The 264,245-nt window shown below is 45.5% G+C and overlaps 13 protein-coding genes across 35 annotated transcripts; 4 read left to right on the forward strand and 9 right to left on the reverse strand.

Annotated features, from left to right (window-relative positions):
- Positions 1-12,194: 12,194 nt before the first annotated feature.
- On the reverse strand, positions 12,195-34,120 carry TATDN2 (TatD DNase domain containing 2). 2 transcript variants are annotated; one of them, XM_019984789.2, is made up of 8 exons: positions 33,481-34,118; positions 32,915-33,346; positions 25,976-26,470; positions 19,153-20,019; positions 17,171-17,298; positions 15,811-15,994; positions 15,220-15,395; positions 12,195-14,841 (listed from the first exon to the last, which is right to left on the reverse strand). In XM_019984789.2, the coding sequence occupies exons 2-7, from the start codon at positions 33,338-33,340 to the stop codon at positions 15,255-15,257; spliced, it is 2,241 nt and encodes a 746-aa protein (XP_019840348.2). In that variant the 5' UTR covers positions 33,341-33,346; positions 33,481-34,118; the 3' UTR covers positions 12,195-14,841; positions 15,220-15,254. The 2 variants fall into 2 exon arrangements, 1 of the variants encoding a protein (XP_019840348.2); XR_002183342.2 differs by lacking the exon at positions 12,195-14,841 and adding an exon at positions 15,513-15,609 and having other exon boundaries at positions 15,259-15,395; positions 33,481-34,120.
- Positions 34,121-36,851: 2,731 nt separating this feature from the next.
- Positions 36,852-93,075, reverse strand: IRAK2 (interleukin 1 receptor associated kinase 2). Its single transcript, XM_019984860.2, has 13 exons — positions 92,676-93,075; positions 82,945-83,127; positions 63,327-63,473; positions 57,326-57,417; positions 55,309-55,503; positions 55,162-55,226; positions 52,763-52,877; positions 51,120-51,229; positions 48,998-49,193; positions 44,968-45,030; positions 42,295-42,495; positions 38,858-39,149; positions 36,852-37,864 (listed from the first exon to the last, which is right to left on the reverse strand). Exons 1-13 carry the CDS (start codon positions 92,767-92,769, stop codon positions 37,752-37,754), a joined length of 1,866 nt encoding a protein of 621 aa, XP_019840419.2. The 5' UTR covers positions 92,770-93,075; the 3' UTR covers positions 36,852-37,751.
- Positions 93,076-97,876: 4,801 nt separating this feature from the next.
- On the reverse strand, positions 97,877-104,476 carry VHL (von Hippel-Lindau tumor suppressor). The gene is made up of 3 exons (XM_019984798.2): positions 104,137-104,476; positions 101,735-101,857; positions 97,877-99,975 (listed from the first exon to the last, which is right to left on the reverse strand). Exons 1-3 carry the CDS (start codon positions 104,399-104,401, stop codon positions 99,782-99,784), a joined length of 582 nt encoding a protein of 193 aa, XP_019840357.1. The 5' UTR covers positions 104,402-104,476; the 3' UTR covers positions 97,877-99,781.
- A 6,260-nt stretch (positions 104,477-110,736) lies between these two features.
- BRK1 (BRICK1 subunit of SCAR/WAVE actin nucleating complex) lies at positions 110,737-118,111 on the reverse strand. The gene is made up of 3 exons (XM_019984799.2): positions 117,901-118,111; positions 111,656-111,738; positions 110,737-111,385 (listed from the first exon to the last, which is right to left on the reverse strand). Exons 1-3 carry the CDS (start codon positions 118,016-118,018, stop codon positions 111,359-111,361), a joined length of 228 nt encoding a protein of 75 aa, XP_019840358.1. The 5' UTR covers positions 118,019-118,111; the 3' UTR covers positions 110,737-111,358.
- A 1,756-nt stretch (positions 118,112-119,867) lies between these two features.
- Positions 119,868-123,425, forward strand: FANCD2OS (FANCD2 opposite strand). Of its 2 annotated transcripts, none has more exons than XM_019984264.2 (2): positions 119,868-120,018; positions 122,405-123,425. In XM_019984264.2, exon 2 carries the CDS (start codon positions 122,413-122,415, stop codon positions 122,947-122,949), a length of 537 nt encoding a protein of 178 aa, XP_019839823.2. In that variant the 5' UTR covers positions 119,868-120,018; positions 122,405-122,412; the 3' UTR covers positions 122,950-123,425. The 2 variants fall into 2 exon arrangements, with proteins under 2 accessions (XP_019839823.2, XP_070632314.1); XM_070776213.1 differs by lacking the exon at positions 119,868-120,018 and adding an exon at positions 120,025-120,209.
- Positions 123,426-123,899: 474 nt separating this feature from the next.
- Positions 123,900-174,954, reverse strand: FANCD2 (FA complementation group D2). Of its 5 annotated transcripts, none has more exons than XM_070776214.1 (44): positions 174,710-174,954; positions 173,223-173,313; positions 171,451-171,591; positions 170,851-170,918; positions 170,580-170,683; positions 170,132-170,192; positions 169,245-169,297; positions 166,682-166,760; positions 165,506-165,630; positions 164,394-164,481; positions 163,750-163,854; positions 163,148-163,248; positions 162,653-162,761; positions 162,425-162,460; positions 158,813-158,956; positions 157,234-157,368; positions 155,556-155,687; positions 154,140-154,250; positions 150,969-151,078; positions 149,845-149,902; positions 148,683-148,802; positions 148,172-148,245; positions 147,728-147,874; positions 147,077-147,177; positions 146,661-146,776; positions 145,499-145,607; positions 144,641-144,751; positions 144,261-144,373; positions 143,157-143,300; positions 141,760-141,873; positions 140,752-140,880; positions 140,495-140,613; positions 137,371-137,481; positions 135,873-136,003; positions 134,916-135,009; positions 134,157-134,279; positions 133,242-133,335; positions 132,501-132,572; positions 131,761-131,799; positions 130,745-130,819; positions 129,918-129,992; positions 127,291-127,437; positions 125,735-125,815; positions 123,900-124,320 (listed from the first exon to the last, which is right to left on the reverse strand). In XM_070776214.1, exons 2-44 carry the CDS (start codon positions 173,284-173,286, stop codon positions 124,246-124,248), a joined length of 4,338 nt encoding a protein of 1,445 aa, XP_070632315.1. In that variant the 5' UTR covers positions 173,287-173,313; positions 174,710-174,954; the 3' UTR covers positions 123,900-124,245. The 5 variants fall into 5 exon arrangements, 4 of the variants coding, with proteins under 4 accessions (XP_070632315.1, XP_019840346.2, XP_070632317.1 ...); XM_019984787.2 differs by having other exon boundaries at positions 149,845-149,905; XM_070776216.1 differs by lacking the exons at positions 162,653-162,761; positions 163,148-163,248 and having other exon boundaries at positions 149,845-149,905.
- Positions 174,955-175,085: 131 nt separating this feature from the next.
- Positions 175,086-189,711, forward strand: EMC3 (ER membrane protein complex subunit 3). Its single transcript, XM_070776226.1, has 8 exons — positions 175,086-175,308; positions 179,736-179,793; positions 180,131-180,224; positions 181,637-181,741; positions 182,455-182,536; positions 184,525-184,604; positions 185,364-185,446; positions 189,070-189,711. Exons 1-8 carry the CDS (start codon positions 175,154-175,156, stop codon positions 189,196-189,198), a joined length of 786 nt encoding a protein of 261 aa, XP_070632327.1. The 5' UTR covers positions 175,086-175,153; the 3' UTR covers positions 189,199-189,711.
- Positions 189,712-198,706: 8,995 nt separating this feature from the next.
- Positions 198,707-205,541, forward strand: PRRT3 (proline rich transmembrane protein 3). 2 transcript variants are annotated; one of them, XM_070776217.1, is made up of 5 exons: positions 198,757-198,851; positions 198,966-199,102; positions 201,388-202,462; positions 202,672-202,827; positions 203,422-205,541. In XM_070776217.1, exons 3-5 carry the CDS (start codon positions 201,445-201,447, stop codon positions 205,179-205,181), a joined length of 2,934 nt encoding a protein of 977 aa, XP_070632318.1. In that variant the 5' UTR covers positions 198,757-198,851; positions 198,966-199,102; positions 201,388-201,444; the 3' UTR covers positions 205,182-205,541. The 2 variants fall into 2 exon arrangements, with proteins under 2 accessions (XP_019840712.2, XP_070632318.1); XM_019985153.2 differs by lacking the exon at positions 198,966-199,102 and having other exon boundaries at positions 198,707-198,851.
- A 782-nt stretch (positions 205,542-206,323) lies between these two features.
- CRELD1 (cysteine rich with EGF like domains 1) lies at positions 206,324-214,555 on the reverse strand. The gene is made up of 11 exons (XM_019984767.2): positions 214,442-214,555; positions 213,729-213,921; positions 213,424-213,506; positions 210,727-210,837; positions 210,330-210,421; positions 209,483-209,659; positions 209,303-209,398; positions 208,342-208,425; positions 208,065-208,160; positions 207,750-207,884; positions 206,324-206,988 (listed from the first exon to the last, which is right to left on the reverse strand). The coding sequence occupies exons 2-11, from the start codon at positions 213,900-213,902 to the stop codon at positions 206,774-206,776; spliced, it is 1,263 nt and encodes a 420-aa protein (XP_019840326.1). The 5' UTR covers positions 213,903-213,921; positions 214,442-214,555; the 3' UTR covers positions 206,324-206,773.
- Positions 214,556-214,702: 147 nt separating this feature from the next.
- On the reverse strand, positions 214,703-226,287 carry IL17RC (interleukin 17 receptor C). Of its 11 annotated transcripts, XM_019984768.2 has the most exons (19): positions 225,929-226,286; positions 225,636-225,657; positions 225,309-225,461; positions 224,960-225,034; positions 224,760-224,869; positions 224,012-224,123; positions 223,695-223,739; positions 222,035-222,174; positions 221,751-221,810; positions 219,953-220,007; positions 219,686-219,867; positions 219,541-219,591; positions 218,120-218,165; positions 217,858-217,979; positions 217,528-217,587; positions 216,969-217,017; positions 215,589-215,684; positions 215,445-215,483; positions 214,703-215,355 (listed from the first exon to the last, which is right to left on the reverse strand). In XM_019984768.2, the coding sequence occupies exons 1-19, from the start codon at positions 226,031-226,033 to the stop codon at positions 214,727-214,729; spliced, it is 2,151 nt and encodes a 716-aa protein (XP_019840327.2). In that variant the 5' UTR covers positions 226,034-226,286; the 3' UTR covers positions 214,703-214,726. The 11 variants fall into 11 exon arrangements, with proteins under 11 accessions (XP_019840327.2, XP_070632320.1, XP_019840328.2 ...); XM_070776219.1 differs by lacking the exon at positions 219,541-219,591 and having other exon boundaries at positions 225,929-226,287; XM_019984769.2 differs by lacking the exon at positions 223,695-223,739.
- Positions 226,288-226,954: 667 nt separating this feature from the next.
- IL17RE (interleukin 17 receptor E) lies at positions 226,955-242,800 on the reverse strand. Of its 2 annotated transcripts, XM_070776225.1 has the most exons (18): positions 240,165-242,800; positions 238,087-238,199; positions 237,207-237,293; positions 236,872-236,887; positions 236,187-236,309; positions 235,468-235,565; positions 235,048-235,207; positions 234,814-234,953; positions 233,843-233,911; positions 232,687-232,753; positions 231,550-231,725; positions 231,422-231,469; positions 231,285-231,333; positions 230,952-231,103; positions 229,235-229,303; positions 228,704-228,755; positions 228,523-228,621; positions 226,955-228,038 (listed from the first exon to the last, which is right to left on the reverse strand). In XM_070776225.1, exons 3-18 carry the CDS (start codon positions 237,207-237,209, stop codon positions 227,482-227,484), a joined length of 1,878 nt encoding a protein of 625 aa, XP_070632326.1. In that variant the 5' UTR covers positions 237,210-237,293; positions 238,087-238,199; positions 240,165-242,800; the 3' UTR covers positions 226,955-227,481. The 2 variants fall into 2 exon arrangements, with proteins under 2 accessions (XP_070632326.1, XP_019840332.2); XM_019984773.2 differs by lacking the exons at positions 238,087-238,199; positions 240,165-242,800 and having other exon boundaries at positions 237,207-237,462.
- Positions 242,801-242,937: 137 nt separating this feature from the next.
- Positions 242,938-245,838, reverse strand: JAGN1 (jagunal homolog 1). The gene is made up of 2 exons (XM_019985026.2): positions 245,616-245,838; positions 242,938-243,886 (listed from the first exon to the last, which is right to left on the reverse strand). Exons 1-2 carry the CDS (start codon positions 245,702-245,704, stop codon positions 243,424-243,426), a joined length of 552 nt encoding a protein of 183 aa, XP_019840585.1. The 5' UTR covers positions 245,705-245,838; the 3' UTR covers positions 242,938-243,423.
- A 70-nt stretch (positions 245,839-245,908) lies between these two features.
- On the forward strand, positions 245,909-259,593 carry CIDEC (cell death inducing DFFA like effector c). Of its 5 annotated transcripts, none has more exons than XM_070776228.1 (6): positions 245,909-246,211; positions 251,745-251,822; positions 252,697-252,850; positions 255,443-255,601; positions 255,686-255,870; positions 259,029-259,593. In XM_070776228.1, the coding sequence occupies exons 2-6, from the start codon at positions 251,770-251,772 to the stop codon at positions 259,189-259,191; spliced, it is 714 nt and encodes a 237-aa protein (XP_070632329.1). In that variant the 5' UTR covers positions 245,909-246,211; positions 251,745-251,769; the 3' UTR covers positions 259,192-259,593. The 5 variants fall into 5 exon arrangements, with proteins under 5 accessions (XP_070632329.1, XP_019840607.1, XP_019840608.1 ...); XM_019985048.2 differs by lacking the exon at positions 245,909-246,211 and adding an exon at positions 250,244-250,334; XM_070776227.1 differs by lacking the exon at positions 245,909-246,211 and adding an exon at positions 251,299-251,351.
- Positions 259,594-264,245: the final 4,652 nt, after the last annotated feature.

Consider the following 264,245-nt stretch of genomic DNA (forward strand, 5'->3'; position numbering starts at 1 on the left):
GCAAGAGAAAAGTAATTTTGTTACTGTGACTAGAAACCAAGATTTTTAAGATAAAAGAAGGGATTTAAGCACACAGCTCAGGAGCTGAAAGCACTGTCAACTTAAGCTTTACTTGGAAATAACACAATTAACTCATGACCTAGTTTTCTCCTAAAAACGATCTTTTTTCTCCTCTCTGCACTGAAAAAGCCTAGAAGCAGTATAACTAATTAGCATCCAGACTGTGGTCTTTTGTAAAAAAAAAAAAAAAAAAAAAGGTATTTATTTCTTTATGCCTGCCCGGTGGGCTGCCGTCTATGGGGTCGCACAGAGTCGGACACGACTGAAGTGACTTAGCAGCAGCAGCAGGCTTTCTCCAGTTGCGGTCCATGGGCTCTAGGGCGTGAGGGCTCAGTAGTGTGGTGCACAGGCTTAGTTGCTCCGTGGCATGTGGAATCTTCTGGAACCAAGGATCGAACCTGTGTCCCTTGCATTATCAGGTAGATTTTAACCACTGGACCATGAGGAAAGTCCCAGACTGTGGTCTTTAAAAACTACTTCCCATTAAAAGAAACCAGCATTTCTTAAAGGAATTGCAGATTAAGGTCAGAAGCAAGAAGGGCATGCACAAAATGAGCCCAGGATTTCTTAACAGGACAGAAAAAAACAAAAGTGTTAGATGCTCAGTCATAACAAGGAAGCTACTGGAAAACAATTAGGGTTGTGTCAAAAGCACACAGCAATCAACTCTTCAAATATGGAAGCATCAAAAATAATAATGACTATCGTCGATTGAAACACATATTTTAAAAACTCTTTTAGTGTGTGATAGGGGAAAAATTTTGAAGGTTGCTAGAACAATGACCTTACTTTGAAAGTAAGAAGAAAAAAAAATCATATATTTTTCTTGCCTTTCCTGTACAAACTGTGTATCACGGTGATAAAATAATTGCTGAAGGAAAAAATGCTAGTAAATGTAGAAAGGAACAATAAAAAAAAAACAATCAGGTACAGGCACAGGGCTGGTACAGCCTAAGAGAGTGCGTTTTATCTGTTAAAGATACATACTGAAGCTTTTAAGGTCGAAATTACATGATTGCCGAGATTTGCTTTTAAAATATTCCCCTAAAAGGGAAAACAGTAAATGGGATAAAAACATGAAGCAAGATGCTAATACATGTCGAAACTGACGATGGATGCTTGGAGACTCACTGTATTACTCTCTCTGCTTTCTTTCTATGTTAGAAATTTTCCAGAATAAGAAGCGCAGATGCATGTGGTGTTAGTTGCTCAGTTGTGTGTGACTGTGACCCCATGGACTGTAGCCCGCCAGGCTCCTTTGTCCATGGGGATTCTCCAGGTAAGAATACTGGAGTGGGCTGCCATCCCGATCCAGGGGTCAAACCCAGGTCTCCTGCATTGCAGGCGGATTCTTTACCATCTGAACCACCAGGGAAGCCCTCAAATATATGTGGAGAGGGAGTCTATCTTCAGTTCAGTGGCTCAGTGATGTCCAACTCCTTGCGACTCCATGGACTGCAGCACGCCAGGCTTCCCTGTCCATCACCCAGTCCTGGAGCCTACTCAAACTCATGCCCATTGCGTTGGTGATGCCATCCAGCCATCTCATCCTCTGTCGTCCCTGTCTCCTCCTGCCTTCAATCTTTCCCAGCATCAGGGTCTTTTCAAATGAGTCAGTTCTTCCCATCAGAGGACCAAAGTATTGGAGTTTCAGCTTCAGCATCAGTTAACATTGGCTTAAGTTACACTATTCTCCTCCAAAGGCCTCTGGGGTCCAGATCCTAGTGGGTTCCCACCCCAGTCCCACAGCTGGGGGTATGCAGTGAGGTGCTTTCCAGGCATCGTCTCCTCTCCCTCAGTGGTCTGAGTGGTTCTGAGGTCCTTCACCTCTTCCTTCCTCCCCGACCCAGCCTCAGCTCTTTGGGATGTGCTTGGGGTGGTTTCAAACCCGCAGGCACATTTCTGTTTTCAAAGATAACACAGCAAGAAGCGTGAGTGTTTGCCTGTGGGTAGTGTGTCTCCCCCAACCCTGCCCCACCTTCAGGCCTTCTGGGCCCCCAGGCCTGAGCTCAGGTGGCCCCCAAGGGTGAAGGCCTCCAGGTGACAGGCTTACACTCTGCTGGGACTGAAGGAGGGGTTCTAGCCTCCACGGTGGGTGCGCTGGTGGTGAGAAGCTTCCCAGCAGAGGTGTTGATACTCGGCCCCTGCAGTGCCCTAAGGGGCTCAGCCAGCCCCTCCAGGGCCCACACTGTCCCCTGTCTCCACAGGGGTCCAGTGCCCCCTGAAGTCCATCTGCATCAGGAGGTCACTGGATGACCGCTGGTCTGCTGGCTCCCCGACCCCCATTCTGCCGTGCTCAGAACCTGGTCGGGCAGCCAGCACTGCCCACTGAGGGCTGCGTGGCTCAGGGAGACTGTGGCCTTTGGGGCATCGATTGTCCTCCTTATGAAGAGAGAGGTGCAGCCTCCCAGGCTTTTACGGTCCTGTTTAGTCATTCCGCCCCTCAGGAGCCTTCATAGCCCCTCCTCTAGATCCAGCCCCAGTGCCTTGTCCCAGCAGCTCCCAAACTGCTTATCCTCACCCGGCATCTCCTTTGAGGCCCTTCCTTACGATCCATCCCCCACCTCTGCCAGCCTCCTCTGAGCATCCCACCTTCTGGCTGGGGCTCCACAGTCTGCAGTCATGCCTGCTGTTCATCTCCGCTCCTGCCCGCTGCTTGCCGCAGGGCTGCCCTTCAAAGCTCTGCTCCGTTGCCAGCGGAGCCCTTCCTACCCTCCCAGCCAGAGCCTGGTCAGAAGTGAGTTCTTCCTCCAGAACACTAGAAGGTCTACGCAGACAACTCACCGAGCCCTCAGGAGTCCTCTCCTGAGCATCCCGTGTCGTGAAGGGGTCTGGGGCAGGTATGGAATCCCCCATGTGGTTGATGAATTCTTCATCTGAGAACATCTGACGTAGCAGAGGCTGGCCAGGGTACAAAAAATAGTTGTTATCTGCATGATACTTGACAGGTTGTAAAGGATTTCACACCATCACCTCAATTAATCCTGAAAGCCACTCTGAGAGGCAGCCCTGAGCAGGGGGACACTGAGTGACCTCCCCAGGGCCAGGGTCACCTGGGGTAGCACCAGGCCCCAGCTTTCCAGGCCCCAAGGCCCCCTCTGCTCCCTCTTAGAACCTGGCTGCGATTGGGGAGACCAGCCCACATGTTAGCAAAGGCTGAGCCGAGCCATCACCACCACCCAGAAGAAAGCACTGGCATTCAGCCCCTGTTGGAGATGGTCCCTGCCCTGCTCTCCTGCAGTTTCTTCATCTGAAAAATGGCCTTCCCTTGGAGAGGCCTGAAAACGAGCTGGAGTCCTATAGGCTTCAGGCTGTGAGAGCCCGAGCAGAATCCCTTATGGAAAGCAGCAAAGGCCAGGGCAGGACACGCTCCTGAGATTGAATGATCCTGTGCCTGGAGGAAGGGAACCGCAGACAGGCCGAGGCCACCTAGCAGCAACACCAGGCAGGACTCAGGGCCGCCCTCCTCCCTCCCACCTAAACTCAGGGATGAGCATGCCTGGGGACAGGAGCAGATGGCCACCCCACGGGGCTGCCCCAGGCTAACCCAGCCATCTCTCAGGGCATCTGACCTCCGCTGCTGATTTCTACCCAGAGGACGTCATGAGCTTTTTTAGTTCCCAGGGAATGTTAATTAGCACGGGAGGCTGGGCTGCCCTGAGATGGGACTGCTGTTTAAAACAAACAGGGGCTTCCCTGGTGGCTCAGTGGTAAAGAATCCTCCTGCTGATGGGTTCGATCCCTGGTCTGGGGAGATGCCACATGCCGAGGAGCAGTGGAGCTGTGCGCCACGACTACTGAGCCTGTGCCCGCGAGCCTGTACCCCTCAACATGAGAGCCCCCACTTGCCGTAACTAGAGAAAAATCCATGCAGCAATGAAGACCCAGCACAGCCAAATAAATGAATCCCAGGCAGGCACTCTGGCGGCTCTTGTCTGTAGGGACCTGTTTTTATGGGTTTATCTCGCCCTGACAACTGAGTGTCTGCAGGGCCATCTGAACAGTCTCCTGGGATCTTGCTGGTTCAGCTTCGTCATCCCTTCTCAGGGCCTGGGATAGAGGACTTGGGGAGCCCCACTGTCAAACATTCCGCCTCTGAATGAACATTCTTGGCAAAGAACACCCACGTCCTTCCACCGCTCCTAGCTGGGGAGGCAGGCACAGGAGGCTAAGCTGTCTACTCAGCAATCGTGGCCCCAGGTCTAGGTCGGAGCCCTGGGGCTAATTGCAGGGCTGGGGCACAGGGATGGAAAGTGGGGCAGAGGGGATGGAAGGAGGGGAGGGGAAGGGAGGCACGTGGTCCGGAGTCTCTCCTCCAGGCCCCTGTATCCCCAGCCAGCTGAGGCCATGCCTGCCCTGGGGACCGTCTGCAGCCTGCTGCTCCTCAGTGCACTCTGGGTGGACTTGGCCAGGGTGGGCTCCAGCTCCCTGAGCCTCAAACATCAGAAAGTGCAGGTGAGACATCTCCCCACGAGCCCTGCATTCTAAATGGGGAAACTCCTTCCAACCCTGCCCTGAGCCGTGTGACCTGGGCAGTGGCTCTCTCACTCTGGGCTTCAGCCTTCCCTCAGAGCACAAAGGAGGCCTCTAGGCCTAAATGCGAGCCCGCACCTCACTCTGCTTCTGGACAGACAGGGGCTCAGGGTCCTAAGGAGAATACCTCCTCTTTCCAGCAGAGAAGGAATCCAAGAAGCCCGCAGTCACACTGAAGTCCCGAGGCCCTGGGAGGCTGCTTGGTTCGGAAGTCAGGCTGAAAGTGCAGAAGAAGAACTGGAAATCCAGGTGGGTCTCTGCAGTTTTATGCCTCCGGCAGTGGAGGGGATAGTGGACTCTGTACCATTGGGCTCTGGGAGGTCTTTGCCCATCAGCAGGCAAATACCTAAGTAACTTTGCTGCAGCAGGATGAGCCCCAAGCAGAGGGGAACGGGGGTGCCAGCAGACACCAGGCGATCGCAAAGGGGAGCCGGCAAGCAGACATCAGGAAGAAAGCACTGCTCAGACTGGAGACGTTTCCCTAGAGAAAACTTTCTGATGGACTCAGGGACCTCTCAGACCTTACCTGACTTTATTTTATGAGGGGCAGCACCCGGGACAGGTGAGCTGGGGGCCCAGCTCTCACCGAACCCCACCTATAGATGAGGACGCAGCCCACCAGGCTTGCTTAGGCTTTGGTGAGTTGTGCGCGGCGGGGCAAGGAGGACTAGGAGAGAGAGGGCATGAAGGCATTTTATAAGGTGGGTGCAAGGAGGTGTGCATGCTTAGAAAACCAGCGACTGGTCCCGACAAGAGTTAAGGCAGAGAAAGACCTCTGTACGGGGGAATTGGAATCCCCCCGGGGTGCCTGGTAACCTGTGCTGCTGCCCACGCCTCGGTCTCTCTTTCCCCTGCTTCACCCTCCTGCTTAGCATTTTTTAACCTCTGCAACTGCCTGTGAGGTCAGTAAGGCTGGTCTTAGGCCCTCATTTAGAGACAAAGGACAGAGGTTCAGCTGGGAGAGCTCACTGGCCTGAGGGGCCACAGCTTGTGTGGGGCAGAGGTGGGACCCCTGGTCTGGGGGGACTCCGGTCCCCAAGCCCTGTATCCCCATCACCCATCTGGCAGAGAGAGAGTGGGTGGCCCAGGAAGTCTCCTTGGCCTCCCTCCACTGACCCCCAGCCTCTCCCCTGATCCCTGTGAGTCAGGGGTGAAATCCCCAACCCACACCCTTTGACCCTCACCAGGCGCCTCCCCCTACCATGCGTGAGATCCCACCTGTCACATCCCCCTCAACACCAGTCTGCAAATCCTTAGACTAAAATGAGAGAACTTTCCCAGTGCACCGGCCAAGTCCAGCAGGGCAAGAGAAGCTCCAAGCCAGCTCAGATGCAGAAGTTTCTAGTTTCCACAGAGGGAACAGCAGGCACTGCTTCAGCTACAACTTCAGCTAGTCCGCAAGTCCGGAGGTGGGGGGCACCGGAGGTGGGGGGGGCCATGACACAGGCCATGACTCTGGCTCTGCTCTCCAAACCCCTCCAGTCCTGGGGTCCTGTCTGGACCATCGCAGGCCCGTCCTCTCCCTCTGAACTTGTTTCCCAAAATGGAGTTTCAGACCTAGAAGCTTTCGAGACCAAGTCCCACCCCCAGTGCACCCAACCCCCACTCACCAGATGAGACACTGAGGCCAAAGGGGTCTTTTCAAGCCACTTGAAGCCGCTGTCCCGTCCAGCAGCCACTGCGCCTGTCGGTTGCTCCTCGTCCGGCTCCAGGGTGCAGTCTAGCCTGGCAGGTCTCCAGTTCGGTGCCCCTAGTGCTGTGCAAGGTCTGCTGGGATCATCCGACCACTCACATCAGCCAGGGGGTGGAGGGAAAATGAGTATGCACTGAAGGGAGGGAAAGAGGGGCTTCAGGTGTCCCCCAGATCAGTGACGTCATCACTCGCTTCATCTTCATGGTGGAGATGAGGGGGATGGAGGTACGTTTGAAATAGGGAACCAACACATATCTGTTTTATTAATATCTCTGAGCGTCTCTGCTCATCTGTGAAATGGGAGCCACAGTGGCTCCTACCTGGAGAGTAAGGGCTCGGCCTGAGCCTGACCAGGATGAAGGCTGCATGCCAGGCACAGTGGCAGCGGCCCTGGGGCTCAAAGGGGCTCCAGGGCTGGCGGGTTCCAGTCTGCTGTCTGGCCCTGGCTACCACCTCCCTCTGCAGCCCCAGGCACATCATACAACCTCTTACGGCCTTAGCTGCTTCACCTGAAAATGGGGCTGACACGTCCTGAGTGGAGGGCAGGGGGCAGAAGGACCATGGGCTCCTTTTCGGCCCCAAGATCCCTTTGTCTACTCATCCGGAATCTCATTGCCCAACACAGCCGGGAACCCACGTGGTTATTGGGGTAACATGAAGGTAAACAGTCTCCACTCCCCAGGAGAGAAACGATGACATGGCCACAAACAGAGCTCCTTCCTCTTTGCCCACAGCTTTGAGCTTCAAGAAGTCATCTCATAGGCTGCTGAGAAAGGAGGGCCTCCTTTCTCAGGTACCCTCCCTGCAGAAAGGAAGAGACGGAGCACAGGAAGAACAAACCTGCTCAGAGCATCCTTCGAGGAAAGCGTCAGCTTCCTGTCCGATTTTCCACAGAACAAGGAAAGGCCTGTGCAGTCAAGAGGAAGACCACCTGGGAAGGGAAGAAGGTGGGGTGCAGACACCGTTCCCCAGGCTAGTGCTGCGTCCACCAGGGAGAGCCCTGTCCCCAGATCACCCTTCCGGCATCTCAAACTCCACCACTGGCCATTCAACCTTCTGCCTTCCAAAGCTGCAAGAATGAGGGAAACTCCTTCTAGGGGACCCCACAGCTTTTATCAGTAACCTCCTCAGTGGTAAGGACAGAGGGTACAAGGTAAGCCCTTAAAGATGGTGAGGACAAGCATTGAAGCATATACACTATCATGCGTAAAACAGGCAGCTAGTGGGAATTCGCTGTATGACAGGGCGCTCAACCCGGTGCTCCGTGATGACCTAGAGGGGAGGGAGGGGGGCTTCATAGGGAGGGGATATATGTATACTTCAGGCTGATTCACGCTATTGTACTGCAGGAACCAACACGACATCGTAAAGCAATTATCCTTCAATGTAAAATAAAGATGGTGGGGGTGATAAGACCAGGCCCAGGAAGGAGGGTAACCTGGCTGAGGGGTGCCTGCTGGACCCCAGGCCCTTCTCTCTCCCCCTCCTGAGAGCCCAGGGCCTCCACTGGGATGGGGGTGGGAGGCGAGGGGCTGAGGTGGGAGGGTGAGACCTCTGACAATTCCTGGGCCCTCCTATAGTTCAGTGCCCGCTTTGACGCCGGGTTCACAGCTGTCAGGGGCTCAGTCCCACCAGCACGGCTAGATCCTGGGGAGGTTTCTTCAGGATGTCCTTTGGGAAGAAGCCCGTGGTAAGTCCTTGCCCAGGTCAGGTCAACTCCAAGTTTTCGCTGGAGTCCCAGCGTGAGTCTGCCTGTGGGTAACAAACAGAAGTTTTCTTCCCACCCTTGCCTCTCAAGCTTCTGATCCCTCTGTCCCAGTCATCCCTCAGTTCCTACAGGGGACTGGTTCCAGGACTGCCCTCTCCCCCGCCGCCCCCCGCTTTTAGGGGATGGACCCCAGTCACACGGTCCACACTCCGAGGCCAGTGCTCTCCCCGTGACAACACGCCACGTCCATCACCCTGTGGAAGAAAAGCCAACTGTGATGGTGCCAGCAGGACAGCGGGCAAAGTGGCGGGGCTTTTTGGTGGGCATTGTTTTTTCCAGCTACGCGGCGAAGCACCTGGGATATTAGTTCCCCAACCAGGGATGGAATCCATGCCCCCTGCCATGCAAATGCGGAGTCTTAAACCCTGGACCGCCCTGGGAGCCCCAGACACGGCACTTCGACTTGACCTCTCGATTTTGAGAAAGCCCGATCGGCAAGTGACCGACCCTGAGACCAGCCACCTCTCTGTCCTCCCAGAAGCACTCAACTGGATTCCAGAACACTTCCGAGATCACACGCAGCTCTGAGGGGTACTAGCCCGAGGTGAATCAGTGCTCAAACTGGATGCTGAAGGTGCAAAATGTTTACTTCACCATAGAGGAAGATTTCACATTTCACTGAAAAACCACCCCCCAGCCAGCCAATCCTTGGTCTGTGGTCAATGGAAGAGAAAAATTGAACATGTAGAAAGGAGGTGTGCATGCTTAGAAAACCAAATTAGAGCCACACCTACAGCAGAGAAGTTTACTGGGGGGATGTAGGAGCAGAGGGCGGAGAAGGCAATGGCACCCCACTCCAGTACTCTTGCCTGGAAAATCCCATGGATGGAGGAGCCTGGTAGGCTGCAGTCCATGGGATCGCTGAGAGTCAAACACGACAGAGCGACTTCCCTTTCACTTTTCACTCTCATGCATTGGAGAAGGAAATGGCAACCCATGGCAACCCACTCCGGTGTTCTTGCCTGGAGAATCCCAGGGACAGGGGAGCCTGGTGGGCTGCCATCTATGGGGTCGCACAGAGTCGGACACGACTGAAGCGACTTAGCAGCAGCAGGAGCAGAGGAGGGGGACAGAAAGGAGGCAGGAAGGGCGAGACAGAGGAAAAGACGACCGGCAAGGGTCCTTTAAGTACCAGAGCTTCTCAAGTGCAAAGAAAGGTACATTAACAACCAGTGAGGCCTGTGTGAGCAGGGGAACTTCCGGTGACACTATCAGAGCTACTGAACTGACATTCAAGGGCAAAACAGATGCTGAGAATGTGAAAGCCTGAGTCCGAAGCTGGACACAATTGGGGCGTGAACAACAGCTAGAGCCACTGCCAGACACAGCTGACCTGACCTCTTCCCCTTCCTCCTGGTCCACTGAGAAGACCCGCACAGCAGACACCACCTCACTTGGCCAAGGCTGGCCATTGCCTTGGCTCCTTCATTGATCTGGGACGCTAGGGTGACGTCCCAAAAGCCTTCCAGCCCCAGCTCACAGCTGAAGTGAGCTTTGATCCTTAAGTTCCACCGCTGAATTCCAGTGAAGACCCAGTCTTCCCGGGGGGAACGTCTCTTATCAGTCACGTGCTCTTTGGTGTGAACTGACTCTCGAGCTAGTGACGAAGGATGGGTGACCACAGTGGGAGAAGCACTGCCCGCCTCAGCATGTGTGCACCCATTAGAAACACACGGGACACCCCTCTGTGGAGCTGGGGTAACATCCACACTCTGGAGAAACCCTTGTCACAGAGGGCTCCCTGTAGGAGCCAAGTAACTTCTCCAGTGACATTATGGCCACCAGGCACTTAAGACACAGCCCCGTAGTGCAAACCACTCATCACGCTTGGTGGGCACCACGATACCCGACCACCATCCCTCAGCGAGGCGCCATGCATGGCCTGTGGAATGTCACCGTGATCAGGGAACCTATAAGTGCATAATCTTGGGCCCCGTCCTTGCCCTAGAAGATCAGGATCTGCTTTTTAACAAGCCCCCAGGAGCATATATAGTGACTTAATGCCCACAGGGTCCTATTCAGGCAGCAGAGCCAGGTGGCCCCACCCGATTTAGAACAGGTGTCAACTCTCATGACTTAGGACATGACTCTTATGACTTAGGACAATGCAGGGGACCCTCAACGAAAGTGAGACTGAATGAAAAGTCTGTCGTTTCCTCTTTGACTCACCTCCCTGTCTCCAACTCTCTAAGCTGCAGCTCTGCCATCAACTCCGTGCCTGTCCACTGGGCAGACCACACACACACACCCCTTCCATCTCAGGAAAACACACACACACACATAGCCCTTTCATCTCAGGAAACCACACACACCTATTTGGCTGTGTAGTGACTTGGCTCACTGAGCTCTTGCCTCTGAAAGCATCTGCCTCTGAGGGATGACCCCAGTTTGAAAGGCATTATCCCCATTAGTGGGGCTTCCCAGGTGGTTCAGCAGTAACGCATCCCCTTGCCAATGCAGAAGACACAGGAGATGTGGGTTTGGTCCCTGGATTGGGAAGATCCCTGGAGGAGGAAATGACAACCCACTCCAGTATTCTTACCTGGGAGATCCCACAGAGGAGCCTGGCGGGCTTCAGTCCATTGGGTGGCAAAGAGTTGGACACAACTCAGCACACACACATCCCCACTAGAGGAATCTAAGGTATTGGAAAGCAGGTGGATGATTTGGGTGGAGGAAGCGAAGTCCACCTCCAGTGAGCTAGCTTTTCTCTCTGATGCAGAGACCCACATGTGGGCCTGGAGCTGAGGCACATCCCAGCTCTAAAACTTAGAAGGGGGGCCACCCTGATCATTGCTGACAATGCCCAGAGCCCTTTTCTCAACATCCAGAGGAGCAGCCAAGGCCCAACCATCATCAAACAGCCCAAGAAACCACCTCCTGACCTGGTGAAGCAGCCAGTCTGGGTTCAGGGGAGGATGGGTGCCAGGCTCCAAGGAATGCCGGTCACCTGTTGCTCCCCCACAGACAAGGCTTTACACCTTTCTCAGGGGGCACACACAAGCCTTCTCTCCCACTTGCCCAGGTCATTAATTCCAGAAACAGATGTTAAGCACCCACTGTGGATGGGGCTCTCTCAGCTGGCCCAGGTAGCATGCCTGGGTGGAACGCTATGGGCCTCAGACTCAGACCCAAATGTGAACTCCACCTGTCTGATCCAGCCCGTGACACTGAACTTCTCAGGCTCCTCCCATGTAAAACACCCACCTCCCCAGTCAAGACTGAACAGTATCTCCCTGGAGGACATCTGCACACAGTAGGCATTCAGTTATCCTAACAGCCACCCTTTACTGCATTCCTGCTGTGCACCAGGCGCTGTTCTAAACACATCTCACATGAATTTAATGTAATTTCAGTTAATTTCCACAACAAACCCACTTAAGAGGAAGAAGACTGACGTTCAGAGGAATTAGGTGACTTCCCGAGGCCACGTAGCAAACAGGTTTCCGACCAACCCAGAGCTGTGGGCTTGGGCCTAGGCGCCCCCATGTTCTGCTGTTCTCAACCAGGGTCACCCTCTTGCCCTGCTACCTAAGGTAGCCTTTTGTTTCCATTTTTCATTTTCATTCATAAGACATGGGATCAACTTGGAGTAGGCCAAGGACAATTTCAAGTTGACAACTGGAAAAAATAAAAACTGACTGCAGGGAAACAGGGGACACACTTGAGAAAATGCAGCATTTCACACCTGGTCCCAGCCAGCCTTCTCAGACCTGCCCATGTCACTTCCCGACAACACTGCCTTCCGGCTCTCCGAAGCAGGTACATTTACGCCCTGGGCTGAGCAAGGCATTTACACAGGAAAAACAAAAACAACAAAAATGTCCTTATGAAGAAATTGTTTTATAAATAATATGCCCAGTACATCAGAATGATAGCACGTGTGTTTAACTTCTTACACACTTACAGGGGTGTAAGAAATTCCCTTAGGACAGTGTACACAGAGGAGTCGAGACCCATGCTTAGCAACCACACTTTGGTCTGAGTTCACTTCCAAACACTGTTGACAGACGAGCATTTACAGCAAGCAAGGGGGCTGCCTGGCCACTGACCGACAGTCCTGCTGCCGTCCTGGGCACTGCGTTCGAGCAGCGTACAGTGGACATTCGCCTGGATTTTACAGAAATGAGTGACACAAAAATCAAAGTGCTCACAGTAAATGATTACTATTGGTCCCAAGCTTAATACACAGGGAAAGTTGGAAAACACCAGGAAAGCTGAGAGCAGATTTCCAGCCGCAGAGACTATCTCTGTGTCAGGCAGACACAGCTGCCGTGCACTCAGCTGGGACGGAGCTGAGACTGAGGAATGTGCTGGAAATACACAAACCAATGACTGTGCGTCCCAGGTGAGGCATTAACAGATTCCAAATTCATCAACTGTTCTTGGAACAGAGCCTCCCTTTGGACAGGCTTACTTTTGGCTTGAGCACTTCTGTCCAAGGATACCGTAAGACAGGAGGAAGTTCTGTTTCACTGCGTCCAGAGTTTGCCCAGAGGCACCAGAGTTCACAGTCCAGAGCCCACAGTGCAACGGAGCCATCAACAACACCCTTCTTTCTTCCATTTTTTCCCTCCTGTTTCATTGGTCAGAACAAAGAACGTGTCTATTTTTCAAGGCTAAGAAGCAGAAGTGTATCTGGGTGTTCCTGGGCCGTAAAATGAGAGTAAGTGCTTAGAGGCAGCACAGATCTGGAGAGGGTACCCAAGCTGCTTACTTCCAGCTGAATTCTGCTGAAGCACATATTCGAGAAGGTCTCCAGACCTCTGGATCCTTAGGGTACAAAGGTAGGAAACAACCAAACCACTGCTAACACAGAAATACAAACACACATGGAGACCATGGGCTGAAGATCCATCACTTTATTTATGGCCAAAGGGGACGAGGGGGCAGAGATACAGAGGCATGCCAGCAACACAGCAGAAACAATCCAGTTGGCCATCTAAAATCTGTAAATGAAACACAGTGCCAACTGGCTTTCACCCCCCTTCACCCCCATCCCGCCTGCCACAGGTCGCATTTCACTGTGTAACAGAAATGAAAATCCTTAATCCTGGAGATAAAAGTAGATAGCACCTGGTGCTTCACCTTGGCAGGGAGACTGCGATGGCTCTGAGACATCCACTGAGTTGTCACTTTTAATCATTGCACACGGGCCCGGCTGGTTTCCCTAGTTGGTGTCGTGATTTCCAGGCCTTGTCGTGAAGGAGACGGCTAAGCGGCAGTTCATTTGGGGAACAATGAAGCACTCTGAAACACTTAGTCCTCCAAATCTTCCAAGCAGGAGAACAAGGCTCTGGACTCCCCAGATCTGAGGCACAGATGATGCACAGCTGATCCATGGAAGGTGGACAGTGAATCAAGGCCCACTTCCCAGGCCAGCAACTTAGGTCCCCGGGCAAGGAGGAAATACCACACACGAAACGCCAAGTCCTTTTCCTTGCAGCTCACGAGGTTCCAAAGCACCTTCCACAAACACCTAGAGGGGTCCAGCGCGAGTGATGGATCTTACGGTTTCGGCTCCTGGTCTCCAAGAGACAAAGGACTCAGGGTGGCCTGTCTCACTGAGGAAGCTGGAAGTAAGGATCCTTTTGTGCCAAGTGCCAGAGCGTCCTCACTCTTAACCTTTGACTGTCATAACCTTCCAGGGTCTGTATGGAACATACTTTCACAAGGCACCAGCAGGGCGCAGAGCACAGCTCAGAATTTGAGACGGCCTGGCTGCTCAGAGTCCGAGGAGGGGCTCTGACTTCCACCATGGAGAAAGAACACAGTGGAGGCCAAGGTGAGGGAGAGCCCCAGGCCGGGAAATGGGAGATTCATGGACACCGGGCCTCTTGTTCTGCATAGGCAATGGACAGGGCTGGGCGGCACCAGCAGAGCTTTGGAGAATTAAACTGGTTTACCTCTCGACCTGGGTGGGGCGCACAAGGGGCCATTACGAGAGATGGAACAGAAGGAGTATTTTTGGTCCACTGCTGCAGGAGAAGGGGGCAAAGTGGAGGCCAGCGGGGCTCAGAGCCCCGAGGGCAGGCTAGCAGTTTCTGCGGCAGACTGGACCATTAGCGGTTAGTTCAACATAACCGAGGGGGAAGAACACCTTCCCTGGGGTCCTTGTCCTCAAATAGGCTTCCTCCTCAGGTCCTCCAGTCAATCCAGGGTTCCCTCAGCCAGAACTTGCCCTGGACAGTGGACGCCCCTCGGCCCTCTCTGTGTCAACAGCAGTGGAACCAGTGAGACCGCAGCCGAGGTCCTTCAGCCAGTGCTGACGCAGAAATGACACTGGCGACAGTGCGGGCCAGACTGAAGGTTATCCAGGGGAGCGAGGGGCTCCTTCACCGGCCACAGGAGCATCAGCCTCCAAGACAGGTCTCTGGCCAACGTCCCCCAGAGATTTCCCACTCGGGATTTGTGTTTTGAGTGGAGAACCAGGAACCACACCACTGGCTCACGCGCACTAAACGAGGAGCAGTGTGACTTCACACACAGACTGCTTGCGCCTAAGCCACAGAGACAAGCTCGGAGTAGGTGAGTTTGCTGCACCCTTACACCCTCCCCTTCTGCCCGGGTCACCCTGGAGCACCACGGCCAGGAGGCCAGCCCAAGCCCCTCGCCCACCCACTGCACCCCATCCCACCCTCCCCAGCCTGAAGCAGAGGCCTCTGAGGAGGTCTCAGGAAACACCCTGTCCGGGTTTCCTCTGTCCCAGCTGGCTCTCCAACATCCTCGAGTGGGGACCCACAGGCAGAGCTCACGCGGCCTTTCTCCTGTCAGGCCGCTGGTCATCCTGCAGGGTGTGGGGAAGAGAAAAGGATGAAGGTTAAACTCAACTTCAGGGGCGTCCCTGGTGGCTCAGCAGTAAAGAATCTGCCTGCCAACCCAGGAGATGCAGGTTCGATCCATGGGTTAGGAAGATCCCCTGGAGAAGGCAACCCACTCTAGTATTCTTGCCTGGAGAATCCCATGGACAGAGGAGCCTGGAGGGCTCCAGTCAAAGGAGTTGCAAAAGAGTCGGACACCACTGAGTTAGCACACAAACTCAAGTTCACTCAAGACAGACCAGGCTCATTGCTCACCCCATGTTTACCTGCTCCACATTCATAGAGACCAAGTCATTTTTTGTCTTGGTTTTGCAAAACTACACATGTAATGTGATTTTCCCCACCTTTCCTAGGAGACTCCTGGTGGCACCCTCCCTGCTTAAAGACTGTAGAGGCGGCGGGTGTTCTCACGCAGGGTGGCCAAGGTGCTGGCGAGCGGCAGGTCTTTGACCCTGGCGATCTCTCGAACCGTGTGCAAGGCCAGGCCCGGGTGGGCGTACTGGCAAAGGCTCTTGGGAACCTGGAAGACACCAAGCATTCAGGACATCGCTGTGCTTTCTGTGCACAGCCGTCAGGCGCGTGTCCCCCCCGGCCCTTCCCGAGCAGGGCCTCTGGAGCTGTGTAGAGACCCCTTTACCTGCAGGTGCAGGGAGAGTCCCAGTCAGGGGGGCTCTGGGTGAGCAGGGTCCCACGCTTCCTTGGACAACCCTCTACAGGGTAGGGCTTTGCACTGCCTGGAAGAGAGTGGTTACCCTTCAGCTTCTCAGCCCCCTAGACTTTGGTTCTGCAAAGCAACAGAGAGGAGACATCTACACAGCCAAGGGCGGGACCTGGAAAGGTACTGGGCGCTCTGGTCCTGCCAGCCTTGCACGGGTGACCGCCCACCGCCCACCCTCTCTCCTCAGCGCCTCAACTTAGCTTGAAGACGGCCCTACCTGTCGAGGCAGGAAATAGGGAGCATCCGTCTCTACGATGATCCTCTCCAGCGGGATCTGTTTCAGAGCTTCCCGGGCCTCCCAGGCGGAGGAGTAGGTCAAGACGGCTGTGAAGCCCACGGACATGTTGGGAAAGTGGTCCAGCAGGGGCTCGATGACCGGGTAGCTGCCGGTGAAGCAGTGCCTGCGAGGAGGAGAAGCCCACATCAGGATTCTCTCGTTACCCCCTCTGCCGAAGCCCCAGCTCCCTCTAGACACTTCACCTCTTCTGAGTTAATGTTGCTGGACAAATTCTCAAAAATGCAAAGACTGCATCCGAGGGAAGGACTCACAGTCAACATAGCCAGAAGCAAAACTGACAACCGCAGCCCCTCCGGATCACGATACTATGGGCAGAAGTTACGTCCATGTCATCGAGTACACCGGAAGGGGCCTACGGGTGAATTTTTCTTCTCTTAGCCTGACACCTGTCCATGTTCTTAGTACCATATACACCAGCCCAGAAGGGCCGAGTGACTGTGCCTCGTCTCATCTCTGGCGGCCGCTCCACTCAGAGGCGTCACTCTTTGCCTGGGTGCCTGGAAGGCGGTGGTCTAGAGGCCTGACAGCCCCGCCCTCTTCAGTCACCTGTCAGAACCGGGCTTGGGATCTAGACTCTGTTTCTTCAGTTAACCCATCTCACCCATCTTGAAAGAGCCAGCTGGGCATCACCTCCTGGCCCCTTGTAGCCAGAGGCAGCTAAGGGCCGGTGCTCTGGCTCCCTGTGCCCAGCTCAGCCCCACACCCTCTGGGGAGTCACCAGCGGACCGTCTCTCACAGCTCCTCCAGGGCCCCCTCAAGCCAAGCCCATGCCCAGAACGGGCACACGGCAGGAGGCTGGTGAGTTTACCCAACTAAAGAACCCCTAGATACCATTTACAGAAGATACCTCCTGGACTTCAAGGTGGGGTAGGGAGGAGTGGGGAGGGATGAGCTTTCAAACTGCAAGGAGGAGAGAGAGTTTCTTTTCTGGTGCCCTGGAATGGTGTGCTCAGTCACTGGGCCCACAGCAGCTCCCCCCAGATCAACAGCTCTCATTTCTGAGAACTGAGCCTCCGTTACAACCTGCTTCATGGGATGGGGGTCACAGCGATTCAGGGTATTAGCTCAAACCATATGAAGCTGTCATTTTTTACGTAAAAAGTGATCAAGTATCAGAAATTTCATATGGGTCAAAATGATAGCTAATCTTTTGAAAAGATTCTACGAAAAGACCTAACATTATCAATGCTCTTTTCTCACTGCGTTTGTTTTTCCCAGTAACATCCTAGACAGAGGGACATGTTCACTTCCTTTGCCCGCTGAAGTTCCAGGCTCTCACCTGTGAATCTTGTAGTCTGGAGGCACGAGTTTTTTCATGATTTTCAGCAGATCTTCATCAGCTTCCCGGCAGTGGATCACCAAGGGCTTCCTCAGAGACACGGCCAGCTGTAGCTGCCTCTCCAACACCTGCGGGAAGGCAGTGGCAAAACCTGTGGGTGAGGGCCATTCTGGATGTCTGTTACCTCCAGAGCAGCCAGTCCAGTGGGCAACCCCCACCATCTCCCATTCTTTGTTTTTAAGCTCTATAATGCATAATAATAGCTAACATTTACTGACTGCTTACTAGATAGTAGTAGTATTTAGGTGTATTATAACCTGTAATCCTCAAAAACACCCTAAGATAGGGTGCTCAGCCCATCATGTAAAGAAACGGAGGCTCCAAATGAGGCCAGATAACTTGCAGCTGATTAGCTGGAGCACCCCGATTCAAACCAGAACCCAGGCTCTGCATGGAGCAACCACTAGGCAAGGCTTATTTGGGGCTCCAGGGGCGGGACAGGGCTCAGAAGCAGCACTCCAAGATAAGTGTGCTCTCCTTTACTGCCCCTGCCCCTACTCCCACTCCCAAGAGGGAGCCCATCACCTTGCACACTTTTTCCTCCGTGAAAAGTTGCCATGGATGTATCTGCATGATGCCTGACTCTCAGAGGTGCTCAATTATGTGTGGAAAGAATAAATACTAAAGCTATATCCTGCAACTTGCTTTCTTAACCAAAATCACATCTGCTAGGTGACTACCTACAGATACATTTAAAAAAACAATGCTCTTAATATTTCCATGAGTAGTTTTTTCCAATCATGGAATATAATTCACGTTGGAATTTTTAACATCAAATTAGAAGATGCTTTGAGTCAGGTGACTCACTTGAGAATGACATGTTCAAGTCCAGCGCTCGCACTACCTTGTCTCAAGATAGCGGCAAAGAGCCAATACCAATTCTGACGTAACTCAGGTTTAACCTGTGTTTTCAACTAAAGGAAAGTGAGCCAGGAAACCAACAACATGGAATGCTTTCAAGCACTTTAACGATGAGCTAATCCCAGTACCGACAGCCCACTGGAGCCCTCTTTAACATATATGCCCTCTTTGAACTCCTCCAGAGGCAGAAGGCTGCAAGAGATTCTAATTTCAACACTTAATTTTTGCTTCTAAAAAGCTACTATTTGCATAATCAAACTACTATAGACTTGGGGTGGAACATTACATGGCTGTTAAAAAAGCATATTTTTCAAAGAATATTTAATGAAGCGGGAACATTTTCACGGTGGAAAAAACATTCAAACTACTACTTTCTATTAATCTCCTAAATTCTTTTTTAAAAGATATGTACATACAGCACTCATTTCCTTGATTCTTTGACAGGTACTCATAAGACATGCCACCAACTGTTCCATGCAACTCTCCAAGGGATAGCGACAATAAAAATATGAATTCCAAAACACATCTGAATTTTAAAAACTATTAAGAAGAAAGAACTGTTAGGGGAGGAACAGTGGCTGCAGTGGAGCACGTGTCCTCCTCAGGAGCCAGCAGAAAAAGAACAAGAGGAAATGAAGCTCACGACAAGGGAGAAGTCATGGTCGCTCTCTCCTGGATTGGGAAATGATTCTCTTTGCTCATTTGTGTGTTTTGCAAAATATTCTGCAATGGGCACACTAACTTTAAAATCAGAAGAAAAACATATTGTTTAGTTAAACAAACAAAATGTGTTGCTTCCCAAGAAGGAATGGAAGCTTTGACATTTGTATCATTAGCTGTAAAGGTCATTCAGCCCCTACCCTCTTCTTTCGTAATACAACTGAAAGGAAAGCAACAGCTTGCGAAGCATTTGACCAATGACATCTGGGGTTGGGGAGAGGGGGTCTGGATAAGAGCAATCATGTTTTTAGAGATTCTGAATTCTTTAGTTCCCAAAGTGGAGAAATGCTTACGTAACCACTAAGAGAGGAACACTGTGAGCAAACGAAGGACGACATTACCTTGTGCTGCTCTGGGACAGGCGTGGTGCACTTGTGAGAATAATCCAAGCCCATCTCCCCGAATGCCACGGCCTTGGGGTGCCTCAAGGCCTGCAGAAGATTCCTTTCTTGACTCTCACTGTAGTAACGTGCAAAATGCGGGTGACAGCCAAAGGCACCCCACACCAGATCCTCCTGCAACAGGTCCTCCCAGAGGCCATCAGTCAGGGTGCGAGGATCGCAGAAGTCAGAGATGCAGCCCTGAAACTCCTTAGGGAAGGAGCTGCTGTAAATCTTCCTGAACTTGCTGAAGGTCCCTTTGAATGACAGCTTGGAATACAGCATGTCCAAGTGACAGTGGGTGTCGATGAAACCCTCCAGCCTGGACTCCCGACGGCTCCTGGGCAGGGAACTAGACGCAGGTTCCTCAGCAGGACGGGGCAGCACGTCCTCCTGGAATGTTCTTTTCTCCTTCACGTGTCCCTCTGAGCTTCTGGAGAAACGAGATGAACGAGACTTCCGGGATCTGCCTTCCTTGGCAGCCTCAGGCTCCCTGGAGGTGAGCGAGGGGCTCACCGTCGAGGTGGGGGAAGAGCCCCGGCACCTCCTGCCCGCCTGCATCGTGTCGCTGCTGCCACTGCCCACGGACGGGTATCTGGGGGTCTTGGGACCGCTGGCCCAGTAGCTGGCATAGTCACACCAGGGACTGCTGTACAAGTGAGCTGGGTACATGACGTAGTCCGTGGGGAAGGCAGAAGCCTCTGGAACTGTGGAGGGTTTTAGGGGGACGGGCTCCTCCTGAGAGAACCTGGCTGTGGAAATCTCGTCCACGTCAGACCAGTCACTTCCTGAAGAGGTGCGCTCCATCACCACCTCCCGGTCCTTAGGCTGCAGAGGAGGAAAGAGACAGAAGGTTTGCCTTTGACCTGTGTGAGGACAGCCTCCCATGCTCGGCCACCAGCCAAATAGAGGCCCTGGCCACTCTCAGGCCACGGAGATGGCACGGCATTGACTCCTTAGTGCACTTTGTCATCTGGCTTCCTGATTACTTTGCAGAAAGTGAGCCAGGTTACCACGGAATAAACTTGGGATCATGGTGTCATGTGCCCTCCCTGGAAGGGAGGCTGTGCCTGCATTCCCTTTCTGAAGAGCCCCTCTTGGGAAAAAAAACTGCTCTCTAGGACATACAGGGTATGGGGGGTGCAGTTGTTAGAGAAAAGCACTGCCCAGCATCTCATCACTAACAACAGGTCTGTTGCGCATTCAAAATATACCACCATGCAGTTGGAGTCCTTGGAGGCTGTGTCTGCAAATTCTTTGACGTTACTCTCCATTGAAAGTGGGGTCTGTGACCCCTCCCCTTGAACCTGGGCCAACTTGTATGGTAACTGACAGAGCCGGAAGGGACTGCAGCTTCCAGGACTAGGTCAAACCAGTCTTGCTCCTCTGGGGGAGGTCGACTACCGTATGACTTCTGAGCACCCACAACCACATCCTAGAGGTCACAGGTAGGTGCCAAGCACCAGCTGCTAGACATGTTCACATGTAAGCACGTCAATAAAATACCTCTCACATACACTAACAGATAATTAACACCTTTGCAATCTAGCTCTTCAAAATATATTTCACTGTTTCCTCTTCCCCCAACAACAAAAGTTAATCTGATTAAAATTATAAAAAATGTCCAAATGGAAGGTAAGGGTTTCTCCTCAAAATGATACTTCCCTTTTCTGAGGGTTCATTTCATATTTAAGTCCTCACAAAGTCTCTTGTAGACAAGATACACTCTTTTATTTGAAGAAGATAAATGACCCTAAACAAAACTCAGTCAAGCTAATTTGAGTATTTATTTAAAGAGGTTCCTTAAACTCTTTTTTTTTTTTTTTTTTTTTTAAAGGGAGATGGGAAGCAAAAAAAGGTAACAGATTTAGTAATTATTCCTGGGGGTATGACCTCACAATTCTCTGCTAGATATCATTTTAAACAAAGGTTTTAAAGATAGTTTTTAGTTTTTTATAAAGATAACTTTTTAAAAAGCAATAAGCTAAGTGGTTACGTATAAAATTACACTGGAAACTTAAAAAACATAAAATATGTAGGAGGAGGAATAGGGCAACATAGGGCCAGTTGGAAAGCTACTTTTCACTAAATACATTTTTTAGTTTTAAACCCTGGAAATATATTTCCTAAAATACTAACTGAAAGAATAATTAGACATGGTTACACTGTAGGATGCCCCAAAATTTACCTCCCAAGACTGAACAAATGCAAAGGGATTTGCAAAGGGAACAGCTACTTGTAATGTGGGATAGAATTTCCAGGGACAGAATAATACAGACCAAAAAGTGCTACATTGTATCAATGAGATCTCAGCTACAGGAAATTCTACAAGTCAAAAGACATCTTTTTTTGTTTAATATATGTAACAACAAATAACATGGAATGGAAAGGGGAGGAGGAATCTACAGAGACTAAGAGATTTAACACTTTAGAAAATGACACAGATGACTCTTACATCCTGCTTCAAACAAACTGAAACAATCATGAAATAGGGAAGTTTAATCACTGACTGGATATGTGTGCTCAGTTGCTCAGTCGTGCCCGACTCTCTGCGAGCCCATGGACTAGCCCACCAGGCTCCTGTGTCCATGGGATTCTCTAGGCAAGAATAATGGAGTGGGCTGCCATTTCCTTCTCCAGACTGACTGGATAGTTGACCCTATTAAGGACTGGGGGGACAGGGCAGAGGGAGAGATTAGAACTGTAGTTATGCTTGTTTTTTCCCTAAAGATCCTAATTTGAGAGATAAACACCAAAATATTTATGGGTGAAATGATATGGTAGGTGCAGTTTTCCTCCAAATAATTTGTGGAGAGAAAAGGGATACAGAGCTCAAACAAGACAAGATCGGCAGTGAGTTAACACTTATTGATGATGAGTAATGGGTAAGTGGGTAATTTTCATAAATATTTTGAATATCTCATAATAAAAACTTTAAATGGAAATAACAGCAATTAAAATGCTAACTCAGATGTAAGGGTAGGGATGTCCTCTGGCTGCTTCACAAACTATTATCTGAGAGTACTGGTTAAAAACAAAAAACTAATTCTGCAGTTCCATCTCAGACCTCTTGAGTCAGGTTCTCATTCTTCTCATCAGGGAAGTTCAGGAAATCACATTACATGACTCAAAAAGTAACTCCAGTGACAACAAAGACCATGTCAGAGAAACATGTGAAAAGGTTCAATAAAACTAATCAAATATGAGGGGGTGAGAAATGGCAGAGTAGGGGGAAAAATGACTTCAGAAAATGCACATGTACCTAGGAATACATATGATAAACAGACTTTGGCGACATCATCTAAGACCTTGAAAGACTTTATATATAGTCAAGTTGGCCAGGAAAAGGTTTTGGATTTCCTTTTTGGGAAAATTGACAATTACCTATACTCAAGATTGCCTAAGGTTCAAGTACATATGGTGAAATTTAAAGCTGCATTTATTGAGAGTCTACTATACCCGAGGCACTGAGCAAAGTATTTTCATGTATTAATTTAGCATTCAGCAAACTTCAGCCCACAAGCCAAATCCAATACACTGCCTGTTGGTTTAAGTAAAGTTTTATTGGAATATAGCCAGGCTCATTCACTTTAATATTGTCTCTGGCTGTTTTCATGCTATTACAGAAGAGTTGAATAGTTGCAATGGAGGCCTTAAAAGCTCAAAAAACCTAAAATATTTACTATCTGGTCCTTAACAGACAGTCTGCTGATCCCCATATTAGTCTGTAATAACATTTAAAGAATCATGCCTTTTTATATAGAGGAAGAAACGGGGGCTCAAAGAGGTTAAGTGACTTTCTCAAGACTGCAGTACACCAGCAGAGCCAGGATATGAACTCAAAATGTCTGATCTCAACACTCATCTGCTAACCTACCCAAAAATATCCTCAACAGGCAATCTAAGTGTCCAGTCTGACAAACGGGAGTTTGGGCATAGAAGTTTGGAAAGTTCACCCATACCAGGGAACTCCAGGCAGTGAAACAATGATCTACATTAGACAGAAACACAGGCATTATACACTGGGTTGGCGGGAAAAGTAGTTTACGAAACCTACTGCTCTTGGGGTTTCCAATTAAATACAGCACATGTGGGTTTTGTCCTTCCTGCCAAAAACCTATTAAAGTTATAGGAAATGGACTTGGAAAAGCATAAACCTATGAAGAGAAAGCATACAGAAAAAAGAGCAAAGCAAACTAAAAAAAAATCAGATACTAGAAAGCAGATAAAGGAACAGTCACTGGATAAGCAGATCACAGATGGCCAAAACCTAGGCCTGCAGTGAGAAAACCCCCAAAACATGCTGAATCATACTATAGGCCCCCAGAAGACCCAGGAATTGGAGGTATCAGAGCTCTCAAAATGAAGGCGAGGCTGGAGATGAAAGTAAGAGGATCTGTGAAGTTAGAGCCCCAGATCCTTGCTCCCATCCTGCACAGATGGGTCTGCCCCTTCCCCGCCCAGCAAAAGATAAGGTTCGTGCTTGGAAAAGTTAAGCCAAGGAGCCCGTGGAAGAACCAGGGACAACAGACACATAGCTGAGGGTCATCACATGTTAGACACTGATGAACCCAGCCACCCCCTCAACCTGACTCCTAAAACACTAGCAGCTGGACCTGTGCTCCTGAGCAGAGCACTGGAGGATTTGTCCCAGGGCCCCACCCCTCACCCCCCAGCAGCCTCTCAGGATGAAACTACAGGTGATCACATGATGTTATAGGCAGCAGTTGATAAGCCCACCCAGGCACCAAGACTTCCAACTGGCTTAATGCTTCATCGTTAAAATATGAACAGATACCAGAAACATCTGAGGAAAAGCCTAACACAAAAGATGACACCAAAATATTTAGGGGAAAAAAACAAAAAAACAGAAGAAAACTCTGAAAAAATAGTGTGGAAAGAAAACTTTGAAACAAACTTTTAATTCATATTCTCAGAGAAACAAGAGATGGTATTATAACCTCAAAATGAAACAGGATGTCTAAAAAAGGACAACTTAAAAAATTGAGCCAGTGTTTTATAATTTAAGCATGCCAAAAATTTTAAAAGCATGTTTATCATCATATGCACTCTCCTTAATTATGCATCAAGAAAGCAGAGATGAAAGGAGAGAGGAAAAAAGGAATCGTAAGGAATCAAAAGGAATATACCCTCAAAAAAGAAAGAAACATGGAGAGCAGACTACTTATTTTGACAATATTGAGAAGAAATTAATGGTACTGTTAGGGGAAGCACACTGACTGAAACCGCCCACCCTGGCCAGGCACCACAGTAACCATGTGCATAAGGTGTTTTATGACAGGAGGTCCTGGTAAGGAACACGGAACTAATAAGCCATCAGGAGAAGGAAGAGTTAAGGAAAGGTCAAAAGGAGACACCACATGTCCAACCACCTCCCAGAATCCTCCTCTCTGGCATCCATCTTGGCTGAACAAGGCGTGCACCACCAGGAAGGACTCCAAGTCAGAATGATTGGCTAAGGACAACCCGGAAACGAATCCCATCACCATAAAACCCGAGACTGCAAGCCACATGGCAGAGCAGTTCTCCTGGCTTCCCTTACCCTACTGCTCTCCACCAGGGTGCTCTTTCCCAATAAAATCTCTTGCTTTGTCAGCACATGTGTCTCCTCGGACAATTCATTTCCAAAGGTTAGACAAGAGCCCAGTTTCTGGCCCTGGAAGGGGTCCCCCTTCCTGCAACAGTACTAGCAGTTTGGAGATGAAACAGTCATAAGAACAGAAAACTACAGGAAAGAAACAAAGTAAGATGAACTTCAAAGTAGACAAACTTTTATAAGATTGGAAATATAATCAGAGTATACTAAGTCAGTCAGCTATGAATACGGTCATAATAATTGTAAATAGATTTGACTAAAAATTGTATTATGAATCAGAGCTACAGGAAGGCAGAGAGGATACATTTTCACGTGTGGGTACCGTCTAAGTGTAGAGAACTAAATTCTCGTCTCCTGTGTAGAAAGTCCACAGATGTCTAAATTTTTAAAAAATAAACAATGTGAAATTACTTAGAAACACAGACTAGAAAGAGAGATGAAAGGGGCTACCTCCGACCAGCAGTCATGAAGCATGGGCAGAGATGGTACCACAGAGGAATGTTTTTTCCCTCCGAATCAGAAACAATGTTAAAAACTGCTCGTTTCCCTTCAGTGTTATTCGGTGTCACCCTCTCCCTCCTCTAGAGCAACAAAAGTTTATCTGAATGTAGTGTTTCCCAGATGGAAGTCAGTCTGGAATTTTCCAGATTCTCTTGCAAGTGTTGGCCAGATTCTTCTCAACAGATATGAGCAGATATAATGGGGACTACTACTGAGCCAAACTCTTAAAAGGGAGGGAATGTACTTTGCTCTTCTCCCCTTCCTCCTGGCTGGAATGTCAATGTAACATGCGGAGCCTGGTCACAGCCGCTCGAACCACAAGGTGGAAACCGCCGAGCGGCAGCAGAGTCAAGCAGGAGGCACCCAGGTCCCCCACACCATGGACCCATCCTCTATAAGGCATACTGCTCAAGTCAATGTTATTTTGGCCTTTGTTACACAGGAACATCTGTATCTTAACATATAAATCATAAAACAAAGCTAGCACTGAATTGAGGTTTCTTAATAAATCTGAAAGGCATGATACAAGAGAACTATCAGTTTGTTTCCTGAAGCCCTGGGTAAGTCAAGGACTGCGTTGAATGAGTAATACCTATGATCAAACTAAAAAGACCAAGGACATTTAACAAAACTCAAAACTCCACACTTGACCTGAGCTTGACTCACCTTCTGGCCATTCAAATGCGAGTCAGAGTCATCCAGAAACTCCAGGGGTGGAGAGCACTCTTCGGTGACCATCCTTCGGCCACCCAGGGGCTCCTCGCTGGTGCTCTCCTGAGGGTCTATCACCACCCTCCTGTCACAGAAGCTGCTCTTCTCCAGCACAGTGTCCTCCTCCTCCGCTCTGACCTCTGGGGTGGTCTCTTTCTCTTTCTGAGGAGCAGCCACACTGACACTCCCGGCTGGTCCCTCTCCGCGGCGGGGGTGCTCTGCGATGTGGGGTTTTGCCCGTGGGGCCGCCTCTCCCTTCCTCTTTGGCATCGACTTTCCCAGGATGCCCTGGATGGCCTTTAGGTAGATCATGGCGGAGCCCTGGTCTCGAAGTCTCTCCCTCTGCCTTTTCTGGACCTTGTGTGGTTCCTCCACTGTACCATTTTGACCCTCCGCTTCCGCTGCCAATTCAGAATCCACGGAGCTACGAGGGCTATCTTTGGAATCAACCTGGAGGAAAAAAATGAGAAATTATGAAAGGTGATTTCATATATGAAGCACTTAGCAAATGAGACATTAGTGGAGACGTCATGCCAGCCCTCAGCACAGTCAGCCACTGTTAACAATTTCAGTAGAAACTGGACTAGAAGAGCGAGCTAAGAGAGATGAAAGGGGCTATCTCCGAGCAGCAGTCACGAAAGATGGGCAGAGATGGGTACCACGAAGGATGCCTCTGCCCATCCTTTCTCTACAGCTACCACGAGGAGTTCTACAATCTGGCAATGCCGCTTAACATGCTTCAACGACTCTGTGTCTGCCTGACTCCTGAGTGTGACTCCGGAAGCTCTCCTCCCCGGTTGGCCCCCAACCTTCCTTCCAGCATCATCTCCTGCCTTTCTCCACTCACCCAGGTGTCCTGGAAATGAGGGAAGCACTGGAGAAGGGGGAAAGGAGGGCCCTGGAATAAGCAGCACCCCAAGCATCAGAACAGCATTTCATAATCCTTTTTGGGCACACACAGTTCTTGTTTCCTGAAATGTCCTTATCCGTCAAGAGAACTCAAATGGCACCTCTTCTGTGAGGACTTTCCCGATGCTTAAAGTCACTCACTCCTCTGACCCCTCGTACTCCAAATACCTCTGTTATCACACTCCACACCTCGCACTGTGATGAACTGTCTCATTCTCTGCACCACCAGCCCCAGCACGGCCTCACCCAAGCACTGGACATCCACTGAGTGAAGCAGAAGACAGGATCCCTCGTGAAAGTCTCATCACTCAAGAGCCAAGATGCACAATGCTTTCTCGTGTCTGGGTTGCGTGACCTTTTAAAGGGCCCCCAATGGAAGGATGCTGCCCTCTTCATCTCCCTGCTCCTCCCATCTAATGCTGGGCCAGGATGAGCAGGTGCTCAAAGGAGGGCAGCAGCCTCAAGAACACTGGCTGTGAAGTCAGACTGACCTGGGATTATACTGTAGCTCTGACCTGTACAAGCTGTGTGGCCTTGGTCCAGTCTCTTAACCTTTCTGAGTCTCACTGTCCCAGGGTCTACATAGCAGGTGCTCAAACATTTGTTCACTGGTATCTAAGCATTTGTTAAGTAAGACATAAAGATAACACTGCCATCAACTATACTTCAATTAAAAACAAACAAACAAGCTTAAAATCTTAAGGGTTTAGCATAACTATGGCTTTACTTCTCAAAAAAATAATAAAATAAAACAGATAACACTACCCACCTCACAAGACTGAGAATTATGTGAATGCACCTGATGTGAACTGACTCATTGGAAAAGACTCTGATGCTGGGAAAGATTGAAGGCAGGAGGAGAAGGGGACGACAGAGGATGAGATGCCTGGATGGCATCACCGACTCAATGCACATGAGTTTGAGCAAGCTCCCGGAATTGGTGATGGAAAGGAAGGCCTGACGTGCTGCAGTCCATGGGGTCGCAAAGAGTCAGACATGACTGATCGACTGAACTGAACAGAGGTCAAATATTGAGATTCACATTTGACAAGCTTTAGCTTCCCAGCTGACATTAATGGTACAGAACCCACCTGTAAGTGCAGGAGACGTTAAGAGACACGGGTTCAATCCCTGGGTCAGAAAGATTCTCTGGAAAAGGAAATGGCAACCCACTTCAGTATTCTTGCCTGGGAAATCCCATGGACAGAGGAACCTGGCGGGCTACAGTCCATGGGGTCGCAAAGAGTCAGACCTGAGTTACCTACTAAACCTCCTTCTCCAGCACATCATAAAGTTCAAACTTTTCCTTCCACTCTTCCTTCCCCAAACTGAATTAAAAATTTGGACATGTCATCAACAGATGGAGAGAGATTTCATGTTCCCAGGTTGGAAGAAACAATATTGTGAAAAATGACTATACTACCAAATGCAAGCTACAGATTTAATGCGATCCCTGTCAAACTACCAATGGTATTTTTTGAAGAACTAGAACAAAAAACTTCACAATTCATATGGAAACACACTAGACCCCGAATAGCCAAAGCAGTCTTGAGAAAGAATGGAGCTGGAGGAATCAACCTTCCTGACTTCAGATTATACTACAAAGATACAGTCATCAGAGAATGTGGCACTGGCACAAAAGCAGAAATATAGACCAAAGGAAAAGATAGAAAGCCCAGAAATAAACCCGTGCACCTATGGGTACCTTATTTTTGACAAAGGAGGCAAGAGTATACAGTGGGGCAAAGACAGCCTCTTCAATAAATGGTGCTGGGAAAACTGGACAGCTACATGTAAAAGAAAGAAATTAGAACACTTCCTAACACCATACACAAAGATAAACTCAAAATGAATTAAAGAAATAAATGTAAGACCCACCCTCTAGAGTAATGGAAATAAAAATAAACAAGTGGGACCTAATTAAACTTAAAAGTTTTTGCACAGCAAGGAACTATAAACGAGGTGAAAAACAACCCTCAGAATGGGAGAAAATAAGAGCAAATGAAACAACTGACAAAGGATTAATTTCCCAAATATAGAAGCAGCTCACACAACTCAATGCCAGAAAAACAAATCACCCAGTCAAAAAGTGGGAAAAAGACCTAAACAGACATTTCTCCAAAGACATACACATGGCTAACAAACACATGAAAAGATGCTCAACATCGCTCATTATTAGAGAAACGCAAATCAAAACTACAATGAGCTATCACCTCACACCGGTCAGAATGGCCATCACAAAAAGTCTACAAACAATAAATACTGGACAGGGTGTGGAGGAAAGGGAACGCTCTTGCACAGTTGGTGGGAATGTAAACTGATACAGCCACTATGGAAGATGGTATGGAGATTCCTTTAAAAACTAGGAGTAAAACCACCACATGACCCAGCAAACTCACTCCTAGGCGTATACCTCGAGGAAACCAAAATTTAAAAAGACACATGTATCCCATTGTTCACTGCAACACTATTTACAATAGCAAAAATATGGAAGCAACCTAGGTGTCCATCAACAGATGAATGGATAAAGAAGCTCTGGTACATACATACCATGGAATATGACTCAGCCATAAAAAGGAATGCATTTGAGTCAGTTCTAATGAGGTGGATGAACCCAGAACCTATTATACAGAGTGAAGTAAGCCAGAAAGAGAAAAATAACCATCATATACTAAAAGACAGTACTGATAAATTTATCCACAGGGCAGCAATGGAGAAACAGACAGAGAGAACAGAATTATGGATACAAGGCGGGTGGGGGAGGAGGGCAGCCAGAGGGTGAGATGTATGGAGAGAGGAGAGAGTAATGCGCAGATGTACACTACCATACGTAAAATAGACAGCTAGTGGGAATTTGCTGTATGACTCAGGGAACTCAAACGGGCTCTGTATCAACCTAGAGGAGTGGGACTGAGAGGGAAATGGAAGGGAGGTTCAAGAGGGAGGGGACACGTGTATACCTATGGCTGATTCATGTTGATATTTGACAGAAAACAACAAAAGCCTGTAAAGCAATTATCCTTCAATTAAAAAAAATTAGATATGTCATACTAAAGGCTAAACATAAGGTAGGTGAAGGTGCTCACAATAGAGACATTTAACCTTCTCTATAAAGTAAACGAAAATCATCAACTACCGTTAGAATCTGAGGGACTTCCCTGGGGAGTCCAGTGGTTAAGAATCCTCCTGCCAATGCAGGGGACATGGGTTAGATTCCCGGTCCTGGAACTAAGATCCCACGCGACACGGGGTGACTAAGCCCATCTGCCACAACAAAGACCCAGCACAGACCAAAAAAAATTTTCTAAAAATCTGAGAAAACCTTGCCCACAATTATCCTGGAGGTAATATGGCACAAGATGATGATGCTGGCCAGCAGGAATCGCTAACGATTCCAAAATGCCAGTGTAGCTATGGTCTAAAGGTGTTCCCCACAAAATTCAAATGTTGAAACCTGATCCCACGGTGGTGTTATTCTGCGTGTTCTTTGGGAAGTGATTAGGTCATGAAAGTGACTAATTCTTACTGACAGGATCAGTACCCTAGTGAGGGGGCCCCAGACAGCTTCCTTGTCCCCTTCTGTCATGTGAGGACATAAAGAGAAGTCTGTGACCCAGAAGAGGGTGCTCACCAAGCTGGCACCCTGATCTCAGACTTCCAGTCTCTCGACTTTTGAGCAATTTCTGCGGTTTATAAGCTACTCAGTCGGTGGCATTTTGCTACAGCAGTCAGAATGAACCAAGATAAACATCTTCTCCTCGGAATATCCCATGACCTGGCACACAGACTTCTCTGATGAGGGGGACACACAAAGCTACGTGTGTACGTCTCCAAGTCCTCAGAGCAAATGCAGAAGGGCAGGTGGAGGGGTGGGAAGAGGCAGGTGAGTGGTGACTTGTTAGACAACAAGTCTGCAAATGACTGTAGAAAAAAGCGGGTAAGAGGGGAAGGTCAAAGAGGCATTTTCAAATCATTTAAATAAGTACTGTGCCTCGTTTTCAAACAAACCCTCTCTATGGCGAGTGCTTAGCAGTGCTAGAGAAGGATAGTTGGGATTAATTCTATCAAGTCTCAGAGTGTACTGACATGAATGATCTTCCAAAGGCGCAAATCTGCCTTCCTTCTATACAGAACTCCCTAATGGCTTAGAATAAATCCAAATTCCCTTGGCTCCTAACACCCCACTGCAAGCTGCCCCCTACCTAGTTCCTCAGCCTCCATTCCACCAAACCATATCCTGAGGCAGTCTCGTGACTTCTTCAGGCCTCCCTCCAGACATCATGCCCCTGAGAAGCCCCCTCGTGGGGCCACCATCCAACAGAGTGCTTGACACACAGTCCTCACGTAAGTGCTTATGACTGACAGCAGGCCAAGGAAAGAACCCCAGGACTTCTGAGACAGGACCAGACTGCTCATTTCTCCAAGGGGAACCGAGAGAATGACTGGTAAAGCAGGCCCTTGAGCCCTGGAGGAGAGGCGTGTCTGTCATTAGATGAGACCACGCCCCATCAGGGGCCACGCCCTCAACGCTCGAGTTCCGGCCCAAGAGAACCCGAGCCCAGCACGCAGCGCACCTGAAAGACTAGGCTAGAGTCTTCCCCGCCTCACGATCTGGTTATTGGATTCAATTTAATCAACTGATCGTTTTACCCTGTACCCCAAACCACTGAAACTGCATCAAGGATAAATGACAAGATCAAACTAGCCTCATATTTACCTCATTTACATGTGTCATATTAATATACTTCATATTACCTACACTTATGTCAAAGACAAACCCTTTCAACTCACCATTAAATTTTTTTTTTTTTTAAATCAATGTGCCCACACAAGGGTTCTGACCGTGAGGGCCACATTGAAAACACGTGGAACACTTCTCCTAAGGATAACAACCTGCCAGCAAGGACACAGAGCTAAATACAGCCTCACTTCTCAGTTCCACATCAGAAACCACTCAGCAAAGGCTTTAGGACAAACTGTTTTCCTTCTGGCTGGTTCCGGGTTTTTTAATGATAACTTTATTTAGGGGCAGCCCATCTTAACCAAGTTAAGACTTTGCCTTTCTTTGCTCCTCCACGTACAGAACTCCCCACCTCTAAACGCCCGTATCTCCAAAACCTAGAAAGCAAATCACAAGCAACTAGAAACACTGCCTGGCACAAGCTAGGACCTCGATGAATATTTGCTCAAAACCTAATTAAAGAGGTGGCTGACGCTCACACAGTAGCCGGCAACAAAACCCAGGACTCATCTCCTCCCTCTAACCCGACTGGAAGAGACGGAACATTTCCAAATTCACGTTCAACTTTCTCTCTCACACACACAGTGCAGGTGCTGAGAAAATTTAATCAATCCTTTAAAAAAAAAATAAGTGGGTGAAATGCACCTCCTCCGTGAAGCACTCCTGCTCCCCAACATTATGAATTCATAACCCTCCCGTGTGTTCCCACTGGGGAACTAAATGTTGAACCTCTAAAATAACCCTGCCCCACCATGCAAAAGCCCAATGTGCTGGAAAACATAACCCTGGTGAAAAGCCACACCAAAAACCAAATCCTTTTTCTTGGTTCTGTGCCTCGAGGTAGGTATATGGCACAACTCAGTAAATTAACAACTAAATTGCATACACCTATGTCTCTGGGGCACGCCAGCCACCTGGCACAGCGAATCTCCACCATGACTGATTGATTGCCAGTTACAAGCACCTGATAAATACTTCAATACCAGAAATCTGCGCCCACACCCGTGCAGAACCTCAAGAATTTTAAGGTAGTTTCAAAGTGCTGGCAAGTTTGCAAACTACCTCTCAACGGAACTTCAGGCCATCCCCTGGCGTCTATCCAGTTTGCGCTTAGTGCCCTGGGAAGACCCCAGAGATCTTAACAGACATCTTTTTCTTAGCGTCCTTTCACCAAAACTCCACCGCCAACATCTCAATCCAGGTGGAAAGGGCTTTGCCGTTTGCAAGGCATTGGGGCCACTTACCTTAAGGCTGCAGGCTTCTTCCTCGAGAGAAGCCATTTCTTCTAGAGAAGGTCTGACAGAGCGCAGAGGGGATCCCCCTGACGAAAGGAACCCCTGTGAGCTCGGAATCAGGCCTCGTTTGCAGGCGGCCCCACCCGCACCTGGGCCAGAGGAATGGGAGGAGGAGGAGGAGGTGGAACTTCTGCGGCGGGAATGCGAGGAGGAGGTGGAACTTTTGTGGCGGGATGAGCCCCAGGACACATCGTCCTCTTTCTGGGCTTTCAGGCGCTTGGGGCTGCTGGCCCCTCCTGAACGCGACACAGAGCTGTGAGCTGGGCGGCTGGAGGGGGCCACATCACTGGGCTCCCGGAGGCAGCTGCGCTTGCGGGAACTCCGATCCGAAGTGCTGCTCCAGTGGTACTTGACCTTGCGCCGCTCCGACGCCATGGGCACCTGCAAGGTAAACAGGCGGCCGGGAGTCCACCACCTTCCCTGCTGGCTGCCCCTTCCTCCAGCCTCCCGCCTTCCCGGGAACCCCTGGGGGAGGGCAGGCCACTAGGTCACAGCCAGGGGATGACTTCACTGACCTTTCCCCTTTTCCACTGCCCATCACAGTTCTCAAGGTTTCAGAGACGCTAAAGCGCTTCCTATGTCGGCGATAGCAAACCGCTTCGAAGTCCAGAAGGTCCCAGGATTTACTAAAGGTTTCCTTCGATTAGGTTCCGAGCCCACAACGTGCTTCCGCGATTACCAAGAGCTTCAGTTTGCACAGCGCTACTTCGGGGATGTCAAAGCGCTTCCGGAACTACGACGCGCTCTGACTGAGTTTGCAATACAAAGCCCTTCGCAGATGTCAGCGCTTCAAACGGCTACAGGGCGCTGTTAGGTCCACACTTGGAGGCCAGTCCTGCAGCCCCTGGGCGGGCCCGCGGCCAGGAGGCCCGGAACGCCGAGCGCGGGCCGCAGAGCAGTACCAGACCGGCACGCAGCCCGCCCTGCCCCCGAGGCCCAGCCGACCAGCCCTGGGCCGGAAGGGGGCGAGCCGCCGCTCAGCCGGCGGCGCCCGGGTCCGCCTGCTCAGAATATCCCCGGGTCTGCCCGTATCCCGTTCCTGCTCTCGCCCCCGGACGTCGGCTCCGCAACCTGACGCCCTGCCCTGGCCGCCCGCTTGCCGTCCGCCCCAATCCTGCGGGGCCGGCCCTGCCTCCGCCGGAGCTGGGACCACACCGGCCTCTGCTGGACCCGCCTACCGGAACGAGTTGTACGGCCCGCAGCCCGGCGTGCGGCGAGGGCGGGTCCTGCGCTGAAGAGAGGGCGCCCATTGCTCAGATCAACAAGGGGCGGAGCTCCGGGCAAGACGGAGCCCCTCTGTTGGTCAGTAAGTCTGGAGGCGGAACCCTTCGCCTTACGAAACTCGTCCATTGGTCGGAAGCTAGACGGGCGGAGCCACACACGTTAGCTCGTAGAGCTGGAAGCAAAGGTGGGGTCGCAGTTCCTCAGGCTTGCGGATAGTGGAGGAATGGGGCACCGACTGATCCGTGCTCCCGCGGCTGTTCCCTGCTGCTCAGCGCTGTCCCCTTTAGCAGGACGCCTTCAGATTCAGATGCGCTGATCAAACCCACACTAGCGTCATCACTCCATTTACAGAGCAGGAAACTGGTTCAGAGACCCAGTGACAAACCCAGAAACTGACGGATTTGGACTCAGAAACTACGGGGTGAGGGGTGGGGGGGGGCAAAAGACTACACAAAAACGTAAACTATCCTCTGGCAAACAAACACCAAAGTTAAAAAACAAGGTACAAACTTGGAAAGATGTTTGCAACACATAGCAAGGGGCTCATGTCCTTACTATGTAAAAACTTTGGCAATAAGATAATTAAGTGGGCAAAGGAAATGAATTGATGAATGTAACAAATAACAAAATTGATTAAATTTCATGTTGCCATATGAAAAAATGGCTCCATTTTGAATTATTTAATGAGTACAAATAAAATTATGTTTTCACCCATTAGGTTAGCAGTGATCAAAAAGCATGATGATATTCTCTGTAGTTGAGGATGTGCAGAAATGCACTCCCATACATCACCAACTGAGCTTATACTGATGTAACCTGTTTGGAAGGTTTGGTTGCAGGAAGAATGAAAACAATCTCAGTATCCAGCAAGTGACGTTAGTTGCGTAAATTACAGAATAACCATACAATGGAATAGCAGGCAAAAAGAAGGAAGTGCTCCAAATATACTGTTGAGGAAGAATAGCCAAGAAAGACAAGAAAAAACAGGATCCAGAATAAATGAAAATACTGTGTGTAGTAAAAAATGAGAAGTGGAGCCTCAAGATACAAAATTTTTTATGTCTGTGAGTAACCACTCTGTGTGCTTCTAATAATTTTATTGAGATATAATTTACATACCATAAAGTTGACCAATATATAATTCTATTATATTTTAGTATATTTAAAGTTGTGCAACCATCACCATAATCTAATTTTGGAACATTTCATCACTCTAAAATCTTGTGATCATTACCACTTCCCTCCCCAAACCACTCCCTGCTCCCCCATACACACACTCCTAATTTCTGTCTCTCTGGATTTGCCTGTTCTGGACATTTCACAAAAATGGAAGTATATATGTTTGGCTTCTCTTAGCATTATCTTTTGGAGAAGGCAATGGCACCCCACTCCAGTACTCTTGCCTGGAAAATCCCATGGACAGAGGAGCCTGGTGGGCTGAAGTCCATGGGGTCACTAAGAGTCGGACACGACTGAGCAATTTCACTTTAACTTTTCACTTTCATGCATTGGAGAAGGAAATGGCAACCCACTCCAGTGTTCTTGCCTGGAGAATCCCAGGGACGGGGGAGCCTGGTGGACTGCCGTCTATGGGGTCGCACAGAGTCGGACACAACTGAGTGACTTCACTTTCACTTTTCACTTTCATGCATTGGAGAAGGAAATGGCAACCCACTCCAGTGTTCTTGCCTGGAGAATCCCAGGGACGGGGGAGCCTGGTGGACTGCCGTCTATGGGGTTGCACAGAGTCGGACACAACTGAAGCGACTTAGCAGTAGCAGCATTATCTTTTCAAGTTCACCCATGTTGCATCAGTACTTCATGTTTTATGGTTGAATACAATTCCATTGTATGCATATGCCACACATTCTGTTGATGGGGCATTTGGGTTGTTTCTACCTTTTGGCTATCATGGATATTGCTGTTATAAAAACTGGGGTGCAAGTTTTTGTATGAACATGTTTTCATTTCTTAGATACATAGGAGTGGAATTTCTGGGTCATATGGAAACATTACCCAATCGGCAACTGTCCTCTATTGCTCAAAATGCTTTGGAAACATACTGTTCATAATTTGAAGGTGCTTACCACATCTCAGGTCCTTTTTGGGGTACATAACACAGACTCTAGTTGAATCCTAACAGCTACCAGAGCTTAAGACAAAGGTGTCAGTAGAAATCACTGTCCACCTGGGCTGGAGTCCACTCAGATTTCTTATGTACTAGTACAAAGCTGACCTTGCTGGGGGGCTGTTGAATGCCCTTTTACTATCAAACCTATGAAACTGGTACTTTTTATCTTCCCCCATTGTACAGATGAGGAAACAGAAGCTCAAAGTAACTCCCTAATTTGGCCCAAGATCATCCAACTATTAGCCAACATTTTAGAGCCAGCGCCCAACCTCTTAGCTACCTCACTATACCAACTCATGGATGCAGAGAAACTTCTCCATATCATCTGGACACGCAACTAATTATGATACACATTAGCTTTCCCAATGTGTTTTTATCTTACGAAATAAAAAAATCACTATATTAGGCTTATTTAAAATAGGATACACTGAATTTAAACTAGCATTTTAACAAAAAGACTTGCAACATGACTTTTAAGAAATAAACCCATTGCATAAATGTTAGTTGAATAACAAAAGTAGACACTTAATGTCCTTTTTAAAAATTTATTTAATAAAACAAGATGTGCATTTTCCAAGTATTTCTGTAGCCATGTCTCTACCTCTTCCTCCCCAACAGCCCAGGGAGGGAGAATGAATGAATGCATGTTACTTACAAGGAAACTGAGGTCTCAGAAATTAAATGCTTGACTTAATTAGCAGCAGAATCAGTCATGAAACTAGTTCCTCTGGTTCTTCATCCAGCCATAAATAACACATACTCTCTAAATAACAGCTCCATTTAAATTATTAGCGTTAGTGGGGTGGGAAAATAAAGGTGCAGAGTAAGCATTAAATAAATATCTGTGAGTTGCAAGATTTCCAAAAGAGAAAACAGAGAAATCTCCAGAGCCTTCTGCCAAGTGTCTGGCTTGTGTAAAACTTGAGACCTTGAGGAAGGAGTGAAGAACCGAACTGGGACGCAAGTTGGAAGTCTTTGAGGTCATGGAAGTTTGCAGGCGGCAAATATGACCTAGAGAGCTTAGCTTCGGAAAGTGCCATCAGCACTCGGAATGCTCCAGTGGTTGTCGAGGGTGAGAGCCAGGAAACGGCATCTGCGGGGGTGGTTATCATCACATACTCCCCAGAACCACAAAATTGCCCACATCCTGGGCTCATGGACCAGGGTTTCCACTTTAGTGGCCTGATAACCCAGAGGTCTTATTGACAAATCCCAGAAAGGAAGAGGACTTCATGGATTTGTGTGTCTTGGAAAGCTGAGTCCTATCTCCCCTGACTCACTCTGGAAAAGTGGAAGTATCTCTTCACCTGACCCAAGGGAAGCTGATGTTTGGTGTTTCCTGGGAGATCGCGATTCTTCCTTAGATCTTTTTCTTGATCTGATGTTCATCTTTCCAATGGAGGACGAGGGTCCTCAGCTGTGTTCAAGTCATCAGGGGCCAAAAAGCTCAATGCTATCCAGTTTCTCTTCTTTGTAAAGCAGGATATTCTCCATGAGTTTCCTTTTGGCCTCATTGATCTCGATTTTCCACGAAGTCTCTGTAGCTGACATTCAATGTAAAGAAAAGCAACTTGAACAAAACATAAATACCTTTTGCAACTACTGATAGCTGGAAATAGTTACTATTATTGTAATTCTAAGAAAGTCAGACTTGGTCAGAGTTTTTGACTTAAACTGGGGTTCTGAATCAGGCCTAAGTGGAATGAGCATTGCCACTGCTTCTGCCTTTGCAGGGAAAAACTGCCACCTACCCCTAACTTTCAGAGGGGAAAGGCTTCCATGTTTCTCCCCTGGAAGTAGGGGACAGTGTTAGAATGAAGCTTACACTCTCTCTTTTTCCTCTCACCTCCATGTAGGAAGAGGAACAACAGGAAAGGTCAGAGTCTGAGACACTCACAGAGCCACGTTTACTAGGGGAAGAGGATGCTGAATTGTAAAGGCCTTCTGAATGTTTATTTCAGAAGGAACCTGGTGTATTTGGACCCAGGAGGCAGAAATATAAAGTATCTTTGGAAGCAGCTGGCAAGGTGTGAAGTGAGGATGAAAAGGCAGGTGGTGACAGACCACAAGGAGCTTTGCTAGTTCCGAGGGAGTTTTTACTTGGTCTCTAAGTGCAGTGCGGAACCACAGAAGGGCTTTAAATGAGGGGTGACAGGAGTTGTTTTTAAAAAACCACAGTGGCTGATCCCTGGAAGAAGAACTGGTGAGGGACCAGAGCAGATCAGGGAGGCCACAGGGAGGCTGTACAGTCACCCAGCAAGAGGAGAGTAGTTTAGACGAGGGGGAGGGTTACGGGGGCAGGCCATGCAGAGAAGCAGATGGAGGTGAAGGATACTTAGGTCAATAGAGAGGCGTGAGTGAGGGACTGGACATCAGGGCTGGGGGGAAAAGGAGGATGACACTCTTCATCCAGTCAGCTGGCAGGTGGACAGGTGAATAACCGTATTAATGCATGAATGAGGGAGAAAAGGAATAAATGATAGGCTGAGTTAAGGGACATAAATGACCATGTATAAGCACTGAGACACCACACTTACCATCCTGGGGAGGCTCTGGAGGGGCACAGGCCTCAGCGGAGGAGTCAGCTTCCACTGCTCCACCAGCCAGCAGCATGCCTTCCTCATCTGCTGTCAGGGGAGGCGAGGAGGTAGCCCCAGCCCAGGGTGCAGCCCTCATGGAGTAGGAGCCATCGAAGCTGGAATTGTCCACGTCATCTGTTTCTTCTGGGGTGTTGAAGGAAGAGCCTGTGCCCTCAGAAAGCCCACTACAGGGGAGCGAGGTCTCCTGACCTCTCAGCTGCTCTTCCACAGCAGCCACGGAGCTACACACCTTGGGGAAGAGAGACGAGAGCACTCATCAGGAATTCTTTCTGAAATTAAAAATCTAACAGATCTCCCAGGCAGCGGGGGAGAGAGAGAGATACTGAAAAACTAAATGAGTGTTGCTTTGGCTGAAAGAACAGCATCCTTCCTTTGAAAAGAGCTGACCTCATCACCGTCCACCTCAGCACATGACCCAGATGGGTCGATCTCAGTATCCCATCCCTGTGACCTTAATGATTGGTCCAGATTTGAGCATGTGACCCAAGTAGGCCAATCAGATCCTTCTCTGGGACTCTTGCACCTAATATTTATTGAGGAAATACTGTCTTTTCCTTCCCAGTGGCACAGCCAGATTCCCCGCCTCACAAAGAAAACGTGTTTACAGTAGGAGAAAATGAAGCTCCCACACAGAGTAAAGCAGGGGCTAGAGATGGGGGTGGTGTGCGGGGGTAGAGAGAGTGAGCACAGGGGCCACAGGCACAAGAGATTCAAATTGTTGTACTTTTGCTGGTTGAGACCCTGGGCCTAGCTGCCCCAGCAATGCCTTATCCTGCCTGTGGTGTGGTTAAATGAGCCAATAAATCGCTCATTCACAGGCTCCCTTCTCTTTCTCTTTCTGTTTACACATCTGTGTGTCTGTATCTAAGAATTTGAATTGAGTTTCTATCACTTTCAACTAGAAATGCCCTAAGTAACATAGATACTGCACCTGAGGGCTTTTCTGGTTAGGGAGGTTAGGAAGATTAAAGGCAGGCAGGGAAGAAATATTTCTTCCTTACACACATACTCTCTCTCATACAAATGGCACACAAACCTACCCTTAGTAAAAATAACACATCTCAGTTGCTCAGTGCCTTGCAATTTACACAGCACCTTTGACACACGACATACAATGAGTTTTTATAAATAAAAATTTAAAAGATCAGAGAGGTTAAGTTCCTTGCCTAAGGTCACCCAGTCAGTGAGTGGCAGAGCTGACCACTAAACCCTTCAAGTCCAGGCCTTACTGATCTCTCATCTTCCTAGCTTGGTTGTGAAATACTGGGGACAAAGACCGTTTCTCATTCCTTTGTGTATACGTATAGTGCCCTGTCCCTTTTATTCTACATAGCAAATGCTTCCTCATGCTTCAAGGCCCAGTTCAAATGTTACCTTTTGAGATAAATCTTCACAGGATGTACCCAGTAAATATTTGTCAAGCTAAAAACTACAAAACTACATAACTCGGTTCTGGCCTATGGGGTGTGAGAAAAAGTGATGTGTGCATTTCCAAGTCACACCCTTAAAAAAAAGAGGATATGTTCTTCTCTTAAACTCCCTTTCAGTGGTTGAAATGTAAATGTGATGGCCTGAGCTACAGCAGCCTTCTTGGACTCTGACATGGAAGCCGCATGATAAGGACAGCAGAGCCATAATACAGGAGCCTGAATCCCTAATACTGCGACACTGCCACATCAGCTCTGGACTGCCAACATTCAAACTCTTGAGCTAAAAAGAACAAATTTCTATCTCCCTTATTTTGGAGTCTCCTCATCATAGCAGCTTCTTTGAATGTACTCTGATACCCTGAACAAAAGAATAAAAAGAATGAATGTTGAGGGAAAGAGATCTTTTTAAAGCATAAGTCTGATTATGTTCTGCTCCTGCTTAATACCCCCAGGGACTTTCTCAACATCCTGACTGCGCCTGCAAAGCCCTCTACTGTTAGGTTTTTTCCCCAGAAGCCTCATCACAAAGCACTCTGCCCCATGTACTCTGTGTTCTAGCCACTCTGACCTTCTACCAGGCCCCTGATCTTGCTGGGCTCTCACTCAACTAAGGTTATTTGCATGCATTGTTCCTTCTGCTTGGATTGCTCTTCATTTGCTTACATATTACTTCTTCGGGAAAGTCCTGGGTAGGGCTCCCCTGTCATACACCACTCATCAGACAGTTACTGCACAATGTCTGTGAACTCCAGGAAAGCGGAACTGGGCTTGCCTTGTTCCCCATTTATCCCCAGGGTCCAGCACGCCACTGCTCAATACGCGAATGCACTCAGGTAGCTGAAGCCAGCCCAGGCTGAGAGTCAGGACTTGGTCTCTGGCTCCTGCCACATCCTGGTGCCAAAGATGGTGACCCTGAGGCTGAGCCAGGAGTCCAGAGGGCTCTGACCCAAAATCCCTCTGGCCTCCTCCCCCCTTCTCTGGGTCTTGACTTCGTCTGTAAAATGGGAGGCTTGGCTGTAAGCATTGGTGTTTGAAGGCTTTGTGGTTGTTGTTGTTGTTGTTTCAGCTACCAAACCCTTTCCTCAAATAAAATACTAAGAACCCAATACAGTTATGAGAAGTGACAATGAATGTCTGGTTGGAGTCGTGGGTAGGGCCTGCAGCTCTCTTTCTGCTAAAAGGTGCTCCCAAGGAGCCCCTCTCTGCCAGACACCACTTCAAAATCACTCAGTGGGATAACCTCTAAGAGCCCTCTCAGGGAGTTATTTTGTCTTAAAAAGACATAGCAAATTTGGTCCCCAAATTTATACCTACTACCATGGAAACCACCTCTGCATATCCTAGCCATAGGAAAATGTTTTATCTGCTGTGGTGATTGATTTCTGGTGTGTCTGCCTAGTCCATGGGCTAAGAAATGATCCCTTTCTCTGGGACTTGGCCCTGCCACCTGCCAGGCTTGACTCCCTGGCCAGGAGGTTTATATACTGAACTCCTACCTTACCTGATTGCCAACAGGTGGACACCTGACTCTAGCTAAGCCAATGAGTTTCTCTCACTAAGAGGTTGAAATTGGGACCTGGAGACTTGGCCACTTAGTGAAAACAGGACTATGACATGTAAATGAAAATGGCTGTATCCCCTGACCAAGAGGATGAAGGGAAGGAAAAGGGGCCCACAGAGAGGACAAGGAATAAAGCAGGTTCAGAGAAAACAGATGGACTTCTGTTACATCTGAGAGTATGGTCCGAGGCACCCTCAGGACCTCTGACTCCAGCTTAGCTGCTGTCAGCTCCAGCAGACACTGCTGTTTGCCACTAAATGTGGCTCTGAATCATGAAATCACTTCTCGGTGAAGGGACTGGTAAAGGGATCGTAATGAGCCCCTGGTAAAGCCGACTCACAGACAGGGCTCATTGCTAGGGAAGGGCTGAGCTTCAGGCTTACCTCTGCCAGGCTGGCGTTGCGCCTCCGCAGACAGAGGCAGGCGGCCATGACCAAGGCCTCGGCGTGGGCCTCCGGCAGCCTCCCTGCTCTCTTCTCCAGGTATTTCTGGCAGATCTCCTTTGCCATCTCTTTCTCCACACCCATCTTCCTGGAGCAGAGCGATATGGTGCTGCTGGGAATTTCATGGAGCAGTAAATCCTTCTGTTGGAAAGAGTGGAAACACCCCCATGTGAGGTCCAGGGGTGTGGGGTCCAAACACATGTGCCCCGCCCACCTCCAGGAAGGTAAACACATGTGCCCCGCCCACCTCCAGGAAGGTAAACACATGTGCCCCGCCCACCTCCAGGAAGGTAAACACATGTGCCCCGCCCACCTCCAGCATGGCAAACACATGTGCCCCGCCCACCTCCAGCATGGCAAACACATGTGCCCCGCCCACCTCCAGCATGGCACCAGAGCTGCAAACACTCCGGAAACGAACATGGTTTTTAAAAAATAATTGCAAGGATCCCAGAAACAAGTAAAACAGTAAGAACTGGAGAACGGCTAAATCCCCCACATGTACAGGGCATTTCATAGCACACTCATATCATCAAGCAGGGGCTTAACCTTTCTAGGCATGGGTTGCTTCATCAGGAAAATGGGAATAAAATTAACACAAATTAGAAGACATAGTGCATAAAGTGTGGTACTTGACACAGAATCAACATTTAATGCTCTATTCAGTTCAGTTCAGTCGCTCAGTCGTGTACGACTCTGCGACCCCATGAATTGCAGCATGCCAGGCCTCCCTGTCCATCACCAACTCCCAGAGTTCACTCAAACTCACATCCATTGAGTCCGTGATGCCATCCAGCCATCTCATCCTCTGTCATCCCCTTCTCCTCCTGCCCCCAATCCCTCCCAGCATCAGGGTCTTTTCCAATGAGTCAACTCTTCGCATGAGGTGACCAAAGTATTGGAGTTTCAGCTTTAGCATCATTCCTTCCAAAGAACACCCAGGACTGATCTCCTTAGTGATTGTAATTAATAGTAATAATAGCTATCATTTACATAGTACAGTATAGCATAATTATACCAATATAGTACAATATAGTATAATTATACTAATAACCCACCTTATTAACATTTACAGGAAAATGTTAGGATGTAGGATTCTGGCCCATACATATTTAATAGGAGATGTACTATATAAATAATACTATGTATATTTTTATATTTTATAAATTTTGTACTACATGTTATATTTTATGCTACTTAGCAGAAATCTGAACTATGCATAAAACAGAAGATATGCTATACAAATAACAATAGATATATTACTATATATAGATATATTTGTATAGCATAAATTATGTTACATGATACATTTTGCATGTATGCATTTACTTATATAAATAGGTTATAAATATATTACTTGTATTGATTAAATAGATTAAATATAGGAAATTAATACACCATCTGAAACAAATGAGAACCTGTACAGTGATTGCCCTGAAGGAATGGTGTAAGGAGACGCTCCCCAGTTGGCTATTGCCAACGAAATCATAGGTCTTGTCCCGTGGAAGTGTGAAGTCTTAACCACCAGACCAGCAGGAAAGTCCCTATTGTCATTCTTTATTTATTTATTTTTGGCTGTGCTGGGCCTTCATTGCTGCACGTGGGCTTTCCATAGTTGGGGTGAATGGGGGCTACTCTCTACTCAGGGTGCACAAGGGCTTTTCATCATGATGACTTCTCTTGTTGCAGAGTACAAACTCTAGGGCTCATAGGCTACAGAAGTTGTAGCACATGCCTTTAGCTCCCTTGTGGTATGTGGGATCCCAGCTCACGGACCAGGGATTGAATCTGTGTTCCCTGGAGGATTCTCAACCACTGGACCACCAGGGAAGTCCCCACTATCGTCACTTTTTTAACCAACTCCCAACTGAATCCACTTGCCAGTGCAGGAGATGCAAGAGACTTGGGTTCGATCCCTGGGTTGGGAATATCCCCTGGAGGAGGAAATGGCAACTGGTTACAGTATTTTTGCCTGGAAAATACTACAGAGGAGCCTGGCAGGCTATAGTCCATGGGGTTGAAAAGAGGAGGACATGACTGAGCACTCACATACGCATATATAAAGTGTCAATCACAGAGTTGGGCTATGTCATTATATTTCTGAAATTGCCACTATACACATACACATGTATATTTGAATGACAGTTGTTATAAAACCTACAAAATAGAAATTATTATAGAAACCTAAAAGGGCTGAAATTTACTTTCACCAATTTAAAGACAAAGGCTACGACGTCCCTGGTGGTCCAGAGATTAATACTGTATTTCCACTGTAGTGGGCGTGGGTTTGATCCCTGCTTGGGGAACTGAGCCCATATACTGCACGGTGTGGCCAAAAAAAAAAAAATCAAACAAACCCTATCTGATTGCCTGACATGTAGACAGAAGAAATGGATTTCCCCAAACATTCTAAACTCTATTTTTATGCAAAAGTAGTTGTTGTCTGGCTGGTGAAGGGGGAAGGTTACAGCTGCTTTGCACAGGTACAAATCAAATCCTGGATTTAGGCCTCATTAGCAATAAAAATGGGTACAGAGGGTACAGTGGAGGTTCCTGCTCTCTCCACCCCTAAACCCCTCATAGCTGTGAGCCAGAAGGGGTTGGTTCGCTTACCAAGTAAACCGGGTTCCGGTTGTTATCCATCGCAGGGATGCCTGTGAGGACCTCGGCTAACACCTGGAGAGAATACAGAGTTAGCACAGTTCAGACACACACGCACAAGTTCACACAGGAGATTCTGGCCAAGAGAGAAGCTTCTTCTCAGGAATACAGTCTGAGCTTCAGGCCTGGCTCTGTCATTTGCCAGCACAGACACTTGCCCCAAATCTGGAATGTGTAAACATCACTAAACACCTTCTCTAGCTAAACACATCACCCAGCTGCTAGGAGAAGTTCAAACTGATAGCAAAGCAAGGAGGATGAAAACCAAATGTGTGTGTATCACCATCAGATAGATATACACACACAAACACACACACCCCCTTCTCTCTCTCTCTCTCTCTCTCTATATATATATAAACATCTATCTGTATACACGCATACATATGTATACACACACACTATATATTAAAAATATTTTCATTTAAAACCCATCAAAAATGGTAAGCAGGCACTGCTATGTTAATCTCAAGAAAAGGAGGAATCCACATGCAGATATCTATTCCAGACAGAAAATCTTGGCAATATCCATAGCATTTTCATCCACAGGCTTTTATTAACATTGTTTGCTCATTAATTCATCCATTCATGAAAAGAGCACAGTCCTGAGCTGGTGTAAGCCACCACCAAACTGACAAACTGTGATCTGTATCTTAATAAATGCGAGAGCTGCTTTGAACAGAAATTCTCAGCAGAGGTAACAGCACACTGGCTACGGAGTCCAGCCAGTCACATGGGCCTGGGTTCATATTCTGACTCTGTTCCTTACATGCTGGGGTGATCTGTGGGCAAGAAACTAAAATCTGAGCCTGTATCCTTATCTGGTACATGGTGATCTAATGACTGTATATGAGGGAGTGGGTACTCCAGTTTAGTGTTAAATCTCCCTCCAACAACTTCTCTCAAAGACAGAATAAGGTCCAGTTACTGCCAAGAAGTACAAGCTGGAATCAAGATTGCTGGAGGAATATCAATAACCTCAGATATGCAGATGATACCACCCTCATGGCAGAAAGTGAAGAGGAACTAAAGAACCTCTTGATGAAGGTAAAAGAGGAGAGTGAAAAAGCTGACTTAAAACTCAACATTTAAAAGTGAAGATCATGGCATCCAGTTCCATCATTTCATGGCAAATAGATGGGGAAACAATGGAAAGAGTGACAGACTTTATTTTCTTGGGCTCCAAAATCACTGCAGATGGTGACTGCAGCCATGAAATTAAAAGATGCTTGCTCCTTGGAAGAAAAGCTATGACCAACCTAGACAGCATATTAAAAAACAGAGACATTACTTTACCAACACAGGTCCGTCTAGTCAAAGCTACAGTTTTTCCAGTAGTCATGTATGGATGTGAGAGTTGGACCATAAAGAAGGATAAGCACCAAAGAACTGACTGAACTCTGGTGTTGGAGATGACTCTTGAGAGTCCCTTGGACTGCAAGAAGATCAACCCAGTCAATCCGAAAGGAAATCAATCCTGAAAGGAGTGGTGCTGAAGCTGAAACTCCAATGCTTTGGCCACCTGATGTGAAGAGCCAACTCATTAGAAAAGACCCTGATGCTGGGCAAGATTGAAGGCAGGAGGAGAAGGGGACGATAGAGGACGAGATGATTGGATGGCATCACTGACTCGATGGACATGAGTTTGAGCAGGCTCCGGGAGACGGTGAAGGACAGGGAGGCCTGGCGTGCTGCAGTCCATGGGGTCACAGAGTCTGACATGACTGAGCTACTGAACAACTGCCAAGAACTCCTCCTCCACCCTGAAAGGGCCTGCAGCGTTACTAACAGACTGCAGCTGCCAGGAGGGAGCAGCAGAAGGCACCGCTGCAGCTGGTGGAGGGAAGCCAAGAGAAAAGGGACTCCAGTCGAGGTCCTGCCAAGACTGGAGAGAAGAACAAGAGGAAATGAACAGACAAACTTCCTCTGCCTCTTCCACAGGGCAGGCCCTGTGCCAGGCCTTTTACAAAAATTACTTAGCGCTCATAAAAAAACCAGTGACTTATTACTATATAGCACAGGGAACTACATTCAGTATCCTTGGATAAATCACAATGGAAAAGAACATAAAAAAGAATGTATATATGTGTATCACTGAGTCACTATGCTGTATAGCAGAAATTAACACAATGTTGTAAACCAACTATATTCAAAAAAAAGATAAACAAAAACAGCAATAACAACAGAGAAGGGCAGTGTTCCCCACAACAAGAACCAAAGTTGAGAATCATACCATCCATCAGTAGCAGAGCTGAGAAAAAGATTGAAGGGAACCAGTAGGCACTCACTGAATGAATGAAAGGGAAAGTCAATTGTTACATCCAGAACTGAGTTAAAAAGTCAAGCATAAACAGAAATCAGGAGTGAGGGTGTGAAGGCAGGGAAAATTATAATAATTAACACTAATCCCCATAATAATAATCATACTGATCAACGTAACATACTCTGCTAACCAGTTTTTATATGCTATCTTATGAATCTCATTAATTTCTATATGCATCATTACCTCCATTTTACAGAGTATAAACCTGAGGCCCAGAGTTATCAGTGATACCCCAGGTCACACAGCTGAAAGCAGCTGAGCTGGGACTCAAACTCATGCTCTTCAGCTCTACACTGTATGTGCCTGGCAGCTTCGGGGTTTAGTTCCACTGGTTCTTAAGGGAGGAGGATCCTGGGCTGACCCTGCTGAGCTTCACTGAGCAGCCCCCACAGTGGTGCTGGTGGGGGTGGGGAGGGGGTGAGGCAGGAAAGAACTGGGGGACAAGTAAACCAGAAGGGCTGATGTGCCAGGAGACAGTAGGAAGCAGAACCTCATATGTGGAAGCTGGGCTGAGGGCAGAAGATGGCTCCGAAGAAGGGCATTAGTGGAAGAACCAGACAGACTGTGGTCAGGGAGAGGAAGTGCAGAGTTTGAGGCTGGAGACGAAGAGAGAAGGCAAGGGCCAAGATGCAGCTGTTGGCTCTAGGCAGAGGTCAGCCAGAAACCGTCACTTTTCTCAGCCCGAAATTCCCAGACTGGGATCCCCAGGTCTCTGATGTTTAGAGATGCTAAGAAAACAAGGCTCCATAGTCAAGGGAATTTGGGACATGCTGCATACCCTTGCTTCATTATTACCAGGTTAAAGACTATTACCATATGAAAGGCCCTGGTTAATTTTTTGTGGTAACTTTTTTCTCCTTGAACAAGCATAACCTTGTTCAACCCAGCGTTTCTCAAACCTATTTGAACACATCGAAACCCTTTAAACACATCAAACCTATTGAGATCTCAGGGAACTGTGTTTTATAGAAATGTGCTTTGGAGATTGCTAGATTCAGACCATGAACTCTTGGGGGAGGGTCTGTGTTTTAGTTACATTTATAGTCCAAGTGCCTGGCACACAGTAATGATGGACAGCAGTGGTGATTAGGACACGGGTTGGATGGCTGGATGGATTCCGAATGGATGGGTGGCTGTTGCATGAATGGTTGGATAATAACCGGACTGATGGATGGACAGATGGACTAAACAGATGAACAAACAAGAAGAAATAGACAAGCGGATGGATAATTAGATGGCAGGCTGAATGCACATCAGAGAAGTCAGGAGCTATCTGTAGCCTATTAGAATCTGGACACTCATGGGGAGGGGGAGCTTTACTTCAAGGGTTGGCAAACTTTCTCTAGAAAGTAAATATCTCTAGAGATATTTACTTTCTAGGCTAGACAGTAAATATTTTAGGTTTTGTGAGCCACAAACAATTTCTGTCACACGTTCTTTTATTATTGCTGTTGTTGTTATTATTCAGTCTTTTATAAATATAAAAACTATTCTTAATTACAGGCCATAGAAAATAGGCCGTAGGCCAGTTCTGATCTGCAGGCCATAATTTGCCAACTCCTGCTGTACTTTGTGGAATATTTCTAGTTTGTGCTTACAGAGGAGCCATGGGAAGGACAGATGTGTGCAGGCCTTGATTTGAGCACAGAAGGAAGCTCTTACTATTCCACAGCTGAATATGTCCACTCGCTTTGTCAGCTGCCCCACTCTGATGAAATCTTCTGGAAGATATGCAGTGGAGGCCTGGAAAAGGTGGGTCTTCATCATGGTGTATTTTGATGTTCTGTTGACAGGACACGGGTGAGCCATCGAATGAGCCAGCTTGGGGGTGAAGTTTTGGTCTAGCAAAACATTGGAGCTGTGGGAAAGAAGGCAGAGAGAACCTTCTTGTTTGGAGGTGGACAAGAAGAGGTTGCCGTGGAGACCCTTTTGGAAAGCAGCTTAGTAGTGAACCAGCCAACGAGGGTCACTGAAGACCCTCAACAAGTTTATGAGCCAGTCCTGATGGGGGGTGGGGATTGGGAGCCGACCTCCACCAGCAAATGGGGAGGAAGATAAGATCAGTCCTGCTGCCCCAGAAATGACATTTGGTGGCCAGAGAGGCACGACCATCCTTATCCCCACGGATATCAGCCCTGAGCCCAGAGGCTGTACTGGCTCCATCTCTTCTGAAGCTGTTCCAACCCCCAGCTGTGGCCTTGCTGACTCAAGTCTAAACACCAGCATTCTTTGGGACTGAACCTGCTCAGATCATGGGGAATAAGACGAACAGTAAAAATATTCTTAGACTTAAGCATCTAATCTACAGGAATGAATACTCTCAGAAAGTACTCCAAAGGAAAAAAATTTAATTTTTAAAAACTAACCTACATGTATAAAAATATTCAAACTGGGGACTTCTCTCATGGTCCAGTGATTGACTTCACCTTCCAATGTGAGGGGGTTTTGGGGGAGGATGGATATGTATATGTATGGCTGAGTGCCTTCACTGTTCACTTGAAACTGTCACAAAATTGTTAATCGGCTATACCCCGATACAAAACAGAAAGTTAAAAAAAAAAAAGATTTCGCCTTCCAATGCAGGGTGTGTAGGTTCAATACCTGGGTAGGGAGCTAAGACCCCACATGCTTCATGGCCAAAAAAATCAAAATATAAAACAGAAGCAATATCGTAACAAATTCAATAAAGACTTTAAAAATGACCTACATCAAAAAAAATAACAACAAAACCTTTAAAAGAAATATTCAAACTAACCCTAAATGGTTTTTAAAAAGTAGATACAGAGGTCAGTTCTCCCGGGTTCCCTGACCCTGCTGCTGTTCACTTAAACATCCCTTTTCAATAAATCCTTTTGTCTTGTCACCCAAAAAAAGTAGACACCAATTCCAATATTGGCTATTAGGAGCCATTATGTAAATTATGGGCAAATACCTTCAACGGAAGACTAAGAAGTGCCAAAAAATTGATGACATGCAACATGAGGAAATGTTTAAATCATGGGGGAAAAGAGATTATGAGTTGGTAATCAGGTAATAGTGCTATCTTAGGGCTGAGATATCTGTGTGGGCAAGGGCTGGAAAAGAAAAACAGCAGAGAAATGGAGGCCACGTCAGGGTAATAGGGTCAGGATGACCTCTTGTCCCTTCACTTCCTTTCTTGCTATTACAATTGTTTGCACAATTCAATAAAAATCAGGGGGGAGAAAAGAGGAAAAGGCTTCCACTGGCCAAAAGAGGACAGAACTCTGGGGAAGTGCGAATGCTATGGTTTCGAGGTCACTGTTGCCAGATCTTCTGGTATCTTCTGGAATCCCTCTCCATGTTTCTAGTCTTGGGAACACGGTACTGAGATGCTGGGGTGCACACCTAACCTGTGTCACAGGATCTGTGACAACAGATGCACGAACGAAAGCAGGTCTCAGAAGCCCAGGGAGCCTGGCAGCCACAGCCCACAGCTCGAGGACCCAGTCCAGATCGGCTGCTGGAGGGGAAGTGAAATATGGCAGGGGAATGGAAGGCTTGTGGGTAAATACCAACAAACTTTTTGGGGAAATACCTTTGTTAGGGAGATAGGGAGTCATGCTGACGGCAACCAGAGACAGAGTACAACCTAGAAACACTGATGTTCCAGGGAACAGCAAAGAAAAAGAGATCCAAGAAAGGCAAGGAGGGGAGAGAAAGTCAAAGAAAAGAGAGACAAAGGGAAAGGAATGGGACCCAGCAGTGTGTGTGGCCTCATCCCTGCCACCCCAGCCTGAGGCGGGGCTCAGCCCTCCTCTCTCACCTCTTGACATTGCCGTGGATGATCTCCAAGCTGTGCAGGTGCTCCACGGCATGAAGCAGTCCTGAGCAGATGCTGATGCGCTGGGGCCAGGGGAGAGGGTCTGAGCCACCCTAAGAGAAAGAAAAGGAGGAGAAAATAGTGACATCTGTGCCTTTTTAAAGTCTCAATGGACTTTAAAGTGACAGAGTCCTGGGCTCCTGTCTCTCCTCCAGCCCTCAGGTCCTCAACAACAGGGCTCAACCAGCATGGTTTACTGGCAGGGAACTGGTTTTGACATCAGACAGATCTACGTATAAATCCCAGCCCAGACACCCACTAGCTGTGTGACTTTGGAAAAGACACTCAACATCTCTGAGCCTCAGTTTTTTCTGATATAAAATAGAAACGTTAATCCCTATGCTTTAAGGCTGTAGTAAGGATTCAAAGGAGTGAATGGTATGCCCTCAGCATAGTACCTGCCACACAGTGGGTGCTCACTAAATAGCAGCTATTTTTATCATGACTATCATGCAGCAGTTCTGGAATTCGTCTCTAAGAGGGACTGCTTGGGAGAGGAACTAAGGACCTTACATTGGCACATCAAGCACATGAGCTGATTTTATAAGTATCTGGAGAGATGTCACAAGAGCTGATGGAGATTATGGGTGGTCTAAAGCCCTCTATACTTCCACTGCTGTTCTAAGGCTGAATGTCCAAGAAAAATCCCTTCTTATTTTTTAGGTGACCTCTTAGATTCTACGTCCTCTAAGAACTGGCCTTGCTAATAGATTTCTTCTCAAAAACTCTGGAATCTGGAGCCACATGAACTCTTGCCCTGATACCCATCAGCTGTGTTTCTTTGGGTAAGTTACTTTGCTTCTCTGTGGCAGAGACTCCTCTTTTTGAAAATGGGGGAACCTCTGGGGTGGTGGCAAGGCCTGAAGGAGATGTACAAAGCCATTATCACGGTGTCCTGCCCACAGTGAGAGCTCAGCAAAGCTAACAATCATTATTATACCATGAATAACTACTTTTATCCCTCCCAAGGGAAGCAATAATTCTGCTGTGGAATAACTTTTGTCACTCTGTTTGAGGACTTTATGGGAAGGAGGCTTGTTTGTCTTAAAAATTATAACATTAATAGATATAACACTCATATGGTATGATATGCAAAAGGTCAAATGAGTATGTAGTAAAAGTTTGTCTCCCAACCTGAGCCCCGTCTACATGTAGTTCTCCAGAGGCAGTCAAGGTACCAGTTTCCTGTATCTCTCCATAAATATTCCATATATTCACAAACAAATAGGAATTTATTAGAATACCATTTTTAAGAAAAATGTACCTCCACTTTCCATACTCTGTATCTGTTCATTCTTTTTCTTGCCTAGTGCACTGGCTTGTACCTTCAGAACAATACTGGATAATATAGTGCTATGGGTTACCTTTGTCTTACTCTTGATTTAAATGCCTCTTTGTCAAAAAACTTTTTAAATAGGTTTTTCCTGAAGATGTTTAGCCAGATCTTATCTATCTTGGCCCAACTCCTCTCCTTAAAGGCCGCTGAGTGGCCCTCTTCCCCTCTGGATTCCTTTAAGTTCTTAATCCTTGATTCTGTAAGTGAATGCTGCCTAGTCCTGTTCTTTGACCATGACCCAGCCCCTTACCTGACCCTGGAGTCTGTCCTGTAAAGAACCATTTGCCATGTATGGGTAAATCAAGCTGTAAAACTGTTCTCCAGTGCAGCAGCCCAGCAGAGGTAAGACGTTGGGGTGGCAGCATCTGAAATTAGGCATCAGTGCAGGCATGAGGAGTTAGACAGAAAGAATAATCAAAGACAGCTCCATTTCCTGCCTCCTCCACCTCTTCTGCCCTCTCCACCCACGAGGCCACCAGGAAGCTCCCAGGTACCAAATGCTCTGACTCCTGAGGGTAGAGAGATGACAACTGCATGCCTTCAAGATGCTTGAAATCAAAGAACTCAAAGTACATGATACCCCAACCACTTGTGATTCTTCACAAAATCCTCTTCTGGCCGATTGAAAGTCACTGTTCCCTCCTGACTCTCCTGCCTCTCTGACAGCTCTTCCTTGGCCTTTTCCACTAAGACCCTCTTCCTCAGCCTTTCTCTGAAACCTGAGTCTCCCTGGATGGGCTCATCATCTCATTTTATAAGCTGCTCCATCAGGGATCTCTCACCTCTACAAAGTGCACCCTCTCTATGAGGAGCACCCCTACATCTCTCCAGGTCCAACCCACAGTCCAGACCTGAATGTCAAATTGCATCCCAATGTTCCAGGTGAACACCTAGACTCAACAAGTTCCAAACCTGATTCTCCAGCCTTAGTTACTTGCTCACCCAAGGGCACCACCAACCATCCAATTTCCTAGAAACCTCCTTACCTCTCCCATCTAATTAGTCACCTTTCATCGTCATAAATAGCTTTGAAAACACCCCCTTCATTCTTCCCTCCTCCACCTTGAGGCAGATGCTGATGGACTCTCCTGAACACTGTTTCAAGGGCCACCTGCCTGCCCCTCAGCCCCTCTCCGCTTCCCGCTAGGCCATCCTACTGCACTACCGCACACTTTCCACCCTCACCAGTTATTTACATTCACTCTCCCCTCGGCACCATGAACTCCCCAAGGCGGACGCTGTGTTTTCTGCATGTCTGCACTCCCGAGAACCAAGAAAGGCCTTGATGACTCACACTTGCCAAATGAATGAATGAAGCAATAGCTGCTTACTCCAGGAAGGCTCTATACCAAGATGGAAAGGGAATCAGATTTCCAGTTTCCATTACGAGTGTGCATGTGTGTGCATGTGTGTGTGTGTAGTTAAGGATGTGTATATATGTATATGTGTGTGTGTTTGTGTGTAGTCATATATATATATATGAAGAGAAAAAGGACTAAAGAAAATATATAAAAATCTGAATACTGTAGTAGTAATTTACAGATGCTATGGAAAATCGGTGATTTCTATTTTCCTCTTTAAAACTTTCTTTATTTCTTAAAATATACCACAGTCATCACACACTGCTTTCCCGAGACTGCATATTTGGCAGAGAAACTCGGAGAGTGACTTGCCAGCTCAAATGACAGCTGGTGTCCAGCACACTGCAAAGGCCTAGTATGCGTGTGTTAAATCCATCAGGCAATGACAGCAGGGGCAGGACAAGTGTCCAGGTCTGCAAATGTCCTCCCCTTCTCTTTCCCAGTGCCCCTGCCCCCACTAAGCTCTGTGATGGAAGCTTCACTTTACTTCTCCAGCCTCAGTTTCGTCATCTATAAAATGCAGGTTTGAGGATGACTTTTGAAGGCCCTTATTGCTCAAGACCAGAGGTAAACAAAATTTCTCTATAAAAAACTAGACAGTAAATATTTTAGCCATTGTAGGCCATCTGGCCTCTGGTACAATTCCCCCACTGTGCACCATCACGAAAGAGCGGCCACAGATGACACGGAAATAAATAAGGACAGCTGGGTTCCAATAAACTTCGTTATGGATGCTGATATTTGAATTTCACATACTTTTCATGTGTCATGAAATTATCTTCTTTTTATTTGTTTAACCCTTTAAGAATGTAAAAACTATTCCTAGCTCTCAGGCCATTAAAATAGAGCTAGGCCAGGCTAAGCCTGTGGGTCATCATTTGCTTTTAGAGTTGGAATCAGTACATTTCTGTCCATCTCAAAAAATGGGACAGAAACAGATTCTTTCCCGACTGGAAGGAAGGAGTTGAGCCAAGTGAGCCGAGGTTCTTTTATAATTCTAATCCATGCATACAGTGGCTACAGAGAAAAAGCATGGAAGGAGTCAGATCAACCAACCAAATTCCAGCTCTGCCACATACTAGCTGTGTGATCTTGGACAAAACACTTAACATCTCTGTGCCACAATGTGTCCATGTGTAAAATAATCTTATAATAGTAGCCATGTTACAGGGTTCTTATGAGGATTACATAAAGAAAATGCTTAAAACATGTTGCCACATAGGAAGCACCATATACAGGTTAGCTGTCATCACTATCAAACAGAGTATTTTCCAAAGAGGAGACTTACCTACGACAAATTTGCACCTCTGCCTGGAAGAATTTTTCCACTGATCCTGGACCTGAACAGGCCATCTGTGGGAAAAGACATTGAAACATGAAAATCCAGCCTCACCATGCAGCCTCCACCTCTTACTGGAAACCAAGAAGTGCCTACCTCTCTGAGCTTCTTGAAGATAAACGGTGTGCCACGCTTGTGCCCCCTGTAGACGTCGGCAAAGGTCCCCTCACTGATTTTGTGGCTTGGGTTGAAATTATCAGTTGCCTGGATCACATCTACCTCACTCCAGAAAAGGTCATCTCCAGCCAGGCTTGAAAGTGTCTCTTGCTTAGGAATGGAGGCACTGAAATCCTGGAAATTCATAGAGAAGAGACAGAGATTAATATGGAAAGTATTATTTTCCCTACTACCTCAGGGAATCTCAGAACAGCAGAGCTGAGGGGTGAATGGGATCATCTCATCCAGTGAGGAGGAATACAAAAAGGACAGATCCCAGCTCCACTTCTAACCTGCTCTGTGACTTTGGACAAGTTACTTAACCTCTCTGAGCCTTCACTGCCTCATCAGCAAAAACGAAGATAATCATAGTACCCTGAAAGGTAACATTACCTTTCTACCTATAGATTAACTACAATGTGAGTATTCCCAGCCCACGGTCAATGTTTCCTTTATTTTTTATTTTCAGTTTACAAAGGGTCAAACAACTGAAGTCAGATTCCACTCCAGGTCAGTGGCTGGGCTGGTGCCCCTGGTCCTACACATGGTATACATGCTGAGAAGCAGGATACAGGTCCACATAACCTACGTAAGTCTAAGAAAAGCGGCCCTCCTTAAAATAGGTAGACATAAATTTCCATTTTTTAAAGTTATATATGCTTTTATAAGGAACTCCCAGGTGGCACAGTGGTAAGGAACCCACTAGCCAATACAGGAGATGTGGTTCAATCCCTAGGTTGGGTAGATCCCCTGGAGTAGGAAATGGCAACCCACTCCAGTATTCTTGCCTGGGAAATCCCATGCACAGAGGAGCCTGGCGGACTGCAGTCCACAGGGTCATAAAAGAGTCCAACATGACTGAGCGTGCACGCACAGCACAGCATAGCAGGCTCTCACAAACAGTTTTAAAGAATTAGAGTCGGGGGCTAATTATGCATGACCCCATTATCCTCTTCTTGCCAGTTAGATATATGAGGATTTCTTTTTTAAATTGGGATTGTGGGAATTCCTTAAAAGTCCAGCAGCTAGGACCATATACTTCAACTTCAGGGTTCATGGGTTTGATCTCTAGTCTGGGAACTAAAGATCCCAGAAGCTGCGGTTCAGCCAAAAAAAGAAGAAAAATAAAGGATAAATAAATAAAAACTGAGATCATGTCACACACATTGTTTTGATTTCTGGTGTTTTCTTTTAACATTACTTCATGATTATTCTCCCAATTATTCAGTTGTCTTTGAAATGATTAATTATTAAAATATAAATCACCTTGCTTAAGTGATAGTCCCATTTATGGAAAAGCTCCACTGACCAGATCTGTGTAGCACTGGCTTCCCTGCCAGACACCAAGACACTTTTAAGGGCCCACAAAAATGTCTTAACATAATTTCTTTCAAAGTCTAAAGAATAAAAATGTACTTTTCACCTCAAAGAAAATGTTGAAATTTTTAATCCAACTTGGATTATGTTCATCTTTATACCATTGCAATCATAAAATATGATTTTAAAAAACATTTTTAAATGAAAGAAAGAGCCTAGAAAGGCAAAAAGTGCTTAAGATTCACAGAAGTCACTAGTGACCCTGGACCCAAATCATTAAAAATTCAGAATAAATCAGATATATTTTGTGTTGAAAAAAGGTTGGAGGGAAGGCATGTTCTAAGCAAATGACTACTGCCACCAAGATATTTCGGGGGGTGAGGAGGATGCCAATTATCAGCTCTCATTTAAACACAAATAATGGAAAAGCTCATTAAAAACTAAAGCTCACCCTCTCCCCGACCCTCTCTCCTGTTTTATTGAGGGTTGGCACTTAAGAGTCTTAGAAGCTCAGAGTAATTCGATGGGGTTCGCCTCTTCACTCGGACCCCTAACACCCAAACTGGTCTCAGGGAATAAACACATTGCATTTTAGAAAGACAGTCAAAGCCAGGGGTTACACTCAGGGTGGGGGGTTTACCTTTGAATCAGCTGAGGCAGTCTGGTTGGTTTTTAAGGAAGAAGAGGCATCTTCAGGAGGGGCTGGGAGGTTGACTCTGACTGCAGCAGGTCCTGAAAAGGAGAGACAGTGGATCAGGCCTCGGATGCTGGAGGAAGGTGGGAGGGGTCCCTGACTGGTCCCCCGACCCGGCCAGTGTCTCATTCACGCCAGTGACACTTACTGTCGATCATGAGGTCAGCCATTTCCTGACAGCCAGGCGCTAGCCCACAGGCTGCTCACATGTTACCCTGTGGAAGACTTCTCACAGCCCTGTGGGTTGGTCCTATACAAAGTCCCCCGTGACAGGAGGAGGAAAGGAGGCGCTGGAGGCGGCTGGCTGCCCAGGGCCACACTGATGGAAGTGGCAAAGTCAGCCTTCAAAGGGAGCTCCCTGTGCCTTCGGACTCCCAGCCCTAACCCACCTCCCTCGAAAGCAGCTGAGAAGGACACAAGTGAATCAGCTACAGAGCCTGACTTCTAGAAACCTCCATGTGGCAGGAATGGCAATAACCAGCCTCCCAGGGGAGAGGCAAGAGAGGTCTGCCTCAGTGAGTTAGAGATCAAGGAAGGTTTCACAGAGGAAGGAACACTTGACCTGGACCTCCAAGATGAGGAAACATTTGCAACAAGTAGCTGTGAGGGAGGGAAGGCACCAAGGCCGAGGAACCAGCCCATGAGGAGGTAAAGCCACAGCAGGAAAGCCCAGGCTGTGGTAAGCATTCCAGGCACGCTCAGTTAACACACACTGAGAGTATGCCGGGCTCTGTTCCCAGCCCTTCCCTGACCTAATTCATTTCACCCTCACAACAGTTCCAGGAGACAGATGCATCATCTACTCTTTACAGGTGGTGAAACTAAGGCACACAGAGGTGACCCCACCTTTCCAAAGACACCCAGTCAGTGGCTCCAGAGTTTGTGCTTTCACGCCCTTAGTGAATGGAGAAGATTCACAAGAGACACGTGAAAGTGGACCTTGGCCAGAAGCCAGAGCTTCAGATGCCATCCTCTGGAGATACCCAAGTGGTCCTCCCGCAGGCCTGGCCTCTGTGTAACAGGAGGCCGGCCCTCCCAAGGGAACCTGACTTTGGCCCCAGTGTTGTGGACCTCATCCACCTGCTTCAAGTATGTCTGGCTTACATTACCAGCAAAGGAGTGATTAATGCGGAACTTTGGCCATAAAAATTAACTCAGAAGACTGAAAACAGCACCATGGTGAAACTAGAACCAGCTTTTCAAAACTATTTACCCAGGCAGCTAATAAAACAAAACTCACCTGATACAAAGTCTGAGGCGCTTTCATTCTCTGAGGAGAGGGGCCACCCTAAGTAAGCCTCTCTCCCTGAGTTTTCTGCTGCTTCTAGAGTTTTTGTTTGTCTTTTGTTTTCTTTTTTTCCCCCATATTTTCCAGCACTGGCTATATTTGAAAGGACTACACTTGAGAAGGTACCATGTTGGTATATCCACACTGCACCAGAGACCCCCAGAATGGGGGTAGTAACAATAAACACCCCTCCCCAAAATACACAGGTGTACACACAGTCACACATACCCTCTTTGTCCCTCAGGGCACTGCAGCTTAAACTGAGCTTCGGAATAAGAGCTATAGCTCAGGCATAGGTATTAAACTTTCGGCCAATAAAAAGGAAAAAATAAAACCAGAATAAACGAATAAAGAAGATGGGGTATTTTTACTCAGCCACTAAAAAAAAAATGAAAGGGAAAAGGGAAAAGGTTGAGGGAGAGATAAATTAGGAGCTTGGTTTAACAGATACACACTACTATATACAGAATAGATAACCAACAAGGACCTACTATATAGCACAGAGAATTATACTCAATATTCTGTAATAAGCTATAAGGGAAAATAACCTGAAAAAAAAAGAATAGATATATATATTTGTATAACTAAATAACTCTGCGGTATACCTGAAACCAATACAACATTGTAAATCAACTATACTTCAATTAAAAAAAATAAAAAGGTAAAACAAATTAAGTAAAACCAGCAACACATTGCAGACCAGCTGCTGGCAGTATAACTGACCAAAGAACAGCTGCTCATTCAGATCCCTCTGTGCATCTGCCCCCAGGCTGAGCTTGCCACAGCTGCCCCCACCCCTGGTGCCTGGATGCAGAGGGGAGGCTCCCTGGGTGGGTGCTCCACCCACAGCTGCTCCATCTTCAGAGGCCTCCACTGTCACCCCGCCATCTCTTAGGCTCGGCTCAGTGCCCTTCCTTGGCCTGAGTCACAGTGGTCATAGTCGTCCACCTCCTAGGTGTGGGTCATGCGTCCGTGCTGCCCCACGATGTTTTCTTTCACTCTGCTCTAATTCACATCTTGAGTATTCAGCATTGAATCCCTAGTCTTTTGTGCATGTAACACACACTCTAACACCTGTGTTCCATGCACACTGGCGGGCAGAGGCTCTGCACTCTGGGGACAGCTGCTCTAGGCCAACTCAACTCCCCCGCTGCTTCTTTCCTGCATTTCTGCACAATCCGCTCCCCCCACCCCAGGGTGGCCGCACTAGGCTGCACACATGGTCCCTCACCCTCTCCCACTGCCCAGCAATACCAAGGTCTGCACTGGCCTCACACAGCCACGATTCTCTGGTCTGATACCTGGGGTTTGCTCTGGGGGCTGCACCAAGCCTCTCAGTGTAGGGAGATCGCTGAGGTCTGCTCTTGTGACACAGGAGAGCTACTGAGGGTGGTTCAGTCTGTTTGTCTCTCTGGTTTGGAGAGTGGAGGGAAAGGGAGTGGAATGTGGGCCAGTGCTGCAAGGCTGAGAAACCAGGTAAGAACAAGCCTTTGCTTTCTTTGGAAACACTCATGGAAGACACTGGTCTACACAAATGTCATTTCCAAAACACTAGAGTTCAACTTTCGTGTGCCATTTCCCACAGAAATCTTTCTAGAAGATTTTTTGCTTTCTCAAGCAGAATACACCAAAATCTTGTCCTGCTGAGTTGCATCACTGCAGGCAGAGTGCTGTATCTCATTTTGGAGTTTTCTGGATCCTGCCATGTGGCAGGCAGTGCATCAGCATCTACAGCTTCCCTATCTCTTTCTTGGTAGCAGACAGAACTGAGCTCCAGTCCTGGCTCTGTCATTACTAAAGATTTGAACTTGGGTGAGTTGTGCCTCATTTTAGCTTTCTCAAATGTAAAAATGAAGAAACAACAACAAAAGAAAACAGTAATAGTCCATTCTGTGTAGAGTTCTTTTCCAGATTAAAAGATGGCATAAAGCACAAAGACCAGCCTCTGGTATATATGGAGTACCAAGGCTGGTAAAACTACATATAGAATGAGAGCAAATCAGTTCTGATGAACAGCCGATGCCTCTCCTATAGGTAAGGCTTTGTGACAGTTATTTCAGCCGCTCAGTGCCCTTTTATCTGAAATCTAGCTTGGAGTATCTGTTTAAGGAGGTACTGAGAACTTGTCCATGGCTCATCTGCTTGTGTATTTTCCTTCTCCATGTCTCTCCCTACTTCCTCCCTACCTACTGCCAGCAGATCAGGAGATACAGAGGTTAAGATGTGAACTCTGGAACAATTCACATGAGCTGAATCCCACTCCCGCCGCTTGGTCAGCCATAGAGTTTCGACAGGTTATGCCTCCTTCCCTAGCTACCAAGAGCCCTCCGCCCTAGGGTGTCAAGCCGATTCAGTGACTGCCAGTAGGCACCGTTCCCACCTGTCAGTCCTCCTCCCCAGCTACCTTTGCCTCCACCTTCTCCACTCCTATGAGAGAAACAGCTGGAACTTTGGGGCCCAATAGAACCTTGGGGTTTTCCCAAGAGAAGACTGGCTTTGGGTTGTTTGAGGAAATTAATGATCACACCCATATTTTCAGCTTGGGCAAAGACAGACAATAGACTTCCTGTCTCTGTCTACAGATAGTTATGGTCCTGACTTGTCTAAGAACATGTCCTTCCAGGTGCCATTCAAGAAAGCAAAGGGTGCGAAGGCTGGCAGAGACACACGGTGCTTGTTTTCACAGCAGCTGAGCTTAGGAACCTCCAAAGAAGCTGCTTATCAGTAATCTTCTCTAGCCTCACCCGCACTCCCCTAGAATCTCCCTATTTTATTAGTTTCCTTCCCTTTGGCTACCAACCACTGTCAAATGAGCTTTAGGACCATATCCCCTTATCTTTAATCACTGATCAGAGTTCTGCCCTTAACAAAAAAACTCTTTAGCTGTAGGAAATAATTCAGACTACTTGGACTACAATTAACTTTTCAGACTCAACCTAGCTGGGGTGTCTGGAACATTCCTAAGATCAGCTAATGCTTAATGAGCATCTACATGGTGGTAACCCCAAGGTGTATAATTACTTCCCACACAGGATGATATGGTTTCTATTATTATGCCCATTTCTTAGATGAAGAAAATGAGGTACAGAGAGGCTAAAGTAGTCAGTCTCCTGATAAGAGGACAGAGCTGGGATTCAAATATAAGTCTGCCAGATGCAAAAGCCCATGCCTGCTCCTCTCAGCCGACACTGACCCTGGCTTCGGGGGCCACATCAATGACTTTGGGAGGTTTCGTGGATTTGGGGTCTCCGGCTCTCTACTCAGGAGACTGCAGAAAAACAGAAGGTGGGTGGGACTCCGGGGGAGACGTGGGAAGGATGGCATGAAGAACGGGTCCCCTGGGGAAGTCACCTGCTGGCTGAGTCCCTCCCCAGGGGACAAGGAGGTGGAGACAACTGAAGCGGGCTGAGAAGCTTTGGGTCAGTGGTGTGTGTAGTGGCTGGGGACATGAGCGTTCAAATCACATGGCTCAGATGCTACTTCCTACCCACATGATCTTGAGCAAGTCACTTTCACGCTCCATACTCAAACTCCACAGAACAAAGCAGCAGATCTCTACCAGGCAGAGGGGAGGACGGCTATGGGGCAGGCAGCGCCCCTTGGCAACCCCCAACATGGCTGCAAGGGCCAGGGGCCTGAGGATGGCAGATGAAGAGGTCAGTAGGCTCCCTGCCCGGAGCCTGTGCTGGGTCTTGGGGAACCAAAGGTAAAATACCTGGGCCCATAGCATATGAACATGATAGGCTATAGGAAATAATTCAGACTACTCGGCCTAGAATTAACTTTCCAGACTCAACCTAGCTGGGGTGCTTGGAATGTTCCTAAGATCAGCTAACGTTTAATAAGCATTTACATGGTGGCAACTCCAAGGTGTATGATTCCTTACCACACATGATGAAAACCTCTCTGTGCTTCAGTTTCCTCATCTGTGAAATGGGGAGAAAAATAATACCAAACTCCTACAGTCAGTTGAAGGTTAAAAAGGTCAACATCTTTGAAGGATAAATTTAGAACAGTGTGTAACACATACAAAGCCCTCTGTTACTGAGTTTCTTTTTCCTTTTTACAAAAATGCGGGACTTCCCAGGTGCTCTGCCAATTCAGGGTTCAACCCCTGGTTGGGGAGCTAAGATCCCACATGCTGTGCAGTGAGGCCAAACAAAAAAAAAAGGTAATAGATGGCATATATCCTTCTGTCATCTGACATTTTTAACCTCAGCGTATCACGAGCATATTTCCACGTGTATATACACGTGCTCTGTTGTGCTTAGTTGCTCAGTCATGTCCAATTCTTTGCAACCCTATGGACAGTGGCCCACAAGGTTCCTCTGTCCATGGGAATTCTCTAGGCAAGAATACTGGAGTGGGTTGCCATGCCCTCCTCCAGGGGATCTTCCTAAGTCAAGGATCGAACCCAGGTCCCCCACGTTGCAAGCAGGTTCTTTACCATCTGAGCCACCAGGGAAGCCCGTGTATATTCATCCCTATGTCACTGTTAGCAGGATTTTACTGTTACCGCCATCTGTGATTAATTTGGCCACCCACACTCGTTGTTTCCATTTTTTTGCTATTATACTCTGAGCTAAATATCCTCATAGATAAAACAGTTCCTTAAATAAATCTCCTTTAAATTAAAAAATTAAGTTTAATTAAAACTACCTGAGCCTGGAAAGGTGGGTGGCCTCACAGGCTGCCCCGTTTCTTGCTTATCCTCAGTGTTTCTTACAGAAGCTGCCAAAGGCTTTCCTGGCTTCACAGTGTCCGAGAAGTCTGGGATGGAAGACTTGACTTCAAGAACTGGTTTCCCTGAAATGAGGTAGGAAGAAAGAAAGCTATTATCATTCAGTGAAGTGGGTTAGCCATAGAGAGGTTGGATGGAGAAATCTAGAGACTTGGTTCAGAGTCTGGGCTTGGCTTCAGATTCATGCGCCCCCGAAAGTTGTTTCCCTCTCTGGGCCTTGGCCTCCCCGCGTGTAATGTATAGCGCTTGGACCCGACAATCTCTGCGACCGTCCATCTCAGGCACTCTGAGTCAGACCCACCTGACTTCCAATCCTACCAGCTGTGTGACCTTTGATAAGTCACTTTCCTTCTCTCTCCGAGCCTGTTTCCTCACCTATGAGACAGAAGTGATAGTCATGATAACATCTGCTTGCTTCCCTCACAGGGCTGTCAGGAAGAGGGAATGAGAACGCATACATGAAAGGGCTCTGTAGACCATGAGGTTCTCTGAACACATCGGGGAACCACTGAGTCCCTAGTTGAGCCCCTAAGTATAAAAGTACTGCCCGTCTTCCAGCTTCCCCTTCCATGAGCAGTGCAGACACGTGCATCCTTCCCTGTTTTAGAGATGGGAAGCCTGAAAATAGCAGCCACGTCAACTGCGAGCCATGACGTCTGGTCAGCCCCAGTTCTGCAAGCATGAAATCCTCCCAAGGTCCTTCAGTGCATCCTGCTGGAGATGAAGACTCTGAGGCCTGAGCAGGTTAAGTGGCTTGTCGGAGATCACACAGCCTGAGTAGGCAGGACCGGCTAAAGGAGCCTGGGTGGAGGTCAGCTGCCTTTTGAGAATAATCACTTCCTCTCTGCAGTGATTTGGGAAACCCCAAAGGTGCTGGAGGGTGTGTTTCCACCAGCTTCCACAGAGCCTGCTCCTAAGAACCGGCTTCCTCTCCCCTCCCCCAGCACTGCCGTCCTCTCAGGTTGGTCCGGCCTCCAGCTCCAGTGGCCTCCAGAGCCCTCCCCAGGTCTCATCTTACTGAGACACCTTCCTGGCCCCGCCACTTCCCTGCTTAGAGCCCATCTGACTCCCCACTTACAGGATAAAACACACACTCCGCACATGAACCCTCTGACACCCCCCACCCCCCACTGCCTCCCAGACCAAATCCTAATTCTACAGCCCTGCGTTCAAGGCCCTTCACCTCCTGGTGGTGAGAGGTGGACCCATATGTTTTTGAGAACCAAAAAAACAGAGCACCCCAAAGTGTGGGGAAGACTGGCCACTCGCTCGTTCTCACATGGGCAGCGGGTGGGGCTTCAACGAAACACCTCCAGCCTTTGGGTCTGCAGGAGCATTTATTCCAACAGGTAAACTGTGTCTTGGGGCTCCCCAGGGCGGCTCAGCGATAAAGAGTCTGCCTGCCAATGCAGGAGACTCAGGTTTGATCCCTGGGTCTGGAAGATCCCCTGGCGGAGGAAATGGCAACCCACTCCAGTATTCTTGCCTAGGAGAATTCCATGGATAGAGAATTCTAGGCTAGGCTACAGTCCATGGTGTCGCAAAGAATCTGACATGACTGAGCAGGCACACAAACTGTGTCTCTCTATAAATAAAACCAATCATTGCTACGGAACCAAACTTCTCACACAGGCGCTCTGGGACTAGAACAATAATAATGCCTAAATTCACGGCACTGCACACGGAAGGCCATGCAGATTTATCTGATGTTCTCAACCATCTCTGGTGGCTGACAGCTATCTCTGCCTTTTACTTTTGAGCATATTGAGGCTCAGATGGGTGAAATGGTTTGTTCCCAGCCAAAGAGCTGATGGATTCAAACCCTGGGGCTGGTTTCACTGTTATTTACCCAGCAAGGACAGAACCACTCAAATGCACTGTCCTTAGCACTCCTGTTCCCCTCTGCAGGTGGCTCGGCTCTGGCGTGGCCCCACCGGAGGAAAAGCAGGACAAAGGGAACAGCTTGCGAGCAAGTGAGGAAAGGCCAGAGGGAATGCACAAAAGTATCCCGAAGGCCGAATGAGGGATAATGGGTGACTTTTTCCTTGTTTCCTTTACTGTCACTGACATACTATTCCTTTAAATGGAACTTTCTTATAAGATGGGCTTCCCAGTTAGCTTAGCTGGTAAAGAATCCACCTGCAATGCAGGAGACTCCAGTTCAATTCCTGGTCAGGAAGGTCCCCTGGAGAAGGGATAGGCCACCCATTCCAGTATTCATGGGATTCCCTAGTAGCTTAGATGGTAAAGAATCCGTCTGCAATGCGAGAGACTTGGGTTTGATCCCTGGGTTGGGAAGACCCACAGGAGGAGGGCATGGCAACCCACTCCAATATTCTTGCCTGGAGAATCACCATGGATGGAGGAGCCCGGCAGACTACAGTACATGGGGTCACAAAAAGTTGAACACGACTGAGAAACTAAGCACAGCACAGCATCTTATAAGATATCTTTTATCTTATAAAGAAGTAGCAGAGCTTAGCTGCTCAGAGTCCAGGTTTTGGCAGGGACACCAGTTTCATCACCTCCCAGCTGTGCTGGCTTTGGACAGCTTCCACGAGACTAAGAGGAATCAGCACACGTTAACTGATTAGCTCAAAACATGGGAACTTCATTGGTGGTGGTGGTGGTATCATATTTTTAAAATAGTGGGTTATCTCTTTTCTTAAAACAAAATACTCAGCTGTGCTGGGGCTCAGTTGCGTCATGTGGGATCTTCAATTTTTGTCGTGGCATGCAGGATTTTAGTTATAGCACATGGGATCCCTGACCAGGGATTGAACCCGGGCCCTGTGCGTTGGGAGCATGGAGTCCCAGCCACTGGACCACCAAGGAAGTTCCACAGGTTATCTCTTAAGCAGCCCACATATTGGGTGTAAAGAATGTAGGCTGGAGTCTTTTTGTTTTCATTTAACCTAACTCTGAATCATTTACAATTTTTTGTTGTTGTTTTACTGCATTTGTTTTTTTAAGTTGTGGTAAAATACATAAAACGTAAAATTTATCATCTTAATAATTTTACAGTTCAGTGGCATTAACTGCATTTACACTAGACACCGCTAGAGAGAAGCCAGCATGTCTGCGATGAAGGGCCAGCATGCCACAATTAAGACTCGACACAGCCAAATAAATAAATAAACATTATTTTAAAAAAGAAAAGTGCATTTACACTGCTGTCCAACCATCACCATCATCCATCCAAAACTTTTTCATCTTCCCGAACTGAATTGCCCTCTTCCCAAACTGAAATTCACGCCACCCCATAGGGGGGCCCCAGAGGTCACACACTTCATTTCTCCCCACCTGGGGTCCTCAGGCACCACGCTGCCCCCACGCCAATCCCATCAGGGAGAGGCCCTTCTGGCCCAACTGTGATCCCAGAAGCGAGGTTCCTCCCCAAGGGCAGCCCTGCCAGCAGGATTCACGGATTCCCACGTCTTTGCTCGTGTCATATACTGCTTTCCTCAGGTGCTGGGTGACAGTTTCTTGTAGAGAGTGACAACAGGGACAGTCACCAATAGTGAACACTGATTCCTGGGAAGATATGGAGCAGAAGCGAACAGCCTAGGAAGAAGGGGCCCCCGGGCCTCTCAGAGCCCTCTTTTCTCCTCTCTGGCCTGAGGAGATGGCCCCTTGGCACACCCCACTCTCCACCAACTGCCTCGTGTGGGTCTCATATTTCTCAAAGGGCCACATCCAAGCCGTCCTCATGACAACATCTATGTATGAGGCACAGGGCCAGAGGTGGCTCTTCTGTGGCTCCAGTTCCCCTTGCACTGGGCCAGTCGGGCCTGCTGGTGAAGGGGATCCCAGACAGCCCACCACAGCAGGAGATGCTCCTGAATATACAGCTTCTAAAGGTCCCACCTGCACCCCAACTGGCACCTTCCCCCATCCGAGGCCTGGCTGAGCCTGTTTCGTCATCAGTCAAATGGGAGTGAAGGTGGCCATCCCGGCCTGACCTCACTTCAGTGACTTATCCTTTTCCCCTTTCCCTTTCTGCACAGATCTTTGCCTCTCGGTCAAGATCTATTTGGTAGGAACATCAAGGCCACCCACCCACCAGTGGCTGACCTCTCTGGCCTCCACCCTCAGGAACAGAAACAGCTTCGTTACATTGTCACCCTAAGGAGAGTGTGCAGTGACATGCGGGAGCCTACAGCTGGCACTGTGCTCTGTGCAAACGTGTGGGACTGGGGAGGGAACAGTCCTGTGGCACCCAGCGGGGGCTCCAGCCTGAAACTGAACTCGTCAGAGCATTTCAGCTAAAGTCCACTCGAGTCCCACCTACTCACACACAAGGGCATAGAGGACAGCTGATGGAGCCCAGCTTCAGGCCTGCGGTAGCAATCAAATTGAGAAGCTTGTTTCCTGTGAAACCCCCGTCTCAGCACTCTGGGTTTTCAGATGGTTTTGAGATGCAGACATGACATGACATGTCATAAACATGACATATCTTCAGTTTGACTCTTGGGTTGCTGGTGTCCGATCTGAATTGGAAGGTGCAGGGCACGCTTTTGCTTGTCTCTTTTCCTACCATCAAACCCATGAGTGGGAGAAACTGTGGCTTTTCCCCTCTTACTGCCTGGAAACTGATCGTGATACCTGAGAGGATACCACGCCCACTCCTTTGGGCCAGTACATACTGCAGAGTGTCGTTGAAATAAAAATAGAACATCAAGAGCAGGATGGGGCAAAGGAGGACATAACGCTCACACGAAAGGGTCATGATGATCTTTAAATCTCACCAGTTTCCTGTCTGCCAAGACCAAAAAGCAAGTCAGTGACATCATTTATTCCTATGACTGATGTACGGGAGCAGCCTCACACTTCCAGGAGACAGCACTCTTTTCTCTGCTGCAATTACATGTTCAAAAAGAGTGCACACAAAAAGTTGATTTTGCTGTATCATGAGAACCAAAAATAGGAATTGTGATCACCGAGTAGAAGTGAGAGGAAGTGTGGGGAAGTTTCCAGAGCCAGCCCCTCTTAGGCTGGATTTTTTAACCTTCTGAGCTTCATTTGCATCTTCTATGGAGTCAGAATCATTATAACCCTTCTATCCCAGGACAATCCCAGGACTCAGTGGAACCAGATATAAAACCAGATACACAGCTGGGCCAGTGATGGGAGAGGGCACAAACTGTGACTCAGTCATTCTCTGTCCTCTCTTGCTGCTCAAAGACACAGAGGAAGAATCTCTGATCCCAATTTAGATTCTCTGAAGGAAGCATCTGGGATGGACAGTTCCAACAGTTTAAACCCTCCAATGGACATGTGCGTCTCAGTGGGCAGTGGCAGGGCCTTGAAGGTGCAGTGGCCGTCGCGCTGAGTATTACAGAAGCCCTGATAGAGGAGAGCTCTGCCCTGCTTCTGTCCGCTGTGTCATTGGCAGCTGGCCTGCTCACACCCAGGAGGACAGGCAACTTGGGGTTCTCCTGTTGAGACCCCTAGAAATGGGAGGAGATGCCAAAGCTCAAAGTAACATCTTTGGTGGCTGTGGATGCCAAGGGGTTGAGGTGTTGGTTCTCAGATCAATTAAATCAGAGTCTGGATGTTTTCAAAAGCTCCCTAGATAAGGCTCAGAACAGTTGGTTTAACCCAGAATGATGAGGATTGAGTTTCCAGCTCCAAGGGGCAGAGGAAGGGTCAGAAAGAAGCGTTTCTCTCCGCTCTCTCCATAGTTCCCAGGGAACAGTGGGTCTGATTCCTTTTTCTCCCCGCTTTGTATTTTTAGGATGTTCCACTCTCTCTAATGAGCCACAGATCACATGTGCTGTGGGGCCCAATAGTGAATTCAGTGAATTCACTCATGCACACCGCAGTTACGCTTGTGGGCAAAGGAAACTCTCCAAGTTTCATCTGACAAGTGGGATGAGGAACTGTGCCATCCGCCCCCAGAGATGATGAAATAAGTAAGTGCTCAATAGTTATAAGCTACTATTGTAATTTACTATTGTTATGCTCATCTCCCCCGAGTTTAGGTCAGGCGTTTTTTCCTCCTGTGTTTTCCTGTATGTGTAACCTATTGAATTCAGATGACAGCTCTGGGGGGAAAGGCCGGTTGCTATCTCTAGGTAATACTTCAGTAAAGTGAAACCTGACATAGTTCTCTTACTTATATTTTGTTTATGGAGGCCCCACTTCCTTTGGTCGAAAGGCTTACACATGCTGGGTCCTTGGCAGAGGGCCCTGTGATCTTCTCGCAGGGGCCAGCAATTTGGGAACATTTGATACAGTGGCAAACCCTGGAGCCACATGCTTGAGCAAAGGGCATTCCAGCTGCCGGCAAGGTATTTCCCCGGTGAGCAAGTCTGGAATTTCCCCCACTCTTCACAGCCCTCGGCTGAGGGGTGCTACCTCAAGGTAAACCGTGATGGAGTATTTATATATTTGTCTTTATTTTTTGTGTTTATTCTGACTCATGTGGCTTAAAGGGATCCCTTTGAGAGCAAATAAAAGTGATTCAGCCCCCAAGTGAAGAACCCAGGTGCCAGCTGGCCACAGCAGGACAAACAGAACTTTCTAGACCCTCTCTTTTCCTTTTCCTTTCCCTCCCTGTGCATCCAAAGTCCATACACACACACCCCTAGAAACTCCCAGCTCAAGCTAGACATGAAGTTAGGCAAGTCAGAGAGCATGACCTGTCTTCCCAATCACCCTATCTAGGATCCTCCATTGGAACTGTCCCCCAGCTGCTAAAATGACTCATCCATCCTCATTCACTTACTCATTGTGTTAGGGACAGGGGATGCCAACCGTTATCAAAACCCACATGATAGTTCAAAGATATCTAATTGTAAACTGGGAGGAGTTCTGCGCTGAAAACAAGCTGGAGGAAGGGAGGGGTACCTGACACTTACTTACATGGGGTGTCCAGGGTAGGCTTCTGTGGACAGGTGCCGTTTAAGTCGAGACTCAGAAGATGAGAGGGATGAACCACGGAAAGAATACAAGGGAGTTGGGGGATGGGGGTGGGCACGGACCAGCATTGTAAAGAGAAGGAACAGCATGTGCAAAAATCCTGAGGCAGAAGATAGTTCGGTCTATCTCCTAAAATGAAAGACGACCCTACTGGTTGAACTGAATGAATGGGAGGGTGGGGGGAGTAGCCAAGATGAGCTGAGAGAACTGGGCGAGGGTTAGACCCTGTGAGACCGCGTGGGCCACAGTGAGGTGGAATCTTGTAAAAAACCCCTTGAACTGAGGTACCCTAGAGCTGAGACGGTGCTTACCAAACAGTCATTTGGCCCCTCAGACCCCAGCCTCTCTAGCAATTAGGCTGAGGGCACTGACTGGTTCTGGCCAATAGGTGTTAAGTGGAAATGCCATTGTCACTTCCCGGATAAAGCAAGCCTCGTCCATTCGTCTCTTTCCCTCTACAGTGACTGTGGAAACCATGCATTCCTGATGGCCTACCAAGTGCCAGAAGGCAGGAGGCAGCCCTAGACTCTGAGAAATCAATCTTTGCTACATTGAACAACCAAGATTTCCAGGTTTATCTGTGACTGCAATACCACAGCCCATCCTGATTAATGGGCAACCTCAACATGTGTCTAATGCTCGTAACCCAGAGGAGCTGCTTTCCACAGCGTGGCATAGAGCAGGAGCTCAGTAAACCGCGGCTCCTCTCCCTCCAGCTCCCACTCGTCCTCTCTGAAAACCTGGGGACTGGTTGAAAGGCACCACATGTGCCCCTCTGTCCACGCTCACACGGACTCCCAAGAAACCTACAGTGCTCAAAGCTTCGCTCTTTTCCAGTGGAATCACTAATGCGTGGAAGGAGGGTCAGGATACCATGCTAAGTCACACAGCAAGGATGTTCAGAAAGCCTAGTGCCACTTATGTTCTGAAGCTTCCCTGTTTATGAGACAATCAGACAGGACAATGTCTACGCCTGTTTTTCAGAGGGGAAAGTGAGACTTGATGCCCTCTGGTGATGTCCCCCAGCAGGGTTAAGATCAAGCAGACCTGCATCCCTTCCCTGCCCATTGCTTACTCGCTGTGTGGCTTTGGGTGACTTACTTAATCCCTGCGTCTCAGTTTCCTCATCCATGAAATGAAAATAGCAAGATCTGTGAGGTAATATACTTGCCCAGCACATCAGGTGCTAAATACAAGTTATAACTAGCACTCAGGTAACATGACTCCTGGCTGGGATGTGGTGGGAGTGGGCAGGGGGGCTCTTGGTCCAGTGCAGTGCCACCACCAGGGGCAAGTCTCCTGGGGTCCTAGGACCTGAGTCCTTCCCACACTTTGTTGTTCCCTAGTGGTAGGAAAGGAGCGGGTGTTGGGGAAATCTCCAGGAGAATACACACACCAGGCCTGTCTGGTCCTTGCAACTGCTCAGCCTCTTTGGGAGAGAAAGGGTTTGTTCTCTTCCATTTCACTTTAGGAATCTGGACAACAGACAGAAACTCCCCACCCAGCAAGAGCCCAGCTCCAGGAAGGAAATGACTTTGGCTGAGCCACCAAACAAAAGTTAGAAACTGTGAAGGTTGCTCAACTAAGAAAAGACCGTGTGAAAATTGGGAAACTTGAAAGAACAAACTCCCAGGAAGATGACAGCAGCAGATGGAAAGAAGAAACCTGCTTCACCTCCCTTGGAGTCCCTTCAGGTTCCAGAAGCTTCCTGCTCTCCTATTCAGCTGACACCTGGAACCTCAGAGGCCCCTGTTCCCCACCATGGCCAGAGCAGTGGGGATACTCCCTCCCAAACCTTCCCTTCACTCCTGATGAAAGCAGACCTGACCACGGCCAAGCATCACTCCTTTCCACCACCAGGCCTTTGCACACGCTGTTCCCTCTGCCTGCAAATGCCTGTGTGGTTGGCCAACCCGTCCTTTGAGTGGAGACTCAAGTTTCAGTTCCTCAGGGAAGCTTCCCCAGATGAAATCAAAACTTCCCCTCTCCCACCCTCCTACCTACCTACCTACATTTCTCCTTTGAGCACTCCTGCTGCGGCTGGGTACCCATCTCTATGCCAGCATCCTGTTCATATCCAGCTCTCAACTAAACTGCAAACTCCTTCAGGTCGGAGATCTAGTCTGTGTTTTCACTGCTGTGTCCTCGGCACCTAGCACATGGTGGGCACTTGATAACATGCCTCAGTTCACTGCTGACTCTCTTCTCCAGATTCTGTGTATCTAACTCCCTATGAGGAAGAACAAGGGAGAGTTTCACCTCACAGGTCAGGCATAGCTGGTTTCATGCCTTCATGCTCAGAGCTAGAGCCATCAGACCACTGCTGTTGGCGGGTTCAGCTCCCGTGCCCACCTTAGTGGCATTTCATCAGCTCCGAAGCTCAGCTGCAATGACAACCAACCTACCTCTGGCGGGAAGCCACAGCTCTGATACTTTGGCCTCTGCCTTGATTCCAGCTCCTGAGACCCCCAGATGCCAGCACACAGCCCTCTCCCTAAGCCTGGTGGTCAGGAAAAGTCCCCATCAGGAGAAGGATGCTCAGGTTTTAAGCCCCAGGGTGATGATTGAACCTAGGTCCCAGGGTCAGACTCTTCTGATGCTGGCCTGACCATGTGAATGCCGCCCCTGATGCCCCAGGTTCTCCATTATGAGGCCCCCCTGGGATGCCCAACAACTGCACCGTGGCCACCATTTACTAGAGCAGTGACTCCCACAGTGTACTGATTCCGTGGGAATATTAATAAGTATCAAATGAAAAGAGGGCTCCCATAGTCAAATGTAAATGGAAAATACTGGCCTAAATAGGTTCCTTTGCTACAGAACTTATCAGAGCCTTAAAACATTGGTGTGTATCTTAGGGGGCACTGATAAAGCATACAGATTGCCCAAGTTTATTTTTTCATGAACCCTTTGTTTGTAGGAGGTAACTTGCTGGAGCACACGGGCACGTGATTTGGGAAATGCTACTCTAAGCCATGAGTCACCCTGGGGATATCCTATGCATACGGTACTTTCCCCATCACAAAAAGACATTTTTCAATGCAATACAAAGGCCCCATTCCTCTTCCTATCTTGACTCAGAGACTGGGGCTTCACTTAAGACCCTGCTCTTCCCTGTGGGCTCTCACTTAAGACCCTGCTCTTCCCTGTGGGCTCAGAAGAGCCTGGATGTGAAGACATCCATGGAAAGTCACTTTATGTCTGGTCTCTGCCAGAAGTCAGGAGGTGAAAGCGGAGAGGGGAGAGTAATAAAGGGCAAGGTAAAGTCACTTCATCTCACAAAGTGAACCATCAAGAGGTACTGCCTAGGCATTTCCCTGGTGGTCCAGTGGTTAAGAAGATTTGATTCCTGGTAAGGGAGCTAAAATCCCTCTTGGCCAAAAAACCAAAACAGAAAACAGAAAATAAGTTGTAACAAATTCAATGAAGACTTTAAAAATGGTCCACATCAAAAGATATCTTGAAAAAAAAGGGGGGGGGGGACACTGTCTAGAGCTGATGGAAAATTCATTAAATATGTAATGATATTCGTTAAAAGTTAGAACAACAACCTACAGACTATAGAGGAACTAAAAATCCATCTACAGATTACAGAGGATATAAATGTATTGCTGTAAATGTATTTGGAGGAACGGGGAGAAGAGGTGTGTATGTGGCCGGCCAAAATCTTGGCCTTCTCTGCCCACCAAAGTTAAATAAAAAATACGGAGACAGAGTTTGGAGGAAATAGAAAGATGGTTTTTATTCTCAGCCAGTAGACAGGGGAACATAGTAGGCTCACGCCCCCAGAACTGCGTCCCTCCTCCATGAGGAGTCTAGGGACTTCTATAAGGCAAGGGCTTGCAGTCATGAGATGGTGATGAGGAACAAAGGTGATAGGATCTTGATTTCTTCCTCTCGAGTTGTTTCAAAGACAGTCATAAACTGGCACTGGTAATCCAATAATTGAGTCTGATAGTTGGGGGGCTCTGCGGCCCTCTTTTTGATGTGTAACTACAAGGGGAAGGGTGTTGAAAGGGTAAACACCAGATAGGGGATGTATTTAGCATAGAGTCAAAGAAGAAAATGTGCACTGTAGCTCCTGCAGAGTTAAGGGGCACAAAAGCAAACTTAGTTACTGACATGCAAAATTAAGATCAGTAGACCTTGGAAGAAAAGTTATGACTAACCTAGATAGCATATTGAAAAGCAGACACATTACTTTGCCAACAAAGGTCCGTCTAGTCAAGGCTATGGTTTTTCCAGTGGTCATATATGAATGTGAGAGTTGGACTGTGAAGAGAGCTGAGCACCAAAGAATTGATGCTTTTGAACTGTGGTGTTGGAGAAGACTCTTGAGAGTCCCTTGGACTGCAAGGAGATCCAACCAGTCCATTCTGAAGGAGATCAGCCCTGGGATTTCTTTGGAAGGAATGATGCTGAAGCTTAAACTCCAGTACTTTGGCCAACTCATGGGAAGAGTTGACTCATTGTTGGAAAAGACTCTGATGCTGGGAGGGGTTGGGGGCAGGAGGAGAAGGGGACGACAGAGGATGAGATGGCTGGATGGCATCACTGACTCGATGGACGTGAGTCTGAGTGAACTCCGGGAGTTGGTGATGGACAGGGAGGCCTGGCATGCTGCAATTCATGGGGTTGCAAAGAGTCAGACACGACTGAGTGACTGAACTGAACTGAACTGAGACTAAAAAAAACAAGGAATGCTCAGGCCTGCTCGCTGATTTTTATCTTTATCTTCTTTGTTCCCAGAAAAGGGAAAAAGAAAAACTCATACCTCTTTTTCCCTTTTTACTGCAACATGTAGAGCCAAATTCTCTTCTAGGAAGTTAATGGATAATATTTAAATTGATATATATGAAAAGAACAGGATAAGCACATTATTTAGAGATAGTGCAAATGTGGTGAGAATATCCATTCCCCTTGTCTTCCTACATTCTAGTTTTAGCTACATTCTAGAATGTCGGGATGTTTTGACATGTAGGAATGAGTTCCTACATTCTAGTTTTAGAAGTTTTAGCTAGACAGACAGCTGCCTGGATAAAAACTACATTTTTAAGCTACATTCAGACTTCCCTTGCAGCTAATTATGGTCATGTGACTAGGTTCTAGTTAATAGAACTTAATGAAGAAATGGGAATACCAGCCTACCTGACCTGCCTCTTGAGAAATCTGTATGCAGTTCAGGAAGAAACAGTTTGAACTAGACATGGAACAACAGACTGGTTCCAAATAGAAAAAGGAGTACGTCAAGGCTATATATCGTCACCCTGCTTATTTAACTTACATGCAGAGTACATCATGAGAAATGCTGGGTTGGATGAAGCACAAGCTGGAATCAAGATTGCCGGGAGAAATATCAATAACCTCAGATATGCAGATGACACCACCCTTATGGCAGAAAGTGAAGAAGAACTAAAGAGCCTCTTGATGAAAGTGGAAGAGGAGAGTGAAAAAGTTGGCTTAAAACTCAGCATTCAGAAAACGAAGATCATGGCATCCGGTCCCATCACTTCATGGCAAATAGATGGGGAAACAGTGGAAACAGTGGCAGACTTTATTTTTGGGGCTCCAAAATCACTGCAGATGATGACTGCAGCCATGAAATTAAAAGACACTCCTTGGAAGGAAAGTTACGACCAACCTAGACAGCATATTAAAAAGCAAAGACACTACTTTGCCAACAAAGGTTTGTTTAGTCAAGGCTATGGTTTTTCCAGTAGTCATGTATGGATGTGAAAGTTGGACTATAAAGAAAATTGAGGGCCGAAGAATTGATGCTTTTGAACTGTGGTGTTGGAGAAGACTCTTGAGAGGCCCTTGGACAGCAAGGAGATCCAACCAGTCCATCCTAAAGGAAATCAGTCCTGAGTGTTCACTGGAAGGACTGATGCTGAAGCTGAAACTCCAATACTTTCACCACCTGATGCGAATGTTAGGTAGGTAGAATAGGGAAAAGGAGTCCAAAATGGCGGTGGCTAGAAGACAAAGAAGGGAAAAGCCCGCGAAAATAGAACAAAAGAAGGTCCGAGGACCAGAGCGAGGACCTCAGGTACAACAAACACTCCTGGCTGGCCCAATTTACATAGGACAGGCCCAGGGAGAGATAAACATATAAGAGGAGCCAAAGCTAGGTCTCTCTCTCTCCCCACCACGCTGGGGAGCTCTTCTCCTCGTGTCTTTGGATCGATGTGCCTTCACGCTTCGAAGATGGATTTTCCTGTTATCTTCTAAATAAAATAGAGCTGTAACACTGAGCTGTAACACTGATTTGTCTAAGAGCTATAACATGGTCCATTCGAGACCTGAAAGCTATAACACGGTCTATCCAAGACCTGAGAGCTGTGACACGCTGAGGGGGCTTTAATGTCTGTCACTCCAAGTCTTTGTTGTGATGAGACAAAGAACCGAGGAACATACACTCGAGTGGCACGAAGAACTGACTCATTGGAAAAGACCCTGATGCTCAGAAAGATTGAAGGTGGGAGGAGAAGGGGATGACAGAGGATGAGGTAGCTGGGTGGCGTCACCGACGCCATGGACATGAGTTTGGGTGAACTCCGGGATGGACAGGGAGGCCTGGCGTGCTGCAGTTCATGGGGTCACAAAGAGTCGGACACAACTGAGCGACTGAACTGAACTGAACTGAATGAAGTGATAAAAGTACCTCTTTCAGCTTAAACCCTTAGAAGGAAAGAAAAGTCCCCACCCCTTTCTGCTGCCTGGAATATGGAAAAGAGAAGAGGAGCTGAAGAGAGTATCTCAAACCACAAGCTGGAAACCACATGTTCAGGATAGCAGGATAAGGTAGAAAAAAACCTTGAATCCCTGACACTGTGGATCCACCCTATCAGCCTTTTTGCCAACACACACACTACTAATGGAGAGAAATCTTCTTTTAGTTTAACTCGTTGTTATTTTGGCCTTTCTTATAGGAGCCAGGGTTTCGCTGGTACCTCATCTGGTAAATTATCCACCTACAATGTAGGAGCCCTGGGTTCAATCCCTGGGTTGGGAAGATCCCCTGGAGGAGGGCATGGCCACTCACTCCAGCATTCTTGCCTGAAGAATCCCCATGGACAGAGGAGCCTGGCGGGCTACAGGCCATAAGGTCTCAAAGAGTCGGAAACGACTGAATGGCTAAGCACAAAACATAGGAGTCAGATCAATATAATAATGTTAGAGGTGGCAAGGACCCAGGTATGGCAGGCTGGAAAGCTGATTACTCTCCTCATACCAAAGCAAAACTGTCACCTGTGATCCTCGGAAGGCAGTCCATGTGCTAAGCAATCCCGTAACTCTAAATGGAGAAGCTGAAAATGTTCTGAGGGTTGGTGTATGTGGCTTCTTTTTCAAGAGACCTCCAACAAAGGCAGAAGAACTCCTGTGGAGCCAGACCATGTTAAAGCGGAGATGAAAATGATGATGCGGCCTGCAGTAGAAAATCCAAGTTGACCAAGAACCACGTCCCCTGTCAGGGGTCCCAAAGGGAAAGTCCCAGCAGGAGGTGATAGCATGGCCCCAACCTTTCTAATTCACACTTCTCAGTCCACCACTGATCTAATTCTCAGTCCACCACTATCTGCCAGACACAGAGCCCAGAAGCAAGAGTCCAAAGAAGAACACTTCCATCCCATCCAAGTTGTTTCAGGTGGCCTCAGGGGAGGCTCCAGGTATGCACCTTAAATTAGGAGGAAGTGGGGGGGTGGGCGAGGTGCAGGCTGAATACATAGGCCACTAAATAAAAGAGCAAACCTTTCAGGGCTAAGAAGTAAGCTATCTAGGCTGGATCATTAGCTGTGGTTATCACATACACAACTGATTAGAAGCCAAGAGACCAGAAATTTCTAGCATTTTGAGGGAAATGTATTGCCAAAGAAACCACAAGCCTGGTGTGACAAAAGCTGGCCATTATTTGACCCCACAGCTTCTCTGAGGCCCCCAAACCACTTCTCCCCAGCAGAAAGAGCGCTATAAAAGCCATGTAGCCCCCTATAAGGGCAGCCTTATCAGAAGTTCCCACTTCTGATGAGACCACAGAGAACAGGAAGCAGGGAAGCTCCACCAATACCTACCCCACCCCTCAAAACAGGGTCAGAAATCAGAGAACCAGGTGCTGGAACAGCAGTTCTTAACTTTATCTACACTGGCAATTGAGGTAAGGCCCAAGAACCTGAATTTCTAACAAGTTCCCAGGGGAAGCTAAGCCTTAGAAGTCTAAGGAATACACTTTAAGAATCACTGGTCAACTAAAAGAACAAGGGGCTGCCAGATGGACCAAGCAAAGGACTCACTCCCCTTGCCGAAAGAGACTCCCTTGGGGAAAGGGTGAGCATGTTGTGTTTGTGGGAAAAAGGATACATACAGATATTAGGGTGGCCCAAAGCAAAGGGCCAAAGGAAGACAGCTGTCCCTCCAACATGTATCCCCTCATCTTCTAGAGTAATAGACACTTAAGTTGTGCACACAGGCTCCCAGCTACAGATCCCATTTCCCAGCTTCCCTTGCAACTACATGTGATCATGTGATCAACCCTGGCCAATGGTCTGTGAAGGGAGGTTACACTGCAATTCCCAGGGGATCGTGCCTTTCTTGTTGGCTGGAAGGCATGTGTGGAGGCACAGTCTTGTTTAAGTCTTATTTAAATCACTGTAGTCTGCCCTTAGTAACAGCAATAAACCTGGGACGCTAATATAGGAAACTACCAAGAAACAGCTAAAGGAGTAAAAAAGGTTGACCCTGGCAAGCAGATTTGCCAGAAAAAGCAATGGTAAGGCTTCTGTACTAGTTTATTCTAATTCTTATAACATTTAATGTCTGACAATTGAATATTAATGGTCTTGGCAATTAAGGCTGAGAAAATATCAAGGAACAGAGACCCACACACTCAGCTCTTTGAAGGACATGATTTCAAGAGACAGGACACACGTATGGCCCTCCGTGAACCCCACACTCAGCCTTTTGGTTCAGGTACAACCTTCGGAAGGTCTCTGCTAAATACAAATATATTACCTAGAGTCTTAAGTCTCTGAGGCTTTATATGTGGGACTTTTGGTGTCTGGTTCTCAAGTTCTGTTTTAGTCAAACCTAGTCTTAAAGTTATCTGAAAAGTGGTGGGCAGAAGTTAGGTTCTCAAACTGCTATGGGCAGCTGAGCAAGCTCATAAACAATCTTCAGCAAGTGTTAGGTAGTTAGAATAGAAAACAGGAGTCCAAAATGGCTAAAAGACAAGGAAGGGAAAAGCCCGCAAAAATAGAACAAAGGAAGGTCCGAGGACTGGTGTGAAGACCTCAGGAAGAACAAACAGCACTCCTGGCTAAGCCCAATTTGCATAGGGCAGGCCCAGGGGGAGGAAAAAACATAAAAGGAGGAGCCAAAGCGAGCTCTTTCTCTCTCTCTCCCCCGGGAGCTGGTGCGCTTCTCCACTCTCTTCTCTTCGTGTCTTTGGGTTGGCATGCCCTCACACTTCGGGGATGGATCCTCCTGCTATCTTCTAAATGAAATAGAGCTGTAACACTGATTTGTCTAAGAGCTATAATACGGTTTGTCCAAGACCCGAGAGCTGTGACGCGCCGAGGGCTTTAATGTCCATCGCTCCAAATCTTTGTTGTGACGAGACAGAACCGAGGAGAATACACTAGCCTGACACAAAGTAAATGCAAAGCAAGGTTTAACTAATGCTACCATTAGGGCTTCCCAGGTGGCACAGGGGTAAAGAATCCACCTGCCAATGCAAGAGATGCGGGTTCAATCCCTGGGTCAAGAAGATTCCCTGGAGAAGGAAATGACAACCCACTCCAGTATTCTTGCCTTGGAAATCCCACGGACAGAGGAGCCTGGTGGGCTACAGTCCATGGGATAGCACAGAGGCCCACAGGACGCATGGACTAAACAAAAGCAATGTTACAATTAGGGAAGGGAAAACTGATCCAATTGGCTGGAATAACAGAAATTTAATATGCCTCACTCATGCCTTTTGTATTCAATTTCAAAAAGTGACCAAGATTTATGGCACCTTTTTTTTTTTAATTAAAAAAAAAAACAAACCACAGAAAAACAAAACCCAAAAAACCCCCAAGATACGGAAAGGGGAAGTGTATTGCCTGAGGACTGAAAGCAATAGTGAAAACACAACCGAAATCCCAAAACAAATGTCTCTTCCTCAGGCAATTTTAATCAGAGCCAAGGAGGACTGGGGAACAGAGGCAGACTCTCACAGTCCTGAGAGGTTACAGGCGGTTGGAACAGGAAAGCAGGGAACTGAGTAAAGTTCTAGGAAGAAAGGCTGACAGATAACTATTACTGTTTCCTGGAAGACCAAACACTGCGTGCAGTGAAGTTCCCATGAGAAAAGCTAAGAATGAGGACTCTGATCCAGACGCGCCTGGGTGTGACCAGACCTGTGCCCTTGGGGAAGGCTCTGAGCCATTCCTGACCTCAGTGTCCTCTTAGTGGGAGAAGGGGCTCCTTAGAGCACCCACCTCGAGGGGGTTCTGGGAGGAACCAAGTTCAGTGCCTGGCACCTCAAAAGTGCCTAGTCAGTGTCAGCTTCAGATGGTCACACTGCAATGAGTGTGTTTCTCTGAATCTGGCATTAAGCTGTGTGTTGACCTCAAATTGTTAAGAATATGTTCAAGATTAGTCAACAGTCAGTTTCTGACGTCAATGGCAAACTGGTGTGTCCAACAAGAGATGTGTCTCAATTCCTCAATTTCCCTAGGCCTCCAGACACCCCTGCAGCATCCCAGTACCCTAAACAGGTGTCCTCTCCAAAGTGGCCTGAGCCGAGGTCCCTCCATTCTGGCTGACCTGACCCAACAACAGCTTTCCTGCTCCACTCTGCAGTCCCCGTTCTCCACAACTCTCTCTTTTTTCCCCTCTCTTTCTCTTTAGCATCCTTGGACAGGCACAAATTTCCTCACCTCTTTTTGATCCCATTTAGAGTTTATCACTAATTCTATCAAAACATGAAAAATGTTTGAAAGCACATCTACTCAACTCAGAGTGTACCACATGTCAGGTTCTGGGGCTGCAGACAAGCCAAAGAGGGATCTGCAAGCAGTTACACAGGACAGGTGTTAGTCACACCAACCACTGTGTGTCTCCACCTATAGGCCACCCTGCTAGCTCCTGATTTATCTCTGAGGATGGAAGGCTCTAAGCCCCTACTCCTCCTCCTGGAAGCCCTCCCTGATTCCAGAAGGCAGGTGCTGAACTGAGGTCTGTTGGTTCAGTCAGGTTATTCCCAGCTCAGGGCCCACAGGTCTCCCACAGGCCGGTGGGGCTCTGAATGCCCTGCTGTCTACCTCTCACACCAGCTTTTTGCTAGTTCCTTCAACACCCCTGGGCCTTCACACAGGCTGTTCCCTCTCCCCTGGGTTCTCTTACTCCAACTCCTCTCACAGGTGCCTTCTTTTCACTCCTCCAACTTCACCTCCTCAGATGGGCCTTTCATGACCACCATGTTCTAGAAGGCTCCCCTACTCAGTCACTCCCTCCCTTTATTTTTACTTGTTTTCCTGTCTGCCGTCTCCCCATCACTATGCTCTCCATGAGAACAGAGGACCTGTTGCTTTCCCACCTGTATTCCAGGACCTCGGACAGCACCAGGCACTGGGCAGGGGCTCAGTAAATTCCTGTGAGGCCTGGCCCACTGCCCCACACTGAAAGGGTCTCTTTGGGAACATGGGGCTGGGGGGTCCAGTGTAGATTATCAGCCCCCCCCCCCATCCCCCTGCCTCTGCTGAACACTGGCTGAACACCAGGCCCTTGACATATTCTATTTTTTCAGTTTCACTGACACCCTTCAAGGTAAGGAGGTTATTATTTATTACCTGTTAATATAGTCCCACCATGGCCATATCTGTAGGGGGGCAGTTTGTAACACTGGTACTGAACTCATCAAAACTTAAAATATGCAAACTTTCAACGCAGCCATTCCAATGTTGGGAAAACCATCCCACAACTAGATTCACATGTGTGCAAATGCGGTGTGTGTCCCAACACTGTATACAATAGGCAACTGCTAGAAGCAGCCTGAACACCCATCAATAAATCGCCATACAGTATGTCATAGGAATACAATGTCACTGCTGACAAAAGATCTCAATATGAAACAGCCTGGAAGATCAACTGCCAGGTGAAAACAAAGGGGCCGTCTGAGTGCATGGTCTTCTCTCTGCCATTTGTATTAAAAGCATTGCAGATACATATAAACATTTGCCTAGAAAATTTCTGGGAAAACAGACAAGAAATTGTAACTAGTGGTTACTTCTTGGGATGCCAAATTGGGAAACAGGATGAGGATATAAATAATTTTTACTGCCGACTTTCTTGAATTGTTATGTTATAGCTATTTTTAAACTTCTATTTATTTTTGCAACAGAGAACCAACATTTAAAAGATGACATTTAAAAGAGACTGACAATCAAAAAATCAATAAAATAAAATCTCTCTCCAACTCCTGCTTCCCTGGCTGCACCATTCCTCTCCCTGGGGGTGACCACTGTTATTAATTTCTTACTTGGGTGGTAAGAAATGTCTTTAAGATCAGGAAAGCTTTTAAGGCCAGAAAGCGCAGTTCCTGCTGGCTGTGAGGGGACTGTGGGGACTCACAGTTGAGGATGATCTGGGCGGCGCGGTAGAGCTCCAGGTGGCACAGGAGGTCCAACAGCTGCTGGACGGTGGCCTGCCGCATGCCCCACCACCACAGTAGCTCTCGTGTGATGCTCACACCCTGGGCCCGCTCCATGGACTTGATCTTCCGCAGCTGGGTCAGGTCTGTGATCACGTAGGAGGCTGGAAGGTGAGCACGAAAAAATACTTAAGAGTCAGAAGGGCAGTCCCTCCACCAGAGGGACCCCATGCTGGCCCGGCTCTGTCCATCACAAAGCCACCTGCCCCTCACTCTACCTGAAATTCCACCATGAGTTGGGCTCCACCGGCAGCCCAAGTCATTCAACACCACCAGGACCAGCATACTCACACTTGAATGTAAATGTCACCCTGGGTGGCCATGCAAGACTTAGGAGAAAAACCACTGGACAAGAGGGTCAGGGGCCTTGAGCTTTAGCTGCTTATTTGCTATGGGCAAGACACTTGCCCAGGGGGATGGGAGCCTCGGTTTCCTCAAGTGTAACAGAAGGTGAAAGAACTTTGTCTGTCTTCCCTTCCAAACAGAAGCCCCATGTAGGCACTGTTAGAGCCTCAGGACAGAGAAGAAGGCCCGGCACAGAGTGGGGGCAGGGCCAGGACCAAAGTGAGGCCGTGGAGGCAGCCAGGGGGCAAACGTTAAGGAAGTGCTCACTCTCGGGGCTGGTCCTGCCCCTGAAGCAGCTGGAGAGTAGATGCCACCTATAGTTTTGCCCTGGGTATCTCATTCTCGTCACCTCTAAGTCCCAGCCCTGGCAGGGAGAACTGAATGAATCAATCAATGAATCCACAGCCCGCCATCCTCATAAAACTGTTACAAGGAGCAAGAGAGCCATGGATCTAAAAAGCACTCTGCCAACTCTGAAGCAGTGTACAATGTACAGGGGGCTACTGTCTACAATGGGCTTCCCTGGTGGCTCAGCAGTAAAAAATTCACCTGCAATGCAGGAGATGCAGAAGACTTGGGTTAGATCCCTGACTTGGGAAGAGCCCCTGGAGGAGGGCTTGCCAACCAACTCCAGTACTCTTGCCTGGGAAATCCTATGCACAGAGGAGCCTGGCAGGCCGGAAAGAGATGGACATGACTGAAGTCAAGTGGGCCTTAGAAAGCATCACTACAAACAAAGCTAGTGGAGGTGATGGAATTCCAGTTGAGCTATTTCAAATCCTGAAAGATGATGCTGTGAAACTGCTGCATTCAATATGCCAGCAAATTTGGAAAACTCAACAGTGGCCACAGGACTGGAAAAGGTCAGTTTTTATTCCAATCCCAAAGAAAGGCAATGTCAAAGAATGCTCAAACTACCGCACAATTGCAGTCATCTCACATGCTAGTAAAGTAATGCTCAAAATTCTCCAAGCCAGGCTTCAGCAATACGTGAACCGTGAACTTTGAGATGTTCAAGCTGGTTTTAGAAAAGGCAGAGGAACCAGAGATCAAATTGCCAACATCCGCTGGATCATGGGAAAAGCAAGAGAGTTCCAGAAAAACATCTATTTCTGCTTTATTGACTATGCCAAAGCCCTTGACTGTGTGGATCACAATAAACTGTGGAAAATTCCTAAAGAGATGGGAATACCAGACCACCTGACCTGCCTCTTGAGAAACCTGTATGCAGGTCAGGAAGCAACAGTTAGAACTGGACATGGAACAACAGACTGGTTCCAAATAGGAAAAGGAGTACATCAAGGCTGTATATTGTCACCCTGCTTATTTAACTTATATGCAGAGTACATCATGAGAAATGCTGGGCTGGAAGAAACACAAGCTGGAATCAAGATTGCCGGGAGAAATATCAATAACCTCAATATGCAGATGACACCACCCTTATGGCAGAAAGTGAAGAGGAACTAAAAAGCCTCTTGATGAGGGTGAAGGAGGAGAGTGAAAAAGTTGGCTTAAAACTCAACATTCAGAAAACGAAGATCATGGCATCTGGTCCCATCACTTCATGGGAAATAAATGGGGAAACAGTGTCAGACTTTATTTTTTGGGGCTCCAAAATCACGGCAGATGGTGACTGCAGCCATGAAATTAAAAGACACTTACTCCTTGGAAGAAAAGTTATCACCAACCTAGATAGCATACTGAAAAGCAGAGACATTACTTTGCCAACAAAGGTCCGTCTAGTCAAGGCTATGGTTTTTCCTGTGGTCATGTATGGATGTGAGAGTTGAACTGTGAAGAAGTCTGAGCACCGAAGAATTGATGCTTTTGAACTGTGGTGTTGGAGAAGACTCTTGAGAGTCCCTTGGACTGCAAGGAGATCCAACCAGTCCATTCTGAAGGAGATCAGCCCTGGGATTTCTTTGGAAGGAATGATGCTAAAGCTGAAATTCCAGTACTTTGGCCACCTCATGCGAAGAGTTGACTCACTGGAAAAAACTCTAATGCTGGGAGGGATTGGGGGCAGGAGGAGAAGGGGACGACAGAGGATGAGATGGCTGGATGGCATCACTGACTCAATGGACTTGAGTCTGGGTGAACTCCGGGAGTTGGTGATGGACAGGGAGGCCTGGCGTGCTGCGATTCATGGGGTCGCAAAGAGTCGGACACGACTGAGCAAATAAACTGAACTGAACTGAAGCAATGGAGCATGCACGCGCTGTCTACAATACTAAAACTAATGCCTTCCTTCTTTTCATTTTTATTATAAAGTTAATGGTTGTTTGCTAAAGAAAACTTGGAAAACGCAGGGGCAAAAAAGCTAATAAATGACACAGCATCCCACTAGGATACTTTCCACTTCTAAGACTCTCCCCCAAAACATACAGGTGTGCCTCTGGATGCAGTTGTTCCAGACCGTAAGACAGAATGTGTATCTAGACCTTATTTACTAACATTATACTGTAAGCATTTTTCAAGTTGGTTACAAGCTCTTCATATTTAGCATTCTTGAGTGGTCACATAGTATTCTGCTGAGTTTCCTGAAATGAGGCAGGCATTTATTTATTTATTTTTAAACTAGGACACAAACAATCAGACTTCAGTTTCAGGATTTCAGAAACCTATGTGAAACATCAAGTCATACATTCATTCAACAAAATATTATTGCGCTCCAGGCCTATGACAAGTCCCAGAGATACAGTGGTGAGTCAACCCGAAGTCCACAGAGCTTTTCTGTTTGAAAATATACAAACATTAAGTGAACTGAGTGGGGAAGAGCAAGACAAGAGCCCAGGATCACAGAACAATGGAGTTCGAATGCCAGGCTGCAGTCTGAACCTGATCCTAAGAGCCACAGACACCAGGACACCATGAAATACCTCAGAGCCGGGGAGGGACATGATCTTATTGGACAGTCCCTGTTCCTCTGGAGGAATGGGGAAGGTTGTGACAGCCTCCCACAGAGAGAAAGCCTCTGGGAGAACTGCCCAGTTAGAGATGGAAAGTTCTTGAGTTGCAACCTTAGTCACTGGAAACCCCAGACCAGATTTCTGGTCCGTGGGATGTGATGTCAGCAGGGTCAGGGGCCGCTTCCAGTGGCAGAGACAAAAGAGTGGAGGGAAGAGGAAGGAACCCCTTCTTCCCAGCCCTCCATGCACACAAGGTCTGTCCACAGGTTCACCTCCCACTCTCTGGAGGCAGCATGATGTCATGGGAGGAACAGAAGCCGCCCCCAGGGCTCCACTGCGGCAGCCCTCACTTCTGTGAGCTGCACTTTCCTCACGGGCAACGTGGGAGGAAGAGGAATTAAACCCGGAGTTGCCCTGCAGTGTGGACACTGTAGCTCTGTGAAAGTGACATCTCTCACAGCACTAACCTGCCAGCATTTAACAAGACCCTGAAATCAGGGTTAAGACAAGATACAGATCTTAGTGGGATGAGTCACTGCCGAGTGCCCTGCTGAGTCCTTGGCTCTTTGCCCAACACTCACAACCTGGTCATCACATGTGGAACATTCAGAAACTGGGAGAAAATCAAAGCCCCCATGATCACCCCACTTGGAAGACCCCAAGGAAAGCACTGGTTATACTCTTGTAGACTCTTCTATCAGAAATAAAAATACATGCTTATGTCAACAGGATGGATGTTACAATCACAGGCTTAGGGACCAGACTTCGGATTCTTTTTTTTTTTTTTTTAATATTTATTTGGCTGCACCAGATCTTAGTTGCGGCTCTCGGGATCTTTAATTGTGGCATGTGGGATATAGTTTCCTGACCAGGGTTCAAACCCAGGTCCCTTACATTGGGAGTGCAGAGTCTTAATCACTGGACCACCAAGTCCCTAGACCTTGGATTCTGAGGCCTGGGTTCAGATCTTCTCTCTGCTACTTATTTGCAGTGTGCTTAGGGAAGGCGCCTCCTCACCTCTCCCTGTGCCCCAGTTTCCTCATTTTCAAATGAGGAAAACAATGCCACCTGCTTCAGCGGTTGTTGCAAGGATTAGATTAGTTATACATATAGGATAACATACCTGAGATATAAATGCTCGCTGTAATTGTTAAGCCATCTATACTCTATGAAAACCTGCTTTCATCCCCGAAGGTTAACACTACGTGATGACCATCCCTTTTGGTCTGGGATCCTGAGTCCTGCAGGACTCAGGGAAAAACCTTGCCCATCTGCAAAGCTCTCTGGAGCAGAGAGGGAACAGTCTCCTGAAATGATCCGCCCTTGTATGAAGTGCTCCTTGTCTGGACTAACCAGACTCCTTTCTGGTTGTGGGAAAGGGAGAGTGTCTTGTCCCCTAAGACTCTCAGCAACTCATCCCCATTTTACAGATGAGGAAACTAAAGGCTCAGAGAGAGGCAGTCACTTGCCTGAAGTCACACAGCTGGGCAGGGACAAAGCAGGGCTGTACACGAAGACTGGTGCATGCATGAGAGAGGAGGAACAGGAGCCATCTAACAAAGGAATCCCTGCCCCAGGACCCCTCGAAATGCAGCAGGAATGAGTCAAACAGTAAGAAGCCTGTTTTCCCCCAAGGGGAAACATCAATGCAGTCACAATCATAGGGAAACAAACAGGAGGCAAACATGTTATCTGCCAAAATTGTCAAATCCAAAGAGTTTGCATATTTGTGACTGTATGATTTTTGCATCACTTGATGGATTTTTCCACCTCCATTCCCCAGTATCACAATCTCCCCTAAGGGATGATCGCTTCTAAAATGACTGGCATTATCTGTAATAGTAAAACGCTAGAATGCCATTAAAGAAAAAAAAAGAATCAATTGTGGAATTTGCAGTAAGGTCTTTCAACCTCAACAATAAAAAAGAGACTTGCAGAAGCCAAGACTCTTTAGGGCTGGAAGGACAATCACGATTACTTGTGCTGAACAGAAAATCATGAAGCGCTGCCTTGGCAAGGAGCTGTCACCTGGGGGGCATGGCTGGCTCCCAGCCCAGTGACCTCTGACTCAGCACAGACAGCTGGCTGAGCACGGGGCTCCAGGCCATCCTACGTCCTCACCATTCCCACATCCTTCAGCCCATCATTCACTCAAGTGGTACTGAGTGTGCACTGGCCGGGCACTGCCCCAGGCACTGAGAATACAGAAGCAAACCAGACAGGTGATGTTCCTGCCCTAATGGTGCTTACATTATCTGGGGACAGACGAACATAGACAAATAAGGAACAAGGTCATAGCGTGTTAAGAGAGATGAAGAAAATAAAACATGGAGATGAGATTAAAAAAAGAAAGAAAGGGGGACAGGGTCAGCTTCTCAAACAAGGTGGCATATGAATTGAGAACTGAAAGACTATGCCCCCCACAGATGTCAGTGGCCTAAACCCCAAAGTCTGTGGATATGGCACCTTACATGACAAAAGGGACTTTGCAGATGGCATTAAGTTAAGGGCTTTGAGATAAGATTATCCTGGATTATCTGAGTGAGCCCAAGGATCCTTATACACGGGCGGCAGGAGTGTCTGATTCAGGGAAAACTACAGAAGCAGAGGTAGAGACAGCTGGGGACGCTACCCTGGTCTCTTTGACAGTGGAAGAGGGGCCACAGGTCAAGGGATGCAGGCAGCCTCTAGAAGCCCAAAAAACAAGGAAATAGATTCTCCTCTAGCGCCTCTGCAAGGACAGCTGTCCTGCTAGGCCTTCTGACCTCCAGAACTGCAACACAATAAAGGCTGTTTTAAAACCATTAAATTGCGGTAATTGGTTACAGCAGCAAAAGAAGTCTAAAAGAGACTAGAAAACCAGCCCTGGGGAAGATGGGGAAAGAATGTCCCAGACAGAGGGAACAGCCAGTACTAAGGCCCTGAGTCTGGACCAAGGAGGCTAGCATAGCTGGAGCAGGGTGAGCAAGAGCTGGGTGTGGGAGGAGAGTCACACAAAAGTCAGTGCGGCTCACACTGTGCCAGATGGGGCGGGCCTGGTGCGGAAAGTGGATTATAACCTAAATCACAATGGGAAGCCTCTGAGGACCTTGAGCAATTCTGGTGTCTCCAGAGTCTGAGGGGTCAGAGGTATTCTCCACCGAGGATGTACAAATGCACATGAAGAGACACCCAATATCATTAGTCATTATGGAAATGCAAACCAAACCACAGCAAAAAATCACTTCATACCTCCTCGAAGGGCTCCTCAGATGGCCAGAAACTCAGAAAGACGGAGAGTAACAAGTGCATGGATGGAGGGGGCCATGGAGAAATTGGGACCCTCATACAGAGCTGGTGGGAATGTAAAATGGTAAATGCATTTCCAAAAACTGTGTAACACTTCCTCAAAGTGTTAAACATAGTTACGCTGTGACTCAGTAATTCCATGCCTAGGTACCTACTCAAGGGAAATGAAAACATACAGCCACACAAAGACGGACACAAATGTACACAGAAGGATTATTCATAACAGTCAAGCAGTGGAAAGAACCCCAAATGTCAGATGAATAAATAAAATGAAGTACCTCCATACAATGGAATATTATTCAGTAATAAATAAAAAGAAATTAAGCACTGATACACACTAAAATATGGATGAACTGTGGAAAGGTGCTAAAGTTGCAAGGGAGCACATGTTTTATGATTTATTCCATTTATATGAAATGTCCAAAATAGGCAATGCCTAAAGCTGGCAGGAAACAGGAGATGTGTTTGGGGGGTTGGGAGAGACGGTCGAGGGGTATAGGGTTTCCTTCTGGGGTAATCGAAATGTTCTAAGATTGATATGGAAATGGATATACAACTTTGCATATACTAGATGCCATTGGATTGTACACTTTAAATGTGTGAACTGCATGGTAGGTGAATTATACCTCAATGAAGCTGTGCTGTGTTGTTGGTTTTTTTTAATCGTCATATATGGAGAACAGACTTGTTGCCAAGAGGCAGGGGCATGGGGGAAGGATGGATTGCGAGTTTAGGATTAGCAGATGCAAAATGTTATATATTGAATGGATAAACAACAAGGTCCTACTTTATAGCACAGAGAACTATATCCTATATCCTGTAATAAACCACAATGGAAAAGAATTTTTTTAAAATATATAAATATATATAACTGAATCAGTTTGCTGTACAGCAGAAGTTACAACACTGTAAATCAACTATAATTCAATTTAAAAATTTTTTAGTTTATAAAGAAGAGGAAGAACTTCACAGGAGTGCCTTCTAAATTAGTATCCTAGAAACAGAAGTTGTTCTGGTCTCATAACTGAGGCCCACACGGAAAAACTAGAGACAGTCTCTTACATAAAGTGTTTTTCCACAACCCACAAAACAGTCAAAAGCAGTGAAATCACAGATCATCTGAGCAAAGGGTCACAGTGCAGTCTAGAAAATCAGATGATGACAGACATTCTCAGAGATGCCCTGATGTGTTACCAAGGTACTGCTTCTGCAGGGAGGAAAGGGGAGGCTGAGGACCAGGGAGGGGAAAGACACAACTTTCCAGGGGCCTGATTTGTTCATTTAACCTAGCACATCTGCTATTTTTTTCCACTAAACAGTTAATAAAAATACACACTGAAATAAAAATCGAAGTCTGTGCTGCTAAAGAATACTGCTTGGCAAGGAGAATTTGTGATACAGTGTAAGTGAAAAAAGTAGGCTAGTAGAATGTACAAAATTATGATTTTTGGAAAATGTATATTCATAAATAAATATGCTTAGGGAAAAAAAACTAGAAGGTATGACACCTAGCACTCTGCTGGAACATGGTTAGAAGCCAATTCATGTTACCGGCTGCTGCTGTTATTATTATTATTAGCACCCAAATGATAGGATGGTATCACTGAGCGGCAGAGTTTGAGCTAATCTTTGCTTCCTTCAGTATTTTGCAATAAGCATGTATTATTTTTGTGACTGGTTCAAAGCAGGATTTCTGAACCTCAGCACTACTGACACTTTAGGCTGGATAGTTCTTTGAGGAGGGGGCTGTTTTGTGTGTTGTACGACAATTAGCAACATCCTTGGCTTCCCTGGATGGCTCAGATGGTAAAGAATCTGCCTGCAATGCAGAAGGCCTGGGTTCGATCCCTGGGTTGGGAAGATCCCCTAGAGAAGGAAATGGCAACCCACTCCAGTATTCTTGCTGGGAGAATTCCATGGACAGAGAAGCCTGGCTGCAGTCCATGGTGTTGCGAAGAGTCAAACACGACTGAGCTACCGACACACTTGGCACCTACTCACTATATCCCCCAAGCTGCGACAACCAAAAATGTCTCCAGACATTAGAAATGTTCCCTAAAGGGGTCAAAATTGCCCCTGGTTGAGAACCACTAGGTTAAAGTATATATTATTTCCTCAAACTGAATAGATAACAACATGCATGCTCATTGTATTATTATTCTTTCCACCATACATAAATATTACATTCTTTGTTCAAATGGTATATATCATAATCTCAGTTTTTTAAAATACAGATATTACCTTTCAAATAAAGTGGCACCAGTTGCACGGTTTAAAAAAAAAAAAAAAAACAACTAAGAATGTTAATGTTGTTAATACTTCCTTAATTCTTACAAGAAACTCTGATACGCAGGTGTCAAGACCTTTTTATACAATTTTCATTCCTCACAACCACCTCCAGTTTACAGATTAAGAAACTGAGACTCAGATTAAGGTTAAGCAACTTGCCCAAAGTCACCAGTTGGATGTGGCGGAGCCTGGAGTACAGACCTCTGTTTGGGCGCCTGAGGACCACATGCTCAGCATGCCCCAAAATGCCAAGCCCTCAGTCAATCACCAGGCGCAAACAAAGAAAATAGAACAAGGAGTTAAGGATGTCCTGGCGGAGCCAGACGCCAGGGTTTAGGAACCGCCACTTAGGAACCGCGTTGCACAAGTGACTCTTATAAGTGGCTGCCCTCACAAGTGAGTCTACCTCTAAATCCTTTTCCTGGTCTGTAAGACGGGGTAAGAGAAATATGCACTTTACAAGTTGTTATGGAAATTAAATGAGATAATCCGTGTCAGGTTCTTGCGTCAGGGCCGGGCACACAGTAAGCACCAGTCATTGCTGACAGCAATAATTTTCAGCTTTACCGTAAACAGCGAAGTGCAGCCAGTCATTACTTAGCGACAGACTGAGTAACAGCAGAAATCGTCCGAGATCACCTCACACCTTCTAGATCACCAACAGAGAAGGGGCAGCCCCTGCCCGAGGACACACAAGGAGGCCCGAGGATACACAGGGAGGCCCGGGCCCAGGAAAGCAGCAGAGAGAGCCCTTGACATCAAGGACCACGGTAGACAGGTTGGGGAGGGGGCTTAGTGGGGTCGCAGAAAGGACCACTCACCGAACTGCATCCAGTCCCACTCGCTCAGCGTGTCCATGTTGCGGCACAGGTCGTCCAGCACCCAGGAGGGCAGCTGGTAGATGTAGCAGGACATGGCCAGGCTCTGAGGGCTGGCGGGCAGGCGGCCTGACAACTGAGTCCGACGCAGGCAGGACTCCGCTTCTGTACCCGCGGGCTCGTGGGTCCACCCACCGCGGGCCGCCGGGAAGTGGGCGGGGCCGGCCCTGTGTGCGACTGCCCCCTGGCGGACACTGGGGGCGCGACGCCTCCCGGCCGGCTTGACCAGTGGCTGAAAAACCAAGTCGGTCAGAGCCCGGAGGAGAAACAGGCCCAGAGGAGAGAGGAAACACCTTTAAGACCACACGGGAATTCAGTGTTGATCCCAAGAGACCTTCTGACTCCACCTCCAGGGCTTTAGCCCCTCAGCCACATTCGACTCATTCAAGAGATAGTCTATTAATAACCTGCTATAAGTTGGGCACTATTCATAGGTGTTGGAGATGCAAAAGTGCAGAAAACTTACAAAAGTCCCTGTTTTCATGGGACTTAATCTAGACGGGGGTGGGAGTGGATGGAGGAAACTAGCAATAAATAAAACATTACTGAATAAATAAGTTACATGAAATGCTAAAAGGTGCTATTGTGTGTGGGGGGGGGGGTACTTTAAGAGAAATCAGGAGTCCAGAGGAAGCAGGGGTAGGACTCTGTATTAAATAGGAGACTCAGGATAGACTGTGATTTTAAGGGCCAATATTTATTGAGCAGCTACTATTTGCCAGACACTGCTCTAGGTGCTGGATTCTTTCCTCCAGAGAGGCTTGAGTAGTGTGGGGGCCTCAGCAGGCCATGTTATGGACATGACTTTGTCCCCATTCTTTAGAATAAGTTCCTCAAAGTAAGGTCTTTGTTATTACTAATTAATAGAGTTGCCACTCACGTATCAAGTACCAGGCATCTCCTACAGGATACATTTATCATTCTCTTCTACAGATGAGGAAACTTAGGCTTGAGTCAGTTGTAACTTGTCCAAGCCAAACTGGTCAAGTAACAAGATTCAACCCAAGTCTGATCCCAAGGAAGGGCTCTTTGTTCCCTATTTTCTTCTCCGAAAATTTTCCTGTGATCCTGAACAATACATAGTTTCTCCTAATTAGCTTTTCCATGACCAACACCCTCCCTACTAGGGTTGGTTAAAAAGTTACTGAAGCTAAATGTAATTAGTGATATAGTTGTGCCATTTTGACCTGTTGATGTTTGCTGCTGCTGCTGCTGCTAAGTCGCTTCAGTCATGTCCGACTCTGTGCGACCCCATAGACAGAAGCCCACCAGATTCCCCCGTCCCTGGGATTCTCCAGGCAAGAACACTGGAGTGGGTTGCCATTTCCTTCTCCAATGCATGAAAGTGAAAAGTGAAAGGGAAGTCGCTCAGTTGTGTCCAACTCTTTGCGACCCCATGGACTGCAGCCTACCAGGCTCCTCCGTCCATGTAATTTTCCAGGCAAGAGTACTGGAGTGGGGTGCCATTGACCCCTCCTTAAGTTTAATTAATTTGCTAATTGCCCAAAGAACTTATGGAAATACACTTACCACTTTATTAAAGGATATGATAAAGAATACAGATGAATATCCAGATGAAGAGAAATACGGGATTAGATCTGTTTACTGTGTTCTAGGCTAGAGAAGGGTGGCTAGGGCTGAAAATTCAATGCTTTCTTCCAGGAGTCATACAAGAGCCAGCCCAGAGTCCTCTCATTAGAATAAAAGATACTCCTAATGATCTTATCACTTAGGAATTTGAAATCAATGGTTTTAGGAGAGCTGTGTACCAGGAGTTCAGGCAGAGACCTATATATATACATAGACATATACATATACATATATATACTTTTTTTTTTCCCTGTTATGTCAGAGAGACAGAGACAGAGAAATTAACACCTTCCCATAGTCTCATCCTGGAGGGACAACCATTATTAATAGTTTGGTGTATATACTTGCATGTATCTTTACTGCTGCTGCTGCTAAGTCACTTCAGTCGTGTCCGACTCTGCGTGACCCCATGGACAGCAGCCTACCAGGCTCCCCCGTCCCTGGGATTCTCCAGGCAAGAACACTGGAGTGGGTTGCCATTTCCTTCTCCAATGCATGAAAGTGAAAAGTGAAAGTGAAGTCGCTCAGTCGTGTCCGACTCTTAGCGACCCCATGGACCGCAGCCTACCAGGCTCCTCCGTCCATGGGATTTTCCAGGCAAGAGTACTGGAGTGGGGTGCCATTGCCTTCTCTGGCATGTATTTTTAGACCTCTATAAAATTAACTTTTTAACATAAAAATTTTAAAAACACATTTAATTTTCTATAAATGTTTTTCAACTAATAATGAACAGTTTTTCATGTCCATATATAAGAATCTATCTTTTCCCTTTTAATGGTTTATTTAGGATACGCGATTTGGCCCATCTCCTATTAATGTACATTTATTTCCAGTATTGGACTCTGTTCCAGAGGTGTCTGCTTTCTCATCTACAGGAAGGGAAGGGGAGTCCTAAAGTCTATCAAGGAAAACCATAAACCAATTTTTGGAAAACTGATGCCCTGAGGACATAGTAGACCCTTCCCCAAATTCCCTTCACTCTCTGCATTTGCCACAGGACAAGGGTAATCCAGACCCGCTAGAGTAATTCTCCACTCTAGTTTCCATCTGATTGTTTCTGAGCACTGGATAACTGAAGCACAAGTTCTTAGTATTTCCAAGTTGGACCAGGGTATCTGACCCTGCTCCTTCAGGTAAAGAATGTCATCTTATGTCCTCCCTAGCAAACTGCTGCTAGGCTGTTCTTCACCCAATTAATTCAATTTATCTGAAGATAAAATAATTTGCTAAAATGATTTCCTCTGAGTCTTTCAGAAATCTTAGGTCTGTTGTTAACATTTGTGGGTCCAGTCCAGTTATCAGGGACTCAACTCTTCCCAACTGGAGCAAAACAATCTTTTGTGTTTTCTACCTGAATAGGGAGAGAGCATATTGCTATTTATTTGTATGTTGACTTGTACTTTCCTGAGGTTTCATGTTCCAAATTCTGAAACAAGTTTTGCAGGTTTCTCTCTCATTTAAGTGTCCGGTGCTACTGCCCAACACTTTTGGTTAACATCACAAGCATATCTGTCAATCTATTCTGTCTGATATTATAAAAGTGGATAGATGTCATTAGAAATTTGTCCAAACTCACAGAATGTACAACATCAAGAGTCAACTGGTGTGATCTGCCTATGGATTACTGGGATTGTGTGGTGACGGGAGAAGTCTCCAGGAAAACGTTCTGTTGAGGCAGGGAGCTTAGTTGACAGAAAGGAGAAATGGTGAAGGGTAACAGGCAGCCCAGTGACTAGTATAGAGCGGGGCTGAGGTGGAGAACAGGATACAGAAACCAAACGTGAAATATCTGAAAAGGTCATACTGGTGTTCCTATTTCAGGACTGTAAAACACTGGTATTTATTTCATGTCCTTAGTGAGCTGAGCGCCCTGCTTTCTTTTCATCTTCTCAATATACAGTAAGTCCTAGTGAGACATTAACCACTTTTTTTTAATAGACTATTGTCTAGAGCAGTTTTAAGGTTCACAGCATAATTAAGAGGAAGGTACAGGATTTCCTATATACCTCGTGCTCCCACACACAGTCTCTCCCATTATCAACATCCCCATAAAGTGGTACATTTGTTAACAATCGATGGACCTACACTGACACATCATTATTACCCCAAGTCTACAGTTTACCTTAGGGTTCACTCGGCATTGCACATTCTGTGGGTTCAGACAGATGTATAATAATATATATCCACTATTCTATCATGCAGAATAAATTTACTACCTCAAAAAATTCTGTGGTCTACTTATTCATCCCTCCACCTCCTCCAAGCCTCTCTGCCCCATAAATTTTTAAAAAATTATTTATTTTTGGCCATGCCAACTGTACATGGGACCTTAGTTCACCATCCAGGGATCAAAACCATGACCCCTGCATTGGAAGCGTGCAGTTTTAACCACTGGACCGCCAGGGAAGTTCCCTCAATCCCTTTTTAATCCAATTCTGCCTTTTCCAGAATGTTGTAGAGTTGGAATCATAAAGTGTGTGACCTTTTCAAGCTGTCTTCTTTCACTTAGTAATAAGCATTTAAGTTTTATCTCTCTTTTCTTGGTGGACAGCTCCCTTCATCTTAGTGCTGAACCATATTCCGTTATTTGAATATATCATATATGCATCTATTCACCTACTGAAGGACACCTTGCTTGTTTCCAAATGTTAGCAACTATGAACAAAACTGCCATAAACATCCATGTGCAAGTTTTTGGACGTACATTTTCAGCTCCTTTGAGTAAATACCCAAGAAGCATAATTACTGGATATATGATAAGCATTTAATTTCATAGGAAGCCATCAAACTGTCTTCCAAAGTGGCCATAAGATTTGGCGTTCCCATTAGCAATGAATCAGAGTTCCTGTTGTTCTACATCCTCACCAGCATTTGGTGTGGTCAGTGTTCTGGATGTGAGCCTTTTTTTGTGTGTGTGGGGAGCATTCTAATAGCTGTGTAGTAGTATCTCACTGCTGTTTAATTTGCAATTCTCTGATGACGTACTACGTGGACCATCTTTTCTTTTTTTAAATACTTTTTTGGTCACACCACTTGGCACGTGGGATCTTAGTTAGCCGACCAGGGATCAAATGCACGCCCCTTGCATTGGATGCATGGAGTCTTAAGCGCTGGACCGCCAGAGAAGTTCCTGGAGCATCCTTTCATATGCTTAGTTGCTATCCGCGTATCTTCTTTAGGGAGGTGTTTGTTAAGGCTGGTTCTATTTTCATGAAAAAAAAAAAAAAAAAAAAATGCCTTTCTTCCCAATGTGAATGCTTTTCTTCTTCATCCTTTTCTGTAGGGCTTAAAATTTTTAGTGATATTTCATCTTTACAAGAAAAGAAGAGCTAAAATAAAGTTCTAAACAAAATCCAGGGTTGCGAAGAAAAGCGACAGAGAACCAGGTTCCTTGTGTTTCGTCTCCCCAAGGCCATTAAACAGTCTTCACACCTCTCCAAGACAGAAGAACCTGGCAAATGACATCCTACCCATTTCCTTTACTCAGCACCATTTACTGTATCCAAAGGAAGCTTTAAAAAAAAAAAACTGAAAACAGGTAAGATCACAGTCTCTCAAGAGCAATACATTTAATACATTCATAAGATTTCAAATGAGCCCATACATGCTACAGGTTTTCGATTTTCTTTGGACAACACAAAAACAGTACTCAAATTGCAAGTTTCAGGAACATTTTGACACAACGGCAGGTTAAAAAAACAATAAAACCAACATTGAACTAATCCAGCACCGAGAGACTTCCTTAAATCTCTCATACTATCCTACTTTTTTAATCGTATGGCTGCCTTCTATACCAGCATATTTTCTTCTCTACCCAACAATTCAACAACAAAAATTAGAAAAAAAATTAGAGGTGTGTCACTGAATGAATAACACAACAGATTAAAAAACAAAAGCCCCTTATTTGTTGAATGTTGAAAGAGGAGAATATGATTAGGTGGAAAAACTGTAAGGCATTTGATTCATTCACTCCACTCTGATATCAGAGCACAGGAAATGCGCTCAAAAGTTAGCAGAAGGATTTAATAAGGATGGTAAGAAATAGTCCCACATTATTTATAAAAGGAAGGCTGCACTCATGAGTATGAAGAGCTTATAATACCATGGAAAAATATTTTAAGTTATAAAGTTAAATGAGAAAGTAGAATATAAAACTGTATATTCAGTATGATCTCAACTATGTAAAACCAAGCCAAAAAAAGGCTGTTCAAAATGTTTAGTGGTTGTATTTAAGCAATGTATCTACCTGGATCTTTTCTTCCTTTTATTTTTCCGTTTCTTCCAAAATTTTCTCTACTGGGGAGGATCCTTTTTTTTTTTTTAACGATTAGCTACCAAAAAAGGATGCCTGACAGAAGTATTGAATTCAAATTAATGAATTTAAGTCCAGCCTATAGGAAAGGATCTGGGCATGTACAAAACTATAAAAGATTCCAGGCTACTCTCTAAATCCACAGTGTGCTAGCTGTAACATTCCAGAGTTTAGAGGGCTTCTTCCTCTTCTCCTCTAGCCAGGTGCAAAGTGTCACCAGATCCTGCCTGGTGAAAAACTGCTGAATTAAACAGAAAAGTCATGGAGTTACAAAAAGGAACAGAAATACGCACACTTGGCAAAAACCTATTTATAGTACAGGAGTAGCTCTTTAACACTATGATTAAACAAGGTAATGGCCATTTTCTCCTCTCTCCTGTGCGGATAGCAAGTTTCAAAAAGCCATCACCACAAGAACTGTAGAAAGCTAGTCCTGGCTTAGAAACAGAAGTGACACAGCCCTGTGACAACAATGGACTAAGAAAAGTCAAAATTTAGAAAATTATTAAAAGATTACTTTCTATAAAAATGATTCCCTTTTAAACATCTGTTTACTGTATATACTTTAAGGTCCCCACTGTCACTCCCCCTCAAAAAAAAAGGGTCAAAACCTCTAAACACTTTCTACCAAAGGACCCACTGGTTTGTTCATTCAACTAACACCAGATGGAAGGCTGATAATGTGCGAGGCACTAGGGTCTCAAAGAGCAGACAGATTTTCCCCTGCCCCAAGGACATTTCTGTCTCCCAGAGCGGGAGGCGGGCACATCACAGACCACAACACAACAATGAAAAGCAGGCACCACTGCTTCCTTACAACTCAACAAGAAGCTACTATTCTCGCTGTAATTACTTCCACAAAGTCCTTACACAGAAACTTTCCTGACTCACTAGGAAGCAAAGATGCAACTACTTTTCCTTGATAAATATTTCTACAAGAGGCAGGCATAATTATTACATTTTGTGATATTTGCCCTTAAACATCACAATGCCTTGTAGTGAGGTCAGTTAACTTTGTTTTAAGCAATGGAGCATTTTCACTCCAAGAATGAGACACCTTGAAGCTGAGAAAAGGTGACCAGTCCTAGCTCTAGATCAAGACTTGTCAGGACCATCAAAAGCTGAGACCCAGGAGTGTGACTCTGAACTAAACATCTTCAATCTCCCCTGCCATCCGCTGGCTTTCAATATGCTCCTGCGTCAGCCGCACCAGGTCCTTCTGCACATTGGGATGGTCTTCCAGATCTTCGTAGAGGGATCGCACAATGTCCAGTCTCCTGTAATCCTCAGGCTTGACCAGGCTTCGCACAACCTGGAGGCACCGCTCTTTCAGGGTGTACACTGTAAGGGCAGAAAAGCGACTCTCAGCAGCAAACTCAGGCCTGGGGATTAAGCGCTCACGAGGCTTGGCCAACCGAGGCCGTTACATTTTCGACAGCTGGACCTCACATTGGACAAAAAAAGTGAGTACGCGGGTTGTGGCGGAGTGTAACGTGATGGCTCCAACAGACATCTCATAGCATTCATGGCCATGTGGAGGACTTCCCTTGAGGCTGGGCTGAGCCTATCATGTGCTTTAATTAAGTGAATGTGGGCAAAGTGACGCTGTGCTGATTCTGGGCTTCAGCCTTAAGAAGCTCTGGCAACAATCGCTTTTACGCCCTCAGGAGCCCTGAGTTATACAGCAAGAGAGACCACACAAAGAGGGCCAGGCCCTGAGACGACATGGGAGAGAGGCCCAGCCCTCAGCCAACCTGCCGGCAGAAAGCAGCCACACCGGTGACCACCAGAGAGTAGAATAACCCCTGAGTTGAACTCAGCCCTGCCTGCAGAATTATGAACAAATAAAATGTTGTTGAGTTACAGGTAGCTGTCACACAGCAAAAGATAACTAAAACAGCATATAACTGGATTCTGGGGGGAACTCAAATTCTATGTTTTTGCTTTTCTTTGTCGCACCTCACAGCTTGTGGGATCTTAAGTTTCCCTGATCAGGGATCGAACCCGTGCTCTCTGCAGTGGAAGCCAGAATCCTAACCACTGGACCTCCAAGGAAGTCCTTCAAATCCTATTTTTTTAAGTAATTAAAAAACTTTAACTTTTCCTAAAATAGCATTAAGTAGCAAACAGAAAAGACACCGTAACAAGTTGTGAGAGAGACACAGAAGAAAGGGAAGATATTTTAGTATTTTAAATGGTAGTTTTCCTGATTTTTGGACAAAATGTCCCACATCTTAATTTTGCACTGGGTCCCACATATTAGGAAGTCAGCCCAGCTGCTGACTACTCTGTTCATCCTGAGGTAGGTCTCAACCTTTCCTTATTGAAACCTCCTTCTGTCAATAGCCTTTTGGGGATTCCAGCTGACTGTCACCAATTTCCTCAAATCCTATTTTTAACTCACTGGGGAACTTACTCTTTAAATGTCTCCTACAAGGCAAAATTTCCTACATTTTAACTTACCAGTGTTCACTTCTGTATATCCACTGCCTTAAAACAAAATCTATATACACATACTAGTGTGAACCTTATGAAGCCACAGATATTTAGGTTTTTTTTCTTAACCCAAAAGATCAGTTTCTTGGGGTTCAATCTAATAAAATCATTTGAGTTTTAAACAAGTGGTAAGCTATGAAGCTAATGTTCAATTTGGTGGTTTTTTTTTTTTTAAAAAAAACCCTGACTGGCACAGTAAGCTTGATTGCATTAAATTACATTAAAAGATACAACACCAGAAGTCATAAATAAGCCATGATATCTCACTCTCTACATGTTTTTTCTTCTGAGATTCCAGGGCATAACTCTACTCCAAGGCCACGGAAACAAAACGCACTCATAATTCTACAATCAGTTATTTTAATTTAGCCCACTCCTGACAAGCCCAAAGAGCTTCTGAGACACCACAACATCTTTGTTCAACATAGAGAATACCAGTACATTTCTTACATTTTATTTATGGTGGAGAATAAGACACAGAAAAGCTGGATACCTTGCCCAGCATCAGGCAAAAGTCACTAAGGACTGAGCTCTTTCAAGGGCCTATCCTCTACTTAGCACAACAGCCTATCTTTTTAAAAAGTAAGATGGAACATCAGTATACCTGGCAGTGTGATGTTGGCAAAAATAGGCTGCCCATCAACATTGAGAGATGGCACAAATAGCTCAGTTTGGTTAACTAGAAGCCCATCAGATGTCCCAGCATCTCGGAAGAGCCAAAGGTGACCTGTTAAGACAAGCAGAGGTTAAGTAGTCATATATCTATTGCCTTCATCTCCCCAGACTGAAATACTTGCCTCTCGTTATGCTCGAATACCATACAAAGCCCTCCCAATAATGTTATTCTATTGAATCCTCACAAAAGGCAATGGAGACAGTAAACAGAAGAGCAACTATACCAGGTTCCAAAATGAAGGCCCTTTCTGCTACCTTGGTGCAAAAGCAAAGTATTTGAACTGCAAATCACATCCAGTGGTGCAAACTAAAAGGAGAGAGGTCACCAACTCCTCAGATCTGTGCTTTTCAAAAACAACAAGGTACAAAAACATCACACTGAGAGAAAAAAGCCAGATAGAGAAGAGTACATTCTGTATGAAGAGATGAAACTAAACAAGGATGTGAAAAATCCAAAGAGTAGAAAGGGGCAAGACAGAACTTTCTGGGATAATGGAAATATTCTAATCTATAACTTGATCTAGGTATTGTCAAAACCTATTAAATGCTAGGATCTGTGTATTTTACTGCATGCAAATTAAAAAATGGATTTAAGAAATAAATATATCTTATGCAAAAAAAAAAGAGAGGGGGACAGTTGGAAGGAGACAAAAAATCCCAGGCCTAAGATTCTGTTCAAGGAAGGAAGGAGGCTCTTTCAGAACAAAAACAGCATGAGATCCTGGGCATATGTTTACTTGACGATTTGGAGGCAAAATTTAAGAAATGTCAAGTGAGAAGTAATGTTTTTTATTGTGGCGAAATATACATAACATAAAATTGGTTATTTTAATCATTTTTAAGTGTATAATTTAGGAACATTAAGTACATTCAGGAAGTAATTTTTTTAACGTTTGTATTAAATCAGGCACAGATAAATTTTAGAGAATACAAAAGTCACACAATTTCCCAAATATAAGACTGCAGAAATGTGGATGTCTGGAAGAATTGAATTCTTCCTCATTAAAAAAAAAAAAAAAATTATTTTTTTTCCTAGGATACTACGTGGCCTGCAAGGATCTTAGTTCCCCCACCAGGAATCCAACCAGGGCCAGCAGAGAAACCACTGAGTCCTAAAACACTGGTGCATGCTTAGTCGCTCAGTCATGTCTGACTCTGTCACCCCATGGACTGCACCCCGCCAGGCTCCTCTGTTCATGGGGATTCTCCAGGTAAGAATACTGGAGTGGGTTGCCCTACCCTCCTCCAGGGGATCTCCCCAAGCCAGGGACTGAACCCAGGTCACCCTCATTGCAGGCTGATTCTTTACCTTCTGAGCCACAGGGAAGCCCAAAGAATTCCCATTCCTCATTTAGTATTAGGAGAAATTTGGTGTAAAAGTTTGAAGAGCATCACTGACTATGCTACCCTCAAAGAAAAAAGATTCATCAAGATCCTCTGAGAAAGATAGTGAATTTTTAGTAAGCGTTAACTTCATTTGGCCTGGACATCTCCAGCCTGGGTTATTACAACAGTTTTCTAACTCTTACCAGTAGTCTTCCCCTTCCAAATGACCTTGCATCCTGGGGAAGCTTTTTAGTATTAAATCAGGCAATACCATTTCTCTGTTTAATAATTTCCAATGGCCCCCATTTTCCTAGGGGTAAAATCATTTTTCAGACTTCCTCTCCCATTGCATACCCTCTCCCCTCTCCCAGGTTCCAGGTGTCAGGCCATGCGGTTCTGTCTGTCTACAGCTCTCAACTCCTGTCTTGGGTTGGTCAGATTCCATGCATCTTCCAGAATTCTCCTTTTCTGGGAAGCTTCCCTAACTGAAAGCACACCCCCTTCTCTTTCACTGAGAAGGTGCAATGCTGTGCTCCGTTCCTACTGCAGCAATTATGACACTGGCTTGTTCTTATCTATTTATGCATTTGTCTCTTCTAATGGGCAGAAGAGACACTTCATCAAGACAGGGACCCGACGCGGACCGGCTCACTGGGCACACCGGAGAATGTGGGATTCTCCTAATCACAAACTGAACAAATGGGCGTGAGGGATGGAATACACGTGGGGTTGATATTCAAATGCAAATTACTCAGTCTTAGAAAGATACTGTCACTTACTAGTTGCGTCAACTTGAATCTGTCACAACCTCTCTTGGGGCCTCAGTTCCTCGAGTGTAAAATGGGAATAAAAATGACAACAGCAGCTGCCTCCCCCGAATGGGGCGGGGATTCGGTGAGACCGAGCCACGGTCACCGTGATTCTCAGGCCTACAGCGCGGCTCGCTGCGCTCAGCTCAAGGGGGCGGCGCGGCCGGGCGCGACAGGGCGACCCCGGACCGCCTACCTCGGTAGCTGTGGATGCGGCGGCCCGTGCCGGGGGGCAGCGTCGGGTAAGGCTGGGGCTCGCCATCGAAGTTGAGCCACACGGGCAGCACCACGCGCGGGCTGCGGTTGCAGAAGATGACCTGGGACGGCTCGCGCGTGTTCACGGAGCGCAGCACCGGCCGCAGCCGCCCGGCCTCCATCTCCCGCTCGGCGCCGGGGTCCTCTGCACTCGCCTCCTCAGCGCCGGCCTCAGCCTCTTCCGCGTCCCCCGCCTTCCGGGGCATTACCTCCAAGAGCCTAGACTACCCGGGCCTCGCGGGATTCGCCGGCCGCGCGGGGCGGGGCGGGGGGTGCGTGCGCGTCCCCGGGCAGGCGTACGTGCGGCTTTCGCGTGCTCTCGGTGGAGGATGGATTATACCCTGAAGATGGCAGGCTAGAGGCGGTGCGCATGCGCAGATGTATCACCTAACTTTAGGGGACTAGCCTTCTGTGAGGCGGAGGGTGGCGCTAGGCCATTTTGCCCCAGGGTTTCCTCTGAACGTTAGATTCTTGTGCCTCCCATAGGTTTTTCACACAGCATTTCTTTAGCTTCATTCATTGCCTTAAGACTGTCATGGTTTTTGCCGTATTTTCCCTACCATCTGCGCTATTTACTAATTTTATTAATCAAGTTGTTTTGTTTCCATTTTGGATCACAAGATTTGAGTTTTGTACAGAAAAGTAGGATAAAGTGAAAATTTCCCTTTCATCCTAGTTCCCCCAACCACCTCAAAAGAATCCCTAGAGGCAATAAATATCATCAGTTTTTTGTATTTCCTTTCAAAGTTTTTCTAGGCATACCCAATTGAACACATCTGAGAGGAAATTTTATATCACCACCATCAATGGAAATTCTTTTATCATTTACCAAAAAAGAATACAGAGGAAATAAAACAAGTTATTAAACACAGACCTTAACACTAACATTGTATCATTGCAAACGTTTACATATTTAAGAGAAAGGAAAATGTATTTTGGGTATTCTAAGTCCAAGCTACAGGCTATGTTGTTCTTAGAGTACATTTTACACTATGCCAAACAAGTAGAGAGAAAATGTACCCGTTTTTCAAAACAACTAGTGATTTTTTCTTCTTCTACTTCTCAGCCTTTTCAAAATTTTCTTTTAATATGTATTTTGCCTTGTTTATGCTTCCCTGGTGGCAGAGTGATAAAGAATCCACCTGCCAAGCAGAAGATACAGGTTTGACCCCTGGGTTGGGAAGATCTCCTGGAGATGGAAATGGCAACCCATTCCAGTATTTTTGCCTGGGAAATTCCATGGACAGAGGAGCCTGTTGGGCTATATAGTCCATGGGGTCCCAAAAAAGTTGGATACAACTTAGCAACTAAACAATATTTTGACCAATTAAAAAGTATAGAGTAATAAACCAAACACTGATAATCTCACCATATAAAATTAACAGTACATTGTCATACTTACTTTTTAGTTATGACAGCATAAATGATGAGGCCAAAATTCCTTTAACTTCCACCCTGTTTCCCTTCCTTCTTCATAGGCAGTAACTACCATGAGTTTGATGTGTCTAACCAGGCTACTTTTTTTCCCCCTAAATTTATTTTAAATTTCCATATGGTAGAGTTCACTCTTTTTGGTGTATAGGGGTGTGTTTTGATAAAATGGATAGTCATGTAACCATCAGGACAATCAAAGTACAGAACAATCCACCCTCTCCCACCCCCCAAAAATGAGTGTAATCAAACCTTACTCCCAGGCTTAAGTCTTGGCAACTATTGATACATCTTTTTTCCATCTCTATAATTTTCCAGATGGTCATATAATAGGACCACACAGCAGGTAGAATTCTGAGTCTGGCTTTTCACTTAGTGTGCTTGAGATTCATCAATATTGTAGAACGTATCAAGTTTATTCCTTTCCATTGCCAAGTGGTACTCCACAATACACTCACCAGCTAAGGGACACTGAGCAATCATGAATAAAGCTATAAGCATTTGCATACAGGTTTTATGTGTGTGTCCGTTAAGTTTTCACTTCTCTTAGGTGAGAATCATCTACAGATAAGACAGCTGAGACACAGTCAGTGCATGCTTAACTTCGTGAGAAATTGCTCAACTATTTTCCCAAGTGGGTTGTATCATTTTGCATTCCTGCCAGCAATGTATGAGTGTTCCAGTCGCTCCACATCCTTGCCTGCACTTAGTATTATCAGGATTTTGTGCATTTTGAAAAATTTTAGCCATTCTGATTGAGTGCATATGGTGGAATCTGGCTGAGGCTTCAATTTATATTTTCCCAATGACTAACAATGTTGAAGATCTTTCATGACCTTGTCATCCTTTTGTCTTTGAAGTATCAATTCAAATCTTTTGTCCATTTCTTTATTAGCTTTTCTTAGCTGTTGAGTTTTGATAGTTCTTTTATCTAGAACAACTTTGTTAATGATGATGAGATGACTGAGAACAATCTTGATTCAGCAAAGCTGGGTACAATATTAACATTTAACCTCTCTGAACTCCTAGTCTCCATATGGGTCAAATCAAAGCAGCTATCCTATCAACATCTTAATTTTGTTATAAATGGATAAAACATTTTATGTTTAAATTTAAAAACCTGAGTGACTTAGTATGGATTAAAATGCAAACCATAACTTTATCATCATCAGTGAGAGTAAAATATATCAGAACTCTACGTTAAGTTGAAGGAACACATTGGGGACAAAATGAATGATGGTTTAGCATAACACTATTTGTGGGCTCAAATGACCTATGTGCAAAGATGTGTATCAGTTCAGTTCAGTTCAGTCGCTCAGTTGTGTCCGACTCTTCACGAACCCATGAATCACAGCACGCCAGGCCTCCCTGTCCATCACCAACTCCCAGAGTTCACCCAGACTCATATCCATCGAGTCAGTGATGCCATCCAGCCATCTCATCCTCTGTCGTCCCCTTCTCCTCCTGCCCCCAATCCCTCCCAGCATCAGAGTCTTTTCCAATGAGTCAACTCTTCGCATCAGGTAGCCAAAGTACTGGAGTTTCAGCTTTAGCATCATTCCTTCCAAAGAAATCCCAGGGCTGATCTCCTTCAGAATGGACTGGTTGGATCTCCTTGTAGTCCAAGGGACTCTCAAGAGTCTTCTCCAAATGGTGGTTTAGCATAACACTATTTATGGGCTGAAATGACCTATGTGCAAAGATGTGTATAACCTGAGAATAAAATCCCAATTTCTGGAGCCTGACCAAATATGGTCTTTCAGAAGGAAACCCACAGATAGCCAGGGAAAGTGCCAGAGTTGATAAAATTCCTTAGGCAAGACTTCCAGAAAAGACATGACACAAGCCTTCAGAGAAAGGAAGCTGGAAGAAGCAAAACAACACAGACATCAATGTGAACAGCATTTGATAGACAGAGCCAGGAAAACCCATGAAGCCTTCTTTACCAAAGGACAGTGAAAGGCAGGTAAAACTAACATGGGTGTGTAGCAGCTTAAAAATTATTTAATAGCATTGAACTAGGAACGAGAAAGTTTTAGATCTGGTTTTAGATCTACCACATTCAGAAGTAGAATCTGAGTCAGATAAGTCTAGGTCCATATTCTAGCACCTTTACTTACTCTGTATGACTTGGCACAAGTTTTAGCCTCTCTAAAGAAGTGCATGGGGGAACTTCCCTGGTGGTCCAGGGGTTAAGACTTTGCCTTCTAGTACAGGGGTTGCAGGTTCGATCCCTGGTAGGGAAGCTTAGATCCCACAAGCCTTACAGCCAAAAAACCAAAACATAAAATAGAAGCAGTATTTTAACATATTCAATAGAGACTTAAAAAATGGTCCACATCAAAAGAAATTAAAAAAAGAAAAATTTCATGAAGAAAGCCTACTTGTTAGGGCTTGAGGATTAAAGACATAAAGTACACATAGCACTTAGCACATCTAACATATGGTAGCACTCAATAAATTATAGATAATGCTAGTTATATATCCCTGAGCTGAGGCTCAATATATAAAGGGGGTGATTCCTCAAAGGATCAGGTAAGACAGAGCAGTTACCTCTACTAGAGGAGGCTGGACTCACTGGTTCCCATACCAGTTGTTTTCCCGACAACCAGTAGCTTACCATTAGCAACATCATATTATTTAGGGCACTATTTTTCTTTTAGAAATATTACTTCAATATCATTAAAGAATGTCTATAGCACCATAAAAAATTATCATTTTCACATGTCATCTAAGGAAGATTACCATCATTTTTGCCTCTATTACTGTCTCATTATAGTCACTGAATATAGTAGGAATTTGATAAGTATCTGTTAAACTGACTGCAGAGCACTAGATAATCTAAAACCTGAACTTTAGGAATACATTTTTTATCCCAGAAAGGACAGGGAAGATATTATGAATAAATATCTCAAGCAATTGTTAAAAGCATATCAGATGAGCTCAATAATGTTCAAAAACAGCTGTTACCAAAGTGAAGGACGGCAGTTTTGCCTCCATTGTAACATCACCTTTTTACATGAAGGTCCTACTTCAGATGGTCTTCCAAAGGTCTAAACAAGGATCTAAGCACAGATGTGTGCTTGCAGCTTGAGCTCTGCAAGGCATTTCAATTGCTATTTACTGACTGCCTGCCTTCTGCAAAGTACCCGGCTGGACAATACAAGCCTAAGGTGCTCATATATACTGTAAGATGCAGACGCTAAGTCAAAGAACAAGACCAAACTCAGGGCTGAAGCGGTGTTAGCATGGCAGGATGGGAGGGACTGTGAAAAAGCAACAGTGCGGCACTCAGTGAAAAGGGAGACAGGACAACTTTATGGAGGAGGTTTGCCTTAAGCTAGACCTTCAGTGGCAAATAAGATCTGAACAGGGAGAAATGACTTCTACGTGACTAAAATGAAAATTCTATATGGGGGTTAAGCCTAGTGAGTTGGCACAAGTTTACAGTAGGCTTTGATGCTAGAATGAAAAGTTTAGACACTTCTGTTTAAATGATTTCCTTTCTAAAAGTAGACATTTCGCTTGTACCTAATAAAACTCATAGTCTGCCATGGACTGCAGTTAAACTGTGTAGATGCTGGTATTTAAATAGACGGTAAGCATCACACCTGATTCAACACTGTATATTTTATTGGAGCATAAAGTCCCTACATAGTAAGTACTTGGTAAATGTCTGCTGAATGACCAAAGGATCCCCAGGATGAATGAGCTCAAAGTCCGAATATGGGGGCTCCAGCTTGCAAGCCACCTAGGCTTTGATCAAACGGCTACATCTGAAAGTTTTGTTAGATTAAGAATCCCACACAACCCCACTGCTGGGCATACACACTGAGGAAACCAGAAGGGAAAGAGACACGTGTACCCCAATGTTCATCGCAGCACTGTTTATAATAGCCAAGACGTGGAAGCAACCTAGATGTCCATCAGCAGATGAATGGATAAGAAAGCTGTGGTACATATACACAATGGAGTATTACTCAGCCATTAAAAAGAATTCATTTGAATCAGTTCTAATGAGGTGGATGAAACTGGAGCCCATTATACAGAGTGAAGTAAGCCAGAAGGAAAAACATAAATACAGTATACTAACGCATATATATGGAATTTAGAAAGATGGTAACAATAACCCGGTGTACGAGACAGCAAAAGAGACACTGATGTATAGAACAGTCTTATAGACTCTGTGGGAGAGGGAGAGGGTGGGAAGATGTGGGAGAATGGCAATGAAACATGTAAAATATCATGTAGGAAACGAGTTACCAGTCCAGGTTCGATGCATGACGCTGGATGCTTGGGGCTGGTGCACTGGGACGGCCCAGAGGGATGGTATGGGGAGGGAGGAGGGAGGAGGGTTCGGGATGGGGAACACATGTATACCTGTGGCGGATTCACTTTGATATTTGGCAAAACTAATACAATTATGTAAAGTTTAAAAATAAAATAAAATTGGAAGTGGAAAAAAAAAAAAAAAAAGAAATAGAAAGCAGTCTAGCAAGAATTTTATATACATATATGATAAATAAATTAATAAACAAGCAAACAAAAAAAAAAAAAAAAAAAAGAAACATAAAAAAAAAAAAAAAAAAAAAGATGAAGGTTCCTAAACTTCACCTCCAAATGTATTGATTTTATTTATCCCACAAGTATTCTGTGATAGTAGGCACTGGCAAGGCAGCTCTCACATAATTTCTTCAGATTAACTTTGCTAATATCTGGCTTAAACAAATGTTCTTTCTCAGTTGCTTCATTTGGCTGGAATAAGTCTCCGTGAATGTGTTGAGTTTGATGGGGTGATCAGGAATAGATGATGGGTGGGTAGATATTTTATCTAGCAATGGGTCAGAGCACCTTATTATTTTACAAAACTGAAAAGCATTGACTGTTTAACGGTGACTCTCAAGCAACCCTGATGGAGCCGCAATGGGCCTTACAAAGGCCATATACTTGAAAGTAGAAATGATCAAGGCTTATTGGTTCTCATTCCAATAAAGATAATGACTTCTGCTTAAAAAAAAAAAAAAAAAAAAGAATCCCACACATCAGATTTCTGTGAAAGAGGTGTACCCCGTCTCTAGCTCCTCTCCCCACCACAATCACAGCAGTCAGATAAAGTTGAGGAGTTTATTAGGGAAATATGAGAGGTAAAGACACCCCAAATGACAGACAGAAAACTCTGAAAATGTCCCTTTTCAAGCCAAGTGGGGGCCTGGCCTTGACCTCCCCAAAAGGACAAGAAACTGGTGGGTTAGCAACAACATTCTCTGGCAGCCACCTCACCAGGGCATCTCAGCCAGGACTGCTTCCTACCCCCAGCCAAAGGTGGGAATAAGACAAGGACTGTTTATAGAATCAATGCACAGGCAATGAGAGCTATAAGGAAAGACTGAGAGAGAGAGAGAGAGAGAGGTGGGGAGGACCTTGACAGAGTCCCAGGTTTTTGGCTCTCAGTGCCTCAAATGTGTTGACATGTAGTTCTACAGAATGTTACTGCAGAGGTAAAATGCCTAACAATGTTTCCGAGAGGGCCCCGGACTCCTCCCCACACGCCACATCACACTTCTGGGTGTGCATGGCAGAGCCCAAAGGCCACACTTTTGAAAAAAAGAAAAACAAGAATAAGCCCTGTTGTTCTTTAAGGAGAGAGGAAGGAGCTGAAGGCTGCTGGGGCCTTTCCCACGAGAGGCTGGCTGCTGTAAGAGCAAACTTCCCAGCAGCAGCATGGCACAGTCCTAGGTGAGGGTTTCACCTTTTGTCACCTGTCAAAGGAAAACTGACAATTAGATAAATTCAAAAGCAATAGAGAGTCTAAAATTTTATTAAATTTTTATATCTTAGGTAGCTGGGGAGTGGTAGAAAAAGGGGACAGCTTCGGAGTCCCAGAAAGCAGGTTTAAGTTCAGGCAAGGTACTTAACTTCTCTAAGCCTGTTTCTGCTTCCCAGTTTTTGCAGCAACAAGTGAGAATGTGTATTCTCTCTCACACAGCCACACCTGCCTCATGAGGACGCCCGGTGCCCGGCATACTCACCCTGGCTTCTATGTACTCTATTCTCCGCTCAAGAGCTGTCAATTTCTCATTTAGTGTTGCGAGTCTTGAGCGACAAGACATATCTAGTAAAAGAAGACAGACGTTCAGGATTAATGCCATTCCAGACATAGACACACGCCAGCCCCCTAAGATGAAGAGGAGGAATGCTGTATCATGCAAGGCACAAATGGGAGCGAGTGGGCAAAGCAAGGCAGTGGGAGGATAAGGTGAGAAGTATCTTAGGAACACAGCTGCTTAGGGAGGATCTGCTTAACCTCCTACCAAATGTGACAGGCAGAGAATACTGCTCCCCACAAGATGTCCAGACTTTAATCCCCAGAACCCACAAATATGTATCTCACAGGCAAAAGGACTTTGCAGATGTGGCTAAGGTGAAGGACCTTGAGATTCTGGATTACCCAGATGGACCCCATGTAATCACAAGTCCATAAACGTAGACATGAAAGGCACGAGAAAGGCAGAAGGAGGACAAGGGATGTGAGTGGCATTCAACCTGTCATCAAAGGCTCCAAAGATGGAAGAAGGAGGCCATGACCCAAGGGATGCAAGTGATCTTTAGAAGCTGGGCATAGTCCTTAGTTGACAACCAGCAAGGAAATACAGATCTTATTCTTACAGCTGCAAGAGAATGAGTTCTGCCCACAAGCTATGGGCAAGGAATCAGCTCCTCTCCTAGAACCTCCAGCTGAGGAGGGAGGCTCTGGGCTGACACTGATTTCACCTCAGCAAACCACTGCTGGACTTCAGATGTACATGACTTAAGATAATAAATGTATGTGGTTTGTGTGACTACATTTGTGGTAATCTGTTATGGCAGCCATAGAAAATTAAAAAAAAACTGATACACCAAGGCTGTACAGATGGCCACTTGATAATTAATGGGCAAACCAAGAGTTTCCAAGAGAGGGGAAATGATAAGAGGAAGAAAATAATCTTAATAGGGAAGAACAGTAGAGGTCAAGGAAGCAGCAGACCCTAGAAGGACAGAAGGTGTGGTGCTGCTGAGCTCGTGGAGGCCCTGCCACGCTGCTGCTCTTGGGGCCCTTGATGACCCAACAGTCCCTGCACAGGCCTTTTGGAACAAGAGAAAACCTGGAGAGCATCAAAAACCCTGTGGGGCCTGCCTTCCATCTGCAAAAGGTTCCTTTTCTTCCTCTAATTTTTCCAGTCTCTTTTACCACCTCGCCCAAAAGGAAACCTAGACTTGCTCTAGGATACCTTTTCCCTACAAAACTTCTCAACAGAAATCACTTGACCACTCTTCCTCCAACTGTTCTCCACATTCCAGGCACGCTAATTATTCCCACCCTCCTCCAACACTGATGTTCAGGCATCACTCAATAATCCCCACTTCTGAAGTTCTAAATATCTGCTCTCCAAGACAGTCTCCCACCCAGTGATTTAACACTTAGCTCACAATCCTCCCTTTCAACTTTTCCCTAGATGTTATGCAAAAGTACTTCAGCACCCAATTTAAGAAATCTCCCACACCCTGATTCTTGCCTCGACTTTCATCCCATCAAGTCCAAATCTTAACTCATCCTGCCTGCCTCAGCATTCTCCTTCAAGTCCATTCAAAGTGGACCTCTGAGAGGTCTTTGCCAAGTGGACATAATCCTCCCTCTTCTGTAAGGATTTGCCTATCCTGGACACTGTTCCTTCTTCCTTTAAATATTGGGTTTGTTTTTTTTAAACACCAAAACCAGTCTTTATTGGGGTAAGCCAATTAACAATGTTGTGATAGTTTCACGTGGACAGTAAAGGGACTCAGCCATACAAATACATGTTCTTGGCAGGGGGGTGGTGTGTGTGTGTGTGTGTATGTGTGTTTAACCTGCAAGTGCTGCTGCTTCGAATTCCCAGGCCCAATAGGACCTAATCTCTTTTCAGCCTGGTTTTTAGAAGCTCAAAGGCTATTCAGAATGAGCACGCGTGTTATCACCGACAACCTGTCATTTCCCATAAAAAAAAGTCATGGCCACAATGAAGGGGTGGGGTGGTGAGAGGGAGGGTTCCTTCCTGGGTGGCTGTTCTGTTCCAGCTCTGTCAATCTGGTGATGAGTCAGAATCCAAGAACAACACTGTGTTACTGGCCTGCACAGATAAGCACTGCTGAAAATGTAACACGTTAAACTCTAGAAACTTCAGTCATATTTCAGATTCCATTAAATAATACTGGTTCAAACAAAATACTGGGAAAGAACCTGGCAGCTGGACAAATTTGAAACCACAATGCATTTATATGTACATTATCATCAGACTTTAACTGAAAATGCCATGTGTCCTCATCAGGGTGTTTAACGGTGTGCATACATGACCACTGCTAACAAATGCCAGTTATCAAACAACTTCTCTGAACTCTTACTGCACATAACTTTAGCCTACAAAAATCAACACTGTCTTTCTCATAAGATCTTATTTCTCCAAAGTTGCTCAGTCATGTCTGATTCTTTGCAACCCTACTGACTGTAGCCTACCAAACTCCTCTGTCCACTGGATTCTCCAGGCAAGAATACTGGAGTGGGTTGCCATTTCCTTCTCCAGGGGATCTCCCCAACCCAGGGCTCGAACCTAGGTCTCCCGCATTGCAGGCAGGAGACCTGAGCCACAAGGGAAGACTTTATTTCTCCAACAAAATTCTAAACCTTTTAGAAGTGGTTCTGTCCATTTACTCTTATTTATTCCTTTCTCACAGCATCTGACACACAGCTGGAGTCACAACAGGCAAGTAATATTTGTTGGCTAACTATTAAGAAAATGGAGATTTAAAAATAGCTACACACTCTGTTTTTTTGGTTACATGTCTCTGCATGTGTTCGCTTCAGAGTCAGGATAAAAAGGTATAAAAATAAAAAGCTATCATTTGTAACAATCTATTTTTAGAAACTTCATCCATTCAAAGTACAGAATAGGCCTAGTGTTAGGATGCTTGTGGTACATCATGATGCGTGTGTCCTTAGGTCCCAGTGGTCCTCCCATGCTCAAAGAGAAAACCACAAATGGATCAAAACCCTACTCTCACCAGCCAGAATCACAGGGTAAAGCTGTTCAGAGTCATTAGGTATCCTGGAAAAACAATTCCCTCTCCAAAGCACATGGCCTACAAGCCTATTATGGTCAGGGTGAGAACTGTAGGTTTGCTGCCATTTTCAAATAGCTGTAGATGCCCCCTTAGAGGAAACACCTGCTAAACCTCTGCGCCACCAAATCACATCACACACATGATACAAGCCCCGCAGCCACACATCAGAATGGAGGAGTCATGCAAATGGCTTAGAATGGGAAAATACATCCCACACTCATTCATCCTTAGTCATCCAATGCCAAGACAATGTACTCATCTATCTTTATGATTTATCCAGTTTCTCAGCCTGTTGGTCTTTGTCTAAACTCTTATATCGTGATACCGCCAATCTTTGGGACCTTGCCTCAGGTATATCTAACTGCTAAGTCAAATTGCTTTACCCTTTAATTGTGCTTCCTAATTATTTCTACTTGTAATTAACTGTTCTTTTCTTTAAAAGGCCTAAATCCACTTTCTAAAATCTTCAAAAATCACCTAGTAATCGCTAATGTTAGGCCATTACCCCCACCTTAGAGGAAAATAATGGCCGAAGCTAAGGGAAGCCATTTCTTCCAGCTCCTGAAAGACTGGAATCTTGTGTGTCTATTTCCTTAGTCTAGGACTTGCTGGAAACTAAAAAAAAAAAAGAGAGAGAGAGAGAAAAGCCTTTGTTTTCTATCTGATAAAATGTAACTCACATGTATTTGATAAAATCTCACAGCAGCATATATTTCCCTGCTTATATAGCAAGAAAAGAGATATTTCTCCTCCACAAATTCTAAGCTCAAATGCTTCAATTTTTGGTTAATTCCAAGACTCACCAACTAAAACTACAGTAACATGCCAAAAAGTTTTATGTCAGAGATGAATGCATGTTTATTATATGTTTATTAATATGATTGAAAGAGAAAGTCACTCAGTCGTGTCCGACTCTTTGCAACCCCATGGACTGTATGTAGCTTGCCAGGCTCCTCTGTCCATGGAATTCTCCAGGCAAGAACACTGGAGTGGGTGTAGCCATTCCCTTCTCCAGAGGATCTTCCCAACCCCAGGAATCAGGCTGGGGTCTCCCGCATTGCAGGTGGATCTTTACCAACTGAGCCACCAGTGAAGCCCAAAAATACTGGAGTGGGCAGCCTATCCCTTCTCCAGGGGATCTTGCCGACTTAGGAATCAAACCGGGGTCTCCTGCATTGCAGGTAGATTAATATGATTAAATGCTCAGAAATGAAGTTATTACGTTATCTAGATACAAACTGGGGGAATTGAGACACTAGGTCACTTTTAATTATGAAAAACAGCCCCAGTTTAACTTATTTTAGATGCTTGATTTACTGAATTGACTTTCTTAATATTCTGTTAGGATATTCTGTCTACGTATCAGATATTAACGCCTACCATATAAATGAAGTCTTTTACTTCTGGTTTTAAAAGTAGAGGCTCTCAGGACTTCCCTGGTGGTCCGATGGCTAAGACTCTATACTCCCAATGCAAGGAGCCCAGGTTCAATCCCTGGTCAGGGAACTAGACCCCACATGCCACAACCAAAGATCCCAGTTGCCTGAACAAACGTCGAGCAGCACAGCCAAATAAATAAATATCTTTTAAAAAGTAAAAATTCTTTGTCAGTTATTTGTCCAACCACGTTCCACTGCCTCCTCAGTCTAAGCCAAAGTTTCAAAGATGCCATTCTGTCATCACTCTATCCCTCCCTGTGCATGGAATATTTTATCTGGTCCTTCCTCTGAGGAAAAGTTATGAGTATAAAGTGCCCTAAAGAGCCCTCGTAATAGTTCATCTCTCTAGGGAAGCAGAAGAGACAATCAGGAGAACTAACACTGGAAGAGTTTGCATAGAACTTTAAAAAATAACTTTAAAAAATACATGAGCTCTATGATTTCTTGACTACCATTTCCTATTACAACCACTACAGGAAGTTATACGTGTGAATTTGTGTCACTGATATAAAATTTATTCTATTCTTGTCTCTCATTAATACTAACATCACTCCCATTACCTGAGTGAGGAAATCCACCACCCCAAGACACCTTGTATGTAAATATATTAAAACATAAACAATATTCTGCTTTGTTCTGAAGCTGTCATTATTTCATCTGCAAGACAGAAATTCTTTAACGGCAGGAAAATGATGCTTTTTCCCCCACCTAGCCTAAGAGACAGCCTTGTACTCAAGACTTAGTCTCTCTTGCAGATGCCTTCTGATCAAACTTTTGCTCTGTCCTTAGACTCCTTAGGATGTGTCAGGTTCTCCAGCTAGAAAATAATTCCTTTTGAAATCTTTTCTTATACATCATTGACCCCTCCTTAATCGTAACCATTTAACACTGCTGAAAGAATGGACCAGAAGCACACCAGTTGGAAAAATGTCATTCCCACTCCTTGTGATGACATAGAAAGTCTACCAAGTGCTCAGTTCTGTCAAAGAAACACTCGAAGAACTGGAAGTAGGGGTCTCTGCTACCGGCTTGCTGTCCAGAAGGGTGTGCGACAAAGCGGAAAGAATTTAAGACTGTCACGAGTAGGTTAATGCCTAGGAAAGATTTTGCTAGAAGCAGAACACCCACTGTCGGTTTCATACTAGCAACGCAGAGATGTCCATGGCGTGACAAGATGTGGACCTTACTTTGCCCTCATCTGCTCCCGCTCAGCACAGGACAAGAAGGGACTAACAGGAGGGGCCGGAGGGGCGACTAGAAGGCTCGACCAGAAAGGAGATGGGAAACCTCTAGAGTCTTTACAGGGCAGTGACAAGATCATGCTGCATCTGAGAGCCAAGTGGGAACTGGAAACGAAGCACAGAGGAGGAAGGGAGGCGACTGAAGAGAAGAAAAGGCGCAGACGAAGGATAGGGTTGCCAGGACGTGTCCGGGAAAAGGAAAGACTCGATAATGGATCCGGGGTAAAGGCAAAGCTGCCGATGAGCTCAGTCTGGGGCAGGATAACCGCACCCCCCCTCCCCTCCGCCCCAGGGACTGTCCAGTGGAGCCCGGGGTCAGGGCGAGAGGGGGAAGGTGCGGCCTGAATGAGGAAGCGAAAATCAGCAGGAGCCTAGGGCACTCAAGACTCCCCTTCAAAGCTTCTCAGCGCCCTCGCTCAGCGGGCTTCCCTCTTCCCAGCCTCCCCCTGCTCGACCGCTGACCGAATGAGTTGAGAAAGTCTGCGATTTTCTTGATGCTGCTGGTGATGACCTCAATGTACTCCCGGTTCGCCCAGTCCTGGTGAATCTCCCGCTGCACCGGATCCTCTTGTCCCGCCATGGCTGCTGCCCGAGGAAGCGCGACTGCGCAGGCGCCTCGACCCTCCAGGCCGCCAGGGCGCCTGCGCCGCTCTCCCACACCCTTGCCTGGGTACCCACGAATCCCAGGGCCTTGTGGCGCGCCTGCGCACTGTCAAGTACTCGGTAGCGTCTTCGCTTTGCTCCCACGCCCCGGAACAGACCCGCCCCAAGCCGACGAGGAAAATAGGGTGCGCAGATGCAAAGATCCCCCTCAAATACCCGCCTCCGTCTCTGGCGGTTATGGTCGTTGGGCGGGGGGCGGCGCATGGGTCCACATTCACACCTTCTCTCAAGTGCTTCAAAGTAAGCTTGCGAGCTGTGTCCAAACCAAGCTGGGCATAGCCAATTAAACCACACTAAATACAAATCATTTTTAGAATACCTTTTAAACAACAGAACATGATGTGCCACTTTGCAATTATCAAGCGAACAAAACGTTATTTTTTTCAGTTCTGAAGAGGCTGAGGGGAAATCGGTAAACGTCGCAATTAGCTGATCACACTGTAAACTGACAGTCTCTTCAGAAGGAAATTTGTAAAATTGAAAGCAAGAGCTGTACACATTTTCAAAGTTTTTGAATTATTTAACAAAATTATTGGGGAAAAAACACTTTCAGCGCAGAGGTGTTCTTTGAGATAATCTGTTTTTTAAAAATCTCAGCAGTTGGGGAATGGCTATTGGTATAGCCACTCAGAGCAGTATTATGCAGTCATTTAAATGCTAATCAGGAAAAATACTATGGCAGCACAACACAGATGATAAATTGAAACGGAAAACAAAATACACTTAAAAAATTGCAACTATGCAAAATTATTCAAGAGGAAAATAAAAATAAAATTACTGGGGTAAAAAGTGGTAAGTTAAAATCATTTTAGTCTCTTCCAAGATTCATCATTCTCTGTCCCTTTCCCCTCTCTGCCACCAACCTTCTCCAACTCTCTCCACTTATCTCTCCTTCCACAAGGCCACACATACACACAGTGGGCATCTGACAATTCTTGACAAGTCCCTCAAGACTATTTGGTCTTCCAAACCAGGATCTCAGCCTGACCCCAACCCAAAGATGCCCAGTCTCTCCCCTTCAGTTTCACCTAGAGTCACACAAACCTGACAGCTGTTTGCGCTGTGTTCCATGGGTTCACAAAGTGCATGGGCGGTTTTCTGGGTAAGGGAAGCGCAGGTGGGCCATTAGTTAATTCTTCCTACAAATACTGCACCCTGCCAGGCATTGTGATAGTCAGGCACTGTGGATATAGGAGTCAACTGGGTAGACCTCCCTTCCCGCGGCCTTAAAGAGTAATTGTTGGCAATGAAGTTTAAAAGTAGCCAAATCACTCTTTTACTAAGGTGAAAGTGTCAGTTTTTCAGCTTTCTGAGAATGAGAATCTTCCTTTTTGAAGTTTAACAGAAAGCAAAGTTTTTGGTTAGGAAGTCAAGGAGAGAGTTATCTTTCTCCATCTTGACAGGGGAGCACCTGTCTGGGTCCTTGCACTGGGGTTATTCAATGCAGCCACAAAAGCCTTCAGAACTCTGGGTAACTCAGAGCAGGGTTTAAAGGGTAGCGCTAACCTTTTAATACTAACCACAGCTCCCCCTCCCCTGACATTTATGCAGGCAGGTTCCCGGCCAGTCTTTGAAATGGGCTCCGTAGTCCTCTTTGACCAGATAGATCAAAGGCACATCGCTGTGGCGAGGTGGGGAAGAGGCGGAGGGGAAGAGAATTCGGTTCAGCACTCCTGAAGGCTGAATCCCGGACCGGGTGTTCCAGTGAGATGGGGGCTCCGAGCGAACGGGGCGCTTCGATCCCCGCCCCCTCACCGCGCCCCTTCCGCGGTTCGGGCTCTCCCCGCTCCCCCCCAACCCCTCCCACCCCGCCGCCACGGTCCTGGGTCACAAAGGTTGTTGCCAAGCACCCGGCGAAGATGCGGCCAGGGAACAGCAGCCGCCACTCTGGAGCGTGAGGCCCGCGGAGTTCAGCAGGTGAGACCACGGCCCGGATGGTGGGACCGGGCCCGGGCTCCCACCACCACCTCCGCCTCGGCCAGATCCGTCTGGCCCCTGCCCCGGGGTAGGGAGGGGGAGCCTGTTCCTCTCAGGGCAGCTCCAGCCCCTCGGGATCACAGTTCATAAGGACCTCAGCTGCACTTTGACGCTGTCTTCCCCGTTCCCAGGTGCGGAAATGAAGGGACTGGGTTTCTTGACATGGGAGGAAGGGTATGAAGGGAAAACCTTTGGGGCTAGAAGCAGGTGTTCCCTACCTGGGAGCGCTTAGAGCAGCTTGAACAGACTGACTAGGTTCAAATCCTCCTGAAGTGGATGATGGAGACTCGTGGCTGGTAGGATCGAGCGGTGAACTAGCTTTATTTGATCCTTATGTAAAAGTGGTGGAAGGGACCTGGGGTCAGACGCTCTCTTTCACCCCATGTTGGTTCTGCTTAGTATTTCGGCTGGACATTCGATAAAGTCTTTTCCCTCTGGCCCTATTTCCTCTCAAGAGACAAGGAAGAAGGGCTCCTGGATTTTTTTTTTTTTTTTTTTTCTGTATCATACATTCAGAGTTAACACTCTCCACCCCGACCTTGTCTTGATGGGGTACCAGAGCAGCCCTGATCCTGGATGCGTGCTCTTAGGGCCAGAATATCAAGTACCAGAAGCCTTTCACAGGCTGTTTCAAACCGATAACTATCCCTTGGTTGTCACTTTCTCATCCTAAGGCAGTCCAGATATTTGAACACAGTATGCACAAGAGCTTGCATACCTCAGGAGAAACATTCCCAGCCGGAGGAAATCAACAAATCTTTCTACTAACCACTGTCAGGGGCAGGTCTTCTGTTTCAAATGTCACCAACAATTCTCTTTTCAAAACAAAACTTCACTGTCTCACAAACTATGGTGAGGTTGTCAAACTTCTCCTGGGCCATTACTGGGTGGGATGGGATCCCATTTGCTGCTACCTTTGTGGAAGAATAGTGAAGATACAGAGAAATACACTTGACTAGAAAGAAAAGGGTCTGCCGTGCCCCTTATCATAGTAGGTAGGTGCTGAATAAATGTTACATCTCTCTTGAATTCAGTGAAATCCTTTATATACTGACAATTTTAAAGTAGAAAGATGGAAAGTGTAAATTCTACTTGGGTAAATTTTGAGTTAGCGACATATCCTCCACGCCTTTTCCTTTATCTTCAAAGAAGAAAGGAAAAAATCTCAACCAGTGGGTCTTACACAGATAAAAAAACAAAAACAAAACATACCCAGTGAAGTGAAAGTCACTTAGTCATGTCCAACTCTTTGTGACTCTACTCCTGGCCAGAACACTGGAGTGGGTAGCCATTCCCCTCTCCAGTGGATCTTCCCAACCAAGGCTTCAAACCCAGGTATCCTTCATTGCAGATGGATCATTTACCAGCTAAGCCACCAGGGAAGCCCAAGAATACTGGAATAGGTAGCCCATTCATTCTCCAGCAGATCTTCCCGACCCAGGAATTGAACCAGGGTCTCCTGCATTACAGGCAGATTCTTTACCAGCTGAGTTACCAGGGAAGCCCAAAAAACACATACATAGGAGAACCAGAAAAATCTTTAAAAACTAAAAAAGGACTGGTCTTGGGAACTTTTTCCCCTCCTGCCTTGTGTAATTCCTCTGAGGTGGTGTATAAGTACCTCAGGGCGCCGAGAGAGCTGGTCACGTGTCAAAAGAGGTTCTGACTGTCCATAATTAAGAATAGAAAAGCTGAAGTTCCTTAAAGAAAAAGCGTAAGTTCTCAAACTGTAAGGTGCATCAGACTCCCTTGGAGGGTTTCTTTAAGTGCAGAATGCAGGGGACCCAAGAATCTGCATTTCTTCCATGTTTCCACAGGATGCTTAAGGCGCCAGTCCCAGAATCATACTTTGAGAACCAACGGTATAAAGTACATGTGATTTAGTCACAAATACCTGGTGAGACAGGCCTTTCTGAGCACCCATCCACAAATGTCTCACCATGGAGTGCCAGCAGCCTCTGCCACCTGAGAGGCACAGATTCTGTCTTTAGCAGTTATCAACACAGCACAGATCCTAATACCAAACAGGGCTACTCTTTTGGACAAATCCATTTCCTCATTTGTACCATGGATAAAAACCTACCTTCAGAGGCTTGTGATTAGGTTTAATAAAGTACACACAGCAGTTACCAGATTCAATACTTGTCACTATCCTCTACTGCCCTTTATAGAACTACTTGTATCCTAACAAAGTACTGGAATCTGTGTTCATGAGAACTACAGAGTAAGGTAAAGTTAATACTGAGACAGAGATGTGAATTTGAACAGCCCTACCCTCGCCAAAAGCATGCTAGGGAAATTCCATGTTCTGATTCCTCTCCTCTAGGACTGTCAATGGCAGGATACCAGCTCTGGTCACCATGGACCCCACTGGATGAGAGCTTCCAATGGCTGCGGCATACAACACCTACCCCTTCTTCCAAGCACCCCTTTAGGGCTTCCCCCTGCTTCCCACATACCCCTTCTGACCTTGAAGTGCAGCTGTGCTTTCAAGAGGTCACTCTAGTCCTAGACAGCCCTTTCCTGGAGCCTGGGGTGAGTCCCAAGTTGCCCTATCACACATCAGAGCTCCGAACCATGAACAACAAGAAAGGGCTGGTCAGGAAGCCTCAGCCTGTCCGCCTCAGTGGAGTGGATTCTGTCTTTGGCAGGGTCATCACAGCTCAGCCACCAAAGTGGACTGGGACCTTCAGAGTTTCAGAGAAGTCAGCCTTTTGCAAAATCATTAGCCGGGAGCACCAGTGGCCCACTGGACTTAAGGAACCTCAGATTCAGATGACAGTGACCATGTGCAAACAGATGTTACGCTCCATCCTCTTGCTGTATGCAACATACAAGAAGTGTACCTTTGCCTTGCAACATTCCAAGTAAAGGGTCCCATCTGATTCCTGTTCCTCACACCATGTCTTTCGCTATGTGCCTGAAGCTTATGTAGAGCTGTCCCTGTAAAGGAAACTGCTTGTCCCAGCTATTTTGCTTTCCAGTCAGGCGGTGACAATTCAGGAGCCCCTCTCCTCCCTTTCCCTCCAAAAATGGGCCAGTGACAGAGCAAGGGAGGAGAACATTTCCACTGTAAAGCCGAACAACCATTTGAAAGAGAGTCAAACTAGCACTGACATGTACCATGTGATAAAGAACCATTAAACCATATACACCAATGAGCCTACTGTGACCTCATTTCAACACTAAAACCACAATGAGGTGGAGAAACAAAGAATGTCAAGGAAGGAGATTATGGATTCCTATGTACATGAGGATAAAGGGGTCAAAAATGTGTATATAGGTCAATGATTAACCTCCCCACCAAAAAACAACATAAAAACCTAACCACCCACACCCTAACATTACTGGAGAGTATGAAAGTAGGTAGAAATATTAACAAATATTAAATATTAACAGTCTGGCACTGAAATAAGAGCAGAAGACATGAAGAGTTCCCCATTTTAGCTGAAGTGTATGCTTAATGTTTTATTTTTAATCAACTACAAGCCATTTTGTAGTATTCTTATAACTAGATTATAGGTATAACTCAGAATAATGTGGAAATAAAATTTATGCAAAGTTAACATGAGTTGGATGCTGCCCTTTTCACCTTTGTCTTATATGTCTACATAACCACCAAAAATTTAAAATGCAGCCAAACGTTTGACTTTCTTTGAGCACTACAAGAAATCTGTCACTCTTCCAAAAAGATCACAAATGTGTTTTCATGTCAAATAAGACAGTCCTTTTAATAGGGAACAGATCATTTTAATTCTCCATTATTTCTCTGCACAAACTCCAATTCAGTCCCACCTACGAAGGAAATTACAAAAGATCGCTGAGGTAGAACTGAGACTTTATTTGAAAACTGGTACAAGCTTAAATTGTAGAATAAATCCAGAGTTTCAAAACCAGCTCCCAAAGCCTAGAATCATGACTGTTCTGCCGTGTTCACTCAAATGGGTAAGCAATGCTACCTTCGTCTTTAATATAGTAGACGTTAAGCCACCGTCTTTAACGTTAGTAGACAATCTGTGAAATCCACAATTGAGTTGATTCAATAGAACCCCCTTTTTAAGGACAAAATAGGATGCTTCCAGTTAGGCAGACCGGCAGCATCTGTGACCCTGAACACTGTGGTGAGTGGCTGGCAAGGACGGGAAGGAGCACCTTTCTGTAGCCTACTCAGTCGTCATCACTCTCATCTTCATCACTCTCTCGCTCCTTTTCTCCATCACTTGCTTTATCTTCTTCGCCACCCTAAGAGGCAAACGATAATTATTTGGGGTCATCTGATCAACCTCATGACTTGCAACACTGCTCCCACAGCATGTACAACTGCACTGTTTCACTGTTAAAACCAATGATAGGTTTAAACCATTCTTTTGAGAAAAGAATCAGAGGCTGCTCCATTCTCCTATCATGGCCTTAAAGCCTTGAAGCCAGATTTGGTATTCTTGAAGATGGTAGCCTTGAAGATGATAGAGGCAGCCATTTTGATACTGACTTGGGCCATTCGGCAACCCAACCATGTGTGATTTTTAAATAAGCTCACAGCACTACAGCATGTATATGACACAGGAATAAAATGGGCATTCAGTATAGAATGAAATGTTGGTTAAATTCAAAATACAACAGGAATCCAGCATAAGATTCTCTCTGATCTGCAAAATCTAATCTGAGAGGTTTGCTTAGGACAAAGCATCAAATAGAATATTGTCTGCCTCAAACTTTTTTATGAGAACAAGGCAGAGGCATTCGATACAAATAAAACAGAGAACCATGTAATAAAATAGTTTTTCATACTAAGTGATCTTTTCACAGCCTCAAATGGCATTACAAATTATATCCAGATTCTTAAATCTGAGATTCTCGATATCTATAACCTGTCCAAATTGTAAGAAACTTTTATAAATATATTTTTCTTTGCTTTAAAATCTCAACAGCATCAGGAGTAGCCCAGAAGAGCATAAAGACTACCACTATTATTGTAGTCCTCAGTGGTGACAGCTTTTGATTCTGTGCTTTGGCTTTTACATTTCTATTTTGCATATTCAAACAACATGTTTAAATGGTTTAACTCATTCTTCTCAACACTCACAAAACACTTTGACCTCTTCCTATCTCCCCTCTAAAATGGTTTCAGATACGAATTCAGGGAAAAACAAGAGGCTATAATGGAAGGGAATTTTCAACTGTATAACATACGGCACAACCTGAGATACTCAACAGTGATTATAATAGTGTGTGTGTCTGCCTCACAGAATTCACCTAAGGAAATAATTATAAACTTGGGTGGGAGAAGTCCTGCACGTGTGTGTGTGTTTTCTGGCCCTCACAGAATTCACCTAAGGAATTATAAACTTGGGTGGGAGAAGTCCTGCACGTGTGTGTGTGTGTGTGTTTTCTGGCCCTCACAGAATTCACCTAAGGAATTATAAACTTGGGCGGGAGAAGTCCTGCACGTGTGTCTGTGTGTGTGTGTGTGTGTGTGTGTGTGTGTGTTTTCTGGCCCTCACAGAATTCACCTAAGGAAGTAATTATAAACTTGGGCGGGAGAAGTCCTGCACGTGTGTGTGTGTGTGTGTTGTGTGTGTGTGTGTGTTTTCTGGCCCTCACAGAATTCACCTAAGGAAGTAATTATAAACTTGGGCGGGAGAAGTCCTGCACATACCTCTGCTCCTTGGAATGATGTGTCACCCTCACTCTCATTTGCAGTGCTCTCCTGGGAATTCTGGGATATAATCTCTTCACCCTGAATGTGAATGGGCCAAGACAAATGGTGGGTTATAATGATCACACATGGGTCTCAAGGAGAGAAAGGCTTAAGTTTATAGGCAAGGCAAAAAAAGTCATTCAAATATGATCAAACACAGACACCAACCTATGATCCAGCAGCTAGAGAAGTGATAATCAACCCAAGGCTTCTGGGATGCTTCTGGCTCTCACACAAATGCAGTTTTACAAAAGATTCATCTTTGTATTCCAGTATAATACTAGTTTTACATGGCCAGATTGTATTGGTGACTCTTTCAGGTAATGCTCAATATGATTCTAAACTTTCTCAAATACCTTAAAGTATGTGAACATGAACATCAACACATCAACTATATACAGGGCTTCCCTGGTGGTCCAGTGGCTAAAATTCTGCCTGCCAACGCATGGGACACTGGTTCAATCCCTGGTCTGGGGATATCCTATATGCCTCAAGCACCATGCACCACAACTATTGAGCCCACATGCAGCAATTACTGAAGCCCAAGAGCCCTGGAGCCCAAGCTCCGCAATAAGGAGCCACTGCAGTCAGCAGCCTGTACAACTAGAGTAGCCCGTTTGCTGCAATGAGAGAAAGCCCTCAAGCAGCAATGAAGACACAGCATACCCAGTAACAAAAATAGATAATTTTTTTAAATTGAATCTAAAAAAAAAAAAAAAGAAAACCCACACCAATTACAAATGGCCATTTAGAGGCTGAAAGATAGTATACTAAAGTGGTTTAGGAATACCAAATCTGGATGAGGACTGTTAGGACTCAAACCTTTTCTGCACTCATATTGCTGAATGGCAAGTTACTTAACCTCTCTGAGCTTCAATTCTCATAATAACAAGAGTATCTACCTAATAACACTGATGTAAAGAAAGGAAGCTAACACTATGGGGATTTATTATTTTCATGTATGAATTATGAGACTCAGATATTATAAACATGAATGATAGGGGCTTGGGCTGTATTTGAAAAATGGTGTTACACCAAAGAAACAGTATAAACAACACAAGATTTCAGCCCATCAGTCAGACAATTGAAAGAAGTAAGGAATGCTAACTTGTTAAAATCAGTCAGAAAAAAAAAAAAAAAATCAGCACAGAGAATAATTTCAGGAATAGAACAGACTGCTTTTAGAGGGAAAAAAAAAAAAACTAAACAACAAAAAAAAGTTTCTCCATAGTTGTAGAAAAAGGTTTTCCTGATCTGCTTCTCTGTCTGAGGCCTTTTTTATTAATACATCAATGGTATGTTTTGGTGCCTCTGCTGCTGCTGTTGCTGAGGGGTGCAACCTGCAACCAGGGCCCAAGAACAAAGTAACTTTAAGAGCTAAACAGTCACTTAAGAGAAAAGTAGTTTTGAGTATTGAGAGAGTGGAGCTTAGGTCACCTTCCTTAGATACTTTCCAATGCTCTCACAAAGAACAGAAGAGAAGGAGATTATCATTGGTAGGGTCCCAGGCTTACCTGCAAGTCCCGATTTTTAAGATTGCCCAGCCAGAAAGCCTCTCTGCAATTGTTGAGGATAAGCATGGCTTTCACTCGGCAAACTAACAGTTCCAGGGTCTTTTTGAGCAAAGGCACATGTTTGGTGAGTTTTGTGTCCTGGTGAATCTGAATGGAAACAAATGCAACCAATTCATCTGCATTTATCATCGTGCTTTCACGTTTCCTATACAGAAACTTTCGAACTCCTAACACCCTGAACACTCAACAAGAGCATAAGCCCTGCCAATATAGACCAGAGACACATTCCCCAAATAGTAGTCTGGTAGAGTACTCTGAAAATTCTCCAAGCCAGGCTTCAGCAATACATGAACCATGAACTTCCAGATGTTCAAACTGGTTTTAGAAAAGGCAGAGGAACCAGAGATCAAATTGCCAACATCCGCTGGATCATGGAAAAAGCAAGAGTTCTAGAAAAACATCTATTTCTGCTTTACTGACTATGCCAACGACTTTGACTGTGTGGATCACAACACAATGTGGGAAATTCTGAAAGAGATGGGAATACCAGACCACCTGACATGCCTCTTGAGAAATCTGTATGCAAGTCAGGAAGCAACAGTTAAAACTAGACATGGAACAACAGATTGGTTCCAAATAGGAAAAGGAGTATGTCAAGGCTGTATACTGTCACCGTGCTTATTTAACTTATATGCAGAGTACATCACGAGAAATGCTACGATGGATGAAGCACAAGCTGGAATCAAGACTGCTGGGAGAAATATCAATAACCTCAGATATGCAGATGACATCACCCTTATGGCAGACAGTGAAGAACTAAAGAGCCTCTTGATGAAAGTTAAAGAGGAGAGTGAAAAAGTTGGCTTAAAGCTCAACATTCAGAAAACAAAGATCATGGCATCCGGTCCCATCACTTCAAGGCAAACAGATGGAGAAACAGTGGAAGACTTTATTTTTGGGGGCTCCATAATCACTGCAGATGGTGACTGCAGCCATGAAATTAGAAGACGCTTACTCCTTGGAAGGAAAGTTATGACCAACCTAAACACCATATTCGGAGAGGGCAATGGCACCCCACTCCAGTACTCTTGCCTAGAAAATCCCATAGATGGAGGAGCCTGGAAGGCTGCAGTCCAGGGGGTCGCTGACTGAGCAACTTCACTTTCACTTTTCACTTTCATGCATTGGAGAAGGAAATAGCAACCCACTCCAGTGTTCTTGCCTGGAGAATCCCAGGGACGGGGGAGCCTGGTCGCTGCTGTCTATGGGGTCACAAAGAGTCGGACACGACTGAAGTGACTTAGCAGCAGCAGCAAACAACATATTAAAAAGCAAAGACATTACTTTGCCAACAAAGGTTCATCTAGTCAAGACTATGGTTTTTCCAGTAGTCATGTATGAATGTGAGAGATGGACTGTAAAGAAAGCTGAGCACCAAAGAATTGATGCTTTTGAACTGTGGTGTTGGAGAAGACTCTTGAGAGTCCCTTGGACTGCAAGGAGATCCAACCAGTCCATCCTAAAGGAAATCAGTCCTCAATGTTCATTGGAAGGACTGATGTTGAGGCTGAAACTCCAATACTTTGGCCATCTCATGTGAAGACCTGACTCATTTGAAAAGACGCTGATGCCGGGAAAGACTGAAGGTGGGAGGAGAAGGGAATGACGAGGATGAGATGGCTGGATGGCATCACCAACTCAGTGGACATGAGTTTGAGTAAACTCCGGGAGCTGGTGATGGACAGGGAAGCCTGGCGTGCTGCAGTCCAAGGAGTCGCAAAGAGTCGGACACGACTGAGCGACTGAACTGAGCTGAACTGAGAGTACTCTGAAGAGAATGGTAGTTGTCCTTTAAGCTAAAGCAGCCTAGAAGACATATCACCAATACCTCTCAGTTCCTCATCATAATCTCTCATTGATCAATTATCAATGAATTTACCTAAAATATTCTTGAACACATATTATACTGACATTAATCAATAGAAAGTACCCCTTTGTAGTGGAGGGAGTCCTTAAAATTCCACTGTTCAGCACCTTAAAAATTTATAAGCAGGGGAGGAAGTGAATGACAGGCACTGGGTGGAAGAATCAAGGGCTTGCCAGTGACTTCACAATTCCACGGTTCTGTGCCCCTTCAGACAAAAAGTGACAAGGACTCAACTGTACACTTTAAGTGGAAAAGTCCTTGAATGCTAAAATATTCTCAGAAGAGACAGATGTGTTCCTTGACTAGGAAATAATACAGCAGAAAAGCTCTAAAAACAGCTGCTTTTAGAACTCCTTCTCATCTCCAGTAGAGTCATCACTTCCTTAATATTCCTTCTGCCCAGAGTATGGTACGTAGTTACACACCCACCAACATTCTCTTACCAAAGAAGAGGCCCCAGAAGAAACAGGGCTATGGAGTTTGAGTCAAATTTCAGATGCAGAAATTTCCCTCGAGATGATTACCCAATCTCAGCCAGCAACTGAGGCTTTGACCACTCTGATAAACTGCCTTTGGACAGACATAGTCTCAGAAATAAAGACTTAAGAAGGGTAAAAAAGGAAGAAGGCACTGGAGCCCCTGGGTCTCCAAAGAGCAACCACAGATTAAACCAACAATTGTGACCTGCTTTCCCTCTTACCTTGGAATGCCCACACAGGTGATGAAGCAGTCTCGTGCTCAACTGGAAGGTTTCCAGTAAGCTCAGAACATCTTCCTACAACCAACAACACGCACAAATGCCGTATGAAACATTCTCATTTCACTTTACGTGCAAGATATCCTTGCAACCAAGAGTACCAAAGACATCAAGCCTCAGGTTCTGCCATAGATGGACAATCATCTCTTTTTCAAACTGACGTAGTGTTGATTTAAACTTCAGGTGTACAACACAGTGATTCATAATTTTTCAAGTTTATATGGATTTGGCCCTCAAACAGAAGGAGGAGTGCTCACTGGCTGTCCTCCCCTCTCTTTCTGTGCTATGAGGGACCAACCAAATATTGTGAGAGTGTTCTGCAAAGTTCAACTTGGTAAATACATGCAAGAAATCATCTCCTGGACTTGCCTGGTGGTCTAGTGGTTAGGACTCTGGGCTTACAGTGCAGTTTATGACACAAATGAGTTTTCTTTCCTTTTTTTATAATTCCTGAGACCAGACCCAGAAAAGTACACAGGAACAAATGACACACTAATATGTGAGGTCCTGGGACGGCAGTAGCATAATAAAACCAGGCTAAAAGAAACCATCCTCGGCTCTGGAGCAGAAGTCGGAAGGTGGGTCCACTAGGGAATCGTCAGTCCTCCATGGGCGTCTCTGGGACAGCTGGTGACCAGAGGTGCCTGCGTCAGTCTGTGTCCAGAGCCGGGGTGAGGGAGCTGTCCCCATGGCTGCCCAGGAGCCGCTGTGGACATACTTTCTGAACCACTACACAGAGCATGCCTGTGCTCTCTGCTCTCAGTTCTTACCCGGTGTTTTCTAAAACTGAAATCTAGGAGCGGCATACACTGCTTCAGAAATGCTTCCACAAAGAGACGCCCATACTGAGGAAGAGAAGAGAGAAGCTGGTGAGGACCTCTCGCTGAGGTCTTTCGTGGGAAATGCCCCTGCCTGAGGCAACACAGCATTTCTCAGACCAGAGTGTTTATTTTCTTTTATATGTAAAAAATAAATCGGAAAGGGTTCAAAAGGTTAATTCAGAGAATACAGCTTAATGCAAAGGCTAAACAGGCCTGTTTCGTCCTGAGTTAAGCATCCTTACCTGCCTCACACACAGTCAATGTGCGGGGTATTGCTCAGCTTGAGAATGAGAGCACAGAGGAACTGAGGGGAGCCCCTGCTCCCAGAGGGCAACTTACTCTCAAAAGGAATAAACTGGGTAGAGCTGAGGAAGCACATGACCAACTGCCCAATTCACCCATCAGGAAAAGGACTCCCCCTTCTCAACCATCCCTCACGCTGGCATCAGTGCGGGGTGTGAGTAAAGAGGAAGAGAGAAGCCAGGAGACAACAGTACGGGGCACCATCTCCTGGAAGGAACTGCTGGGAAAGGGGAGAAGCATTCTCCCTACTGCCTTCCTTAGCTCTTAACCCAATGTGTTTATCACCAAATCTAGGGCTAATCCAGGATATTCCCCTGGAGGATACCAGAAGGCCAGCTCCCACATCGATGAGGCCACCCACGGGCTTTAAAAAGAGGACTCACCCACTCCTCCTTCCTTCCTGTTGACTGGGAAGGAATGGCAGGGAGTGACTACTGCTCCTTAAGCCAATCATCCTAGTTCTAAGACTAAGTTTTCAAACTCATAGGAAAATTGGTTTCTCTGGTTATCCAACTAATATAGGAAAACATATCCATGGTCTTTTATAGACTACCTATTAGCAGAGATTCTGGAGACTGGCTTGTGGGCAAGGTATTAAGCAATTCCACTCAGCTGATCCAAAGGAAGAATAAACACTAAAGAGGGCCCAGTCTATTGCTCACCTTCAAACACGCAAACAGAACAGGACGACTATCAAACACCTGGAAAGATGAAGGACAAGAAACCAGAGCTGAGATCTGCTCCTCTGAGCACCCCAGCCTCTTCCCCACCGTGCAAAGCACAGCTCTGAGTGTTGTACAGACGTCTAAAATGAAGGAGGCACATCAACATGTCAACAAATCAATCACAAAGAATAAAGTAATCACTGTAACTGAAGTTCAAGAAAAGAAGAGGGGAGCATAGAGGAACAAGGAATTGATTCCAACAGGGAATGTTAAGATGGCATTGCAGAGATCCCAAACCTTGATGGGAAGCCTGAAGAAAGAGGCAGAAAGGAAAGAAAAACATTCTAAGCTTGGGGAACAGTCTGGGCAAAATCATGGAGTGGAGGAGAGCAGAGTGTACATGAGGGATAAAGAAGGCATTCAAGTTGGAAGATGGAGACCACGGGGAATGTGCTCAGATTCATGGTGTGGTGAGAGAGTATGGGAGAATGATGGGTGGAAGGAGTCATTAAACAGTATGGCACAGACTGGAAGGAGGAAGGCAGAGAAGGGAAAGACACTGCACAGGAAGCAGGGACGGTGTTATCCAGGATGGGCAGGGCACAGGGACAAGATGGGGAAACAGGTGCCCAACAAAGGGTGGGGAGGAGCTGAGAGGGTCCATTTTGGAAGCCAGGCCCCTTGGCAGTTTCTGCAGTTAGCCAGTGAGATGGAACAGGGAGCCTCTCCATACTTACCTTTATCAGGTTGATGAGGATACTGAAGTCTCGAACAGCCATGTTCCAGTAGAGGAGCTTCTCTTCATGAATCTGGGGGTAGCCAAATATACAGCCATCTTTGAATTGCAGCCAAATACTTCTTTTACCATGTTCCCACTAACATATGATTCTTGAACTACAGAGCTCTACAGAGATTTTAAACCAAGTATCCTCCTAAACAGATGTGGCAACCAGTGAACCCAGTAGATGGTTTGGAGGCCTGCATATATGGTATCACTAGGGTACCTTATTGAGACTTTCTAAGAAGACAACTCCTCTTCAATAACTTACAAGTAGGAAAAAGCTTCTGCAACATATCCCTGTAGTTTCTCTGATTCCCTAAGCAAGCTCTTGCTCCTAGAAGGCTAGCTCTGCTCTGGTTAGCAGGTTGCCAAGGCCTAGGACCACAGCATCTGAAACAGGCTTGTTAACCTCATGCCAGCTCACAAGTTGCAGCTGGGTACATGAGGCTGCAACCAAAGATATTTTTTCCAGACTAGGTCTATGGAGTCCAAGGTTATCCTTAGGAAGTAGCAGGGAAAACAGCTTAATTCTCACTTCCAACTAGAAGAAAGGACATCAAGAACTCTTCGAAAAAAGTTCTGGATCTCAGTAAGTTAAAGGAAATAGCTTAGGAGAAAATTCTAGACCCAAGGAGAACAACCAGAATCTTCCGAATAATCCAGAGTCTGCTTCCTGAGGTGGGACAATCTGACTCACCTGCTGTGAATCTGCTGCTGTTCCAGCCTGAAGACCTTTCACTGTCTTCTCTAGTTCAGCCATCATTACTCGGAAGAAAATGATGAACGTGGTCCTACAAGAGAAAAGTATGACACTCACACAATGATGCACTCATCACAAAGAAAGTCCTGGGATGAAACCAGGGAACCCAAAGTGATTTCCCTCCCTACCTCTGGAAACATGCTTTCACTAGGGTCTACTCTAGGAGGATGTGAGAGCAGGAAGGATTTAGAAATGAGCCAAGAAGACGGCCTGTGAAACCATGGGATTAATTTCATGAAGGGACAGTGTGGTGGCAGAGAAAGAGCAGGAAAGTAGTGGTCAGAAGATTCAACTTTAAGTTTCTAGTTCCAAGCAAGCTCCCTCTCTAAAGCTCATTTTCCTCATCAGTAAAACAGGGGAAATGAAATCTACCTCACAGATTCATCTAAAGGATCAAATGAAATAAGGAATATAAGAGTGCATTATAAACTATAAAGACCATATGAATATCAGATAACCACTGATACTATGAGACACAAAACCCATTAAGTGACACATATATGGTTAGACACAATAACCACTGTATCCTTCTAAAGGTGGTTAAAATATTGGAAAAATAATTTCACATATAAAGAGTGAAAGCACTGAAAAAATTTGGTGATTAAATATCCAATGTCTCTAAAAACTGTAACTACTGAAAAGTCATTCCTCAATAATATCCTTTCATATGGGCGGGGTGAGGACTGCTTGAAGCTTGAAGAGAATTCATAGCAGACATTCTATGTGTTGAACAAATGACTGCACATACCTTCTGTATCAGAACTAGATAAAGAGTAAGGTAGTTATTTGGAACCTACATACATTAGTATGATTCTAACTTACGGAAAGGACTAGAGGAGAGTGCTCCCTTACCAGGTCAGTGTAGGGAATGTGGAAGAAGAGGCTTCTTTTGGAGAGTTGATCAGCTCTGGGACACCAACACCAGCAATTTCCTCTATGGCCTTCAGTACACTGTCTGTGTGCTCCAGGTAGATGCTGTATTGATAGCCACAGGAGTATGAACACACATTACAGAATTTCTAAATCAAGATTTCTTTCTTGAGACATATCCAGGTACTAAGCTTTAAACCAACTATTAGCAATTATTTTATTAATCTATTTTTTGCTATGCCACACGACTTGCAGAATCTCAGTTCCCCGGCCAGGAACTGAACCCAGGGCCACAGAAGTGAAAGTGCTGAGCACTAACCAGTGGCTCACCAAGGAATTCCCAACATTTATTTTTAATAACATAAAGATTCCAATTACTTTTCAGGAGTAAAGGAAATGATGTCTCCATTAGAAATACAGTTAGACACCATGAAGTGATGGCTGTGTCTTAGATATGGTAGGCAATAATAAATATCTGACTCATGGGTTAACAAGGCAGGATACAACAGCAGACTCCTCCACTTCCTCTATGATTTGATTTACTAAAGAATTGACAGCATAAAACAGAACTAGAGGATCTGAAAATCCACATATTCTAAATTACATTAATTTCACACCTATTTCACTGCTTCCAAATTATCATCAACCAAGATAAATTTCTCAGTTTTTTACCAAACAAGGGATCCAAACAGGGGCAAATGGAAGGCTATTTGGCTTGTGGACAGAAGCTGAGCCTCTTACCCAAGCAAAGCCTGGAGCTGGTCATTAGGAATGCTGCTCCTCTCTTTCTCTCCACTAGGCCACACTCGACAGAGGAACTGTTTGGCCAGGGAAGCTGTTGGTGAAACAACACAAATTTGATTCACGGAAAATGAACTTAATTCTTGTTTTGCAGTCTTTGGGGGATGATAATTGATCAAAAACGTTATTCTTTTATATTTACTATGAAGTTCCTAGACTAACAGACAATTTTGGGGGCGGGGGGGAAGCTTTCATGAGTTCCTGCTCTATTAGTCCTTCTACCAGAAATAAACCCATTTCTCTAAGACCTAACATGCCCCACCCTCTTATCCTGTCTTGACACAAACATGAACCATACAGACACACAGAGTAAGGAGTGCTGCTGGGCAGTGGGAAGTCATCTCAGGTACTCCTTGGCAGGCCAGTAAACAATAAACAGTATGGGCCTCCAAGGTTCATATAAAACCCTCCCCCTTTAAGGAACAGGAATAAAGGTTTTGCATTTTTTCTTGCTTTCTGTGTGTGCTGCCAACTAAGATTTATCAGTGAGATGCATTCTAAGAGCGATGTCAAAAGATAGTTAAAGAAAAAGATCAGGGATGGGACCAGACTTTTCTTTACACTTAATCCTGATTTCTCCTTTCTGTCCCATTTTATTAACTTAATGGCTTATGTTTTTCTGTCAAATGTCTCAGATACTTAATAACAAAAAAAAAAAAGGGAAGGATATGAATAAACAAAAGTTAAACAGCAAATCCAGCCAAGTAAACTAACCACACTCAGTTTAAGCCATGTCAGCAGAGCTCAGACATAGCTCCTACTGGGACTATGTCCTTCTTGGTATAGAAAGAGAGTATATCCACAGTGATGGAGAGATTTGCTTGTAAAATTTACAAGGTTCTAGGAAGCCCCAAGTTTACTAGTCTATTCATGAAGGACAAAAAGAGGATCCATCACCAATTTGTCTTTTGTTCTCAGCAGGAGCTGCAGATTTCTCCAAAATGACCATCAAAAGTCTAAGGAGATAAAGAGCACACTGGAAACTGGGAATGCTGGCATGGAAATTCTGCAAGTAATGGAAGCTCTGCCTGTAAAGAGACAAAAAAAAAAAAAAAACCCACCATCACAAGTATTACAGATGTGTCTAAATCCATGAGTTATACAAGTCCACTGAAATGCCTGATGGTCTAAGCAGAATCCTCCTCATTTGCAGGTGCTTTAGTAGAACCTTCTTTCAAGATCTTATGGAGAAATGTAACTTTGTATGGAGAAAGCCAGGGTGTAGAGGCCTGACCCAGTGTATGGGATGCTGGCATTGAAGAGAGTCATGTATGCCAAGATAACCAAGTGCTAGCCTAGGCCATGCTGATATGTGCAACCTCGGGTAAATTATTTGCTCTTTAAGGCAAGAGGCAACACTGAGTATAATGTTTAAATTATGGGTTAAGGTAAAAGGAAGGTGCAAGGACAAGGGACAAGGTAAAAGGAAACGATAAAGCAGAACTTGATAAATGTATCATATGTAGTTAGCTTTTCGTGTTCTGAAGTAATAGCAGATGAAGAAACACAATTAATCTAAAATCATAGTTAAAATAAAACCAGAGTCAACTACTGACTGGTGGAAAGTAAATCAAACAAATTTAAAAGAACTGTATCGAAAATGAAATAAGGTGCTAAAGGCAGACTGCGGACTCAGTGATGGCCTAGGCTCTCAGGGGAGGTAAGGGAAAGACCAAACTGCTCTGGGTGAAGCTGGGGCAGAGGCTGAAGCCATGCTCCTTAGAGCTCCTTCTCATCTCCTGTGCTCTCAGTCTAGGCTCCTCTTCTTTCAAGATGCTGCTGCTGCTGCTAAGTCACTTCAGTCATGTCCGATTCTGTGCGACCCCATAGACAGCAGCCCACCAGGCTCCCCCATCCCTGGGATTCTCCAAGCAAGAACACTGGAGCAGGTTGCCATTTCCTTCTCCAATGCATGAAAGTGAAAAAGTGAGTGTGAAGTCGCTCAGTCGTGTCCAACTCTTAGCGACCCCATGGACTACAGCCCACCAGACTTCTCCATCCATGGGATTTTCCAGGCAAGGGTATTGCAGTGGGGTGCCACTGCCTTCTCCTCTTTCAAGATGAGGGAAGTGATAACTGACTGCTACCTAATTATCCAACCCAATTAGGAGACAGAGTAGGTACCTAGATAATCAAGAGTTGACTACACCTGGCTAGCACCTTCATCATTGTTACCTGAAAATACAAACTTTACAGGATGAAGGATACATGAGGATTTAGTTTGATTTATTCAACAGTTTCTAAAGTTTCAGGATATATCTGAATACACAGATAAGAAAGCTCACATAAATGAGGAAAAGGCACTGAAAACACCAAGTTATCTCCAAGAAATCTTGCCTGTTTTATTCCTAGGAATTTCTTTAGATAACTCTCAGGGACATGCGGTCCAGCCCACCTGAGCAGCTCCTCCATGGATTGGTCACGCTCTCCTGGCTTCAGTCGGCTAGTAAGGATCCCAAGGGCTGAGTATAGTAAATTATTATTTTGAAGTTGACAGAATCCACTCCTAAAGGAAAGTCAAGGAAAGGTAGCTGAGCTCAGTTTCAGGAAGATTATGTGGACAGCATTTAAGGATCCTGGCCACTATTCTGTACCATCAATAAATCAACAGAAGAACAAGAACTCAAGTACTGAAGGTACTCAAGCGCTAAATCTAGTCACAGCTCTGAATACCAGACTAGAAGCTGAAGGGTACCCTAAACAGTCTTTTCTTAAGGATCTATAACAGTCCTCCTCCTAGGTTTATTTCCAAGGGAAAAAAAAACTCTCCTTTATTGTATACATTTTAGAGATAACTGTCAATCTTCTCAAAACAAACAACAACAACAAAAAAATAGGAATAATTTTGTGAAACTGCTTAAATCAGTGTCTAATCCATACCAGATTAAGTCAAATCTTGACAGTTCTGTCTTCTGATTGTCTTTCCAACTATCTCTTCCTTTCCAAGCCAAGACCATCCTCTAGGCCAGGCCCTTATCATCATCCCATGCATGGATCACACCAACATCTTTTCATTGGTCTCTTTGGCTGCCTTTCCAATCCATTTAGGCCAGCATGACCCTTCTTTTGCCTGACCTTCAAGGCCCAGCACAACCTGACCCCCTAGAACTTTCACTCCTCTAGAAACATTTCCGCATCACCAGTGGTAGCCTCTCTTCCTTTCCACAAATTAATTCTGAGGGCCTATAATGTTGTATTTTTTTTTTTCCTGAATAGCTTTTTTAAAGTGTAATGGACATACACTAAACTGCATGCATTTAAAATGGTGAATTTGATTTGTGACTTATACACAAATCCAAGAAACCATCACCCCAATGAAAATAATAAACATATCTATTCCTAACAGTTTCCTCGTATTCTTTTGTAATCCAGCCCTCCTTCCATCCTCCCACCCAATGAGAGGCAACCACTGAACAGTTTTCTGTCACTACAAGATTATACACTTTTTCTAAAACTTAATATAACTAGAATCAAGTACTACACACTCTTACAGTCTTGGTTTTTATTCAGTATAATTCTTTTTTCATCCATGTTGTTGCATTTAGTATTCTACCACATAGAGACACTACAATTTGTTATCCATTCACCATTTTATGACATTTTAATTGTTTCCAACTTGAGGATATTACAAATGAAGCTCCAATAAATATTCATATAGAAAACTCTGTGCAGACATATGCTTTCATTTCTCTTGGATAAATTACTACTTTTACTAGCAGTAAAATGGTTGGGTGGTATGGTGGGTATATATCTAACTTTCTGATGAACTGCCAAACGGTTTTCAAAAGCGAGTATACCATTTTACAGTCACAACAGCAGCATGTGAGAGCTCCAATTACTCTATATCCTCACCAGCACTTGGCAAGGTAAGTCTTTTTACTGCATCCGTGCTGTAATTTTAATTTGTATTTTCTTAATAACTAACACTGCTGCACATCTTTGCATATGTTTACTTGCCGCTCACATATCTCCTTGATTAAGCATCTGTTCAAATCCTTTGTCTGGCACTGTTTTTAAGTACTGAGAATATGATAATGGCTAGTCTAGGCCTTCATAGAGCTCACAGTCCAGCAGGGAAGACAGATGAACAAATAATTATAATAAAATGTGAGAAGTTTTATCCTAAGAGTATTAGAAAAGAAGTGGGGATAAGAGAGGCAGAAAGATTTACCCAGTCTAGGGGTCAGGGAAGATGGTCCTGAGGAACTGAAGTTTAAATCCAGATCTCAAGGATGAGTTAAAAGAGACGGGGGGTCAAGGAAGGTGAAGATCCTGGCAGAAGGATGAGTATGTGTAGCCTTCTAGGTAAATGCTATATAGGGTGCTGAAATTATTTCAGTATAACTGGAGGGCAGAGTGCACCACAGTGAGTAGAACAGCAGGAGTCAGATAATAAGTCCTTAGAAGCTAAGTAGAAGAGATTGAATTCAAGAGAAATATAACGGCGATCAGAACAAAGGTGGGGTAAGATATGATCAGATTTATGTTGGGAAGATCACTTTAATTGCTGTATGAAGGAGGGACCAAAAGAGGAAAAGTGGAGGCAGAGAGAGACCAACTGTAGAGCTGTTCTAGGTCTGGTGAGAGATAACAGGAGTCTGGAAGCAGTGGAGAAGGAGAGGACAGGTAGCCATTTAGATGTAATCTAGAAGATAAACTCAATAGGATTTTGTGATCAGATGCGGAACAGAGAAAGGGTAGAGAGAAGGAAAGGGACAAAGAAAAACTCCTAGCTTCTAGCTCAGGCAACTGGTGGTGCCATCTGTCTCGCCAGGGAAAGCTGAAGGAGTGGTGGGGAGGATGAAACACGCTTTGGATGTGATGAATCTGAGCTGTCAGTGACACAGGTATAAGGAGGAGCTGAGTAGGCAGGTGGGAGTTAAATGCCTGTAGCTCAGAAGTTAAATTTTAGCCCAAATTTAACCTTGGTTGAGACTGCCCAGGAAACCTGTATGAGAACAGAGAGGCCAAGACCCAGCCCTGAGGAACAGAAGCATGTAAGGGACACACCTCCCTCATTTCTACTCTTGTCCATGCCGTGCCTTACAGTTTCTTCCTTTACTCCCCAAAGCCATCTACCCTCCAAGGTAGACCCATCAAGTCCCACAATTTCATGAAGGCATCCCTAGACACCCTGGCTTACATTGCCTGCAGCTCTTTACCACACAATCTGGAATTTATCTACAACTTGATGAGTAACAACTTCTTACAGCACTCACCCTGGTGCTATTAGGGAAAGGGTGCCACAGCGAACTAGCCAAGAATCAGATGGCTAGATTTGTTACAGGTTAGAAAAGAGCAAGTCATCTGATTTTCAAATGAGTTAGTAACAGATAAAGTGTGCCAAACCAAATTAAATGATGCAGAGACAAAAACACTTCAGAAAAAGTAAGTGTCATATTGACATAACCTTTTGGAGTCCTTTTCTTCTTTTCTACACCTCAGTGCCTTGGTGACTGTCAGGTAGAAGCAAGGACATTCTTGATTATCTCTACCTACTGTACTTGCCACATACTCACCAAGCAAAAAGCCCATGAAAAATCTGCAGTAGCCTCAGATAGCAGGAAGACATTGTGTGGTACTCTTGACCTTTAATTCCAGGTCCATCAACTACACCATGATTCTCAGCAGTTAAGCACTACAAGGGAAAGGTGCTTTTAAGACTGTTGCTTTAGCAATTGCCATCATTTTCCTTCAAGATTTTTCAGCCAAAAATGAAATCTCTTGTTCATTTAGCAATTTCTAAATCTCTATAGTGATAAGATAGGCTTCTGACCTGAAAATAGTTGTGAATGTTCTCCAGATGGTTACACATGGGGTTCAGCAGTTGAACAACCCTAAACGCGATTTCTGAGGCAGATCTCTGGTGGAGATGTGAGAATCCAATATTCCGGTTTCCTTTGCTCTATAATAAATTCAGAGTTACTAGGAAAGAAACTGTTGGATGACTTCTTTGAAACTAAGAGTCTGTTATGGGGTTTAATCAAACCTTATATCAGCAGGTAGAGCGAAAAGAAGAAACTAGGGATATATTTTGACAGAGGAAACTCAACTCAATCTTCAAATAACCAAGAGATTGGCTTTTATAGAGTACAGTGTTTGAGACGGGATCCCCTGGAGGAGGGCATGGCAACCCACTCTAGTATTCTTGCCTGAAGAATCCCCATGGACAGAGGAGCCTGGCAGGCTATAGGCCATAAGGTCTCAAAGTCAGACACAATTGAGCAATTAAGCACAGCACAACATTTGAGAAGTACAAACCCCAAATTAGTAATGAGATAAAGCTCACACAAAAATAGAAATCATTTAGTCTAATAAGAATGTAGACCAAATATTAAATTCAAGAAGAATCAAGTAACTGGATATATTAAACATTCACACCTAAAACTCTCTCATTTTGCTGTTCCTATCATCTATTTGCTTCCCCAGATGCTGCATGCATTGTCCATTAGATACACACTTGAGCTTGTGGACTGTTCTAGACAGCCAACTACCATGCTGAGCCTTGGACAAAGGCTGTTTGGGAGGGTATTAAAACCAAAACCCAAGCAAAGAACAGGATTCAGGAATTCTCAGGGCATTTGGAAATACATCTTCTGTTTTGGGTGGCTTTTTGTTTTCTCGGTTTTAGAGTTCCTTTCTAAAGCAAGGTGACTGTGGGCTGGCAACAGGCCTACCACCACGCTACCCAAAAACTATCAGAGAAACTGACAACTTATTCACTACTAAGACCTCTTTGTTTCCAAATCCACAGGACAGGCCCTGTGCTCCTGTCTGTATTAACCTTGAGGAAGGGGACTCTCCTGGCCACAGGTGTTAGCATGTTGTCCAGCTTCTGGGTGAGATCTTCCAGCAAGAAAAGCAGTTCAGGGGGCTGAAGTTGCACAACTTCTGCAGCCTGTTATAAGGAAGAAGGAAAGAATAATTCCCAACATGCTCTAGCCATCTTTTGGGGATACAGTCCATGTTTTTACTGTCTACAATGTGTAAAGAATATGATCATTACCAAAAGAAAGGGGGAAATTTCCCCCACCTCACATAAATGACTGTTGTACTCTGTCAACAAATCAAAGTCATGCATTTCCTAAGTAAAACAAAATTTAAAATTATTAAATAGTAATGAGGCAGTATAGTTTTAGAAGACACTCTTTTTCTCTAGAAATAAATGCCTCTTGTATATCCTTCCAGCTATGGACCAGTGATGCCTTTCCTAAATACCTTGGGATTAAAAAAAAAAAAAAAAGACTAATTCAAGAAATTTTTGCTTTTCTCTATTCATTAAATAATTCTTTCGCATTTTCTCTCCCTGAAACGTTTCACTACTATTAAGATAAGACTGGCAGAATCGTTATAAGTGCGTTGCACTACCAGAAATAGAATGGATCCAATGCAGTCTCACTTCAAATTTTTCACTTAACCGTACATTTATGGAGAATCTCCAAGTACAGGCTGATATAGAAATACTGAAAAAACAAAACATTCTTATAAAAATACACATTGTAAAAATCTATGGCAAAAATCCACACCATTTTTTTTTAAATTTTTTTAACCTGGAAAACCTCTACCTTCTGGTGAAATCCTGTATCAGAAAGTACCTTCTCTGTGTAAATGTCCTCCACTTTCAAGTTCATTATAAATACCATTCTTTCCTCAGAGTTTCACTGGTACTTGGTTCAGATCATGCACATAGCATGTACTACTGGTTGTCTACTTCCTTTATTAGATTATGAGCTATTTGAAGGCGAGCATCATGTTGGATGTACTACTGAATTGCCAATGTCTAGGTGAGTGGCAAAAAACTGACTCAACAAGTATATCATGGACACTGAACAAATATCGTGAAAAAGTGAAAAGAACACTGAGTAACTATAAACCAAAATAGTGCTGCTTTATAAAGTAATCCAAACAGCTGGTTATTAGCAACCTAAAGTAAGGATCACACCATTAGCATGATCTTCTGTAATGTCTAATGTACTATTAAGAAAAAAAAACAACCAAAACTTAGATTTATAAACATCAAGATGATGAGGATAATTATTTATCTACTTTTTCACATATAAAGGCTTTGGAAGCCAGAGTCCTACTTCTCCCAGTGTCATGGTGTTTTTTGTGAAAAAGGAAGAGAGCTGAGGAACTTCCTAAAAAAAGACTAAGTTCTGGGATCTCAGTTCTGTCACTTACTTCGGTGTGCATTTCAGTATCTAAGATGAACTTGGTCACAAGCCCACAACGCAGAATAGAGAAGACCTCAATGTCCATTTCTCGGAAAAAAGCGTGGTAATTCTGTAATGACACTGATGTCTTTTCTTCTTTCCCTCTGAATTCCTAAGAAGTACGAGTAACCAACAGAACAAGGTTTCTTTATTAATCTAATTTTAAATGAAGGTTTCAAAGTGCAGTTAAGCATTTACTTTATACAAAAAGTTACACTTCATTACATTCTTTTATCAACTTTCTTTTTCCAAGGTCTCAAAATATTCCTGAGACAGAGTACCCAATGTAACACTGGGATATAGGTTGCACACTGAGACTCTTGGTTGGTTTCCACTTAGGGATGAACTACTAGGCAAATCAAGGCACTATGGTGTGGACCAGAAAACTGTGAGCTTATGGACCAAAAAATCTGGCTTCAAACCCTTGCTCAAGCACTTATTAACTGTATAACTTTGAACAAGTCACCTACTCTCCCTGGGTCTTAAGTTTTCTCATCTATTATATATAGGTATCAATACTAAACTTGATTTTGGGAAGATTAGAGGAGTTATACATAACAAATACTCACAAACAATAGCTAAAGAACAGAAATAACTGGGATCCATGTGGTTTAAGCAATTTCACAAACCAACTCTGTGAGCGGTACTATTATAGGAAATTGTTAAGTATCTGTATTAAGAAACTATGCTAAGCATTTTGTGTTATCTCAATTCACTGAGAAGGGAATAATCTGGGATCAGATGAGGAAAAAAAGCTAAAAGAAGTATATTTAGAATACATCCAAAGACAGAATTTGATAATTGCTACAAGATAATTCAAAGTACTCCTGGGGTGCAAAAAAGGGAGTAATATGATCAAGAAAATAATGAGAAGAACCAGTGTGTGGTAGTGATAAATATTTCGAGTCTCACCCAACCTCTGCTACTGACAGGGTCACTCCAAGGCCTATCAGAGTTTGTTCACCTCTCCTTTCCATAACTTTTCTCTCTGTGAAATGCATAGGATAATGCTAGCCCTTGCTAATTTCACTGGGTTGTTACACATCTTCATGGAGATTCATCATTCCAATACCTTTTCCTGTTGGCTCCTCTCAGCTAGTGTAGGGTCACATTCTGAATTATCGTCCTTTGAAAGCACATCAGGGGAGGATGTTTTGCCGCCATCTGCTTTTCGTTTCTTTCCTCCTTATGTTTCAAGAGGAGAAAAGTAACTGAAATAATCAGTAATCTTGTTTGCGAAATATCACTGCCTTCAAGAAACAACCTGCTAAAGACTACCTAGAGATGAAGAAGTTAATTTTATAACCCTAAGTTACGGTTCATTGATAACCATGCTAAAGAATGGGTTCAGTTATATAACCTCTCCCATTACTGATGCCTTGACACACATAACCTCTAAGTCAACTCAACACAACACATAGGAGGAGACGGAATAAGAGGAAAAGAAAATACCTGTCTTTCCTTTCATTCTGATTTTTGCTGAAACGGCAGTACTGGTATGAGGTGTTTCTTCTAGAGTTTCCAAGTCAAAGTTTGCAAGGGGAGGAACATAGTCTGGGGTGACTGAAACAGAGAGCAGGAAGCTCAATGTATACCAACCATATACCACTGTTAAACTTGAATGATCATCACCCAAGTAGCTAAAATCTAGTTTCCAGAACTACCAAGCATGGCTGACTATCTATCAGATGCTTGCAGGTCATGTGACGCTAACCATTTTGGCACAGTAAAATGGCCAAAGATAACTTATAGAAATACTGCATTAACTGATTATGGTCAACTAACATAAAATCATTCTAAATAAAGATATAAAGTATCCAAACAGCTAAGAACTAAAAATAAACTTACATTTAAAATCTAAAGATAGTAGCAATATTTGGTCACATAGTTGTTTTACACACAATTATTTAGATGAGAGCCTGAGGGAGGCTCTGTTTTCCCCAGAAAATCAAGCTAGAATTGTAAAACAAGTTTTCTTAATGGTCAGAGGGTATCAAGAGGCCTCTCAGCTGTACTCATGGTGATGTTCAGGAAGGTAAAGGGCACTGGAAGTTTGACATCTGAAGAACCAAAGTAATTTACAAAAGCCCAACCAATGTTTTATATCTTGTCTTTTCTCAAACACCAAGGTCTCCTGGAGAAAACAATGGGAGGAAAATGGCTGTATTCATTTTTAAAAATTTCTGTTGAGCAAACATTTTCTTGTCCCACATGAATTAGGGGCAGCTATCATCGAGTCTGGCTTAAAGGCTGTCCTCTTATCTCCTCACTATTGCCCAGCAGGGTTCCCAGCCGGGACCCTTCCCTCACCTGCCAAGTGCTTTTCCAGGAGTTGCTGCAGTTCTACAATGTGCTTTAATCGGGTGAGCACCTTCCCCTTCATCTCGGGCAACTTTTGCCGACAGAAGGCATTTACAACCTGTAGAAGTACAAATCATATCTGTGAACTGTTCAGATTTTAACCTCATTTGCATTATTCAGCAAAGGCTAAAAGAGCCATTCAGTGAAAGGATCCGTGAGCCGAGTGAGCAATATCAAAGTCTTCTCAGCAAGGTGCTGCAGAGAAAAAACACCCTGGGCCAATACAGGAGGACCTAACTTTTAATACCAGTTCTACTTATTCCTAGTTAAGTAACAAGGCAGAACCTGTTACTTAACTTAACAGAAGTTAAGTAACTCTCTGCAGCTAGAGAGTACAACCTTTGGTGAAACAAGTCCAAGGTCTGCTACTTACCAGTTGTGTGACCTTGGCCAAGTCTTGAACCTTTCTGTGCTTCTATCTCTTTAACTATAAAATGGGAATGCAGTTGTGTGGATTAAGTGTGAATAAAGAAACTAGCCCAGCATTTGGCACATGTGTTTGATAAATTTTAATGACTTTGAACTCTCTGTAACTGCAATTTCATATGAATAAAGCAAGGATAGTAATACCTACCCTGCCTGTACTATAATACAGTTGTCGGGATAAGAAGAGATCATTAAAGTGAATAAATATTCTTAGAAACAATATGCATGAGAAAGGAAATGTGATATAGATATAAGATGTTACTGTCATTTTCAAAGTATTTCATTATTATTGTGCATTTCATTAAGTACAAATATATTCTAAAAGATGGTGAAAACTATCTTCATTTGATCTCACTAAATCGAGATATTAAGCGCATACCTGTAAGGAGGAACAGTATTTTCACAGTGGAGAAGGTGAAGTTATACCATGCAGGAAGCAGAATAGTGTGAAAAGGCTTAGAAGCAGTAAAGCATGGGCAACATTAAGTGAATTCTAAGCATTTTGATTTGGCTACATCAAGAGGTGCATGTAACTAGGGAAGGGTGGGACACAATCGCCAAAGAGACACACAGGGGTTAGAGGTTGGTGGACAATTTTTAAGGAGTCTCATGGGAACCAAGAAAATAGTTTCCTTTCTAGAGAAATTACAGACAGTAGGTGAAACATCCCAATAACTCTGCTCACCTCTCGGAACCAGTTGAGAGTAAGAAATATGAGTGAACACAGGAACGAACGTTCTTTAACAGACATGGACTGGAGCCTCTCTCCAGGCTCCAGGTCAGTGAGGAATATAGGACAATCTGAAAGAGAAGAACAAACATTTCTAATCTCTTTTAGTTGAAGTCAACAGAACCTGGATGCTGCCCCCAGAGCTAGGTCTCCTTCTACTTATTTCCCCCTTTAATGGATATTTTAAGGTCAAGTTTCAGTTAGTCTCAAAAATACCCTCATACCATGCAGCATCAACAAATGTAACTTAAAAGTCTCTGTAAAGTTAGAAAATTCCCTCCCGTCCCCCCACAAGTACCAATGTACCACTTCCCTAAGTTTACCAAAAAAAGGTTACAAAGAAGAAAGAACATGATAACTTCATTCTATACCTAATAAACCATCAATCTCCTCCAAGTTTCCATTATGTTGTCTGTCCACACAAAGTCTCAGTAACCGGAAATAGGGAGCCAGGCATAATGGAGAAACCAATCTGGGAAGGAAAATCCATTTCTAGGTCACAGTTTACAGACATATTAGTCCATGTTTATAGAGACCCCGATCTTGTAATTAACAAGTTTTGCCCAAAATAAATGTCTACTTTTAAAAACATGACAAAGAACATAGTGGATGCTCAGCAAATAAATAATGAACTGAACGGGAAGAAGACACAGGTAAGTGTGAAATATCCACGCATTAAGATAAAGTACGGGTAACACAGAAGGAAGGCACATGACTGGCATAGGTACACAAACACATTCCCAGGTGGGGAAAAGAAACAGAAACAAAAGCAGCCTCACAAAGTATCTGTTGGCTGTCATGAGCCATTGCAAATCCCAATCCCAGGATCTGGGAGAAAACAAGGAGTCTGATCCATTCTTGGTAATGCATCCAAATACCACCTGTCTTGGGAGAAATGCTTTTCAATCAAGTTGCCAACAGATTACAAGAACTGTAGCATTCCTTGTGAACAAGAACTGTGTCATTCTTTGTCAAGATTCAACATACCAACAGCGGTTTTAGAGAAGAAAAAGTATACTGACTTTTGGTCTGATTCCTGCGAAGTCCGTGTACTCCCATCTTTCACAAAGTCCTGAGAGAACAACAGTGGCAGGAGGTTGATGACAATCCCATCACAACTATCGTAGTCTTCTAGTCCGTAGAGTGCTTTCACAGGAAATGGATAATCACTGCAAAGAGAACCCAGAATGTGAGGTCCCAGCATCAGGGTATGGCAACTATATGGGAAAAACCACTAGGACAAACCAGTCTTCTCTATTATGAGAAGTGAGAAAGAACAAGTGGGGAATCTTCTAGCAGTCCTGGAGCTGGGACTGCTGGGGTGTTAGGGTTGGGAGGAGGGAAGTTGGAGGAGTAGGATAGACTTGGATGAAGTCAAAGACATTCTGAGATTGGTACCAGCTATCAACATAACTAACAAAATTTCTTTACCAATATAACCATGTCAGTGGGTAAACAGCACTTACCCTTCTGGAACATCACAGGCATCCAACACAAACGCATCTTGGAAATCATTAAAGATGGTCTGCCCAAGCCATTCCTTCAGGAAGCAAACAAACAAAAAGGTCTGTGTAGCCCAGGGTGTACATCCTATAAAGCCCTAAATAAACTATTATCCTTTCTGAAGCCTGTTTCCTCATTTCTGAAAAGAAAATACAAGTAATACATACTGCATTATTCTGATGTGGAATAGACATAATACATGAAAAATGCTTAATACAGTGCCTGGCACAGAATAGACGGTGGCTTTTAACAATATCATTAACCAAATGATCATGATTCTCACTCTTAGTATGTGAAGGAGGCCTCAGAAGAAAGGCCTGGGACAGAGTGAGTCAGAACAGCCTTCCCAATTAGAATATGGGAGAGCTCACAGGCACATCTATTTTTGCAATACAACAGAGAGAAGGATTTGAAGAATGTATAGTAAAGCAGCCCTTGAGCTTCACTGTTTTAAGAAAAGATACTTGGCCTCACCAGGACTTCTGGAGCTAGCCTCCTTCCATGGATCAGGTTGGCAAATTCATCATAATAAAGTCCAGAGGCCTGAGGAGATTGCTCACTGCAGGAATGAACCAACTGTAGCAAGGAGGTCACCTGAAACAGTCGAAGAGAAAGAATGGTCCAGTCCTTGAGTTGCTGATGCTTCCTAGTTAAAAACTATTCACTCCATTCAACAATAAGTTTTTCCCTTTCCAATTGCATTGGCAAAGCTCTCATCACCACCTCTCACCTGAGGTTTCTCCTAAGCCTCCTGACCAATCCTTTCTTTTCAATTTTACCTCTTTTCCAATCCAGACACATGAACCAGATTAATTTTTCTAAAGCAAAGCTTGGATTATGCCATTTCTATGCTAAAACCCTTAAAGACTACCTCTGTGTAAAAATTAAAATGTCTTGATTCACATTCAGAGCACTCTGTTTTCTATCTCCAAACTAGCTCTATCTCCAGCTCTCCAATTATACACTTACTTGTCCCTACACTCTAGTCAACCTGTTACTCTTCAAACATGGCCCACCTATTTTGCTCTCTAGGAATTTACAATTTAATAAGGAGATCAGATACAGAGTTAAAATACAACCCAAGCCAAAGGATTTTAAAGGCCAAAAGAGTAGTACAAATTACAAAAACTATGAGTTCAGGAAAACATATTTTGAAAAAAGAAGCACTCTTTGTAAGGTGACAGTTGTTCAGTTGCTTAGTCGTGTCCAGCTCTTTGCAACCCCATGGGCCACAGCACGCCAGGCTTTCCCGTCCTTCACCATTTCCTAGAGCTTGCTCAAACCCATGTCCATCGAGTTGGCGATGCCATCCAATCATCTTGTCCTCTGTCGTCCTCTTCTCCTCCTGCCTTCAATTTTTCTCAGCATCAAGGTCTTTTCCAATGAGTCGGCTCTTTGCATAAGGTGGCCAAAGTACTGAAGCTTTAGCTTCAGCATCAGTCCTTTCAATAAATATTCAGGACTGACTTCCTTTAGGATTAACTGGTATGCTCTCCTTGTAGTCCAAGGGACTCTCAAAGAGTCTTCTCCAACACCACAATTCGGAAGCATCAATTCTTTGGCACTCAGCCAACAGTGACCAGAAGCAATTTCTCAGTTACTCATAAACATATCCAACCCCAAGACAAGAACTCACCTGGGTGCACTGTTCACTGCTCAGCTCTCCACTCCCTGGGGTCAAATTGGAAGATCTACTTCTAAAAACAAGTTATTTTAGATTCACATCTGTAATATTTTACAACAACCAGCAATAAATTTTTAAAAATTGCCTTCCCTAAGATCAGGGTGGAGATGAAATCGAATGAAAGCACAGCCAAGTATTTATTAAGGCCTTACAAAAGGTGGATTAGCGCAATGATGGCTACCTTAGATTTTTTTTTAAGTGTACACTAACTAAACTAGTAAAAATCATAAGAGCAAGTATTTGGCATTGTTCTACTTAATGCTCTCAACAACTCTATGAAGTAAATACTATTAATATCTTTACCTCACACATTTGAACAGAAACAGAACGGTAAAGTGACTTATCCAAGATCATTCAGCTAAGAACAATGGAGCCAGTATTTGACCCCAGGCAAGCAAATGGCTCCAGAGAATGAACTTTTAACCAGTATACTATGCAGCCTCTACAGATTACTAATGCTAACTCTAAGGATGTTTCTTGAGCTCCAAGGAATTCATGACAAATCAATTCCAAGAAGCATGAACTAAATTTCATGACTTCACAACAGTAACAACTTATCAAGCCCCAAGCTTCTATGAGATGTTACAATTGTGGAATCAAAGAACTAGTACAGGAGGGAAAATCCACAAGAAGACTTTATTTATATCACAATTAAAATAAATAAATAAATTTTTTTTAAAAAAGAAGACTTTATATCAAATGAGGTGTTCCAGACACGAAAAACACAGTAATGGAGAAACCTGTATTGTCTAATGCTTAAGATTGGAGCAGATGCAGAAAAAAAGCATCCCAGGAGGATCAGGGTTCCCTCTTTTGTGCAAACATTTTCTAAAACTTAATTTCTTAGCATTCCCTAGTTTTAAACAATGAGAATGTAATGACTATGATCACAATTCTGCAAAAATTATAGGTAACATATACAGTCAAGATTTAAAAGAACATGAAAAGTAACTTCTCTTATTATGGTTTTAGTTCTTCTGTTATAATGATGTCTAAACAATATAACACTTTATTTTGTAAGACAGCAACTGTATTAACTGACCATGAGACACAGAAATCAGAATTTCCATACATACCTATCTGCTGCCATGACGCCAGCCATGGTGACAGCACCAATAATACCAATAAGCTTGTACTTGAATATGGTGCTAGACAGCTGTTTTCGTATCACCAGGTGCATGTCATCCTGCAAGGAAATAATGGTGAAGATGTTGGAATGGTACAGCAAGACAGTCAAATATTAGAACCAAACAACCAGAACAGCAAGGTTTCTATCATTTATTAACTGTGTGGTCTTTGATGAGTCACTCAATCTTTTTGAGTCTCAATTTTTTTCATCTATAGAAAGGGAAAGGTTTTGTGAGGATCAGAGACCAAATTACAAAAAATTCCAAGAACAGCATCTGTCACATGGTAGACATTCAATAATAATAGCTATTACTGTTACTGCTGGGATAGTTGCTTGATATGGATAATGTGAATTATCATGTCGTTGGCTGCTCAGGCAGTAGTAATCAAACAGAAAAAAAAGTGCTTAGGAATAAATTTAACAAAGAGGTAAAAGACTTGCACATTGTAAAAACTGCAAAACATTACTGAAATAAATTAAAGACCTAAATAAAAGGAAAGGTATTCCATGTTCATGGAACTAAAGACTGAACACTGTTAAGATGATGATATACTCATTCAATGTAATCATTTTAAAAATTCTAACAGTATTTTAAAAATATTTCTTTTTTTAGGCTGCACTGGGTCTTAGTTGTGGCTTGTGGAATCTTCACTGAGGCATTAGGGCTTCTTAGTTGCAGCACGTGGTATTTGGTTCCCCAACCAGGGATCAAACCTGGGCCCCCTGCATTGGGAGCTCAGAGTCCTACTCAGTGGTCCACCAGGCAAGTACCTCTAACAACATTTTTTACAAAAATAGAAAAACCCATACTAAAATTCATATGGAGTTTCAAGGGACCCCAAACAGTCAAAATAATTTTGAAAAAGAACAAGTTTGGAGGGCTCACACTTTCCAATTTCAAAATTACAAAGCTATAGTAATCAAAACGTGCTTCCAGCATAAGCATATTCAGACCAATAGATAGAACAGATCCTAGAAATAAACCCTCACAAATATGGTCAACTGATTTTCCACAAAGGTGCCAAGCCCACTCAATAGAAAAAGACAAACTACTCAACAAAAGGTGCTAGAGAAAACTGGATACCCACACACACACAAACGAAGTAGAGCCCTTACCTTATACCATACATAAAAATTAACTCAAAGTGAATCAATGATTTAAATTTAAGAGCTAAAACTATAAAATTCTGACAAGAAAACTTGGGGAAAATTTTTCATGACTTCAAATTTTGTGATTTTTAAAAAATATAAGCATGACACCAAAAGCACCAGCAACAAAAGAAAAAAAGACTGAGTGGACTTCATCAAAACTGCACCCAAGGACACTATCAAGACTGAAAAGATAATCTCAGAGAGAAGATATTTCCAAATCATTTATCTGATAAGGGACTAATATCCAGAATATATAAAGAATTCCTACATGTCAACAACAAAAAATAACCCATTTAAAAAGTGAGCAAAAGGACTTGAATAGATTTTTTCTAAAGAAGATATACAAGAACCAATAAGCATACAGTAAGATGTTCAACATCATTAGTCATCTGGAAAATAGAAATCAAAACCACAATGAGATACCACTTTACACACACACTTATCAAACAAGTGTTGATAAGGATGTAGAAAAACTGGAACCCTCTATTGCCCATTAGAATGCAAAATGGTATAGCCACTGTGGAAAACAGTTTTGTGGCTCCTCAAAATGTTAAACACAGAATCTTCATATGATTCAGAAATCTCACTCCTAGGTATATACCAAGTATATACCCAACTGAAAACAGGGACTCCAAAGAAATACTTGTACATCAGTGTTCACAGCAGCATTCTTCAAAATAACAAAAGGTGGGGAAAATCCAATATCCATCAATGGATAAACTAGTTACAGTCTATATATACAATGGAATATTCAGCCATAAAAAGCAATAAAGTTCCGATATATCCTACAACACAGAGGAACTGTGAACACATTATGCTAAGTGAAATAAGCCAGACACAAAAGGACAAATATTGTATAATTATTTAAATGATCACACATTTAATGTGTGTAACTATTTAAATGTGTATAATGTGTATAACTATTTAAATGATCACACAAATTCACAGAAAGTAGGTAAGAGGTTACCAGGGTATAGAGAAAGGGAAATGGGGCGTTATTGCTTAATGGGGATAGAATTTCTATTTGAGATGATGAAAAAGTTCTGGAGACAGATAATGGTGATGGTTGCACAACACTGTGAATGTACTCAATGCCACTGAACTGTATAATTAAAACTGGTTAAAACAGTAAAATTTATCTTATGTATGTTTTACCACAATTAAAACATAATGATGTAGCTCTATTATTCCTGATATGATGAAATCTTCAAACTATACTGCTAGATCAAACAAGCAAGACACAAAACAAGAGGATATGGTGTGGAAAAGTTATATGGGTAAATACAAATTTGTCTATGCTCAGCACATCTCAGAAAGCTATAAGCTAGTAATAGTGATTGCCTTTAGAGAATCTCAGCCTCGAGGACTGAGAGGGAGGGTACATTCTTCACTACCTTTCAGTATCTTTTGAATTTTGTACCATGGTATATACTACCTTGCCAATTCTTGAAACTTAGTGGAAAAAAAAAAAGTTGTCCAAAGACCAGTATGGCTTACTGCCACAAGGTGGCACTGAAGATGCAAAAGAGCTATGAGTTGATTCCAACCCAATCTTACTTTAGACATTTTGCTTGGCTTTGGCTTTTTCAGTGAATGGTGTTCACAAAGCAGAGAAGCCCCAGACGGAGTTCACGTTAGATGGAGATGTTCCTTATGGAACAAGAGTATTCCCTGTTTTTCCATGGCCCCTGGTACAGTACCTGAATGGCTTTTCTTAATGTGCAGATTATAGGCTCATTTCCATACTAACAGACTGAGCTCCTAAAGGGCAGGTCTAATATACATCTACTGTCTCGGTGCTTGGCATACAGTAGGCATATAATGTTTGTAGCAGGAAAGAATAAACAAATACCAGGATTGTGGCTATGTACTTTAGTTATACTACTACACAGGCTGTGGGGATTTTGTTCCACAAATTTCAACAGAAGAGGTTTAAAAGATTCTTTCTCAACACACAGTTACTTACCTGGATGTGACTATTGGCTTCATGTTCTTTGCTAAATGCCAGTGTGCTGAGAACACAAAAGAGTTTTCGTATTTGCTGAGGGGACATATTATCCAGATAATCCAGAATGCCCTGGGAGAAAAAAAAGTCAATGATGAGATTAGCAACTAACTTTTCTTTTTCCTTTAAATAAAAAAATTAAAATTCTCATAAAAGGCACACACACAGACAGCCAGGCATGTTTCACAAAAGCTCAAGTTCTCTAAAACTATGCCTCAGAGCACAAAGGGTTGATATTCTACTTAGTCATCCTAACATAGCTCCTAGTTCTCCCTATACTTTTTCTCCACGCTTCCCTTTTTCTTAGTGAAAACAATATTCTGTCAAAAGTTATGTCTCTGACCTTACTTCTCAGCTTGTATTCCATGAATTATTTATTTTTTCTTTATAGATATGGAAGGACTTATGTCAAACCCCATTAAAACCCTTTACCAACTCCCTCTTGTCTATAAAATAAAGTTGCAACTCTTTGGCTCGGTATTTAAGATCCTTCATAATCTGGTCTTCGCCTCCCACCTTACCCTATCTACCAATCATGCTGATCTTACTTGTCATCTCTCAAGCACACCATGGACATAAGTGCCAGTTTGCTTCTGTTCAAACTATTCTCTGCCTAGATATTGGAGAAGGCAATGGCACCCCACTCCAGTACTCTTGCCTGGAAAATCCCATGGACGGAGGAGCCTGGTAGGCTGCAGTCCATGGGGTCGCTAAGAGTTGGACACGACTGAGCAACTTCACTTTCACTTTTCACTTTCCACTTTCATGCATTGGAGAAGGAAATGGCAACCTACTCCAGTGTTCTTGCCTGGAGAATCCCAGGGATGGGGGAGCCTGGTGGGCTGCCGTCTATGGGGTTGCACAGAGTCAGACACGACTTAGCAGCAGCAGCAGCCTAGATATACTTCCTTTATTCTTTCTTGACAAATCTCTTCTACCTTTCAAGAATCACTCTAATATTATCTCTTGTTTGAAGATTTCTCCAGTTTCCCAGGCCAAATTAATTATTTCTGCACTGGTGTATCTATAGCACTTTATTAGAGAATTTGTCATGTTGTATATATAGTGACGTACTTATACATCTTACTTTCTATCATCAAAGGCAACGACTACTGTTTATATCCTCAGCACCCAGAATAGAGCCTGGCGCATCATTAGGTATAAAGAAGTATTTGCTGAATTAATAAATATATAGACAGATGAGTTATTTTTTCTATTATTTTCCCCATCACCCCACCTTCATCCCCTCCACTTCTACAAATTATAGTGCTCGGTATCTAGCATAAAAAATAAATTGCTAACAAGTTATCAGGTGTCTCTCAGATATATGTAAGAAAGAAAAATGATTGAATATATGTCAATGGTAGGACTAGATACCTTCACAAAGACAGCATTCAGCCTCATAGCAGATGGGCTTACAACTACCAACTCGAGGAGGACATCCAATGCAGCATCAACTTCGACTTCATTTCCACTGCAGACATGGGTCACTAGGGCACCGATCACTTCCTATGCAGAGAAAAGTCAACACTACTGTGTGAAGCTAAAATACAATACAGTCATCAAAAAGAGGTTTGTGCCCGAGGCCATTCCAATCTCAACCTGGTTAAAATCCCAACCGACCTCATTCCATCACCTACTTCTATAAACTGGTTTCATTACCATTAGATTCAAGAGGTTTAGAATTATGTCTCTAACTACACTACCATCCAGTCTTGATTTACTACCCATATTTTACTAGTGAGCACTATCTAAGCCCTCTAGATTTTGCTTCCTGGTATTATCTTTCTTTTTTCTCATAAGTGTCAAATATTACCCATTAAATTGTAGTTGTACTTAATCTATTAAAATTTACTGAAAAGGTGGCACTCAAGAAGCTAAAGGTTTTAAAGGTTTTTTTTAAAGTTAGACTTATTTTTTCAAGTAAACGTGGGTCATGATGGTGTCTCTAAGACATTAAGATGGTTCTCCACAAATATCTTAGATGTCACTCTTCCCTTCCTTTATACTGCTGTTTCACACCAAATTATAGTGCTCGGTATCTAGCATAAATAGATCTCAAATGCAGATCAATCTTAAATGCAGATTTATTTGAGATCTCAAATAAATCTCATAAATAGATTCTCAAATGCAGTAGCTATCTCATGCCAAATGTCTATTACTCTGCTTTAAATGTGTTTTTTTTCCTGCTTTAAATTTTAAAAATTTTATATTATTCATTTTAAAATTCTTTTTTTGGCCACACCGTGGGATCTTAGTTTCTTGACCAGGGATCAAACCCACTCCCCTGGCATTGGAAGTGCAAAGTCTTAGCCACTGGACCACCAAAGAAATTTCATTTTTCATTTTTAAAAGTTGCCCTTTCAAATGTGCTTTACTGTTGTTAATAAAGGTATAACATAAATGACCAATACAAAACAAGACACTTTGTTCTTTGTTCTAATCACTTTCCACAAGTACAGCCTTCCCTCTCTAGAAGTGTGCTAATAAATGTGGTGTCTGGTATTCATGGCAAGAGGGTTAGGCCCTCAGGCATTTCTCTCTCGTTTGTTTCTCATGACACCTTTTTCAGGATGTCATGATAGTGCTTGTGATAAATACACATTTAAAGCGGAGTAATAGACATCTGGCATGAGATAGCTACTGCATTTGAGAAACTATTTATGAGATTTATTTGAGATCTCAAATAAATCTGCATTTGAGAACAATTTCAGGATCAATGGCAGTAGATTATTAGCAGGTAAGTTTAAAACCGCCATTCCTGTACTGTGAAAACTACATGATAACCCCAGGGCAAATGTTTGTTTCAAGCAGACTGGAGCAAGACTTCGAGAATTTAAAGATCAAAACATGGAGTTAGATCCTCAAGTCCAATCCCTTCATTTAGAGACTAGGACTAGAACTAAGTTTTCCCAACTCCCAGTTCAGAGTTCTTCCTTCTTCAATGCCTTTCAACCAAAAAGAAACAAATATTGGATCACATGCAAGTCATTTGGGATGGCATTTTTTTCTTTTTCCCTGTTCCCTCCTTCCCAAGATAAATATTTCAACATACCTGCTGGCAGTAAGTGTCAAAAAACATAAATGAATATCTGTATAGAAGACTGCCAAACAAAATTATGCTCTGGTCTAGGGAGTTCAACAAACTCTGAGCCAGCGACAAAATGGATGGACAAATATCCTTAAGAACCTTGAGGAGAGAGGAGTAGAGAAAAATGAAGCTGTGGGAGAGACTTCGTTATCACAGCACCTAGAGCTGCTATTGCTAACCCTTTTAAGATGTCAGAGTTCTCCCTAATTCTTATTTTAAGGAATTTTAATCTTTGTTTTACTCAGAATAATCCTTCATTCTGAGCTTCTCTTAGAATCAGTGAAATTCAATATATGGATAAGAATTGACCTTTAACTTCAAAGAAGTTAAATCACAAGCCTAATAGCTTGTAATCTGCCCAGCTTGGGACAAGAACCCAAACTTCTAAATTCAAATTTCCTCACTTAATCTTATTGCCTCCCTGGGGATACAGTGGGCCTATTCTTCCCTGGTTATGATTTTAAATCAGTCTATAAGGTTCAATCTAATTAAACTGATTTCTTTTAAAGTACATCAAGAGAACTGATTATGTCCTAACAAGAAGGCAGTAGGTGGACATGAATGGAATCAGAATAAATAACCAGTTATTGTTTCTTTAAATGGGTATAATGCTTTACTGAGGAAGATGCAATAAAAAATTATATATGGTTTCTGCCCTCTGCAAAATTATAGACCAAAACACATATCAGAGCACAAATAAGCACAGAAAAGACTGTAAGATAAAATAATACTATCTTTAAATCAATTCCTAAACAATAAAGTCTTAAGACTCAACTACATATTCTCATTAATTCCTAAGCCCCAAACCTCTGGTTCACCCAGTTTTCTAAGGTGTACACTGTTAATATCCTGAATATTCACCTGGAAAATACCATTTCTAGATTATAAAATTCCATATCAAATGGTTTATACTTCAACAAGAATGATCACCTAAGGGTCATACGCTGAATGGCTAAAATAGTAATAATTCAAAAGATATAAAATTATGTCTCTACTAGCATTCCTCTGATAATGTTATACTCAAGGGTTTTTAGAAACTACTTATAACAGGATACAGAAGGCAAGTTTGTCAAAAGTTACAGATCACAGAGAGCTAGACAATTAAAATGATTAATACATAAAATTAAGATTCAAAAGTCTCAATGGACTTGAACAATGGGTTGAAACTAATATGATAGTTTCTAAGGGAGATGTGAAGTTCAACATTTTAGGTCAAAATGAAATTATAGAAGACATGAATTACAATATTTCCTATAAAAGAAGAATACAGGGCTTGAGTCCAGTGTTCAAGGAATTGTTGAACCAGTTTTGTGCTTTTTTTGCTAAAAAGATGAAAACCAATCTTAGTTGGATTTTATTAATATTTATAATGTCACAATCAAGATGGTAATAATTCCACTATGTTCTGAAATATACTAAGCTCCCTGTAAAACATTATTACCCAGCAAAGGTGGCAGTGTCATGATTTCCACACAGGGTAGGAAAGGTTAAAACCACCTCTGTAACTTTCAGACTAATGCTGCCCGATTTCTCTGACACTTACCAAGTAATGAATATAGAATGTACCCTGTAGCAGATCTTCTTCAAAGCAGCCTGATCGAATCTTATTTCTTAGCACCCTCTCAATGTACTTCTTTGTCTGAGTGTTGGTGCTATAGATGATGAGAAGCATTGCCAGGTCAAAAATCTGTTGTCAATAAATATGCACCAACAGGAAAACAGTTTACTAAATCAGTACATTTACTACAACAAAACAGCAGCTCTAAACTTTTTCCATTAAGACAAACACTACTCATTTGCTCAACATAATCCCATGGGAGTACCTACAGTTTCATAAAACCTAGAAGATTTTTCAGAGAAATGAAGTGTCACAACTATTAACCACTGGTATCCTTTAAGAAAATATTGAAGGGCTTCCCTGGTGGCTTAGTAGTGAAGAATCTGCCCGCCAATGCAAAAGACACAGGTTCAATTCCTGATGAGGGAAGATCTCATATGCCACAGAGCAACTAAACCCATGTGCCACAACTATTTAGCCTGTGCTTTAGGGTCCCAGAGCCATGACTACTGAACCCCAAAAGCCCAAGAGTCCATGCTCTGCAACAAGAGAAACCACCGCAATAAGAAGCTTGAGCAGGGCAACTAGAGAGTAGTCTCCACTCGCTGCAACTAGAGAAAAGCATGTGGAGCAATGAAAAGCCAGTACAGCCAAAAATAAATAAATAAAAAAATTATTTTTAAAATATTGGAATACAAGTAAAAGTAGTATTATTACAGAAACAACTTTGAATAGCTTCACATTTATTAAAGAAAAAAAATCACTTGCCAAATTCAGTATATATTTTCATTGTTATTAGGAAAATTACTTTGTGAAAAGTTAGAGACTGAAAATGTCAATCTGAACATGGTTATATAAATTATAATGGTCATTTTCAACATATTATGTGGCCATTAAAAATGAGATATACTATATTTTTTGACAATATATTGTGAAGCAAAAGAAAAGCAATCTGCAATAATCACAGTAAGATTCCATTTGTATAAAAACAATATACAAGTACAAATATGTGTAAATATCAGAGTGAGCATGCTTGTGCTTGCACACATATACAACTTGGATGTGAATGCACTGGCATGACCCAGAGGGATGGTATGGGGAGGGAGGAGGGTTCAGGATGGGGAACACATGTATACCTGTGGTGGATTCATTTCGATATTTGGCAAAACAATACAATATTGTAAAGTTAAAAAAAAAAAAAAAAATATCTGGAAGAACGATAATCCAGAAGAGTGGCACAGAGATTGGAGGTAAACTTTATTTTACAGATATTTAGATACTTGTGATATTTCTCCCTCCCCAATTAGCTTGTATTACCTATGTTTAATTTAAAAAAAAAAAAAAGGAGAGGGAGAGTTTAAAAAGCCAAGCAGGACAAAAAAGAAAAGAACAAACTACTTGGAACTTGCACAACTCAACAGCAAAAATACAATCCAATTAAAAGATGGTCAGAGAATCTGAACAGTCATTCTTCCAAAGACATACAGCTAGCCAGCCAACATGAAAAGATGTAAAACATCACTAATCATCAGGGAAAGGCAAATCAAAACCACAATGAAATATCACTTCACATCTGTTAAAATGGCTATAATTAAAAGGACAAAGAATAACAAATGTAAGACAAAAATAATAAAGGAGGGACAGCAAAGGGAACCCTTGTGCACTGTTGGTGGGAATGTAAATTGATACAACCACTATGGAGAACAGTGTGGAGGGGCCTCAAAAAAATAAAAATAGAAGTACTATAGATCCAGCAATCCCACTTCTGATTATGCATTCGAAGAAAACAAACACTAATTTGCAAAGATATCTGTACCTCCATGTTCATTAGAGCATTATTTACAATAACTGAGACATGGAAACAACTCAAGAGTCCACTGATGGAATGGATAAAGAAAATGTGATACACACAGAGAGAGACTATTATTCAGCTACAAAAAAGAATGAAATCTTGCTATCTGCAACAACATGGATGATCCCTGAGGGTATCATTCTGAAATACATCAGACAGAGAAAGACAAATACTGTATGATCTCAATTATATGTGGAATCTAAAAAATAAAAATGAATTTACAGATACAGAGAATAAATTGGTGGTTGCCAGAGGTGATGGGAAGGAATTGGTAAAATGAGTAAAGGTACAAATTTCAGTTATAAAATAATTAAGTCACAGGGATGTAACGTACAGCATGGTGAATATAGTTACTGATACTGTATCACACATCTGAAAGCTGCTAAGAGAGTAGATCTTGCAAGTTCTTACCACAAATAAAAAAACTTGTACTAGCAGTGTACGGTGATGGAAATTAACCACTATTGCAGTGATCATTTTGCAAATGACTTATACAAATAACAAATCCTTGCATTGTATGTCTAATATAATATTATCAATTTATCAACTTTATCTCAATTAACATTAACATATATTGTTAGATGCTCTAATTAATAAAAACAAAAAACAACAAATTACTTGGGACATCCTTTCACTGATGGCCCAACTCAGACACTAAAATTAGGATAGATTATAGCAGAAAATACAGCTATTAAAAATGAAAATAGACAATGCAGAAGCACATAAAACATTTATGACACAATGTGAAGAGAAAAAAGTCAGAACACAAAATTATATTTATACAATGAATAGAAATCAGTAAAAATAGCTATGCAGGAAGCCAAGGGTTATGCAATAATAGTTGTCTTGGATATTCTGATCACCCTCCTATCCTGCCACCACAAAAAAAATGAGTTTTTCATTATTTTATTCAATATCACAACAGCTTTCAAAATAGTCATCCAACAACTGAATAATTCAACTAACAAACCCCCCCAAAACAAGAGATTTCAACTAAAGAATATCCTTAAACGGAACCAATCAGCACATAAGGAACTCAATCTTCTGGCTTCCTGACTGAAGAAAGCATTTCCAGAGTTAAGATAGACTCAGTATCATGACCCTGATAACAGATGGACTGTTTGATTCACTCATCAGGTAAAAGAAAGTAAAACATGAAATGCTACTATCTTGACAATTCCATGTGAAACTGGAGGAAGGGCAATCAGACAGAGGGACCTAAACACCTGACTCATGACCCAGGTGACTCCAGTGCTCATCCCCTCACGGGAGCTTCTTTGACTGCAGTTCACTGTGACTGTTTGGAATATTACTACTTCCCCTTGTGGATATTTTATTTCATTGTATTGCCAGAATAAAGACCATCTGGCAAGCCATCCTTTCAGATTATCTTCCTATCCCATGGATGGAGGAGCCTGGTGGGCTGCAATCCATGGGGTCGCTAGCAGTCAGACACGACTGAGCGACTTCACTTTCACTTTTCACTTTCATGCATTGGAGAAGGAAATGGCAACCCACTCCAGTGTTCTTGCCTGGAGAATCCTAGGGACGGAGGAGCCTGGTGGGCTGCCGTCTATGGGGTCGCACAGAGTCGGACACGACTGAAGTGACTTAGCAGCAGCAGCAGCAGAGCAGCTGCAAAAGGATGACTGGAAGATCCCAGGCCAAACAGCAGGGAGGAAAGCCAGGCAATATCACTAATTTTACATCTATAATATTTAACATTCATAGAAGAGGAACATTACCTTGTGTTCAGCCTCCGAGGGGGTCCTTTCAATTGCCTGGAAAAACAAGGGTCACAAAAATATTACAACACATAAGAACACGTTTGAACCAATCTGTTCATCTGGCAAACCATCATCTATTATTTCTACTTGATTGACTTTCAAGACTTTTATTTCAACTACCTTTACTTATATATCCATGACTGATTGCCAGCCACTTCTTCCTCAATGTTCAAAGATCTCACTCACCTTAATCCAGGCTTCTGAAATGATTTTCTCATATCTAATAGCTGACTTTATTACATCGAAGAGAAGAGTAACACAGTCTTGACTGCTATTTTCTTGATTTCCTGAAAAACTACAAGTAGCAGAGGGAAAGGAAATCCTTCTTACCAGAGAAGGACCTGTAAGATCTAGATTCCTGCTTACTAGGCATGTGCCTTAAAACTATTCACAATTTCATGTGTAAAATAGCTAATAAAAATTTATTGCAGTCTATCAGAGATTGATGTGAATAGCAAAGGGAATACACACACACACACACACACACTCACTCATGTACATATACATACTTAATACATATAAATATTATTTGAAAAATAATAGTAATATATTATTATGATATTACTACATAATTTGTAGTTGTAAATATTAAGATCTTCTGTCCTGGCTCCACAATAAATGTCAAAAAACTTTCCTTGCTCATGTGAGAAAAAGGGTGGTTAACTGTCCATGAGTTTATACCTTGTTTGTCCTTTATTTCTCAACCTGCTTAGAGAAACCTGGAACTGTGAAGGCAAAATACAATGCTGCAGATCCAACTTCTCTCGAAGCTCAGAAATTACCTACAGCAAATAAATGTGTTAGCTGTGTGTTCTGATCATTCACAGCAGCTAGGCACAATCTATTTTTCCAACAGAAGAATCATAACATTCTCCTCAAAGACTGAGGAAGAATTATTAAATGAATTATTAAACAATGCAGTTTGAAAGAGACAGTTGATGAAAATAACTAATGCAACTATAGTACGTCATGCTCCTTAAAAGTCCAGAATTCCTTGAGGCATTACACTGAAATAGCAAATATAACCTATAGCGGCTAATACAGAACAATAAGTCTGACTAGTAGATCCATTCTCTCCCTTGAATACTATCTGGACTAATTAGCATTATCAGTTAGTTTCAGGACAGAGAAGAGGAATCAGAACCTTTTAAACAATTTATCTTGATATATTTTCCTCTAGGTTAGGTTTCTTTTCACTGCTGAGTTTCACAAGAGCACCACAACTATTCTCTGTACTGTCCAGGATCTAATACCCTAGTGTTTGTTAGGAAACAGCAGAGTACCTCAAGTGCATCTGTGGGGGTTACGGAATGAAGAATGAATTTGATGATCACAGGTAAGTCGTCCAAACTGACAGATGACAGCTTACCCATCACTAACTGGCGGACCTAAACACAAAAAACACAAAATCTTACATATTTCCATGTTAATATCACAATCTAGTAACGACTCATTAGGTAAAATTAGAAAAATTATTTCTCTCAGCTTCTCACTTGCACTTTCAGAAGAAAAACACATTTTACTTTTTTCCAAATTACCAGCTCTCAACTGTTAATGCTACGGCTTCTTCAAAAACAGAGAGGTGATTAATATGAAAGTTATTATCTTACATTTTGGAGTCTGAATTTTCCACTGGTTACAGAAAGCCATAAAAATTTGTTATTCCTATGGGAACAGTTTGTAAATATGCAGGCAACACAGACAATTTCCACTAAAATTTACGGCTTAAAAACAAACAGTTCATCTATCACAGCGTAGCACATAAAATTCACCAAAAAAAAAAAAAAAAAAAGAATAGGTGTCTTTCAGCACTGTTTCAAAATGAAATTTTCATTATATACAATTGGTCCAGGGCAATGAATGACTGATATCGGTTCTGGGAGGTGAGAAGACTAGTTCTGTTTCTGGAGAGCAAAGTCCTCCGTACCTTAGTCAGGAGCTTTGACTCAAGTTGGAGGCTAGAAAGGACATCCAGGATCGGGACGGTGAGCAGAGTATTCTCTGTTAGAAGGTCGCTGGGAACAGTGGAAAAGAAATTATCCAACTTTTAACAGAATTGAGCAAGTAATGACTTGGGAAAATCATCCAAGGATGGGAAGAGAGGATATACTTAGCTTCCATTAAATTCTATTTGTAGTATGTTTCATTAAAATTCTCTTGAGTAAAAAAAATACATGCACATTTTGAAAAATTCAAACAACAAGAAACCCTATTTCATCATACCCTCTACTCAGAGGAAACCACTGTTGAGATTTGGTCCATATCCTTCCTCAGAAAAGGAAAAAGAAAAGCCACAATTACAATAAAGTGGGATAAATATGATACCTATATGTGCAGGGTGCTACAGTAGCATAGAGTAGAGAAGGACAGCAATGGATTCTAAGAGAAAGTTATACAAAAGGACAGGCAGGCAAAGGGAGGGGTATAGGGCTATACACAGAAGGAGCAGTCTGCCCAAAAGTACAAAGGCAAGAAATCTCTAGACCTTTTCGGAGATAGCTTTACAGATAACTACAGAAAAGGAGGTATTACAAATTGAAGTTTTTAATTACTTCTAGGATAAATACACAGTTGCATTACCCCTTCTTCGTTACTGCTCTATCAATGAGAATTTTTCACATAAATGTCAGAAAGCAATGGATCTGACACAACAATGTGCACTAGAATTAATCATTTAGGGACCAAAGAACATTGATGTTTAATAGGTTCCACAAACCATCTGGATGTGCAGTCATGATTGAGGACACCCGTGGGTACAGGAAATGCTAACAAAACAAAAAAAAATGCTAATAAAGGAAAGTTTACGTCTCCACAGATCAAATTTATATACCTAATCCTAAGCCAGACTTCATATTCACAACAGATACGTACACCTACTTAAATATATATTATTAGAAAAACAAGCCACATTCAATATCCCAGTAAGACAAGTATCATTCTCTTTTATACAGAAACACAGTATTATTACTCTTTTTATACTGTGGCAATAGGCTCCCAGAGTGAAGGCTTGCTCAAGCTGGCAACAAGGTGCTTACCCACCTGAGCTCTTTCCCCACATCAGCATGCTGGGAATCCCCTAGGATCTCAGGTAGGCTGATGACAAAGTCATGTTGTAGGCACAGCGGAGCAACACTGATCAGCTGCATGATCTTGGTGGTAAGATCCTGCAGTGGAGGACACTATTATAAGAACTGTAACACAGTATCCAGAATAGAGAAAGACTTCCTACTCCCAAAATATAGACCTGGAATTATTTTGTGTACAATATGACAACTACACATACATCCAAGCTCAAAATCTAAAATCAGAAGTAAATCACCTAGAGATTTTTCATAAATGAGATGGTATCTATATTAAAAAAAAAAAGTAGGCCGGATGGCATATTATCTAGTATCTTTATTTCACTTAATATTTACATCTCTATTTCCTTTTTTAAAAGGTAGGGATCTGTTGCTCAAGGATACACAATTAAGAAGTGCCAGACCCAAAATTCCAGCCCAGATGAGACTCCAAAACTTATGTTCTTTCAAATAAAGATTTAGCCTTTGAATGTGACAAAACTTAGTAGAATGATTTTAAGAACTCTAAAGAATAAGCAAAAGGCTCAAAACAGATTCATCTTTACCAAGGTACTTAATAACAAAACTCCCAAAGAAATTTTCCTCAATATATAATTAAATCAACACATCTGCAGTGAAGTAGGATGGTTTCAGACCTCACTTTTTTTGAGAAATAAAACATAATAATCTCTGTATTTTGAGAAATTCGTGAATTCCTTACAAATAATTAATTTAATAAATCACATCCAGTCATCACAGTTATGGGCTTCCCTAGTGGCTAAGCTGGTAAAGAACCTGCCTGCAATGCAGGAGACCTGGGTTCGATCCCTCGGTCGGGAAGATGCCTTGGAGAAAGTAAAGGCTACCCACTCTAGTATTCTGGCCTGGAGAATTCCATGGACTATCCATGGGGTTGCAAAGAGTCGGACAAGACTCTTCACTTCCATCACAGTGAGATATACTTCTGTTTTTTGAAGACATTTAAAGGATGAAATAACCATGACTTTCAAACTACGAAAGCTAAAAAAGCTAATGGATAGAAGAATATGAATTTCCTGTCTAGAAAGGCAAAAAACCCTGCAAATTCCAAAGGTTTGGTGTTAAGTGCAGAAAACACTCTCTAAAGACAAGAGACCAAAAAAGTACCCAAGCCTACCTTACTATCCACAACTCGGTCCAGCCACTTTAGCTGATTGATGATGAGTCGAGGCATGCTGATTCCATCACTGTTCACTCTGAAATGTTAGAGTGGATGAAAAATCAGGAACATAGCCTGTCTGACCTACACAGCAGCAAACATTAATACTGCATATAACATCTCAGTCATTCAATTAACATTGGCTTAAAGTTCAACATTCAGAAAATGAAGATCATGGCATCTGGTCATATCACTTCATGGGAAATAGATGGGGAAACAGTGCCAGACTTTATTTTTGGGGGCTCCAAAATCACTGCAGATGCTGACTGCAGCCATGAAATTAAAAGACGCTTACTCCTTGGAAGGAAAGTTATGACCAAACTAGATAGCATATTAAAAAGCAGAGACATTACTTTGCCAACAAAGGTCCATCCAGTGAAGGCTATGGTTTTTCCAGTGGTCATGTATGGATGTGAGAGTTGGACTGTTAAGAAAGCTGAGCACCGAAGAATTGATGCTTTTGAACTGTGGTGCTGGGGAAGACTCTTGAGAGTCCCTTAGACTGCAAGGAGATCCAACCAGTCCATTCTGAAGGAGATTAGCCCTGGGATTTCTTTGGAAGGAATGATGCTAAAGCTGGAACTCCAGCACTGTGACCACCTCACGCGAAGAGTTGACTCATTGGAAAAGACTGATGCTGGGAGGGATTGGGGGCAGGAGAAGAAGTGGATGACAGAGGATGAGATGGCTGGATGGCATCACCGACTCGATGAACATGAGTTTGAGTGAACTCCGGGAGTTGGTGATGGACAGGGAGGCCTGGCGTGCTGCAATTCATGGGATCGCAAAGAGTAGGACACGACTGAGTGACTGAACTGAAATGAAACATTAACCACGGGTTGCACGCTGTGCTAGACACACAGATGATACCAAAAAAACATAGGACATATGCATATATGTTGAGAAAGATGTCTGGAAGAAGATGCACTGAACTGTTAATGACTATATCTGGGGAGGGTTGAGAGGGGAAGAAAGGTCTGGAGAGTATCTGTTAAAATACATGAACAATTTTTAAAATAAAGATTATTAATAAATTGGGTAAGAGAAATTATTTTTAAAAAGTAAAAACTAATTACCTAGATGTGATAAGTACTGAAACAGCAGAATATTTTTTACTGGTATAGAAACCTAGGTCAGATGAGATTATGTCTGTGAAAGTATTAAAAACCATCCATATATGGATGAAAAAAAGTTGACTCAGTACTATTTCCCGTAAGATGACAGTCTTTGCCTTCTTCCCAGCCTCCTATGTCTAAGTTTTGGATTACCTCCAGCTCCTCTTCTTGACAACACTTTCAATTTTTGTTTATAATAGTCAAGTTTAACTACTAAAAAAGACTAGCCAGGACACAAATCATCTAGTGCAATCCATTTAGGCAAAGCATGAATTTTTAAAGATAAACCTTCAAGTTTACTATTATTACATATAAGACACTGAAAAGGCACATTTTAAAAAGGAGAAAATTAAAATGACCCAAATCCTCTCATCCAGAGATGTCCATCACTGACATACATATGTCTATGTAAATGTATATGTATGAATTTTTGTTAACAAAATATTGAGTGAATTGTAAATATGACTTGCAACCTGAATTTTTTTAATTAAATGGTATTATATAACCCTTTTTACAATTTTTAATATCCACATGATATCCCTATACTAATTTACTTAACCAATCCCTTATACTTAAAAATCTGTTTACAATTTTTATTTTAAACAGCAATAATATTCATTACTGTTTTCATTCAGAGCTATTACCTTAGGATAAATTAGGATGTACAGCTGAACATAAAGCAAAATCTAAGGTTATGATACACACAACCTCCTGATCTTCAGAGTGATTACAATGCTTTATATATGTTTACCAGTGATGTATGAACTGGCTTGTTAATTACACTCAACAAGGGAGATCCTTTGAGAGTAAAAAATATTATTTGAAATTGTCATCTTTGATTATTAATGAACTTGTGCATTAAAAAAACATTTAATGCTCTTATATTTCTTCTCTGTGAATTATCTATTCATGATCTTTATCTACTTTTCTATTAGGCTGCTCTTTTTTCCTAACTTTTTTTTTTAATAAAACAAACAAACTGTGTTTGTTTTTCTTTTTTGGCCATGTCATATGGCTTGCAGGATATTAGTCCCCACACAGGGATAAAACCTGGGCCCCTGATAGTGAAAGCCTGGAATCTTAACCATTAAAGTACATTTCTAAAAAATGGCAGCACATGTACAGTATAAAACTGAAAAGGTAAAGAACAGCATTCAGACAATATCTGACTCCAGCCAACTGGCTCCCCTCCTTGGAAACAATCACTACCACCAGTTTACCGTGCATTCTTCTAGGAATACATAAGACACGCTACTAAAATTTCTAAAGAGTCACCACAGTTAAACTTGAGTAGTTACTTAAAAATCTGGAGTCACGATAAATATGATCTTCAGAGGTACCAATGATGTTTCAGAGCAATCTTTTCAGAGAAACGTAAGTAGACCAGGATGTATAACTTCACTTACTTTTCAAAAAGAAATTCTGGCAACTTTTCAAATAAGACTTTGATAATGGCAGGCTAAAAAAGAAGACATAGGGAGTTAGGAGATGGTCTCGAAATGTACAAAAGAAATGTACAACCAGCGGTAATTCTCTCCATCAAGATTCTTGGAGGCAAAAACCTGCTATAATTGAAATGCTCATTTTTAAGAATGTCCACATGAATGCTGCCTGTATTTTGAACAGAACCTGCTGGAATACAAAAATCTGTCAATAACCCACCCTCTGAAAAATTGCAAAATGACTATCAAGGCAACACTAAAATAATCAGATAATCAATAGTATGATTAATTATAATGAGAACTGTTAACCCATGACATGCAAATCTTAACAGATTATCAAATAGTTTGCAATAAAGATTTCTCTTCAGGGGAACAAGAGAGTTCCTATAGATTTAAGTAAACTAAGTGATATTCAAGATTTCCAATGAAAAGGAAAAGAGAATGCTAAGATTAACAGTGGGACAGACTGTCTACTAAATAGAGAGGCAGAGAGAAGGAAAATGGCAAAATCTAGTTAATAAGCAAATACAAAGCTAAATGGGAGATGATGCAGATGTGAATATAGCAGAGACATACATGGTATACAGACCACATAGCATGAAGCTTTACAAAACAGGAAGCAGAGGCTGACCGGACAAACGAGACTTCAGGATACAATAGGCAAATCAGCTCAGTCCAAACCACAGATATTGCTCTCCAGATTCATCTCAGCAACAGGGCTGTGGGAAACTGCTACAAACTCAAATGCTTCTATTACCCCTGCTCTACCCCGTGCTCCAGCCATTTATACTTGGGCATACACCACAAATCACATCCATGAGATGTTCACACAAAAAGTGGCACAGCCTCACCTGTAATGTGTCAATCCCCAGAAGCAATTTAATGAGGCTCTTACAGTAAGATGTGCCCGTGCTGTTAAAAAAAAAGAGAGAAATTTGTTTTCTGTTTTGTGTTACAGTTTTTATTATCCTTTGTCCATAAAATTGGTTAAATACGTAATTTTTTAGGAGAAACTATCCTGTTGGAGAAGAAGTACAGCACATGAGAAGACAGTTCTTAGTCACAGAGAGGTAAAGAGTTGAAATTTTCACCAACAGAGGTGAGATACATTTTAAAAAACATTCTGGATTCTTAGTATCCTGAACTTAATAATTTAAAGGTTAGGCTAAAACTCTGAGAAAAAGAGAGCTATAAATCAAAACCAAATTAAAAAAAAACCTGCATTCTATCCAACCTCCCCACACCCCCCAATCCAACTGGTGTAAAATTTCAGCAAGACTCGACGACTCATCTCCACACCTGGTTTCCTCATCCTGCACACGTTCACAAGACAAAAGGCAGTTCCTGAAACTGTCCTGGTCCTCAATGTAAGACTCCAGGCCACTAACGAACTCTTCTATTATCTTGGTAACATTCAAAGAAAACAAGAGTAAAAATTTTAGTTTAACATTTGCTGTGGGTTAAATAAAATCATTGTAGCACATTCAACTTTATGCCAGTGACTTTAAATTCCCAACTGAAGAGTACTGCTGGCAAAAAAAAAAAACAGCACTAGGGAGAAAATACATACTGTGGGATAAGAAGGATGTTTCCTCAGAGTCTGAAAGAGTTTCTTTTGGAAAACGATTTGATCCACAGCTATAAGAAAAGAAGACGAGTTGGTCCCCAGTGTCTTGAACTCTCCTGACTATTGTCTCCCTTTCCTAAGACCTAGGTTCCTGTCTGATGAAACCAATAAAGGTATTCCCAACCTAATAAACTCACAGCAGAAGAGAATTAGCATTAGTAAAGGATAGCTACTAAGTATTTTAAAAAGATGCCATACCCTTAACTGAATGGGATAATCTATGCTCCTAAAGTAGGGCCTTATATGGCTTTATTTATAAACTTTCCTCTGAAATTAATTCTGACCCAGATAAATACTCTCTGGGTATTTATTTTTTCACAAGAAAACAAAGTAATACTATATATAACATTCTTAAAAAAAAAAAAAAAGAATTAGACATACTTTACTTAACAGTCATTAACTAAAATATAATTTCAGTTTCATCCTTGTCTCCAGACAGATGGTGCTCCCATTTCTAATCTTCACTGCCTCTCTAGAAAATCCATTATTCAGTTCTGAGCCCTTTCACTATACCCAGATAAAAGATTTTCATTAAAACATTACCTAGTTGGTTCTGACTCTCTCCGGTTTTAAGAGTAATTCCTGATGCCTTAAGAAACTTTACAAAGACATTGTCATTTTCTTCAACTTCATTGTGAACATGAGATTTCTTTGTCTTTTTGGAAAGTGGTTGCTTCCTGGCTTCTGAAAATTGAAAAAAATGTCAAGAATTCGACAAAGAGTAGAGCAAAGCTTAAAATGTAAACCCTAGAACAATACCTAGGATAGTTGATGGGTCCCTGAGAGACTATACTGGAACTGATGCTGCAGTGAAATTTTATCTCTAACAAGGGTCAGCAATAATGGCTTGCAGACAAACAAAACAATTAACAAACAGAATTATTTTCACCTATTAAGTTTTCTTTTGAAGAATTCAAAATATGCCACCTCTAACAAGAATAACCATAGAAATGGTTTCCACCCAAATTCTAAAGCAGCCAGGGTCTCTCATGTACTCTACAAACCACTGCATAGAATCACTGAGAAGCTTATTGGAAGCATATTCTTAGGTCACATCCCAGACGTACAAAATCAAAATTTCAAGGCTAGAGCCTGGGAATCTAAATTTTTAATAATTCATATTCTGCAGGTAATGATCCTTACTCCCACCGAAGCTTGAGAACCAATGATAAGGATGCAGAGGTGGAAGAATGTGACAGATTCGCCTACGTCTTATCTTTGAGTACAAAGTCCAGACTGATTTCACCCCAAGGCTTTCAATCCATGAGAAGTAATTAAAAAAAAATAAGCAAACATAAACAAAAAGGTACCTGAGGTTCAGTATGATTATCTACTCTTCTCCCTTAATGAAGCAATGTTAGAATTGCCTTAATAGAGTAGATGAATATAATAAACAAAAGACTATCAACCACTTCTCATAGGAATACTTAGGGCTTCTGTCAGTTGCATTCTCATTATAGACAGAGTCTGTCCTCTTTCTTTGCCTCTGGCGTGTTTGCTTTGATATGATGCTATTCCTTTCTGTATCACCATCACAGCATTTATTGAGATCATAAATTTTTTTAAGGGAGGAAAGATGACCATAAGATTTTTAAAGGGTTAGGGGCTTCCCTGGTGGCTCAGATGGTAAAGAAGCTGCCTGCAACACAGGAGACCCAGGTTTAATCCCTGGGTCAGGAAGATCCCCTGGAGAACGGAATGGCTACACACTCCAGTATTCTTGCCTGGAGAACTCCATAGACAGAGGAGCCTGGTGGGCTACAGTCCATGAGGGTCCCGATGAATCGGACACGACTGAGTGACTAACACAACAATTGTTTGGGGCTTCCCTGGTGGCTCAGTTGGTACAGAATCCGCCTGCAATGCGGGAGACCTGGGTTCAATCCTTGAGTTGGGAAGACCCCCTTGGAGGGCATGACAACTCATTCCAGTATTCTTGCCTGGAGAATCCCCAAGGACAGAGGAGCCTGGTGGGTTGCAGTCCATGGGGCTGCAAACAGTTGGACACAACTGACGACTAAGCACGGACTATGTAGTTATCTTTGTGTCCCAGCACCTGAAGGACGTACGATAGATAAGTTCTTACGTCTGTAGATTCCACTTATGTGGAGACTGAAGCTCACAGACTATAGGCATGCCCAAAGTCATACATGCAATTAGAGGTAGAAATTCCAAATCTCTTGACACTGGACTGTGTGTGTCCTATCTATTAAGACTTGATGACTCCCAACACTTGAAAGGAGGAACTTTATACCCCTTTTAGTGCCTCACACATTTGCTACAAAAAATAAAGCAACAAATGATTAGACACTTACCAGAGGCATCTTCTGTCAGGCTCTCTTTATTCTCTGACACTGATAGTTTTCTTTTGGAAATCATTCTGACCAGTCTTCTTCAGTTAAATTACTTTGCAGAACAAATCAGAGAACATAAGTTACTCTGTAGAAGCTAGATAAATTCTGAGAAGTTAAAAATATTAGCTCAAAGAAAACAATTAATGCTCTATCCAAAACCAAAGACTTCACAAAATGCTATTTAAAGCCAGATCTTGAGAAAATTTCAACTCCTCTTTCTGGTCAATACTTGCTTACTTTCACGACTTGTTTACCTAGTTGCCTCTTTAGCCAGATCACTTTTCTCTTGCTGAAGAATAAAACCCATAGTTCTCTGACATTGAAGATCCTTCACCATTTAGCCCCAATCTACTATTCCTTTAACTCATTAATCCAAAACTCCAATGTTGAGGACTGGGCTAGGTGTTGGGGTTACATTTGTGAACCAAAAATGATTCCTGCTCCAACTGAAATGCTGTTATCTGCCTGGAAATTACTCCATCTCCTTAAAGTCTCAATCAAATGTCTTCTTCCTTGAAAACTGGACTCCTATCCCGAAAGGAGATTACTCCTCCAGCTTTCCTGCTCCAGAGTATATGTAAGAAACCTTAGAACACACTAGACTGAGGGGCTCCTTGAGAGCAGGAATCCAGTGTTGTTTATCTCAGGTATCCCTAGGGCCCAGCATGGTACCTAGAATTAAAGAAAAAAATTTCTGAGAATATTCGCTAAATGAGAATAGCTGGCAGGAAGGTAAATATTAATATCTAACAAAAACTACTAAGTCTTTTATATCTAATACTTCCTTTATTTCTCACAAAACTTTTTGAGGTAGGTACCATTACTCTAAAGACACCTGAGTTCAATCCCTGGATCGGGAAGATCCCCTGCAGTAGGAAATGGCAATCCACTCCAGTATTTCTGCCTGGAAAATTCCATGAACAGAGGAGCCCGGCGGGCCACAGTCTACGCAGTTGCAGACTGGGGCATGACTGACGCACTGAGCGTACGGGCGCACAAGAGCGCCTACACACACGAACACGCACACGCACACGCACCCACCCACCCACCCCCCATTATTCTCAGATTCAGTGGCAGAGCTGAGATTCCAATTTAGCAGTCCGGCTCCAGGATCTACCTGCTTCTTAACTACCACCCATAATAGTGGCTTCCAACAATACTTACCATTTACTACTTACCAAGCGTCATGCTAAGCATTTTTTTTATATACTTTGCCTCGTTTACATTTATAAGCATTCTCAACCATTCTACAGAAGGAAAAACTAAGGCAAGTCATGGCCTCTGGACTTCAGGGAACACGCCCTTAACACCTGCTAACCAGTCCAGCAGCCTCAAACCCGGGGAAACCCGGAGGGCTGTCTGGACTAGGTCCTCCGGGGAGGGGCGGGGGGCGGGGATGGGGGTCAAGTCTCTCCTCGTTTCGTCTTTTTAACGACGCAGGAAGGTACCTGGAGGTATTATCCCGCGACTAGATAGCTGAAGAAGCTGAGGTTGAGGGCACGGAGGCTCAGAGGGAAAGGCCAGGCTCTGTTGGGACCGAGAAACCAGGCCGTAAGTTCACGAGGCCTCGAGAGACGACGACCGCTGCTCCAGTCACCGGCGGAGAAGGCGTCGCCGGCCCGCCTCTTCAACTTTCCCGCCGGTAGGACGCCACACTGACGCCACATTGACGCCACTTCAGCGCGCCCTCGCCATGACGTAAAACGTCCGCGCCGGAAGTGGGCGGCCCGGCGGCCCGGTTTGGGGCAGGACTCAAGGGACAACGCCGCCGTAGGGTCCGGGTCTCGCCTGGCTGAGGACGGTGAGAAGGCCCAGAGGCGGCCTCAACTAGGACCCGGTGCCCCGACGAAAAGAAACCCGGTTACACTCGGCCGGGAGCCCACTCTGTGAAGATGGCGGGGCCGGAGCTGTTGCTTGACTCCAACATCCGTCTCTGGGTGGTCCTGCCCATCGTTATCATCACCTTCTTCGTGGGCATGATCCGCCACTACGTGTCCATCCTGCTGCAGAGCGACAAGAAGCTCACCCAGGAACAAGTCTCCGACAGGTCAGCGCCCTCCCCTCTCCGACAATCTCACTCTCGTGACCTTGGGCAAGAAAGCACAGGGGTTATGTCAGTTTGCCCGGCTTAATCAGGCCCCCACTAGCTGAGTTTCCTTGGCTGAGTTACCCCTGTGTTTCACTTGTTCATCTGCGAAATGGGGATGATAACAGGACATGCCTCATAGAGCAGGAGTGGGAACTAAATTTTAGATGATGTCTGTAAAACATTCCTCTAGATACGGTATAAGTTTCCATAAGCCTGAATGATCACAAATGGGACATTTGGTTTCATAATTAAGGTTTTGCTGCCTCAGAGGTTACTAAAATTTTTCTAAAATGTGTTAAACCAAAATGGAGAAATATATAAATGAAAAAACATTAGACCATATTTGGGAATAGAACGTATGTAAAAAGTGACTCTCAAGCTTGTAGAATGGTGACTTTTTGGAAAGTAAAAACAAATAGATCTTTAAGAATGTGAAACTCCAGTTTGAAAAATACTGACTTGGAAAACTAGAGTTTCATTTTAAGAAAATGTTTTTCACTTGCAAATTACGACGGCAGAAGATAAACTTTAGCTTTATTGCCTGTTGTTGTGCTTAGTTGAGCAGGGACTTATTTTTAGATACTAGTGGGAAAAAAATGCAAAATTCAAAAATTCTTGTAGAATTTGCAGACCTTAAGAGAAACTGAGTATTTAAAATTTATAGGATAATTTAAGTTGGCCTTATTTCAGGGTTTAAATGCCTCACATGATTCTCAACCCCACATCTGCAAAATTGCTCAGCAGTATAAATAGAGATCTATCTGAATTTCTGTTAAGCCTGTGGAAGTCCTGAATTCTCTATAGTGAACAAGGTTTTTTTGACGACTTACCATGTGCCCTGCACTGTGCTGTATGCTAGGGGGTACAAAATATGACAAGACCCTACTCTCAGGGAGTTTTAGTCCAAGTGATAAAACATGTAAAGGGAAGATAGGAAATACTATTATTTTAGTGCTCAGGGTATGCTAAGTACAGTGGTAATCACCTTAAATGACATATGTGAAGAATTAGCTTAAAATCCTTTAGTATTTGCTTTTTGCTCTTTAAAAAACTGTGGTAAAATACATATAAAACTTTCCACTTTCTTTTTTTCTTTTTTTAAAGTTTAATTTTATTTATTTGGGCTGTGCTGGGTCTTCATTATTGCACAGGCTTTTCTCTAGTTGCAGAGAACAGGAGCTACTCTCTGCTGGCGGTCCGCAGGGCTCTCATTGCGTTAGCCTCTCTCGTTGCGGAAGACGGGCTGTAAGTGGGCCAGTAGTCGTGGCACACAGGTTGAGTTGCTCTGCAGCATGTGGGATCTTCCCTAACCGGACTGAACCCATGTCTCCTGCGTCGGCAGCAGGCTCTTTACCACTGAGACGCCAGGGAAGCCCCACTTGGACTGTTTTTAACTATACAGTTCAGTGCCGTGAAGTACATCCACCTTGTTGTGCACCTGCCACCACTGTACACTTCCACAGTATTTTCCTGACCCCAGCAGAAACTCTGAGCCTATTGAACTCATTTCTGTCTCTCCCAGTTCCTGAGACACACCATTCTACTTTAGGTACTTCAGTAAGTGGAATCACACAGTATTTGTCCTTTTGGGTCTGCCTCATTGTATAGTGTATTCATGGTTTGTCCATGTCGTTGCAAGTGAATGGATTTCCTTCTTTTTCGTGGCTGAATTAATGTTCCGGTGTTTGTGTCCACCCATATATCATGTTGTCTTTATCCTTTCAGGACTTTTTAAAATTATTGTTTATTTGGGGTTGTGCTGGGTGTTCTTTGCTGTGTGCAGACTTTCTCTGTGTGCAGAGAGTAAGGGCTGCTATTTAGTTGTGATGCATGGGCTTCTTGCTGTGGCTTTTCTTGTTGCAGGGCACAGGCTCCAGAGCATTCGGGCTTCAGGAATTGCAGCACTTAGGCTCTAGAGCTCATGGGTTTCGGTAGTTGTGGTGCAAGGGCTTAGTTCCCCATGGCATGTGGAATCTTCCTGGACCAGGGATTGAACCCATGTCCCCTGCATTGGCAGGCAGATTCTTAACCGCTGGACCACCAGGGAAGTCCTTGGGGTTGTTTCTATATATGGGCTATTGTGACTAATACTCCAATGAACACAGGGTTACATATATACATATATTATATATATGTATATATAATGTGATTCTATTTTTATTTTTCTGAAGCACCTCCATATTGTTTTTCATAAATTTGTGCCAATTTACAGTCCCACCAACAAGGGTTTCCTTTTCCCCAACCTTTTGCTTTTAAGATAAAGATTACAATACAGTGGAACCCTTAAAAAGAAAGGAATCATGTCACATGGTTACAACACAGATGAACCTTAAGAACATGAGGCTAAACAAAAGAGACCAGATACAAAAAGGTAATATCTGTATGATTCTACTTACATGAAGTATCTAAAATAGTCAAATTCACAGGAACACAAAGCAGAATGGCGGTTACTAGGGGCTGGGAGATGGGGAATAGGGAAGTTATTGTGCAATAGGAATAGAGTTTCAGGTTTGCAGGATGAAAAAGTTCCGGAGATCTGTTTCACAACAGTGTGAATATGCTTAACACTACTGAACTGTGTGCTTAAATGTGGTTAAGATGGTAAATTTTATGTTAATATTTTTTACCACAATTTTTTTAAAAAATAGCACCGAGACTCTCTTACATAGTCCAGCTCTTGCCAAGCTCTCAAGCCTTGTCTCACCATGTTTCTGTAGTCCTCTTGCTTCCACCCATATGGCGTTTTCCTGGTCCTCAGAGACAACAGTGCTTACTCCTGCCTCAGGGCTTTTGCCCATGCTCCAGCTCTTTGCCAAGGTTGTCTCTACCCGTCTTTAAGATTTCAGCTTAATCATAGCCCCTCAGGAAAGCTTTCTCCAAGACCTTGACTTCTTAGACTCAGTCACATCCCCCTGTTAACACACTCAGATTATCCGTCTCTCTTTCCTGGTATGTAACAGATGGATTTGACATTTATTCCTGTGGTTATTTGACTATTGTTTTTCTTCCCTGCTAGACTTTAACCTCCTTGAGATATTTGCCTTTTTTTTTTTTTTTTTTTTTGGCCGCAGCATGCAGGATCCCTGAGTAGGGATCCAGCCCATGCCTCCTGCAGTAGAAGAGCAGATTCTTAACCACCAGACCTCCAGGGAAGTCCAAGATAGATTCTTGCTTTTTGATCGCTGTTGTTCATGTCACCTAACATGGCATGAAGCTCGAGAAGTATTCGTTCAACGAGAATAAGCCTGTTATTGTGTACAATATGAATGGAGGTGTAGGAAATTTAAGGCACTCACCCAGAATCACATACTTAACAAGTGGCAGAGCCAATATTTGAACCCATCTGTCCAACTCCAGAGCTTAAATTTTTACTCATTATTCTAGACCCAGTGCTACTTAAACTGTCTGGGGTAAAGGACCGGTTTGGGTTTTTGAATGTTCGGTCTGTCACAGGCTGGTGCTTTGATAAAAAATTTTTGATCACATATTTGGATGTTTGGACAATGTCAGATTGCTATAAAAGTTTCTAAACCTTTAGTCTCAGTGTCTGTTCTTACCTCACCACAGACCAGCATTGCGACATAGGCCACATTATGAATAGCTTTAGTCTAGCTCCCAGGGAATGGAACATATCACCTCTCAACTCTTCAGGCTTGTGTCTATAGCATTTTGTTTTGTCTCACTTTTTAAGAAGGATTTCCATTAAGGAGGTTTTTTCCTCCCCTCATTAAAACAACCTAGAAAAATTAGCGTTTTGATCTCTTCTGTTTGATGTTTGTTCTAACACTGCCCGCTTGGTACACTTTGTTATCTGTAAGAATCAACTATGTTCAAATATCACCAGATAATTTCATTTATGAATTCAGTAAGTATCTACTGAGAGCTTACCAACATCTGCACCCTGAGTAGAATTTGTATTTGTCTGTCAGGTAACAACCCTGTCAAGCCCTGTAATCATTTCTTTGGTTTTGCTTTGTTTTTAAACTTCCTTCTTTTATCCTTGCCCTTCCTCCCTTCTGCCCCCAGGTCTTTTGAGTAGCATCCAACTGCTACTCTTTTTACGCAGAGAAAAGTTCCTTCTTAGCTCATTATAAAGTAAGAAAAAGCGTCATGTCCCAAATGTGCCTTCCTCAGAAATCTTTATTTAGAAAGAGTCACTCCTGAAAACTTCTTGTGGAAAGCTGAGTGTTGGGTTAAGTATGTCCTGTTGGTTTTAAGGAGACTTGTATTTTGAAAAGTTTCCACACAGAGCTATTGCCAAATAGGCCTTCTGTTGTGTTTAAATAGGTTTTCTACTTTATTCTCTCATTTTCTTCTAGAGTTTCACTTTTAAAAATCTCATTGTCTTGGTTTTGTTTTTTTGTTTTGTTTTTTTTTCCCTTCAGTCAAGTCCTAATTCGAAGCAGAGTCCTCAGGGAAAATGGAAAATACATTCCCAAACAGGTACTCATTTATCTTTTATTACAAGCTCCACGATTCACTGTTGAGGACAGTAGATAGCTGAATGTTTTATAAGGGGACTCTTCGGGGAAAGCTGAAGGCAGGCAAGTCAGTAATTAAGCTGTGGCCTAGTGGTGTTTGCTGTCATTGTGACCTTGCTCTTCTTGAGAAATTGTTTTCAAATGTGACTCAGCTAAAGTGTCAGGACGGCTGCCAAGTAGGCTGCCAGCTCTGAGTGTAATAGCATATTCCAAGGGCCTTCTGACTAAACCTCGGGGGAATAATTTGACAATGTTCTATGTCACAGTTTTAAGACTTAAAAAGTTCTTTTTTCTACTAGTCTTTCCTGACACGAAAATATTACTTCAACAACCCAGAGGATGGATTTTTCAAAAAAACTAAAAGGAAGGTTGTGCCGCCTTCTCCTGTGACTGGTATGTATATTCCCCTCTCTCATCTTTAAGGAAGATTTTTAACATGATGGTGGGATGAGCAGGGAGGATGTCCTTTTATTTGAAATTTAAATAGTATAAGACAGTAATCTGAGGGAACTTAGGGATCATCGGATACAGGTATCTACAAAAGGGGGGATTCTCTTTTTCAAATAAATCTTATACCTTGGGAACTCCACTGTATAAAGTGGAATTAAAAGCAAGACCTCTCGGCTAAGGGGACGGGGAATAGGGCCCCTGTCCCCAGGTGTCTCCCCTTTGCTGTTCCTCAGGACCCAGGGCTCTGAGGGGCACAGCTGGAAAGCATTCCAGTCCCAGGTCCCACCCAGTGCAATCCTGCTGCTGGCAGATGACTCCCAGATTCTGCCTAAATGCTTCCCTCGGTGATTCATTTCTTTGTCAGACATGATTGCTTGCTCTCCCCCTACAGTTTTTCCTCTAACAGAGTTCTTACTTCCTCTGATCCCAGTCATGTGAAGAACACAGCAGCTTTAAAGTAAAACAAAAATAATGTAGTATTTGGTTTTACTTATCCATTTATTTCAGTACCTATTTCTTTAGGTTAGATAACCAGTATCATAAACCCAGACAGAAGGTACTGGAATTGATTTCAATAATAAGTCTTTTAGCAAACCTACAAGAAACAAAAGACCAATAAAATATATGGAAAGATACTTGACATCACTAAAATCAGTGGAATGCAAATTAAAACACGGTGTCCTTCTTAACCCATTAAATTCGAAAAGATTGAAAAGCCTGACCAAAACTGCTACTGTCAGGGTCATGGAAAATGAAGTCCTCTTACTGTTGTTGAAAGTCAGTTTTAAATGGTCAAATCCCTTGGCCCAGAAATTCTTCTAAGAGTTTCTCTCACAGAAGCACTTACACAAATTTGCAGATTTATGTACAAGGAAGTTGTTCACAACATTTTTCTTTTTGCCAATAAACAATCTATAGATCTAACCAGAAGTGATGAGTGTGACCACAGTGGACGCCTATGCAGACATTAAAAATAATGAGCCATGTTACACCAATATGGAAACATAATATATCACAGTATGTTAAGTTTTTAAATTAAGAAGCAGAATAGTAAGCATAGTATCCCTTCATGTATATATATACAGAAAGAAACCATTGTGTATATACATGTATAGGTATATATGTATGTTTGTATTGACATATAAAGATAGAAGAATAGACAACAGTTAAAAGTGTTTAGACAGTAGGCAGAGGAACTGTCCACATCCTGTGTTTCTATGTCGTTTGAATTTTTTACAATGAACTTGTATTACTTGTATTAATTTTGTCAAGTAAAGTAAAAAGTTACAGAAAGCAAGGAATAAATCCCTACCAACTGTGGTAACAGCTATTGGTTGCTTGTTTTTCTGTCTTAGATCCCACCATGCTCACAGATATGATGAAAGGCAATGTCACCAATGTCCTGCCTATGATTCTTATTGGTGGATGGATCAACATGACGTTTTCAGGCTTTGTCACAAGTAAGTTACAGACTCAGAAGACTTCAGGTTTACTTCATCTGTGATCCTTTCCCATGACCCTACTCAGAAATCCAGGTGCTGCTGACATACTACTGTCCCGGGTCCTGTGTTCTCGAGTGGAAACTGATAACAGTTCTTGAACAAAAAATTGATTATGCTCTAATTTCATGGCTCTTATCCCAGAGCGTTCATACATTCATGACATGGAGCTTTTTCACTAAGGGACTTGAACGAGTGGCTTACTAATTTGTATCCAAAACTAGTTTTGTGTCCCAGTGAGTAGGAGGACGGGAAGCCTGTTTCTGTCTTGACTTCATTTTTGAGGTGTTGGGGTCAGTTGTCGATTTGTTCGTGAGCCGCTTTGATTTAAATGAACTTGGTGTCTCAGTAATATAGTTCTTTGTGTGTATATATTCCACTTTGGGTTTAACAGACTAGTGCTGGTTTCTTTTCCAGATTTTGGGGCACAGCTCAGTTTGAGCCCTTACTTCTTAAGCACTAGAGAAGCTGGTGTTGTTCAAAGAACTAGAATAGAGTGACTTTTGAGTGTTAATCCTTCAGAAGTGGCATACGGCTCTTTGTGGAAATAAGTTTCTAAGCACTGTATGGTACAGAGTTCCCACCTCCTCAGGGAAATATGTGTATCACACTTACTAAACCGTTCTACAGAGGAAGCTGGGTGTGATTCTGAACTTTCTCTTTCTTTTCTGCAGCCAAGGTCCCGTTTCCACTGACCCTCCGTTTTAAGCCTATGCTACAGCAAGGAATTGAACTACTAACATTAGATGCCTCCTGGTAAGGACTTTCTTCTATTGAGTAAAAACACCAACCAAAATCTAAAACAGCGATCTATTAAACAACAGGATTTCCAGTTTGCCTGCTTCACTGGAATAGGTTTTTGGAGTTTTTCTCATTGAAACTCCACTCAGAATGCCACAGATTTTGATAACTTTTACATGAGTTTTCTTGCAAAAGGAGAGAATGTATCAAGCTCTTTCCCCTAGTTTCTTGGGTCTTAGGAGCTCAAAAAAGTAGATGTGTCCACCCCAAAAAAAGTTAAAGGCAGGAACTCTGGCCAAAGCAGACTTTTTAACAATAAAGCCCTGGAGCTTATGGAAGTGGATGTTGGTATTATTTGTTTCAAAATACAATACTTCCAAAAACAACATTAATTCTTTTCACTGGTATCAGTCACTGTGCTAGATACATTCCATATATTATTTTATTCTCGTAGCAACCCTATGAAGTGGAGCCATTGAGATTTGACCACAAGTCTGTCCAAATCCAGCACTTGTGTCTTATTTACTGTTCTGTTTTTTATATCAGAGTAATAAAACCCCAAATATGAAGAGCTCTTAGGACAGTGCTGCAGCCTCGGGAACACAGTAGTGCTTCTTCATGTGGTCTCTCCAAGACTATTTTGTCTGGCTTCCCAGAAACTAGCATCTAATGGAAACCAGACAGGGACTTCCGTAGTGGTCCAGTGGTTAAGAGTCCCCCTTCCGATGCAGGGGTCACGAGTTCAGTCCCTTGTCAGGGAACTAGGATCCCGCCTGCGGCAGGGCAACTAGGCCAGCCCACCATAACTCGAGAAGCCTGCACACCACAACAAAGACCAGCGTAGCCAAAATAAAATTGAGTAGACTAGAATAAAATAAAACAGCCAGACAGTAGGAGGAGGAGAATGGGCGTTGGGGGTCATTGCCTGACTGATCTTGACTGACTCCCCATTGGAGCAGTCTGTGCTTGTTTGGGAGGGACACGATAGACCCGGCGCTGGGAGAGTCTTGGCCGTGCACACTTCCCCCAGAGGAGAAAAGCTATACTTCCTACAAGTAGCATGACTGTTCAGCTTTGGCCTTCCAGTCTCCTGTGGGCCAAACACAAACTTCATGGGGTGGAGAAAAGCTGTTTTATCTTTTCTCAGCACCTGGACAAGTATGTTTCTGACATGCTCGTGTGGACAAAGGAGCCTGGAACCACATATGAACTAGCTTACCAATCTGAAAGATTATGTACAGATAAGTGTGACCCAAGTATTGGAATGAAGCGTGGGTCCTTTCTCTCTGTATCATTTCTGACACTCGTTTTAGTTTTTTATTATATGCAAGCATATTAACTTCACTGGGGCAAGGTGGGAAACCTAACCTAAGGAGAGCTTTGGGATATAGTTCAAAACTTGAAATGGCTTTTCCAGTCACTACAGTCTTCAATATGAAGCCTGTTAACACTTGTGGTTTCTTTAGAGAATGGGATTCAGGACAGGCGGCCTCTTTCAATTTATCTTACGTACTTCAGTATTATTTGCGTGTATTATATACATACATCAATAACAAGTGTGTGTTGTCATGATTACAAATAATAAATGGTTTGAAAACCCACTATGTAGGCAGGATAATTAAACAAAACTTGTATACCCTGATAAAATGAAGCCCACCAGGTGTGAGTTCAGTTCCTGCTACTGAATGCCAAAGAAGGAGCCGTTAACCTCCATATATTAACTCATTTTACCCTCATGGCAACTCTCTGAAGTGAGTGGAAGAATCGAGGTTTGACCCAAGTCTGTCCACAAGGCTCAGCTATTCGCCTGCAGAGAGCTATAACTATTAATATTTGTAACATGGCCTTCATAACATGTATTTCTTCTTTGGTTGTGCTCTGGATGACTATTGGCTGACCCCAGGAGATTCCTTTACATACTCTGAACAACTTCGGGTGGGAGAAGTGTGTGAACTAGTGTATTCTGAAATAGCTACCTACATTGTTTCACTTTTGCTTCCTAGGGTGAGTTCTGCATCCTGGTATTTCCTCAACGTCTTTGGGCTTCGGAGCATCTACTCTCTGATTTTGGGCCAAGATAATGGTAAGAGGCAATTACTTCAATAGCTGAGTCATTCATACCAGGGCCAGAGTGATTATGTAGTTGTATTGAACAGAGTGAAATATGGTGCTTCATTCCCTAAACTTATTCCTAAGTTTCTGAGGTACTCTGAAAGAGTCTTAAACATCGCAAGGTCAGACTGAAGATCTCATTAATCACAGGGACAGTATTTAGTTATGCAGAGTCTGATACCCTCCTATGAGGGATCCAGCACCAGCAATGTAAGCCTGAAGCTGAGAGAAGGCTGGTTTGATCAGTTCGCCCATTGACTAGAGACCAGTACCAGTCCTGGCTCTCTTACTTAAATAGCTGGGACCCTGGGCAAGTTACTTAACCACACCAGTGCTCTGTTTGCCTACCTGTAAAATAGGGACCTTAATAACTGACTTCTGGGTTTGCTGTGAGGAGTAGATAAGGTAGATACATGGAGCACTTAGTGAAGTACCTGGCATGTTGGTGTTGCTCAGTAACTCATAGCTATTGCTCGTGTTATTTAAATTTGAAATAAAGGTTAGAGCTTCCTTTAGTTAATCTTCTCTCTCCTGCTGTTATCACGTCCATTTTTTGCAAGAGGTAAAGTGACTTTCACAAAGTGTGTGACAAGGCCAGTCAGTGAACTGTCCCATGGTCCTCTAACCCACTGCCAAGCATCTGTAAGTGCTGTGTGAGAACCATTCTTCCCTGAGGGTCCTGGGTGCCTGCTGTGCCCTGGCACTCACTGGGGTGTGTCTTATGCTGCAGCTGCTGACCAATCACGGATGATGCAGGAGCAGATGACTGGCGCAGCCATGGCCATGCCCGCAGACACCAACAAAGCTTTTAAGGTACACTCACTTCTCTTCCCAGCTTCACTGAGGCTCAAAGGTGTTACCAGAGTTACTTTTAAAGATGAATTCCCTTAAGTGAGTGTGCTATATATATGGTTCCATCATCTTAAGTTTAGCAAAGATGTATTTTCATTTACATGTCTCTTATTCCAGAGACAGAATCATCTGATAAGTAAGTTAGAGATTCTTGGTACTTTTGGTGGTTTTTAAATGCTCACCCAATTTAATCCACAGTGCAAATGAAGTTATAAAAACACCCCAATCAGAGATACGAGGTAGACATTTGGAATATTTTGAACTTTTTTGGACCTGATATAAATTTCATTCAGTAAAATCCAAATTGGGATACTTGGCAGTCGAGTGGTTAGGACTCCACACTCTTCTAACTGCCGAGGACCCAGGTTCAATCCCCGGTGGAGGAACTAAGATCCCATAGGCCATGTGGCTTGCCCCCCCATAAAATCTAAATTATTTGAGCCTTTCATACAATGATTCTTGAATTTGTAAAATCCAATATAATTTTACACAGCAAAATCTCACAAATTTTTCATGATGAAAACTAGAAATAGAGAGGAATTTGCTCATCTTGATGAAAGATACTTATGAAGGACACACAGTTAGCATACTTATTCTGGAAGCTTTGCCCCTAAGGGTAAGAACAAGACAAAAGATGTCCACTATGACCACTTCTATTCAACATTATTCTAGATGTTCTAGCCAGGGCAGTTAGGCGAGAAAAAGAAAGAAAAAGCATCTAGATTAGAAAGGAAGAAGTAGGGACTTCCCTGGCAGTCCAGTGGTTAAGGATCTGCCTTCCAATGCAGGGGACTTGGGTTCGATCCCTGGTTTGGGAACTAGGATCCCACATACCACAGGGCAGCCAAGCTCACGTGCTACAACTAGAGAGGCCATGGATCGCAGTGAAGACACAGTGCAGCCAAAATTAAAAAAAAAAAAAAAAGTTTTAGAGGTAAAATTGTCTTTGTTTGCAAGTAATGTGGTCTTTTATATAGAATATCCTAAAAGGAATCCACAAAAAAGCTATTACATGTAATACATTCAGCAGGGTTTACAGGAATCAGTCACAGTTCTACACACTGGTAATAAAGAATCTGAAAAATAGAAATTAAGAAAATCATTCCATTTATAATAGTATCGAAAAGGATAAGAATAAATTTAACAAAACAGCAAGATTTGTACCATGAAAACTGTAAAATATTGCTGAAAGAAACTAAAGAAGCCCTAAATAAATGCAAATATATCCATGTACATATTGTCTTGACTTACTGTTATCAAGATGGCATCTGTTGATCTACAGACTCAAAATCCCACCAGCTTTTCTTGTACGAATTAGCAGTCTGATCCAGAAGATAATACGGAAGTGAAAGGGCTTCAGAACAGGCGAAACAATGTTGGATAAGAACAGAGTTGGAAGACTCAAGACTTCCTGATTTGAAAACCTACTTCTGAGCTATAGTAATCAAGACTGTGTGGACAGACATGCAGATCAGTGGAACAGAACCGATATTTCATTCAGCAGGGACTTCCCTGACGGTCCAGTGGTTAAGACTGTGTGTGCTTCCAGTGGAGGAGGCACAGGTTTGATCTGTGACCAGGGAACTAAGATCCCATATGCTGTGCAGTGCAGCCAATAAATAAAAAAAAGTTTTGTTTTGTTTTTAAAGAATTGAGAGTTCAGAAATAGAAGCTCATACATGTAGATCAAATGATTTTTGAGAAAGGTGCCAAAACAGTTCATTGAGGGAAAGAATAGTTTTGCTGTTTATTGTGTACAGAGTTTCTGTTTCAGGGCATGAAAAATTTAGAAAAAGTTAGTGGTGATGGTTGCACAACATTGTGAACCTAAAAACTGCCACTAAATTGTATACTTAACAGTGGTTAAAAATGGCAAATTTTGTGTCATATGTATATTAATATTTACCACAATAAAAAATGTTTTGAATAAAAGTTTTTAAATGGGTCAAAGACCTAAATATAAGAGCTAAAACTAGAAAGCTCATAAAAGAAAACATAGGTGTAAATATTTGTGACCTTAGATTAGGCAATGATTTCTTAGATATGACATCAAAAGTATAAGCAACAAAAGGAAAAATAGATAAGTGGAACTTTGTCAAAATGAAAACTTCTGTGCTTCAAAAGACACCATTAACAAAGTGAAAAGCCAACCCATAGAATTGGAGAAAGTGTCTGAAAATCATATATCTGGTAAGGGTCCAGGATTCAGAATAAAGAACTCTTAGAACTCAACAATACAAACATGATCCAGTAAAAAGTTGGCAAAGGATATGAATATTCATTTCTTCAAAGAAGACACACAAATACCCAATAAGCTAAGCACATGAAAAGATGCCCAACATCATTAGTCATCGCGGGTTTTGCAAATCAAAACTTCAGTGAGATACCACTTCACACTCACTTATATGGTTATAATAAAAAAGATGGACAATAACGAGTGTTGACAAGGATGTAGAGACATTGGAACCCTCGTACGTGCTGGTGATTGTCCAGCTGCTTTGGAACGCGGTTCTTAGTCTTTCCTCAAAAACTTAAACACACTTAACCATATGACCCAGAAATTCTACTCTCAGCTAAACACCCAAGAGAACTGAAAACATATTTTCCCACAAAAACTGAGTACAAGAATGTTCAGAAAACTACTGATAATAGTCAAAACTAGAAACAATCCAAATGTCCATCATCTGATGAACAGATAATGCAGTGTCTAGACAATGGAATGTATGCAGTGGAACATTAGCCATAAAAAAGAATGAAGAAGAAAAAAAAGAATGAAGAGCTGAATCATGCCACAACAGAGAGGGACCGTAAAAACATGCTAAGAGAAAGGAACTATAACCAATACCCTGTTATAAATCTTAATGGAAAAGGATGAAAAAAAACTAAATGTATATGTATAACTGAATCACTTTGCAGTATGGCAGAAACCAAGACAACATTGTAGATCAAGTATACTTCAACAAAATAATTTTTTTTTTAATGTTAAATGAAAGAAACCAGTGACAAAAGGCCACATACTGCATCCAGAAAAGATGACAAGATTCAGAAAATGAAGTAGTTGTTGCCAGGGCTTGGGGGAGGGGATAATGGGAGTGTCTGCTGTTTGATGTAGAGTGTGTTTGCCATGACAGAAGTGTTCTGGAACTACATAGTATGATGCTTGCACATCTTTATGAAAATACTAAAAGCCACTGAATTGCACACATTGAAGGGATGGATTGTGCAAATTATTATTTTTTAAAACCCATAGCTGTGAGCTAACATTTATATTGCACATTAAGTTTCGTAGAGCATTTTTTTAAAGACCTACTAATTAAAGGCAAAAGTAGTCAACATTAATAGAATACTTGAGAAGTGTACTTAGTTGCCAGTTCCAGGGACCGGAACAGATTGTTTCTTTCTTAGCCTAGTCTCCTGTCTGTAACTTAGGGGTGGGGGTGGGTGAGGGCACCGCAGCACCTCCCTCCTAGGACTGAGTGAGGGTCACATGTGCAGAGCTCGATCCCGCTCCAGGCCTGAGCACATCAGCACTGCTCCTATAACAGCCCTTCCCTCCCTGCCCCCATGTTTCTCTTCCTTTGCAGACAGAGTGGGAAGCTCTGGAACTGACGGATCACCAATGGGCGCTGGATGATGTCGAAGAGGAGCTCATGGCCAAAGACCTCCATTTCGAAGGCATGTTCAAAAAGGAATTACAGACCTCTATTTTTTGAAGACCAAGCAGGGGCTAGCTGTGTCTGGAACTTGGAGTCGCGCTTAACCTTATAACTTTCATTTGAGCTGGAGCCTCTTGGAATGAAAAGGGGGTGCATGAGCTGGCGGGGGTGCAGCAAGGATTGTTCTTGTCTGAGGCAGGCTCCCCTTCATGTTTGAACCCAGAGGAAACATGAGGAGTGTATGCTGGGTGACTTGCCCAGAAACAGCTATTTTTTTAATATTTTAAATGTTCCTTCTGGTGACTCTAGTAATAAAAGTAAGAGAAAGGGGAGACACTCAAGTTAGTGATAATATTAAAAAACAGCGAAAATTCAGTCTATGGAAAAAGCATTGTTAATTAAACCTAATTATTATGTGCATTCTGACATTTAAACCTCAGTAAACTCCTGTTTTCTTGGAATCCATCCACCTGGCATTTCACCTTTAATTTTTTGTTAGTAAACTTCCCTTTCACAAATAATACATTTTCATTGTTGAAAATTTAAGACCAATGGATAGACAAAATGAAACTCTCTGTGTTGTTCATCTTGCGCCTGCAAATGATATGAAAAGCAAATGTGTCAAAACCTTACTCAAGCTCTTTTTCAGAGTAAATAACCCAGGGCCAGGACAGACTTAGCAAACCTTCTCTCTGTTTTAATACTATCAAGTAAAAATTGGTGACCCTGCAACACTGCCAGATTCTCAAATGTCTTTGGTATCCTCAAAGACTTAAGCAGTTAAATAATGTGAGGTCTTGATCTGGAATTCATAATATATTAAATCCATTGTCAAATCAGTAGAGCTGTACTATACATGGCTACTCCACTGAACAAAAGACCCCATGTCCAAGTTATTCTGGATGAGAGAGACCTTACATATGGTTGTAAGAAGGGAGAGAGGGTGATTGCTGGCGGACACAGAGGTAAGGGTTGCCCAGGAATAGTTCTCTCTGGATTAACTGTCCCAGGAAGGTGGCAGAGGGCCTTTTCGGTACCAAGAGGTGAATGTAATCTACACGTTGAATGTTGTAATCAAGAACAAACAACTTGACTCTACAAATTACTCTGTTTTCTTGTCTTTGCTGTAAAAACATTACCTCTGTGGGTCACTCACAGCCTTCTGCCAACAGTTAGGAGTATGTATTGTGGACCAGTGCTGGAGAGTCTACAATGGAAAAGATGGGACTTCTGTCCTCAGGAGCTCATAAGAGAGACACATGAGAAATTGGTGGTTCTTAATCATTCGTTAGGTCACAGTACCTCTTTGAGAATCTGATGGATGCTCTGACCTGGCCGCCAGAGTAACAGACATGGGCACAGACCTCTAGGGTAACCCCAGGAGCACAGATAGACCCTTTGAAGCCTATTCATAGTGACACACTGACCCAAGGTTAAGAAATGCTAATATTTAAAAGAGTTGTTAAAATATTAAAGGACCAAAGATTCCCAGGGGAGCTAACCTTTGATCTGAGTCTTGAAAGAGTTCTGCAGTGTAGAAAAGCATCCCAAGCAGAGGGAAGAGAACCAGCCAAGGCCCACAGATGAAAATGTCTACAATTCACTGCTTCCTGACGAAGTGGGGAGTGGCATGGGATATACAGAAAGGCCCGAATCAGGCAGGAATGGAGACAGTGCGGGGACTGAGCGTAGGACCCTCTTTGTGTGTCCTCGGTCTGCCTCTTGACCCACACAGTCTGTCCTTTTCCCTGTAGTGAAGCTGGGTGGGTAAAATGTGTGAGACTCTTCTCACCAATCACGGTGGTAAATGTGTATGTCCTTGGCACCAGCAAGTCAAAGGGAAAAGCCAAGTTTGTCTTGGCAAGGTCTTTTCAGGACCAGCACACAAGTTCAGGGAACACTGCTTATTATGTCTGCTTGGAGTTTAATTTGGATCAGATTGCTAGGTGAGCATTCCAGCTTTACCATCAACCTGGTCTTAGCACCCAAAACCATTTAGGGCAACCTGGAATGCCCACTTGCTGATAATGGTGGTATGAAAGGCACCTTGCATGGAAGACTAAAGATGGACAGTCAGTGGCAAAACGCAACTCATAAAAATAATGATGACTTGGATTGGAGGACAGCAAGTAAACCTGTGCTTAGAGGCAAAAGCCAGTGTGGTTCCCCTGTGTGGTCTGAGGAGCCTGGTGGGCATGGCTACATGTGGGAGGCATGGGGGATTACTGTGTGAGGAATACTGCAGTGGCAACTGACAGAACTCAATCTGGGTTAAGCAGTTTTCTTTTTTTTCGTAATGTAAATTGGTTCAAAAACTAAAATGCCCAGTGGTCAGTTACTCCAGTGTAGCTGGAGCCGGGGCCTCAAATGATACCATCCAGACTTGGTTGCTTTCTCAAGTCTGCTTTTTTCTATTCTCAGGCATTTTGTCTTCTCACGGAGACACCAGCTCCGTAAGTGCAGTGAAAAGCACTCCTGGGAATTCCCTGGTGGTCCAGTGGCTAAGACTCTGTGCTCCCAATGCAGGGGGGCCCAGTTTCAATCCCTGGTCAAGGAACTAGATCCCACATGCCACAGTACACGCCTCAACTAAAGATCCCGTGTGCTGCAAGTAGGACCCAATGCAGCCAAATAAATACACAAAAAAGACATGATGCGATGAGGCAGAGGCAAGGCCAGATGGCAGAGAGCTTCTAAGTCACTCCTCAGACACGCACTTCATCCTGATGTTACTTCTAGAACCTTTGGGAGGGACTGGTAGGAAGGGATTTGCTGCTGGGGTGGAGTTGAGGTCGTCAAGATGATTAGCCCCACTTTTCCTGCTCTGCCTCAGTGTGGCTGTATGTAAGGGACTTTGTTTCTCTGGGCCTCAGTCTCCCCACTCACCACCCCGTTACTCTCCGCTTCTATCCCATCCATTGCTTTCCCAGCCCAGATCTGCAGCCACTATGGAAAACAGTCTGGCAGTTCCTCTAAAGCTCAAACAAAGTTTCCATATGATCTAGCAATTCCACTCCCAGACGATAGCCCAAGAGAAATGAGTACATATATGTCCACACAAAAACTTGTACACAAACACAGTAGCATTATTCATAACCGCCACGAAGTGGAAACAACCCAAATAGCCATCAACCAAATGTGTAATCGTGTATATAACTGAATCACTGTGCTTCACACCTGAAACTAATACCACATTGTAAGTCAACCGTACTTCAGTAATAAAAGATAATGATAAAATGTTGTACTTGTGATAGTTACACAACCCTGTGACTATAATAAAATCCACTGAATAGAAGACCTTAAATAGGTGAATTACATCACATTAAGTGAGGGTAAGCCCCTGGCTGTTGACATCAAGATCTCTCAAGGTCACGGCTACGAGGGGCTCTTGGAGACTATCCAGGATGTATGAGGAGGGCATGGAAGAGACATCTGTGAACGCTGGGTGCAGAGGGGTGTCGGGCATGCCAGCATGTCCCTGAGCCTCTCCTGTGCTTTAACAGCAGCCCTAGCAGCCCTCCTCCTGACCCTGTGCTCACCCTGGTCCCACCATCCCCATCTCCCAGGCTCTGGAGGAGCCTGGGAAGGTCAGCAGGCTTCAGAAACCCGAGTTCTATATCCATGTACTAGACCCAAAACACGTACTAGACACAAAACGGGCTAGTGCTCAATACGTAAAAGGTTTTATTTCTACAACCAGCTCACCAATTGCACAGCCAGCCCTGTGCAATCTTTTCCTTTCTTCCATTTCTTTGTGAATTTTTTTGTTTTAAACTTTTTACTATGAAAAATTTCAACCATACACAAGAGTGGAGAGCATAGTATAAGGACATACCCATCTCCCTTCAATGATAATAATAATCAATATTTTGTCAATCTTTCATGTATCGTCCAAGCCCATTTGTTTTTTTCCTGGAGTGTTCCAACAGTAAATGTCAGATACGATACCATCTCACATATAAATAGTAAGTAGCTGTAACAGATGAGGAAATGATAAAACATAACCCATAATACCCTTATTCACCGAGTCCAAACAGGTTTATTGTTTAGTCCATGCTAAGGCCCAATCAATGTTCAAATTACCCAGTTATCTTCCAGCACCTTCGTGTCCTTGCTTTGTCTGGATGAGGATCCCAACAAGGGCCCCGAACGTGGCATTTGACTGCTATGACTCAAGTCTCTTATAACATTTTCCCTTCCCCCTGCTTTTTCCAAGCTGTTAGTTTGTTGAAGACACTACGTATTTGTTATCGAAGTCTGTAAGCCTTTTTGAAAGTATTCTCACCTGGGATGGGAGACCAAATCTTCAGATTGTTTTTCTCTTCAAGGAAAGATTATGGGGAATCAGTGACAGATGCATAGACAATTAAGTAAATAAAAACCCAAGCCACACTTACCCCAGGAAAAGCAGAACATCTAGCAAAGGAATTATAATCATAGCACACTCCTGATTCAGCTTGGATAATTTGTTTCGTGGTTGGACTATTGTAAATGCAGATTGATGATATAAACAAAAGCGGCACAGGAAAATGTGGAAGGCAATATAAGAGCTAAATCTTCGCGTTCCTTTGTAGTAGTCAAGAGGTAAAACCTAAAGCTGAAAAAAAAAAATTAGCAATATAAGTCTGACAATTAGAAAATACATATAAAAACAAAAGAAATAATCAGAACTACCAAAAAGAGTTGAAAAGAACTGGGAGTGAGAGGGAATAAAATAAAGGACAGTTGATTTTTACAGTGTGTACTGGTTCATCAGACTTACTAATAAAAAATATATATTAAAAAAAAATAGGGTTCATTTAGCTGGTATCCGTGGAGGCTAAAATCTGAGAAAGAATGAATTAAGATTCCAGGAACCCTTGAGGCTTAATGTGGGAGTGTGACTGTTCCTGCCCTCACAGCTAAGACAGTGGCTGAGAACAGACAAGGTCTGCCAGACAGCACCGTCTCCCCGAGCCCCACTCCCAAGCTGCCTTTTGTTTCTCTGCTCTTTCCCACCATAGTGACTCGCCAGAACAGAAAGGCCAGCCAAGTGTCCTGTCCAAGCAGGAGATTTCATCCTGGCTGTCACTCACCTTTGCCTTTTCATTCTCTCTCCCCTTCCTTGGGAGCTTCCAAGGTACTCTGGATTAGGAGCTCTCAAAAATTCCCAAAGCTGGTGGTTGGCTCTCCTTTCATCGGAGATCCCATCAGAGGCCTGTTTTTAATTTTAGTATATGTGCTGCCGAAGCGAGCGCTGGAGGCCTATTTTCAGATTCAAACTCCTAGCACAGTAAGTGCCACCGGGAAAGCCTGTGGTTTTCATCTCTCCTCTCTCTGCGATTCTTCTAGAGGGGCAGGATAGTGTCATCACTCTTAAGATCACTGGCTCTTATGGTTTGGCTTTTTACTTGCTGTGTGACCTTGGACAAGTTACATAACCTCCCTGAGCCTGAGCCTGTTGGCTGTAAAATGGAAAGCATAATTTGGCAGAGAACAGACTTGTGCGCACAGTGGGGGAAGGGGAAGCTGGGACAAATTGAGAGGGTAGCATGGAAACACATACATCACCATATATAAAATAGATCACCAGTGGGAACTCGCTGTATGACTCAGGGAGCTCAAACCGGTGCTCCGTGACAACCTAGAGGGGTGGGATGGGATGGGAGGCAGGTTCAAGAGAGGGGACATCTGTAAGCCTATGACTGATCCATGTTGATATGGCAGAAACCAACACAATATTATAAAGCAATTGTCCTCCAATTAAAAATAAAAAAATAATAATACAGGGTCATGGGGACTTCCCTAGTGGTCCAGGCTTAAGAATTTACCTGCCAATGCAAGGGACACAGGTTTGATCCCTGATGTGGGAAGATTCCACGTGCTGCGAGGCAACAGAGCCTGTGCCACAACTACTGAGCCCACGTGCTGCAACTGCTGAAGCTCATGCACCCTGGAGCCTGCGCTCTGCAACAAAAGAAGGCACCGGGCTGCGAAGCCTGTGCGTCACAGCTCGAGAGTCGCCCCCACTCACTGCAACTAGAATAAGACTGTGTGCAGCAGCAGAGGCCCAGCACAGCCAGAAATAAACACATATTTTTTACAAAACCTAACTGGAAAAACAAATAGTATATAGGGTGTTGTCGGGACTTAGAAAGAATAATGCATGTAAGATGTGTAGCACAGCTCCTGGCAGACTAAGAGCTTGATAAACAGCTACTGACCATACGCCGTATGCTATGCTTGGAATCATCCCCCACCCATTCTTGCTGTCCCAGCCTCTCCAGGATGAGGTCAGGAGCTTTTAGGGCCAGAATGGCACCCCATGCTCCCCACTTAACATTCACCTCCACCCCTAGCCAGTCTCCTCTTTCCTTTGGATCAGCTTTCATCGTGGGTTCTGGCCAAAGGGATCATAATCTCCTTGCTTTTGTCTGCAATCTCAAAGCCCCTACCAATCCACGGTTTGGAAACACAATGGGATTGGGGCTCCAGAGAGGCAGCCGGGGAGCAGCAGCCTGATGATTCTGAGGGAACTGGGGATTTGGGCGCCGCCAAGCCAGTGAGACTCTGCAAAGGCATGAATTGGGGTCCAAGCACACAAACCATACCCTCCTTGGAGGAAACTGAGGAAAGGAATCAAGCCAGCCCTGAACCGGCTGAGGGAATCTTGACATTTCCAAAGGAGACTCATCAGTGAGTTTTCCCATAAGGCACTGAAAGGAGGGGCCTGGATCCCACAGCTTCCGTAATAGGCCCCTAGAACTGCCTTCCCACCAAGACTGCCCCCAGGGGAAAAGACAGAGGCCCCTCAAAGGACATGAGCATACTGTCAGAAGAGAGATCTTGGACAAAGCCAAAAAATGCCCACTAGCTGTTATACGTAGAATCAGGATCTAGATAGTTTCCCACAAAATCAGAACAACTGGTTAGATCTAACAAGATAAGATAAGCAACAAACAAATGTAGAATCCTCTAGTGAGGATCAAAACATTAACTGCAGGGATTTCCCTGGTGGTCCAGTGGTTAAGACTGTGCACTTCTACTGCAGGGGGCACAGGTTCCATCCCTGGGTGGACAGCTAAGATCCCACATGCCATGGGATATGTCCAAGAGAAGAAAAAAGAAACCAGCTGCACACAGTGAGATGGGGAAGACCTGGTCAATATTGAGAATAAAGTGATGTGGCTGCCAGAAACATTACTTCAGCATATTAATTGGTGGGGTCATATTAATAGAGGAGTAGACTCTAGGAAAGGGGAGGTGAACATTCAGTTTTATTCTCTCAGTTCCAAGAGTCATTCTTTAAAGAGAATACTGTTGACCTGGTAAGAAGCAAACAGAGGAGAGATGTCACCATGGTGAGATCTCAGAACCTTGTCTTTCAAGGGAAGGCTAGAGAACTGGAAGGGTTTGGCCTGGAAGAAGAAAATCCTAGAGAAATAACAGATGACTTTACAATCCTGAAGGGGTTTCCACAAGAAAAAATAGTAAAGCTGGTCAGATGATATGGTAAAATGGGAGAAGCCTGAACTCTCCCCCAGAGTCAGAAAAGCTAGATTCAGGCTCCGCCATTTACCAGCTACTAGAGACTGACCGGAGAAGGCAATGGCACCCCACTCCAGTGTTCTTGCCTGGAGAATCCCAGGGACAGAGGAGCCTAGTGGGCTGCCGTCTATGGGGTCGCACAGAGTCGGACATGACTGACTCGACTTAGCAGCAGCAGCAGCAGCAGAGACTGACCACTCTTCACACTACAGCATGTCAGACACATCTAAGGGCTGAGTGTTGGTTTTCTGTGAGAGCTAAAGATAGGAAAACACTGGCAGATACTTCAGCTCAACCCTAGGAAGGATTTTCTTTCTTTCTTTTTAAAATGATATTATCATTCTTACCTCTGATTACAAAAGAAATACATGGTTGTATAAAACATTGGTAAACAGAAAAGCAAAATTAGATAAAAATTATATCAACCACTATCTGCATGAGTGCTCAGTCGCTCAGTCGTGTCCTAGTAACCCAGTTGGCACAGTGATAAAGAATCTGCCTGCCAATGCAGGAGATACAGGTTCAGTTCCTGGGTTGGGAAGATCCTCTGGAGAAAGAAATGGCAACCCACTCCAGTGTTCTTGTCTGGGAAATCCCACGGACAGAGGAGCCTGGCGGGCCTCAGTCTATGGGGTTGCAAAGAGTTGGACATGATGGAGCACATACACACAACATCAATCACTATTTACCTTCTAATATTTAGGGATAGGATAGGATCATACAAATAATTATCTGAGAAATGAGAGTATCAGCATATAATAATATATATATTAGTATGTAAGGATGCTTATTGCAGTATTGCTTCTAGGGGAAAAAAAAAGCTGTTAATCACCTGATTACTCATCAGTAGGGGAATACTGGGGCTGTCTGACAAATTAACAGAACATCCACAGCATGCAAAACTGTACAGCTAATGAAAAGAAAGGGCCGAGCTAGTATGTGTTGCCTTCAAAATGTTTCCAACATATATCTGCTTAAAACAAAACAAGCTTATGGAACAATACACATAGTATGATCCCATTTTTGTAGAAATGCATGCACATACATATTTTTATATGATGCAAAGAAAAGTATGATGTTAACAATGGGTACATCTCGGGGGGGGAGCAGAGCTGGAGAGACCAAAGATAAGACAGTTCCTGTATTCTTTGAACGTTTCTATGTTGCTTGAATTGGGACAATTTCAGCATATATTATAACTCGAATGACTGTGCTTTAAATAAATAAACAAGTCTACTCTCGACATGTCTCCATGCCATTAAAGATCCCACATCATATTTAATGACCACAGGTATTCCTTCTATGGATTTTCCTTAATGTACTGAGCCTTATGGTGGCCATTGAATACATCAGGAACTGTCCAAAGAGGGGCCTGGAGCATTCTGACAGACCAACCTGAAAATGCGCAGAGACACTGACCTACCCATGCCTCGGGTAGAGATTATCTGATAGGCACACCAGTGCATGTGCACAAAGATGTCTGCACGGGAGTGCCGGTGCCTTGATATTCTTGCTAACAAATAGCTGGGAACAACCTACACGTCCGACTTCCCAAACTGGCTAAGTAAAAATGGCAGGCTGATCATATGCTGCAGTTCTCCATGCTGAATACAAGAAATGAGATGGCTCTGTAGAAATGTACATGCTGAATATGCCAGGATATATTGGGAAGTGAAGGAGAAGGCGAGTTACAGAACAATATGTACAGTATGATCTCATTTCTATTTAAAATGTGTATGTGGCTGTGCCTTCAAAAAGCTGAAGGATATACATCACGCCATAGGTAGGATTTACCTGTAGGAGGTCCCTAGTAAGTATGTATGTATTATAAGGATATCGATCTAGACTACAAAGGGAGTGAGCTCCCCATCACAGGAGGTATGCAAAAAGAGACTGCCCCGTTTTCAGGGATGCTGCGGAAGTGATTTTCACATCCCTCCGAGGTGACCTCGCTTCTTTTCTTAGCCCTGAGACTCTCTCAGAGAGGGGAGGTTAGGACTGGGAGAAGAATCCACCCTTAAGGGGAAAGGGTTAAGCTGGGACGGCACTCCTGTGGGCGGGCTCCCCTATCGGCAGCGCCGGGCTCTGTTAGCCAAGTCTGAGCATCTCGGAGGATGCGGCGTGGAGAGCAGCTTCAGGGACGCGCGCAAGGTGAACGCGGGGGCTGCCAGCTTGGCGCCCAGGTGAGGAGTGGACTAGGGAGGGGGCAGTGGAGGGGCCCCGGCAGGGAGCATGGCCTGCAGCCCCGCTCTCAGGTGCGAGCGGCAGGGTCTGCACTAGCGCCTACCCCCACCCAGGACACTGCGGGAAGGCGCGGAGCCAGAGGAGAGGAGATGGAGAAAAAGGAGAGGTAACCCGAGATGGACCGGCTCCTGAGGCTGCCCTGCGGCGGCCCGCACCCTCCCCCCAGGACGGCCTCTCCCCAGTCCCTGAGGTAGGGAGAACACCCTCCCCACTAAAAAAAAATCTCTTCAGCAGCTGGAACCCAAAGCTGGGCAGCCCCCTGCTCATCCGGAGATGACTACATCTCTTGGATCGGGGGTGGTGAGCAGATGGCATATGTTTATCCTTGAAGGCCCAACTCTACTGCCTCCTCCTCTGCAAATCTTCTCGGACCCCCTGTGTAAACTGAGTCCGTGCGGGTTTCACAGCCCCTGCTATAGCCATTGGCAGCCTGTGTGACCTTGGCTGAGTTGCTCAGCCTCTCTGAACCTTGCTTTCTTCCCCTATGAAATGGATATACCCACACCTGCTTGTGTCGGGAGAGGTGGATGAAATCGAGGACATTCAGCTAAGCTTAGCACAGGAACCTAAGTGGGGACGAGCTTGACAAAGGAGAACTGTTATTCACCAGCGCCTGTGTCCGTGGCCTTCCAGTTCTTCCACCTCAGGTCAACCCCACTCTGGACACTGGAACTGAGCCTTCTCTTCGGGTCCCCAGCACCTAGCCTGGGCCAGGTTTAAGAAATGAACTAACGAGGCGGAGCCTAAACTCAGTTTGGGGGATGGGTTTAAGGGGTCTTTGATTCCCCCTAAAATTACCCACAAGCTTTGGTGAACTTGGACATTTCCCCGGGGAGGCCACCTGGCATTTTCTTCAGCTTCTCAAGGTGTCTGTGAGCCACCAAGGATTAGGAACCTGGGAGCTTTGAGCACAACTGGTCCCCAGAGAGAAATCGAACAGGGTCTCTGCCCTTAAACTCACCCAGGCACTGGCTCTCACAGCCGCTGTCCCCCTCTGCTGGCTGTGGGGTCCCTTCCTGCCTCCCGCCTACATTAGGGACTCTCAGGAAGGGGAACTGTAAGGGAATATACTTGGTTGAGGCATATGCAGTGACTGGAGACAAGAAATAAAAGACACAGCCCTTGAGAAGCCCCAGGCGGGTGGGGGAGACAGGAGATTACTATGCTGTGTGACCGGTGTGACGGAAGGGGTGGAGAAGGTGTCAGGGAAAGAAATACTCAAGCTGAAACAAGCCACCGTCAAAGCCTACCTGGATTTCTGCAACGGCCTCTCTCCCCCTTTTAAAACACTTCTCAGATCTCCCTTGTAACTTCTATGCTTGTCATCTCCCTTGGCTTCCTGGGTGGGACACTGAGAAAAAAACCCAGGTGCCTTTTTGTGGCTTTTGAGAAAGCCCTGCCTCCCTGATTTCATCTCCCTCTGCTCCTTTCTCCTGCGTCTGCTGTGCTCCTTCTGCCTGCCGAAGGGCCTTTGCACTTTGTTTCCTCCAGCAAATGCTTTTCCTGGATATCATCTAATGGATGACTCCTTCTTCCCATTCTGTATTTAGCTCAAATGTCACCTGAGTGGCCTTTCTTGCACGCCTGTGTAAAGTCGTCCCCCATTCTTCTGTTTCTTACCCCTGTATTATGTTCTCCATAGCCCATCTTATTTAAAAGTAGTCATTGTCTGTCTTTTACCCAGAACACCAGCTCCATGAGGGCAGAGATCTTGCCAGTCTTGTTCACTGCTTTATTCCCCAGGCTTGGCACACAGTACGTGCTCCAATTATTTGTTGACATGGTTAGAGGGTTGGTGAGAAAGAAAGCTTTCTGGACAAAAGGAAAAGCCAGAGGGCTCTAATGCTTATTCAGCTCCATTTATGGGCCTGGCCCATCACGTGTTTTGTTATGTCTTATAAGAGGCCCTTGGAGTTGGGTACTATTATTATACCCGTTTTACGGATGGGAAAACCATGATGCGGAGGGGAAAAGTCAGTCACCCAGAAACTAGTGAAGCTGGGATTCAAACCCAGATCCCTCTTCAAAGGCAGGGGCATATTCCTCTCCCTCTCCACTTCTGTAATTTTTGAGCTGGGCCTTCAAGAATAGGATTTAAAATATATTTATATATAAAGGATTTCAGCAAGGAGAAGGGAGACGGCATTCCAGCCTGAGGGAAGAGCAGTATCGAAGGCGTGGAGTGTCAGGCAGTTCTGTGGGTGGTGAGGGATAGGTGAGCAGCCTGGTGTGGCCTTGGGAGGCCAGGAGAGGACCTTATATTCTCTCCTGAGGGTGATGCGGAACCACTGAAGGTTCTGAATTATGGCAAGTGGCATGACCAGAGAGGTAGTGTTAAAAGGACTCTGGGTAGCATGCAGAGGCTGAACAGGAAGGAACGGGTAGAGAGGAAGCTGCTTCTTTCTTTCCCACCAGCCCCCAGGGGGTAGCCATCGGAGACCCCCCTCATGCGCCATCCCCCTCTCCTTCTTTCAGGCTCATCCGGTGAGGACGGGAAGCGGAGGGCTCGAGGCCCAGGCATCAGCGTGGAGCATGGCCCCCAGCCCCTGGGGCTGTGTGCATGGCCTCCTGCTGCTGTTGCCCCTGCTGTCCCTGGGGGCCAGCCCTGCCCTGGGCCGGGGCCTTCCCAGACCCCTTGAGGACTCAGAACCACACTTGGCCCCTGGAGCCCAAGGCAAGGGCCCTCTTGACACGGAGCGTCAGGCCTTCGACTTCTTCTGGGAGAACCCCCGAGACGAGAGCCCCTGGAATGCCAGTGTCCCCCAGGTCCCTGCTGAGGAGATGCCAGAGAGGCCTGAAGACGCCCTTGGCCCAGCCCTGCATGGACCTAAAGCGGCCCACGGGGCTCAGAAAGGAGGACTCCCAGTGACCGACGACCTCCAGATGGCTCGAGGGCCAATTTCTCAGGGCTGGACAGGACCTCCTGACTCACAGGAGCCTATGGAGCAAGAAGCACCAGTCCCCTATCCAGTGGGGGCACCCCACCTTCCTTTCTTCCCCACGACTCCCAGACTCCACCTCGGGCTAGCCACTGTTCCTCCCACGTCGGGGGGACCTGGAGGCCGAGTGGGACAGCTGCCGCCTAGAGATGAGGGTCTGTTGGCCAAAGGCAAGACCAGGGTCTCGGAGACATTTCCCGAGGACCACAAGGGCCCTTCCCCAACTCTTGTGCCCCACCCGGGTATTGTGGCGAGGCCGGGGGTGGAAGAACAGGGTGGGGGTGAGGAGGACTTCCAGGAGGCAGTTCAAGGCCCCCTCTCCACCCAGCAGGGTCCAGCAGCCCCTGATACTGGCTCAGTGTCACCAGCTGAGGGGGCATCCTCTCAGGAGCCTGAGTCCCAACCAGACCTGGCACTGGCCAGAAGCCTTCCTCCTGCTGAGGAGCAGCCCATGGAGCTGCCCAAGACGGCTGGAGCTGGGGAGGCCTGGGAAGTCAGTTCTTCAAGTCCCTCCCCCAAAGAGGCTCACCTCCCTGATGTCAGGGGCTCACCAGGACCCCAGCCGTCAGATCTCCCATCCTCAGAGACTTCTGATGGGCAGCCCAAGCCAGGTGGGTATCAAAGTGAGGGTGCTGATCAGGGCTGGGAGGGGCAGTGTTCCAGGGCGGCTGGATGTCCCCGTTTCTGTGTGACCTCTGCTCCCTCTGGGTCCCATTTACCTCATTCTGGCAAATGAGGGTGATATGCCTCTCTCCTGGAAGATTAGATTTGGGGGAACGCTAGAGGGTCAGGCAAAGCCATGACTGCTTTTTTATTTCAGAGTTGGCAGCAATGAATGGAGCAGATCCCATCTCCCCTCAGCGGGTGAGAGGTGCAGTGGAGGCCCCAGGTACCCCCAAGTCCCTCATCCCTGGCCCCTTGGACCTTGGCCCAACTGCAAACCGAACAGAGAGCCCTGTGGGATCCCTGAAGCCAGGTGAGGGCATGGCTGGGGGGTTGGCCAGAGCGGGTACTCTGGAATAAAAGAACCTGTGTGAAGCATATAGGGGAGGGGTGGGGAATGAATGGGGATGAATGCCTCCTTAAAGGAACTGACCAACAACTTCAAACAACTTAGGATAATAAACTACTACTCACTGGGTACTCTGGGAGAAGTCATTTGCACTCTGGGGACTAGAAAAGTCTTAAATTAACATGGGTTTATTTAGTGCAAGAGATTCTCCAACTCCCACAATTCACTGGAGGAGCTTTGAAAAAATTCCAAAGCACAGGCTCCAGCAAGAGGAATTCTGATTGAGTTGATCTCCAGGTGATTCTAATATGCAGCCCCTAACGAGAACTGCTGATATCTCAATAAAAATGGCAGGACACATCCATTTAACCCTTAGTGGGTGTTGGGGACTATGCTAAAGGTTTAATCCTCACCGCAACCCAAGGAGGGGGTTGCTGTTACCATCCCCATTTTACAGATGTGCTTGGCAAAGTTATATAACTTGTTCACCACACTGGAGCATGATGGGAAATCAAAAGCACTTTTCAAAGGGCTATTTTAATATTGTTATTATTGCAGATGAAGCCGAGGAGTGGCCCGGGCGCCCCCAAAGCCATCCCCCAGCACCCCCTGTCCAGGCCCCCTCGACGTCTCGCCGGGGCCTCATTCGGGTCACCACGCAGCGCGCCCTGGGCCAGCCACCCCCTCCGGAGCCCTCAGCCAGCTCCATGGCATCAGTCCCTGCCTCCAGCCCCCCTACCAACGCCACGGCACCCCCTCTGCGCTGGGGTCCCCTGCGACGGGTGCTGAGCTTTTCCTGGGAGCTGCACGTTTATGGGGTGGGGGTGCTCTTCCTATTGCCCGCGTTGTTGGCACTGGCCTCGCTGGCAGCCGCCCCTGCTGGGCCCCGGCTGGCACTGGTAGCGGCGGTGCTGGTGCTGGTAGCGGGGGGTCTGCGATCCGCCTACATGCTCACCGACCCGTATGGCTCGCAGGCACGGCTGGGTTTACGCGCCGGCCTCGTGCTCTACAACCTGCCCTTCCCCTTGCTACTCACCGCGTTGGCAGCCCTGACCTTGCTGGGCCTGGGCGCGGGGCTGCCACAGCAGCTGCAGAACCCACTCCTCCTGGGAGCACTGGCGTTGACGCACGGCTTGGGGCTGCTCACCACAGACCTGCTGTCGGTGAGGCCTGCGCTCAACCTTCTGGCCCAGGGCTTATCGTGCGCCTGGGGCGCAGCCGTGGCTCTGGGCACTCTCTGTCTGTGCCGTCGCCGCCTGTTGGACGGGCCGAGAGGCTGGGATGCCAGCCCGGGCCCTAGGCTGCTGGCCGTGGCCGGCGCGCTGGGGCTGCTGGCCAGCGGCTTGCAGCTGGCGGCGGCGCTCTGGCTGTACCCGGGCCCGGGCCGGGTGGGCCGCTTCTCGTGGGCTTGGTGGGGCGTGCACTTCTGGCTGCGCCTGCTGGAGCTGACATGGGCACTCACCCTGGCGCTGGCCGCTCTGGCCGCCGCGCGGCCCAGGCCACCCACAGAGCACGCTTGCTGGGCTAAGCTGCTGCGCCTGGCGTGCCCAACGCCCTCTAGCAAGAGCGAGGTGCCGGAGCGGCCCAACAACTGCTATGCGGGGCCCAGTGGCGTCAGCGCGGGTACCCTAGACATCAGCAAGAGCCTTATCCGCAATCCAGCGGAGGGTGGGCCTCCAGCCACGCCCAGCTCCGGCGCCTGGGGTTCGGCTACGTCGCTGAGCCGCGGTCCCCAGGGTGGCCCCGGACTGTCCCGCAGCAGCGTGGGGCCGGCGCCGTCAATAAGCGAGCTGGACCTGCGGCCGCCATCACCCATCAACCTGAGCCGCAGCATCGATGCCGCGCTCTTCCGAGAGCACTTGGTCCAAGACAGCGTCTTCCGACGCTGCGGCCTCCGCTGCCTGGCCTCCCCGCCGCCCGGGGGCGCGCTGCGGTCGCGCCGGGGCAGCCACCCCGACGCCGAGCTCGACGGCTTGGGCTCTTCGCTCCTCCGAGGCCGCTGCCGGTCGCTCAGCGATGTGCGCGTGCGCGGCCCGGTCCCGCCACACGTGGTGGAAGAAGCTGACGCGGCGGCTTCCGGCAGCTCCGTGGACAGCTTCTCCCGGGGCTCGCTCAAGATTAGCTGGAACCCGTGGCGCCACGGGCTGTCGTCGGTGGACAGTCTGCCCCTGGATGAGCTGCCCAGCACAGTGCAGCTACTGTCTACACCAGCTCCTGCCCCGGCTCCCGCATGGTCTGGGGAGCCCCAGAATGGGGTCCAGCCTCGCTGCAAGACTGGAGACTCGCGCAGCGCCTCCAGTGACACCATCGAGCTCTGAGGGGTCCAGAAACTCAGGACCAGGGCCCCGAGCGCAGACCTTCTGGGACTTTGAGCATTTGAAAGACATTCCAGGAGTATTCCTGGGCCTCCAACTGAATGCAAGCTCCGGAGACAGCCAGACATGAACCCACCCCCAGCCCAGGATTTTTGTTTTTTAAAATATCTCTATTTTTTTCAGCGGGTATTTTGCACAAAGGCCGAGACTTATACGGAATACAGGGTGGACATGCACGGATTTGAGAATGGGGAACAGGATGCAGGTGCCCGAAACATCCCCTCCAGATTCCCCAGGGTGGAGATGAGTCTTGCTTGTCCAGACTGTCCTCTTTGTGCCAAAGAAATAAACCTTAGGACTTGGCTCATGCCTCCTTCTGCCCTTGCCAGGATCCTGTTTAGAGGAGATGGCCCCCTTCACCCACCCACCTAGTGATTCCAAGTCCTGTGTGTACTGTGGAAGGGAGGAATTCCAAAGGGCACTCAACCCTCTGAGGCTGGTTTTTTTGGTCTGCACCGGGTCTTCCTTGCTGTGTGTGGGTTTTCTCTAGTCTTGGCCAGTGGCCAGGGAGGGCTACTTTGGTTGTGGAGCATGGGCCCAAGGTCATGAGGGCTTCCGTAGTTGTGGCGAATGGGCTTAGTTGCCCGTTGGCACATGGAATCTTCCTGGACCAGGGATCGAGCCCGTGTCCCCTGCACTGGCAGGCAGATTCTTAACCATTCAACCACCAGGGAAGTCCTCTTGGAGGCTTTAAAAATAATGGCTACCAATGTTTCATGGAATATCTATCTGCTGTACACTTTTCAGCTCTTTGTATCACCTTAATTCTCACATTAAGCCTGGATGGGAAGCATTATTATGCCCATTTTATAGAAGAGTCATTTTTTAGAGAAGAGTCATTTGTCAGGGTCCTTTGGCAAATGATAGGCAGTACTGAACTAAGAAAGTTCCATTCCTAAGCTTGGTTCCGCCATCCCCCTTCTCTTAACATATTTCAGGGCCAAGGCTCTCCTTTGCATTCCCTCTACTCCTCCCATCAAGAGAGCCCTCAGTTTCCCAGGGCTTTAGGAAACTTCCCCAAGGGTGGAGGGCTCTCAGTAGCTTAAGCCAACCCACAGCAGGTGGGAACAGGTAGGAAGACAAGATTCTCCATTTTCTAAGACCTTTCTTTATTTCCTGAGATGAATAAATAAATCAGTGGCTGAGGGGCAGGGGGTGAGTACAGAACAGGAACTGGCAGCATGCAGCTGGCAGGAGGGGGCTGTGAAGGGCCTACCTCTGCAGGGACACCTTCCCCCAGCCTCACCCTGGGCAAGGGCCAAAGCTCACCAGCAGCCACAACGAGGAGACACTGTTTAAAAAAAATTCACACATTGTGAAGCTGGCCCAGTGCCCCAAAGTCAAGATCTCAAGGCACCTACCCTTGGGGCTACTTTTTCACTCCAGGGGCCTGGTGTCTGGGCTGCTCTATAAAGTGCGGAGTGGGTGCTTACCCCACTCTCAAAAATAAAGCAAGTGCCTCAAGTGTCCAGATGGGAGAGTCCCGACCTCAGGGGCAGCCTGGGCGGGAGGAGATGATGCAGGTGTGGCAGCGATTATCTGCCCTTGATGAAGCCCTCCAGCACACGGTCACTGCGCTCTGACAACCAATAGCCAGTCATGGCTGCCACAGCTCCAATGAAGATGGCGGTAAAGACCAAGTCACCCTTGGCGGCCAGTGTGGCCAGTGCGCAGATGATGACACCGAAGAACATCTGCTGCAGCACCACCAGCTCGTCCTCCGTCATCTCCGAGAAGAAGCCCGCTGACTCTGAGCAAGAGAAGCGCCTATCTGTCACCATTTTCTCTTTCTGGAGCCTCCTACACACCTGATCATCGCTGCCACAAACATGCCTGCTGGGCACACCAGCACACAGCGTCATTCACCGCTGAGAACAACTCCCAGATGGGCAGTTATTATCCATGTTTCACTAAATGGAAAACTGGGGTGCCGAGAGGTTTGCCCAAGGCCATGAGACTGTCATGTCAGAGCATGTGTACAAGCCCGGCTCCAGAGTCAAAGCACCTGGATTTGACATCCAGCTCTGCCACCTGCTTACCATGGGGCCCTGGGCGAGCTGTTTCATCTGTGCCCTGTTTCCACTATGCAGAGTGGAGATGAGAATAAGATCCATCACATCCTATTTTAGGGGTGAAATCAGTCAATATGTACAACATGCCTGGAACAGCATGTGACATGCAGTTTGAAACCATGGAAGTGGTCACTATCACCATCATTGTGATTGTCCTTCGTCTCATCACACCCACAGCCTACAACAGCCCTCAGCAGCAGGGCAAGGACAGATGGGGAAAGAGGCTTGGAAAGGCAGAATGATTTGACACCAAGTCAGATTTCCTTTCTACCCTGGGAAGGGTGAGGCCACCGAAAGCCAGCCTGGGAGGTGGGGTTCTTGTGCCAGGGCAGCCTCGTGAAGGGGTGGGGAAGGGAAGGTCTGCAGCTGCCCAGACGAGGGGCTTGCTGGCCCTCCCCCTGTATTGAGGAACTCCCCTCCCCAGGTTCCTGGGGCTCACCTGGGATCTGCTCCTTCACACAGATGCCCTCCATCTGTTTGTAGCCATCAGCACAGATGCAGCGGTAACTGCCCTCGGTGTTCTCACATTGTTGGTTCTCCCCCGGACACACCGCCGTCTCACACTCGTCCACATCTTGAGGGAGGGCAAGGAGGGTTCAGAGCCCTGACCGCCAGGGTCCCATCTCACTCACATCCTGACACCCCTCTGCCCTGGCTCAGACAACATTCCGCCCTTCCTTCCCACACCCCGTCCACAGTCCAGCCCCTGTCAATTTGTGGTGGGCAAGGCCCTCCTGGGTGGCAGGACACTCACCGAGACACTTGGAGCCCACCTGCTGGTAGCCAGGGCTACACTTCTTACAGCGGCCGGGTCCCGCCCCCATGCAGCCCAGGCAGGCCTTGGCACAGTCTGGAGCAGGAAGAGAGATGGGGGCGAGCTGCCCGTAGGCCTGGGGGAGCCCTGCTCCAGAAGGGACCTAGGGTGGAGGGGTTGGGGCACCTGGCAAGGTGGCAGTTTGTGGGGAAAGGCGTGGAGCAGCTCCCCCAACCCTCCCCATAGCTGTCCCCAGAAGACAGGAGCAGACACTCACCCCGGCACTCGTAGGAGCCCTCCGTGTTCACACAAAACTGGTCAGCTCCACAGCTGGCTCGCTCCGTGCCGCATTCATCAATGTCTGCGAAGAGGCCGGCAGGGTGGGGACTTCAATCCCCATTTCACTCACAGGGAAGCTGAGGCCATGGTTGTTGGGAAAGGACTTGCCCAGGCTCAAAGAGTGTGGCTGAGACAGCAGGCTGTCCGCCGCCACAGATACAGGGGTGCAGCTGGACTCCGCCTGGCCAACTGGAGACTACTGGTTTTCAACTTTGCAGCTAACTGTGGCCTTGGGACTGAGTTTTGGCCAACGGGATGCAGACAAAAGTGACGTGCTGCACTTTTCGCTTAAAACAATGGACTTAGATCCTCTGTGCCCCTTCTTCTCTACCTCACCTCCTCAGTGCCAGATGGTGAAACAAAGAGATGCCCATGACTGCACAGTATGACAGAAGGAATCCAGGTCCTAATGACCGTGATAAGCAGAGCTTTTCTGCTAGCCTGGATCACCGGCTTCAACACTGATATGACATGAAAATAAACCTCTATATTCACTAAGCCACAGTCTTTGGGGATCTTTCTGTTACAGCGGCTTAGCCTTTACCCTCGTCTATCTAAATGACTAGACAAGGACCAAACTAAGTCTCGAACACAGGTTTCCTGACCCCAAGTTTATCCTCATTCCCCTGGCTAACCCTTCTCCAATCTTCAAGACCAGACCCAAGTGACACCTCCTCCAAGAGGCCTTTCCTGACTCCCCACCACCAAACTGGATGAGACACATTTCCCGCTATACAACAATTGGTCTGTACTGAAAGTGCCTGGTTACTTTCCCACTTTTGCAGGTTGGTATTTCTCTATGAAGATGCAGACTGCACTGGTCGAGCCTAGAGATATGTATGTCGGTCGGTCACCAAGCCCGAGACCTTGCCTGCCCTCCCAGACAGGGTGCCACTCACCTACACACTTAAGGTGATGCAGGGCCCAGCCCTTCTTGCACTGTAGACAATGTGATTCCTCAGGTCCTGAGCAGCGTGCACAGGGGCCAAAGCAAGCTGGGCGGAACGGAGGAAGTATGAGGGTGGGCAGGCAGGTATCCCACACACCCCTGCCCGGCCCCGCGCCTCTGAGCTACCTACCCGAACATACCAGATGGCTGGCGTTGCGCTCTGCTTCAAAGTAGCCGAGGCCGCACTGGCCACAGGCCTCACCCCCGTAGCCAGCTTGGCAGTCACAGTGCCCGCTGCCCCCTCGAGTCCCTTCCCCTTCACAATGGCCGTAGCCACCGCAGGGCCGCTCCGCACCCCCAGGACAGGCTGTGGGCAGACACCGAACCAGGTGGGGTCATAAATACAACTTTGTATGTAGAGAGTATTTTCTCCCATGTCAGTAAACATTTTTGGAGAAGAAACCATTTTAACAATGCCATAATATTCTGTCATAAAACTTTATGAAATTTATCTAACCATTCCATTGTGGAATGGTTAGGTTATTTACAAATCTTTTCTTTTAGGAAGACTGAATTGACCATCTTTGTTGCTAACTCTTTATATGTGCAACTGCAAGACAGATTTTTCAAAAGGGGCTGGGAGTGAGTTCAGCTCCTGTCTCAAGACTTCGTGGAAAAAAAACTGGTGACAGCAGGGGCTTCAAGGCAACACCTGCCTGTCCCTAAGAAGGTCATACCTTAGTCCCTTAGTCCAGGCATGGGAAAGGCGGGGCTGGGGGCGGGGGGCAGATTTCTCAAATACATGATAGAAACCATGGTCCCATCTGACTCAGTCTAGCCCCGTATCTCTTTTCAGAGTCATTCCCCATTGATTTGCTCATCTCACCAACCAGCTCTGTGAGGTAGGTGAGAACCAAGGTCCAGAGAAGTAATCTGAGGAGCCCAAGCTCACAGAGCCAGCCAGGGGCAGGGCCACAACTGGACCCCTGGCCCCAGCAGTTCCCTTCCAGCCCCCAAGAAGACCTGGAAAAACTCACGAAGGCAGGAGGGCCCGAAGGTGCCTGAGGGGCAGCAGAGCTTCAGGGAATCTGAGCAGAGCCACTGGAAGAGGTCAGGGGCTTCCTGCTGCCTGAGGAGGGGGACAGTGCGGGGGCTGAGACAGAGTCAGAGGCGCCGCCCACCCCCCCTCCCCCAACCTCCCCCAGCATCTGTGATACAGCCATTGTGGGCACAGGACCCATAAGGCCGCCCTCTTCTTGACTGGCAGAGTTGCAGACTGCAGCTCAGAGTGGGAGCCTGGGTTCCCCAGAAGTCCTTGGCACACCTGGGTTTGGAGGAAGGAGCCAAAGGAGGACATAGCCGCTAGCTCGCCACCCCCTGCATTACCAGCCGGGCCTGGCCTGAGCCCCGCCCAGGAAGGCCCCTCTCACTCACTTGTGAAACCACCAGCTCTCCACCAGCTCCTCACTCAGCTCCAGCAGGCGGTGGCACTCGAAATCCGACTTGCTGCACACGCCCTCAAGCACCTCTACCAGGCGGGTCTCACTGACGGGACAGGGACGGGTGGTAGGAACACACTCCAGCCCACCTACTACCCTCTTATAATCCCTTCCCCCACCTGGTGCCAGACAATGTCAAAGGCCACAGGCCAAGGGGTGCTAGTTTTGGGAGTCAGACAGATCTGGGTTCCAATCTAGTGGTGTGACCTTGGGCAGGTCATTTAACCTCTCCTGAACATGTTTTCTTATCTGTAAAATGGGACAATGGCTCCCCTGTAGGTTTGCTGGAAGACAGCTCAGTCCCTGCATCTGCACAACAGAATATAATAGCCTTGCTCGGTAGATGTAGTTAAAAACATATCATATAACAAGTGTTGGCAAGGATGTGGAGAAACTGGAACCCTCCTACATAGCAGGTGGGAATGAAAAATGGTGCAGCCACTGTGGAAACCATTCGGCAGTTTCTCCATAAGTTAAACATGGAATCACCATATGACTCAGTAATTCCACTCCTGGATACTTCGCCAAAAGAATGCAAAACAGGTGTTCAAACAAAAACTTGTACACAAAGGTTCACAGCAATACTATACACAGTAGCCAAAAGGTATAAACAACCCAAATGTCCATCAACTGATAAATGGATAAACAAATGTGGTCTATTAATGCAACAGAACATAACTAAGCCTTAAAAAGTAATAAAGTACTGATACTTGCTACAAAGTGGATGAACCCTGAAAACATTATGCTGAGTGCAAGAAGCCAGACATAAAAGGCCATATTGTATGATTCCAACAGAATCAGCAAATCCTCGGAGACAGATAGCAGATTAGTGGTTTCCAGCAGCTGGGGGAAGAGAGAATGATGCTCCATGGAGATGGAGTTTCTCTTCTGAGGGATGAAATTGTTTGGGAACTAGATGATGGTAATAGTTGCAAAACACTGAACATACTAAATATATATTTAATATACATTGGTATATCTAATGGTAAATTTTGTGTTATTCCATTTTACAACAATAAAACAATTTTAATATATATGCAATACAAAAAATGTATTACATTATGCTTAAAGGGTCTTGCACAGTGCCTGGCATATGGGACGTGGTGATTTAAAATAAAACCACAAAACAGGAACCATTATAGAGCTAGAATTGCCCTTAGGGTTACCTTGGTCAATCCCTTCATTCCCAAATGAGGAAAATGAGGCCCACTGAGGGAAAGGAAAATGACCAATGTTACAGAGTACCAAAACTTTTCTTTCTAGTGGTTTAATCACAGTTTAATCTTTACCACAATCATATAAAATTGGATTGACATTAATACTCCCAATTTACAGATAAGGAAATAGAGAATCAAAGGTGAAGTGACCTTCCCGAAGGTACAAAGGATCCCAACTGACAACATGGTCTAATTTCAAGCATGGCGATTCCTCTTCCCAATTGGACTCTGAAAAGTTAAAGGGTCTAGGACTCAGCCTCTCCTCTCAATATAATCTCATCTTGTTCCCTGGCTTTGTACACTGACTATATGTTGATGACTATCAAATTCATGTTTCCAGCCCTATTTCTCCCCTGAACTCCTGACTCCTACATCTAACTCTATTTGACTATTTAATGGACGTTTCAGCCCAACATGTTCAATGAGAACACCTGATTCCATGCCTCCCCTAGACCCATTTATCTCATCTCAGGAAAGTCCCACTATTCACCCAGTTGTGCAGGCCCCAAACCTCTCACACTTCATGATGATTCCATCATCACGTTCTATCCTATCTGCAAAATAAACCCAGACTCTGACCCTTTCTCACCACATCCACCACTGCCAACATGCCTAGTCTATGACCTAGCCTCCCAACTGGTTTTCCTGTGTCCATGTGAGAGACCTTTTGTAGGTACAAATAAAACTGTTATCACTTCCCAGCTTCAAAACTTCCAATGACTTCCTGATATACTCAGAACAAAATCTAAATGTCTTTTTGTGACTTTCCGGGCCCTCTGCCTTCATCTTCTGCCACTCTCCCTTCAGTTTACTCCAAATCCAACCACTTCTGAAATACATCAAGCTCAGTCCCGCTCTGTCCAAACCCTTTCCTGAACTGTTGCACAGTCTGCTTCTGCACCTCAGGTCTCTGTTCAAATGTCATACGCTGAATGCCATGTCTCCCACCAATGTGCAGTCCATCCTGCTTTACCATTCTTCACCTGATATGACATTATTAATTTATTTGGGCTTCCCTGGTGGCTCAGTGGTAAAGAATCTGCTTGTTAATACAGGAGATGTGGATTTGATCCCTGAGTCGGAAAGATCCCGTGGAGAAGAAATGGCAACCAGCTCCAGTATTCTTGCCTGGGAAATCCCATGGGCAGAGGAGCCTGGCGGGCTACTGTCCACGGGCTTGCAAAAGGGTCAGACATGACTTAGTGATTAAACAATAACAACTTATCTATTCACTGTCTCCTCTACTAGAATGTAAGCTCCCTGAAGGAGGGATTCTGATTGGCTTGTTTAGTGCTGTCCTATATTCAGCAACATTGGTTGAGTAAGTCCTCTCCACGTGTCTCTAGGCCTCTACCAGCATAGCAGAGACTGGCAATGTTAGGTATACAAACTCACCCCTCCAGCCTCTTTCTTACCTGTCTTTGTATTTGGACAACTTCTCTTCCTCCCAAGCAGTGTTTCCACCTCCAAAGTTGTCCCGGATGGTTCTCTCCAGGCCCTGGAAATGGAGAAAATTATTAATATTGCCTGGCACATCCTAGCACTTGTATTTCACAAACCAAGAAACTGAGGCAGAGAGGCAACCTGCCCAAGTCTATTCAAATAGCAAGTAACCAAGCTGGGACATGAGTTCATACAGGCTTGTATCCCAGAGCTCCCAACTCTCAACCACTGTGTTACAGTAGCTGGCCCCTCCCTCTTATACTGCTGATGCACCCACCTTGTTGAAGCTGTCAACCAGTCCCCGGCAGGTGTGACACGGATGGGGCTCAGTGTGGGGAGAAGATTGGGGAGGCACAGAAATTTGGACCCAGACCAGGCCTGGGAAGCCAAGGAAGAGGCTCAAACCACAGAGCATAGCTGGGGCTATGCCCCTTGAGGATCTTGGGGCCATCTTTTCCCAGGCTGGGGACCTGTAGACAGAGGATATGCGGAGGGTTCACTAGGGAAGCCAAGTGGGAAAGAAAAGGGTGGGATTTGCGGTGCTGCGGGTCTGGGGGCCCAGATCTGTGGTATAAGAAAACAAGGCTAGACTGGGTTAAGTCCGAGGGAGGGGAGACAGGGAAAGGAAGCTATTCTAAAATTCCAGGATGGTAATAAGTTATCCTCGTCGCTGCTGGGGTAGATGGCCAGGATCCTCGGCAAGGAGGTAGGAGTCAGCCCATCGTTTTAGTGTCGGAATACGGTTCTAAAAGGCTGAATCAGCGGGATTATGGAAAACTGGTTAGATTCCTAATACTGCGGGAGAAGATTCCGGACGGACGGTCTTGGGGGGAGGAGTCCGGAACCCCCGTGTGGGGGCGGGGGGAGGAGCCCGGATCCGGATATGAAGAGGTCAGGTCCAGGGCCTTCAGACGGCAAAGGCATGGCCCACTAGCGGGCAAGGAAGGATCCAGAGCCACATAGGCCGCGGAGGAGAAAGGGACAACCCACCCAGCCCGCGGTCGCCAGCAGCTGTCTTCCCAACGCCGCGGCTGCGTAAAACGTGCACCCGCCGCCGACTCCGCAGCCGGGAGGGGAGGAACCCACGCCACAGCCAATGGCAGTGGGCCATGTGCCATTGCGTCACCCCATGCCAGCCAACCAGAGACGTCTCCGGACTGCACCTGTCCGGGAGTTAAAGGGGCGCGGGGATACCGGATACTGGCGGTAGTTCGGCGGACAGTAGCTGAGGAGACACACTGGAGACACGGGTAGAAAAATAGGGTCTGACTTTATTCAAGTTCTGTCTCCTGCCTCAGGCCCCATCCCGCGTCCTGTCCCCGGGGCCCCCGGGGGCCGGAAACAGCTATCCAGGGCGGGCTGCAGGGCCCGGGACACTTGCTCCGCTCTCTCCGCGAGCCGCCGAGGGCGGGGGGCGGCGGATCCCTGCAAAGTCCCCAGAAAGTCGGGCAGCTGTGAGGGCAAAGAGAAGACTGGCACGCTGCGGAACAGGGCGGGCACGGCGTCCGCGGGCAGTAGTTTGTCAAAGTAGGCCCCGACGTAGCGGCCGGGCGCGCGGCCCTGCAAGAAGTCCGGCAGCACGCAGCTGAGCGAGGCGGCAAAGGCATCGTGCGGGTCGTGCGCCCTGGGCGCCGAAGTGGCATCCTGCAGCCACTCGCGGCACAGCGCCACGGCCCCGGGCGAGAAGAGCAGGACCACCACGCCGCCCTCCTGCAGGGTCTGGCGCCGCTGCGCGTGGAACCAGGCCAGCGCTCCCTGCGCGCTCAGATCGCGACGGCTCCACAGGTCCACGGCCACGCGCAGCGGCAGCTGGCACAGCGCCGAGGCCAGGGCGCCCACCAGGCGCTCGAAGCTCGCGTCGTCGGCGGAGTAGAGGAGCAGAGCCGCGCGGCTCCGGGCGGCCGCTGCGGGAGAGAACAGAGCGGGAGGGAGACGTGAGCTGGCCCGAGGGCCGCTGGGGGCGGCCCCCCGCCCCGCTCTTGCTCACACTCACCCCCCGCGCGGATGTTCTCCTTCAAGAGCCTCAGCCACCCTGCGAGGGGAGAGGAGCGGAGGCAGCCGGTCAGCCCGGTCCCCGCTTTCTCCTGGCCAACTTCCAGTCCTGCCCCTGGGGAATGGGGAGCTGGGAAGCGCTCACCTTTCACACGGCTCATTTTGAGAAGAAGGAGAAGGAAAAGCACAGCGGCCAAGAGTAAGCAGGCCAGCCAGACCAGGGCCCAGCGCTGGTGGATGTCTAGGAGAATTAAGGGAGAAGATGGGCTTGTTAAGAGACCCCCACTTCACGAAGGAGAAAAACTGAGGCTCAGAGAAATGAAGAGAGTTGCCCAAAGTCAGAGCTCATAGGGTCAGAGTACAGGGTATGAACACAGATCAATCTACATGGGTGACCTTGGTAAGTGACTTCACCTTCTGCCTCAGTTTTCACCTCTGTAAAACTGAGGTAACAGTGGTATCTACTTCATAGGATTCTTGTGAGGACTATATGTATTGATCCACATAAAGCACTGAACATAATGCTGAGGGGACATAGTAAGTGCTAAGATGTCAGCTAAGATTATTGCCCCCACTCCAAGGCTAGGGTTGCTAGACTCTTGACCTCACTCTCTTGGATGACTGCAGCAGCCTTCTATCTGGTGTCTCTGACCTCTTTCTTTTTTGCCTCTAACTCTACCACATAGCTCAGTTGGTAAAGAATCCACCTGCGATGCAGGAGACCCCAGTTCGATTCCTGGGTCGGGAAGATCCACTGGAGAAGGGATGGGCTACCCACTCCAGTCTTCTTGGGCTTCCCTTGTGGTTCAGCTGGTAAAGAATTCACCTGCAGTGCGAAGACCTGGGTTTGATCCTGGGTTGGGAAGATCCCCTGGAGAAGGGAAAGGCTACCCACTCCAGTATTCTGGCTGCAGAATTCCATAGACTATACAGTCCATGGGGTCCCAAAGAGTTGGATACAACTGACTGACTTTCACTTTCACTTTCATTACCACAGGGCGGCCCAAGATCTTTTCAAATGCAAATTTGATTATAGCCTTTCAAAAAGTTCCTGCTATTCTTAATATAAAATCCAAATTGGTTACATTGGTTCCCAAGGCCCTACAATGGCCCTCATGTCCTCATCTCATGACAGAGGTCTACCTCTCAAAACACAATCACAGTGGCCACCTTGGAGTTCCTCAAAAAATCACCCAGGGTCTTCACAAAAATGCATCTTTACCCACCCCCTTCATCTAGCTCAGCCTTCAGAGTTCACTTCCAACCTTTCCCCTGAACTCGCCTGACCTAGATCAGCTCCCCTCTGTAAGCATTCAGGGCTTTGGACACTGGCATGAGGACAAGGATTTTGTCTCTGGTGATACTGGGATCACCAGATTAGTTTGTGAATTAATGAAGGAATTACCCTCTGGTTGATCTTAGCCAGGGAAGGACAAGGCCATTCATTGTGTATGCTTCCCTGGGAATGGTCCCTGTCAAGATTCCAGCTCCCTGTACAGATAAGGGCAGTTCTTGTAATACTCACACTTGTCCATGGGGCAGGCCCAGAGTGCTCCCAGGTCATTGTCCCAGAGCTGTAAGATACAAACAAAAGCAAATCCAGGGCCCCAGCTTGGTGTTCCACACTCACCAAGTTCCAGCCCCAAATTTGCAGCCTTGACCATGCGTATTTCCCTCTACACACAGCAGGTTGCCACAAGCTGCTCTGCTTTGCCCATGCTGTGCCTGTTTTCTGGACTGTGCCTTCCTTCTGGTGCCAGAACTGGCCCACAGGAAGAGACCCTTACTTGAATGTCCCCTGGAACCCAAAGCTTAACACATTGGTTATCGACTGTCTTAATCCAGTGGTTATCTGTTTGCTGGTTTCTTACCCAGCAGTGAGCAACTTGGGGACAGTGGCTCAACCCTTAGGTTCCCCTGGGCTGGACAGAAAATAAGCACTAGAGGACAGTGAGGAGGACCCTGCCCCAGAAGGGTTCTCACTCTTTCCTGCTAGACACAGTAAGAGGTAGAAAAAGTTTAAGACAGGGTTTGAAGCCCCTTGCCTTTTGGCATTGGGAAGGGCCCTCCTGCCACCTACTTACCTGTAGACACTGGCCCGACTGCACGTCTTGTAGTAACTGCTCTCCAAGGCGAGCTGCCCTCTGCCAAGCCAAGGAGTGGGGGCTGTCACCTAGAGGCACCACACCTAGGCGACCCACCAGGCTACAGGTGGGCGGGATAGTTGGGGAGGGAGGCTGGGAGACTTCTGAGAGGCCATTGAGAACAAGGTCCAAGTCTAAGTCACCCCCACATTTCCAGAGACCAGCACAGGGCTTGGCTTGAAGGAGGGGAATGTGAAGAGAGTGAAAATTTGAGGTCAGGTGTGAGATGGAGCTGGAAAGGGACATGGAGGAGGGCCCGCCATCCCTCACCGTGGATGCCCTGCTGAGCAGTGGGGTGCAGCCACTGGGTTCCAAGGCACAGAGGGAACCATTGTCCTGGGGGCCTCGTGTCTCCACCAGCAGCATGTCATCCTTGCGAGGCCCCAGGGAGTCTGGAAAGGGTGAGAGCCCACTCTGAGTTAGACCCAACCCAACCCTGCTCCATGTCTGACCTTCACCCCAGGGGCTGGCACTTCCTGGGCTCACCCCATTGCAGTGGCCTTGCCCCAGCCTCCCCTGAGGTTCCACTCACCAGCCCACAAGCACTCTTGCAGCTGTAGCTTCTCCCAGGTGCTCACCTGCTCAAAAGAGGCCAGAGTTAGAGACATGAGGAACAAAGAAGCTGAGGCCAGAAAAATCAGAAGAGAAGGAAGGAGCAACAAGGGGGAGGCCTGTCAGGTTGGGGGAGGAGGTGGTCTGGACTCTGGACCTGAACTTAGGCAGATCTAGCTTCAAGGCTGGTTAATGAGGAATCACTCCATCTTTCTCAGCCTCAGCCTCATGAGGTTATCTGTGCTAAAGGGTCTGACAGCCCTAAATTGCTTCCCTGTTTAATCTCTAAACTGTGTCTGAACTTTTTGTGATCCCATAGACTGTAGCCCACCAGGCTCCTCTGTCCACAGGATTTCCCAGGCAAAAATAGTGGAGTGAGTTTATTTCCTTCTCCAGGGGATGTTCCTAACCCAGAGATCAAACCTATGTCTCCTGCATTGGTAGGCAGATTCTTTACCACTGAGCCACCTGGGAAGCCCAGCCTAAATTAGCTCTTTTCATTTCTTTAAAAAAATAAAGTTTGTTTTTGATGTGGACTATTTTAAAAGTCTTTATTGAATGTTACCGTATTGCTTCTGTTTTATGTTTTGGCTTTTCAGCTGGAAGGCATGTGGAATCTTAGCTCCCCAACCAGGGATCAAACTTGCACCCCCTCCACTGGAAGGCAAAGTCTGAACCACTGGACTGCCAGGGAAGTCCCTACTCTTTTCATTTCTGATAGCACTTTATATACTCCCTTCTCATCTAACCACCTTTTCAAAGAAGCCTCATCTGACTGCCCCTCTTGAAATTGCAACTACAACCCTCCTTTATCCTTCCCCATCTTTTTCTATAGCAATTATACACAATTTTAACAGACTATGTAATTTACTCATTGTGTCTATTGTCTGTCTTTTTCCATTAGAACATAAGCTCTCTAAAGGTGGGAATATTTATTGGTTTTATTCACTGACACAGCTATCCCAAGAGCTTAAAACAGTGATTGGCATATAGTAGGTGCTCAATAAATCTTGAATTAATATTTTTATAACCACCCTTTGAAGTTGTAAAGCAACCCATTTCTCCAGGTAGGGAAATGGGATAATTATAACAAGTATCAAAGCAGCTAAGGTTTGCTGAACATTTAGTTTGTGCCAGTCACCAAGGTGAAGCACTTATTTAATCTTCATCTGTGAAGTAGTTACTATTATCATCCCCATTAAATACATGAGGAGACTGACATTCAGACAGGTGAAGTGCCCAGGCTTGCATGCCATGCACTGCTAAAGTAAATAGTGGAACTCCTAAAGAGGAAGTTGGTAACCACTTTGCTCCAGGGACCCAAGGATAAAGTGGATCCAGAAGACTGGGGGTCCGTGCAGGTCCTTTCCCCAGCTCAGCTCTCTGGCGCCCCCTTCTTGCCTGGACACAGACGTTGGGGTGGCCTTTCAGCAAGGGGAACTCAAGAACCTTCTGTGGAAAGAGGGTAATGCATGAGGTCATGAAAGTGGGCTCCTGGGCTCCCCTTCCTTCCCCAACCCCAGGAACCTCCTGCCACTTCACTTACATTCACAGTAACATTTTCTCGGGGCAGCGGCGGGACCAGCGACAGGCAGGGGCCCCCATCCAGTGGCTGCCAGCACAGAGTGGCCTCGGCGGGCAGTGAGCATGGCGCGTCTAGCCGCCAGCCCAGCGGGGGAAGCAGCTGCAATCGGGCAGCGCGCCAGAGGTTTCGGTGTGCGCGGGGGTCTGCAGGCACAGGACAGGTCACTGCACTGCTCACCAGCAGGTCCCTCCCGCACTGCTCCCGCCCTGGCAGGACCTGTTCACTCACCCTCCCTAAAGGGGCAGATGCTGGTCCTGACAGAGTCGGGCTCCAGGGGCCACACCTAGAAAGGAAAGAGAGCTCCACAGGTCAGTTCAACCCAGCCAACCCTCTGCTTAAAGCCCTGGGGATGCATTCATTCAGCCCCAAACAGTCAGCCCTCCTTGGCCCTCCTTATCCACTGTCCCTCATCCTCAGATCAGAAATATTTGGGGAGAAAATTCCAGAAAGTTGCAAAAAGCAAAACTTGAATTTGTCTACAGGAAACTGTTTACATAGCATTTAGGTTGTATTAGGTATTATAAACAATCTGGAAATGATTTAAGGTATATGGGAGTATGTGAGTGAATTATATGTAACTACTGCACCATTTTATATCATATAAAGGACTTGAGGATCACAGACTTCGGTATCCACAGAAGTCCTGGAACTAATCCCTCTAGGATACTGAATATAGAGGGAGGACGTATTTTACAAACATATGGTCTTCCTGTTCTCTGCAAAGTCCTAGAATTGCACACATTTATTCTTTCAGCAATCCCCATGCCAACATCTGGCAACATCTTCACTCAACAAATTTTTAATGAGTACCTACCATGTGTCTTAGCACTATGGTAGGCATAGGGACATTCGACAATTAAATCCACAATCACTTTGTGAGAACACACTACTTGCTAGGCACTGTGCTAAGTGTGAAGGACACATCCATCTATTCTCCATTTATTCTTCCAATAGACCTTTTAAGTGCACCCATTCTTGGCTTAGCCTTGTTCTAAGCACAGGAGAAATAGAATAATTTCTTCAGCAAACCTTTAAGAGCTACTATGTAGTAGGCATTGTGCTTGGCAATGAGAACATTTATGTGACAGCAAACATTTCATGAATGTCTGTTACATGTCCTAACACTGTGCTAAGCAGTAGAGTTTCACGCATTCATTCATTCATTAACTTAACAAACTTGATTAGCACCCACTAGATGCCAAGCATTATGCAAAGCTCCAGGGAAATTACTAAATGTGAATAGTTATTATTTCCTTGCCTTCAGGGAAATCACAGATTCGCAGTTGTAGTAAGAATAAAACATGTATACAAATTAATAAACCAAGCACTCCATTTATTGAGGATTTGTCTTGTGCAAGAAGAGACAGGTGCTCAAATAACAAAAGAAATGATAAATAATGAACAGAAAAGACAGAAATGCAAGAAGATTTGGAGGAGATAGGAGAGGCCAGGAGTTTGAACAAAAGCTTTGGGAAAGAAGTAACATTTGAACTGGAAGGATTAGGGTATATGAAAAAGAAGTGAGGGCATTTTAGGTAGTGAGAATGAGAGACGTTAATGTCAGAAGTAAAACATGGGACCTGATGACCAATTAAATGTACAATCAGAGGGAGAATGTATTATTATAGCATATATAAGCTGGAAGTGGCACACTTCCTTGTAATAGCCCTCTTAGGCTGGTACTGTTATTCTCATTTTACTTATAGGAAACAAGCTCAGAGAGGTGAAGTGAATTGCTCAAGGTCACAGAGCTAGGAAATGGCAAGAATCAGGATTCAAATGAGTCTGAGTTCACAACACAGGCTCTACTCTCCAGGGAAGCCCAGAGAGGGAACTAGAGGAGTGGCAGAAGCCTTCAAAGAGCAGGAAGAGTGTTCAGGGCATGCACAAGGAGAAGACACAGGACAGAAAAGGTCAAGGGGGCCAGCCCCTAGGAGCCATAGATTCCACCAGGCAGGTGAGGACCAACCCTCTCACCAATTCCCTGATCCCCTTCCCCGGGCCCCCGGCCAGACTCTGCTCCTACCTGAATACAGAGGCAGGGGACCAGGTCCGTGTGGTTCAAGGTAATGGTCTGTGGTCCAGTCTGTGGGACAAGTAGAAGGGGAGAAGCTGGAGAAGATGAGTAGGAGGAAGGCTGCAGGCCAAAGTTAAGGACACCAGGGGGGTAGCTGTTCCCCCACCGATGATCCTTGCTTTGACTGTGGGTGGCTGTGTCCTTTTCAAGGGTCCCCTGTGATAAGGCACTTGCAACTTTAGCATGGGCATCAGCGTATGGTGAGAATGGACTTGGGGAGGGGGAGGCCTCACCAGGTTACTGTGCCACCAGGGTTTTATAGGGCCCTGGACCTGGTTCCAGTACAGAGAGAGGCCGAAGCGCTGCTCCTCAGAGACGTCCAGCACCAGGCGCACGTCCTCGCCATCTGCAGACACGTTGAGCCAGGGCAGGGCTGCAGGGGGATGCAGACAGACAGTCTTCCCTCACCTCTTCCGCACACCCAAGCCTGGGTAATACCCACCCACTGCCCTTTGGAGTTTCCTTCAAACCCCTTAGACTAGGGGGCCCCTGGAGGGCAGAGCCTGTGTCTCCATCACGAACCAAACTTTGGCTGCATCCCAAGATGGAGCCTGTGTAGACCCCAGTAGGGGTCTGGAGCTGGCTCTTCTCCTTGCTTCTCCCTCTGCAGCCAGAAAGTACCCTGTAACCACTAAAAGCATTCTCCTCTGCTCAGAACCTTCTGATGCCCGCCCCCACCACCTCACTCCCACAGTAAAAGTCAGGGTCCTTACAGTGCCTGCAAGTACTTCCTGTCTGGCTGCTGTGACCTCTCCAATCTCCTTTCCTAGCACTCATGTCCTTAATTAACCTGCTGCAGACACTGTCCTCCTTACTAACACTTAAACATACCAGGCACGCTCCTGCCCCAGGCCCTTCGCACTGGCGCTTCCCTCCATATGGAACCCTCTCCCCTCAGATACGCATATGGCTCCTCCTTCGCCTCTTTCGGGTCTTATGCTGACTGACCACTGCCACTCCCAACCTCCATATCCCTCTTCCCTGAATTTTCTCTATAGTATTAATTACCATCTAACTTACTGTGTATTTCACACTTCCACGTGAAATACGTGGAAGTGTCCTCTGTCACCTCTACTATGACCCTGACTCCCAGCTAGAATGTTAGCTCTGTGAGGGCAGGGATTTTTTTTTTTAATTGGTTTATCTCCAGTGCCTAGGGATATTCCTTGGGCAGAATAATTACTCAATAAATATCTGATGACTAAGTGAATCAAGGTCTACTAAATGAATAAAGACATGAAATCCGTGATGTGTATCTGTATATCAAAACCCTGGTGCTGAGCAGTCTTAAATGAATTACCAAAGAGGCATCAAGCTTAAGTTTAAGAAACTAAGCAGAAAATGAAGTTGAAATAATATAAGAGTTCAGAAGCCCACAGTGTTTCTGTCTTGATGTGCTGGTAGTTACACAAGTGTACACATATGTAAAAATTAATTGAACTGGAATTAAAATTAGTGCACTTTACAGTTTTCTGTATGTATGGTACACCATGATAAATAAAGTATTTTTTTTAAAGGAATGAAACAAAAGTCCAAATAGTTTATGTGAAAAACATCATCAGAACCTTGAGATCCTTAGCCCTTATTTTATGGTTTAAAGCTATTTTTATTTTGATATATTGGGGCAGGACAGGGGTTACACCATAATCCTGACCATGCTTTGGGCCTCTGGCTGTCTCTGGTATGAACAAATATTTGTTCTAAGGAGTGAGAATTCACCTTTGAATGCCTGGCACGGAGTAGGAACTACTGTAGATCATGTGTGATAAATGAATCAATGAGCTCTGTGAGCCTGTGGGGTGTGGCAGCCAGGCCTGAAGTTGACTCCCAGGGCCCCTCCCACTCCAGAACAAGCCCCTCCCTCCTCCCAGCCTCACTGGACCTAGCTCCTACCCCAGCAGCTCTGAATGTTGTCCTGGACTTCCAGACCCCTGCAGTCTGGGGAGAGATCACAGAAAAGCCTCCAGTGGGGTTAGGGGCCAAAGAAAGGAGGGGGGCAAACCAACCCCTGGGAAGACTCCCTGTCCCCTCAATATCACCCATATCTACTTCAGTGCCCACTGGGGAGCAATGTCACCTGGGGAGGCTGGGGGCGAGAGTGACTGAGTGAAGTTGGGACAAGCAAGGGGGTGAGTGCAGAGGGGCAGTTGCCAGTGGGGAGACAGACAAGGGGCCAGACTTGGGGCCCCTCAGGCTCTGGGGTCACTTACCAGGGAGCTGCTGCGTGAGATTGAGTTCCTTCTGGTACCTGGGCTGAGTGTAGGACCAGATTTGCACCTCAGCCCCCAGGGCAGCCTCGAAACAGTCAAATACTACAGAGCCCTGTGAGGAGAGGGTGGCGGAAGGCTGGTGGTATAAGGCTCAGAATCCTCTCCATGGACCCTCTCCACTCACCCTCTGCCCTATTCCCAACCAATGACTATACTCTATGCCCCCAAATTCCATCATGAACATGTCCTCAAGGACTCTAAGATACACACCCTCAGGAGGAGTGGCAGCAGGGCCAGTGAAGGGATAATACCCTCCCACTCAGTTAAGGGATTACAAAAGAAAAATTAAACTTTCTGAGGCTCTTCCGAGCTGGGCATTATACCAGGTATTTTACATATATCAACTCATTTAATTCTCACAACAGCCATATAAGATAGGACTATTCTTCTTTTCTTTTTTTTTTTGGTGGGGGAGGCACATCTCATGGCTTGTGGGATATTAGATCCCTGACCAGAGATCAAACCTCAGCAGTGAAAGCTGGAAGTCCCAACCACTGGACTGCCAGAGAATTCCCGAGGTGGGGCTACTCTTATTCCCACTTTACAGACAAGCAAACTGAAGCATAAAGGACTGAAATGACTTGCCCACAGCCCTGCTGAGATTAGGACTTAAAGAGATAATGTACATGAAAGTACTTCATGAATTTCAGCTTTAGGAAGTGGTTAGCGTTATTATTATTTTGCATACCACAGACTGACCAGGCTGCACGAGGGCAGCAGGCACTTGCACCTCCAGCAGGACACAGTGGGCAGTAGGGTAGGCCTGGAAGGAGAGCACGATGTGGGCCTGGAGAGAGGCTGTGAACAACAGGGCGGGGAGGCGGTCAGGCCCAGGAGGGAGGGCAAAGCTCTGGGCAGGGACAGCTGGGTCGACCAGCTTCTTCTCACCGTTCCTAGGCTCCTCAAGCTCTGGGTCAGCTGCTCTTCTAAACTTCTCTTCATCTTCAGGATCTTCCCAGTACCCTGGAAGGGCCCAAGAGCAAGGCACAGGTCCAGCCTCAGCTCTGGGTTTAGCTTCCTTCCAGGAAGCTCGGTGCTTGGAAGCAGAGGCCAGGCCTGGGGCCTGGGGGGTGGGCAGTGAGACCAGGCTGACTTGGGCGGTGTGCACTGGCCAGTGTCTCCAGGAGAATCTGAGGATGCCCCGGGCTACCTGACAGTCTCCCCCCACCCTGTCCTTGTGTCCACAACAGACACACTCACGTGCACCCAATGCCCAGTCACAGGATGATAGGCTCACCCTGCACGGCCAAGTGGACGGCCACGCGCACACAGAGGTCACAGTCAGTCTCCTCGTGGCACCTCAGCACCAGCTCTGTCTGCAAGCGTGTGGGCACCAGCACGGGGCCTGGGGCGGACACGAGGCTCCCAGGCAGGCAGAGCACGTCACCATCTGCATGTGAAGGGTGGGGTAGGTGCTGAAGCTGCTCAGACCCAGAGTCTGGTTGCACCTGACACCCCCAGAGGGCAAGGAGCTTTGGGCTCTCCCTAGGCTGAACAGCTCCCATCCCTCTTCCCTGCTGCCAACCCAGGAAGATCTTTCCTCTCTAAAAGTAGAGCTACTCACCCCAGAGATGGCAGGACAGGCCCTGGGAGAGAGGTAAAGACAAGTCAGAGTTTATGCTTCCAGATCTAACATTCCCTCGGCCGCCGACTCTTTCTCCCTTTTTCGAGTCCCTCCCAGAAGAACTCAGATCTAGCTCTTGCCCCCTCCCCATTCTTCTCTTACCCCATCAGCACCCGACAGACCAGCCAGGGCGGTTCTGACAGGGATGGCAGTGACAGGAGCCAGGCTAGGGCCTCTACAGCCCCAGACCGAACCCGGAGCCTTCCTCAGCCCGCCCGGGGCCCCAGACTCACCGGAGAGCAGCGAGCCGTGTCCTGAGGCCCCACAACCCTCTCCAGAGAGAGGACCACGGGGTTCCGGCCCAGAGCCAAGGACAGAAGGAACCAGGGCACAGGCATCTTCCAGGTGCCAGGCAGCACCCAGGCCTGAGGCCCTGTCCTGCCCCCCCCCCGAGGGGGGGCAGACACCACACCTCTGCTCCCACTCAGCCGCGGGCCTCGGGGCAGGAGAGGCTGGAATCGCTCCTCAGCCTTGGGGTCCCAGCGCTGGCCCGCTCACGCTCGCCTCTCCCGGGAGTCTAGACTCCAGGCCAGTCCCAGCCACAGTGCTTTCGTTTTGGCTCCCGGCAGGCAGCCGTCTGTTCCCGCCCCGCCCGGTCCCTCCCACCAACACCAGACTTGGGAGCCAGCAGCCCTGGACTGGAGTGGTGGTGGCTCAGTCCCTCCTCCTCTTCCCCTCCTCCTCCTCCTTCTCTGCTGACACCTGGCTGGGAGGGGCCCCTGAAGAGGGTGGTGGCCTAATGGGTGAGTAAGGGAGCTCTTACTCACTCTGGGAGTCCCTAAGGAGGAGAGTTCTGGGCAATCCTGGGGCATTTTCACTTCCCATATGACTCTGGGACTCCAGGTCCCTTCCCACATTCTCCTTGGGCCTCACTGTGGGACAGGAGCTCTAAAGGCACTAGAAAGTGGACTTCTCATCACTGCTTGGCTTATGCTGCAGTGTGGGGTCGAGGGGAGGAACCCAGGACCCCAGAGGCAGGAAGACAGGGTCCTAATTGTGCTGTTGCCACAGGCTAGCTGCGTGACCACGGACCCACATCACCCGTTTTCCTTTATTCTCTCTGAAGAATCACAGTGAGGATCAAGATCTCCAGATCCCTCTTTGCCTTTTCAGAGGCACTGCTTGTGAGAACGTGACAGACGTGGATGTGGATGTGGACACAGAGGATCTGGGCCCACAGAATGACGTATAACCAGCCCTGGGTAGGGTAATGCTGGCCCTTCCCCAGCTCAGCACCCTGGGCACACTGAAGAGGCGCCTTGTGTTTCTTAGCTTACCCATCATGTTTTCTTTTATTCATCTTTCTCTCAGTCCCCACTGTCCCACGTCTGCCCCCACCACCCTGGGTCCAGAGCCCTCCCTCCCTCCATCTGTGGGCAGGGCCTCCTTCTGAAAAAGGCGGATCCTTAGCCCCAAAGGGGTGTTCTGCCCTCTCCACCGATCCCCCTCCTCCCGCACTCGTCTGGAGGCGCCTCCCAGTCAGAACTGCCATCTCTCCTGCCTCCCCAAGCCCTAAGCTCTCCGGTGTGGACTGGAGCCTACGTGCACTATTCTCTGGAACTTTTGGAGAGAGGAAGTGTGATGATCCCCACCCACCACAGGACTGAGGTCAAGGGCGTTCTCTGTAAAAAGAGACTTTCCCTGAGGGTTCTGAGGAAGCATGAGCAGGAAGAAGAGGTTGGACACTGGGGGAACGTGGGGAGTGGGCGGGGACGCTGAGTGAGGGGGTTCCAGCCAGTGCCCCTAGGCCTGCAGTCACAGACATCCTGACTGCGCTGAGCTCTGTTCAGCCTTGGTCGGCAAGTTTGGCGGCCTCCAGTTCCAGCCTGCGGCACAGTTCCACGCGACCCCTCAGGCGCGGCTGGGCGACGAAGCGGCCCCGGGTGGTGGCTTCAGTAGAAGCCCGAGCATCCAGGGCGCGCAGCAGGCGCGGCAGGTCGTGCAGCAGGCGGTAGCGGGGCAGGGCGCGCAGGGGCGGGGGAATGTCGCCCTTGGCACAGAGACGACTAAAGTAAACCAGCAGCAGCAGCGGGCGCGGGGCGGCGCGAAGCAGGGCGCGCAGGGGCGCAGCGCGAGGATCCGGGCCGCCCGTGGGGCTGGGGCCGGCACTGCTCCACAGAAGAACCACGGTGCCTCGCTCCCGCGCCACACGTGCCCGAGCCGCCCAGAGCCACGGCAGGGGGCCCACGCGTGCCACCCGTGTGCCCTCCCAAAGGTCCACGATCACGTCGCGCCCGCCGCCCAGCGCGGCTCGCAACAGTTCAGCAAGTGCTCCCACCAGGCGCCGCTGGGCCTCAGACTCCGCCACGTGCAGCAGCAGCACCGGCGGCGCTCGTTCGGGGCCTGGGGGCGGGAGCAACAGATGAGCAGTGTGGGGGGCTAAAGGAAAACCCAGCCCTCTCCTCCCAGGCCTCAGGGCTACCTGATAGGGTTGAACTTCACCCCCCCTCCACCTTCCCTGTTCCTCATCTGCGCCAGGGTTGGGTACCCAAGGCAGCTTTAGTCTATAGGGCACCTTTGGGCTAATTTAGATAAAGGTGCCCTGGAAGAGGCAAGGGCCAGGGCGACAGGTGCAGCGCAAGCTGCATTTCCACCCCACTTGCCTCTTGCCTAGAGACGCCGCAGAGAACTACCGGCAGAGGGACCTTTGTCCTGCTTTAACCATCTCTGCCCACTAGGGGGCCTAAGGCTAAAAGCCTTGGTAACAGGACGGGTGCGCACAGCAGGGAGGAGGCTCTTTGGGAAGGCATCCTGGGCAGGGGAGCAAGGAGAGGGCAACTGGCCTAGCAGCCAAAAAAGTCCCCAAGTTACCTCCCAGTAAGCTTACCTGACAGTGGACGCCGGCACGTGAGAACCAAAACAACTCCTAGTAGAGTGGTGAAGGCCAGCAGTGCCAGGATCAAGAGCCCCAGGCGTCTGTGAGAGACTGAGTCAAGCAGGGTGAGGCGAAGCCCAGCTCCTCAGTGCCCAGCCTCCCTCTCACTCCCCGTCCCCTCCCAAGAACTCACCATCTGGACACAAGAGGTGCTTCCAGGCAAACTGGACATCTGACCTCCACACCTGAGGGCACAGAGCCCCCCACCCTTGTGAGCCAAGGTAAACCCTCCTCCCAGGGGAAGCTGAATGAGGTGGGAGGATGGAGAGGGGGACCGTGGAGAGGGCATTCTTGTAGCACAGGGTTTGCGCCTGGGCCAGCTTTGGCAAACTCAGAAAGTAAACCCAAAGCGGACCAGGGCACCCAAGAGGAGCTGGAGGGGCACAAGTCCCGACTGAAGTAATCAGACACCACTGAGCTCCCACACCAATTACCACATCTGAATGTGGACACAAAGCACCAGGCTTTCTGAGTTTTCAAGAAACGCCGGAAATCAACTTTTAAAAATATGACGTCTCCCACTAGTTAAATGGTGACAACTAATTCCAATTTTGAACACTGTGCTAGCCAAATCAAACATTTTTACTGACTGGATTTGCCCCATGTGCCACCTGTGGTGTAGATGCCAGGGGTGTGTATGCAGAGTGAGGGCAGAATTCCTTACCAGGACACAGCCTCCTGGCCTCAGGAAGGGAACGATGAGGTCTAGGGTCACTGGGGTTGAGCCCTGAGTCTGTGGGAATGAAGAGCAGAATGACTGTCCCCACAGAGGCAAATCTGGCTCTGTGCAGCCCCTGAGCCTTTGCCCAGGTGGTGTTCTTCCCTTCTCCACGCCACCCCCACTCAAATCCTACCAAGCTTAGGGCCAAGTGCCACCCCAACAAGAAGCCTTCCTAGGCTTCATTCCCAGATCCTGCTGATCACTCCCAGATCTGAACTGTGGCACAGATACATGTTAATCAGGCACTCATCAACAAACATACTCTGAGTACTGACTCTGTACCAAGCCCTGAGGAAACAAGGTGAGCACAGACATTGGTTCTGTCCTCTAATAGCTCACAAACCAGGAGGTTAATCTCTGCCCTGCAAACCTGGAGGGGCAGCTTGTCCACTGGAAAGAATGTAAGTTGTAGAGTCAGGAGACCACAGCTAGCGAAGTCAGCCTTAACTCTCCCTTTGTTGTTCCTAGCAGTGAGATCTTTGCATCGAGATAGACTACCTTCCTCCTTGAGCCTCAGTTTCTTCATCTGTGTATAATGGATAATAATCCTTATTTCACTGGGTTACTGAAAGCCTCAGATGGGAATATGCAGGTGGATGCCGTTTACAGTACACAGTGCAGTGTGTATTCATTTGGTAGTAGTGCTTATTTATTACACGATAGGCTTCTTACGGGCAGAGGCTGTGTTACATGATTTTCTTATATCTCCCAGGGCCTATTACAGAGTGGGAACAGAGCGGGCACTGAATAAATGCACGCTGAACTGACGGCCCTCCGTCTACAGGCAGGATGTGGCTTCACCCTGTGTTCTGGGCATTGGTTAGGGTGGATCAATCTCCATTCTTTGGAAACACCCTCCACCCCCTGCCCCAGCCCTTCCTCAGCCCCCATTCTCCAGCCAGCTGTGAGCGGGTATGATACTGTGGCTCTCAAACCATGGTTAAACTCAATGATGTTCCCAGCTCACAGCAATAAAGGAGTCCTTGGATATAGCTCCCTATTTTAGGTCATCCCACATGATTTTGTCTTAAATCTATAGCATTTACTACCATCTGTCTGCTTGGGAGCCCTCAAAGACTATAAAACAAATAAGCTGCATGTGAATAAGAAAGAACTGAAAAGAGCGAGCCATGCTTAGTCAGCTTGGTGCTGTGGTTTTGCGGATATATTTGATGGTGGTTTTTATGTCAGATACACAGAAGAGAGTCTGCTAGTTAGCTGTTTTTAGTTCACATGACAGAGTTGAATCTGTCAGTGGTTCACAGTATTCTGCAAAGAGCACTTCAGCTTCCTGGGGTTCTGTCTCCCAGAGACAGAGAACTCCTGCCCGATGCCTTGTGGAGGCAGGCAGGGGTGTGTGGAGGACAGCTGGTTCAGGAGAGGGCATCAGTACAAAATGTGGTGGCAGTTGGAGTGGGTCAGAGAGCAGCTGGGAGTGAGAGGGCCAGCCTCTTGCCTGTTTATCCTTGTTGGTTCAGAAATGGAAAGGCCTAGAAATTGCTCCATCGAAGACTCCACTGACTGGCAGAAGAGGCAGCTGAATACAGGCTTATCAAGTCATTAAATCAGCAGATGCTGTAAGTCAGATATTTGCTTGCCTCTCCCTGATGTGCTCTAATCAATAGGTCCCAGTGGGAGCCAAACCCTGGCTAGGCCATACCTGGCTGACGCTGTACACGGGGGGCACCACGCTGTCCTGCCCCAAGCCTGGGTGGTTCCAGGCAGCACTGAAGGTGACATGCGTCCTTGAAGAGAAGTGAAGGACCACCTGCTGGGCCTGGGTATCCATGCTCACATTCCAGGATGGAGCTGCTGTGGAGGGGGGGACGGGGGAGAGCGTCAGGTGAGAGATGATGTTTTTGTGGGAGGTTATAGGAGCTGGGCTGCAGTTGACAGAGAAGTCTAGGGCAGGGATAGAGTTTGGCTTCACCACAGTTGTGTGAGGGTGAAATGGTGAGAGAGGGGTCCCAGCCAGGGTCACTTATTGGCTCACCGAATGTCCGGTGGGGGCATTCAACGTGGCTGCTGTTTCCAAAAGAAAACTGAGAAATCCAAGAATGGCAAGTCAGCAAGCTCCAGGCACCATGCACACCCTTCCCAGCCCCTGTACTTCAAGGTACATGCTGGTACCTTGAAGCAGAGCTGGGGATGCAAGTCCACTTTCTCTACGACATACCACTGTGGGGGGAGAAGAGAGTTGAGAGCAGGGCCCCAGGCCCTAGCCCTGCTCGCCCAGGCCCTAGGAAGGCCTGACTCACCCCCTCTGACTCTCGAGCCATGGCATTGGGGAGGTCTTCGCAGAGGGTCGGCCAGCCCCGCCTCTGGCACAGGGAGGCCTCCAGCTTCAGTGGGCAGCGTAGTGTCACGGCCATGACCATCTGATTGTGCTGGCTGTGGTCAGTGAAGTTCATTGACTCCCAGAAGTCTGAGCCATCTGGGCAGGCAGCAGGGGCAGAGAGTGAGGCCCAGGAGGCCTGAAACTGATCCTGATCCCCAGGGCATCAGAAGATGATATTTCTGAAGGAGCTTGGTACAGCCATGGTCTGCCTAGGTGATAAAGGAGCATGCCGCTTCCAGCCCCTCCTACTACCTTTTATATTTAGCTATCTCCTCTCCTTCTTGCGCCTCCCTTCTGGCCAACTCCTTGCTGCTCCCCAAACTCAAAATCTTCATATCTTTTCTTACATTCCTCTCAGAATTAGGAATGCTTTATCCTCCGTTCTCTTTTTTCTAAATCCTGCCCTTTTTCTGAGCCCAACTCAGGTGTCACTTCCTTTAGGAGACCTTTTCTATTCAACCACCATGGGCTTCTCCCTCCCCTGAGACAACCATCATGGGCTTCTCTGTCCCCACAGGTCATGCCCTATAGCCTATTCCTTAGTTACAATCCTGCTGTGGACCATAAGCTGCTTGGTGCTACTCATCTGTCATGTTTGAGCATCCTGTCTCTGCAATTTGGGCTCAACAATATGCATAGATGTCACCAACCACTTTCACATATAATATTGAATTCCAGTCTCATAAGGAGTTGGAAAGTGAAGCAGGGCAAGTATCATTATTTCACAGATGAGGCTCAGAGAAGAATGAGTAGCAGAGCTGGGATATGAGCCCAAGTCTTCTGATCCACCCTCTTAGTACACTGACTCCTGGGGTGGATATTTCTGAACCTCCCATAGTGCCTAGGACAATGTTCAACAGTCTGATTTAGCAGACACGGTAGTCCATGACTTGCCTCTGCACTAATTCCAGAGAAAGTGCCTCATGCTTTCTGCGGACTTCCTCCCATACCAGTGTAGAGGGTGTGCATGTGCGTGCGTTTGTGTGTATGTACGTGTGTGTGGGAGAGAGACAGAGAGAAGGTGTGCGTGCACAGGAGTCACATGAGCAGCACTCACAGGCTTCAGGCTGGCCCTGGAAGGGACATTTTTTGCGCCTCACGGTGTCCTCTTGCAGGTAGGATGCCTGTGGGAGAAGGGAACAGGGATGGAGGTCAGAGGACTGGCTTTCCCGACATCACTCAGACTTGAAACTCATTTTGGCTTGACTTTGCCTGGACACAAGTTGCCTGAGCTGGCTGGGCACCAAGGAGGGGCAGCCGTGTGGGGTGCAGGCCAGGGTGGAGGCGCTTGGGGAGGAACTCCGGACTATAGGAGCGAGATCAGTGAGGGAGGGGTTGAGTCCTCTTCTCTGGGAGAGGAGAACCTAGCCCCAGAAAGAGGCAAATCATGAGGTCCATGTTCCTCAACTTCTGCCTTCCCAGGTGTCCATTCTCAGCAATTCCCAAGCTGCCAAGTGCCCTTCCAGGCCTCTCCCCTCAACATCCAGTGGTTGTACCTCTGGCAGGCGCTCCTCATTACATGTCTCTGCCTGTACCTTCCCTTTCATCTCCTTCCCAGTAACAAGGCCCCCAGACTTTTCTGTCTAGCCCAGAGGAGCCTTTTTTCAAAAATATATTTATTTATTTGGCTGTGCTGGGTCTTAGTTACAGCACGTGAGATCTTCAGTTGCAGCATGTGGGATCTAGTTCTCTGACAATGGATCAAACTCTGGCCCCCCTGCATTGACAGTGTGAAGTCTTAGCCACTGGATCACCAGGGAAGTCCCTTAAAAGAAGTCTTAATGCTAGGCCCCCTCAGCCCTACAGGCAGAGGAGGAGGACTGCCATGTAGGGCTAGTGGGAATGGCACTTCTGGAGCCATATGCAACCTTGCAGTGGCCATGAGCCCTCACCCTAATGGCTCAGGACACCCAGTGAAGGCAGCTGTCTATTCTGCTCTGTGGGTAGGCTGAGGCTGGGTCTCAACAAAAGCAAGCTGGGTTTGGGTGGGGCTGAGGTTGGAATCACCCCCAGGAATATCCCATGATCAGCAGGACACCTCCACCCCTGACCCAGTGTGAGGCTCATTGTTAGGCTGGCACCAGTCTCCCCCAGCATCTCATTAACACCAGCCCTTTTAAAACCGGACTTAGTGGAGATACACTTGACCAACTGTGCTGTCTGGGTGGCCTAGGAGTGGAGCATGGACCATCCACACCTTTCCCTCTGCTTACCTCGATGCACAGACAGGGCAGAAGGAATTCATAAGGCAGGTCTACAGTGTGGCTCCCAGGCACAATTTTCTGTGGACAGTTCAGCAAAGGGAGAGATGAAGAGGGGGCTGAGAAAGAGCAGAGGCACCCTGGACAAGGGCAGGAAGAAGCTGGAACTTACCCACCATACATCCTGCTTTTCCTCTTATCTGAGGCTTATTTCTTTCACTGACAAATTCCTTCTCAGGGGGGTCTCTGTCCTGTAGTCTGGCCATCTGCTCTAAGTGTCTCAATACATGGAATAGGGGGAGGGAGGAGTTGGGGAAAGGAATATACATTTATTGAGCCCCTACTGTATGCTGGGGAGGGTGCTAGGTGCTAGAAGCACCAACTCAATGCATTAAATACTAGCATCACGATGATGTTGGGAGGCATCATCATCATTTTAAATGTGGAGATCTGACGGACTTGGGTACAGCATCAGTCCCTGCAAATGGCTCCAACTGTATACAAGAGTATCCATGACAACTGGAGGTTGAGGTGGGATGTCAGGCCACAGGCTGGGAGAACAGGGGACATCTCATTCTCTGAGGAGCAGTGACAAAAGAGAGCGAGATTGAAGGGTATCAAGACAGATGTAACCAATTTATTACTTTCTCAGGGAAAACAACTTCTTGGTGGAACTGAAAAGGCAACCTGAATCTCACTGAGGGTCACTGCACTGAGGTTAAGTGCCATATTCCTCACCTTGCTAGGCATTCATGGTTGTCCCAGATCTCTACCCCCTCTTCCCTTCCTCTCCTGCCAAGAGACACGGCCCCCTGCCTTCTCTCTCTAGTTCAAAGTCTTCATGATAGGCACTTCAGACTTGTAAGAAGTCTTGGACAATTACCATTCCTCTCTGGGCCTCAGTTTCCTCATCTGTACAATAGGTAGGTCCTTTGGTTCCGGCCCTGTATGATTTGGCTTTATGGGCAGATGGCACTGCATACCTGGGCATCGAAGGGATGGCTCAGGTCCTCACACTCCAGTGCCCACTGGTGGCAAAGACGCACACTGACCTCTGGGCCTGGAGGAATGGTCACTTGAATAGTCCTTGTCTCAGGCAGCAAGTCAAAGGAGAACTCAGGTCCTGGGGAGAAGGGGGATTTGGTGGCCTTGTCTCTTGGCCTTAGCACAGGCACCACTACTTGGCTCCACTATCTCCAGTCACACGACGTGCCTACCTCCAAGCTTTTGTGAGCCGGATCTGGAGAGACCTTCCCCTTCCTCTGGATCTACCGGCTGGGTTCTTTTGGAGCGTAGCCCCTTGTGGGAGCTATCTGGGGAGAGGCTGGAGTTGTGATGGCCCTTCTCAGACAGGCAGCAGCTACTCAGCAACTTCCTCTGCAGGCAGACAGCAAGGTTGGCCTCAGGGCAGAAATCAGGAACTCTGGCTTCTATTCCTGTCTATGGAGCAGCCCGGGGCACGACAGGCAAGCTGCTCAACATTTAAGCTTTAGTGTCCCTAACTGTGTAATGGACAGAATAGTCTACTTCAGCTCCACGCTTTCCCTCTCTCTTGGATGACTGGAGAACAGAAGGAGAGGCCAGAAAGGGAAGGGCTGTAGGGCATCGGGCAGGGCTGGCATTGGCAGGGAGAGTACCTGAGCAGACGCTGGCATCCTGTGTCTCCTACAGAGCCAGAACTTGTAAGACTTTTCGGATTTCTGCACTAGGAGGCGGAGCCAGCCCCACTGAAGCCCTGCACAGGGAACAGCACACTTACTACCCGGCCCTTCGCAGTCCCTCCCCTATCGGAAGATGTGACCTGGTGCTGGACAGTCAATCATTTTACATCAGGGAGGGTAATGATCCCAAACGTCTACAGTCCTGAAAGTTATGATACAACCAAAGAGAACTAATTTCTTAAGTAGAGAAAAATCTATGTGTATACAAAGATTCATAGTAGCATTATTTATAACAGTGAAAAATTATAAACTGTCGATTCTTAAGCAGTGTGTGAGAATTTAGTATGTCCCAGGCACTGAGGTAGGCAAGAAAAATGTAGAGCTGAATAAGATCTGTCTGTTCTTTCTTATAAGACAGATCTTGCCTTACTAGAACGTAGTAATAGTAAATTCATAGAACTGAAACATTTTAATCCCAAGAACTGGTACCAGCTGAAAGGAGAAACACCTTCACCAAATGATACAACAGAACTTATCAGTAGGCACAGTGTGCTATTTCAGGATGGCTGAAGTCTCTGCTGAGGTTGGCAACAGGACTAACATCTCTTTTAGTGTGATACATCTCACTTGGCTCACCCCCAATTCCCCCAATTCCCATCTCCTCTAAGAATGGCCCAGAGCGCTGTTTCTCATACCCGAGGGACCCGACACCAGATGCAGACACCAGCAGTGGGGACAGTGGCAGCAGCAAGCACACCAAGGCTTTGGGGAGAGGTGGGGGGCCGGCTGGATATGGTGAGGAATCTGGGCAGACCTTCCTGTGACAGAAGAAAAGGAAATCAGACAGTAAGGTCCCAGGAGGTCCCTTCTGCCTTAGACAAGTTGGACTTGAGGCTGAGCACTGCCACTTACACCCTGGCTAAGTGACTTGAGGCAAGTTACAGACTCCTGTAAACCTCAGCTTCCTCATTCATAAAGTGGGGCTGCTGTCAAGCTCAAGTAAGATAATGTGTAGCAAAATACCTTGTAAAGCAGAAGGTACCGTAAAATAGCAAGGATCATTGTACGACTGACTGGTGAAGAACTAGTCAAGGCAGAGTGCCTGGAGATTTACCTGGCTCTCATTTAATCCTCCCCACAGCTCAGGGACAACAGTTTTCATTGTACAATCATTTCTACTCTGCTGCTGTACCCCTCAGACACCGTGCACTGCCCGAAGCCATGTGTGGAGTATGTGGCAGTATTGCAATGCAAATCCAGGCTTGTCCTCGCTCTAAACCCTGTGCTTTTCCCTTGATATATGCCACTTCTTAGGTAGAGAAAAAAAAAATTAGAATGGAGGAAACAGGGAAGGGGAGCAGGGCAGGGAATGAGACTCACCAGTGAAACTGCCATCCTGAAAGCACAGGGCCAGGTAGGGAAAAGAAAGGACAGAAGTAGAATTAGCAGAGGTTCTCACAGGGGTGTTCTCCCTGCTTGAGACCCGTAAACCAATAGCCCATCCACTCCGGCTGTCTTCTTCCCAGCTCCACCCTGCCCAGGCCCTCGGTGCCCTGGGACTATGGCTATCACTTCAAGATGGTGTAGAGGACACGCTGATGCTGCGATCAGAGCTTAGGGACCTGGGTGGTAGGAAAGGACAGGCCGGAGAGTGGGGAGTGTTATGAGCCTGTGCGAGCCAGGTGTCCCCACCAGCAGTGGCAGGCGCACCTTACCATGCGGGAGGCCAGTAGACAGCGAGTGCTCCAGCGGGGAAGGAAGGGGCAGCCAATCCCAGCAGAGGCAGACAGGCCAGTGAGCAGCTGGAGAAGAGGCAGGAGCAGGGCTGCCAGTCTGGGGCTCCCCATGGGGTTCCGTAGAGTCAAGGCGCCCAGTGCATGGCTGCACGGCCCGAAGGTGGGCGGCAGGGCCTGGGCCGGCTTGCTGCGCAGCAGCCGGGAGTGCAGTGCCAGCAGGAGCCCTCGCCTCAGCCTGCCCCTGCCCCGCCCTGCCCCAGAGCTCCTCCTCGTTCCCAACCAGCCAGCCAGGCCACATTCCTTCCCCAAGCGCAGGGACTGGGGAACATCTACCCCTCAGAAAACCCCGCTCCCCTACCTAAAGGGCAAGGGTGCTCTTGCTCTGGCAAAGAACAGGAAAGAGGTGGGTATACGGCTAGGGGGTGGATGGCAGGTTGCATCTACTTAACCCCTCCTACTCCTGCAACACCCTGTGGATGGCACCTGCCCCTTAGCAGCTCCTGGACTTGGATCTCCCCTGGACACACGCTTCATCCTCTCACTTAGAGGGCTGACAGAGCTATCAAGCACTTCTGTGCATCGGGTGCTGGAGACAGAGGTGACTGAGCACTATTTAGAGAACAAGAAAGCACTATAGGAGGCACATAAAGCTCACGTGTCCCCCAGCGCACCCTGGCCCTAGCCGGCTGACTCTCAGGATTATAGAGTAGCTTTCTGATGACCCACTGGCCTGTTCTTCTGGCTCTTCTGCCAAAAGGCCTCCAGCTCCAAGGATCCACTAATCAGTACAGTCTGCTCAGGAGGCCCTAGAGTTCAGAGCTGAGTGCTGGAGCAGAGGGAGCGGGCCCCACGCACTGACCTGGTTTCCTGTGGTTTCCGATGCTGACGAGGCTCTGTTCTCTGTGGGGTCCCTCCCCGTCGTCCCACGGCTTCCTCCTGCTCATGGAGCATTTGAGCTGCTTCAGCTCTCACCTTGGTGACACACACAGTGGAAAAAAAGTTGGGGGCACACCTACTGGGTGAAGGTACCTTGACACTGTTATTAGCCCTCTGTACCTTTCAGTAGCTTGACCATAGCTGTCTTTAGGCCAGTTCTAGCAAGTTTCTAAGTCTTCAGGCCCACTGTCTGAAGACCCCCATTGTACCCATTATCCTAAAAATACTAACTCTTGAGTTCCTTAGAAAGATCTTTTCTTATTCTTTATGTTTCTCCAGTGCCTAGAAGTGGATATCATGAAATAGGTGCTTTGTAGTTGGGTAAATGTAAACTATGATGTTTCATCTAAGCAGCTTATTTCACATTTCATATGTGAAACACTTTCAGAGCTGATTCTCTTAACTATCTTACAAGACAGGTAAGTGAGAATTAAGGAGAGAAATAAGAAGCAGAAAAGAGAATGATTTGGTCAAGGTCTCTAAGCCCAAGGAGCTCCAATTCTGCCAGCGTCTCACGGTTCGTTTTCTACCATCCTTAGGGCCTCTCCTCCCACTGCCTCATGCTCCTCTGCTCCTGAGAACTTCTAAGGGCCTGCCTGCCTAAGTTCTTTTGGCCTTGGAGCCCATCACTGCAAGCAAACTGCTAAGATGTGAAGGGAGAAAAGGGTGGTATGGCCATACTAAGGCTTCCCTGATAGCTCTGTTGGTAAAGAATCTGCCTGCAATGCAGGAAACCCCGGTTCGATTCCTGGGTTTGGAAGATCCCCTAGAGAAGGGATAGGCTACTCACTCCAGTATTCTTGGGCTTCCCTGGTGGCTCAGATAGATTACGGAGTCTTCCCCCTAATTTTTCACTTAGCCCACAATGGTTTAGATCTATACAGATAATGTGTTTTCTAGTGCCGGGGACACCAAGTGAGAAAGTTGGCTCCGTTCTCAAACACTTTTCACTTTTGACTCCTTTTATCTTCTGGGCTTTCCGGTTGGCTCAGATGGTAAAGAATCTGCCTGCAATGCAGGAGACCCGGGTTTGATCCCTGGGTTGGGAAGATTCCCTGGAGAAGGGAATGGCTACCCACTCCAGTATTCTTGCCTGAAGAATTCCATACACAGAAGGAGCCTGGCAGGCTACGGTCCATGGGGTCACAGAGTTGGACACAACTGAGAGACTAACACTTTCATGTTCATCTTCTGATTCTCACAATGAAAACATTTAACATTTGGTTAATTGTTCCCTGACTCTGGCTAAGGTATGGGAGGAGAAGTGGAAAAGAAAGAACAGAGACACATATACATACATAAGAAAGGGAAGAAAAAGAGTGTGTATAAAAGGCAGAAGAGACAGAAAATAAGGGAAAGGAGGGAGAAAAGGAGGTCTATATTTTTTTGTTTTGCTAGTTCATTTATTGTGGAGCCTTTCCCAAAAAGGAGTTTAAAAAGTACAGTGGGTGAATTCCAGCACACCCTGGGGAAGACCAACATTTTGCTGAGCTCCTACCATCAGATTCTGGGCTATGGGCTTGGCCCACTGGTCTATAACCCCTGAGGTCAGTCTTACCAAACCATCTTACAGGCTTGGGAACACCAGGAAGATTAAGTAACTTAACCAAACACAAAACGGAGAGAGGACTCACCCCCATGTCTTTCTAGCTCTTTCTGTCACAACACACTGCTTTAGGGAGATCTGTGGTTTCTGGGCCTTGTAGTCCACAGAAGTACTAGACTGAACGATGTGATGAGTTGGCAGGGTTAACAACGTGGGGTAGGAAATCATAATAGATGCAAAGAATAAAGGATACGTATGTCTTATGGGAATGAGTTATCAGTGATCAGATTTCTAGGGGAGTAGGGATTGTCTAGCAAGTGTCAACAAGGGAGGAGCTGGAATCCTTCTGTGGCTGGAAAAGGAGGTGGCCAACTGGAGTAATGGCAACAGTGGTGTGTGGTAGGCCTGCAGCACTAGGTCCTATCCTTTTAGAAAGTGGCCAAGGCCTGTCTCACCTGTGGTTTGTGTCTGAATGAGCTGATCCAGACTTCATGCTCCAATAACCTTTACTTGGGGACCAAGCCAGGTGCTCAGGAGGTCATGGCAGGCCTTGATGCGTGCTCAGGTAGAGTACACTGTGGGGGCCTTGGACAGCTGTTTTTCCTGACAAAGCCTTATCCATGTGTGGACTCTGGTCAGACAACTGCAGCAGGGTCTCTAGGCTTTTCCTGTAATGGCAGATTCCCAAGATCTGTTGAGGCAACTGTGCCTACTATCAGGGCACCCTGGGCAAGAAGGCCCAACCAATTAGACCAACAAAAACCAAGAGTACACAAGTGTCCCTTTCTTACTCCTGCTCTTCCAGAAGGAATCAAACTCCAGAATATGGAGGCAAGAAATTATGCTTAAGAGAAGTGGCTGGGACTTCCATCATGAGAGGGAAGCACCAACACTGCTCATCACTGGAAGGGATTTTGATATTTATTAAGCTAAGCACATACTACGGCTTACACAGTTTTCCCAATGACTCGGCAGTGGAAAATCCGCCTGTGATGCAGGAGACACAAGAGACCTAAGTTCAATCCTTGGGTCAGGATAAGCCCCTGGAGGGGGACAGGGCAACCTCCTCCAGTACTGTTGCCTGGAGAATCCCATGGACAGAAGGAGCCTGACAGGCTACAGTCCATGGGGTCACAGAGTCGGACATGACTCAGTGACTAAGCACGAGCACATTTTACATACATTACTGAACCCACACAACCACCATGTGTGGTAGATACTATGATCCCCCATATATTAGATCAAACACCGAGGCTCAAATCAAGGCAAAAGGAAGCAAAACGTCTGGCTAGATTTGAGTCAGTGTAGTATCAGAAACTGTTTCTCCACTATACCACACTGCCTTTCCCACAGACTAGATACTCACTAAGGGTACTTCCAATGCCTACATCCTCTAGCTCCATAAGATCAGGGATTAATAACCATTCCTCACATTTATATGGTGCTACAGAGAGTTCTTTAAGCACTTTCACAAGGCTTTTTTGATCTTTAAAACATTCTTGTGAATTAGGCAGGGCTGATCTTGGTATGTGAACCTGCTGCCTTTTGATCCAAATACAGTCCTCTTCCCACTAAATCAGGATCCTTTTCAAAGGGAATCTTGTTTACTTCAGGGAATACTACAACCATGAGGCAAGGGGGAAAAAGTGATTGGAGAGGCCCGAAAAGTTAGAATCCTAACAACCCAACAAGCAGAAGACTAAAATTAACCAAATGGGTTTTTTTTTGGTTGTTGACACTAATTTCCATGAGTCTTGAGAAGTGCTCCAAGACTGTAAAGTACCATTCTAATAATCAAATAAATTTTATACTTTTAAAAAATAAATTATTTATATCCCGGTTCTTTGAAAATTAGCAGTCATTGCCTGTGCACATAACTCCATTATCCACTCATTTACGTTTGCACCTCTCTGCTCTCCAAATCCTACCCGTGCATCAGTCTAGTTCTTTGTTATGACTTTAGTCTACAGTAGGACAAATTATTTCACTCAATAAATTCAGAAAGCACACTATACATTAGCTACTAGGGGTGAGAAAAAAATGTTAGTAGTTCTGTCAATAGAAAAGATAAAATTAAAGTGACATGTGAATTTAAAGAAAGAACCCTTACTCCTTGAACTGAAGTAACCAGAAGGCTCCAGAATTACCATATAAACTAGGTCTCGAAAGAGAAGTAAATAGTAAAGAAGTAGAAAAGGAAAACTTTTGTTTTTTGAAAGGAAAATTTTGAAGGAAATTGGGAAAACATGGAACTGATACGGGGATTCATGAGAGGTTCTCCTGACTGAGACAGACAGTGTGCGAGGGTATCAGGAGATAAATCAGGAGTGATGCACTGGAACCACACTTTGGACATGTCTGAAAGGGATTAAGGAATTTTGGTTGTTCAGAAAACAAGGGCACAAAGTAAGGGACTTGATGATTCGGAGCTGTGCTCTTGGTATACTCATCAGCACACAGGGAGGCAGAAAGAGAAATGGATATGAGGTGGAAGGCAAAGAGTTAAGTTCAGGACACACTGAGTTTGTCAAGATAATCAGGACGTCTAAAACTTACGTACACAGAAGTACTGCCAGTACCTAATAGAGACTGAATACATAGAATGTTTATAGAACAAAATGACTCTGGAGGGCAGGGATCCACAGTTAGAATCTGGGTGTCATCCAGACATGATAAAGTCAAGCAGGTAAGAGCAAAGGGACACTCATCTTTCAAGCAATAAACATTTACAATGTGTCAGACTTTAGGAGGTTTAGTTCACAGATCTCTTCCCCACATCCCTTTTACACTTATCTGCTCCACACCATTACATACTGTGTTCACTGGATGTTTCACAAGGATATTATGCTTCATGGATATTGCAAATTCCCTATATGTAGGACACTTTAAAATTCATTTGGAAACCATAAAACAGTATTACACACATAACTGACACTATTAACACTGAATGATAACCATTAATATCCAGTCAAAAGACAAGCCCATAACCCAAGCTGCATAAATGAGAATGGACCATTTTACAGGTGGAGGTTAACCTTATGGCGCATGGTAGCTCCTGCCCATCAGTTGCAGGGTTTCAACTATGACTTAGGTTCCCTGTGCCCAGTTCACTTCCCTGAGGCCACTGCCAGGTTTCTCAGGGAGCCTCTACCTACCTCCGAGTGCTTAAGGCCATCAAACAACACACTTTTCACATTCTATCAAATCCCCAACACAAGGCACAGGGGGGACTAGGCAGTTGTAACTTTATTGAGGTTCTTTTTAATTAAAAGGGTTCACAGTAGAGACCAACACCTGCAGGGGGAGCAGCCTCCCAGATGTTTCCTGCTCTAGGACCCACTGATTGAAGGAGAATTTGACTGATTTCCCATCTCCTTCAGTTTTGATGGGAAGGGGTGATGGATGGAAGTGGAGAGAATGACCAAGAAGACGTCAGGATGAAAAACTCAGAAGGACCTCAACTTCAACAAGCCGAAGTTTGTTTCACAGCTGTTGATCACCCAGTTCCACCAACCAGGAATAAATTAATCAGTTCCACCACCAGCTGATGGCAACAGAAGGGGCTCTGCAGAACTCAGGCTTAGTTTGCACTAGTTGCCAACACTGCAGCCGCCAAAATCACCAAAGGAGATTTTACAGCAGCACCTTTACCCTCTCAGTTCACTGGGTGGGAGGCCCAGGCGTCACCTCACACAGCAGTCCATCAAGCAGGCTTCATTTACGCTTCTTCTCCTGTGTGCTCGTGAACCAAGAGTCTAGGAGCTTCTTGCTGTAGTATAACTGCCAGGCGTGCACTTGGACCGCCAGCACCAACACCAGATACATGACAGAGACGGCAGAAAAACCAAAGAGGAAGCGGTAGGCCTTGCCATGGCGGTAGAGCTGCTGTGCAGCAGGGAACATCTCCATGCTGCCATAAATGAGGGGAGCAATGGAGAAGAGCCCCATGCTGATCATGGAGAGCACCAGGTAGCTGATGTTGTTGCGGGGGAAGGAGAGGAGGCCCAGGAGGGAGGGTACAACGCTTAGCAAATAGGGGTACTCCCACTGATACGGCATGGCCACTTGATCATGAGACAAGAGCCTCAGGTGTCCCACACTCATCTTGGCAACCAGCAGAAGCCATATGACCAGATGCACGTAGATCAGCTTCTTGATTTCATACTTGAGGGTCACACTGTGGGGCAGAGAAGAGGGAGAAGTATCTTTCATTCAGAGTTTTCTGACACCAGCTGTATGTCAAGCAATTGTACTGGACACAGGGATACAGATATAAATAAGGTATAGTTCCTGCCTGGAGGCTGGGAACAAAGCAGAGGAAGAAAAAGTAATTACAAACGAACTGGAAAAACTCTTGTAAATCTATGTTGCAAAATATATGGGATCACAGGAAGGAGTAATCAATTCCGACTGAAATGAGTTGACTGAGAAGGCTATCTAGACAAGGGTGATATCTGAGCTAGGCTCTGAGAGGTAGGTGGAGATAGACATTCTGAGCAGAGGTAATAGCATGCAGGCAAAAAGGCATAAACATTTGTGTTCCAGGAGAGCAAACAGTTCGGTGTGGAAGGACTACACTGTGGCAGGGAGGGGAATAGTGGGATATGAAGTTGCAAAGACTGACTCAGTCATTTTAAAGACAGAAGAGTAACTCAGGGCTGTGTTCAGAAAGAAAACTCTGGGGAATTTCCTGGCAATCCAGTGGTTAGAACTCTGTGCTTTCAGTGCCAAGGACCCAGGTTCAACCCCTGGTCAGGGAACTAAGATCCGCAATCTGCACTGCACGGCCATTAAAAAAAGAGAACCCTGACCGTAGCATATGAGTAGAGCCTATGGAATGAGGTACTGGCAGCAAAGAAACCAACTCAGGCTGTCCATACTTCTTCAGTAAAAGTAAACATTTTTCTTCTAAAGTAAGCAAATTTTCTCTTATTCTTTGAATTTTCTTAGGTCCTAAATATATCCCCTTCACATCTCCAGAGGGCAGAGTTTCTACTCTAGACAGGCATGAAAATGCTAGCTTGGGTTGTGAGGTTCCCTTGAACAAGGGTCTAAGCATAAGAATAAAGTGAGGTTCCAAAGGGCCTGTCAGTCTTTAAAACTCTGGAAAAAAAGATGTGGAAAAGATTCTGAGAAACTTCAGTGGATTTAAGGAACGAAAACCTCTAAATTAAAAAATATATATATCATATAATAGAAAGTGCAGAAAGGTGTGTGTGTGTGGTGGGAGGGGGATCAGTCACCCATAGACTTCAAGTTCCATGAAGGCAGGGACCAGATTTGTTGTTTGTCAATAAATTTTTACTGAAGGTATAATATGAATACGAAGACCAGGGCTGCTTTCGCTATTATATCCTCAGTGCCTAACACAATGCATGATGGGTAGAAGGTAAATAAATATTTGTTGAACGAACAAACGAACGCAAAACTATCCCTTACATGATGGGGGCGGGGGGCGGGGAGGGGTGTTCCATAAAATTCGTTTGAGGCAAAGTCTCGACGTTAGGGTCCACACCCCGAAACGACCCAAAATTTAACAGCTACCGCGTACTGGGCAGACTTCAGTGCTAGATTTTATGTTACATTCTCACGAGATTATTGGCTCACCAATTCTTCAAGACCAAAAAGGCAGATTAAACTGAGGCTCAATTAGGAGTTAGGTTCCCGAGGTCGGAGAGCCGGGCCAACATAACCACGCCCCAGGGCCCGGACTCCCTCAGGGTACAGAGGGATCAAGGGGTGGAACTCACAGGAGTGAAGGGGCTTCCCGGCATTGGGGGCGGGCCCTGGACTGTGCCAGGTGGAGGGGACTTGGGAGGTGCCCGAGGGCGGGCTGAGGAGCAAAACCCTGAGACCAGGCCGGCGTTGTGTTTCTGGCCCTGCGGGCTCCTCTTCTCACTTCATACCTCATCTGGTAGTGCATGGCGACGCGCTCCCGATGCTGAAAGTCGCTGCCGTCAGTGCCGGCCGCTCGCGGGCCTGCCCGAGACGCCATCTTCCCCACCCAGACTCCTGGAGCCCCTCAAGCCGACGAACTGCCGCGACTACCGCTCGGAACTGCCTGCCGACCCTGTTCGTAGAGCTTCAGCTCACCCAACCCAACAGTCTAGTGCTTCTTTGAAGACAACTTCCGGCCTCTCTGTCTCTGGAGGACCAACTCTGTGGTCACGTTCCTGCGCACGCGTACGCGAGCGTTTCCAGTCTCGGCTCAGCCTTGGGCGTCTCTCCCCATCCTTCGGAGTGCTCAAAAAATTAACTCCTAGTGTTTGGGGGTTTTGCCAAGGGCTGAAGCTGATTCTCCAGTCTCTCGAGCATTTTCACTTCCTTAAGCTGGAATTCAAGTTTCAGACGTCTCTGTCTCCACTTCTCAGATGGGGAAACTGACGCGTGGAAGGGATCTATGACTTTCTCAAGCGTATGCATCTTCCACATTGTTTCAAAGTATCTCCCCACAGATTAATCTCTGCAAGAAGAAATGGTAACTTTACAGTAGAGAAACCTGGTAGGCACCCCGTTAACTAAATACTTGCCCACGAGTGAGACAGAGTCCTTATGCCTCCTGATACAACTGAGGACCAGCATCACTTATGTGTTGATAGTGAAAGTCGCTCAGTCGAGTCGACTATACAGTCCATGGAATTCTCCAGGCCAGAATACTGCAGTTGGTAGCCTTTCTCTTCTCCAGAGGATCTTCCCAATCCAGGGATCAAACCCAGGTTTCCCGCATCGCGGGCGGATTCTTTACCAGCTGAGCCACAAGGGAAGCCCAAGAATACTGCAGTGTACCCTATCACTTCGCCAGAGGATCTTCCCAGCTCAGGAATCGAACAGGGGTCTCCTGCATTGCAGGCGAATTCTTTATCAACTGAGCTATCAGGGAAGCTGATAGCTTATTTGATATTTCTGCCCAAAATAATTGGCCAGAATCTAATCATGAAGAGACGGACAGATAAGTTCAAATTGAGGGACATTCTACAAAGTAACTGGAGTATACTTTTTAAAAATGTCAAGGCCATGAAAGAAATTAGGTAGAGGCAGAAAGCAGAGCAGTGGTCGCTAAAGACTTGGGGGAGGGAGGGAGGCGAAGGAGTGGGGACTTGCTTCATGGGTATAGACATGAGAAAGATGAAAAAAGTTCTGGAGGTGAATGTGGTGATGGTTGCACAACTGTGTAAATAACTTCATGCCACCTAACTATACACTTAAAAATTGTTAATTTTATGTACATTTTACCACAAGAAAAAATACATAAAATAAGAATTTCAAAATTACATTTACTGAAAAAAACTGAAGCATCTTTTCATATGTTGAGTCATTGGCATTTCATTTCCCTGAACTGTGTTCATATTCTTTGTCCATTTTTTTCTACTGCATTGTTGGTCTTGTTGATTTATATAGATAGCAGAGAGAGAGAGAATCTCTAATATTAGTTGCCATATATTTTTCCTATGTATTGTATGTCTTTTGACTTTACTCATGGTGTTACAAGTTTAAGATGCAGAATTGTTTTTTAATGTGGTTGAATATATAATCTTTTTTCCTTTCTTTGCTTCTCAATTTTGAGTCGTAACTAGAGTCCTCCAAGGTGTTCAAATAATTTTATGCATTTCAGCATTTGAGAACCATGCTCAGAAATCTGCCTCTGCAACTAGAGGTGAGCTCTAAAGAGATAGATATGAACTGAGTCATCAACCCATGTGTTTGGCAAAGGGTAAAACTCAAGAAATACTTTCTGAGTAATAAATTCCAAATGATCCAAAAATCATCCTCTTCTAAGCACCGTGAAGACTCCTCAGGGTCACTCAGCAATTCTTCACCGCCCCCACCCCACCCCTCTGGCTTTAGCTTGTGCTTATCTTTGTCTTTTCTGTGTGTGATTTCCACGATTTTCCAGACTGCCTCTGAGTCATCCATTGGCTTATCATGATACACTAAGCACATGGTGGATGTTCAATAAATATTTGAGGCATGAATATTCTAGGGAGGGGCCCTAACGGTTTCCCCAGAACATCTTCCCTGAAGTATCAGTACTTTTCTTCTGCTCTTAGTCCACTTAAAGTTTAGTGATTTGTGTTCCTGTCCTCTCACCCTGCCCATTCCCTTCTCAAATCCTTTGCACTGATGTTTCCTTTGCTTGAATGCCCCCACCCACCCCAGCACTTCAAAAGACTGGCTTCCAGTCCCAGGAACACAAACTGAATGTTTGTGACCCCTGCTCCACACCCATTTGTATGTTGAAACCTAATCCCCAATGTGATGGTATTTGGAGGTAGGATTTTGGGGAGGTGGGATTGTCCTTTAGTTGCTAAATCGTGTCCAGCTCTTTTGTGACCACATGGACTGTAGTCCACCAGGCTCTCTGGAATCTGGTAGGCAGATTCTTCACCACTAGCCAACAGGAAAGCCTCGGGAGGTGGGATTAGTGTCCTTATGAAAGAGATTCCCTTGCTCCTTCTACCAGGTGAGGACACCGAGAGAAGACAGTGTCTGGGAACCAGGAAGAGTGTCCTCACCAGACACTGAACTACCAACACTTTGATCTTGGACTTGTCAGCCTCCAGAACTACAAGAAGTAAACTTCTGGTGTTTATAAGTCACCAATTTATGGTTTTCTGAATAGCAGCCCAAACAGACCAAGACACTTCAGATCTTCAAAAGAGTGACTTCTCGCCAGTCATCATTTAGCTGAAAGCTCACTTCTGAGGTCTTTCCTGAGCCCATAGGCCAATCTAGCTCTCCAGCCAGTTGCTTTCACATCACTTTGTGTTGTTTTCTTCCGAGAACATCATTCTCTGAAACCATCTTGATTATCTGCATATTTGTTCATGGTCTGAGTGCCTCCTTCTTCCAGGAATATCAGCTCCTTTAAGTATGTGACAAGGTTGTCTTGTTTCCTGCTGTATTCTCAGCCCCAAGGAGGGGTAGTATACAGTAAATGCAGTATATTAGGTATTTACCTACAGTAAATACCTAATAAGTATTTGCTGAGTGAATGAATAATGGTTGTCTGCAAGCTTCTCTAGGGAAGGATTTAGATGTAAGTAATAAGATGATGATGATGATAGCTATTTTTTGAGCCTGAAGGGTGCACTAAGCTTTGTATCAAGTACTTTTCATGATTATTCTTCATGACCACCCAAGGGGTAGGAGCTATTTTTAATCCTTATTGGTCAGATCTAACTGAAGCTTAGATGAGTTATATCACACAGCTAGTGCTGGCTGCTGGTTTTCAAAATGGGGTCCCTAAGTAGCCACAGCTTCAGCATCACATTGGAACCTTGGAACATCACCGTGTAATCAGAAATATACGTTCTTAGGCCCCACCCCAGACATACTGAGTCAGAAACTCTGCGATGAAGCCCAGCAATCTGATTTTTAACAAACCTTCCATGTGATTCTGACTCACTAGTGTGAAAAATCTATCATTAAAAGAAAGACGAGGTTGAACCCCCTTTTTTAAAACAGCTTTATTGAGAGAGAATTCATATACTATACACACTTAGGTAAGTACAATCCATTGGTTTTTATTATATTTGCAGGGCTGTGTAACCTCCAAATAGACTTGGTGCAATCACCAAAATAGACTGGGATTAGATTAATAAATTAAAACATTTTTTGTGTCCCCTAAGAGAAACCCCATACCCACTAACAGTCCCCATTCCCTCTCCATTCCCCAGCCACAGCTCTAAACAACCACTGATTAATTTTTTGTCCTTATGATTTTGCCTATTCTGGACATTTCATACAAATGAGATGATACAAACATATATTAATATGTGATCTTTTGTGATTGGCTTCTTCCACTTTGCACGTGTTCAATGTTCATTGATGTACTCTAGCAGCATATATCCTTTTGATTGACAAATAATATTCCATTTATGGAAACACATTTTCTATGAACACTTTTTAAGGCAAACATATGGGTTGTTTCTACATTTTGCCTGTTATGAATAACACTATGAACATTCGTGTATAAGTTTTTGTGTGGATATAGATTTTCATTTCTCTTGGAACTTCAAATATAACTCCAAATATTATGTATATGTAGAATTGCTGGGTCACGGATCTTATTCTTAAGCACTACACATTTCAGCTGGTGTTAATTATTATTATTAAATCCTCTGCTATTATTAAATAATTACCTTATCAGTAACACCAATATTTGTTTATATCTATTAAGTATCTCTGTTGCAAAGCCCTTCACTTGTATTAATACAAATCCTTACCTTAACCCTTTAAGACAGGATCCCTGTTGAACAGGTGAGAGACTGGGGCTCTGGGAGGTTAAGGCAACTTGTCTGCACTCAAACAGCTAACACAAGTAGAGCAGGGATCACAATTCACATTGGCCTGTTTCCTGTGCCCTCTGTGCCCAATGCCATGTTCTGGGCCATACCCTGCCCCAAAGCTTTCAAAACACGCCTATACCCTTCCTTTCTGGCTTTTTCTGGAAGTGAGGCTGGCCTACCATCCCAAGGGTAAGAGCCGCACACTCAGTGCCCATGCTCTCTTCCAGCTGGGGCTGAAGGCCAGGGGAGGGGCTGCCCTCGGAGCTGGAAATAAAGTAGAGGGAGGGTTGGGCTGAGCAGGGCAGGACTGGAAGGTTAGGAGGCTGTGAGCTGGAGGTAAGGAGTTTTATATTCTGGGTTTTTTTGTTTGGATTTGGTTTTGGCTCCTAGAGAACAGGTGAGGTGGGGCTTGGCAGTTTTGTGATTGGGGGTGAGGAGTGAGGCTGGAGCAAGCTGAAGGGGAAAGTGCTAAGTCGGGGCAGAGGGCTTTCACAGTCAGGCTGGAGACCCCTACATTGTCAAAAGGAAAGACTAGGGAGGGGCCTGTGCTCCATATACTCCTTGAGCCCCTTGCTCTGCATCAGGCCCGGTCTGCGCTGGGGTGGGAACAGGAGAACATTTCAGGGTGAGGCACCCAGGGAGAGGTTGGAGGGAGCGTGGCAGAAGCCGACACTAAGGCCCACCTGGCTGGGGGGAAGGAAGTAGCAGGATGGAGGGGAAATTCTGTGAGCGATCACAGAATGCAGTGAAACTCAGGCTTCAAGGCTGCAAAGGTTTAGCCCTGGGCTGGAGGGAGGCACTGCTGGTGGAGGAACTGACTTCAGGAAGGCCTGGATTGGGCAGGCTCAGGAGAGAAGGGCTGGCAGGTCAGCCCAGGGCTGTCGGCTAGAGCTGTGCTGCCCAGGATGGCTGCCAGCAGCCCACAGCCCTGGTGGTTATATATATCTAAACCAGTTAACATTCAATAAGATTAAAAATCCAGCTTCTCAGTCATACTAGCCACACTTCAAGTGCTCAATAGCCATGTTAGGGTAGCAGCTCCAGTATTAGAACGGATATAGAACCCACCATGGTAGAAAGTCCCTTTGGCCAGTGGGAAGCCTCAGGAGGGGTTTGGATTGCTCAAGGACTTACTGGAAAGAGCAGGCTTAGTCTGTGGGGTGCCTGGCCTGGGAGGTCTCTGGATGACAGGTGAGGGAAGGTCCCCCGCCCTGTGAGGTGGTGTGACTAGCCTCCTGCCAGCGTAAAGTGGACTCTGTCCCCAAGGACAGAAACTAGCTGAGCAGGGCCTCTTCACTTCGACTTGGGATCCCTGATCAGTGTGACTGGAACCAGGGGTCAGAGAAACATGGAGTGAGTGGTGCCGGGGAGGGAGGCATGGCTGCTGAGGGGGGCTGAGCCTGGGTACTGAGGGGGTCTCCAACTTGGTCATGGTGGTCTACTGGGGTTGGACAGGAGAAGGGCTGGGGGAGGTGTGTATGAGCTGCGAGGGGAAACCAGAGTGGAGGCCTGATGGATGGAGGTGGGGTTGCACTGTTTCAAAAAACAAGAGAGGACTTCCCTGGCATCCATTGTTTAAGACTCCCAACTTCCACTGCAGAGTGGGTGGGGTTCGATTTCTAATCAGGGAACTAAGATCCCGCATGCCCAGTGGGGTAGCCAAAATAACATTAAAAAAAAAAAAAAAGACAAGAGAGAGAGAAGCTGCTCATCCCTTGCAATGGGCTATCTCTGCTTGCTTTCCAGGCCCAACACTATCCAGCTGACAAGGATGGAATACGCCATGAAGTCCCTCAGCCTTCTCTACCCTAAGTCCCTCTCCAGGTGAGGAAAGCCAGCTGGGGAAGAGAAGGGGAGCTAACATGCTCAGTAGGGCAGACGTTCTGCAACCTCGATGGCCATGTAAGTCACCTTGGCATCTTGTTCAAATGCGGATGCTGATTCAGGAGGTCTGGAGTGGGATCCTTCCACAATTCCCCAGGAGATATTAAGGCTGCTGCCTTCTCCCAATCCTCATATCACACCCTAAGTAGAAACAGGGAGACACTGCTTGAGATTTTGATTCTTAATTTCACTTAAAATTCCCAACTTTGAGAAGTGGGGATTATTTTGCCAGATTAATAGGCAGGGAAACTGAGGCACAGGGTGGGCGCTCTCTTGGAGCAAATGTGTAGTGAAGCCAAGATTTGAACTTGGGTCTGCCTGACTCCAAAACCTAGGTTCCCTGCAGTCCTTTGGTTCTACATTGTGTATCTCAGTTCAAAACTCTCTTATACTGACCTCAGATTTGCCATTTCATCTCACATTACAGATGATAAGAAGGAGGCAGAGAGAGGAAAGTGGTAATTAGGCAGAGGTTGGGCCATCTTCTGTCACTGGCTACTTGTCATGATCTAAGACCTGGCAGCATCAATGTCACTTGGGAACTCATTACATATGTAACATCGCAGACCTCACCCAGACCTACTGAATCAGAGCCTGCATTTTAACAAGATCCCCAGGGGACATATGTGTCCACTAAAGTTTAAGATGCACTGATCCAGTAGGCTTTTAAGGAAGACTATGCAAAGCAGACTGGGTGGATGGTAGGGGAAGAGGAGCATCCTGAGCTGAGCCTAGAGAACTGGGGAGTGAGTTACCCTGTGGTGGTGTGAGAGCTGGAAGGCAGCATCATGCTGATGCTCCATATGGCTCCCAGGTACACGGCAGTGAGCACTTCGGTGGTGACCCAGCAGCAGCTGTCGGAGCCCAGTGCAGAGGCCCCCAGGGCCCGGCCCTGCAGAGTAACCACTGCTGACCGGAGTGTGAGGAAGGGCATCATGGTGCACAGTCTTGAGGACCTCCATGTCAAGGTAGGGACGGGCCTGCCTTCGCACAGCTCACCATGGGGACCTTGGTTGAGAGCTGGCCCTGACAGCTGCCTCTGGCCTTGGTATCATGAGGTAGGACTTCAGTAGGGATGGAGTTCATAAGAAAAATATGCTCTGAAAAATACCTCTGGCCTATTGTTAGTATCAGATGATAATGTACTGCCACCCTCCTATCACCAGACAGACAAGACTCCAGACGGGCACCACCAGCCTATTGAAGTTGCCATCAGAAAGGAAATCTTGGACTTCCCTGGTGGTCCAGTGGTTAAGACTGTGCTTCCAATGCAGGGGGCCTGGGTTCAATCCCTGGAGGGGGAAAGATCCCACATGCCCCTTGGTGTGGAGAAAAAGAACTTTTTTAAATTGAAAAAAAAAAACAAAAAACAAAAAACTATTGATCAGTAAGGTTCCAGAGAGGAAAGCAAGGACACATACTACTTGTGGGTGGGAGTCACAGTGGCAAGAATGACACCCTTCCCCATTTCCATGCTCCCCCTCCACTTGGTTGGGAGTAACTTGTCCTAGTCATTCCTTCTTTTATTTAAAAAAAAATTGTTTACTTATTCACTTTTGGCTGTGCTGGATTGTCGTTGCTGTGCAGGGGTTTCTCTAATTGAGGCAAGCAGGAGTTACTCACTAGCTGTGATGTGCAGGCTTCTCATTGTCATGGCTTCTCTTGTTGCAGAGCATGGGCTCTAGGGTGCTTGGGCTTCAGCAGCTGCGGCACATGGGCTCAGTATTTGCAGTTTCCAGGCTCAAGAGCTGAGGCTTGATAGTTGTGGTGCATGGGCTTAGTTGTTCCACAGCATGTGGGATCTTCCCGGACCAAGGATCAAACTTGTGCCTCCTGCACTGGCAGGCGGATTCTTTACCACTGAGTCACCAGGGAAGCCCCTAATCGTTCCTTCTTATAGAGACACCTTTCCTTCTTAAAGTCATATTAGGATTAGGGCCCACTCTAATGCGTCACTTTAATGTAATTACTTCTGTAAAGACTCTATCTCCAATTATAGTCACATTCTGAGGTACTGGGATTAGGACTTCAATATATGAAATTCACAGGGATACCATTTAGCCCATAATACATACAAATCAAGTGAATATAACTGAAGGTCCAGAAATAAATCCATGTATCTGTGGTCAATTGATTTTTGACAGAATGCCAAGGTTATTCCATGGAGAAAAGGTAGTCTTTTCAACAAATGGTGCCGAGTCAATGGGCTATGCAAATGCCAAAGAACTGAGTTGGATCCCTCCCTCATATTATGTATAAAATTAATTCAAAGTGGATCAAACACCTAAATGCAGAGCTAAAACTATAAAATCCTTAGAAGAAAACATAGGAATCTTAGATATGGCACCAAACCTCAAAGCAACCAAAGGGAAAAAGTTGGACTTAATCAATATTAAGAACTTTTGTGCATCAAAGGGCACTAACAAAAAAATGAAAAGATAATCCACAGAATGGGTGAAAATATTTGCAAATCACATATCTGATTAAGGGTCTAGTATCAAGAATATATATAAAGAACTCTTAAAAGAGGATCTACTTGAAAATGGGCAAAAAATCAGAATAGATGTTTTTCCAAAGAAGATGTACAAATGGCTAATAACACATGAAAAGATGCTCAACATCCTTAGTCATTAGGAAAATGCAAATAAAAAACACTTCATAACATTAGAATGGCTAAAACGAAGACAGACAATACCAAGTGTTGATAGGGATGTGGAGAAGTTGCTAGTGAGAATATTAGATCATGCAACTGCTTTGAAAAACATGTTGGTAGTTCTCTAAGAAGAGTAAACATAGAGTTATTACATGACCCAGAAATTCCAACGCTAGGTATATATCCAGGAAAATTGAGAAGATATGTCACACAAAAATGTGTACATGAAGGTGCAAAGCACCATTATTTATGATACTCAAAAGTAGAAACAACCTCTATGTTCATCAACTGAAGAATGGATTAAAAATGTAGCATATTTATTTAGTGGAATATTATTCAGCCATAAAAAAGTAAATGATCATGCTGAAACACAGATTAACTTTGAAAACTTGCTAAGTGAAAGAAGCCATTTATATGAAATGTCCAGAACAGACAGATCCATAGAGACAGAAAGAAGAGGAGAAGCTGCCAAGGGTGAGGAAATGAGGAGTAACAGTTAATGGGTACTAGGTTTCTCTTTGAATAAAAATGGGATTGAAAATGTTTTGAAATTAGATAGTGGTGATAGCTGCAGAATTTTGTGAATACAGAAAAACCACTGGATTGTGTACTTTTCAAAGAGTGAGTTTTATAACGTGAATTATATCTCAATTAAAAATTATATATGTGACTCCCATTATATTTTTATTGGACAGCACTATTCTAGAATATTAGCCATGAAGTCAGATAAGGAATACCATGACATAGGTTCTTTGGATGGTGACCCCACAGCAAGAGCCCTGGGTTTCAGTCCCATCCCATAAAACCCAGCCCACTCATTCTGTCCCTGACAGCTGGTTTGGGTCTTCCCCAAACCAGCTCTGTGGCTACATAGGACGGCAAGAGCATCACTTACCTTATTCTCCAGGTCCGGGATACCCTGATGCTGGCGTACAAGCCTTTCTTCCTGGTGCTGGAGGAAGATGGCACAACTGTAGAGACAGAAGAGTATTTCCAATCCCTGGCAGATGACACCGTATTCATGGTCCTCCACAAGGGGCAGAAATGGCAGCCCCCATCAGAACAGGTGATATCCCACCTGTGTGGGAGAATATTGGGAGCTTAGGAGAAATCCTTGAGGGATGCCAACCACATGCTTGTCTTGATGCAGAGCACTAGGTACCAGCTCGCCCTCTCCCACAAGCCTGCCAAGATCGATGTGGCCCGAGTAACTTTCGACCTATACAAGGTGAACCCACAGGACTTCATTGGCTGCCTGAACGTGAAGGCAACTCTCTATGGCACATACTCCGTCTCCTATGATCTCCACTGCTCCGGGGCCAAGCGCATCATGAAGTGAGTGAACTGGGATTAGCTGGGGCTGGGGTGGGTACACAGCAATGGGAGCGGCCCTAGCTTCTCCCATGCACCCTCAGCCTTCTGGGAGCCTGGGACTGGTGTTGATGCTGACAAACCACGACAGTCAGCATTTGTCTAGGACTTCATGGCTGCAGTCATGTTTTAGTTTATAGCAGTGTATACCAAAGGGATTCATACAATCCTGCTGGTGGAATCTGGATACATTTAGCTTTCCTCATCACCTTCCACTATAACAACTAATTATTTTTCAGCTAAAGTAGTAACTTTTCCTAAGAAATCTTCTAATCAACTTTTAAAAAGTGAACGTGTCAATAATCTTACTGAACCCAATTAAGGACAGAACCAGCAAGAAGTTACAATCAGTTCAAAATCCTACCCATGTATAGATTCATTAAGAATGCTGAGCTAAATTTATAAATACAAACCTGGATTTAGCCATGGGTGTGGAAGGGATGAACTAACTGTCCTTCCATAGATCAGAATTAATCTGCAGTTTATAGGTAATAGTCATTTATATTTCTAATAAACTTCAAAAAAATCTTCTTACTTTACTTTTGAAAGTCTAATCAAGTACTGAAGAAAGCATGGGACAATGTTATTAAAGTACAGTTATGGTGGTGGTTCCCAAATTCAGTTGCTCCAAAGTGGTGCTCTAGAGAACTCTTACCCCATTAAGCAAATGTAGCCAACTAGTTCAAAACCACAAAGCTGGCCTCTTGCCAGTTAGTTGTGACAGATGCCACTTCTCCCCAGTTGCTTCATTTAGTGTTTACTGAGCAGTCTCTAAGTGCCTGACCCTATGCTATGAGCTAGAGACGCAGGGATAAACAAGATGTCAGAGCAAGCTCCCAGAGGGCAAGAATTTTTGTAGCCTCCAGTTCCTTGGCGAATGCTGTATCAGCTGGTAACACAGCAATAATTCAAATAATGGGAGAAGCAATGAAGATACATATGAATCGTCATTCACAGTGGGCTGCTGAGAAATCCTACTCTGGATCTCCAGAGTTCTGCCAGAAGGAATGAGGCTAGAGCATACCAGACCTTCTTGGCTTTCCGAGTTTCTTCTCTGCATTTCCAGTCTCCACATGAGGGACCTGAGGCTGTGGTCTGCCTGCCAGAGACGACACTCAGTGGCGGGCTCAGGCCTGGTTCTGTGGCAAGAAGTTCCATTTTCTTCCTGTCCTGTATCGTCTTCCCTCTTGATCTGGGCTTGTTGCCAACAGACTGCAGGTTGCAAAATCTAGAGCAAGAAGTTTCCGTCTTTAAACTCGGTCCATCTAGGGGAAGTGGGACTCTGACCTAAACACAGTAGGCGTATTGGTACCGAAAAACAAGAACGATAGCAAGCTGGAATCTCTGGAACGGTTTAGGGGTGTCAGCAAGTGTTTTTTTCTTTAATGGTGGTAAAATATACATACCATAAAGTTTTCCATTTTAACCACTTTTTTTTAAAGTATAAAATTCAGTGACATTAAGTCAGTTCAGTTCAGTTCAGTCGCTCAGTCGTGTCCGACACTTTGCGACCCCATGAATCGCAACACGCCAGGCCTCCCTGTCCATCACCAACTCCCGGAGTTCACCCAGACTCACATCCATCGAGTCAGTGATGCCATCCAGCCATCTCATCCTCTGTCGTCCCCTTCTCCTCCTGCCCCCAATCCCTCCCAGCATCAGAGTCTTTTCCAATGAGTCAAGTCTTCGCATGAGGTGGCCAAAGTACTGGAGTTTCAGCTTTAGCATCATTCCTTCCAAAGAAATTCCAGGGCTGATCTCCTTCAGAATGGACTGGTTGGATCTCCGTGCAGTCCAAGGGACTCTCAAGAGTCTTCTCCAACACCACAGTTCAAAAGCATCAATTGTTCGGTGCTCAGCCTTCTTCACAGTCCAACTCTCACATCCATACATGACCACTGGAAAAACCATAGCCTTGACTAGATGGACCTTTGTTGGCAAAGTGATGTCTCTGCTTTCATAATATTGTGCAATGGTCACTTGTACATACATTTCCAGAACTTTTCATCATCCCAAACTATAACTCTGTACCCATTAAATACTAACTCTCTACTTACCCTGCCCAGCCATACTTAGCTCTGTTCTCCTGTCTCTGTTAATTTTCTTATTCTAGGTAACTCATGTAAGTGGGATCATACAATACTTGCCCTTTGGTGTCTGGCTTATTTCACTTAGCATCATGTTTTCAAAGTCCATATTGTAGCATGTGTCAGAATTTCATTCCTATCTATGTCCAGACGGCTAGTTGGAAGCCTCAGATCTCTAATCTGAGAAATAGGTATTCTTCTCAGGTACAGCCTTTAAATTTCTGAAGGATTTTCAGGTACAGATGTTCATGGTTTGAACTTTCCGTCCCACTCCACCTCAATCATAAGTTCATTTATTGAATGAAGGTTAACAGAAGACAGATTTTAATATCAGCCAGTAAGAATTCATTTTCCTTTTGTTTTCTTCTCCCCGCTAGGACTAGACACCCGTATGACCCTCTTTCAAACAGATTTGGATAAGAATTTGGTTAGTCAAACAATCAACCACCTAGTCTTGACCCCATGTCTCCCCTGTTCTTCTACACATCAGGCCCTGTATTAAATGATTTATATTATTTCAACCTCCTTAGCCCTGTGTGCGATCAAAGTGGTGTGACACAGACGAGGGTGCTGCAGCTCAGAGCTATAGCAGTTTGCCAAGCTTGTCACAGCTAATGAGACTGGATGAGAACTCAAGCCTGTGTGACTGGGGTTCTGCTCTCAGTGCGCTACAGCACCAGGCAGGGAGATCTTCACATCCAGCACTCTGAAAACTACCTAGATTGCAAACGTCTTGGTAACACTTCCGTCTAGAACAGAGGTGGTGAATGGGCAGAGTCATGTGACGCAGATCCATCTGGCTGATCCAAAGTTATCAACAGTATTAGAAAGACTAAAGGAGCTTGAATTTTGCAGAATACGCAGACATCTCAGTTAAGGCAGACCCTGTCCCATCTGCTGAGGGAAGGCAACATCTGTTCCATTTGCACCTCACTCTACAGTTTATGAAACGGAGCCTGGGGGAGCAGGCATTTAGAAGAGGCAGGAAGGGGTTTTCTTGGTGTTTTGACCCTAATGCCTTCACATTCCACCCAGGGAAGCTCTCCGCTGGGCCCTCTTCAGCATGCGGACCACAGGCCACATGCTGCTCGGCACCTCCTGTTACCTGCAGCAGCTCCTGGATGCCACAGAGCGGGAACAGCCCCCCAAGAGCAAAGCCGCATCCCTCATCCCAACCAGTCTGAAGATGCTGCAGTGAAAGCCCAGCCAAGGACCAGACTGGGGAGCCCATGCTCAGCCGGTAGCACCCACAAGCGTGGCAGCTAGAGAGCTTCTTACCTTCCTACATCTCCCTCAGCTCTAGGGGACCATGAATGAGGAAGTGGGGGGAAGGGCCTGAAACCTGGGTTGGGCCAGCCGAAAGAGAACAGAGGGCTCTTGGCCTGGCCTGGCTCCTTCCTGCCCCAAGTAGCTTAGCGGACTAAGACTAGTCACCAGCAGGCAATGGCAGGAAGGCTGCCCCTCAGCAAGCTGTCTTCATGTGCTACACTTTCATTACACTGCCTGCCTCCCGGCCTCCCATCCCAAATGCTCCTGAGTGAACCATCAACCCACTGCTGTAAGATATTAGAGAGGTCACAATAAACTATATATGCTGATACTTTTTCTGTGCTTCTGTTCTTTGCAAGGTCAGAGTAGGGTTCTGTCTGGAAAGGTCTAAGGGAAGAGAGAACTCTGTTGTCAAACCATTCTCCATAATGTGGGGTTATACGAAACAAAAACAAAATCGCAGTTAATTCTGAAACTAGTGCTAGACTTAAGTAGACTGTGTAAGCAAGATGATAAGTGACAGTTTCCAAACAAATCTGCCTACCAGAGGACTTTGATTGGGAACAACCAAAGACCTAGAATTGCCAAAGCAATAAAAGAATAAAGTCTGGAGGCATAACCCTCCCAGACTTCAGACAATGCCACAAAGCTACAGTAATCAAAACAGCACAGCACTGGCACAAAAACAGACACAGGGATCAATGGAACAGAATAAAAAGCCCAGAAATAAACCTGCACACCTACAGTCAATTAATCCTTAACAAAGGAAGTAAGAATATACAATGGAGAAAAGACTGTGTCTTCATTAAGTGGTGCTAGGAAAACTAGACAGCTCCATGTAAAAGAACAAAATTCGAGCATTCTCTAATACTATACCCAAAAGTCAACTCAAAATGGATTAAAGACCTAAATATAAGACTGGACATTATAAAACTTCTAGAGGAGAACATAGGCAGGACACTCCTTGACATAAAACACAGCAATATTTTCTTTGGATCTATCTCCTAGAGTAACAAAAATAAAAGCAAAAATAAACAAATGGGACCTAATTAAACTCAAAAGCTTTTGCACAGTAAAGGAAACAATAAACAAAATGAAAAGACAACCTCTGGAATGGGAGAAAATATTTGCAAACAATGAGGCCAACAAAGGCTTAATCTCCAAAATATACAAACAGTTCATACAGCTCAATATAAAAAAAAATAAAAAATTGAGAAGATCTAAACAAACATTTCTCCAAAGAAGTCATACATATGGCGAATAGGCACATGAAAAGATGCTCAACATCGCTAACTATTAGAGAAATGCAAATCAAAACTACAGTGAGGTATCACCTCACACCAATCAGAACAGCCATCATCAAAAAGTTTACAAATATAAATGCTGGAGAGAGTATGGAGAAAAGGGAACCCTCCTACACTGTTGGTGGGAATGTAAATTGTGCAGCCATCATGGAGAAAGGTATGGAGGTTTCCTTTCTAAGGGATTCCCAGGGTTCGATTCCTGGGTCAGGAAGATCCGCTGGAGAAGGGATAGGCTACCCACTCCAGTATTCTTGGGCTTCCCTTGTGGCTCAGCTGATAAATAATCTGCCTGCAATGCCGGAGTCCTGGGTTTGATCCCTGGATTGGGAAGATCCTCTGGAGAAGGCAAAGGCTATGCACTCCAGTATTCTGGCTTGGAGAATTCCATGGACTGTATAGTTCATGGGGTCGCAAAGAGCTGGACACGACTGAGCAACTTTCACTTCACTTCACTTTAAAAAACTAAAAATAAAGTTACCGTATCATCCAGCAATCCCACTTGGGCATGTATCTGGAAAAGATAGAAAATTTGAAAAGATACATGTACCCCTATGTTCATAACAGCACTGTTTACAATAGCCAAGGGATGGAGGCAACCTAAGTAACCATCAGTAGATGAATGGATAAAGATGTGGTATATACATAAAATGGAATACTACTCGGCCATACAAAAGAATGAAATAATGCCATTTGTAGCCACATGGATGGACCTAGAGATTACCATACTAAGTGAAGTAAATCAGACAGAGAAAAACAAATATTATGATATCACTTATATGTGAAATCTAAAAACATAATATAAATGAACTTATTTACAAAACAGAAACAGATCTACAGGCATGGAAAACACACTTATGGACTTGCCTGGTGATCCAGGGGTTAAGGATCCGCCTGCCAATGCAGGGGACAAGGCCTGGAATCTGGTTCAGGAAGATTCCACAGGCTAGGGGCAACTAAGCCCCTGTGCCACAACTACTGAGCCAGCCCTCTAGAGACCAAGAGCTGAAACTACTGAGCCAGGGCACCCTCCAGCCTGTGCCCTGCAACAAGAGAAGCCACCGCAGTCAGAACACCTTGCACTGCAACTAGAGAAAGACGGCACACAGCAACAAAGACCCAGTGTAGCCAAAAAGAAATAAATGACATTTTAAAAAAGAAAACCCATTTACGGTTAAGGTAAAGGTGGGAAGGGATAAATGCAAAGTTTGGGATTAACAGATACTTATATACAGATATATAAAATAGATAAATGACAAGGTCCTACTGCACAGGGAACTATATTCAATATCTTGTAATAATATACAATGGAAAAGAATCCGATATATATATATATATATATTAGATATGTATTCTTCAAAATATATATAATTGAATAATTTTGCTGTACAGCAGAATCTAACAAACACTGTAAATCAACTATGTGCTTGTGCTCAATCATGTCCAAATCTTTGTGATCCTGTGGGCCCTAGAGGGCCCCCAGGCTCCTCTGTCCATGGAATTTTCCAGGTGTGAATACTGGAGTGGGTGGCCATTTCCTGCTCCAGGAGATCTTTCCCACTCAGGGATAAAACTCTTGTCTCCTGCATTGGCAACCAGATTCTTTACCACTGAGCCACCTGGAAATCAACTATACTTCAAGTTTAAAAAAAAAAAATTTAAAAAGAAGGGCTTTGATTGGGAGGGTGGGATGAAGGTACTCTTCTAATTTCTCAATGTTACATTTTATTACAATCTTTTAAGTGTGTAAGTGGGACAGGACTAGTCAAGCTGCAATGCAACTCTCCATCGAAGCCTTCCCTACCTTGCTAGACAGTTTTTCTTTCATGTTCAGAACGCTCAATCTTAGGATTTCAAAATGCACTCTTGGGCAGCCACAAAGTATTAATTTCTCAAGTGTAAGCTGGTGTTTTTCAGTATTGGGAAACTCAAACAAGACAAGCATGAAAGACTAGGTTTGTAGGTGAATGTGCTTTAGTCTGTGTTTCTCAGACACAGTACTTAGTATTAAATACTAAGACAAAGGCCTATGTTACCAAAGTTAAAGTGTAAAGGGTTATTTCTGGCAGCTGACCCATTCCCTGAAGCCAACCCATACCTTGCAGCCATGTGTAGGAGAAGCTGCCAGAGCTAGCAAAGAACATTTCTATTCTGGGCTTTCCTGCTCTTGCATTTATGGTAGGAGGCTGGCTCAGTGCTGTCCTGGGTCCATGGGGTGGGCCTTTGGCATGAGGCATGATGTTTACATCAGCACAGAAACCATTCCCTTTCGACTCTTGCTGAGGCTGTGGCCTCCCTGCTCTTCTTGTGAAGTTAATCATAAACTGAGTTGGGCTGGGGATGGCTAAAGTTTGGAATTTGTCCCAACTTACCTTCCTCCTGACAATCTGAGTTTCACATATGAGTCTTAAATGGCTGATCACTATTTCTTTGCACTGAGCCCTCTCAGCCTAGAGAAAATTAGGTTTCTTTCTTTCCTTCTGGAAGCTTGGAGATTAACAGAGTCACATCAGTTTTAGGCAGTGAACAGTAGAGGGCAGACTTTGATGAGGCTGGGGCGTGTGGAGGGAAAATTCCAAAGAGCAAGGGAGCTCAAGCCTCAAGCAGGGCCAGGGGCCAGTCCAAGTGGGGGAAGTGCCCTTCCTGGGGCCAAGCTGGGCCAGTGGAGGAGAGGTCTGCTGTTGGCAAAGTAGTTGTGTCCTGTCCCTCCGTCTTTATTCAGGCTGAAAATTATGAATGCACAGGAGATCTTTCAGAAGAGAGGTTCTAAAATACCATAGGGCCTTTTGACACTAAAATAAAATACGGTAGGGTCTTTTGACACAGCACACTCATGTCTGAGCCCCAAACAAGATATCCTTGATCCCAAACTTGCATCCTTGCTAAATTTCTTGTCTGTCTGAATTTGTGCAGATTTATTTAAAAATTGACTATTTAGGAACTTCCCCAGCAGTCCAGTGGTTAAAAGACTCCACACTTCCACTGCAATGGGGTGTGTTTGATCCCTGCTCAGGGAACTAAGATCCTTCATTCCGTAGTGCCAAAGGAAAAAAAAAGAAAACTTCTTGAACTGAATGAAAATGAAAATACAACACATCAACTTAAAAATTATTTTTAAAAATTGACTACTTAAATCTTTGAATTTAAAAAATTAAGTTTCTTGAGGCATAATTTACATACAATAAAATCTACCCTTTTAAGGTATATAGTTCAGTAAGTTTTTGGCAGATTCATACAGATATGTAATCATTGTATACCAAAAAGTTCCCTTATGCCCATTTTTAGTAGATTCTCATTCCCTCACCCACTCCAGCCCTTGTCATTGTCAACCACTGACTTTCCCAAAAGGTCATGTAACTAAAATCAGTCTTTTAAAATCTTTTACTTCTACTTATTTTTATTATTTAATTTTTTTTTGTTTTATGAATCATAGTCGTTTGTATTTTGGCTTAGTTTTTTTTGTTTTTGTTTTGGCTGCGTGCCCTGGCATGAGGGATCTTAGTTGCCTCTTTGTTAATCTGTTTCCATTCACAGATGCCAAGGCATAGCATAGAGTTAGCATTCAAAACATGTTGAATGGGTGAATTTATGTCCTTATGCATCTAATCACAGGACAATTTGTTTACAGTTTTGAGATTTATTTTTACCTTTATAAATAATGCTGTAGAGAACCTGTTTCTGC

This window comes from Bos indicus, chromosome 22 (genome assembly GCF_029378745.1).
Source record: "Bos indicus isolate NIAB-ARS_2022 breed Sahiwal x Tharparkar chromosome 22, NIAB-ARS_B.indTharparkar_mat_pri_1.0, whole genome shotgun sequence".
Lineage (NCBI taxonomy): Eukaryota > Metazoa > Chordata > Mammalia > Artiodactyla > Bovidae > Bos > Bos indicus.

What these genes read in the sequence shown, in the direction of transcription:
- CRELD1 (XM_019984767.2), bottom strand. Translation starts at nt 213,902, where the DNA reads ATGGCCCCAAGATCCTCAAGGGGCATAGCCCCAGCTATGCTCTGTGGT. An exon ending in CTTCGGGCCCTCCTGCCTTC is followed by an intron (nt 209,660 to 210,329) that starts GTGAGTTTTTCC and finishes GTCTGCCCACAG; the next exon opens with CCTGTCCTGGGGGTGCGGAG. An exon ending in GGTGGGCTCCAAGTGTCTCG is followed by an intron (nt 207,885 to 208,064) that starts GTGAGTGTCCTG and finishes CCCTCCCTCAAG; the next exon opens with ATGTGGACGAGTGTGAGACG.
- CIDEC (XM_070776227.1), top strand. An exon ending in GGCAGCCCCCATCAGAACAG is followed by an intron (nt 255,602 to 255,685) that starts GTGATATCCCAC and finishes GTCTTGATGCAG; the next exon opens with AGCACTAGGTACCAGCTCGC. An exon ending in GGGGCCAAGCGCATCATGAA is followed by an intron (nt 255,871 to 259,028) that starts GTGAGTGAACTG and finishes CATTCCACCCAG; the next exon opens with GGAAGCTCTCCGCTGGGCCC.
- FANCD2OS (XM_019984264.2), top strand. Translation starts at nt 122,413, where the DNA reads ATGGCAGGATACCAGCTCTGGTCACCATGGACCCCACTGGATGAGAGC.
- FANCD2 (XM_019984787.2), bottom strand. Translation starts at nt 173,286, where the DNA reads ATGATTTCCAAAAGAAAACTATCAGTGTCAGAGAATAAAGAGAGCCTG. An exon ending in CTCTCAACTGGTTCCGAGAG is followed by an intron (nt 145,608 to 146,660) that starts GTGAGCAGAGTT and finishes GTACTTCTACAG; the next exon opens with GTTGTAAATGCCTTCTGTCG. An exon ending in TTCTGTTTGCGTGTTTGAAG is followed by an intron (nt 130,820 to 131,760) that starts GTGAGCAATAGA and finishes TCTCTTCCTCAG; the next exon opens with TATGGGCGTCTCTTTGTGGA.
- BRK1 (XM_019984799.2), bottom strand. Translation starts at nt 118,018, where the DNA reads ATGGCGGGACAAGAGGATCCGGTGCAGCGGGAGATTCACCAGGACTGG. An exon ending in AGACTTTCTCAACTCATTCG is followed by an intron (nt 111,739 to 117,900) that starts GTCAGCGGTCGA and finishes TTCTTTTACTAG; the next exon opens with ATATGTCTTGTCGCTCAAGA. An exon ending in TAGAGTACATAGAAGCCAGG is followed by an intron (nt 111,386 to 111,655) that starts GTGAGTATGCCG and finishes TTCCTTTGACAG; the next exon opens with GTGACAAAAGGTGAAACCCT.
- PRRT3 (XM_019985153.2), top strand. Translation starts at nt 198,783, where the DNA reads ATGCGGCGTGGAGAGCAGCTTCAGGGACGCGCGCAAGGTGAACGCGGG. An exon ending in TGATGGGCAGCCCAAGCCAG is followed by an intron (nt 202,463 to 202,671) that starts GTGGGTATCAAA and finishes TTTTTATTTCAG; the next exon opens with AGTTGGCAGCAATGAATGGA. An exon ending in TGTGGGATCCCTGAAGCCAG is followed by an intron (nt 202,828 to 203,421) that starts GTGAGGGCATGG and finishes TTATTATTGCAG; the next exon opens with ATGAAGCCGAGGAGTGGCCC.
- TATDN2 (XM_019984789.2), bottom strand. Translation starts at nt 33,340, where the DNA reads ATGGCGTCGGAGCGGCGCAAGGTCAAGTACCACTGGAGCAGCACTTCG. An exon ending in AAGAAGCCTGCAGCCTTAAG is followed by an intron (nt 26,471 to 32,914) that starts GTAAGTGGCCCC and finishes TTTTTCCTCCAG; the next exon opens with GTTGATTCCAAAGATAGCCC. An exon ending in CGCATTTGAATGGCCAGAAG is followed by an intron (nt 20,020 to 25,975) that starts GTGAGTCAAGCT and finishes CCTCCTCTGCAG; the next exon opens with CCTAAGGACCGGGAGGTGGT.
- IL17RE (XM_019984773.2), bottom strand. Translation starts at nt 237,338, where the DNA reads ATGGGGAGCCCCAGACTGGCAGCCCTGCTCCTGCCTCTTCTCCAGCTG. An exon ending in ATCCCCAGCTCTGCTTCAAG is followed by an intron (nt 231,334 to 231,421) that starts GTACCAGCATGT and finishes TGGATTTCTCAG; the next exon opens with TTTTCTTTTGGAAACAGCAG. An exon ending in GCACCTCTTGTGTCCAGATG is followed by an intron (nt 228,622 to 228,703) that starts GTGAGTTCTTGG and finishes TGCTTGACTCAG; the next exon opens with TCTCTCACAGACGCCTGGGG.
- IL17RC (XM_019984768.2), bottom strand. Translation starts at nt 226,033, where the DNA reads ATGCCTGTGCCCTGGTTCCTTCTGTCCTTGGCTCTGGGCCGGAACCCC. An exon ending in CCTGTCCTGCCATCTCTGGG is followed by an intron (nt 225,462 to 225,635) that starts GTGAGTAGCTCT and finishes CTTCACATGCAG; the next exon opens with ATGGTGACGTGCTCTGCCTG. An exon ending in GGCCTGCCCCATGGACAAGT is followed by an intron (nt 215,685 to 216,968) that starts GTGAGTATTACA and finishes TAATTCTCCTAG; the next exon opens with ACATCCACCAGCGCTGGGCC.
- VHL (XM_019984798.2), bottom strand. Translation starts at nt 104,401, where the DNA reads ATGCCCCGGAAGGCGGGGGACGCGGAAGAGGCTGAGGCCGGCGCTGAG. An exon ending in CCGCATCCACAGCTACCGAG is followed by an intron (nt 101,858 to 104,136) that starts GTAGGCGGTCCG and finishes TTGTCTTAACAG; the next exon opens with GTCACCTTTGGCTCTTCCGA. An exon ending in TGCCAACATCACACTGCCAG is followed by an intron (nt 99,976 to 101,734) that starts GTATACTGATGT and finishes CTGCCCTTACAG; the next exon opens with TGTACACCCTGAAAGAGCGG.
- JAGN1 (XM_019985026.2), bottom strand. Translation starts at nt 245,704, where the DNA reads ATGGCGTCTCGGGCAGGCCCGCGAGCGGCCGGCACTGACGGCAGCGAC. An exon ending in GCCATGCACTACCAGATGAG is followed by an intron (nt 243,887 to 245,615) that starts GTATGAAGTGAG and finishes TCTGCCCCACAG; the next exon opens with TGTGACCCTCAAGTATGAAA.
- EMC3 (XM_070776226.1), top strand. Translation starts at nt 175,154, where the DNA reads ATGGCGGGGCCGGAGCTGTTGCTTGACTCCAACATCCGTCTCTGGGTG. An exon ending in GCCGCCTTCTCCTGTGACTG is followed by an intron (nt 180,225 to 181,636) that starts GTATGTATATTC and finishes TTTCTGTCTTAG; the next exon opens with ATCCCACCATGCTCACAGAT. An exon ending in ACACCAACAAAGCTTTTAAG is followed by an intron (nt 185,447 to 189,069) that starts GTACACTCACTT and finishes CTTCCTTTGCAG; the next exon opens with ACAGAGTGGGAAGCTCTGGA.
- IRAK2 (XM_019984860.2), bottom strand. Translation starts at nt 92,769, where the DNA reads ATGTCCTGCTACATCTACCAGCTGCCCTCCTGGGTGCTGGACGACCTG. An exon ending in AGGACAGACTCCAGGGTCAG is followed by an intron (nt 51,230 to 52,762) that starts GTAAGGGGCTGG and finishes TCTTTCTCTTAG; the next exon opens with GGTGGCTCAGACCCTCTCCC. An exon ending in ACCGGAACCCGGTTTACTTG is followed by an intron (nt 42,496 to 44,967) that starts GTAAGCGAACCA and finishes TCTTTCCAACAG; the next exon opens with AAGGATTTACTGCTCCATGA.